The 288,358-nt window shown below is 45.8% G+C and overlaps 1 protein-coding gene across 1 annotated transcript; it reads right to left on the reverse strand.

Moving 5' to 3' along the window:
* Positions 1-54,748: 54,748 nt before the first annotated feature.
* On the reverse strand, positions 54,749-210,181 carry ERP29 (endoplasmic reticulum protein 29). Its single transcript, XM_078667428.1, has 3 exons — positions 209,961-210,181; positions 131,580-131,718; positions 54,749-60,621 (listed from the first exon to the last, which is right to left on the reverse strand). Exons 1-3 carry the CDS (start codon positions 210,084-210,086, stop codon positions 60,119-60,121), a joined length of 768 nt encoding a protein of 255 aa, XP_078523554.1. The 5' UTR covers positions 210,087-210,181; the 3' UTR covers positions 54,749-60,118.
* Positions 210,182-288,358: the final 78,177 nt, after the last annotated feature.

Raw genomic sequence — 288,358 nt, forward strand, 5'->3', positions numbered from 1 at the left:
ACGATCAGACATATTTAGTGGATGCTGTGTTGTCTTGGGAGATAAGCAGTTACACAGGTAACATGCTTTCAGTTTCTTCTTAACTTGTTCATCAAGGCGAGGAAACCACACTCAGTCTCTGAGGGCTTTGTTCGTGGCTACAATGCCACAATGTCCTTCATGTGCCAGTTCAATGACTTGTTGCCTCAAGCTCTCAGGTATGACAATTCTCGAACCTCATAGTACAATACCTTCTTGAGTGACAGAATGCTTTTCCTACACATCTTTGATATTCAATGTCATCTGTGAGAGGTCGAGTATGTTTTCTTCATGATTGCATTGCAATTATATGCTTGACTGTGAGCATGTCTCTGTGTTGGTAGCAGCAATGATCTGCTAAATCGATAGAGCTGAAGGGATGCTATACTTTCCTATGAAATTGATATATTATTCTGCCTCTTTAGGTGTTGCCCTGTGACGACGTAACTGCACTTGGGAGACGTAATCAGTGGAGTTTTGATCCTTCTGCAGCTCATGAACAATAGTGTCATCATACTTGTGCAATCACAACCCCCACCTCTCTGTGCTGGGGTATTTTGGCTGTCGGGTTTACGAAAATGGTGAGCAACGTTGGGTGATCAGTGACAAGAGGAAATTGTTTCCGTACAGGAACATATGAAAATGTTCTCAAGCCCACAATACAGCCAGGCTCACTTTTTATGGCTGAGAATAGGCCCATTCAGTCTCAGATAGACTTCTGCTAGCATAGGCCACAACATGTCTCTCAGCATTTGGATATCAATTATGTTGAGCAAGCATCGACCCCAACCAGCTTGTATCTACTATGATCCAAGTATGTAACTTTGGATCAAAATAAGCCATTTCAGTTGCATTTTCAACTGCTTGTTTGATTTTCTAAAAGCTTCAGTCACACCACTGGAAGGGAATATTCTTCTTTGCAAACACTCAAAATAGGGTACTCACCATGGCAAAGTCACAAAGGCAATAGCTGGTCATGCCTAAGAAGGAACGCAGCATGGTTATATCGTGTGGGAGACAAGTGGATGACCATGCTTGTACTTTTTCAGGGTCCGGAGTCATTCCCCCTTCAGAGAAAAAGTTTAGTTTTGTGAAACTCACACTTTTCTGCAGTTAAAGTGAGCCCTGCATCAGCAAGCAGACCGCATAATTGTGCATGAGTTTTGTCATACTCCTTTGGTTTGGCCCCAAATACTAGTATGTCATCACTGTAGTTAAAAGCACCTGTGATATGTTGATTTACTCAGCGAATGACATCCTGAAAGATTTCTGCAGCTGCGACACACCAAAGTTGAGTCTTTTTGTATCTGAACAAACCAACATAAGTTGCAAAAGTAGTAATGTACATACAGCTCTCTTCCAGATCGACTTGATTGTATCCTTTGCTGAAATCAAGATGGAAGAAAACTTTGGTGCCATTCAGCTGTATAATCATGTGGTCCTGAATGTCTTTACTGATTGCTTTGTTGGCCTGGTGCATATCAACACAAATGCACACTAGAACTACACTGTACCTTTTTAGCACTACCACTATGGGTGAAACCCATAGGGCTGGACCAGTAGAGTGCTCGAAGATGTCATGCTTCAATAATGTTTCTAGTTCTTTCTTGATGACCTCTTGCAAATGAAAAGCAATCGGTATCACTGAGCAACAGGACGAATGTCCTCACTAATGTAAAGTTGCACCTTCATTGTCTTGAGCTTCCCTAGTCTATGAAACAACGAAGGGATTTGACTAACTATTTCAGGCTGTGCATTGAGGTTGTAGTTGATGGATATCAGTCCCATGTTGGCAGCAGTGCTGAAGCTGAGTAGACATGCACTCGACAAAGTACCTTGGAGGAGATGAACTGCTGCTTATACTGTCGTTTACTTATTCCTTGTGGCCGCTAAGAATGACCCTTGACTTCAACCCCCTACCAGCCGCACGTTGCAGTGGAGTTGGCCGCAGTGGCCCCGTTGCCACTGAGTGTAGCGCTATATGGCAAGGTGTCTCGCCCGTCGAAAGACGTGGACACGGTGGACATGCTCCGCTGGTCGTGGCGCGAACTGCGGAACAGGGCGAAGCTCCCCCTGCTATACGCACCAGCCATTCCTCTACGAGGAAACCCAATGATGCCCTGCTTGCGAGATGGGGGCGGCGCCATTACACTTAGGGGACGAACCCTACACACTTTTGCTGACCTTTATCCGAATGGAGCCTTCAGGGACCTGAGTCTGTGCGCGGAAGGACAACCCGAATCATTCTCTGACCTGTTCCTGTATCATTCCCTCAAGGAATCCTGTAAAGCACTATGGTCTCGGTTCCCAGAGGAACCACCACAGCTACTTGTCCTCCAAGACTTACTTTCGAAACCCTCTCCTAAGAAGCTTGTATCTAGGTTGTACAACTGCATGCAAGATCAATTCCCCATTACTGTGCCTTCCTCCATGAATGCCTGGAGCGCTGACCTGGAGGCTCCCCTGACGGAGGAACAGTGGGAGTTCTGCTGCAGACAACTTACTGCGCTGTCGCCCAATTACAGGTTGAGACTAGTGCACTTTAAATTTCTCCATAGGTACTATCGCACACCTATATCGCTACATCGCATGGGTCTCAGGGATGATTCTGCATGCTGGAAGTGCGGCTGCGACAATGCATCCTTCTTGCATGTGGCATGGAGCTGCCCTGAACTGGAGGATTATTGGTCCAGCACATTTAATGCCATCAATCAAATTCTGCACAGGACCGATGCGCCATCCCCGCTTCTGGGTCTGCTAGGCTATGTTCAGGACACCTTACCCAAACATAGGACCCTGCACGCGTTACTGCTCCTTTATGCCAAGAGACAGGTAGCGATACACTGGGGGCGTCAGGCATTGCCTACCTTTGATGCATGGGTGAAGGATGTGACATATGGCAACGCTCAGCTCGAACACTACTGGGAAACGATGCCCACCGCTTCTCGGCCTAGGGACATTTGGGAGCCATTTGTGCAATGGACGCGGGAGCGCGCAGTCTCTCCTGGTGCTGCGCCATCTCCGACAGGGGAGATCTCTGATGATATGGGGTAACATTTGGTGTATTGTAATTATGCTCTCCTGTGGTGACGCAACCTGAGCGCGACTGTATTCCATGAGTATACGTTGGGGGAGGCGTTGTCCTGTTCGTGTCTTTATGCTTATGGCTACACACAATATGCTGTATCTTTCCTATGACCCGGGACCCCCAAATGTGAATTTCCCCCCCACCCCTCCCTCCTATGGTTACAAACTGCCTATCTGCTGTGGTTCCTACTGCTGTCTGCGCATCCGCAGTGTGGTTTTTTGCCCGGAAGCACGGATCCTTTTCATACCAGAGACACTATGCCCGTTTGATGCTCCCTCTCTGCACCTGAGTTGGTTCTGTTGTTGTTTTCGGGGGGATGAAAATGGGTCTGTAGACGATGATTGATCCACACTAGCTGATCCATGAACCGTAGTGCCTATATCCTTGTACTGTTGCTCTGCTGCTGTTTTCTATTCATTGGTTCATTATATGTCTATTGACCCCGGAAATGTAAGACACATTGATTTCTTACTGTTACATATGCTTACTGACTACGTATTTACACCATGTATACTGTTACTGCATTGTGCACCGTCTGTTATGACACTTTGACCATGGTATACCTTGACCTAATAGCGGCCGGCCTCCGGGTTGTTGGCGAGACGCTGTGTAACTATACAAATTTCTAATAAACGTCTTACAAAAAAAAAAAGAATGACCCTTGAATTTGCAATGGTGTAGAGGCAGCCCATGTGCACACTTTTGTTTTAGAAGGCATTAGATGTGGTATTGGAGACAGTTCAATGTCTTTTTCTGCTGTTGTAGGGCAGCCATTCACATTTAGTGTGATCTTGGGTCAATTTCAAATGAGTTTGGTCACTTCAGCGATCACGCTTTGATTTGTGTTCTTTGCAAGCAGCCTGTTGTGTAGGAATCTAGGACCCTAGTGTAATTTTACAGATTCATGCCCATATATAGGTATAAATTACCCGATCCTTATATAGGCATAGAAATCATTACCATATTTAGACTGAGCCTATGCAGCCAAAATACGGCATGGCTACTTCCACTAAGTTCCAAGAATCAACAACGATTTCTTAGAAAAACCCGCCTTCAGCAGCTAGGGACTTCCCCTCGCCTGATTACTAATTTATCTAGGAAATCATGGAGAACAGAGTCTTTGAGTGACGTTATTATGTCCAATCATATGTCAAACTCGGCACCTTCAAGGTATAAATATGCCTACATTTGCCCAGACAAACACTCGGTGGTTTGGAGCAGATCGACTAACTACTTGCCCGACGCCCTGCAGCAGCAAGTGCCGAAGGAAGCCGACCCTCCAGCTGACGCACTGAGAGACGCTGTTTTTCTCCTGCCGAGAAATCCAGCTCCAGTGTTTCCAGGCTACCCTTGCGGGTTGCTGGGAAATAGAGTACTGAGAGAGAGTTACAAGACCTCCTTCATTCTGAAACCAATGTACGGAGCTGATTAGACCCTTAAGAGAATTCTTGGAATAGATTTTTGGCAAAGCATACTAAATTTAAGCTACACCTCACTTACTTCTTCCCTTGTACTAGACTTAGGTTAGGTACACCGGGGTAGGCGTATTTTAGAAGCACCCGTTTGAGTACTTTTAGTCATTTTATCACTGTATGTATTATATGTTATTTTATATGGCTTAGAAACCATACCATGCTTTTACATTACTACTTTATAATACTTTTTGTATTATATGCCTTGTACTATATAACCAGTATTACGATTGTAGCAGTACATTTCTTATGCTTGAGAAAGAAGACTGTTCAATAAATACTTTTATTGATAACGCCCGTCTCTCTATTTTCTCAGCACCTCTGGTGAAACGAAGCATGCACGATTGACTGAGTAAAATAGTTATCTATTGTTTCTGCGACTCTAGAGATTGATTTCTTATTCTTGGGAAACAAAGTTGTCATGTTTATGCGGTTGTCAGAAACTACTCCCTTCTTGTGAATTCGAGAAAGTTTCTAGTGACCTCTGAGCTAGCTGGCACTCACAATTAAGTTTAATATATTCGGTAGAGACCTAGTTGACCTCAGTCCTACATCTAAACTACAGGATATATTATTCCAATGTGCAAAGCGTATTGGGAATATAGGAACTACACTACAAGCCAATCCTACTTGTGCACATCATTCTGTGTTTGACATCACCATTACCCATCCATCTTCTTCACTGTCGCTTGATGATGATGTTGAAGAGCCTTTGGAAGATGAAGATGATGATGATCAACTTTGTTTGTGCTTCTACATGTCTCAATTGATGTTGCTGTTTGACATTGTGGGCGTAGCTAGAATACTTTTGGAACTTTCTGGCGTCCATTTTCTCTTCTCGTCCTGACACACTTAGTTTCTCTTTCACTTTGCAGATCGTTATGAAATGGCTTTCTTTCCCACAGTCCTTGCATATCTGTCCAATGGTAGGACATTTACCTTAGTGTGGAAATGAGAATCCACATCAGAAGCACAATTTATTTTTCTTCTGACACATTATTTTATGAGCCTCCAGTTTGTGTTTCTACTTACTTTTCTAGTTCAACGCTGATTTGTTCTGGGCTGTGCCAGCTACTATAACAGCAGCCTGTCGTTCTGCATGTTCCTCAGCTCTTGCAGCCATGAGTACCTTTTCTGGACCAACGGCCACATGCATCAATCTTGCCGTTTGCGAATCCTTAATTGCGAAAATTAGGGAATCGCAATTAAGAATTCGCAAACGGCAATGCATGAATAATTCGCATTTTTTTTAGCGATTTCTTATTTTTCCTTAATTGCGATTCACAATTTGCGAATCGCAATTAAGGAAAACCCTTCCCATTGATTCCTATGGGCCAAGAGGCCCATAGGAATCAATGGGAAGGCATTTACAATTTGCGATTTTCAATTTGCGAATCGCAAATTGCAAATGCAATTTCAAGGGTGCAGGGGGTGTCCAAAGAACCCCTCCCTGCACCCCTGAAAATAAACTTAAGTGCAATATACACACACACATGTCCCAAGGACATGTGTGTGTGTAAAATGCATTTTTGTGCATGTTTGAAGATTTTCGGTAAATTAGCATGAGGTTCAACCTCATGCTAATTTAGCACTTCCAAACAGCTAAATCGCAATTTAAAAATGATCATGCATTGCGTTTAAGAAATCTGAAATTGCGATTTCTTAAATGCAATCGCAATTTTAGAAATCGCAACATGATTGCGATTCTTAAAATTGCAAAACACACGATGCATTCCAATTTTGATAATTGCATTCGCAAACGGCCGAAAATTGCGATTCGCACCGTTTGCGAATGCAATTACCGTTGATGCATGTGCCCGCAAGTGTCTTTATCTGCATGCATTGTCTGAACGAATCGGAGAGGCAACTATCGAGGACTCTGAGACACATGGCTTCTTCATCATTGAATTCAGTGAACTTGCCATGCTTGAAAAGGGTATCAAGTCTTTTGACAAACCTGAATGAATTGGCAAAGCAACCAGTGATGACTGAGAAGCATGGCTTCTTCGTCATTTAATTCACTTGCAGTGATTGATGACAGTATCAAGTCTTTTGATAAACTCATCCATCATTTCACCAGCTAGCTGTCTTCTTGCCTGGTTGAAAATATACCTTTCATAGTTCTTTAAGTATTTGATGATCTTTTTGCCAAATACTTCTAAAGCAGCTATGAAGTCTCTGAACGTTTCGATCCATGCATACATCGGGCAACAATATTCTGCTTCTTGGCGGTGCGGGATGGCAGTGGTGGTTTAAAAAATGCTGCTGCGATGTACTCGGACCTCCTTTCTGCAGCCCTTGAAAAATGTCTCTCTTACAACTGGCTTTTTGTTAGATTTGATGCCACCGGCTACTTTGGGCGCACCGGTTTCTGGCCAGGCCTGCTCCGAAGACAGGTGGCACTTCCTTAATTCGTGTTGATAAGTGCACTTGTACTCTCTGTACCTTGTTGTCACTGTCTTTAGTGTTTCTTTGCACTTGGTCTCTGCCTTTAGCTCTTTCTTGCACCTGGCTGTATCTGCCTTTAGCGCTTTTTCGTAACTAGTTGTCTTTAGCATTTCTGTTTTGAATGGACGATGGCTCTGTGTACTCTGTGGCGCAGTATCTCTTCTCTCGGCCTTGCCAGTAAGCTTGTGGCAGGCTTTCTGACTGTGCTCCATTGCAGGGCCTTCACCTTCTTCGAAGGCCATGTACGAGCTACAGCGGCGCTTTGACTCCACATACGCCAACCGTAAACTGCTTCTTGGGTCGCATGTGGCACATACAAGCAGTTTGCTGGACCTCTGCAAACTCTCAGAGAGAGCAGTCTTGTTTCTTCGGGGCACGTATCTCACCCTTGTCGCCAATTGTTGTGTCCTCCCCAGCTCTAGAACATGTAAATGACCATGCCACACCCTTTCCTATAGAGGAGGTCAGCGCTGCAATTAAGCAGAGTATGATGAATAAGGCTTCTGGACTGGATGGAGTACCAATGGACCTAATTAGTAGTAATATCAATCTTTGGGCCCCATTTATAACGAACGAGCTAACAAGTACCGTTGCCATTGTTCCACTTAAATCCTGGTCCATTTCTATTATCATCCCCATCTTTAAAAAGGGCGACAAATCAGATCCACGTTATCGCCCGATTGCCTTGCTTGATTCCACAAGCAAGGTTTTGGGAAGGATCTTGTTGGCCCATTTGGAGGATTGGGTAGCTGCAAAAGGTAGCTTGTCCACAATACAGTATGAGTTTAGGAAGGGTCTGGGCATGACTGAGCTGTGTCTAAATCTGCAGTTGATCATTTGTAAATATACACAGGCGAAGAAGGGTTGTCTCTCATTAGCTTCTTTGGACCTTACTTCTGCCTTCTATTGGGTGGATAGAGGCAAACTCTGGCGAAAAATGCTTGGCAAGGGAATAAAGTACATTTTGGTTCACTTTTTTACGCAAATGGTGGAGCATGTGATGGGCCGCATACGGTATGACACTTATGGGGAATGCACGGACCCAGTCAAAATGAAGAGAGGCATACGTCAAGGGTGTGGACTGGCCCGTTCCTTTTTTGTCATATTTAAATGATCTGGAGACCTTGTTGAATGTGGGTGAGGCAGACACTCCCAGGGTGGGCTCGAGATGACTCCCTGCTCTGCTATATGCAGATGATTGTGTCCTGATGTCCAGGGCAGGGTTGTACTAGACATTTAATAACTCTTGTTAAATAGATTTGTCTCCTATATAAGCGAAATGGGTTTGCAGACAAATAATGCTAAATCTCAGAACATGATTTTGGGACGCCTTGTCTCAAAAACCAGAGCTCCCTATATTATTAAAGAAAAACTTACCTGTGTCACAACTTTTAATTATCTGGGCATCCCTTTTGCTCATAAAGTTCCTGATCTCACTTAAAGTCAGGAATGCCCTGTTTAATCAAACAACAGAGACCCTATTCCGGATTGCTGGGAAGCTTGGAAGCAAGCTGATGGATGCCATAAAAACATCTTTATGGTTCGGTTTTGCTCTGCTTCAGGCTATGGAGCTGGGGTGTGGGGTTATTGTGACATTGACCCCCTTCAGGCGAATGAAAGCTTGTTTGTCAGAAGACTTTTGCCAGTCCCTTAATCCCTGCCCTCATTCCTTTGTCACATGTAAATAGGCCTGTTAAACCGAGAAGACCGAATTAAGCTGGCACCACTTAAGCTCTGGTACTTGGTGTGAGCAAAAGATGAAACAACCTTAAACCAGGACATTATAAAAGATTGTCTAAGTTTAAATAATGCCCACTGTATATCCTGGTTAAGATATGTGAAAGACCAATTTGCCTTGCTAGGGAGATCTGATCTTTTTGATAGTCCACAAGCAATTATATCTTCCTCTAAAGGATAACTAAAGATAGATTTCCTGGCCTATTGCCGGCAGCGAAAGCAGGCCAGGGAGTTAGGGAAGCAAAGAGAATCTGCCTATATCCCACTAGTGATTAAGGACTAGATGGAACCTTATCTGTATTTCCTTTACAGCACTCACCGAGATTTAATTTGATAAAGTTCAGATTTAATATAGTGCACTTCTTGATCTCCTATCCTTGCAAAGCTTTTCATGAATCTGCGCTCATGCCATGACCATGTGACTCAAGCTCTGCCCAGAATACAGCTGCAAGTTAAATGTTATTCCTAGTTAAAGGTTTTTACTCCCACTCTTGAGGGCTCAAAATGGTAGGTTAAGTCGGCCCGCTCTGCACCAACTATAACTGCTAGCATCTCAGTACGCCTGTTTGATGGTGTATAAATTGATCACTGCGGCTGTTAGACTGAGAAAAATTGTGCAGAAGTAGCTGCATATCATATTCGGTGTTGTGTTGGGGGATGTTGATTGATAATCAGTGAAACGTGATCCAATTGTACCCTTTTGTATATTTATTGTGGTATTTTTAACATATTTATAAGTATGTTTTAATAGCAATGTCTTCTATGTGGTATATTGAATCATCTTTGGCATTTAAACATGATATATTACTTTGCTTTTATGCTTATATAGTTTTTATTTTTCAACCGAATAAAGCTTGTTATGACTGACTGACCGACCATGTAACATACAGAGTTCTGTAACACACAGCTTTATTCTTCGGCTTGCAAATGTTAACTGAACGCACTAGGTCATAGACTTTATTGACCACAACCAGACACACCCAGGTACCTCCCAACTGATTACATAACTTTGTAAGGAGTCTGGTGAGGATCACAAGGGTCCATCTACACATGATAACATCACACTACATTAGCTACATGCCAGACTGCTACATGTGCCTCTGTCTACACTTTCACTGGGTATTTCTGACTTGACTCTCAGGTTGTAGGAAGGGTCATTTTTCTCCACTCATTCCTGAAAGACTTTCTGGTGTAAAGTCCACTCCTTAAACCCTCTGCCTTGTTGGAGGTACTACTTGGGTATGGATACATAAGGTGAAGAATCTGCAGTTAGAAGTATCAATCCGAAGAACAAGCTACTTACCTTTGGCAATGCTCTTTCTGGTGGATAATTCAACTGCAGATTCCTTATAGACCACCCTCCCTCACATTCTGTGAAGTGACCTTTTCATGTTAAAAAGGACCCAAGTTAGTTTTGGCGCATTGTTTATCATAATTGGTCAGTCGCTCCAAGTCTGAGAGTACAGAGGATTTAGTGATAAACGTACATCAGAACCCAGCTGTGACCCATTATCTTGCTCCATGCTGTCACATCTGGAGGCGTTGGAGAGTCTGATGGCGTTAAGTATTGGTAAGTGAGCCTTTGAAAGTTTCTAAATACAGTATGACATCTGGGGTTTTACAATGCGAGAATTCCAGATAGAGTTTCCACCAGAAAGAGTATTACATAAGTTAACTTCTTCTTAGGAGACCTACATATGCGAAAGTATGTAAGAAGCAATTTCGAGGATGGTCTACTCTTCCAAATCCTGGACATATGTGAACTATCTAAGCAGCAAGTTCTAGGAAGGCCTAACATTCAAACTCCTGGACACACCGAACCTATAAACATAGGGGTAGCCAGAAAATGAAAACACCAAAACTCTGTTGACACAAAGCAAGTGCGCTTAAACCTTGTCCATCAAAACATGTATCCATCCATACTTCCACCCACCTGCTGATATCCACCATTTCACATTTACATTCTGTTATCCATTCACCCTCTCATGACTCCATCTATTATTTGGATTCACACAGCCTTCTCTGCATGTATAGAGCTATCCACTCAAACATTCATCATAAAGCCTTTCAACCAATCAATTGACACATCCCATCCATCAACAGCTTTCCATTTTACTCTGCCATCCTTTCACCCATCTATCCATTTACTCATCCTTACAACCAAATATCCCTCTTTCCTGTCATCCTCCATTCTACCTTTGTTTGATTTGGCTTTCCTTAGTTTCAACCATCCATGCTTCTTTCCCTTTTCTATCACCCCTTCTTTCTTTCTTCCCTATAGCGTTAATTATAACATTTTGCCTACCGGGTTGCAGAAAATTACTCCACGGGTGCTGTAGCTGCTAAATTGGGTGTACCAGGTGCCTCTGCCTATAAATACCTTACAAATTTCTGGGATGGTATGACTACTGCACCATCCTCATAATCTATCAATTTCCTAATAGTGATTTCACATTTGCCAGCCACCCCGCCAATCTAGGCCCACACTTGAGCATTCTGCTATCGACACTATAGGTCTATGAAATGTGGCTAGAGGTAAGAACAACTTACCCCCCGACCAAAGGCAGTTTGAAACTCAAAATGAAACACCTTAGCCACACAATCTGTATACTTGCTTGGTCACCGACCTGACCAAAATAAACAATGTTGCTGAGAAGAATCTTGACAGGAAAAGAGGTGTGCGAGACATGCCCAGGCACAGCCTAGAAGTAACCAAAGGCCGGGGAACAATGTCCTGCCTGAGGCATTGTAAAGGAGAGCGCTTTGATAAGATAGGATGAACGCTCGCGGCACACCCCTTGACAACATGTAATGTAAATGGCCTTCCTCTGTGTGACTTACAACGCTGTACTTATTGTTGTTTTTGCTTTCTTTTAGTTTTCCTTCCCGCTTTTGGCTGCTGTTAGAGTTGTATGACAAACAAGCCAATAAATAAAATAAAATGAAAAAAGGAGAGCTTTTTGCCAGAGTATAGAAATCCCATGAAGATGAGCAGGGTGTAGCTTCAGGGGGGAGTTAGGGGCGTTACATTCCTCTAATACATTTATTTTCTGATGAATAGTTGGGTACAGGTGCTTTCAGTCGGGTATGGTGAGGTGTCTGTCGGATTTCACCTGAGAATTTTACATACCCACACTGACAAACACACATACACTCTCTCATCCCTGCTGGAAAGTTCTAAAAAATGTTGACTAGCTTACAAAATAGATTCTCACTTAGTACTCACACTAAGGGGCATGCATTCCTCTCCCTTTCCGCTGCCCCTTATGCCCCTCTCATGCGCCCTGCTTGTCATATAATGTATTTTAACACATTATATACCATTGTGATTGTTGGGAAATCTGAAGCCCCCCTCAATCCTACTGACCAAGCTAAGCCCCCTGGCAACAATGCTGCCCAGCTTGGAGCGCCCACCTCCACCCATGCTCACATGGAAAAACACAAGGACTAAAAGAAGCAAAGGCTTATGTTAGCTCCTGACAACCAGCAAACAACCCATAGAGCCCAAGAACACAGATCACAACTCAACCACTCCAAAAGGAAACCCACTAAGGGAAAATTAAGACACAAGGGCCTGCAGTAGCTCCTGAAGTGGCTCAACATACCAGCGCTGCCCCCTCGCCACCCAGTATATCACTATTATTAGAACAAATAAATTTAAACTAACAATTTTCAGAAGAAGGATTTTGTATTAGAGATAAAAGAAAGCAAAACACTCATCTCCTGGAACAGTAAATAAGAGAAAGAGTGACAGGAGGCAAAGCCTCAAAGGGTTGCCTGCACAGTGATGGCCAGAGACTGACATCACTGCTGTATTGGACATCTAATGCTGAAGTTAATTGCTGTATCAATCTGACATTTTTGTTTTCATTGCAGCTGATGAGAACAGAAACAATCTCAAAGGCCCTGATTTACTTTCCTTCCCACAATGAAGTGCTATGTAGAAAATCGCAGCGCAGGCAGGTTTAGTAAACAGTTGCCTGCCAATTACATCATCAGTGGTTTCCACTCTGTATCTAGCTGTAGTTCAGATGGTCAACCTCATATTGTCGCGCAAAGGCGAACCAGCATTGTCTATCTTAATATAAGTACTCGATATATATATATATATTTATATATTACATACTGGAACTCGTTTCTATTCAAAAAGCGTTTTTTCTTTTCCTAATAACTTTGGCGCCGGTTGACGAATCTTCGTGAAATTTTCAAAACTAGTGGTGCGTTCCGGTCAGCTCCTGTCTTGAAAGTTTCGGGGTGAATCGTCAAACAAGGGTCGAGAAAAAAGGGGGGTCCCAAAACGTGTTTTCCCCGTTATTTTCAATGAGAAACTAGACAAAGCTACAGCCCGAACTGCTGGACGGAATTACACCAAATTTTTCAAAAAGGTAGCCCTTGGTTCAGAAAGAGCCCTTTTTGTTAAATGGTGTAAATCTGTTCAATAGTTCCTGAGAAATTAGAAAAAGAAAAAATATTGATATCTGTGGGCGCAGTGGGTTTGCGAACCCTCCCGAGCATGAACTTCATTCTCATTGGCTGCCAACACTCCAAACCAGGAACTGTTGGCAGCCATCGTGTGACTCAATAGAACGGAGTCAAAAGAAAACAGTAAAACACAAGGAACCCCAGGCAAAAAAAAACATTTGTTTAAAAAAAGAAAATAATAAACGCCAATCATTTTTTTCCAAAAACGAAGCGCGGGCTCCTGCGCTTTGTTATTATTGAGTCCCCGGTGGGCCAGGTCCCGGGTGCATTCACAAATTTAATAGCAAGGGCCCGCGGGGCCCCCGCAGCCCTGGGGACCATCACCTCCCCGGGGCTTTATTTATGTTTTGTGGGAGGGCACGCAGCCCTCCTGCAGCCCCCCCCCCGCGGCCCGGGGACCACCACCTCCCCGGGGCTCTAATTTTAAATAAAAAAACCTGTGTGGGGGGGCTCAAGCTCCCCACATGCCCCGGGGACCACCACCTCCCTGGGGCTCTATTTTTTTTTTAAACCTGTATGTGGGGGTTCAAGCCTCCATACGCCCCGGGGACCACCACCTCCCTGAGGAACTAAATATGGAAATGCGAGAGTCCATTACGGACCCCCGAGCCCCGGGGACCAGCACCTCCCCGGTGCTTAGAACTGGTAGAGAGGGGGGCCTCGTGGCCCCCGTCCTGGAGCCCTTGATGGCCCTGGGGACAGCCACCCCCCATGGTCAGCTCCTGCAGTGTCCCGGGGTGCCCACCCCAGGACACTGCTGTTTGCTATGGCAAGGCGGGAGCACGGCTCCCGCCCTTCCATAGCAAACCCTGCTTTGTTCATTGAAGCGAGAGCAGGAAAACCTGCTCTCGCTTCAATGAAGCAAAGCAGAATTGCTTTTGGGCAAGGGGAGCTGCATGTTAGCAGCTCCCCTTGCCCAAAAGCAATACTGGCTCCCGCAGGAGGTGGGGATCCGGTGGGACCGTGGTGGCATTGGGGCCCCCCCAGGGTCCCCAACGGAGAGGCCATGCCCTGGGGGATGGGGTCCCCAGGGCCCGAAGTGGCCTGGGAGGGGGGGCCATGTGGCCCCCTCCCCTTTGATAATAATTTTTTGTTTTTAAACTGACAGGCCGGCCCCGGGGGATGGCGTCCCTGGGGCCATAAAGTCATGAATGATGTAATATGTGACGTCATCAGCAGTGCATTGCGGGAGCGCGAGTTATAGTTAGCTGAACTAACTATAACGGTGGAATTTCTCTGGTTTTGTACGAGTGAAATGTCCAACTAACTATAACGTCCCTGAAACCTATGGTGTTTTCAGTGAATATATATATATATATTGTACTGAAGACGGAGAGCACGCAGGTATCCTTACAGAAAATGTTTTATTGCAAACCCCTCACCCCCCCGACAGACTCGCTTCGTCAGTGTTGGTTTGTTGTGCAAAACGTGCGGCCATTTCTAGTCGTGAAACATCACGTAAACTACATTAACATAAAAGAAGGACCACAGCAAAGACTCAAAATGTCGCGGCCATCTTATAACATGTTTTGTTCAATACATAGTTGTCAAGGAGGCCGTTCAGTAAAGTGCTTTGTTCATTAAAATATAAACAACAAACAACCTATGTGCAAAGGGGAATCACAAATCAAATATATCAAGTATGACACATATAGCAGATGTAGTAAAAATGTCAGAGGTCATTTCATAAGGTTTGTAGTGATAGTTCATAACCTTACATTAAAATATGTCTGCAGGACCAATCAGTGTCAACAAATACAGTCTCATATATTGAATTGATATGTAAATTGCACCCCAGTGTCAGTAAAAAATAAAATAAAACATATATATATATATATATATATATACACACACACACTCTCTCGCTCTCTTCAATATGAAGTTTGTCTGGGTGATGTCATTATGAACCTGTACTTAAAAGCCTTGCTAAAACTCAGTATTTAATTAGCCAGTTTTGCAATCAAATAGCAGGCTAAACTCAACAAACATCAAACATTGAGCATGAAAAGACTGTTTAGTCAATCACAATTTCATTTTAGATGTCCATTTTACAAACTGATGTAAATGGAAAAGATACACGATATAATATGCCACTTCTTGATATTCTAGGCATTTAAAAACATTGGCTGAAAACAATAATATTGTTTGGGTCTCAGAAAGCACAGCGCGGGCACAGGTTTAATTTGATTTCATGTCTGGGTTGTGTCACTTTTGTGGCACAGCCCGACGGAAAATTATTTTCAGCATTTACTAAGCCATGCCACTTTGCTTGGTTTATTAAATGCAAAATAACGCAACGCAGAGCTTAATGGCATGTCTATTTAAACTTATCCTCAGTGACGCGCGCACGAATTCAAAGCGCATTTCATGAGTTTATTTCAGTCACTTTAAGAAGAGCCGAGAACTGTGAGGGAGAAACCATGGGGGGTGGAAAAGGCGACGAGGAAAGGGTTAAAAGAGCAGCAGGCGGGGGAGAGATGGTGCAGGCGGAGGGGAGATGGTGCAGGCGGGGGGAGAGATGGTGCAGGCGGAGGGGGAGGGTTGGTGCAGGCAGAGAGGGAGATGGTGCAGGCGGAGGGGAGATGGTGTGGACAAAGGGAGAGATGGTGCAGGCAGAGGGGAGATGGTGCAGGCAGAGGGGAGATGGTGCAGGCAGAGGGTGAGATGGTGCAGACAGAGGGAGAGATGGTGCAGACAGAGAGAGAGATGGTGCAGACAGAGAGAGAGAGATGGTGCAGACAGAGAGAGAGAGATGGTGCAGGCAAGAGGTGAGATGGTGCAGACAGAGGGAGAGATGGTGCAGGCGGAGGGGAGGTGGTGCAGGCAGAGGGAGAGATGGTGCAGGTGGAGGGAGAGATGGCGCAGGCAGAGGGAGAGATGGTGCAGGCGGAGGGGAGATGGTGTGGACAATGGGAGAGATGGTGCAGGCAGAGGGGAGATGGTGCAGGCGGAGGGGAGATGGTGCAGGCAGAGGGAGAGATGGTGCAGGCGGAGGGGAGATAGTGTGGACAATGGGAGAGATGGTGCAGGCAGAGGGGAGATTGTGCAGGCAGAGGGGAGATGGTGCAGGCTGAGGAAGAGATGGTGCAGGCTGAGGGAGAGATGGTGCAGGCTGAGGGAGAGATGGTGCAGGCAGGGGGTGAGATGGTGCAGGAGGAGGGGAGATGGTGCAGACAGAGGGAGAGATAGTGCAGGCAGAGGGGACATGATGCAGGCAGAGGGTGAGTTGGTCCATCCGGTAAGTTGTGAGGGGGTGACACCATGAGTTACCCGCACCGGGTGACACCAACCCTAGTGACTCCTCTGCTTAATGCTGCCTTGCATTACTTTATGTTAGGGAGGCGATACATGGGTAAATCATGGGCATTCCCATGCATCCACCCATGTATTTTGATGCAAACCCGGATTTATACTTGTAAGCCTGATTTTGCGCCAAAATGGTGTGCATACCCAACAGAGGTTCAATGAGGAGAAATATCCTCATTTCACCGTGTTAGTACCTCTTTACATGTGTGCTGCATTCTGCACACACAGAAATAGGAACAAGTCACTAAGGATTGTTTTTAAGCAGGAAGGTATACCTTCCAGCGCAAAAACAATCCTGCCGGTAACGCAGACACACTTACACTATAGTACAAGGGTGCCTGCATTGACGCTTGGGTGGCACAAATGCTCCTATGCAAGAAGGGAGCAGAAAAGCTCCATATCTTTGAATATATGGAGCATTTCTACTCTCTCCTTTTCTAGCAATGCAGCAAGTTTCCTTGCTGTGCCACATTGCATGAAATAATAGTAAATATAAACCTAATTTTTTTTTAATTGGTTTTACAAGGAGGCGACCATACAAGGTGTGTCAATCCTATAATAAGCGCAGTATCCACAGTATCAGCAGTATTCGGCCACTGCCTCTTCCTGAGTGTCTTCCTTAGTGTCCATGGCCCAGAGACTGGGTAATGTTAAAAACAGTGGTAATCCAGACAATCCGTGCCGATGCTACAACTATTTGCACTACTAAACCCCACCATATAATCTATGCCTAGCAGATATATGTACAACTATTACACTCAACCATAGCCCCCCCACACTCCTCCATCCCGCCCCCCAGCGTGCCATTGTTGGGCCTTCTGAGGTGGGGGTCTGTCCCCCCCACCAAGATATTATTATCTCTCAGTGTACATGGTTTTCCTGTTGTCTTCGGTGAGCTGAATTCGTGCTGTGGTATAATTTACTCTTCTTGGGAAGGGGATGTGTGATCCCCATCAGGTTAGTGGTTAATTTAACGTGCCTGCCCACCCTCTCTGACCGTCCATTAATATATCATATCAGCCAATTGCCTCAGGGTCAGCTGTCTGAGGGTAATCCCCATGTTTTAGTTCCTCCACTAACGCCACCCATGCTCTGGCTGCTTCTAGGGAGCCCTGGCCCCATTTAGCCTTTCTGGTCCTGATCGCTCCTTCATAATCTGACCAGCGTATGACTTCTCTCGTCCAGTTTTCTGCACTGGGGCCTCTCTGACCTTTCCTGTTCTGAGCTATTTCTCTTTTAGCCAAGAGAAGCGCCAAGTCCTGGAATCCACTTTAGTCGTAGGGGTGTGTGGAAACCAGTATAGGAGGCAGTGTTGTGGCGTGCAGTGGGCCTCTCCTTCCAATACCTCAGTTAACGTGTCCGTGACCGATTTCTAAAACCTTCCAGATTCAGGCAGCTCCAGAACATGTGCAGGAACTCTGCTCCTACTGCTGCACATAGTCAACACTTACTGCGGGACAGTCGATGCTAACAGTTGATTTGTTCCGGGGTAAGATGTGCCCTATGGAGCATATAAAAAGTAATGAGTTTGAAGCGTGCATTCCTGGAGACCTTAGGAGTGCAACTTAACATCTCTCTCCACTTTTTCTCCTCCATGGGGATCGCGAGGTCTTCCTCTCACCGCTCCCTGGATTTGACAGTACAGGCATGTGACTGCTCTAAACGTGCCTAAGGATAACACTGTGTATTGACACCCGGCTGATACCGGAGCTTCTGCTTTCCCCGAGCTCCAGTGTTTCTTATTTGCAACTATTAGGGCTCTGTGTAAAAGGAAATGCCCCCTTGGGAGCTCATAGCATTCCCAGAAAGCCTCGAATGGGAGCAGTGTCCCATCCTCGTAGAGGGTCCCTATTGTGTTGGCTCCAGCTACTTCTCACTTCTGTAAACCGTGCCATGATCCTCCATGTGGGAGTTCCATGAGCCAGTCTAGTGTGATGTCCGGGGTATAGGGTCTTTTAACACAACATCTCTGCAACTAGCGACTGCAGCATTTGCATAGTACCTTGAACTTTGAACTAGTGTCCATTTGTGGTCTGGCCAGTTGCAGTATCACTCGGGACAGCATTTGGATATCAGGGACCTGGCGGCCCAGTTGCTCCATATAGGAAGCTTGCTCTGTATATACCATACCAAAGTGAGGCATAGTGTGCACAGAGTCCAGCGGAACCCCAAAGGTATGCAGAGGTAATACTAGATAGCACCTTACTCTCTATTTGTGATGGTGTGGTCGAGCAGTAAGGGTAGTGTTAAGCATTTGTTGTACACACTCAATCATCAAATGATATCACACACTCAAAGACTGAACTTCAGACCAATGGGGTTTGTATGAAAATATTCTTTTAGTTATTTTATTTTCTAGAACCAAGCAAGCCTGGCACAGGTAAGCAATACATACTTTACAGTAATAATGCAGTTTGTAAACACAGTTTGGATTGCAAGTGTATATGCACTTTGTTTTGGTTACAGTACAGTTACTGAAAATGCAATGCTTTGGTAATGCAGTACATATACTTTGTATAGGCTTTTTAGTAAAATTACAGGTAAGTTATTTTTTAGATTACTTTTCTTACATAGTGCAGTATACCTGGATACTGCACTGGGACATTTCCTGTAAACAGGTAAGTAAACGCGTTTTGGTTATTTGGTTACAGTTTAAAAGCTTTTCATAGATTTCCCAACTCCACACTTGAAAACATTTCACAGAAAACAGTCAATGTTATCCTATGGAGGAAAATAGTTTTATCAGTTTAAGGGTAAGTATTCGGTTGTGGGAGTTGATGTGTTGGGGGTAGACTCAGGGGTCCCCAAGGGTCTGGGATGCACTCTTGTTACACCCTCAGCGGCATTAGGGGCGCCGGTTGCTGAGTGCTGAGGAACAATGTTATCCAATGGGGGATAGTGGTTTCCAGTTGGTGGCTGCTGACAAGCAGGCCACTTGGTTGTGGGAGCTAAGCTCCTGGACTTTAGCTCTGGGCAAATGGAGAAACAAAATAGCACTAAAGGTACACCCTCAGCGGCATTAGGGTGGCCGGGTGCAGGGTGCTGTTTCGATGTCGGGCACCCTGTTAGTTGCAATGGGGATTTTCCGGTTTGCAAAGGCACTGCAGGCTTGGGGACGAAAGTCTTCTTGGTGCGACCACCACTTCGAGAGCTAAGTTTGGATGTTGGGGTTTGCTAGGCACTATTTGTTGTGCCACTTAAGGCCGTGGGGCGTCGGGTGCAGGGGTGCTTTTTAGGGTCGAATCTTCTGCCCAGCTGCTGGACGCGGTTGGGGGACCTTCCATTTTGAGGCTGCATGTGTCGGCTGGAGGCAGGTCAGGGATCGGTGGATCTCAGGTCCGGATGGCCGGGGAGAACTCCTCGTGGTGTTGACCACTCGAGCTCAGGCCATGGATGGTGGGTGCAGAGTGGTGTGGATTCGCGGTTTCCGGCTGGAGCCAGAGTTTAGAGATGAACAAATCCGGTGTTCACTAGAGACAAAGTCTTTGGGATGGAAGGCAGGCAAGGCCTCTGGGTTTCTCAAGGTTGCTAGCTGCAGGACACACCAGGATCTCGCAGGAGCAGGTTCAAGGTGGAGACAGGCCAGTAGGGCTGGAGCCGAGTCAGTAGGCATCTTCCTCTTGTTAGCTTTGGCATAGCTGTTCGGTCCTTCTTCTTTCCTTCTTGTGGTTTCTTGCCTGAGTTCTTGGTTCAGGGCTGCCCCTAAATACTGTATTTAGGAGGCGTTTTAGTGGTCCTAAGGTCAGTAGCCAATTGGAGCGAAGGCACCCACCCTAGGGGTCCAGAAACATGTCTCGTGGTGGCAGGCTAGTGTGTATCAGTCAGGGAACCCACCAGAGGCTGGTCGTTTTTCAGGGGGCATCTCTAAGGTGCCCTCTGAGTGCATTTTTCATTAAATCCCACACTGGCATCAGTGTGGGTTTAACGTGCTGAGAAGTTTGATACCAAACTTCTCAGTTTTTAGTGCAGCCATTAGGGTACTGTGGAGATCGTAATGCAAACTCCCAGCACCATGTACTTTTAATGGCAGCACTGCAATTACAATGTCTAAGAATTCTAAAAGACCGCCGCAGTTCTCCCCGCCATAGGAATGTTTATCTAGCCAGCGCCCAGATGCCCAGGGTGAGTTGTGCGCTATACAAGAACAGTTAACATAACATAAGAATTGACTTAGACACTGTAGAGGTACAGGGCTCTTGCACCGGCACCATCACCACTGGTATTGTACACCCAGCTAGAGGGGTGACTAATCTTGTGATGTATTTACTATGGGTACTGTATCGATCCCCCTATTTCTGACCCTTGTCTGGTTAATAATTAACTAGTAGCCATTCAACTGCACAGAAACCGTTATCTGATTAGCCACACAACGGCACAGAAGCCCGTTATCTGATTAGGTCATAGCGCATGCCATCTCATTAGGCAAGCACTATTTCTCCAGCCCCCTAATAGGCATACGGTGTTCTCAAAACAAATCAAACCTACCACGACCTGGGAAATCCCCACAGCCATTGTTTTGATTTAGCCGAGAACTTCAGTAAAGAATGTGCAAACGATCAGTTCGTATGACATCCTTATTGACGTATTTATGTCCATCCTTACGTCAATCCCGGCACCTTTCAGGTATAAATATTACCGACATTGCCTTAAGCAAACACACGAGGTGGTGACAAGATTGGAACAGCGAGACTTGCCGAGGAGCCCAGCTGACAGCGAAGCCCACAGACGCTGCCCCTCCTTTCTGACGCGCTGAGAGAGAGACGCTGTCTTTTCTCCTGCCGAGAAATCCAGCTCCGGCGCTTCCAAGCCGCCCTCGCAGGCAGCTGGAATATCAAGACCTGAGATAGAGATACCAACCCTCCAGCCTTCTAAATCTCAGGTACTGAACTGAATAACCCTTTGTAGAGAATTCTTGAAGCAGACTCTTGGCAAAGCAAACTTAACTTAAACTGCTACTTATCTACTCCCGCCCACGTATTAGGCTTAGGTCAGGTACATTGGGGTAGGCGTAGTTAGAAGCACCAGTTGAGTACGATTAGTCAATGTATATATGTATGTATCTATTTTATCCATTTTAAGTATCATATGGCTAAGAAACCATATCAATGCTTTTACAGTATTATTTTATAATTCTGTTATTACTGTATGCACTTTACTTAACAATAAGTATTGCAATAACAGCGATTCATTTCTCTTGTATGAGAAAAGAGACTGATCAATAAATAACATCTTTTTATTGAACACGCCCGTCTCTTCCTTTTCTCTACAATCTGGTGAAACTAAGAATGCACTGAACTGACTGAGTAAAATAAGTTGTCTTTTGTTTTCACACGACTCTAGAGATATACTCTTGATTAGGGGAGAGCAAAGTTGTCATGTTCTATGGTTGTCGGAAACTAAATCCCTTCTTGTCTATCCAGGGAGGTTAAACTCCTTCTTGTCTATTCGAGAAAGTTTCTAGTGAACTCTGAGCTAGCTGGCAAACATTAAACTTTAAGTCTAATATCGACAGTAGAAGACCTAGTTAACCTCTGTCCTACGTCTATACTATTGAAGATATTATTCCAATGCGCAGAGCCTATTGGGATAATAGGAACTACACTACATGGCGCCCAACTGTTTGGATAGGCGATAAATCTAACGTAAGACATTAGAGTAACTCAGTTGTGCTTTTTCACACAGACCCCTTTTCCCCATAATACTCCAAAGACGTCTGGAGTGGGTGAAAGGTTAAATCCGCCAAACTTAGTAGGAGGAGACTCCTATGTATGGTTCTTGGTTTATTCAACGTTGAAGGATACACTGTTCCAAAATATTGTGCATCTAATCTTTGTTTCCATATAAACCTGATCTGCAAACAAATAAAATAACTTTCTTGACATTAGAATGTCACAAGCTGAAGAAGAAGAAAGGGAGACAGTTAGAATAGCAGCTCAACTCCTAGCGGCTGACAATAGTCTCCTACAGCAAGACCCGGAAGCAATACTCATCCCGGTCAACATAAGGAAATCTATAACTTTAAAACTTATAGAAAATGGGCTGACACCGAGAGGTGGTACAGTCATATTCGTAATTGAGGCACACGAATATCGGCAGACAGAGGTATTCTATTCATGGATAAACTTTCCAGCAGCAAACGCTGTAACAAAGGACTTCCACTATTACAAAATAGAGGAACCTCCTAATGAGTACACTCCTTTCGAGGAGGTGGAAATACCACTCAAATACCAAGAGCACCTGCTCTGGTTTAATGGCGCCCTAAAACATAACAATCACATCACCAGGCTCGGTCCACTAGGTAGACCAGGAGCAACGTGGCCGGTCCTAGCCGGATACACACCACATCCAGACATTGAAGAAATGTCTGCACCAGATCTTTTAGCACAGCTAAAACAATTAATTAAAATACATAGACAATTAGTCCAATATGTAATGTGGACTTCAACAGTCCTACCAGCTATTAAAATTCCACAGCTGATCCCTCACCAGGGGAACACAAATAAAATTACACCACAGAACATACAGTCCTGTCTAGGTAAAGTACCCGCAAAACGGGAACAAATTCCATTCTGGTTAGCACAAAAAATCACTCAAATAGAGGCGGTATTTCCAGATACCACCCCGGTTGAGAAACACAGGATTCTGACTATCTGTCTTCCAATGGGAATCGCACCACATGTGGAGGACTGTGACACTTGGGGTACAGTCTTTGCTTCCATTTACACAAAAACACATGGGGTTCCATCCATGTCAGTAATACCAGACGTGCTAAAACAAATTCAAGATGAATACGGTCCAGAACCTGCTTTAACTCTTGGTATGAAACTACTAAAAGACTTCAAACAGGTCTCGGCAATATTATTAGCCAATATAAAGGGAGAAGCAGCAAATTTGGCGATCCGCCAGAGGTTGAAGGAGACAGATATAGCAGACCAACCTTTTGAAATTGCCAGAATCATAGAAAAATCCTATGAAGAACTAGGAAGAGATAGTTTGGGTGGAAAACCGGTGAAACCCCAACTTATTGAAAAACCTGAAAAAGTATTTATTAAAAATAATCTAAACACTCACAAAAAGAGCTGGGATGGAAATAAACAATCCACTCCTAAAGAAAAAAGATTCCAGTCCAGAGGAAGGTCTCCTCGGCGGAGAGAAAGATCTCCGGACCAAGGACACAAGTCTCCCCAAAGGGAGCCCTCTGAGAAAAAATACAACCTTAGAAATAGGGATAATCTGAAGAAACCTGATAGATATCAAGATATTGATACACGTCCCTCTCAATCTTTTCAGACTTCCTCGCAGAAATCGGAAAGAAGAGGACGGTCAGAACACAGGGAAGAGCACGTCAAGTCCAAAGACAAGGAACCTGCTCATCAAAATAAAAAATTACAGTTTCCAAAAAAGAAGGTAGCCAGTATTAAAGTAATCAACCATGCCGAGAATACTGAGGACACAGCTGAAAAACGGAGAATGGGCTCAGACAATGCTAGACAGCGCAGCAGAAGTGAGCATAGCTCGCAAGATCCTTATGAATCATCTGGAGACAGTGGACACGAATGAATACATTCAGGTGGAAACTGCAGATACCAGAGTTAGCAAACCTCATAAAATATATGAAATAACATTGCGTATAGAGGGGGATAAGACTAGGAAAATAAGGGGTCTCTTTTGGGATAATCTCTCCAAGGGCTATGACATCCTTCTAGCTGAAAGAGACTGGCCACCAGAGTTTGTCAGGGAGTGCCCTCATGGCGAAGAAATAATTATGCCTGCCTTCTCAAATCATATTCCAATTCATAAAAAATATACACTTGCAAGAAAGTGGGCAGTATCCCAAGCTCCTGCATTATATAAAAACCATGTGGGATGGGATGAGGACTCTCCTCCTCACAAAATCCAGTTAAAATCACAACCTACTGCTCAGAGGCAGTACCCAATTAAGCAGGAAGCTAGAAAACGGGTAAAAGAGATCCTAGATCAACTTGAATACCAGGGGGTGATTGGAACTTGCACCTCACAAATGAATAATCCTTTGTTTCCTGTCTCCAAACCAGACAATTCATATCGTCTTGTTTTGGACTACAGACACCTTAACTCATCTGCAAAACCTTTGCAGTACAAAATTCGCATAGTGCTGCATTAATGAATAACATAGTGCGCAAAAAATACAAAACAACATTAGACATCTCTAATGGATTCTTCTGTCAAAATGTAGCACCAGAGAGCAGATATTTGACCGCGTTCTCAATAAATGGCGCGCAAAAAAAATTCTGTTGTTTGCCCCAGGGGTTCAAGAACAGCCCAGGATTATTCTCAGCAAGAGTAACAGAGTTACTACAAATATATGATGATGAGGCATTATCTTATGTCGATGACATCTATCTAACAGATGATGACTTGGATACTCACTTGAAGAGAGTGAACACCATAATACTTGGGTTCGCAGCAGAGGGTTACAAATTCAACTTTAAAAAGTCAAGAATTGCCCATCTAACTGTCCTGTTTTTAGGATATGAACTATCAAGTGAAGGCAAAAGCCTGGCTGACAATTTCCTAGAGAAATGTGCTGTAATCCAAGCACCTAGAACACTAAAAAACTTACAATCAATTCTAGGTTTCCTAAATTTCGGAAGAACTTACATTATAAATTATGCAGAGAGAGTTAAACCTCTCTATGATCTTATAAAACCAGATTTTAAAAGAATCAATTGGACTCAAAAACACACAGAAATTTTGAGATCTTTACAAACAGATATGTTAGTTAAAACAAAATTACAAACACGTGACAACACACGCAACCTTGTGATTCGAGTCATCCCAGGAAGATGCGGATTCACATACCTGACCTCTAATGAAGGAGAGAAGGTACCAATAGCATACAAATCACATTTGTACACAGAAGCTGAAAAAAGGTTCAGCATTAAGGAAAACATTGTTCATGCGGTTCAAACAGCTGTAGCAAAAGAAAAATACCAAGCAGACGGTAGACAGGTTACAGTCAGAACAGCAGAATCAGCTTTTGTGGCATTAACAACACCATGTAATTTACCGACAACTGCACTGAATCCAGAATGGATACAATGGGTAAATTCTGTTGCTACAGACAAAGTAAAATACTATTTTGACCCAGAAATGAAAGAATTAAAATATCTAGAATATGAGAGAGAATACCCTCTGCCAATCGACATTCTGCCTTTACGACAGTACGCCTGTGTAATATATACAGACGGTCATGCTCAACCCTCAGTTTGGGGAGAGCTGGCTTACAACGCCACATGCGAAATTATAAAAGAAGTGTGGCGCGGAGGTAAATTAAGACCTCTACTTACAAAAACACACTCAGTGGAAAATAATTCAGAACAACAAACTGAAATAATAGCGTTAAAAATGGCGCTAGATAATGCCGATCGCGAATTCCCGACACTTATAGTGTGCGATTCGTATTTCTGCGTCAAATCATACAATAACGATTTACAGAAATGGATTCAAAACGGTTACAAAGATGACACAGGTGCAACAATAAAGCAAAAAGTGCTTTGGGAACAAGTAGTTCTTTTACAGAAAGAACTACCAAAAACTCACATGATACATTCACTGAGTCATCAGCGTGATGGCGTTCACGTTGCAGGGAATTCATTGGCTGAGACAGCCACAGCGGTAGCAACTAAATCGGCTTCCGTAGCTACAAAAAAGCGTACAGTAAAATACATTGACGGAGAAACTGTGCTGGCAGTGAAAACGTCATCAAAAGGCGACTGCTCAGCGCTACCGATCAATTACCCACTCAATTATACATACATAATCGATGCAAACACAGTCCCTTTTGCTCGAATCCCTGGAGTGGGGATAGAGTAATTCCAAACACGGACAGGAGAGGCTTGTTAATAGCAGCCGCACATATGGGCGAGGGTCTCAGACACCTTAAGCTAAAGGATTCTCTGGAAGAATTACAATCAGTGTACTGGTGGCCAGGCATGAGCCTGCATCATCACATTTTTGTAAAAAACTGCCCAGACTGCAATAGAGATCGCAGTGGCGAGAGAAACGGTTTAATACCATGGCATTTCACTCCAGAATGTATCAAATCAACAAAAAAATAAAACCCAGTATGAATAATGCGTCACATTAACATATAAAGACTATTTTCACTTATAATGTAGGCCCCAACTTTCGGCTGACGTCGGAACTGTTATACAAAGATTTGCGAGTCTAGAATGGCATATACGCTAGAAGCATGTTATGTTCTGACCAAAATCTTTCCTTTAGCTCTAAAAACAGCTTATGGGGGGTGCCTGGCCAGAATGAACATTGCATTGCGGGACTCTTCTCACTTCCTTCCTGAGGGAAACGGGATGGTGTAAAGAAAAAACCAAGGCATAAAGCAATCTATAACAGCAAAGATATTAGGTTCGGGAGCTGGGTGGGTCAAACATTTAATAAGTGTCCAACGTAGTCTAAATAACCTGCCAAGAAATTCTCTGAAAGGACTCAGTCCGTACGAACTATTGTTTGGGACTAGAATGTTAATCCAGGACTTAGATAGTCAGACTTCAGTGGTTAAAGAAAAGTGCTTTGATATCAAAGATCGCTTGGCTATTTTACAGGACTTAAATGAAACAAGAAAAGACCTGAGCAACATAAAGTTGAAACAGCAGCCAGCAACCACTGAAGAAAAACCACCTGTCCCAGCAAGGCCTGTCTGGATTCCAAAAGTCGGGGATCTGGTCAGAGAGAAGATCGCGGTAAAGAAGGAATTTGGGCCTTCTTACAGAAAAGCAGTTCCTGTCTTGTCTATCAACGGGACAAGATCAGTAGTACTACCGCCCCTTGCTGGTAAAAAGGAGAACCGAGTCATATCCATCGACCTGGTTAAACCACAATCATGTGGCCGATAACAAATAGTAGGCCAAGTGGACTCCCAAGAAGTAGCAGAACACCAAAGTTTGCTACATCGACAGAGGTTCAAACTGAAAGACTGATCACATTTGGAAAATCGACAGTGAAACAACAAGGACTATGCAACAAAGCAATGGAACTTGAACCTCTTAAAACCCAAATAAAAGCTTTTCATCAAGACACAACAACCTACGATGATGTAACTACAGACTTTTCTAATGAAACAAAGCAAAAGCCAAAAGCAAGAAGTAATCCAGAAGCAATTGGAACAACTGACAGAACGGCATCCGGCTACTTCATCAACTTCGATGATTCTTCAGAAGAACAAAGCGAACCAGAAGTAAAGCCATCAACAAAAACTTTTAAAGACAAAGCAAAGGAACTTTTTCATCAACTAAAGAGAACCTATCTGACTTCTCCATGGATTGAAATTTGGGTGACATTAGGTGCATTTATCCTCATACTTTGGCTCATCATGGTACTATGCTTGGGACATTTCATTGAGGGAAAATATGCGAAAATGGACACAGCAAGCCAGAAAATCAACTTGGTCCTTAAACCACACACATCTTCACACGTCAAGAAAAGAGAACTTTCTTCAGTGAACTTCACAGCTAATCCTATACCAGGCGGTGTAGCATGGGACAATACTGATTATGAAATCTATGGCCCGGTTGAAATCCTGAAGTATCCACACCAATTTAAGATCTCGTTAAGTGACTTTGTAAAACCAAACACATTTGCTGATGATTGGGACTTTGAAAGTATTAATGATATGATGTCTGACCTAGTAATGTCTGCTAAATTTACAGAACATGATTATTTGCAGGGTTCGTCTAATTATGATCAGATGTTCTGCTATAACCACTATGGTAACCATTATCTCCATAAATCTGCACAACCTAGAAATGTTTTAAATTATAACCAATGGGAACATTGTGCTACTCCTCCAAAGGGTAGTTCTAAAACATTTTATGATAAATATTCATACTTTTCAGGGTTTAACACAAGTAATGCAGAAACATTTTATTTCAAATTGTCAAATAAGACAGGTATGAAGACCATGCTTACAAACACAAAATTGATATATTCAGATTCATTTTTTGAGCAAATGAATACATTTGGTTTTGAATTCTGGAATAATAACATTGAAGCAAAAACTGTTTGGGGTACAAAAGATTGGCAAGTACAAGGTATAGAATCATTGTTCAGAGCCTGCATGATCCCAGAACAAATTATATTTTTGAATGACACTATTCAACAAACTACCTGTCTTGGCCTAGCCAAAATCAAAGACTTAAACAAACCGTCTATTCCAAAGCCAACAACGAACAGTAATAGCTCTATAGATGTTGAGATAGACGTGAACCATATTTTAAACCAAAACAGAACACATCCTGATTGGAAACAATGGTTGATCTGGCCCCCAGACACTAATAACTGTCAAGACAGATTCCTGAACAAAATACAGGGGTTCAAATTGACCAGGCCAGACCCTAGATATTCCCAAAGACAACATCCAGGGATAGTAACTACTTACAGTGTGGGCAAGCTCTGCCTTCAATGGCTACAAACATCCACACTGGCAGAAATTAAGCAACACCTAACTTTACTTCAAGAGGGTGCTGACTTGCGTGATTTCATTATGGGACCACGCAAACAGCGTCAAAAACGTTTCATAGCGGCCTCTATATATGCAGCTTACAATGAAGCTTGGAAAGTAACTCAAATTGAGACAGCAGAAAAAATACGGGAAATTGACCGTATTAATTTGGAAAAATCACTTTCTGTTGTGGACAATGGGTTAATGACTCTGTCCTCCAGAATATATTCACTGGACAGTATTGTGTCTTCAGCAATCGATATAATATCGCAAGACTTACTGATGTTACAACACGGCCAGTCCCAATTGCGTTCCATTGTACAACTTGGCTGGACGTTACAAAATCTGCGTTCAGGCTATGTGCCTTGGCGTTTAATCAACACAACGTCACTATTTAATATCTTTAACCTTACTGATAAACAAATCAGTTTGGCACAGAAGGGTGCTGACTATACAATTCTGAGCATTGAAAAACTTGAGAGATTACCATTGACAATGTCAGAACGACCTGTCATTGAATGGATAATACATGGGATAATAAATATTCCGATAACAACTTTCCAGTTTCAATACTGCCAAAAATATATACAGGCAGGCCAGTATGAAAGGTTGGGTAAAGGATACATTAAGTCAACATGGAACTTGCCCTATACACACGCATGTGTTAGTAATAAAGGACAAAGTGTGTTCCTTAGTAGCAATAATTGTGAAAGGTCACTAAGCGGTACACTTCTGTGTCAGGGTATTAGTTTGCATGGAGCATGTGAAGGGACTTCAAATAACCTTTCATGTCACCAGCTAGGCACACTTGCAACACAAATAGAACCATTCTTTAGGAGACTCTCGAACGGGAGTTACATTCTAATTGTAGATCGCAGATGTTGCAGTCTGCTGCCCGGAAAACCTTATCTCATAACCGTGACTACGAAGGTCATGTGCTGTGAACGAGTATTGTTCCCAAACGATGCCCGAGACAGGGAGGCAAGGTTATGGCCCAGTTTGAAAATTTCTTCTATTCGAATTGATACTTTAAGCAGAATGAAGACTGTGCTCCTACAGACGCCAACCCAGTTAACGTCATCAAAAGAAACGTATGATCTCCAAGTTGCAAGGACAACTGCTGAGATTCATTCACTGTTATCAACCAATTCCCCCATACATTTCGCAGAAATACTGAGCGAAATCTTAAATATTTCTGATACAAGTGGAATCGCGAGTGTATTTAAAACAGTGTTTTCAGGAGCTTTAACCCCATTCAAAGCCATCCTGGGTATTTTTCCTGATTTTGTCCATTCCATCTTTGGCGGACTTCCTCTCCTTTTGGGACTAGTGGCAGGCATCCTATTTTTGATCCTGTTACTTCACTATGGCAAACCACGTCACAGACAAGACACCAGCGATAATGGAAGAAACAATCCGAGCTATTGGCTACCGGGACCGCATAACTAAAGTCCTTGGACTAGCACGGCTACGAGATTTAAACATGACTTGGTTTCTTTCATTTAGACCGATGTGGCAAAGTTGTGTTATGCCTGTATTAAGGTGCTTGCTATGCGGCGAAGAATGCGTGTTGGACACCTGTCTGACACTACAATCGGATGTGCCAATGGACGCAGAGACTTTGTTGGGTCCGGTAACGGCTCATGCATTGTGCTGTCCCCAGCGGCTACCAATCCTGATGACGGCATTCGTGGAGACTTCACCACTACGATTGAAGAGTTGTGAAGTACAAGATGAAAGCAGCATCGATCAGGTACGACCTTCTGTCAGCTATGCTGATCGAAACATCAATGAAGGCAATCATGCTCATGAATGCATGTTACAAAATTTTTCCGAGTTAGTGGAACTTTCACAAGAAGCAGTTGACAGTTTTTTCAAAAGTCTCAACAATATGATGTTTTCACCAGAGCAGAAAGAATGACTTTGAACAAACTAGCACACGGCGTTCCATACACCCTGTATTTGGCCTTCAACTTTGAAAATAAAGCAATTAGAAATTTTCTCACCAGTTTTTACAGAGAGCGAGACATTTTTTCCCCATCCATTTCCAAAAATATTTACGATTTTTTGGGACACTTATCTTCTGCTTAAAGTAAAACTATTCCTAGAGAACAAAATTTCGATTTTTAGCTACTCTAGAGACATTAGCTACCCTATAGTATGTTCACAAGTATTATGATTTTTGTGATGAGATGGTCTCGAACTTTTCTCTTCTGTATTAAGAGCCATTTCATGTGTAATTTCCGCATTTCGTTCATGCTGATTTCAAAATATGCGTTTAGATTTAGCATTATTATACTGCTTGAAGTGCATATAGTAACTATATTCATCTTTTCGTGTATTTCGCATTTCCAAATTTCAAAATGCATTTGATTGTATTTTGGGGTGGTTCGGTATACACATGCACTACTAGTTTTGTTTACTATGCCTAGATTTGTAAATATGGACATAGATTACGTGGAGTGGGTGTGATGTATTTACTATGGGTACTGTATCGATCCCCCTATTTCTGACCCTTGTCTGGTTAATAATTAACTAGCAGCCATTCAACTGCACAGAAACCCGTTATCTGATTAGCCACACAACGGCACAGAAGCCCGTTATCTGATTAGGTCATAGCGCATGCCATCTCATTAGGCAAGCACTATTTCTCCAGCCCCCTAATAGGCATACGGTGTTCTCAAAACAAATCAAACCTACCACGACCTGGGAAATCCCCACAGCCATTGTTTTGATTTAGCCGAGAACTTCAGTAAAGAATGTGCGAACGATCAGTTCGTATGACATCCTTATTGACGTATTTATGTCCATCCTTACGTCAATCTCGGCACCTTTCAGGTATAAATAATACCGACATTGCCTTAAGCAAACACACGAGGTGGTGACAAGATTGGAGCAGCGAGACTTGCCGAGGAGCCCAGCTGACAGCGAAGCCCACAGACGCTGCCCCTCCTTTCTGACGCGCTGAGAGAGAGACGCTGTCTTTTCTCCTGCCGAGAAATCCAGCTCCAGCGCTTCCAAGCCGCCCTCGCAGGCAGCTGGAATATCAAGACCTGAGATAGAGATACCAACCCTCCAGCCTTCTAAATCCCAGGTACTGAACTGAATAACCCTTTGTAGAGAATTCTTGAAGCAGACTCTTGGCAAAGCAAACTTAACTTAAACTGCTACTTATCTACTCCCGCCCACGTATTAGGCTTAGGTCAGGTACATTGGGGTAGGCGTAGTTAGAAGCACCAGTTGAGTACGATTAGTCAATGTATATATGTATGTATCTATTTTATCCATTTTAAGTATCATATGGCTAAGAAACCATATCAATGCTTTTACAGTATTATTTTATAATTCTGTTATTACTGTATGCACTTTACTTAACAATAAGTATTGCAATAACAGCGATTCATTTCTCTTGTATGAGAAAAGAGACTGATCAATAAATAACATCTTTTTATTGAACACGCCCGTCTCTTCCTTTTCTCTACAATCTGGTGAAACTAAGAATGCACTGAACTGACTGAGTAAAATAAGTTGTCTTTTGTTTTCACACGACTCTAGAGATATACTCTTGATTAGGGGAGAGCAAAGTTGTCATGTTCTATGGTTGTCAGAAACTAAATCCCTTCTTGTCTATCCAGGGAGGTTAAACTCCTTCTTGTCTATTCGAGAAAGTTTCTAGTGAACTCTGAGCTAGCTGGCAAACATTAAACTTTAAGTCTAATATCGACAGTAGAAGACCTAGTTAACCTCTGTCCTACGTCTATACTATTGAAGATATTATTCCAATGTGCAGAGCCTATTGGGATAATAGGAACTGCACTACAATCTATGCTAGGGCAGTGGGTTGTAGGCATGGCACACAGGGATGTGTGCCATGTCGAATCTTCACTCTGTTCTGTACCAAAACATGCAGCCTGCAAAGGCAGTGTGTGAGTGTAAAAGTACAGGACCTCTGGGGTGGCACAATATGTTCTGCAGCCCTTAGAGGCCTTCCCTGGTCACAGTTCCCTGGGTACCTGGGGTACCTATTACCAGGGGCTGACCTGTGGCCAGAGAGTCCAATTGGGTTTGGCACAGTTTTGGGTAAAGAACAAAGGTCCTGGGAACCTGATTGGCAGGGACCCAGGGCACATCAAGTCAAAGTGCATCAGTAGTTCTGGCAAAAAGTGGGGGGGTTACTGCAAAAGAAACCCAGCTTCTTAAACTCCGCTCCATTTTTCCTACCAGACACCCATTGTGTGAGCCATTGGAGCTGAGCTGCCAGGTAGTAGCTCTCAAAGTCCAGTAGAGCTAGACCTCCTACAGCCGTAGCCTGTTCCAGTGTGTTGAGCACCAACCTGCATCTACCGGATCCCCAGATGTATCCAATGATTATGGATCTGAGGTCACCGAAGACATTTGCTGGGATCCACACCGGGAGCACTGCGAAGAAGAACAACAGACGCGGTAATGCCACCATTTTTAGAAGGGCTATTCTGCTCATCACAGATAGGGGCAATGAAGCCCAGAATTCCATGCTAGAACTCAATTCCCTGATTACCCTTCAGGGTGTCTGAGGCTTTGTGGTATATTTTTATCCCTAGGTAGGGAAGGCAATGAGGCTCCTATACCACTTCCTGCTCTATGGAGGGTCTGTCCTTCCCTGCGGTGGTCGGAATCGGACAGGATTTCAGCCAATTTACCCGGAGGCCTGAGACTCTGCCTAGAAGCTGAAGCAACTCTCTTGCACCAGTAAGGTCTGTATCTGTGTTCTGGATGAATAGCAAGAGATTGTTAGCGTACAAAATGATGTGAAACCGCTCCCTCATTACAAGCAATCCTCTGTATGGGTTCCCCGACCTGGCGTGACAGGCCAAGGGCTCCATTTCCAGAGCAAACAGGAGTGGTGACCAGGGGCAGCCCTGCCAAGTACCCCTGGACACTTGATATTTGTCTGAGATTGTTCTCTCCGTATTCACCTGGGCCAAAGATTCCTCATAGAGCAGTGTAGTCCAGGCCATGAATCTCTCTCCCAGGCCAAATCTGTCCATTAAACTGAAAAGGTAAGGCCATTTGAGGCTATTAAAGGCCTTCTCAATGTTCACTGCTAAGATGGCTGCTTCCTCTTTATCGTAGGTATCAGCCTCCAGAACTCTAAGCAATCTTCTAACATTATTGGCTGTGCTGCGCCTGGGTATAAACCCCGCCTGATCTTGGTGTATAAGAGTTCTCATATGTGGAAGGAGGCGCATGGCAAGGATTTTACTCAAAATCTTATAGTCAAGGTTCAGGGGCGGCACCATCAGGGCCTCTCGTGTCATTTCGGGGAGTCTGCCCGCATTTCGTGCCCCGTTGTCAAGGCCCACCAACCTAGGTCCCAGCTCCTTGATATAGATTGAGTAAAATTCTATTGGCAGACCATCTGTACCAGGAATCTTTTCCTGGCCATTACTTTGACTGCCGCCCTGATATCTGTGAGCTCAATGTCCCCTCGCAGGGTTTTTGCATCTTCTACTGATATTGTTGGGAGCCTAATTGGATGTAAAAATGCACCAACTAATACCCCGTGCACTGCTCTGATAGAGGCCAGAGTAGTAGTCCAGGAACACACAGTTTATACCTAGCTGGGTATTAATAACGGGTAGGCCTTCCTCCCTAAGATCCAGGATTGAGGATCCCCTGTTTGCCAGATTAGCAATCCATGCCAGGGGCGTCCCAGTGCAATTCCTCTCCTCATGTGCTCATATCATGTAATTTCTGTAATTGAAACACTGCAATCTTTCTACCTGCTCCGCTACTTTCTCCCTGGCTTCCATTAGCTGGTCTTGTAACTCACTGTACTCTGGCCTGAGTTGTTCAGTTTCCCTTAGGCATTGTTCAGATTCCTGCACTTCTCTCATAAGGGTCCCTCTGATCCCCACTGTCTCCGACATGCATCTACCCCTAATAAGCGCCTTAAAGGCATCCCATACTACTTGGGGGTCTGCATCCCTTCCGTCATTTTCTTCAAAGTATTGGGTGATAACGTTTTTGACTTTGGCTTGGAAGACGGAGTCCTCCAGGGACTCTGGTTTTAGCCTCCATGTAGGGCTACAGTGTCGGGCCCGCCCCAGTACAGGCCCAGGAGTAGGGGGTTATGGTCAGATATCGTCCTGGCTAAATATTCGCTAGCTACCACTAACTCGTGTATGTCTGGAGTACATATTATCATATCTAGTCGCACATGTAGGTTAAGCAGATGTGAAAAGAACGAATAATCTCATTCTTCTGGATGTTGCACCCTCAAGGAATCCACCAATCCCCATTGAGCTTGCCATTCTCTCAGGACCCTTGCTGATCTAGCTACTGGTGTGTCCCTTAACGGCGGGTGGGAACGGTCTAAGCATATATCTGCTATACAGTCGTAATCCCTTCCCAATATGACAGAGCCTATGAGGTGCAGAGCCAGTGTGATAAAGAGGGCTGAATAGAACGAGATGTGATCTGTGTTGGGGCCATAGATGCCCCTTATGGTGATGTTGCGTCCATCTAGTGTACCGTATCCCACCACATACCTTCCCTCTGGGTCTACTAAGTGTCCAATGCATTTAAAGAGTACCCCTGCCTTAATCCACACCAGCACCCCCCCTGGCGAACGCCGAGTAATTTGTGTAGAATGCTTACCCTGGCCACCTGCGCTGTAGCGCTGCCCCTTCCTTCGCCTTGAGGTGTGTCTCCTGCAGGAGTGCAATCTCTACTTCTCTCCTGGCTAAGTATGCATAAACCTTATGTCTTTTGGTTATAGAATTCATCCCCCTGACATTTCAGGAGGGTACTTTATATTCTGCAGGGGAGCCATAGTATTCTCTTAGGCGTCTCTCCCTCCTACTAGGAGTTCCTGGGATTCTGATTATTCCCAGCAAACACAAGGAGATGATGGACGGAGTGCTGAAACTTTTCAGACACTCACCCCAGTCACAGATTTGGGTTGAATCCATCATAATTTTTTTGCTCACTTTGCCACCTCAGTTCAGACCTAGCTATATGCAAATCAGTCTTGACCCTGTGCCTCATGGGAACAGTCCAGCCTGAACTGCCAAGCCAGGTCTTTCCTGAACCGGAAACAAGCATCCTGGGACCGGGGTCTGGGTAACACCTTCATCAGCGAGGCTAGCATGAATCCAGTAGCAAAGTGAGCAAGGGACCCACGTCTGGGCATACCCTGCCAACTTAGGGCGAACAAAGCAAACACAAGGAGACAATGGATGGAGCGCTGAAACTTTTCAGACACTCACAGATCTGGGTTGTATCCATCATCATTCTTTAGCTTACTTTGTCACCTCAGTTCAGACCAAGCTATATGCAAATCAGTCTTGACCCTGTGCCTCATGGGGACAGTGCAGCCCGAACTGCCAAGCCAGGTCTTCCCTGAACCGGAAACAAGCATCCTGGGACCGGTTTCTGGGTAATACCCTTCATCGGCCAGGCTGGCTTGAATCCAGTGGCAAAGTGAGCAAGGGACCCACATCTGGGCATACCCTGCCAACTTAGGGCGGACAAAGCAAATACAAGGAGACAATGGACAGAGCGCCAAATCTTTTCAGACACTCACCCCCAGTCACAGATCTGGGTTGAATCCATCATCATTCTTTAGCTTACTTCACCATTATCTCCTTGTGTTTATTCTGATTATTCTCACCATCCATGATCTTGACAGGGCCCCCTCGTCCCTCCATGCGCGTTCCCTCCCCCTCCATAGCCTCCAACCCCCAACCTAAAAAACAACTCCCACACCCCAGGACAGGGGTAAAAACAAACCCCATCCAAACTAGACACCAACGTGTGTCCAATCGCGAGGACATTAGATTAACAACAACCAGGATGGGCTGATGATACAGTCACGGAGCAGAGCAACCCACCAGATCCACCCCCATTATTATGAGCTCAGCCCACTGGGTGTAGGTCCGAATAGTTAAGTTGGGGCATTGCCCTTGCAGGGGACTCAGGAGGCCATCACTGGGCCATTTTCCACGCTAGGTTTGAGACCACTTGCCCTAGATAATTTCATCTGCTGTTCTTGGAGTAAATTGAGGCAGCTCAACGTCGGTTTCCTCTGCTGAGCTAGTGTCCTTGGTCGTCTCGGAGCGCCTATCTTCTTGTTCACAGATTGAGGAATGTGGGCTCCTGTCTGGGTTACTAAGTTCGGCGAATGCTCTGATCACTTTTCCTCATTCTCACTGGTTTTCCGCCAATGTGGGGAATCCCTTTTTTGTAGATCTGTACATTCGCCTGCTGGCCCCTCCTTGTCTAGGTCTCTACCGTGACTCAGCCTCAGGTCTCGATTCGATCCAGATCCAGGCATCTTGCGGTGTCAGTAAGAATTGTGACCCATTAGGCATGATCACCCGCAGTCACGCCGGGAATATCATTGCATAGGGAACGTTCATCTGTCTGAGGCGGCTCTTCACTTCCAAGAAGGTTGCTCAATGCTTCTGCACTTCTTTCGCGAAGTCCGCTAAGATTATTACTTTGCTATTAAGTATTTGGCGGCCTTTCCGTGCGTGAGTTTGAGCCAGAATATGGTCCCAGTAGTGAATGAGTTTAGCTATTATGGGGCACGGAGGAGCCCACGGCCTGTGGGCCGTGTAGGGACCCTATGAGCCCTCTCCAGGGTGTAGAATTGGGATAAGACTTCTGGTGCCATCGCTTTGCCGAGCCATTCCTCTATATAGGCCAACGTATTTGAACCCTCTGCTAATTCAGGAACCCCCAGAATTCCTATATTGTTTCTTTTGCAACCTATTTTTGCTGTCCTCTTCTCCAGGACCCTGACCTTGTTTTCGATAAGCAATACTGTCTTCTGCAATGATTCCAGATCCGGGGTTATTGCTGTCAAGATTCTTTTGTTTCAGGTGACTCTCTCGGCCAGTCCTCGATAGTCATCCTTCAGCAGACTAAGCTCTGTCCCAATGCGGTCTATCTTGAACTCAAACACTTCCTGGGAGGCCTTTATCACCTGCATTATGTCACAAAGTGGTCGTTCCTGGCATCTTCTGTGGGGACCACTCTATCCCCCCTTCATCTTCTCTCTGGTCTGTCAGGGGTTCCCCGCTGCGACTTTCCGGGCCCAGTTTCATGCTTATTTTCCCCATGGTTTACAGGTTGCTGCACTTGAGCTTGGCTCAGTTGTTGAAATTTAGGTATTGGTGAAATTCCAGCTCCAAGCTCTTCCCACTCCCACCACCGATTCTTCTTGTGTTCTGTTGCGTGTGGGAGAGTCTGATGCTCCCTTAGAGGTAGGAGCACTCAGTGGGATCACCTGGTACGTTTTACAGTACTGCCTGGGGTATCTTCCAGGTCCCCGCTGGTCCTGCTCGCCACCAGTTCCCCTCTACTCCGACAGTACACAAGTTGTACGTGCTCTCCACTGCCAACGACAAGCTGTGTCTCTGTCCTTGAACAACCACTCTTTGTCTGTGATATAGTGGCTAGTTGTCTAGGAGGGGAGCAGCTCCGTGGCGCTCATTATGGAACCCCTCAGGGGGAACGGTCAGAGGCTCGCTTGCAATCGTTCTTCTGGAACCCCTGACTCCCAAGGAGTTATTTTCCACCGCAACACTGTCTGCTTAAAGGCTGAGGACTCACAGGCAGGTCCCGATTGCCTCACTTTTACACCGCTTGTTTGCATCAGCCTGGGCCGTGAACCCTCCTCCACTGGCCCCAGATGTCTGTGCTTGTTCTACTCTGCCTGTTCTATGGTACTGATTAAGCAGAGTTGGCCTCCCGTGTATTGTTGTCCCAATCTTCACTCATGCTCAGTTCTTCGGCCACTCCAGCTGTCCACCCGGGAGGATTCCCCCAGGGCCGCCGGGACTATTAAATGGTTGTTGCGATGCGGGTAGGTCTTGCCGCCCCTTCCACTCTTCGCCAGCGGTGCCTCCACCACCATCTGGCACCAGGGGCGGCTCTAGGCGGCCCTGGGCAAGGAGCGTAGGTAGGGGACCCAAAAGAGTGGGTCCGGGCGGGGCGGAGCGTGGAGGCCAGTGAAGAGGGGGTGGGTTAGGGTGTTTGGAAGTGGAACAGAGCCGGAGGCCGCCAAATCCCTGCCAGGGGCCGCCACGCAAATATGTATCCATCCTCAGAGGATTATTATATTAAGGATATATATTGGCGTGGTGGTCCCTGGGGTTTGGTGGCCCTGTGCAGGTGCACAGCTTGCACATGCCTAAGGCCGCCCCTGCTGGCACCTCGCTGCGTCGGTTTCAGAGTCTCCGCTGGCCGCTGTTTCAATTATGCCACTTCCAGTCTGCTCTGTGGCACTGTTAGCCTCCCGCTCACCACAGTCACGTCAAATGGCCTATCTCTTCGGGCCCTGAATTATCTCACGGCTGCGCTCCGACGGCATCATTGCCGCCTCCCTCTTTACCTCACCTCCGTTTCCCTCTGCATCGGCAGGAGTCGAGGAGCATCGGCTCCGGTATTGTTGCCTGGGGTCTCTCTGGGTGTCCTCCCATATTGTCCGCTAAGCCCAGACCGCAATGAGAACATCCCAGCCATTGCGCCGCTCCAGGCCTCTGCTGCTACCTACCGGTCACAGCAAGCTCTTTCGGGGGCTTCCGGCAGGGTCAGCGAGACCGCAATCCGGACCGGTAACTCCACCCTGCAGCTTGCTATTGAGACAGCCCTGTTCTCTTCTCTGCGCTGTCCTCTTCCCTTCGCTGTCCTTCTCTCAGAGCGACTCCCAGCAAGGTTTGTCGACTCCCGGTGGGTTCAGAGGGAGTCCGCTATCTTCCTCTCGGCACCGCTCCCGCAGCCACCTCCAAGGGTTTATTGGTTCATTTAGTGGCCTCAGTCTCACAAAAACCTGTACGAGAACCGAGACAGCAGGATAACAGATATTGGGGGTTTGCCAGAAGGGAGCTCCTCAATCCGCGTCCTACTCCATTGGCGCCAAGCCATGCCCCCCAAATATAAACCTAAGTTGATAATATATTTTAAATACATTCATAACTGGTGACATGTTATATGGCCCAGTGTTGCCATCTCAGGTTACTGCTAATATTTACAAACCACATGGCTTTTGGCCTTGTAATTATTGATGTTCCTGGAACCCTTCGGTGGCAATGCTGGACCATATTGCAGAGTTACACATTATTTAATAGGCAGTGCTTAAGACTGTCTAATCAGCAGCCCCACACTAACAAACGTTTCACTGAAATTCTAGCTGGAGCCCTGTCAACACCCTCCTCACCTCAGTGTCGGCGGTCTCTACCCTCCCACCCAGAGGAATGCAGGTAATACACTTCCACAGTCTGGGGGAGTCGCCCTTGCAATGCATCTTGTGCAGTGTCAAACTAGAGGCATTCAAAATGGATCCCACTTTGCTTCGTAATTAATACTGAAAGACAAACCCGAAACGGAACATCAGAAGGCAACCGTCCCAGCATTTGCAGAATCTCCTTTTCATGTTTTGGATTATTTACCACATATTTTCTCACATTGCTTGGATCTAGAGGTTACTGCTTTCTCTGTTCTTGATATTTTCCAATATATGCACCCATCTATTACTTTGTTTCCAAACCTGAGCTGATCCCCAACTTTAGAAGAAGCATGCCGCCTGGAGTAAGGTAGTTCAGTGCCTCACATGGGGTTGTAACATTATATAAATGCAATTACGATTTCAGAAAGCTGCAGAACTTCATATTCAAAGTTTATAATTTAACTATACAATAATAATCAACATTCCACCCCAGAAGGCTCACACAAGATCTCACATAGGAAAATCCAACACCGAATGTTTGCTCTGCATTGGCCCAAACTAATCAATATAATAACAGATGAAGGGGTTAACCCAGAGTGGTGTCAACGACCATGTTCCACAGCAACACTGTAATGCTGTGGAGGACTGCATAAAGGGTTATCAGGTCCAGCTCAATGCCCAGAGTACAGGCTTTTATTATTTTCTATTGTAGCCTGTTCCACACCATATTAGCAGTGGTTCTCTGAGCTTGTCAATGGGTTCTTTCTTTAAATGGTTTCTCAGAGTAGATCAATGGGAGTCTAGATTGTACATTGAAAAAGCATACCCATAGTCAACATCAGTACCTAAACTAGGTACCGGCCTACTCAACACAATTTCGCACACTTACTAATATACAAGGGTATTCTTTTTTCTAAATTGTGTTGTTAGTTCTTCTTTCAGCAGTCGATTGCCCCCAAAAATGTCAAACTCCATGCTGAGCCTTAGACCAGATTTACTTACGTTTTGTGCTGGTTCAACTCAAATGATAACGCCTATCAACTTTCCCAAGCTAATTGTTGTTTTGGTTTTAAAGTAATTTCATGTGGAGCTCTATATGGCATTGCTTCGTGTATCCTGAAACCCCTGATATATATCAACTTGCCGACTTTTTGCTTCAAAAACAGGCTCCAGCACACTCTGGCTCACTTTAAAGGTGAGCTTTATTGTGGCTACTGGTGATCTATATATATGTTGCAGGCTGGAAACTGCACAAACACCCATAGGAGTTAATGCTAACCTTTACCTATGAAGGTCAAGCAAATTAGTGCAAAGTAGCAATGTGCGAAATAGTAAAGCAAAGTGAAAAAAAAGTTGTAAAATATAGGCAAAGTTTGGGGCAGGTGATATTGCATTATTTTTCAATGTGTAATATGTGTTGCAAAAAGTAGACCTATTATGCAATGTATCCTTGGACAGGAGGCTGCATGAGAAAATAAGCATTTTAAATGCAATAGGTCTCGCATTTGTGAGAGTTTGAGCTATTGGCACTTATAGTTATTGCTTATGAGAAGCAAGACTGGCAGTAAAAGAGGCTCAGACACTGCCAAACTTGCTTCTCGTAAGCAATGATTATAAGTACAAAGTGCGTGTTTACCTACCGCTTGAAGGTTTTCAAAACACATAAAAAAAAGGCATTGTCATTTACAATGCCAATAGCTCAAACTCTTGCAAATGAGAGACCTATTGCATTGCAAATGCTTGTTCTATTGCTGTTATCAGTTTCCATCCGCACAAACATTTCAACTCTCCCCAATGAGGCGGGAGATGTCCTTGTGCATGGTGCTTACCATCCACCTGTCAACGGTACATCTATAAATCCCGATTACAGCTGCCTTTGTTTTCGCTCTAAAGGACTTTTACAGTGAAAGCACTTGCACAGCTATTATACAGCTAGTTAAAGTGATTGAGAGACCAAGTTACGATCCTACTGGAAGGCTGGCTATACTTCCCCATGAGCTCTGCTATTGGCTAGAGAGAACTAAAATTCTTGACCCTGTTCCAGAAGTGATGGATTCCTCGCCCCGGAACTGATTGATGAACTATAGGTAATTTACCGCCTGATTCATCAAGCTAAATTGCACTCGCAAAGGGCAAGATTCTCAGAATCTTGCCTTTTGCGAGTGCAATTTTTGCATGTGGGATTCATCATCCCAAATGCAAAATTCGCTATTTAAGAATTCGCACATTTGCGAAGAATTGAATTTAAGGAATCTCTATTTGAGATTCCTTAAATGCAATTCATGAAGCATTTTAAAATTGCGAAATTGCAATTTTGGGCCGCTATTTACCGAGAGGTCAGACCTCTCGGTAAATAGCAAAAACTTAGAAAAATGCTTTTAAAAGCATTTTTCTAAGTTGCATGTTGCACACACACACACACATGTCCTTTGGACATGTGTGTGCGCAACACCTGTTTCAATTTGCATTTAAGGGGTGCTACAGGGTGTCCTTTGGACACCGCTGGCACCCTTTAAATCGCTATCTTATTTGCGATTAGCTAATTGCTAATCGCAAATAAGGAATACTCCCCATTCATTCCTATGGGCCTTTTGGCCCATAGGAATGAATGGAGAGTTATTCCTTATTTGCGATTAGCTATTTGCTCCTCGCAAATAAGGAATGTGTAGGAATCGCTATTTATTTAGCAATTCCTACATGAATACCGTTTTGCGAGTCCTTAATAGCGATTCGCTATGAATCGCTATTAGGGGCTCGCAAAACGGCCCGTTGATGAATAAGGCTGTTTGTACTTTCAACTTTGCGCATTGAATCTTTACAAGTTCCCATTATTATCAATTTGCTCAGGCTTACTGACACCAGCACACGGAGAGATGCAGCACAGACAGGTTTAGTGGTATCCCAATGACTGAGAAAGGGGTAAAGAATTATACACATGCTCCAAATGACTACTTCATCTTCATATAACAATTGCTTCTTACGTGGAACAGTGCCGTAGCCCAGCTTTAAATGTCACAACAGACCAAAGCATCAGCCTGCTTTAAGTCACATTGCTGAAACACACATAAGGTCACTGGAGATATTTCCTCATGGTCCATTATGCAGATATAGTGTAGAACATGCACTAGACATTTCCACAACAAGTTAGCACTTACTAATTAATCAATAGAAAGCCCTCCAGTTGGGTAGCTATTTTCTGCAAAACCGTGGACTCTTGTTGGATAAAAAGGCAGGTGAGGTTCTGATCTGGCCTAGTCACTCACACAGCTACTGACACACCCACACAGCTACTCAAACACCCACTTACAAATCCACTCACACACCCTCAAAACTACTTACACCCGCTCATTCCCCAGACATTCACACACCCACTCACACACCACTACAGATGCTCACACACCCACTCATACACCCCTACAGATGCTCACACACCCACTCATACACCCCTACAGACACTCACACACCTACTCACAGACCAATACAGTCACTCATGCACCCAGTACCAGACCCATACAGCCACTCAAACACCCACTCAGAGACCATACAACCACAACCACACACCACACACCACAATACCACTCACACCCACATGCAGCCACTCACACACCCACTCACCGACCTATACAGCCGCTCACACACCCACTCGCAAAGGTTACAGTTAGGAAATACATTAAAAAAACTTGGAAAGTCACTTAAAAAACAACGGTTGCAGGGACATTATAATTTGGAAATAACTTGTAAAAAACAGAAATTCACTCACAAAATCAAAGGATACAGTTAAATTATAGTTAGGAAATAGAATTTAAAAAAACAGAAATTAATTGAAAAAAACAAAGGTTACAAGGACATTATAGATAGGCTCAGATTCCACTTGTACAAACCCAGTGAAATTCAGCAGTTATAGTTACCGAGCTAACTATAACTTACGCCCCCAAAATGCACTGCTAATTACTTCACATATTACATCACTCATGGCATGGCCAGTGAATTACTGATGACATCACTGAAGACATCACTGATGACATAATCGACAGAAGAACCCACACGTCCACTCACCCCAAATAACCACTCTTACACTCACTCACACACCCACTCACACACCCACGCACTCATCCATAGAGCTACTCACACAATTACTCATTAACCATAAACCTACTCAGTCACTTACTCACCCATGCAGTCACTGACACATCCACTCACTCACCCATACAACCATTCACACACCCACACAACTACTCAGAGCCATTCACACATTGATACAAGCACTCACACACCTGCTTACTCACCCCATTAACTCACTTAACCAAAGACCTTCTGAAACAACCACTCACTCACCCATACAGCCACTTACCCACCCAGTCACTCTTTCATACAACCACTCACAAAACCACTCACTCAGCTATACAGACAGTCACACAGCCTCTCCCTCCCCCATACAGCTACTCACTCACCCACTTATTCAGCCATAAAGCTACTCATATACTCATTTATTCACCCATTTAGGCATTCACAGACACACTATTGCACCCATAAAGTAACTCGGATACAGTCAAACATCCATTCACGCAATATATGGTAGAAATGGTATCACTCATTATACTACCTTCGTATAAATGTTTAGCACCCTTTAACATTCAGAAAACACTCACAATCACTGGATGAAGTAATCAGTGATGACATTTGAGATGTCATCAGTGATGTCACTGACCAAGTCATGTAATATGTGAGGTCATAAGCAGTGCATTGCAGGGCATAAGTTATAGTTAACTCAGGTAACTATAACTGCTGAATTTCACAGATTTAACTATAACATTCCCGTATCCTTTGTTTTTTTCCAGTGAATAAAAAAATACATATACATACATAATAGCATGCATGGTTCCGTCATCCATCTATCCAGCCATTGATCAGTAGTGGAGGGAGGCACTGGGCTGTATTGTGACAAAGCTTGGGCCTAAGCAGGGGGGAGATGCGGAAACCTTCCAACTGTACATGGAACCCATGGCTCAAAGGGTGAGGGCGAATCCTGACAGAGGAGATGTTAAAATAGGGCAGGATATAAATAAGATCTGCCTTTACGTGGGTGACGTTCTCCTGGCAGTAACCGACCAGACCTACTCATTCCTGATGGTGCTTTACGAATTGGACCTGTTTAGAAGCATTTCAGGCTTTAAAATAAATATTCAGAAAACTCAAATCCTGAATACCAATATCCCTCCCGGCACAAAAAGGAGATTCGGTATTTGTTCCCTCTCCAATAGGCAACACCTGATATCTAAAACCTGGGCATCAAGATTGCAGCCTGCCATGACAAAAGATAGCAAATGAGTTATAGAAACTGCATTTGGAGGGTCCAAAGAGGCACACAATGCTTGCAGTCGAGTGGCCTGTCATGGACATGCAGACTGGCAGCACTAAAAATCTCCACACTTCGTAGAATCCTATTCTTAATGCAGGGGACACTTTCCAAATTACAGAAAATTATTGAGACCTTCTTCAGGGCAGCAAAAAAGCCATGAGTGGCAAATTCATTCCCTATAGACAGACAGAAGTTGGAGGATGGAGACCTGAATCGGTCTATTACATAGCAGCCCAGATCAGATACTTCATATAATGGAACGGTCTGAGAAATATTGGTTTTTTTACTGACCAAATAATGGTTGCCTGTCACATCTGGAAGATCCACTTGCTGCCTATGAAACACAGAACATGGGGTCTGTACCCCTCCCAGTTCCCAGAACCTTTTTGGAGACTTGGATAAAGTGGCCGCCAAGAGGGGGCTGATGACGATTTGCTCCCTTATTACTCCATTCATTAACAATCTTGACTTTTCACCTCAGTACTAACTGCTGGATCATACCATAGATGGCAATTAGGAAGAGAACAGCTGACTCATATGACCATTAGTGGCTTAAACAATTTGAACACATTAAATCTGATTATGCTAAAAATATGACACCACACAAATGTAGCGGTCGGGGGAGCGAGAGGATAACATTGGGCAGTCTACATTTGTATCCTTCCTCTTCACTACATAACACAGCAAAGCGAATAAGATGAGGTCAGGCCAAAGTGTGTACTATTTGTCTATTTACAGAAGACCTTAGGTTTTTGTTAGTTTCTGTTAATCACTAAAGGATCCTGGACTGTCATGAACCCAATTACTCTGTGAGTCAATTCAAATATTGAAAGGTATGGGCTCACACACTGCCAGTGTCAGGCTTTATCATTGTCCAGCCTTGCTCACCAGAAAGAATTCTAGCGCGTGCTGGATCACCTGTTAGTTTCCAGGGAGCCCAAATGGATGAGGGGTTAGTATCCAAAGACAAATGAGGAAACAAACCTTGGGCACTCCCAAACAGGAAGTACCTACTAATTTATTTAGGATATGACAAGATGACTAAAAGTAAAGGTGATGTCTAGGAGTAATGATTACTCCTACATCTGTGGGTCGACACAGCCATTTCCCCGTCCAGGGTCCGCAGCTTTCTTCAGGACCGAGGATCCCTACTCTCTATCTGATACTTTATACACACATGTACACAAAATACCCAATGGTAATTGTAAAGATGCTACCAACACAGGAGTTGTGGCAGAAGAATTTTATTAGCATCCAGATCCTTCAGTGCCAACTACCAGAGTGAGCTCACCAACATTCTAAGGCGAGCTTCACTCCAACATTCTATACACAGTGTACCAATAGGTGGGGAAAGGGAGGGGGGGAAAGGAGAGGAAAATACCACGTTACAACACACCTCCCTTTATAGGGGAGAAAAGGTGAAAAGCATACAGAAATACAATTTCCCAAAACCTGTAGGAAAAAATCGAAAATGAAGGTTACGCAAATACATTACATGTTGTAATCAGCTTGCCATACAGAGCATCTGCGTAAATACATTACATACTGTAATCAGCTTGCCATACAGGGCATCTGCGTTGGCGTGTGCATCTCTCTTCACAATGTGCTCTGGGCATGTCCCCGAAGTCACGGTTGTCAAGTGGCTTTGAGGTATGAACATTAGTGCAGTGAGCCAAATTATCCATGCTCCATAGATTTCCATCTTCCAACACCATCGAGTTATTATGAACCTTCCTAATTTTAAGGGGTTTTGAGAAGGATGAAGCTTTGGACTTGAGCAGTGTGGGTTTTTTGACTACCACCCAATCCCCTACCCTCCAATCTCTGTCAGAAGTGCCCCATTTCGCATCATAGCTGTCTTTGTATTTCATTTGATGTTCTTCTACCTTTTCTGACACAGTGTTCCTGTCTACCCAAACCGGGGATCCTCCATTCAACCAATTGGGTGTAAGTTTAGAACCAGGATTCCTCCCCTTGAGTGAAATGAACAGGGAAACCACACAGAATTAGGGGTAATGTGGTATGACCACAACATTTTCCTGATGCTTTCTTCAATCGGTTCTTGAGTGGATCTTGCCAGTTGAATAGTCTCTTTAAGCAGTCTGTTAGCTCTTTCAACTAACCCATTAGATTTCGGGGAATAAAGTGGGGATTTGATGTGAACAATGGACAAATCAGTCAGGAATTCTCTCATCTCATCAGAGGTGAACTGTACCCCATTGTCTGTAATAACTTCGCTGGGAATACCTTCCCTGGAAAAAACATCTTTAAGGAAATCAATCAACGAAGTGGTAGTGATAGTGGAAACCATTCTTGTTGTTGTCCCAAGGTTTGGAGGGTATGGAGATAGGAATGAGAGGGGCCTTCCGGACAACCTTGGATTTATCACTGGCTCCGCATGCTAAACAATTCTTGACTTGGTTTTCAATCATAGAATCCATATTCGGGAACCAATAACTCTGCCGGATCTTGCTTTTAGTCAGATTACGTCCTGGATGACCTTCATGGCCGATTTGGATGATACGATCTGTCATTCCCACGGGGGGAACTATCTTGTAGCCTCTGCAAACCAGATCATCCACCACAGATAATTCATCCTTCACAATCCAAAAATTCTGGATGTCTTCAGGTACCTCATTTTTAGTTTTAGGCCAACCACTGGATATAACCTCCTTTAATTTGGTAAGTGTGTTATCTTCCAACAGAGACTTTTCCCACTCGTCTTTTTTGATGGCAGGAATTTCAATCGTGTGAATGGTTTCTTCCAAGGAATCCATACATGGATCAACATCCACGAGAGGCAATCTCGACAAACAATCTGCTACTGAATTTTTTGAACCAGAGATGTGCACCATGGAATAATTGAATCCTTGCAGCCCTAGAATCCATTTAGCAATGCGTGGTGTGGTATTTTCTAGAATCTTGGAGGAAAATAAGGGCAGTAGGGGTTTGTGATCCGTTATCAACAGAAAAGGAATCCCCCACAGGAAAAACTTGAAATGACGAATAGCCCAATAACAGGCTAGGGCTTCTTTTTCGATAGTGGAATAATTGATCTCCGCAGCTTTCAGGGTCCTGGAGGCAAAAGCTATAACCTTTTCTTCACCATCCACTAATTGGGTTAAAGAAGCGCCTAAACCCTTGTTACTGGCATTAGTTGAGAGAGTCGTCTCAGCATTGGAATCGAAAGCATGCAAGATCGGGGCATCACATATAGTATCTTTGACATGTTGAAATGCCTGTTGATGTTCTGAGTTCCATTCAAATTTAGATCCCAATTTGAGTAGCTCCCTGAGGGGTTGAACTTGATCAGCGAAGTTCTTAATAAATTTCGACATATACTCCACTAAGCCCAAAAAGGATTTCAATTCATCTTTGTTTGCAGGAGGTGGTGCCAATTTGACAGCATCCACTAAGCTCTCTTTGGGTCTAATGCCTTCACTGGATATCATATGTCCTAAATACACAACTGACTCCACACCTACTTTACATTTCTCATTTTGCGTTGTGAAACCAGCTTTGCTGAGCTTGGATAACACTTTTTCCAGGATCACGTTGTGTTCATCTTCCGATGCTCCATACAAAAGTATATCGTCTTGAAAACAAATTACTTTTTCAAGACCTTGAAGAATATGTTGCATTATACGCTGAAATACAGCGGCTGCAGACGCAAGCCCAAAAGGTAGTCTTGAGAACTGATACACCCCAAAAGGAGTTATAAAGGAAGTCAGGTGCTTTGAATCAGGATGGAGGATCACCTGGTGGTAAGCCGAGGATAGATCTAAAACTGTGAAATATTTGGCTCCTTGAATGACAGTCAGCATTTCGTTGATGTTTGGGAGGGGATGTCTGTCCACCCATATATTCGCATTTAAATCCCTGAGATCAACACAGAGACGAATGCCTCTTCCCCCCCCCCCCCCTTTGGCAGCTACTACAATGGGGGCCAACCATTCTGAGCTTTCAATGCGCTCTATGATTTTATTGTTTTCCAGTCTGTCCAATTCTTTTTGTAGAGGTTCTCTCAATAGTAAGGGGACCGACCTAGGCTTGTGTACAACCGGTTTTCAATTGGATTTTAGTTGATTTTATGGAGAAATCCATTACGTTTCCCCAACTTATCTGTGAAAACCTCAGGGAATTTGTCACATACCTCCTTACCCACACATGGTTTGTCAATGAGTAACACCGCTTCAGGAGCATTGGGGTCCAATTTAATACCAAGGTCTCTTTGGTGTTTCCACCCTAACAAGTTAGAACCTGACTTAGTAATATACACTTTTCCTAGAGTAGACCTGTCTTTAAAATCAATTTGCATCAATAACATGCCTACCAAAGGTATTAAGCCCCGATTGTATCCACCTGGTTTAACATCAGGGGGTAGAAGGTTGTAACTTTTGTGACCAGAATTGGTATGAAAATAAGATTCATTTATAAGGGTGTAGGGAGAACATGAGTCAGCATAAACCTCATAAGAAATATTATCCAGAAAAATTTCACAACTAGATAAGAATTAGTCATTTTCCCCAACATTCAGAACTTGGAAAATGATGTCTTCTCTCGGTTGTGGACTCAGATCTTGGACTACCATGTGAGTAGCAGTGTTACTTTTTTCATGGCAAACCTTCGAAAAATGACCTCTTTTTTTACAGTTGCTACAAATGACACTCTTTGCAGGACATTTAACATTGTTGGCTAAGTGGTTTGGGTTACCACATCTAAAGCATTTAGGTTTGCTAATGTGCACACTCTGCTTGTCTGAGTCAATTGGAAATGGTTTAGGTCTGGTGTCTTTGTTAACTACTTTGTACACACCCATATCAGAAACCTGCTTAACATCCAAAGCTTCCTTAATTTCATTCATACAAAAGTTTGTGTGCTCTATGCTAATAGCAATTTCAATAGCCTTCTGCAAATCAGGAGCTTCAGCTAGAAGTCTTTCTTGAATTTTCATTTCACATGTACACCTGACTAATTGATCCCTGATAAGAGACTCAGTAAGTAGACCAAATTCGCAGGTAGATGCCAACCCTCTTAACACGGCAATGTAATTTTTTACCTTTTCGTTCTTCCCTTGAATGCGTAAAAAAAACGTATGACGTTCAAGAACTATATTAATTCTATCTCCAAATTGTTCTTCCAATTTCTTTACAGTCTTTTCATATACATCAAGTTGAACAACAGCAGCTCCCTCACCACCCGCATCAGGATTTACAACACCTTCCACCACCTCAGGCAAATCCTCAAACAAATTTCTCCCTTGTTTACCAAGATTGTGAAGTAAAATGTGTTGTTTGCATACTGCAGAGAATCTGTCACCACCAATAGCAATTAAATAAGATTCAAATAATTGCAACCATTTCTTCCAGGGGATAAGAGGGTCACCTGCATCACCAAAAAATGGTGGCGGTTGGGACATGGACCATGCAGACATTTTGAAAGGAAAGACAACCAAGAGGTGCAGAAAATAAATAAAATGAAAAAAGAGAAAAACAGGAAAAGAAAGAAAAGGAGAATAAGAAAATAAGAGTAGAATATTTATAGCTGAGTAGAAAAAACGAAAATAAGTATGAATAGATAAACAGTAAGAGAAAGAGCTTGTAGGCAAAAATAGAAATACAACCAAGCAAGAAAAATCCAATAGGTAAGGGTAAGTTTGAAATAATCAGAAACTATAGATGAATAATAGCAGTGCCAATTTCGCAAGAATAAAGTTGCAATCAATTAACCATGGAAACCATATTAATCAGTAGTACATTAGTACTGAAGAAAATGCCCAAATAGTACTGTGTATGAGCGAAAAGGAAAACAGAATAAAGTTATAATAACTGTGCCAATCAGGTGAATAACAACTGCTGGCCACAACAGCTTGTAAACCTTTTTTTAAAGAATTGCAGAAAAAAAAACGCAATTCACAATTGACACAGTACGTTGAGTGAGTCAGTGGAGATATCACCAGAAGCGATGAATGTTCCTTAAAGTGAGAAAATCTCCACAAGGTCCCACAGGTGCGAAAGTTATAGTCAAGAAATAAAAAAAACTCACGTGAGGTGACAATGGGCAGTGCGCAGGTTACCGGCTGAAAGGATAACCGTCCGTCCAGAAATCGAAATGACGGTTAGTCAGAAACTGACACTGGAATGAAAGAAACGCCACAGCAAGGCTTGTCAGTATGAATTAATCGCCGAGAAGAGGAAAAAAAAACTCTTCGGCAGGGAACTGACGTTGCGAGGGGGCGGAGGATGAATCAGGCACTCCTACCTCGGTGACGCCGCTCCAGCAAAGAAATCGGGCAGGCGATGCTAGGCCGTGTCAACCGCTGCTCCGGAAACGCCTCAGCAGCCAAGGTCAGCTACGCAATGTGAAGGAGGCGGGAGCACACAGAGCTGCGGGACACACAGAACAGCATTCCGCATGACACTTCCTCAGTAACTTATCAAAAGCCGTGGAAAAGTAGGAGGCGGGACCCAGGATGATCAGAAAAGTACAACAGTGTCGATTCCTCCCGAACAGAAGGTGAGGCAAGGTTTTGCCAAGGGGAATCACTTAGCACACCGATGTTAGAAATCGCTGTCCGCCGCTTGTAGTAGGCAAAATCAACTGGGGGAAGGATCCGACCGTCCCCAGCACGGTGATCGTCGCCAATTTGTAAAGATGCTACCAACACAGGAGTTGTGGCAGAAGAAGTTTATTAGCATCCAGATCCTTCAGTGCCAACTACCAGAGTGAGCTCACCAACATTCTAAGGCGAGCTTCACTCCAACATTCTATACAGAGTGTACCAATGGGTGGGGAAAGGGAGGGGGGGAAAGGAGAGGAAAATACCACGTTACAACAGTAATTGTTTGCATGTTCTGTATATATGTAGAGGCACTTCTTCTGCGTTTCTTATTGGAGGTCCTGTAGCAACATATACATTTTACAAAACAATAAATCAAATGACAAACAGAAATTAACACAAAATAAAGTCCCATGGGACAGGGTCTCAGGAAATAGGGTGATGTTCAATCAGATGGGAAAATTCATGCTGCATGCACGAATCGGCTGGTTTTCATTCTATCATTAGTTGAAATCATTAATGTGGAACAGTTTAGTTGAACATTCCATGAATCACTGCACAACAGTGTGAAAAACATGTTGACAGTGACCACACCTAAACATCCATTTACGTACCCTTAGCTAAACTAGGGAGCACCTCATGGAGGAGTACGATGATGGTGGCCTTGTAGTCACACACTGCAAAAGGGAAGAGAAAGCGCTAAGAATTAACACGTTGACAAAAATATTTGTGGAAGTGCCCATGGTGAAGAGAGTTCGATGTTTACTCACGTCATCAAAAGTTACACACTGCTTTTCCACCTACTCGGTCATCAGTCGCCTCCCGATGATGCAGGACCTCTGCAGACTCTGGTGTAGAGGACAGAACGATAGGGAACACGTTGCTGGGCACCTGATTATGTGATTAACGTGACACAGGCATGCTCGATCACGTGACTAAAGACCATCATGGGAGTTGGCGTTCCATGTGTTGTTACTTCGTCCTCTTCAGTAGAGTGAATGGAATGGAAAATATCTGTTGTTTCACATGATTGGCTTGAAGCGAAAGCGCATGATCACGTGACACGAGAGGCTCATGGTAGTTGAATGTCCCACGTATCGTCCCTTTACCTACCTCAATAGAGTGACGTTCTTTTGCTTGTTACAGTGCAAGATTTTTTTAAATAATAATATTTTGTCAAACTGATTGGGATGAGCTGCTAGAGCTATATACATTCCATGGCATAAGCATGATTTAAATAATGTCCACCCCAATGGACAGAAATAGAACAACTTACCACACAATTTGTCACTGTTGGTGCTCTCTTATTGGCAGACATATAGGAGGACGGGTTGCTAGAGCTATAAGCATGCCATGTCATGGGCATAATGATTTGAGTGATGTCACCCCAATGGACAGAAACTGCTAAATGTACTATACTACACAATTTCCAACTATTGGTACGCTCTTATTGTTGTGAGTGTAAGCTAAACAAGCCCGTGAGTGGTGCGCGTGCATGTGCCATTCCTAGGGCAGCCTCAAATCCGTTTTTGACTCACTAAATGTCTCGTGCTGCGCAGTGCACCGCTAGGCGCGAGATCTAAAAAATTGGACTTGAGGTCAGTCAGAAAATCATTTTTCGATTTATAATAAATCATAAAAGCAAGGTTTTACCTTGAATTATGCAGGACACAGCTTGACAGTGTTTGAGCCATAGCCAACACTAGATCACATTACATGTCACGAGTTTGGAATTATTTGTACTGGCCACATTGGGATTACTGTACAACATGTATCCGATATGACGATGCACTAAAGCCATTAGTTCATGCAATGCAGCTCCCCTTCATAGAGTATTATGTCAATATAGGTAAATCTTCTTCCAATTTCAGCTCCTGTCGGATTCTTCTAAATTTGGTAGAATGTCCACAGGTAAACCTAATACCGGACTTATTTTTTAATGAATCTGAAAACAAACAGTACTACCTTTAATTTGTGTATATTGGTGGAGTAGAATGATGTTACAGATGGCTTGATTATTTAGTTGAGAAAAGGTGCCCCTTTGTTTCATAGGAATATATAGTTCTAGTTTTCCTTGTTCGTTATTTTTTATCCCCACAGCCAATCCTTATTTTCGGCTCGTCTTAATTCCTGTGCTCCTCTTAATGTTTTTTTCTTAGTTGTTCTTGAAGAAGTATCTTGGATGGATACAGAATGGGTTAGGTGGTAAAAAGGGCTCGATTCTGCCATCAATCAAAACCAAAAAAGTAGGTGTACCGGAATCCAGGTGTTCAGCCATTTATATGCTACTGATTGTCTTATTTACTTTAAGATTGTTGGATAGATGGAATGCACTTGTATAACACAATCTACAGAGACAATCACCTCTAAGTTCTATTGCAATCCCTAAATGTTGATGAATATGGTGCTTAGTTTTGTCCAATTCACCTCACACAGTTCCAAGTTGATTGGTTTCCTTGCAAGGGTCCAGTATTGTTTGTTGGAACAGTTTATTTCTACTGCAATTTTGGGAATCATGACAATAAAGATGTAAAATATGAAACAAAGACAACAAACTTAGCAGAATATTTTTTAGCATTTTATTTGCGGGTGAAATGTATTGATTTCAAACTTCAGACACTAAGCCACTATGATTTTAAAACAGTAGCGCATCAGTAAATTACAATGTGCCCATGAAAGGGATAGCAACCAGTCACTGAACATTAAACTTCTTTGTCATATTTTTGTTGTAATTCCTTCATTTGAAGTAAACTTTAATCCATAACCATTCAAATGAGGAGTAGCAGTTGTATTAAATCAAGTAAAAAGTAGAACCCTTTTATGCTAGTAATATTAAATATATAAATGTATAAAATACGCACAACCTTTTTTTTATAAACGCCTTTGAATTAACAGTGTAATGATGTTTGTAAACCTGTTTCTTAGTAATATTATTTTTAAATGAAAGTTTTAGCACATTACTTCCAATTCTAAATCACATTTTATAAAGCAAAGTTTTCCTTTTGTATAACACATAATGACAAACACATCTATAAAAATAAAAACCTGGAAATACAGTAAAGGATCACTGTAGAAAAATGCCATCTGTGGACATAAATACATATAAATTGATGTTCCACATATAATAAGATAGTTTAACCATTTGTTCACCTGTAAAACCACTGATAATGTGCTTAAATGTGCTTAAAATAAGGCGTATAAAATACTGTTCTTTTAACACTTTCCTGGATTCATGAAAGTCATTTTTATCACCTAATGCTATGAGGGAGCACCTACTGAAGGTGTGGTTGTTACAGATACACACATAGATAACGCCTCTTTTGAGACTGATCACAGAACATCCCAGTGTATAAATATTTAACTCCATGCAAAAATTACAACAAAAAAAGTTAAGAAAAAATGAAAATCTGACAATCCAGCTCTTTTATGAACAAAACACAGTGCCCGATTTAGACATTGGCCGGTGGAGCAAAAGCAGTCAGGGTGATGGAGGATATTACGTCCATGGACTTGCCTTACAAATATAGGGCCTTATTTACAAGATAGTGCCGCAGCGCGGCACCGCAAGCCCTTTGGCTGTGCCACGCTGCAGCACTTTCAAAGCCCAGCGATGCTTCATATTAACAACATTATGACGCATCCCTGTGTGTTCCCCTGCACTGGCACACAATCGGCTGCCATGCTCCCACACAGGCACCCTTGTGCCATGGTGCAAGGGTGCCTGTGTTGTGGGGAGATTGTATTTGTGCAGGAAGGGACACCTTCCTGCACAAAAACAATCACAAGAGGTGATTTCCTCTTCCTATGCATTCTGCTGAATTCAGCACGCATAGGAAGAGGAAAAAACACGAGGAGTAATGTAAACATTTCTCCTCGTTGCACATCGGTACTCCTTCCCTGGGGTGGCGTAGCATTCTGACGCATTTCCAGGTTATGAATTCTCGTAAATCTGGAAATGCAGCAGAATACATGGGTGTTACATGGGGAACTCCCACAACAACACCCATTCCACGTGTCTTTCATGCAAAGTGCTGTGTGCGAAGGGGCAATATTTACAAGGACACGAAAAGCCAAGCAGGGTGGCTTTACGTGTCTTTAAAGATTTGGGGCAGCAGGTTGTGCAACCAGTGCATCACAGAAAGTGACACTTCGGTGGAGCTAGGCGCTTATAAATAAGCCACTTAGCGTTCACCACCGGTCCCGCGGTGAACTCTCTGGGCTTGTATGAAGTACAGTTATGGCGATCCATAAGAAACCATATTTATGTTTGGTGTGTGTCCGACTTTGATGAAAAGTGCGGGCACCAAACTTTTTAACATTTTTCCTTTTCCAAAAACAAACTCTCTAAGAGGGATTTTGTTTTCGGAAATGAAAAAACTAATGGCCCTATTACCATCGGAGTGGGGGGGGTCTTCTTTTTTATTTTTACTTTCCCTCACTGCCAGCAGAGTTTGCCAATGCCATTGTGATGGAGTACCTTGTCAGTTAAACTCTAAATCGGGCCCACAGTGTTTAACATTAATATTGTGTGTGCTTTAACCAAATACAGCAAGACAGTTATTTGTATCCTCAAATTACATCAGGCCATGGAGCAAAACCTATACATCATTGCATGCATTATGGAAGTTCAAATTGGTAGAATCAAACTGAGAATCAACTATTGCATTAACTCATTTAGACAACAATAAATGTTGCAGCATAAATTCTTGACTGTATTTGTTGGTTAGGATGGTAAACTCTCATTCGCACTGCTGCTCTTACCTGAGGGGAAAGGGGAAATATCAGAAAGACATAAAATGCACAGTAAGACCCCTAATACATACCTACTAAAAACAGAAGCCAAAGGACAATTCAGATTTTTAGAGGCTCAATGTGATGCCATCTGTCTTTCCTCAATTTAACTTTAGAAATCTTGAAGCGGTCTTAGAAACACTTAGGATAATAAAAATATGTGCTTGATTTGCCACTTGCAGAGCTTTCCAAAACATATCTCTTTCATCCACAGTGATCAAAGTTTGCTTCGGATGGGTGGTTACTGTGCTGTGATGAAAATTGGACTGAGATATTGAAAGTCGTTGGCTGAAAATGAAGCTCGGGCGGTGCAACTTTCCATCACCATGGACAAAATGCAAATGTGGAAAACAGTCTAAAATGGCAATGCAGCAGAATATTTCCATTTGCTTTAAAAAGAGGAATTACTGGTGTCTTCCTAAGAGAGAAGACATCAATGGATTCATAAAAGCAACAGTTAATAGAAAAGAAATATACCTGAGATTACATCTCACAGAATGGATTTGGGAGTCATTTAACATATAGAACCGTGGGCAAAAGGTCACACGCATGGCAAATAAGGATCAAGGGTGAAGAGAAAACATTTTCTAAAATATTTGAAGCTATATAAAAAACAACAAAGAAACCTCAGCTATGAAAATGATATGGCTAGTGCAAAAAAGTCCTGCTTCAGAACTAGATTTCAAAGCATTTCTTAAGAATTGTTTGGGGTCTTTTATGCAAAGGATAATGTGAAAGAAAACACGTCACTTGTCACATCTCACTTCGTATTGAGTGACAAGGTTTCTCAGCATAACTGATTAGATCCTGTCTACGAATAAAGACTAAAGGAATGTAAAAAGGCATTTCAAAGTCTATGGCTTTAGTTATAAGGGAGGGGAGCTAAATTCCGATCCCTCTGCAAATAATGGTTTGAAGAGGGATTAGAGTTCTGAGCTGTGCGATAGTTATAACATGCCCATTGGTCCCCAAATAACATTTCAGCAGACAGGAGAAACCTGTCAAAATTTACCATGCTTTATCATGATAGAAGACCCAGAAAAAGGTAAAACACATGGAATTGAATGCATCAACTGCCTATCTTGCCACTTGTAATCGGTGCCTATGTATATAAAATAAGAAGTGCAAAAGAGTCTGGATGTGACAGATAAGTTAATGGCAGGTGAATAGCAAGCTTACATCACTACACAGCCACATACTTAAAAGTATGTCTAAAGTGAAAACATTTTTAAATGTGCTTACTATTAAGTAACATATTTTTATAATTTCAACATGCTCAATAGTTGACAAAAGAATTTACTTCATCTACGTCTATTTTGTGACCGAGGTATGTCAATACTGTGTGTAATTAGCAAGCCATGAGCAAAATCAATGCAATCTTAATTTGAATAAAGCAAGTTGTTGATGCTACAAGCTCCAGTAAACGATAAATGACTTCACTGGAGGGACAGAAATCATCTTCTGTGTGTGTAAGAGTGTTGAATAATAATATTGCCTTAGAGCCCGCTATGGCGGGCTCTACTGGCCAATAAAAGCCTGCTCCAGCGTTCGGCAAGGGCCTTTAACCAGAGAGCGGGCCTTTTAATGGCAGGTAGAGCCCGCTACGGAGGGCTCTAATGCTATTTGAACATTCCGCCCCTAGAGTGCAGAATGTTCTGATTTGTAGAACAAAGGCCTCAGAGAGCCCAAGGGGGTTGAAATCCCCTCGGGCTCCGTGAGGCTTTTGTTCACAGCTGTTGCTGTGAATAGACATTAGAATATTGATGCTCCGGGCTTTTATCAGCCAATAGAAGCCCGAAGCACTCCATTGTCTTTAATGAAGCGTTCAACATTCCAATGTTCTAACATGTGTAATAATATGTCTCATAGAAAGATAATGTAAAGTAAATGTGCCCCCTAAAAAAATCAACAGTGAAAAGTCCTCATGTTCCTAGCAGAAATATAAAGGTTTCTTTTAAACAACAAAATAGAAATCTTTTCCAAAAAGTATTGACAAGATGGACTAATTTACAGTATTGAACAAACAAGACCGTAGATATGGACATTCCTTTTTAACATTTAGAAATGAAAGAAATCACTGTAGCTGCATGAAATCTTTTTTAACAGAGCACAAGCATTTCCCTATTGTTAAGCGCACTTGTGGTTGGGCCATACTTCTGATATTTTTCGCTGTTTTCCTTACTGATACTGCATGCATATAAACAATTAATGAACTTCAGATTTCCTTCTTTGGCAGATAATGTCATTTTTAAAAAGATGCAAGACTAGGCTTTTATAAACTATCTGCAAATCATAGGCTTCAGGAGGTAGTTTGTCCCTGAAAATATTACAACAAATTTGCTTTATAATAATCTGCAGAAATATCTTTACAGTGTTTTTAAAAGAGACTAAAATAGAAAGCTTTGTTAGGCTATCAAGATTTAAAAAGAAGCTAATGAATCTATGATCTAGTCAAAATATTACCCCAGCAGTAAATTATCTATTTTGTAACTGCTACAAATGATTACCTTTATGGTCAGATATATATGCTACGCTCACAACATTGATAATTCAGGAATGTCAAAATCTGTCAGACAAGGACTTTACCGCTATATCTGTATAATTATCAGGTCAGAGATACAAAGTATAAAGAAAACTATAGACTATGGTTTGCTTCATATTTTCATTTTTCCTCTGAAAGATATGGCAAGATGCTAAGTGGATGGGGTAATAACCAAAGGAACTGTGAAAGGATCTTCAGAAACACATGGGCAGGAAGCAGCGCTTTTAGTCTCTGGCTTTACCTGAGCCAGTTAAGGGTACTTTCATTTTATGGGCTACCCTCAACCTTCCTCATTTTTCTGATCATAATTCCATCCCAGAAATCTTACAGGCCAAACATGTGCTTGTCGTATAACATAAAGATGTCTGGTGACTGGATCTTCACCTATGGCTGTTCAATTGGAGACACATTTTGGAAACTCTGAATGGAAATTTCAATTTAGGAAGGTGGACTGAAAGGTGTGAGGCTGAAGATTGGGGTTATAGCAAAGCTTTTTTTAAAGAAATTACTGGGCATAATTAATCAACTAATGGCAATTTCAAGTAGTAAAAATGTATAAAGTAAAAAAAAAAAAAGGTATCAAACTTTTCTTTTAGAATTCATCATAGCTCTTCTTTTTCCAACCCTAGTTGTTGGAAGGAACTAAGAATATTGAGCCTTTTTTGAAGCTCCTCCTTCTTTGCTTCACTCATTGCATTCTTCTCAATCATTTTGGTGATTCTCTCGGTTTCCGTAACTGGAAAATGCATACTATGCTCGAGCATTTTCGTCATGATTTTCAGGTACTGCTCTGCGGGTTTCTTGTCTACTTCTTCCGCTTTTTTAAACTGGTCCTGTGCCTTCTTCAGCAGACTGTGACGTTCTTCTTCACTAGCAGCACTTACAAATTTTGCTGCCAGAATGTCGTAGTCTACCAAGCAACCAGGCATGCCCAGGTACACACCTTTACTCTTCAACCAACGCTGAATGTCGCTAGCCTTTGTTTCCCCAACATATAGAGAGGGATTTTCCAAGTCTCCGTCCACAAAAAGATAAAACTTTGGATAACTTTCTTTTTCAATCTTGTACTTTTCACCCAGCTCTGTATTCAACTGGTCACCATAATCTAAAAAAAAAAAAAAACAGAAAAGAAAGCACACTTTAGAAAATATAGCCTCAGTACAAAACGGATTTTGCTTGGGGCACAATTGTAAAATGCACATTTTCTACTGCAATCCAAGATGTCCGATATTTAATGACAACAATTATACGCTTGTAAAGAATACGCATTCTGAAACTGCATTTTTAGTTTTGTATTTAGTTTATGTCCTCTGTATCTGCCAGGTATGTTTCCTTCCGGCCACTATGCAACACTATTAAAAAAAATCATTAGTGTGATAAAGGATTTATCGGCAGAAGGGGTACATCCGGAAAAAGTTTCAAAAAATGCAAAGATCCATTGTGCCAGCCACAGACTGTAGTAACATCGCCATTACAAAACTAAATGTCTTACTATGGTGATAGCAATACGGGGCCAAAGGCCCGCGCAACAGTAGATAATCCTTTTATTTTTTCTATTGTTTCACATAAAAAAATTGCCCATTAAAGCAAAAACTAATAATAGTGTATCTAAGATGTAGCACATGGCCACCTTGTTGGAGTAGCAATCAGAAACTGTTCCCTATACAATCCTTATTCCAAATTGCATAGCAAATACTGCATGAACCCTGTGGAGAAAAAAACTGGAAAAAAACAACAAGATAGGAAAAAGTCCATGAGCACTAACAAATGCTTGAAAAACACATGTATTAAGCACTTACACTGTCAACAAATTAAAATGGCCAAAGTTTCAGCACTCAAACTCAGGCGGAAAAAGAAGGAACAGCTGTTGAGATTTCTAGGGTTGGTGGGTAACAGTGCCAATGTTGTCGATGAAGAATGCGCATGCTTATTAACTTTTAGTTATTTCAAAAGCTGCTGCATTTTAAAGACCAAGCACAAGGAGATGATGGACGGAGCGCTGAAACTTTTCAGACACTCACCACAGTCACAGATCTGGGTTGAATTCATCATCATTAGCTCACTTCGCCACCCAAGTTCAGACCCAGCAAATCAGTTTTGACCCTGTTACTCATGGGAACAGTACAGTCCAGCTCTACCGCCAAGCCAGGTCTTTCTTGGACCAGAAACAAGCATCCTGGGACCAGTTTCGTGGTAACACCCCTCATCAGCCAGGCTAGCTTGAATCCAGTGGCAAAGTGAGCAAAGGACCCATGGCTCATAGTACTTGGTAACAGTGAAGAGCTCAAGATAAAAGTACTTTACATATAACTTAAAGACCAACATAATTGGTAATTGTAACTATGAACATTATGCAGAGGAGAATGTCTACTCCAAATAGGGGTTTATGTGAAAGTGGGTGACCAAAGTAATTATACACCGCAAGATGGATGTGGATACTAAATATACAGTCTCTTATTTTTGGTGCTGCTTCCAACAAGAAACTCTTTTTATTTTTTTATGCAAACATTACCTAAGAACCCGTGTTTTTAATGAAGCAAATGTGGGTCAAATAAACAGATTTAGATCCACAATGATCAATTGATGCAACATGCCCCTCCACCCCTCCTCACACAGGGGTTTGAATACTGGGAACCTTTACCACGTTATGTATTCCTGTTGTTGAAAATGCACCAAATCGAAGGGTACACCCAGAAAGAGTTTCTTAGCCCCAAGGGGATCTTGCTTATTGAACCCCATTCGGAGAAAAGGAAAACAGACATGTCTCTCACTCATCCCTTTGCAGAGTTAAGCTTCTCTAGATCTGGAGTGTTATGAATCAGACAACCCTGCCAGAGAAGGGCTTATCCGCTGGGGTTATTTGTACATGTACAGGCCTTCATCATGGCCCCTGAAAGCATTAGACACATGCAGCAGTAATTCATAATTATAAGATATATTATAAGATATATATTATATACAATCAGTACCCAAAATATGTGTATTAGGATGACATAACGTAGTATAGTTATATAAAATATCTTATATAAAATAAGAAAAGCGTTCCAAAACCCCAAAGCATTTTATATCAGCCGGGTCTAGTGGCTCAGTGGACTAATGCGTCTACTGCAGGGGCCTGTGTTCGACCTCATGGTCACAGGTTCAAATCTCGGCGGGTCCACTCAACCTTTCATCCATCTGAGGTCGATAAAATGAGTACCATTGAGTTAGGTAACAACAAACATCTGTTATTCAGCGCCAAGATACCCGTAGTGGTGAACGTGCGCTTTACAAATACTTATTTTATGTTATATTGCACATCCCTTCTATCTGGAATGGGCTGGTGTAACCTATACCGCATATCTATAATATTATCAGCCTCTTAGTTAATGTATTGGCTGAATGATTAGTATCTTCCTAAACGACTTCATGCTACCTCAACATCTCTTAGAATGCTTCCAGGCCAGCAGTCGAACCACGGCTCTCCGCATTTCCCCTCAGAAACAAGTCTTCCTGTCTACCAAGCCCATATTATGAGGTATCTTTATTCCTTTCTCCCCAATGATTCTCTATGGGAAGGGGAGGAAAGAAGAAAACAAGTTACTTACCTGTAACTGTAGTTCTCCAGTATTGGAAGCTTTCATAGATTCACATGCCTGAATTATTCCCCGTCGTCGAGACGGGAGTCTCCGGGACATAAAGCAATGCATAGCAGCATAGCAAACTTAAAAGAGGCCTAGGCCCATTTCCCTTTTGCAACCCATGGCCTTCGTTATGTAAAAAGGCTCAAAATGTCTCCCTGAACCAATCAGCTGTCCTCACCTTCCAGAACACTCCTGAGAGAACCTCTTGCCCCTCAGATTTTCGCGCACTTGTCGTGTCGAATCCAAGGTGAGCCTCTCGGGGGGAGAGCCTGTACAATACAAACTTAATACAATATCATAAATGTGACTTTGTAAACAAGAGAAAAGGATGGAAGGATGCAAAGAAAAAGGCTCACCGTTACTGGATGATATTTCTCAGCACCGTTTCTCCCACCGCCGCCTCTGTCTCTGCGGCTGCTTCCAAGCAGTAGTGCTCGGTAAATGAGTGCATAGATGCCCAGGTCGCTGCTCTGCAGATATCCTGTATAGGCACTCCTGCAAATAACGCCGTGGACGTGGACACTGCTCTTGCCGAATGGGCACAAACTCGTGTGTTCAGAGGCTTCCCAGCAGCTTGATGACAGTAAACAATTGCACTGGAAATCCATCTGGCAATTCCGCGTTTTGATAAAGGAAAACCCTTCCTGGGCGTACTGAAGGCGACAAAGAGCTGTGAAGATTTTCGAAAACCTTTGGTTTCTTTAAGATAGAACTTGAGACATCTCTGAACATCTAATGAATATAAGACTCTTTACGCCGCTGTTGTTGGTTGAGGAAAGAAACGCTTCAACACCAATGGCTCATTCAAATGGAAGTCAGTAGGCACTTTAGGAATAAATCTAGGATTAGTCCTCAGAATCATTCTGTCCTCTCAGAACTGTAAAAAAGAGTCTCGAATTGTGAGAGCTTGTAGTTCTCCTACCCTCCTAGGTGAAGTTAGGGCGAGGAGAAGCGCCACTTTCTAAGATAAGAATTCAAGGTCCGCTCTGTGTATGGGTTCGAAAGGTTGTTTCATCAATTGAGACAATACTATGTTGAGATTCCAGAGCGGAGGTGGAGGTTTTATTGGAGGAAAAACCCTGAATAATCCCTTCATAAACTGCTTGATGATCCGAGCTGACCATAAGGAACGGCCTTATGCAGATCTCCTGTATCGGGATATTGCCGCTGAATGCACCTTTAAAGAAGCGTGAGCTAATCCAGACTTGGCTAATAGCAAGATGTATGGTATGATTTCATGAGGTGCTGCCGCCAGAGGATGGGTACCATTCCGTTGACACCAGAGACACAACCTCTTCCACTTCATTCTGTAGGTTTTGTTTGTGCTCTCTGCCCTAGCCTTCGATAGGATGTTTCTGCACTCCTGCGAAATATTCAGATGTTGGAACTCACAGTGCTCAGGAGAAAGGCTGCTAAGTTCAAGGAGTTCGGGTCCGGATGGAGCACTTGTCCCTGGAACATTGTCAGAAGTGATGGTATTGGCGAGGCGAATTGGCTGCGCTTCCGACAGCAGCAGAGGCTCCGTGAACCAGTGTTGTCTGTGCCACCATGGGGCTATTAGGATCAGCCTGTACGGTTCCTTCTTTATCTTCCTCAGGACCCTTGGCAGGAGGGGAATCGGGGGGAAAGTGTAGGCAAAGATGTCTGACCATGCCATCGAAAACGCATTCCCACAGGATCCCCACAGGGGAAGCCAGCTTGCGAAGAACCGGCATTTCTTGTTTTCCCTTGTGGCAAAGAGGTCCACCATTGGTTTCCCCCATGTCCGAAAAATGCTGTCCAGGACTCCCCGGTCCAAATCCCACTTGTGGCAGGAAGTTTTGAGTCTGCTGAGAGAATCTGCTTTGGTGTTCTGATTCCCTGGTAGGTGTTCTGCAGACAGGGATAGCCCATTCCCATATGTTCTGCGCTTCCTGAGAAAGGGAAAGAGATCTCGTGCCTACCTGTTTGTTTAAGTAGTTCATCGCAGTCGTGTTGTCTGTTCTTATCAAACCTGACGAACCTCTGATTCGTGGTAGGAAAGGCAGCAACGCGAGGTGCACTGCTCTGTGCTCCAGCAAGTTTATGTGCAGTTGCTGCTCTTGCAACTTCCATCGACCGCTGACCTGAAGGTCTTGCAGAAATGCTCCTCATCCTTCCAGGGATGCATCTGTAGTCACTACCAATGGGGCTGGAGCTGTGAGGAATGAAAGTCCTTGAGAGGCATTTTGCAGTTGTGTCCATCACGCTGCTGTCTACAGCATGACCAGTGTTACTTGCACCACGTCCTCGAAGGATCCTTGTGCTTGACGCCATTGGAGGTCTAGCTGCTCTTGCAATGGCCGCATTCTTAATCTGCAGTGCGGCACGAGGGGGATGCAAGATGACATTATGCCCAGCAATAATTTATATCTGCGGACTGAAAGATACTTTCTTTTTAGAAACCTCTGGAAGTGGGACACTATTTTTAGCTGTCTTTCGTGGGAGGGGAACACCTTGTTTTTCTCCGTGTCTAAGATTGCTCCTAGAAAAGTGATCTGTTTCCTTGGTTGAAGGAATGATTTTTTCTCGTGTAGAGTCAATCCCAGCTTGGTGAACAAGTCTATGTACGCCCTCGTTGACGCTCTGGCTAGTACTTCTGTTGGTGCCTTGACTAACCAGTCGTCTAGGTAAGGAAATACCTGATGTTTTTGTTTCCTTAAAACAGCCGCCACTGGAGCCAGGCATTTTGTGAACACTCTTGGGGCTGATTTGAGGCCAAAAGGCAGTACTCTGAATTGGTAATGTTCCTCAGCCACCATGAAACAAAGGTACTGTCTGTGTGCCGGATGGATTGGGACATGAAAGTACGCGTCTTGTAAGTCTAAGGTGGTCATATGATGCCCCGGGTTTAAAAGTAGAAGGATGTCTTGTAGAGAAATCATCCAGAATGACTGTTTTTTGAGATAGGTATTTAGGGATCTGAGATCCAGAATAGGACGCCATTGTAGGATGTTTTTCCTGACTAGAAAAAAAATCGGGAGTAAAATCCTTCTCCTTTTTGAGAATTCGGTACCGGTTCTATTGCTCCCTTCTGGAGAATTGTCCGAATCTCCTTCCGGATTTGATGCAAATGATTGACCTTGTGATGCATCGGTGGCGCACGAAGGGGTGTCTGAAGAAATTCTAGAGTGTGGCCGAATCGAATAATGTTGAGGACCCATCGGTCTATTATTTGCCAATTGTGAAGAAACCGGGTAATCTTTCCACCCAGGGGAACATACGATCTCAGTGTATCCGGTGTGATCAGCATTCGAAGGTTGTCATTGTCGTCGGGTGTTGTCTTTACCCTGACGACCTCCTTTACCTCTTGGAGCAGATTTGGTATAACCCCCTGATTGTCGCTGTGTGTACTGCTGACGGTAGGGCTGAGAAGTGGAGGTATAAGAAGAATATCTCCCCTGCTGATATCCTCCTTTGTATGATGTTTGGCCTCTTCCCTTAGAGCCATGAAAAGGAACCTTTCTGTATTGCAGAGTTCCCAAAGCTTTAGCAGTATCAGTGTCTTTCTTGATACTCTGCAGAGCGTCATCCACGTGCTTGCCGAATAAGTCTTTGCCGTTGAATGGAAGATCCAAGATTTTATTCTGGACCGCCGGTCTAAATGCCGTACCCCTTAACCACCCTTGTCTGCGGCTCCTCCTAAAGACCTGAAAGCTGTAGTCGCTATATCCATAGCGCAGTCTATGACTTCGGCCAAAGTCGTCTCCCCCTCCTGAAGAATCTTTCTGGCCTCTTGTTTCTCCGCATCCGGCACGTGATCAATATAAGGTGACAGGTCACACCACAATTGCCTGTCGTACCTTCCCGGGAAGGCTAGAGCATTTCCGGCCTTTACCAATAGAGCTGACATCGAGGAAAATCTCTTCCCTGCGTTGTTCAGCTCCTTCCTTCTCTGTACGGAGGTGTCGTAATCGGAGCCGACGGGTTTCTTGATTTCTGTTGCGCCGCTTGTGTAATCACCGAGTCCGGTTTGGGGTGACCCAAAAGGGAGGCTGAGGCATCTGCTGGCGCTTTATATTTTTTATCTAATCTCGCGAGTACTGGAGTCACTGTAGCTGGTGTTTCCATCACCTTTAGGCCTTCTTCCCAAATTTGACTCACAATCGGCAAAGATTTAACCGATTTGCGATAGGTTCTTTAAAATCATATAAGAAACATTCCGTCTTATCCTCTTGCATGGAAAGTGCGAATCTTTTAGTGGCCCTTTCCATCACGTTATGAAACCCCCCAATGTCCTCTGGTGGGGAATCCATGGGTTTCGGTGAAGGGGACGAAGGTGAAGGAATGAGATAATCGTGCCACTCCTTGCTAGGATCCGTAATCTCCCCATCCTCATGTTCCTCATCAGTAGTGTCGGGATCCCACTGAGGTCTTGATGACGGAGACTTAGGCAGAGGCTCTATCAAGATCTCTCGCCTACGCACTGGCGTACCCAGTACAGAGCGTGGTCGAGGTGTAACGTCAGGGATTTCCTTAGACGTTTGAGGTGTAGGATATCTTTTCCTATAATCTTCCAGCATGGATTGAAGATCTTTCAGTAAAGAAGAGGGCACACTTGTCATCTCTTCTCGTTGTTCTTGGTGGTGATGTTGTTGGGGATGACTTTGAAAATCCTCATACTCGTCTTGTGAGTCTTCCTCTTGGTACTTCACCATTAATTGAGATGGCCTACTAGCATATCCAAAAGGACCACAATAATTCTCTTCCTCCGAATCTTCCTCCTCCAGAAGGTGAGAAGGAACCAATGGTGATACCTTACTTGGCGACGTAACTTCTGGCGTTATTGTTCTTTTTTTCCAGGCCAATAAACGCTTCCCCGGAGTTTTTTCCCTCGTCGATGAGCCCGTCGACAAGATCGTCGTCGAAATCATAACCGTCGATGTTGTCGTCGTCGTCGACGGTCCCATGGTCTATGTCGTCGCCGACTACGAGTGTAGTCATGGTCGTCACTGCCTTCGTCCACGAAGGACTCGTCGTCAATATCGTCGTCGACACCGTCATCGAAAGCGTCGACGGCGATACAGCTTTTACCTCAGTTTTCGTCGACGACGATGGTGTTTTCGTGGAGGATGATGTTCTCCTTGTCGACGACGCAGATTTTTTCACCTCAGAAGGTGTAGAAAAACATTTCTTGATGGTAATTTTTACCTTTGGAGGAGATTTCGACGGCGCTGATGTAGTTTTCTTAGCCTGTTTCTCCTCTGAAGCACGACCCTTCTTCTCCTTAGACTTTCCTGAAGGAGATTTTGAGGGACTGGGACCCGAAGAGCCTGGTGTGGTCTTTTAGGGGGTTTTTCAGGCCTCTCACCTGAGTTATGAGCCTGTGGAGATCTGCTCCTCTTTTGAGATCTCCTGGATGATGCTGACTCCTCCTTGCTGTCACTTGAGAGGATCTCCTTCCTGGCCTTAACCTTCTGGAGCCAGTGCAGGAGCCTTCCTTCACGATCCCTCAAGGTCTTATTGGAGAAAGTGCGACAAATCTTACAATCCTTCACCTGATTATCTGGGTAAAGGCAATATATACAGTCTTCATGAGGATCATCTGTAAAAAGCCTTTTCTTAGAGCAGGTGGCACAAGCTCTAAATAAACTTTTCTTCTCCTTGTCAGCCATGGTAGAACAAAAAGAGAAGCTTCCAATAACTCAATCTAGAAAAAGGGGAACCCCAAATTCCAGTCAAAGTGAGTAGAAAATGAAGAGTTTGAGCAGAGCTCAAAGGAGACTCCCTAGCACAACGTGCGGTAGAAAATCTGAGGGGCAAGAGGTTCTCTCTAGAGGGTGAGGACAGCCGATTGGTTCAGGGAACAATTTCGGGCCTTTTTACATAACAAAGGCTATGGGTTGCAAAAGGAAAATGGGCCTGGGCGTCTTTTCAGTTTGCTATACTGCTATGCATTGCTTTTTTATGTACCGGAGACTCCCGTCTCGACGACGGGGAATAATTCAGGCATAAGAATCTATGAAAGTTCCAATACTGGAGTAAGTTGCTGTACAGTCTATCGTATCAAGGCTACAATCGGTTGCGTCGGGTAGTGACAATTGCTTAGAGTAACAGAAAATGGTAAAAAAACACACGTTTTAATTTATAGTCACAATACTTAATAGTGATTAGGTTGGAACACAAGAGACAGACAATTTTTGCACTGTGTCAAATGTATTTACTTTGGGCATAGTTATGCATTTTGTGAAGAAGCGGTCAACACTTTAATTCAAACAAGAAGGTGACAATAAATATGGTGAAGGAACGACGGTGCTCTGTGACATGACTGAAGTGAGTGTTATATATACATTGGTGAAACAGTTATGTGTACACTTTGTAAATCTTATTTGCCAATTAAAGACCAGATGATCGGAATTAACTGAACCAGACGTAACGTCGACGTATCGACCCTAGTTTTAGCCTTAAATGAGAACGCTTCATGACGGGTCTTCTTCAGGACAAGGAAAAAGATGTGAGGGGAAAGGCAGCAAACTCGAGAAGGAATTCTCTTACGGATGTCTTAAAGGATGTGGTAAAATCACTGGCGGTCGGATGAGTCAGCAAGACCACAACAATTAATGAGAGAATGGTCTGTCAATCTGAAGGAATCAGGAAGACTCACGGGGGAATTCACAGGAATTAGATACATTGATTAAGCGTCTGGATCTGAATGATTTTTAGTCCAGTACAATGGGGGCCGCTGCGGCAATCAGTGCGTCCAGCTTAGAACCATAGTTAGTAAATGTCCGGTCGTAATTCAGGGTTGCAGCTGTGTGGTGATTCAGCAAGCCCAGTATAGGAACAGGACTCGTTGTTCTCTGAGCTTGATGATGGTTCTGGGTACTGGCTATATTCGGGGTGCCCCATTGTCTAATCCAGCTTAGACACTGTGGCACAAGCACATCAAGCACAGAGAACAACAAGTCATGTTCCTATACTGGACGTGCTGAATCACTTGATGCAGCTACTCATGGCTGTGGTAACACACAAGTGTGTCTTCTTTGCATTCATGAAGTGTCACTAGTCATCAAGAACCTACTAACTGTAACTACACTTCAAGGAGCTATTTATGGCTGAAGCAACACACTAGTGTGTCTTCTTTGTATTCGTGAGGTGTTTGTAGTTACTCTCTTCTTCTCATCTAGACCCTTCTAACTGTAACTACACTTGATGCGGCTATTCTTGGCTGCAGTAACACACCAGTGTGTCTTCTTTGCATTCATGAAATGTTTATCTCCAGGTGTTATGATAGCACACGGCAGCTGACTATCTTATGCAGCTTTCTGTTATGCAGTACAAACTGATCTAGAATTCTTAGTTCTGCTTGCAGGGCCGGTCATTTTGCCGTGGGTACCCTCATAAACGCATATATAACTATTTCTTATCACGCCCTTTCTACATTTTGGCTAGAAGTTATCTCTAGGAAGAGTCCGCTCAGCAGCTGCTTCCCAGTTTGCACCTGGTGCCCTTCAATGACTGCAGGTGAATGGACAAGCCATGAAGAATACTTTAAGTGCCTGCTTGTGTTGGGTCAGTATCCCCCTACCCAGGGAATTGCAAGCGTGGGAGGAAAAAATCAGAAGAAGAAATACCCTCTCTAGGGGTATCCTTGAGCTCCAGTGTTCAGCTCTGCATTGCATGGAGGAGCCAGCAGGGACACATCACTGGTAGCAGAGAGGGGGGGGTCACCTGCTGCAGAGAAGTATTCTATACACTTGGTCCTCCAGCCATCACTGCCTGATTACCAGGCAGCTTCCTGCATGGCAGGCATTCGCTGCAGGCAGTGGCGGCATGCAGAGCCTTCCAGTGCTGGGGATGAGCCAACAGACCAGCTTGTGGCAAACATTGCCACTCAACCTTCGCTGGCTTCAAGGATCCCGTAAAGAGTATTGGGCTTTGTGCCCATTTCAACCGATTGAGCTGCCACTTGCCATCTTTCTTTCTGTCTTTGCCCCAGCAGAGACGACTGCGGGAGGAATCTGCTCTGCTAGCGGAGGGTTTGAGAAAGACATCATGGCGGTTCCATTAGTTATTGTATGATGGTTCTGCTCGTGCCCTTATACTTATATTTGTAGGATTTCATTCACTATCATTAACGTTTAGGATTCTATTTCTCGTTTTCACATTTCTTGAAAGTGTCTGCTTTGCACTTACACTGTGCCTTGCTGTTTGCCCTTCTGTAGTCTCTCTAGTGATCTTTTGTTGGCACAGAATGCAGAATTGCAATCGACCTCCCCTGTTTCCACAGAGTTCTGAAGAGCCAACGATGAGATGGGAAGCCCGGTTCAAGTCGTTTGATAATTATTTGGGATCCACAGTCAGAGGTTAGTCATTTGAGGCAGAACAAAAAAAACCTTGTTCACTTTTTAAGTGTGAAAGGATAAAGTACTCCGCCTTAGCAACTGCTGCAGAAGCCTATAAAATTTGTTTAGACGTCTAAGGCAGAGTGAAAACTCACGACACCGTTATTTCATGTAATATAGTGAATAATGGGGCACCATGGGTTATATAAACACCATCACCATACCAGGAGCCCATAGAAATGATGTCAGAGCTCTTAGAATAGTTCCGGCTTGCTGTGGGTATGGAGACCATATGGTTATGTATTGTGTCATCTTAAAGATTCAAGAGCAGTTGTTGGGGCACACGAATCTGTCTTTGGAAGTCACGACTGGCATATCTAAGGACTCCCGAGATTCATAGGAGCTACAAAGGTTCTAAGTGAGAAAGTCTCACTGTAAGTAATAGGTTACCAAAAGAAAAAGGTATAAAGGGAAGAGATAAAGTAGTGTTGAGATCGAGAGAATGCATGAAATGTAAGGATTGATATGGATAACGTTGCTTATAGTAAACGTTGCGCAGCCATAGGTAAAGAGTGCTGGAAATGCAACAAAGTGGGACATTTTGCGAAGATGTTTAAAAGTGAGAGCAGGAAAGTTAGTTTTGATTCAGGAGACTGAAAAGAAGACACAGCGTAGAAATGTTGAAGGTAGGAGTCAGGTTTATTCCATTTAACGTTCTCCAGGTCCCGGCAGCAACTGAACTGTCGTGGGACCCTACATTCTAGAGTGGAACCCCACTAGCAACACGAGCTCACACACAAGCTTGAGACATATGCTCCAACCAGATCACAACCAGAACTGCGGTGCATTAAATTAGCAATTTGGTATTACGTGGATAATTATGGGGTATGACTAAGGGATAGTGTTGAAGAAAGTTATTTGTTATGTCCTTCAAAAGATTGGTCAAGGCAAGTGGTTATGGTAAAGATGAGTTTATTCAATTTCATTAAAATGATGTCAGTAGGTATTGGCATTGCAGTGACTCAGTCTGTGATGTCATATTTGCAGGTATTGAATTGAAATGTTTGGCAGACTACAGCTCACTTTTTGTAAACCAATTATTATACGGTGGCCAGGCGGAATGGGCGGGGCTTGTTTACACAGCATGTCTTGTTTTTTTTTCTGATTGGAGGAGGCAGCACCTCACGGATAATGACAGATACATGGGCTTCAGGACTAAGAGTAATGAGGATTACCAGTAAGTAATCCTACGCATTAAAATACCTCAGAGTCTCATCTAGACCAGCAATGGCGGCTTCTGTTCTGCAAATGTTTGTTTTTCAAGATCAGAAAAAAGGGGTATGGTATTTTCAGTTGACACCCTGATGTGTCCTGAAGCAGACACCTTAGAAGACCGTAATAAGACATAAGTAAAAAAGTGCGAACTCTTGAGAAATAAGGGAAGGTTGAGTATTTTGGGCACAAACTCTCTAGTGAAGAAATTAAAGTAATGTCTGCTATAAAGTGATAGGAAAGGCACCTGATTCACAAACAAAAGAACAGTTTGTATTATTCAAACACCGGAACAGCTTGTAATAATCATAGGTTCACTGTTAAAGAGAATATGGAATTAGTCCTGGAAGTTGATTAAGACTGTGCACATGACTTTGGAAAAATGGTAAGTTTTGTGGTAGGTGGAACGCCACGGAAGAGGGGACGGATGGAAAAGTTGCACGTTTTTGATCACTTTCTTATGAGGATAATCTAGGATAAATTAATAAATGTGTTCTTTCCTTAGATTTAAGGGCTTACAGAGGAGACATATGGGGGAGGAGAATATCAAAAAATCGGTGCACATAACTTACGGGTAGATGTGCATGGCTCAAACAGCAACATCGAGTAATGCACTTCTTGAGGACATTTAAAGTTTTGGAGATGAACCAGTAGCTTGTATTTGTAGTTTTCAAGACAGATGATGTTAACATTCTTGAATTCACCTACCACAGACAGTGTTTTTCCTACGCCAAGTAGGGTGTAAAGGTGTGTGCAATGCACTGGTCTGTGATTTTGGTTTTGGTTTTAAGGATTATTTAAGAGAAAAGTTATGGGCTTTTATTGAAGCAGTGTCGTATTCTGGCTTTAACTCTGTTCGCTACAACACGTTAGCGCACAAGAATGTGAGAGAGGAATGTATATGGCTGTAAGCTAAAATGTTAAACAGAGACCAGCCAAGTGTAAGCGTCCATTGATAATGAAAAGTGATGAAACTAAGTAAAGTTCAACAAGGGGGCCTGGGGAAGACTTTGGATCTGGAAGAGGGTTTTCCTTTTTATTCAGCACCCCACAGGGAGAAGAGCTTAAAAGGTCTGATTTGAAGGTGAAAAATGGAGAAAGGCGGTCTGAATTGTGTGGCGATGGTGGAAGATGAGAAGACTAACGAAAATGCCACATAAATCACTTAACAAATAATTTGGTATTAAGAAACAACAGTAAAAAAAGTGTGTCTGGTGTAAAGACATAAAACTGCGATTTTGGGTGCCAAAACAAAATGAACAAATAAGCGGAAGCACAAATCAGTGGTGCATTTACATAGTTTAAGCTGAATATGAATACAATGCATCAGAAAAGAGGTATACAAGAGCCCCACATTGAACGTAGGACACATTTTCAACAGTATCGTACTGGGTCAGCTATACCACAGTCTCTCCCTGTTCTTATAGAAAGAGACAAAGAAATCCCTAGGACTGCCAAGAGTCAACAGTGGTGAATATTATCCCAGTTTTTTTAGGGAAAGATTTAACGTCTTCCTGCAGTTTACTAGCAAATTAGCCCTAACGGCAAGTATAGAAATCATGGTGTGTAGCACACTATGTACATACTATATGTCGTGTCCTTGTAGCCGGACTGCCACCATACCACGCACAGGACACAGGTGAGTGTGTGTGTAATCTTCTTTATTGTATTTGCAGCAGCCTGCCTCAGCACGTCCTGTCCCCTTGGTCAGTCCTCTTTGTGTCCCTCCTCTTCCTGTTCCCTAACAGGATGTGGTGTCTGGTGACCTGGTCACCTCCCTCATGACCCACAGGGTCCTAGTGTCCCCTCATGTCCAGTCGCCCATCTGTCAGGTCACTACACCTCCCCCCTTGTCGCAAACAAATCTTTGGTACATACAACAAATCTTTGGTCCATTTCACCAGACATTGTCACCCTCTTTTATGGTGACAGTATTCGCTCATGATACTGGAGAGGTAGAGAGGTAGAGAGGTAGAGAGGTAGAGAGGTAGAGAGGTAGAGAGGTAGAGAGGTAGAGAGGTAGAGAGGTAGAGAGAGAGAGAGAGAGAGAGAGAGAGAGAGAGAGAGAGAGAGAGAGAGAGAGAGAGACAGACACTCTCTCTCTCAATCAGTCTCTTGGGCTTCTTGCCTTCTCTCTTTGGTCTTTGTTCTATTAAATCCTCTTGTGCTGTTTCCTCTTTGGCGTCTTACTTCAGCCCATGTTTCGGCCGCTCCTCTTCTTTTGTCTTCAATTCTCTACAGTACGACCCATTCCTGGTGATGTGGTATTGTCCTTCTGACGCCGTTATCATTTGCCCTTTCACTTCCGTTACCGTCAGTGGGTCTTTTGCGAAGGTGCTCTCTGACTTCCGTTGTTGACTTTGTCGGACTAGCGCAGTGTCTCCTTCTTTCGCTTTCGCATCTGTTGCATGTCTCTTCCGATCAGCATACGCCTTCATTCTTGTTGTCGCTTCTTTGTCTCTTTCAGCTATGTCTGTTTGTTCCACCCTTTCCACTTCTTTCACTTGAGGCAACCTCGTCCCACTTGATCGCCCCAACACCAGCTCTGCAGGGCATCTTCTTGTGGGGCTGTGAGCGGTGTTTCGACAGTCTCTCAGCACCTGACATAGTGCTTGTTCAATTGAGATCTGTGTTATCTTATTGCTCTGTATTGCCTTTTTGATCGTTCCCATAGATCGTTCGGCCATTCTCTTTGCTTGCGGCCACAGAGACGCTATTCGTCGATCGTTGATCCCAAGGTACTCCATGAGCCTTTTGCATTCGTCACTTGAGAATGGTGGTCCATTGTCTGTTTGTTGTGTCTGCGGTGACACCCATGCTGCCAATATGTCATCCAGAGCTGGCAACGTTGCGTTGGCTAATATGGAAGCCACTTGTCTCACTATGGGGAATCTGGAGAATTCATCTCTTACTACCAGTAGGTAATTTCCTGTTTCCAACTGCCCGTAGAGCTCAGCTGCCAGCTCTGTCCATGCTGCTTTTGGAAGTGCGGACATTTGCAGTGGCTTCTGCTTTGATGTGGGCCCCGTTATTTGGCAGATGTGACAGTACATCACACTTTCTTCTCCCATGTTGTCACGTCCCGGGACCCTTACTTTTTCCCGCGCCATTTTCCTTCTTCTCAGCGTCCGTGGTATTACTATCCTGGTGCCTCTCATCACTATTCCGTTCTCGCTTTCTGATTGTTCTTCGCTAATCTTTTTGAACGCCAACAGCTCTTCCTTCAATACTTTTTTTTTCCAGCTGCTGTTGTTGTTGTTGTGCCTCCACCTTTGCTCTTTGGTCACCTTCATTATGGTCTGTATGGTGATGTCTTGTTTTGTCTCTTGTTCTAGTTCCTTTACTGTTATCGTTGCCGGTGTGTTATTCTTTCGTGCAAACTTTAGATGTTCCTCCGCCATAGTTGTCGCTTGGGACACTTGTGGTAGGGTTTTCTTTGACATATCGTCTGCTGTGTGGTGTTCCTTCCCTGGCTTGTGTATCATTTTGACGTTATAATCCATCAGCCTTGTCCCCCACTTCTCTATCCTGGGCAGTCTCTTTCCGTTTGGGTGTCCGTATGTTATCATCAGTGCTTGGTGATCTGTTATGATTGTGAACAGCTTTCTGTGGATGACCATGTGGTAGCGTTCACACGCCCATCTTGCCGCCAAGCTCTCTTTTTCCGGCTGGGAGTATCGCGGCTGGGAGTGTCCTTCTTCTATGTTTGATAGACTTTTGCTCCCATATGCCACCATGTGTCTTGGGGAATCTTTTCCTGCTTTGTGTTGTGCCAATATTGCTCCCTGTCCCACTGGGCCAGCATTTACAGTCAGTTCAGTGCGCTGCTTGGGGTATTCTTTTAGGATGTTTCTTTTTTCGGGCATGGCCATGAGACCCCTCAGCAAGCATGGCGCCGGGATGTAGCCCTTCAGCACATGAATGTCCTCTTTGATCTTTTGGTCTTCATGTGTCTCTTCTTCTGTTAATTTCCCAATGTTTGTCACTTGTTTCCGTGACCCCCAAGTTAGACCCTCAACTCGGGACAGTCTCAACGTCTGCTTTCTCTTCATCTTTTCGTATTCCGATATACACCTGATGTTACATGTTGCACCGCTGTCCCACACAAACTTTGTTTTGTGTGATCCTCCTCCTATAGTCACGTGCTCTGTCTTTTTCATTTTTTTGTCCACCAGGCACCCTCTTTTTCCTTTTTTATCTTCATCCGTTAATTCTGTGGTAACATCCGTCATAAGATAGAGTCGTTCAGTCTTTCCTTCTTCTTCTTCCGATTCTGGTGATGAATTCCTTGTTCCTGTTTCAACATGTCTATTTGTTGACACTTGCAATCTCCATTGTCTTCCTCTGTCGTTCCTGAGCTGCACTCCTTGGCGTGCGCTGGCATGTTCAGTTCTCCCGTTCCATTTCTTGCGTGTCTGGCCAAATGTTAGGCATGGGCCTCGATGTGGAAATTCAAATCCACCTCTGTAGCGTCTTCCTTCATGGTCTTTCCTCGTGGCCTTTTTATTCCTGTCTTTTTTCCAGCTGCCCGCGCGATCTTGTTCCATTCCTTTGTCTTTTCCTCGCTCCATTTCTTTAGCGTGTGCTGTCGCTCTTGCCTCCGCTCTTGCTAGCGACGTGGTATTCTCTAGTGACGTTGGTTCTTTTATTCCTAGTTGTGGCTCAGACAACTTCAATGGTGGCGGTCTTCTGTATTGTGCACTCTTTCTTTCTCGTTTACTTTCTGCCATCTCTTCAATTGTATGTGCTCTTCCTGGCACTCTTCTATTCTAGGTGCTCTTCCTGGCACTCTTCTGTTTTCTGTGCTCTTCTTGGCACTCTTTGTTTGAGGTGCTCTTCCTGGCACTCTTCTCTTTTCTGTGCTCTTCTTGGCACTCTTTGTTTGTTTCTGTCGCTATCTCTTCTTTTCTGTGCTCTTCCTGGCACTCTTTTGTGTGCTCTTCCTGGCACTCTTTTGTTGTTTCCCGTGCTCTGCCTGGCACTCTTCTATTCTCCGTGCTCTTCCAGGCACTCTTTTGTTGCTTCTTGTGCTCTTCCTGGCACTCTTCTGTTCTCCGTGCTCTTCTAGGCACTCTTTTATTGTTTCTTGTGCTCTTTCCCGGCACTCTTCTATTCTGGTGCTCTTTCTGGCACTCTTTCGTTGCTTCCTGTGCTCTTCCTGGCACTCTTCTGACTTTTACTCTTTGTTGTTTCTCCTTCCCTTTTTTTTTTTTTTGTATTTGCCTGTGCTTTATTGCTCCATTGGTGCTTACGTCGGCACTTTTTTGGCTTTTCTATGACCCTTTCTTTCGCTTCTCTTGCTCTTGTTTCAGTCTTTTCGCTTCTCTTGCTCTTATTTCAGTCTTTTCCTTCTTTTTCTTCTTTTGCCTGACTCTGTTATGGCTGCTCTGTTGTTTCCAATGCCCTTCTCTTCTGATGTCCTCTTTAAAATGGCCGCTGCTCTTCTCGCGAGATTTCGCGCTCGAAATCTCGCTCTCGCCTGACCTTAAGATGGCCGCCCACCACACTCTCGCTTCCTATTGGGCCAGCCGCCTGGATCTAAAATGGCCGCCGAGACTCTCAGCCTCTCGCGAGAGCTCGCGCGTCTAATTTCGAAGCTTCGCGCTTACCGCAGATGTTCCTTCACTTGCTTCAGAGGCAGTCGGGTGGGCTCCGATATCGCTCCTCTCCTCCTTTCTTCTTTTTGAACAGCTTATTCAGGGTGGGCACCTGGTTACTCCTGATGGCAAGGTCAGCATGCAGATGTCGATCCACGCGTCGATCTGCGCGTCGGCTCGTTTCCCTTCGTCGCCAGTTGTCGTGTCCTTGTAGCCGGACTGCCACCATACCACGCACAGGACACAGGTGAGTGTGTGTGTAATCTTCTTTATTGTATTTGCAGCAGCCTGCCTCAGCACGTCCTGTCCCCTTGGTCAGTCCTCTTTGTGTCCCTCCTCTTCCTGTTCCCTAACAGGATGTGGTGTCTGGTGACCTGGTCACCTCCCTCATGACCCACAGGGTCCTAGTGTCCCCTCATGTCCAGTCGCCCATCTGTCAGGTCACTACACTATAGAATGCAAGTTTCTTGGTCCTAGTGTCCACAATGCAACTGCAAAGACACTGCAGGAAATATGGCAGCACCAGCAAATCAATATAGATATTAATACTGACGAAGGAGAGAGCGAGCGAACAAGCATTACTGACACTGGAACCTGAATCATTCATTATTTTGACCCATCACAAATGACTAAAGTTCTTGTTCATATGCAGAGAGAAAAGGGGATGTATGACGTTACAACGCATACATTTACAACGCCTACCTTTACATCGCAAGTTTTACAACGCATACCATTACAACGCATAGTGCTTTTGGGTGCTGGATAATGAATAGTTTAATTTACTATTCCAACTCCAGTCCCCGTGGATAGTAGGGAAGGTGTTGGATAGTACATTAAACCTATTCCCTATCCTAGAGCGCCCCCAGCGCAATGCGTTGTAATGGTTTGCCTTGTAAAAGTTGCGTCGTAAAGGCACTGCGTGGTAAAAGTTGCGTTGTAAAGGTTGTTCACCGATAAAAAGGTCCAAATGTGAAGTTGTACAATGTGTGCAGATCTGAATCAATTACTGAAGAGATTTTTTGCCAGCTAGTGTGCCATTTCATATTTAACAGATTTCGTCATCCAGCAATAGGCGCCAAGGTTTACATAATGCACCTCGCCACCTAATATATTATGATATTTTGATGAAGCCAGAGTATTTTTAGTGCTGCAGTGGGTCAGGTCCTCTTCAATTTGCTTCATTGGATGGAAATAGCTTGGTGGGAGCCGTGAGCAGCCTGGGGCACATGAAGAACATGTCACAGGGTCTCAGGCAAGACATATATAAAACTGATGGCCAGGGACTATGCTACTCAGACTGCCGAATAGATTTGCTGCAGCCAGAGTAGAGATTGACCTCCGTTTTTCTAAATTGTTTTCTATCTCTGTCTGAAGGGTGCTCCTCTGTGCTTGCACCACAACTTTGTGTTGCTCTGCCACAGCAAATCAGATGGGGTGGCCACCTCTCTGTGTTAATACAAGGCTGAATTTGCCTCTCTAGATCGAGGAAAACATAGCCAATAGGGAACTGAGTTGTGTTTGGAACTGAATAGATCTTTTAGGAGGGTTTTTATCAGCGAAATAACTCTCATAGTTTCTCCTTTAATTTGCTCACAAAGAAGGAGACTAGACAAGCCAATCATGTTTCTATTCCTCTTTGCTTTCTTGCTGTTCAGTTCTCTTACTGTTCATAAATATAAGTCCCTCTTTCCTGAACTGTGTCTTGACTTTCTCTGGGGATTTTACGTCTCTATATTTGCTGCTTAGTGCTGCTTAGTGGTGACAACCTATCCTTCACCTTTTCCCACAGAATGCCATCCTGATTTCAGGTACCGTTTTACTAAGGAACTCAATCTCACCGTTTAGTCGGTCAGATTCACACGTAACAATATTACTGAAGAAATGTTCTCGGGACATTGTGAGAATAGGAATTTAGAAAGAGCACTAGTGGCATATGAAGGGAAGAGAACTGAATTGCTAGGCTTAAATAAAGCTGCTCTTCAGTCTGAGGGAAGAGTAATTCAGGATAATGTGTGTCAAAAAAAGGTTTCAACATTCTGGGATAGTACCACCACAGGCAATTTGGAATGACGCTCAAACCCAGAAAAAAAGGAACGGATATTACTTGAGAGTGAAGAAAGGGTTACAGGTGAGCCTGCTTTTCCAAGTGGTTTTAATGAGGTTTCCATCACATATTCAGTACAATACATGGGATCAACTACATATTATTTAAAGCAGGGGCAAAACCAGTGAAATATAAAATAAGGAATGTACCTTTCAGCATTAGACTATTTGGAAGAAGCACTGATAAAGATGTAAAACAGTTGTCTCGATGATACTTCAAAGGCACCTTTATAGTTGTCTTACCTGGTTATTTCATGTAGAAAAATGGCAAACTCAGACTTTGCATTGATCTTAGAAGTCTCAAAAAATAAATTTGGGTGGATTCCCCCGTCATAAAAAGATTATATTCTTCTGACTTTTAGGGGAACCAGGTGTTTCAGCAAAATCGATCATGTGTCAGCCTATTATCAGGTGAAGTGGACCCAAGCTGAAAGCCTTTAATGTGTCTGATTTGTGTTAGGTTGCTTTTAAATTAGAATGTCCCCGGTTTTGTGCAGAACGATGAACCGGCTCCCCTCTCCCTGGCACCGAAATCTACTCTGGAAGGTGCAACTCTGACTTTGAAAATTAGCCTTTTTTGCAAGTAGCGGATTACCAAGGAATTGGTCATAAATTATGGATTTCATTATGATTTTTGCAACGTTCTTTTTTTAATTTTTTTTATTGGTAAACAGAAAACAAGAACATAAAACAAGGCAATAGTCATAATAGTTACAATCATGTTTCCGTACAGAATGGGTCTCTGAGTGAATCGTTATAAATCATACATTTGAAGCAAGGAGTGGGGGGGGTCAGCGGGGAAGCAAAGCATTAATTACATATAATAAACAATACATGGGATGTCGCTCAGGGAGATAGGGAAACGTCTGAGATCAAGTCCATAGGGGGAGTACATATATTCCCACGATAGGCATTCCACTGGGACCAGACTTTGTCCCATTTTCTAGATCTACCCCATGCCAAATAAACTGTCTTCTCTCTAAACATGCACCAAGGGGGCGTGGCCAAGATGGCGAGCTAGGAGGACGCATCCTTTCGAGCTCCCGAGACCCCGGACCCTGCGTGCCGCCTGTCGCCGCTGATCTCCCCCGGATCAGGCGGAGCCCGGCGCCCGACGAGCACGGAAGAGCAGCGGAGCGGTCAGTGAGACCCCGGCGCCCTCCGGGAAGTTGCAGCGGTGTGCCAGGCGTCCCCTGGCGGAGCGGCCTGTTGCCGGGCCGGGATCCCTGCCGGACCTCCCGGCGGTGCCAGCCGACGTTCGGCTCCGGGACCCCAGCGGCACCTCCGAGACACCCAAGGGGGCAGCACCCCCACGACCTGTGATTTCTGGAGGCGGCGGAGGGACGCATCGCAGCGGGCCAGCGGCCTGCCGACCGAGCTGCAGTGTGCCTACCCCCGGGGACCGCAACTACGCGACCCCGGGGATTCAGTGACGGACGAGGCCTACCCTGAGGCCTGCAATCTGGGAGCACGTCACGGCGCTTTGTAGGAGGGATTGGCGCAACGGGCTGTCCGCGCGCCGCAGCGCCCTGGGCTGCCCGGGCGGGGGACCTTGGCGCTGTCCCCCCCCCCTCCCGGGGACCATCGGAGGGCCTATAGAGACAAGGCGGAGCCCGGCCCAGAGACTTTGCGCAAGACGGAGCCCACCCTCCTTCACCACACCTCACTCCGGTACCGGGCCGGAACCCTCGGAAGCAGACACTTGAGGTACAGGGGCTGTGGGCCTGGGCACCACGTGGCGCAGCGCACTGACTGCGGTGAGGGCACCTGCCTATTGAGACGCGGATTGGTGTCGCGGTGGGGGACTGCCCGGGCCCGTTTGGGCGGACTATGCCCCTTTGGGCGCTGCAGAACCAGCATAGCGGCGAGGCCCACCTACCTTCCTCCCCGACCGCACTCTTCTTCGCACTATCTCGGAGGTGATACTCCACGACTGGGACGATCGCTGCCACCCACCTTTGGGGGACGACGAGGGGGTGGACCAGCGGCGGTGATCGCACCGCGGAACACCGTGACAAGGAGTGCCGACGTGCGCATCTCAATCCGCCCCACCCGGGTCCTTCGCGGTGCCCCCTGTGCCGCGGTCCAGGCCTGTCGCGACGATGTCGGGCAACCGAGGGGGTAAGAAAGGTGAACGCACCCTGCCTGACATGCTGAGCAGGGCAGCCCCCCCCCCCGACAGGACAGGAACCAGCCCGCCCCGAGCCCCCCGTCCGGCTCTCAAGGGGCTGAGGGAGGGGAACCCCCGGTGACTCGATCGTTTCTGGAGTCGTTGTTCAGCACTCTTCGGGAGGACTTCCAGGCATTGAAGCAGGAGGTGGCGGGAGAGGTCAGGGAGGTGCGGCGGGAAGTCGATTCCCTGGGGGAGCGGGTGACCGTTGTGGAGGAATCCAGTCAAGCCCGAGATGAAGAGATCACGCACCTGCAGCAGGAAGTACTGCGCCTCAGGGACCAGCAGATCGACCTCCAGGCCCACGCTGAAGATCTCGAGAACAGGTCCAGGCGCAACAACATCAGGGTTCGCGGCGTTCCTTCTGGAGAGGAAGGGGAAGACGTGGCTGCGTACCTGGGCGACATGTTCCGCGACATTCTGGAGGAACCTAGAGACTTCCAAGTGAGGATAGACAGAGCGCACAGAGTGGGGCCGCGGCGCCGGGCCTCCGCGCCCGCTCCTGATATCCTGGCCTTCCTGCCGGACTTCCCCTTGAAGGAGCGAATCCTACCCGAGGCTCGGCGTCGGCAGCCGCTCACCTTCCGGAACCATCCAGTGGCGCTGTTTCAAGATTTGTCGACGATCACCCTTCAAAAGCGGAAGTCCTTCAGGATAGCCACGGATTTTTTGAGAGAACACGGCACACAATATTCCTGGGGCCACCCCTTTCGGCTCATCTTCCGCTGGAACGGCACCCTGCATCAGCTCCGGTCCCTTCAGGACACCTGTGAAGTGTTGGGGATCACAGCTACAGACGCCGACACCCCTGCTCCGCCCGGGCGGCGCGCCACTAGAGATGGGTGGCAAACTGTCCGCCGGCGCCGGGCCTCTGCTTTGCCCGCGCGACCGGCTTCACCGGCGGCCAGGGCTGAGAGAGATGACGCGATACTGGCGGTTACCGGAGCCACATCGCCAAGTGACACAGCCCTGACGGCCTGAGCACACTCCGGGGGGAGATCCTGATGGCCTCATCTTCATAGCAGGTGCGGGGGTTCCGGGGGGGGAGGGGGCGGCGGGGGGGTGCTGGAGGTGGCTGGACGTCCACACGAATACTCTACCACAGACTTGTCCACTAGGGACTGGACTGGGACCATGTTCTTCATTCCAGGGGAGTTGGATTGTTGGGGATGTTGGGGTACAGGGTGGGGTACGGGTGGGAGAGAGTTGGGGTTGGAAGGGGGGGCTCGGGGAAGCCGCGAGTCCACCAGTTTGAGGGGGAGAGGTCGAGTGTTGGTTTGGTTGGGGGTTCATTGGGGGGACTTTGGGGTTTTGTGCTGGGCTGTCATGCTCTATTGCTCTTCCTCCTGTTGCTTCGCGCCAAGTGCGCTGGGTTGTAGTTCCGGTGCTGCTGGCCTCTTGCCTTTGTTTGGCCTTCTGCCGTTGCTCCTCACGATGTTCCTTGCCGACACTGCTTCATTGATCGCTGCCCTGATGTCGCCTATTCATGGCCCTTAAGGTAGTCACACTCAACGTGAAGGGGCTGAACAACCCGGTTAAGCGTAGGGCGATCCTCTCCCTCCTAGAGAATACTCAGGCGGACATCTGCCTTTTACAGGAGACTCACCTTTTGACACGAGATTGCATTAGAATGAGGTCATCGAAGTTCCCAACCCAGTTTTTCTCTTCAGGGTCCACTAAAACAGCGGGGGTTGCTATCCTGGTCTCTAGTAAATTCAGGGGAGAGGTCTTGCATAAAGTAGCGGAACAAAAGGGGAGGCTCCTGGCTTACAGAGTCAAGTTGGGGGGTTTGTTATTCACGGTGGGTTCTGTTTATAGCCCGAATGACCGCCAGGATAAATTTTTACACTCAGCCCTCGAACACATTACAACTACACCCGACAGACACATACTCATCGGGGGGGATTTGAATATGGTCTTTGATTCACTCCTGGACAGATCTGCACAGCGCCGCCCACACACCGGTGAGTTCTCGCGACTGAGTCACTCCCGCCTTAGCGAGCTCGACATACACGACCTTTGGAGACGTCTACACCCCGCTACCCGGGCCTATTCTTACTACTCCCACGCGCACAGGACATATGCGAGACTGGATCACATTCTAGTTACAGGACCTATGGCCACGCTGGCGACGGCTTCCGACATAGGGGTGCTCTCGTTGTCGGATCACGCCCCGGTGTCGGGTTCCTTTCAGCTTCTGCCGTTGTCGCCCTCTCGGGGGGTTTGGCGCCTCCGGGACACGCTGCTACACAAACCGGCGGTGGTGCAGAGGATCCGCGACGCGATATCTGGATACCGGTCCCATAATGATAATGGGGACACGTCTCGTGCGACGCAATGGGCTGCCTTGAAGGCGGTGCTCCGCGGGGAGTTCATTTCCATCTCGTCGGCGGAGAATAGGGACCGACAGCAGAAACGGGATGAGCTTACGACACGGGTACGGGAGCTGGAGCAGATGCATCAGAGAACGGGGGCACCCAGGGTTTGGAGGCAGCTTAAAGCGACGCGGAAATTGCTCTCCGCGCTCGATATGGACAGGGCGGAGTATGCGGCGCTGCGCTTGAAGCATGCATACTACTCTGGGGGCGACAGATGCGGCCGACTCCTGGCTAACAAGCTTCGGGTAACACATCAGCGTATGCGGGTTACGGAGCTCACCACTCCGAGCGGTGTGAAGGCAACGGAGGACCCTCAAATTGCGGAGGGGTTCCGCCGATTCTACGCCGACTTATACACAGGCGAGCCTCCGTCGTCGCTCGCGGAGACTGCATATCTGGACTCGATTGACCTCCCTTCTCTCACCTCGGAGCAGGCGGAGTACCTGGAACGGGACATTCGCCTGGAGGAGGTGATTGCGGCTATCTCCCGGCTTAAACTCGGGAAGGCCCCAGGGCCCGACGGCTACTCCCCGCTTTTCTACAAGACGTTCTGTCAGGACCTGGTCCCCCTGTTGACGAGGCTCTTTAACTCTTTCGCGGAACCGGGTGCCATTCCTCCGGACTTGCTCTGGGCGACGGTGTCGGTTATTCCCAAGCTGGGGAAAGATAGGTCCGAGTGTGGCTCCTACCGGCCGATCTCGTTGCTGAACGTGGATCTCAAGCTCTATACGGGGATCCTGGCGTCTCGCCTGGCACCATACCTGCCGGGACTTGTGGACCCGGGCCAGGCGGGGTTTATCCCCGGCCGGCTGACGGTGGACAATACTAAGCGGGTGGTGCACGCCCTAGAGAAGGCCTCCTGCGTCCCTGGGGAACGCATGCTCTTATCAGTCGACGCGGAAAAGGCGTTCGACCGAGTGCGCTGGTCTTACCTTGATGGTGTACTTCGCAAAGCGGGGATAGGGGAGAAATTCCGCACGCTTGTCTTTAACTGTTCCAAACACCCGACCGCGGTGGTGCGGGTTAACGGGCACAGCTCCGACCGCTTCGCGATTGAACGGGGGACCAGGCAGGGATGCCCTTTGTCCCCACTTCTCTTCGCTCTTTATATGGAGCCGTTTGCCCAGAGAGTCCGACAGAACGCAAGGGTGACTGGCATCCGAATGGGAGGCTATATCCACACCATCAGCCTGTACGCGGATGACGTGATCCTTCTACTTGAAGATCCAAAAGAGGCACTCCCGGCCTGCATTGCCGAGCTGGACGCCTTCGCCGAAGTAGCGGGCTTTAAAATGAACATGAGGAAATCGTCTGCCCTAGACCTCTCGCTGTCTAACGCGACACGCCTCGAGTTACAGGGGCGCTTTCCCATGAGTTGGTCTAAGGACCTAATCCCGTACTTGGGTGTACTGCTGGCGCCCTCCCTCCCCGCTATGGTGGCGGCGAACTATGCGGCGTTGGGCAGTAAGATGAAGGAGGAGTTGTCCCGCTGGAGCAAGGGCACGTTGTCGCTGCTGGGTCGGGTGGCCGCTGTCAAGATGACTCTTCTGCCGCAGGTCCTGTACTTGTTTCGAGCGCTACCGCTTCAGCCACCGAAGGGGTGGCTCCGTCAGGCACAAGCAGATATAGCACGTTTTGTCTGGCAGGGTCGCAAACCCAGGCTTAGGAGAGCCTTGTCTACTCTGGCTCCAGAGTCGGGCGGCCTCGGCATCCCCGATCTCCAAAAGTACTTTCAAGCGGCGCAACTGCGGTTCTTTGTAGAGTGGAGCAAATGGGAATCTGACAGACACTGGCTTTTTCAAGACCAGGCGGTGGCGGGCAGAACTCTGCAAGAGATACCCTTCATGCGCAGAGCACATAGGCCCCCTAACCTCTACGCGTCCCTGGTTACCCAGGTCCCGCTTAGAGTGTGGGACGCAGTGAATATCACGCGGGAACTTACTTCCTTCCCGTCGCCGCTTACGCCGCTGATCGGAAATCCTGATTTTCAGCCTGGGATGGAGCCTGGCGCATTTGCACGCTGGCAGGCGGCCAGGTGTAGCGCTCTGTTTCACATGTATGGCCCAGAGGGGATAGTGTCGTTCCAGGACCTCAAGAGGGATTACCACTTGCCTGAGACCGAGCGTATGCGCTATTTGCAGGTCCGCCACTGGGCGCTGCAGCCGCAGGTGCGGGCACTGGCGGACCGGAAACTTACGCCTTACGAGTTGTGGTTGGCGACCCGCTCTTCAGATGCCAAGCTCGTCTCGGACCTCTACAAACTTTTGCAGCCCCCCGCCTTTCACATCCATAACCCTGGGAGGGAGAGATGGGAACGCGAACTAGGGAGGGTACTGAGCCATAAGGAATGGGACGACATATCTTATCGCGCACGTCACTCAGCTTATCACACTGGGCTCACTGAGACCTTCACTAAAATTACTACATATTGGTACTATACACCTCAGCGACTACACGACATGAACCATGGTCTTCCCGACACCTGCTGGCGCGAGTGCGGACAGACTGGTACCCTCACACATATTTTATGGGACTGCCCATCGCTAGGTCTGTACTGGAAAGAAGTCCTAGATGAAATCGACCGCTGTTTTGACATTGAACTGCCTCGCCTACCGGCCTATGTTTTATTGGGGCTGCCCAACGGGTTGATGTACCCCCTGAGATCCAGGAAGGGTAGGCAGATAGCAATTGCATTGGGCTCAGCGATCCAGAACATACTCATATATTGGCGCACCACTACCATTCCCGACACTAATGGTTGGCTACACAGGCTGTGGCATGTTCTAGGTATGGAGAAGCTGTCCCTTATGGTGGCAGGGGAAGTTGATAGGTTTGTGGAGCTGTGGCAACCCTTCGTCACTCTATTGCAGTCGAAATTCAAGGAGATTACTTGCCCCAGATACCTCAGGCTTATGCGGCTGACATCCTTGGCCACTCAGCATTCTTAGTCGCCCCTGGGGGATCTCTGTGGGACAGGAGGCGGATCCGTTGAACTGTTAACAAGGGCGCTTGACTTTGGCTCGGCACACCGTTATGGGGGGGGGGGGGACTCTGGGGAGGGCGGGAGGGGCAGTTCTGCTGGGGGGAGGGTTGTTTTTTGGAATCGGTCGTCATTGCTTCTTCGTCCAGCATATGTTCCTTCCACTTGCTCTGAATGTACCATTTGCATATCTGAAGGCGCTCAGGATGTGGGGACTCACCATGGCCTCTTTGTGACGACCAGTTTTTGTTGTATGTACTGTTTTATACTTATGCAATAAAATGCTTTAAACTTAAACATGCACCAATCCATATTTTCCTTCCATACCGATACCGTGGGCGACCGCTGGGAGCCCCACAGCTGTGCGATGTCTCTCCTAGCTATCATGTTCCCAAGGGTCGCCCACTGGGTCTGAGCAGCATTATAGTCAGTCGGTTCCCACACATTCAACAGGCAGCGCCTGGCTTCAGGCTGTAGCGCACCCCGGTAACCCTCTCCATCACTGCATGCACACGAGCCCAAAACGGAACCACCTCCGGGCATTCCCATATAATGTGGAGGAAGGTACCAGTCATACCGCAGCCGCGCTTACACAACCCATCCTGAGAATAACCCATTCGAACCAAACGCGGACCAGTGACATATATACGGTGGAGGATCTTGAGCTGGACAAGCCGGAGACGGGCAGGTATAGCTACCTCCTTGGGCGAGGACAACGCAGATTGCCAGTCCTCGTCATCCAGCTCCAAACCATCACTAATCCAAACTTCCCTGAGACGCACGAGCAGATCAGCCCGGTTGTTGATCAACTTCTTATATATTAGTGAGATCGTGCTGTCAGGCACATGGCCATCCAGTATACGGTCCTCAAGTGGAGAAGATTCGGGAATATCGGTGCCCGCGGCAAAAATCGAAGTCAAGGCATGGCGAACCTGCACGTATCAGAAAAATTCCCTATCACCAAGTTCATACTCCGTCTTCAATGCTTCAAAGGTTTTAATTGGCCCCTTGGACCAAAGGTCACCCACCCTGCTAATGCCAATCATGTCCCATTTCTCGAAACCTTTTGTTTTCCATAGACATCCCAATCTTTCAGATGCGTACAACGGGGTTGCACGGGTCAGTCTGTCTTTCCATCCCAAAGCCACATTCGCATCGTGTCAAACCCGCACAACGATTTTAGTAGGTCCAGACAGTTTCCCACCAATCGCCTTAGAATAAAGCGCCCTGTTGTAGTTCCCACCCGGTAGCAAGTGTTTGTCCATCGCAAATGCCGGGTTAGAACGGGGCGTATAAGTTGCATTGTTAATCGCAGTCAGCTGAGAGGCCCAATAATAATGCTTGATATCTGGAAGCGCTATGCCTCCATCGTACCAAGGGAGCGTGAGCTTGGAGAGGGCAATACGTGCGCGCCCGTCCCAAACCAACCGTCTCTGCAGGTTCTCCACTTCACGAAAATAGCTAGAAGGAATGACGTCAAAAGAATTCTGGAGTGCGTACAGAAATCGCGGCAAAGACATCATTTTGAAAAGGGTGGCGCGCCCGAGCGGTGACAATGGCAACCTACGCCAGCGTGCAACATCAAGTTTCAGCCTCTGGAGAGGGGGAAGCAGATTGCGTTCGTAGCGAACAGCGGGGTCCAGGGATATGTAGATCCCTAAATACTTAAAACCCGTCTCCGATATCTGGATAGGGAATCTACGAGGCAATGGAGGGAGACTCCCAGAAAGTACATAGACACAGGATTTCGTCCAGTTGATAATGAGATCCGAGTTCTTGCCAAAAGAAGCAAGACCATCAAAAAGCACGTTGAGGGATTTTTGGGGGGACGTAAGGTACAACAGGATATCATCCGCGTAAAGCGAAATGCGATCCTCCAAATCAGGGGTCCACCGGATACCTTTTATCGAAGGCTCCCAACGAAGCCAGGCAGCCAGCGCCTCAAGAGCGAGGGCAAAAAGCAGGGGAGACAACGGGCAGCCCTGCCGTGTGCCACGCCCGAGGGTAAAAGAGTACGAAGCTCTATCGTTAACCACAACCTGAGCCAAAGGCTTCTCATATAGAAGTTTCACCCAACCAATAATTATATGGGGCCAAATCCGAATTTCGCGAGAGCTGCCCAGAGATACGGCCATTCTATTGTATCGAAGGCCATCGTGGCGTCTAAGGAAGCCAAAATGGCCGGTTCGGGGAGAGTCTCCGCCCTCGCGAGAACGCCATGTAAACGCCGAAGATTAAGGGCAGTATTACGATGCGGGATGAAGCCGGATTGACCCGGGTGTACCAAGTCGCCGATTACCTTGATCAACCGGTTGGCTAACAATTTGGCTAAAATTTTGGGTTCAGTGTTCAAGAGCGAAATGGGCCTATAGGAAGCACAACAGTCCCGCGGCTTCCCCTCCTTATGGATGACCACGATCGTGGCGAGCCGCTGATCCCTAGGGAGGAAGCCAGAGTCTAACGACTCCAGGAACATATCCCTAAGATAGGGCGCCATTTTGTCAGGTCGCAATTTATACAGTTCAATGGGCAGACCGTTGGGACCCATAGCCTTACCAGAACGAAGGGAACGATGGCGACGGCAACTTCGTCTGCCAAGAGTGGTGCATCCATTAGGTCTCTATCAGCCTCGGATAGGCAGGGCAGTGCAATGTCACGCAGCAACAAATGGGAGTCTTCCTCATCCCTACCACAAACCGAAGAATAAACCTTTCGAAAATGGTCCACAAAACATTCGACAATCTCAGCTGGGTCCGTCACACACACTCCATCCGGCTTCTCAATCACAGGGACAACACGATTCGCTCTTTCTTTCTTATCAAGCCATGCAATCAATTTACCAGCCTTGTCACCCACATCATACAATCTGCCCTGTTGCTCTCTGTTCATTACTTTAGCAGCGTCGGTCACCAGGGCTCTATATTCCAGCTGTTTCAGGCTGAGGGAATGGAGGTTAGCACGAGTTACACCCGCCTCAAGGTCACTCTCCAGCTCAGTTATGTCCGTCTCAAGACGAACCAATACCTCATATTTGGCTTTCTTAGAACCAGCAATTAGCGACAAAGAATGACCACGTATAACAGTCTTGAAAGCCTCCCACAATGACACAGATGAGGACACAGACCCCACATTATCAAGAAAGTAATGATCAATGGATTTTATCAACTCGGAGCGGATTTTGGGATTTCGAAGATACCAGGGGTTTATGGGAGCTACCCGTCCCTCACTACACACCCTGGTTTCCATGCAAAGCCAAAGGGGTGAATGGTCCGAAAAGCCCCGGGGAAGGTGTCTGATTTCTCTAATCGAGGAGGATTGGGATGCCGGCATTAGCACGTAGTCAAGTCTGGAAAGACTCCCATGGGCCCCAGAATGGAAAGTATATTGTGACTGCACCGGATGCATCAACCTCCAACAGTCTATCAGACCAAACGTTTCCAATAACCCACTCAGCCATGACTGAGATTTAGCTAAATCCCTGGGAGGGTAGCGATCCAAAGTGCCAAAGATAACCGAATTAAAGTATCCACCCATAATCAGGAGACCGTCTGGAAGCCCCAAAACCACCCGTCCAATGTCAGCAAAGGTGGAAGTCTGCAGACCCGGGGGAACATATACTGTGATCAGCGAGAGCGTCGTCCACTCCCATCTACCAGTGAGAGCGGCATAACGCCCTCTGTCGTCAAGGATTACATCGTCTATTTCTAAAGGGAGAGAGGACCGAACAAGGATGCCCACACCCCTAGAGCCGGAGGTGAATCCGGAGTGCGCGACAAGGCGATATTCTCGTCTATTCATGGATTGACATGCATTACCAATTAAATGTGTTTCTTGTAGAAGAACGACATCGGGGGGAAGACGTCCAAGGAACTGTAGCACAACCCCACGCGTTATCCTATCCCCCAACCCGTTGACATTCCAAGACAATAGCCTCAACCCACTACCCCCCATCTTGGTAAGGAATGCAGAGTCCACCCCACACGGGACACAATGATCGGATCAAAAGAGAAAACAATACGTTGCCTTGTGAAAAATAACAAACACACAAACAACCCCCCACCACCCCCCAACTGAAACCCGTTACAACACCCCCCACCCTGCACCCCTGCGTACGACTCAAAATCCACCCCAACTTGCAGTGTGCCTGTCGCCCTGGCATTAAACTAATCTACACAAAGAAACCCGGAGGAGGAAAGAGTCCCATTTCCCCCCGCCACCCTAGGGCCAATTGCCAATGAAACATAATAGGACAACAATCATCGAACTCAGCTGTGAGACAATTGAAGTGTTCAGACATCGGGAACCACAGTGTCACTCTTTGTCCGGTAGACCACCCTCGGCTCCACCAGGGTGCTCAGTTCGATCATCCCTTTTAGGCAAAGAATCCAGCCAGTCACTGACATTTTCTGGACGGTCGAAGAAAATTTCCGGTCCTCGTATTCGAACAAGCTGGGTAAAGTCCGGGTAAAAGTTCATTGATGTATTTTTGAACTTTACGGGGCCGCCCACCCATGAGGCCCGCAGGATAGCATCTCTGTCTCTGAAGTGGAAGAGTCTGGCAATGATAGGTCTCGGGGGGGCACCCGGCTTCGGATTCCCACCCGGAACTCGGTGGGCACGCTCTACTGCAAAGAATTTGCTGAGTCCAGTGGGGGCGAGATGATTCAAAACAAGGTCTTCCACCAGGAGATCAGTTGCAGAGTTTTCAGGGTTTTCAGGGACACCAATAATGCGTACGTTATTGCGCCGGGCCCTGTTTTCGAAATCCTCAAGTTGGTGAGCCATAAGTTCGTTGGATGAGCGCAGATTACCGATTTCGGTCTGTATGTCGGAGACATCGGTAGTAAGGCTGGAGGTCTTTAAATCCAACGACTTGACCTTTTCATTGGTTTTCGCCAAGTCAGCCCTGATCAAGGTAACATCGACAGCCACCGTGTCAATCTTTAGAGCAAGGGCCTCGTACTGCTGACCCATGGAAGCCTTCATGCTAGCAATGGCGCTCATGACATCCCGGAGGGTCAATTCGGAAGGAGCGGCTGGGTCATCCTTGGGGTCTTCAAGAGTGCGGCTGGTACCACCCGGGGATCCCTTGGGCTGAGTGTAACGATTCATAACGTTGGTTTGGGTCGGTCCCCCTTGGAGAGGCATCTTAGTTTTCCGCTTCTCATTGTCGGGTCTGGTGGCCATATTGGAAAAAGTTCCCCAGAGGGGCCCGCGAGACCTGGTGAAAATGGCCGTTTGAATCGAGGCCACAAGTCTTCAAAAGTGGGCCAAAGTGGCGTAAATGCCGACTCAGTTCGCTACGAGGCACTTACAGACGTTGGCACACGGGGAGAGGCAAAGCCAAGCCGGATCCAGAGTAAATCTGAGCCGCCTCACAATCAGATAAGGCCCGAACTCAGAAAGCGAAACTGAAAGTCGAACAGAAGCTGCCAGGGAGAGAACCCCTCTAGCTGTTGTTGTTCAACTACTTCACGGCGTCCTGGCTAGTAGAGCCCCCGGTCTCGTCCTGGTGTGGGCCGCAAAAGTTCAGATCGACGTAGCTGCAGTTCCCGAAGTCCGAATTAAATTTTCGAAAGAGTAGCAATGTCAGCCAAAGTTCGTCTTCAAAAGCCCATAATCGAATTCAGGATATATTTTAGGAGTTATGCGAAGGGCGGCGAGGGTCTCGGGAGCTCTGTGCTCACGCGGCCATCTCGGATGCTCGCGAAGCTCCTCCTCGCTTTTGCAACGTTCTTAAAAGGAGTCAGATAGCTGACAATTCTGTTTAGGCATGGACATTCGTGTTTTTGTCACATGTCGTGTAATCAGATGTGATGGAGAAAAAATAAACCAAAGAACTGGTATTAATGGCACTCTGACAAACAATAAATAAGACAGACCATCAGAAAAAAGGTGGGACCTGGCTCGTAGCTGGGAGGACAAGTGCTCTGCTGAAGGAATATTAGACTTTGATCTCAATTTTAAGAATGAAATATATCAAGGTAAAAATGTAGGCGACCAAACGGGATAAGTAGGGCAGAAAAACACCTCTTCGAGTACAGTAAATACTGTGTTTTGATCAAACTCGTCTTTCAACTAAATATATTTGGTTTGAATTAGAAATAACATCTGGGACGAAAGTAATTTTACACCAATATCTGGGATAACAGTACCAAGTGTGTTACCTCTTTATGCGAATTTAGTCTTCCTTTGGCCTGAATTTTATTTTTTATTTTTTACCAGAAGCAGAATACTCACCAGAAATAGTCCCTTTAGCGAAACAAGGGTAAGATAGGATAGCTTTGAGTCAAAGCATACAACAGTACTTTAAGAAAAAAACATGCTCAAACTTCGAAATGAGGCATTTGGATGAGAATCACTATCAACCATCATTGAAGAGTTTGACTCTAAGAATTCCTGGATGTTCCAGTCCACTTCACTGAAAAGCTAAGGTAGAAGCATCCCTCTGTGAAACGTTTCCAACTGGATCTGAGTTGTAAAGATTGAACAGTACCACAGGATCCCAGGTTTGTGACACAGTGCTTTCTCATCAAGAAGTACTTGAAAGTTAATACAATGATATGTCTCTCCTTTTTAACAGTGGTAGATCCCTGGTACAGTGTAGGCGACACTTTTACCTGTACTGACGGGCAATTCTAATTCGGTGACAAGATCCAGCCAGGTCACTAACTGTACATCAACAGAAGAATAGTCCTCATTGACCTCAAATGAATAACATTGAACAAGCAACAGGTACACATAGGGTACCCATCTACCAAAAGTAAAACACAGGAAAAGTTGCAGAAAAATGCTTGAAGACAATCGTGAATGGCATTCATGGTCTTTGGGAAATTCCCAATCAAAATATAAAGCACAAAAAACAAACACCTCTTCCTACAATTCAAGACACCAACACAATGAATTGAACCACTCACAAAAGGACAGGGCAGCGGCAATGGCCTCAATGTGTCCTATCTCAAAGGAGATGTGGCAACTAATTCAAAGTTACAGGGTGCAGCGACACAGACACGTGGATAGGGATTCTCAGTGGCGTAGCCAGAGTGTCATGGGGCCTGGTACAAGAAATGATATGGCCTCTGGCTACTGTTAGAATTGTAAAATAAATCAATAATCAGGGTTCAGCGGGACTTTTGGGTTTCTGGGACCCGGTCCCATTGCACCTCCTGCACCAATGGAGGCTACTCTGTCAGGGACACTCGCACACGGATATCTCCAAAATCCTTTAAAGCAACAGTGCTATTAATTAAGAAGCTTTTTCCAGTCCTGGAAGTTCTAGCAATTGCCAAACAGCTATTGTAGGAAGGTAGGATCCTTCTGCATGGTTACCCCCACTTTTTGCCTGGTGCTAATCTGTTTTTGACTAGTCTGACTGGGATCCTGCTAATCAGGACCCAAGTATCTCTGCTTTCTCCCTTAAATTGTTATATTCAGTACTTAGGTACATCCCAGATTGGATAATGTGGTACGCTTATAAGTCCCTAGCATATGGTACTATGGTACAGAGGGCATAGGTACCCCAGAGGTCCCCCATGGACTGAAGCATGCATTATGCCAGCCATGGGAGACCATTCAAAATGGAACTACAGGCATGCCATTGCAGCCAGTGTAAGCTGATGCTAACACCACTTACTAAAGACCTAGGTTGTCTATATCTAGGGTCACTGCACTTAAAACCTATGTCACCCCTATAGCAGGCCTTTGCAATCCTGAAGGCAGGGTGCTTGGTTCTACGTGAGAGGGTGCCCCTGCATAAGCAGGTCACCCCTACACCCTACGGAGTCCATTCTCCTGGGTTGTCAGTGAAGCAGCCATGCAATATATAGAGGAGCAGCACGTAATTACGCGATTGTGAGAAGTTGGCCTGATGTATGATGTCCACAGTTCTGTGGGCACCTTGTATCAGTCCAAACAATCCCTTATGGTGGTGGTTGTAAGTCAACCTTATAGACTAGCTATCCTAGGGGTAGCATAGACCTAAGCAGTCTTAGGCTTAACTCAAGAGGGCATGTGAAGCCAGCTGTTTTACCATATGCAGTCCTGTAATATCAAATGAGAGGACACCACACAAGTTATATATTATAAAAATATATGTATTTAGTACTAGAATAATCCTCTGTACTCTTTATGAGGCCAGAGGCACAAGCGTTTAAACAAAAGCACAGTTAAACATACACAAGTTGCACAATTATGGATAGGGCCGGTGGCCACTCAAACCATATACTAAATAAGTGGTATAAGTATCACTTTATGAACAATGGTAAGGCCTAGGGCCTAGGGCCTTGGGAATCGCTGGGACTACACTGGACTAACAGCAGTTAGGACGGGAGTAGCCCGCGGGATTCGGGTGCAGCGCTAAAAGCACACGCATGCACCAATGCAAAGTCAATGGTGCGTAAAAGTTAGAAAGCTACTGTTTTGGAAGTCTTCCGACTGGAATAGAATGAAACCACTTTAAACTAGGACACTAGAGGTGTAAACCACTACAGGAGCACCGGTGTTAGATCGTTACCTCACCCACAGGAAGCGGGTGCATAGGTGCCAAAGTGTGTCGGGTTTCGTCGTGGAGATCTATGGAGCCTGGAGATGAAGATGCTGCAGGCGGCCAGGAGAGAAGAGTCCGCTTGGATCCAAGGGTGGATCGAAGATGTAGAGTACCTGAAAGCAGAAGGGACACTTGGCAGTGACCAGGATGGAACCAGGAAGGAACCAGGCAATGTCGGGCGCAATCAGGTGGTTGTCGAGAAGCTTGTCTCCGCTGCCACGTGGACTCTGGGGCATCGAGCATGTCCAGGAGTGGATCACGAGCTGTCCCACGAAGGCTCTCGCTGTCGGCGGTGTCGGCTTCCGGATCGGAGTTAACAGGCCTTGGCAAATGCAACCCACGCAGGATTTGAAGATCGCTTCTTACTCGGACCAGCAAGGTCAGAGAGGTTGCTCCTTTTCAGGGGAGCGAGGGCCAGTCTGGAGCAACCAGACTAGCAGAGCAAATTCAAAGGTTCGTCGGTACTGGGGCCACTAGCCAACGGGCAAGCGACCGGACCAACGCGTCGAGCAGGAAAATGCAAAAGGGCCCCACGCAGCACTCGATGAGTGTGGAGGGGAGATCTTCGGTGGGACTGTGGATCGGGCTGTTAGAAGTCAGGGAGGCTGGGTCTTGTCGATCTCTGTCACTCGAGTTCCGGCGGGAACTCCAACAAAGCAAACAGTTGGGCGCTGGATGGTGCCTGTTTGCACAGGGTGGTCACTCCTTGACCACAAGGGAGATTCTTCAGTCTTCCACGTTAAGCGGGATGTCAAAGGGTTCAGAGTTCTGTATCAAAGTTTCAGTCAGGATAATCTAATGCTCCTGGGCACAGCTCCTACCTTTACTCCAAATCAAGGGGCTGGATTACCTGCTAGGTCCCTCCTATGGGTGGGACCCAGGAAGGGGGTGGTTACACCCCTTTCCCTTTGTCCAGTTTCGCGCCAGAGCTGGGACTGGAGTGCCCCAGCACCGGTTTGAACTGGGCTAAGCATGGGGAGCCTTGTGCGCCCCAGGCAGTGTCTAGTTTCACTCGCCCTGCCTGCCTTAATCCACTATCTCCTGTCTGGGGTGGTGTAACACCTCCCTGTGACAGGAAACCCTTTGTCCAGGCCTCCCCTGCCGGAGTTTCGGTCAGCAGCAGGAGGCCAGACCCATGTCTGTGGCAGCAGCATCCATTTTGTGATGCTGAGGCTTTGGTTAGATTTAACCGCATTTAAGTAAAGTAACATGTCTTCTCCCTCTAGAAGGGTGGAATGCTACCCCCGTCGCCAGAACTGGCGAGGGGGTAGTATTCCAAAGTGTATGACACTTTACACGACATGTTTTGATAAAGCCAAACCAAAGTTAGCAATAACCGCGAGGATTATAATGCACTTAAGAGTATATGGTATGGCAATACCCTGGAACAGTTATAAGGAAATGGTTCCGAAAGCTGCGGACAGGCTCAGCTCATGCTAGAGCACCATCTCACATAAAACCAAGCACTCTGCCTCCAGGATTGTTAAAGCCTGCCATAGGAGTTACTGATGGGCATATATGTGTCCAGATATAGGTTTAGATATAGGTATACTATATCTAAGCAAGGGGTGATTACACCACCTTGCCCCAGCTGAGTGATCAGCCAGTTGTGTCTATTTGAATGGCCAGCCAGGGGTGGCAAAAGATATGCTGCAGCCCCTGGTAGGCCTTGGATGCACCTATGCCCTGGGTACCTATAGTACACTGTACAGGGGCTGATAAGGTGTCCAGTACCAAATTGGTGATGTACCTAAAGTACATGTCTGTGAATTTAGAGAGAGAACAGCAGGCTGTGGGTCTGATTAGCAGGCCCACAGCCACATTATGTCAAAAACCAGTGAAGCAAAAAGCAAAAATTGGGGTGACCATAGGAAAGCAGACCCTACTCTCCTACATAACAACCCCCCCCCCCCAACGCAGGGACATTAAACTTAACCTTGACCAGATAAGTCTTCATATTCTAAGTGGAAATACCTGGAGAGAGCATCTGCATTGCCATGGTCCGTCCCTGGTCTGTGCTCCACTGTAAAGTCCATCCCCTGTAGGGAAATGGACCACCTGAGCAGTTTGGGATTTTCACCCTTCATCTGATTTAGCCACAAGAGGGGCTTATGGTCTGTCTGAATTAGGAAGTGAGTGCCAAACAAGTATGGTCTCAACTTCTTCAGGGCCCAAACCACAGCAAAGGCCTCCCTCTCAATGGCTGACCAACATTTCTCTCTAGGGGTCAGCCTTCTGCTAATAAAAGCAATGGGCTGGTCTTGACCATCTACATTAAGTTGTGAAAGCACAGCTCCCACCCCCAACTCAGAAGCATCTGTTTGGACAATGAACTCTTTGGAGTAGTCAGGACTCTTCAGGATAGGTGCAGAGCACATGGCCTTCTTCAGGTCATCAAATGCCTTTTGACAGCTAACTGTCCACTGAACCTTTTTGTGTATCTTCTACTCCCTCCACTGAACCATCATCAGGGTTTTGGGATAACAGGTCTGGGAGAGGGTCACTCTCTTCCTCCTGGTCCCCATCTGTAGCCATGAGTAAACCCATATATGCCCTGTCCACATATGCCTTCAATCTGTTTACATGGAGCACCCTGTGGGGGCTCCTAGGGGTGCCAAGGTCCACCAAGTAGGTGACCGCTCCCTTTTTCTCCAGTATGGGGTGGGGTCCAGACCATTTGTCTTGGAGGGCTGCTGGGGCCACTGGCTCTAACACCCACACCTTCTGCCCTGGCTGGTACTCAGTCAGAACAGCCTTTTGGTCATGCCAAGCTTTCTGTAATTCTTGGCTGACCTCCAGGTTTTTGGTTGCCCTCTCCATGTATTCAGTCATCCTGGATCGGAGACCAAGTACATAGTCCACAATATCAAGCTTAGGCTTTTTGAGAGGTAACTCCCATCCTTCCCTCACAAGACACAGTGGACCCCTTACAGGGTGGCCAAACAAAAGTTCAAAAGGGCTGTAGCCAACCCCCTTCTGAAGGACCTCTCTGTAAGCAAAGAGCAGGCAGGGTAAAAGGATGTCCCATCTTCGCCTAAGCTGTTCAGGTAACCCTTTTATCATTCCCTTTAGGGTCTTGTTGAACCTTTCAACAAGCCCATTGCACTGTGGATGGTAGGGTGTGGTAAACTTATAGTTCACTCCACACTCTTTCCACATTGCTTTTAAATATCCAGACACGAAGTTGGTACCTCTGTCTGAAAGGACCTCCTTTGGAAAGCCCACTCTGGAGAATACTCCAAGTAGGGCCCTTGCCACAACAGGAGCTGTTGTGGTCCTCAGGGGAATTGCCTCTGGGTACCTGGTGGCATGATCCACTACCACCAGGATAAATCTGTGCCCAGATGCTGTTGGGGGATCCATTGGTCCAACAATGTCTATCCCAACTCTCTCAAAGGGCACATCCACCACAGGTAGTAGTATAAGGGGGGCCTTTGTGGTACCACCTGACTTGCCACTGGTTTGGCAGGTGTCACAGGAGCGACAAAACTCCTTTGTATCCTCTGACATGTGAGGCCAGTGAAAGTGAGAGACAAGCCTGTCCCAAGTCTTGTTCTGGCCTAAGTGTCCTGCTAAAGGAATATCATGGGCCAAGGTGAGAGGGACGCCCCTAAATTGCAGAGGTATAACCAACCTCCTGGTAGCACCAGGCTTGGGGTCTCTAGCCTCTGAATAAAGGAGCCCATCATCCCAATACACTCTATGGGTACCTTGAGCATTCCCAGCAGCCTCAGCAGCAGCTTGCTGTCTGAGGGGTTCAAGAGAAGGACAAGTTAACTGAGCCTGCCCCAGATCTGCCCTTGAGGGTCCCCCTGTCCCCAGAAACTCAACCTGATCAGGTTCAAGTTCTTCCAGGACAGTCTCCTCTTGGATCACAGAATCACCCTCCTGAGAGGGCTGATCCTCAACCTGGGGCAAGTGGGAAGGCACTGCCTTAACCCTCTTGCTCTTCCTCTTTGGTTGTGGTTGGTCTATAGTTTCAAGATCCACCACAGGTTCAGGTAGGCACTTCTTGGCCTGGGACCTGGTTACAGCAAGGACATGTGCTGAAATACCTAGCATCTCTGCATGAGTCATATACTCCACTTTTGACCATAAAGAATCCTCTAGATCACTGCCCAAAAGACAGTCAACTGGGAGGTCTGCACTCACAACAACTTTCTTGAGGCCAGTTACCCCTCCCCAGGAGAATTTAACAACAGCCACACTATGTGTAGTAGTAGCATTGCTAGCATTGCTGAGAAGTGTGGCTCACTGGTTAGAGGCAGCAGACCCGTAAGCAGAGAACGGCCCGGGACCAGGGTTCGATTCCCGACGCGGCAGGGTCGTGGACCAGGGTCAGCGGACTCGATAATTCTCGCCTCGGTGCCTACTCTAGTCAGAAACCACTCGGCAACTCTGGGCATCAGCTTGCCTCATCTTCACAACGGCCCCCCAGACCGCCGGGGATGCTTGGTCGCACCTTAGAGATACCCATCAGGGACCATCTCTCAGGGTGAGCCAGGACGGGTTCCCCAACGGTCGAAGCGTGGAGATACTCCTCCGGGAGTCGATTCCTAGCGCTATATAAACCCGCAATTAAAATATAAACCCGCAAGCATTGGTCACTAGGTAGTTCTCACCTTGTACAATTTGTCCCGGGTCCACAAAGTTAGGTGTCACCATGGTGACACTGGCACATGTGTCCCTGTAGGCCTGAGCCATTTTCTCATTGATCAAAGGTGTCTGCCTATACTTGCCCAAAGTATTGGGACTCATAGTAGTGGACACAGCCATGTCCACATCATAGAGCAGAACTGCCTGAGTAGGGATTCTGACTAGGCCAGACTCCATCTCAGTACCCAGGGTTAACCCCACTATAGCCTTGGGTTGTGTACCACCACTGCTGACTGTACATGGGGATGCAGGTGCCTTAGGGGCTGCAGTGGTAGGTACTGGATTTTTCTTAGTGCATTCACTACCCCAGTGTGAAACTGATTTACAGGTATTGCACCAAGGTTTCTTTGGGCCATCATTCTTCTTCTTTTTGTTTCCATTCTGGGATCCACCCTCCTTATTAGAATTATTTTGGGGGCCTGAAGAAGACTTCTGGTCTTTTTCTTTCTTTTTTCCACCCTTCTGGTCTGCATTCTTTTGATCACCTCCTTGGTTCTGGTTTTTCTGCTTAACCCTGGTTCTGACCCATTTGTCTGCCTTCTTTCCCAATTCTTGGGGTGAGGTCAGATCAGGTTTTGATGCAACAACTGGTTCTGGCAATTATTAAGGATCTGTTCTCTCATTATTAGATTGTACAATCCTGTATAGTCTGAAACTTTACTTCCCAGCAACCAACCTTCCAAAGCCTTAGTGAAACAATCAACAAAGTCAGTCCAGTCCTGAGTCTGAGCTTTTTGGGTATCTCTGAACAACAACCTGTATTGCTCAGTGGTTAGGCCAAACCCATCAATAAGAGAACTCTTCAGGACAGTGTAGTTTTTAGCATCCTCGGGTCTAACAGTGAGGAGCTTATCTCTCCCTTTCTCAGAAAAGGAGAGCCACAAGATTGCTGCCCACTGGTCTTGGGGGACCTGCTGTACCATGCAGGCCCTCATCCATTTGTGAATGTCATCCCCATCTCTGTAGGGGGGCACAATCTTACTCAGGTTTCTATAATCATATGACCTGTCTTTATCTCTAGGGACAATGCTGCCACCAGTGGGTATTTCCCCACTCAATTTGTGTTCCCTTGCTAAAGAAAGTTTAGCTTGGGCCAGGGCTATCTCTTCCCTCTCTATCTGGAGTCTGACAGCTCTCATCCTGGCCTTTTGCTCTTTTCTCTGGGGCGAAGTCATTCCCCTTTGAGGACCCCTTGAGGCATTAGAAAGGTTAGATTCCCTGGAAAGGGATCTATCTCTTCTATTGCCAGGGAATATTCTGCTATTGGGTCTGGGGAGGGGGTCTCCCTCTCCATTCCCAAGTAGGTTCAAGTTAGCTTGGCTACGCCTCCTAACTGGGACCTGGTTATCCCCCTGATCATCTGAATCATCTGATTCTGAATCTGCCTCCTCATCTTCTACCCCTGGGGTGATGGGGTCCTTTTCTGGGGGGTTTACCTCATCTCCTGGATTCCCTGTGGGGGCTGCTGTAGCCTTAACAAGATCATCTGCCTCTAGGACACTTATCAGGATTGAGATAGTAGGGTTGTGACCCTTTTTCAGCCCCCATGAGGTGCACAAGCCACTCAAGTCCTTGAAGCTGAGTTTTCCATATCTGGAAGGTGCCTTGGGCAGGTCACCTGTCACAGGTAGAGAACTTCGAGTTTCACCTGTGCCAGACATGGCTAGTGAGGTGTAAGTGGTGCACTTACCTACACTAAGTGTTTTCCTACTGGAACCTTGCTAGTGAGTTGTAGTCAGGATGTGCTACTCCCTTTGGTCTACAACTACTAAGTTCAGTAGAACTTAAGTATGTTAGCTTTGTTTATATGTACCTATGGTACTTAATGTGATATTTCAAATGATATAAAGATTGCAATGGTAAAACAACAGCAAGCTCAAATCCCACCGCTGCCACCAATGTGAGAAGTTGGCCTGATGTATGATGTCCACAGTTCTGTGGGCACCTTGTATCAGTCCAAACAATCCCTTATGGTGGTGGTTGTAAGTCAACCTTATAGACTAGCTATCCTAGGGGTAGCATAGACCTAAGCAGTCTTAGGCTTAACTCAAGAGGGCATGTGAAGCCAGCTGTTTTACCATATGCAGTCCTGTAATATCAAATGAAAAGACACCACACAAGTTATATATTATAAAAATATATGTATTTATTACTAGAATAATCCTCTGTACTCTTTATGAGGCCAGAGGCACAAGCGTTTAAACAAAAGCACAGTTAAATATACACAAGTTGCACGATTATGGATAGGGCCGGTGGCCACTCAAACCATATACTAAATAAGTGGTATAAGTATCACTTTATGAACAATGGTAAGGCCTAGGGCCTTGGGAATCGCTGGGACTACACTGGACTAACAGCAGTTAGGACGGGAGTAGCCCGCGGGATTCGGGTGCAGCGCTAAAAGCACACGCATGCATCAATGCAAAGTCAATGGTGTGTAAAAGTTAGAAAGTTACTGTTTTGGAAGTCTTCCGACTGGAATAGAATTAAACCACTTTAAACTAGGACACTAGAGGTGTAAACCACTACAGGAGCACCGGTGTTAGATCGTTACCTCACCCACAGGAAGCGGGTGCATAGGTGCCAAAGTGTGTCGGGTTTCGTCGTGGAGATCTATGGAGCCTGGAGATGAAGATGCTGCAGGCGGCCAGGAGAGAAGAGTCCGGTTGGATCCAAGGGTGGATCGAAGATGTAGAGTACCTGAAAGCAGAGGGGACAGAGTCTGGGTCACTTGGCAGTGACCAGGATGGAACCAGGAAGGAACCAGGTAATGTCGGGCGCAATCAGGTGGTTGTCGAGAAGCTTGTCTCCCCTGCCACGTGGACTCTGGGGCATCGAGGATGTCCAGGAGTGGATCACGAGCTGTCCCGCGAAGGCTCTCGCTGTCGGCGGTGTCGGCTTTCGGATCGGAATTAACAGTCCTTGGCAAATGCAAACCACGCAGGATTTGAAGATCACTTCTTACTCGGACCAGCAAGGTCAGAGAGGTTGCTCCTTTTCAGGGGAGCGAGGGCCAGTCTGGAGCAACCAGACTAGCAGAGCAAATTCAAAGGTTCGTCGGTACTGGGGCCACTAGCCAATGGGCAAGCGACCGGACCAACGCGTCGAGCAGGAAAATGCAAAAGTGCCCCACGCAGCACTCGATGAGTGTGGAGGGGAGATCTTCGGTGCACGAGCTGCTCGGGGCTGGGGCTTCTCAAACCCCAATGCACAGCTTCGAGGGTGCCTCGGGAGCTGCACGGTCAGCACTTCGCAGTCTTTTCAAGATAGCCGGCCCCACGCTTCACGTCGCCTCCACGGGTCGCAGATTCGCTGGGACTGTGGATCGGGCTGTTAGAAGTCAGGGAGGCTGGGTCTTGTCGATCTCTGTTGCTCGAGTTCCGGCGGGAACTGCAACAAAGCAAACCGTTGGGCGCTGGATGGTGCCTGTTTGCACAGGGTGGTCACTCCTTGACCACAAGGGAGATTCTTCAGTCTTCCACGTCGAGTGGGATGTCGAAGGGTCCAGAGTTCTGTATCAAAGTTTCAGTCAGGATAATCTAATGCTCCTGGGCACAGCTCCTACTTTTATTCCAAATCAAGGGGCTGGATTACCTGCTAGGTCCCTCCTATGGGTGGGACCCAAGAAGGGGGTGGTTACACCCCTTTCCCTTTGTCCAGTTTCGCGCCAGAGCTGGGACTGGAGTGTCCCAGCACCGGTTTGAACTGGGCTATGCATGGGGAGCCTTGTGCGCCCCAGGCAGTGTCTAGTTTCACTCGCCCTGCCTTCCTCAATCCAATATCTCCTGTCTGGGGTGGTGTAACACCTCCCTGTGACAGGAAACCCTTTGTCCAGACCTCCCCTGCCGGAGTTTCGGTCAGCAGCAGGAGGCCAGACCCGTGTCTGTGGCAGCAGCATCCATTTTGTGATGCTGAGGCTTTGGTTAGATTTAACCGCATTTAAGTAAAGTAACATGTCTTCTCCCTCTAGAAGGGTGGAATGCTACCCCCGTCGCCAGAACTGGCAAGGGGGTAGTATTCCAAAGTGTATGACACCTTGCACAACATGTTTTGATAAATCCAAACCAAAGTTAGCAATAAACGCGAGGATTATAATGCACTTAAGAGTATATGGTATGGCAATACCCTGGAACAGCTATAAGGAAATGGTTCCGAAAGCTGCAGACAGGCTCAGCTCATGCTAGAGCACCATCTCACATAAAACCAAGCACTCTGCCTCCAGGATTGTTAAGGCCTGCCATAGGAGTGACTGATAGGCATATATGTGTCCAGATATAGGTTTAGATATAGGTATACTATATCTAAGCAAGGGGTGATTACACCACCTTGCCCCAGCTGAGTGATCAGCCAGGTGTGTCTATTTGAATGGCCAGCCAGGGGTGGCAAAAGATATGCTGCAGCCCCTGGTAGGCCTTGGATGCACCTATGCCCTGGGTACCTATAGTACACTGTACAGGGGCTGATAAGGTGTCCAGTACCAAATTGGTGATGTACCTAAAGTACATGTCTGTGAATTTAGAGAGAGAACAGCAGGCTGTGGGTCTGAATAGCAGGCCCACAGCCACATTATGTCGAAAACCAGTGAAGCAAAAAGCATAAATTGGGGTGACCATAGGAAAGCAGACCCTACTCTCCTACAGCGGAAACTGGCTGCAACAAATTCTATTATGTTTGGTATCAAACATGTTGGAATCATACCCCCCCAGTGTAAACTGTGTGGGAGGTATGATTTCAAGCACTGGAAAAGCCCTCCATTAGGCTCTCCAAGTCCCCGGTACCAGTCTTCCAGACCCGGACAGACCAAAATGGTTGTTGCCAACCAGAGATACAATTCTGCCCTCCTGCTGCTGAGCCAAGCTCGAGCAGAGGTAGGCAGGACAATAGGCATCCTGTCATAGGGAGGTGTGACCACCTCCCATACAGGATTTAGTGTATTTCGTCAATGTGGATGCGCTTGCCAGCACCACTTATCGGCATGAGGGGCAGATTTGGTTTCCCCATGCATAGTCTCGTCCAAACCAGTCCCGGGAGCCATTGGCTCTGGCCTGTAACTGGACATGGGAGTAACCTCCACACTGTCCAGACCCTCCCCTGGGAGAGTTCGCTGAATCGTTTCAACCCTTTCCCTAGAGTACTTAGGGGCTTACCTGGGTATAGGTCCCTAGATTCGTAGTGGGTAAGATTCAGATCAGACACCACTTCTACTTCTACCGTCTGGGAACTCTGGACTTCTTTTGGGCTCGACTTTGTCTCCCTTCCAGTCTGTTGAATCGTCTGAGCCTGTGCACCATACAGGAACCTTCCAAGGCACTTAGGCATCAAAGACACCTAAAGGAATCTCCCTTGGAGTGAAGGAGTCACTCCCCTGCATTCGCAGGCACCCAAACTAAGTTGACCGGTCTACTGCTCCTGAGCTCCTCCGGACACAGGAAGGTTCTGCAACACAGGTGGTGGTTTTCCACAGCACCCGGGGCCTGCCTTGCCCTCTCATCAAATTTGAGGCCAGTGTCCCTCGTGGGGCTGCAATGACCAAACCCCTGTGCACTGCGTCAACTTGCAGTTGTAAAGGCTTGTTGACTCCCATCCAAGAAGATCTTCGTGCTCCAAGTAGCCCCAACCTCGGGCATCTCCAGGGTCCAGACTCTTGGGCCACACCGCATTGTGTGCATTGTGGCCTGCATGTTTTGGTGAGCTGCTTGAGGTCCTCTTGCGACTCCAGTGCCTCCGGCCTGTGGGAAGGGAATAGATACTGTATTTACAAACTCAAAATTAGAAATTGCTAATTGATGTATATCCATATATAAACTGTTATCTTCTTTGAATTGTTTTTTTAACAAAATTGATTGTAATTTTTATGATATAAATGTGTGATTGTCAAACAGTGATGAAATGAAAATATATCAACGCACTTTTTTGTACAGAGGAGAAAAAAGGATAAAAAATTAGAGGAAGAAAATCAATAAAAATATAAATAAACAAATAAAAAATTCAAATTACGCTGTTTTTGTGTAAGTTAATCTATCAAACAGCAACGTCTAGCTTACTTTAGAGTTCCGGCACACAAAACCCGGTGTACATGGTCTAGTTTTCAAATAGTGTTTTACCTTGCCAGGGTTTATCCTTTTAGGCAGGGGCCCCGATTTTTCTAAATACCTCCGGCCTGTGGGTCCATTTGAGGATGACCTTTGCTTCTCTTGGACTCCCCTGATTGCTCGGGCCTGCACTGACTCCCCTGCTTGTGGTGAGTCCCCTGGACCTTGCTGGTCCCGACATTGCTCCTTCTTTAGCTCCTGCATTGGTTGCATTTACCAAGGTTTGTTGGTGCTCCCGCTGGACACCAAACCCTCAGCACTCAAAATCCTTTGTGGGGCAGCTCGTGCATGGCTCCTGGTCTTCCTCAACGTCGCCTGGTCCTCACAGCTGCAGAGTCAAGGTCATCGTCAACTCTCCTGCAACACCAGACATCGGAGGTCATTCGTATTCCAAGTCTCCTGGTCACTCCTAAGTGACATAGACTCTGCCCCCTCTGCTTCAAGGTACCTCTCAACTAGAATCCACCGGACACTTTCTCCTTCTTCAGCAGTGGCACTTTCCTGAAGTCCTCCATTGGGTTCGACAGTGGTTTGCAACACCACTTCACATGTATGCACCCGGCTTCACTGGTGTAGGTAACGTGGATACTAGGGTATCCACAGGTGGGGTGGCTGTCTAACCTTCTGTCTTCCACTGGGTTTTTTCAGGGTCCACTGGGAAGGGTCCTTAATCTTTAAAAATCCAACTGCGACTTACACGTAGACTTGTACGGAGCACAAGGTCGTGTTTCCACAAAGCACACGCTCTCCATGGGGTTCCTAGTCACTCACCTTGGGTGATTCCTTGGGTCCCCAGCACTTCTACGTCCTCTCACCATTGTCTTGACCCGAGTCGTGGTGCTTATACCACTTTCTTAGTATATGGTTTGGTCCCCCCCTGGGATCCACTGTGCATTACGTGCTATTTACTGTGTTTCATTGCCAAGTATTGTATGCATTGTGCACATCTCCAGATAAGGGATATTTGTATGTGTTAGAGAGTATTATATAATAAATACATATTTTTATAAATACCTTGTGTAGTTCTTTTTCACTTAATCTATACTATATAATTGCATTCTGGTAAAACAAGCTGCTTTACACTCCTTCTGGACAAAGCCTGAAGGCTGCTGTCCACAGTTAACACTTAGAGAGCTTTCTAAGGTTGTCTAAGACCTATTAAATCATCATAATCGTTGACTGGGCTGGTGCAGGGTGTCCACTTACATAAGTGTACATTATATACCAGGCCAGCTTCTCACAGCCATAAATGGGCGAGATCAGGATGACTGTGTAAGTGTTTTAAAGGAAGTAAAACCCTACTGTTAAATGCAGGTATACTGAAACAGTCAGTGGCGGCAGGCAAGGATCGGGGGTGGTGCAGCAGTGGAAAGAGGGTAAAAAAATTACATTTCACTTACCTTCTCGCTGCGTCCTTCTCATCACGTCCTCCCCGTGCGACTCTCCTCCTTGTCCCTCTGGCCGGAACAGGTAGCACTGAGGCTTGCCTGAGACAATCACAATGCTGCAATGGAGCGTTGCGATTAGCCTGAGCACCGTGGTTCGGTGCTCAGACGGGGACTGGGAGTCTGGTTGGAGAACATGTTAAGTGCGCAATTAGGGAGTGAAAACCACTCCTCCCCAACTCTGGTAGCAAAAAATAAAAATGATAATGAATGTAAATGTAAATAAACAAGTCACTTTTACCACGTGCATCTCTGGAACGACGACCACTCTGAACGACATATATGAACTAGCTTTGCTGGTATGGTGCTCTGTAAACACAGCCAGATGCCCGGGTTGGTATGTTAATTTAGAATACCAATTTGCTATCTTAAAAGGGTATTTACAGATCATTGCTTTCCAAGGACAAGGCGTCCTATTCTTGTCAAATTCGGCGAAAGCCCCGATTACTGCCAGTCTGTTTATATCTATAAATATATCTTGCTCCTGCGGTGTAATTTTGCAGGGAAATTAAATAAAATTAAAACAACTAGTTATGTTAATACTGATTTTATAGTGCTTTCCACCATTAGTATAGCAATGTAGCGCTATTTTAAACCGGGTACCCTTTATGCATGGTTCTGGGATTTCCAACCATTGGTTATGAATGGTTAGTTTGCTGTGAATAGTTGGTAGAGATGTGGTGTCCAGCTTGATAGTGATTCGTGTTGATTGAGGTGAACGTAAAACCCGATTCGATTTGAGAGACGTCTGGTTTGTCACGACAGCATTTACAAAAAAATGTGTTAACAAAATACACAATAGAAAGGATTTGCAACGCCTAAAAACACTGGCATGTTTTGTGCAACATACCTTCTGTCAGATTTCTTTAAAGATGAAATAAACATGTTCTAACCAAGGCAGGTGCTTTCAGGAGGAAGTAAGCACGATTGACATTATTGCCTTCTGGCAGAATAACAGGTTATTTGCCAAAAGAAAACACAGTCTGACAGACGTCCTGGAGTCAGATGCCAATGTTTGCTAATTACCTGCATTATGTTTAGACACTGATCCTCCGATGATAACATGTTTACTTGACGTGGTTGATCTACTTCTGTGAGTCTGATATGTGTAGGCTAGCGGCTGCTTTTATATTGGAAGTTCCCTGTTTTTGTAAGAAGCAGACACATGAGGTTCACTGAACACTTTATAGCTCTAGGTAGTTCCGGGGGTCACATTCCATTTTAAGAACTCACTATGTAATATCCTCTACCGGAAATGCTCTTTTTGTCTCCCTTGCCTTCACTTTGACCTCAAGAAGCGTATTTGGGGCTCTGGGGCTCGACTTTTTGGACTCGTCGAAAGCTGCTCAGTACAGAACTTGTCCATCTGGGTTTGGCATTTTAACAAAAAATGTGTGATTGAGCACGATTGAGGATTGTTACCTGTGCTTCCATCAAGTATGTGCACCTGAATAAATAAACGTAATATCGCATAAAAATACCATCCTGTCCCAATTAAAATTTCCAACCTCCTCTACCATGCAACAGACGGACTCTGAAATCCGGAACCCATACTCCATTGTCCCTTGGAGCCAGGTATAGGCAATATCATATTCCCGTTTGCAACACTAGTTTCTAGTTAAAAGAGCATTTTAAAAATGACCAGCAAATGTAATAAATGAATATTTGTGATTCCACAATGTTTAGCATCTGGATATGCTATACATGGGAGTCTACCTTTCCAGCTATTAAAAAGAAAACATAAAAAGTATTTGCTGCATTACATTTTTTTTTTTTTGCTTTTGCATGATACCACAAAGTGTATTTTCTTGAACATGTCCTTGATAAAATCTGGAAGATAATGATATTTATTTAGTTTTATTTGATAGTATTGTATATAGACATCAACTGCCTCACTTTCTTGCTTTTAAATAGATTTTTTGTGCAGATTTATTTTTTGGATTTATTTTGTGTTCATGTATATTGATAATTCAGGGTCAAACACCAGTGAGGCAGGCCGATATCTTCGAATGAATGGGATGGGTCAGAGGCGATAAAACGCCTTTTGGGTAGTGAGGGTCGTCACTGAAAAGGTAGTGGGAGAAGCTCAATAATTTCATCACGTCCCAAGTCTGGTGCTGCAGAGCGAGAAGCGGACCGGACCTCGAAGCAAGTCCTGGAGGCCACCACCGAAGGTGAGGAGGTAAGACGAAGGTGGAGTACCAGGCTAGTGAACAGGAAAGCTAACAGTAGGACGTGGAGAACCAGATGAGGTTGTGGTGCTGCAAAAGCCTATTGAGGGGTCTACCTTCATTCTAAACATGAGGCTACACCCATTTATTCTTAAATAGTGGGCCACAGAAAACCCTTCTTTGGTAGGTAGACTTCAACCACAGCGCTCTCTCTGCCAGCAGCCAGTGTTACCACCTGCCCAGTTTTCTGCCGGTAACACCGGTATTTTTATGACTCGCCATTACAAAAATAAGCGAAATCACCAATAGCTGGCATTTCTAGCCCTTATCTGTATACCAAAGATAAATAGAAAACACCCTTAAATGTCCGGCCCAAGGATGACATGAGGACCTTTACCTCCATGGGGTTATACACCGGAACCTCCAGCAAGGCGGGCTGATAAGATAAGGCGGATCGAATCGGTAAGAAATGAAAGAACTGAAAGAACAGAGAGTGGAACCCTCCCATACATTTATTTTATTTATTTGAAAAGTTTTATTTAGCGCTGGCTAGACCCGGAGGTATCAGAGCGCTTTACATAAGGTAGGACATTGTTTCAGAACATTGTTACATAGTTACAACAGTTGCTAGAGCATCGCATAACATAGAAAGGGATACAGTATAACATAGTTGCATGAGTTACTAAAGCATAGCATAACATATAAAAAACCGGCAAGGGGGAAAGTACTTCAGGTGACACACAAAAGTCAGGCTGGAAAAGGGGAGGCAGTCAAAGAATCACGGAGGGAGGAGGCAGGGGAGGGAAAATACACACAACAGAGAGATGAGGAAAACAATGTCCAATGTCTGTCTGGGTAGGTGACGGCCGAGGGGTGAACCGGAACCAAACTCCACTATAGGACAGCTCCACCGAGCATCGCCCAAGGTTGCTCGGGCACTGCAGTAAGTACAGGGAGTTATGGTTTCCACCCAGTGGGCATCGTCTAGAGTTCTATCGAGAGCACCGGTCACGGTGTCACTTGGAAAAGGAGCATCCTCAAAATGTTTTAGAGAAATAGTACCAGCATAGAGATGCTGGTCAGGTACCAGCGACTGAATCCATGTAGGGCTGCTATATGTCAAAGAAAAGTAGCCCAACAGAGGGGAGCCTGTAACATAGTCTTTCCCTCCCAACCAGTCCATTTAGTGGCAGCCCGCCAGACCGGAACACTTTCCCCGTAATAGCCAGTAAAGCCCGGGGGATCGGCGAACCATATAAATGGTCTGTATCATTTAATCATTTAAAACTACCAGCTGGGAGGCCCAGTAATACATTTGCAAATCAGCCGCAGTCTCACCCCATCAAAGGGGGCTTGAATGCATTTACGAAATGCTATATGTGGAACCTGGTGGTTCCACAGGAAGGGATGAATAAGGGCCTGGACAGAGCGTTTCAGGATGTAGGGAATGTTATGAAGGATATAGAGAAACCGAGGCAGGATCATCATTTTAAAAACTGCAATCCTGCCCATGAGACTGAGCGGGAGGGAAGACCAGCACTCCACGTCTTTTTTTATGTGTGCCACCAAGGGTGGCATATTCAACTACCACGCCAGTTCGAAGACTAGGGAAATATACAGGCTAAGATAGAGGAAACTCAGCGTATGGATAGGTATAGGGCCTCATCAGCCATGATCCTGCAAGGGACCTGTCAAAGGAATCAACCTGGACTTGGAATGATCGATCTGGAGTCCGGACGACTGACTATAAAGGGTGAGCATATTCAGGGCATGAAGTACCTATGACAGACGCTCATGCAAAAAGAGCACCACATCATCGGCATAAAGCGCAATGCGATCCACCGGCACTGCATCATTCCAACAGAAGTCATACAATTATTCATCACATCCCCATGGGCTCTATCGCAAGAGCAAACAGAAGAGGTGAAAGAGGACATCCCTGTCTAGTGCCCCTCTGGATCAGGAGTACCCAGGAGTGTGCTCCTTTCAGCATGATCCTCGCCATTGCACCAGAGTAGAGTGTCTGCACAAATCGAAGCCAACAATCACAGAGGAAGTCCCAATCAACAAAATCAAAAGGCTTTTCAAAGTCAAGAAGAAAAGGCATTAGAACCGGGCAGCAGATGCCGATATGACACCGCCCCCTGCACCTGTCAAATACAATGGTGCACTCCACAACGAGGCATGAATCCACACTGATCCAGATGAACCAGCGTAGGACAATTTAGCAGAGGCAGTTTGCAAGCTCCTTGGCACAGATCTTAAGTTCAGAATTAATTAGTGAGATTGGGCAATAGGAGGCACAAGACTCCGGAGTGCGTCCTGACTTATGAAGGACCAATATCGTAGCTTCATTTAGTTCTGGCGGGAGTCGGCCATTAGAAACAGCGTAGTTGTATAACGCCAATAAATGGGGCAGCAATGGGGTCTAACGCTTCTTATAATATTCTACAGGGAAACTATCGGGACATGGCATTTTGCCCACAGTCAAGTCAGAGAGGGCAGAATCGACCTCATCAAGAGTAAGAGGCTAATCAAGTGTGGTATCATCATTTGATGCCAGAGTGCAGAGACGAAGCTCCCCAGTATGTGGTAACAAAATCTCGCACTACGGCCGAGGCCAGTGCACTTACAGCACACCGTAGTAGTCCACGAAGACAGCCGCTATACCATAAGCCTCAGTAAGCAAGTCTTGATTAGGAACAAGAATACAAAGGATAATCCTGTCGGCGAGACGGGGGAAGCCAGCTAGAAGAGAAGCTTGATAGATTTATCACCCCAGCTGTATATTCTACTCTGGGAGGCAATCCGAACATCCTGTGATTCTGGGCAAATCACTTACTCTCCCCATGCCTAACAAAAATGAAGAATGTGTCCTCCTGTAACGCAAATGGTGCTATGTAAAGCGCACGGATACCTGATAGCGAGTCAAGTTTGTGCTATATAAAACTCAGTTAAAAAAAGATATGTTACTACATATAAGGTATTAGGACTGTTACCTTCTATGTCTAATGTGACTTTACCCTCAATAATGTGCCGGGGGCTCCCATCTCGACGACAGGGAATGATTTAAGCATGTGAATCTATGAAAGATACCCTAATACTGGATAAAGTGTAGTTATGACATCAATAACGAGATTTAATATGATTATAACGTAGGTAGCTGCTTCTTTAGTATAACAACAGAACTTCATAACAGACTTTGAGATAATGCTGAGGTAGCGCGCACACACAGCCGTCTGCGATCTGAATGAAAGGAGCCCTCCCCCACACAGCAGAGACTAACTTAGGAGGAAAGTAACACTGCCCACTGTATTCACACCGTTCTGTTTCCTCACTTGCACTATTGAAACCTTCCAGTTGCGTTTCTAGCAGCACCTTGCTGCCTGTAAGTGTGAGTGTGTGTGTGAATAACTTATTGCACCATGACCTGTAGAGCCTCTGATGTCTGCGAGCGTGTAGGGTGTACACAGTTATTTGTACCACCGACTATAGAGCCTGTGATGTCTGTGCACGGGCCAGTGTACCGCATCCTGAACAGCATGTGATGTCTGAGTATGTGCCCATCAATAACTGCCTTTAGAGCCTTTAATAAGTGTGTGCACAGCAGTTCGCACCACTGCCTGTAGAACCTGTAATATCTCCGAGTGTGTGCAGGGTTGTGTATACGACTGTCTGTAGAGCCTGTTTGTGAGTGTGTGCATGGGTGTTTGTTCCACTGACTGTAGAGCATGTGATGTCTGTGAGTGTGTACAGCGGTTTGTAACACTGCCTGTAGAGCCTGTAATATTTGTGAGTGTGTGCAGGGTTGTTTGTACGCACAGTGATGTGTACGACTGTCTGTAGAGCCTGTGATGTCTGTGAGTGTGTACCCGGCTATTTGTACCACTGACTGTAGAGCCTGTAAAGTCGGAGGGGGAGGGGGGCTGGACCCAGTGTCCTGTCACCGTGTGCAGTAAAGAGGTGTCTGGACAGCTATGTTTGCTGAGAAGGGCTGTCTTAGTTGGGTTAATCTGGCACGGTGCAGAAAAGCTACACACTTAAGTCATGACACCAGTTTGAAAGACCATCTATGTCAGAAGGCACATGATTTTTTTCTTTGAACTGATTCTCACACACTACTGTGATTTACTGCGATGAAATCATATATAAGTGGTCCAACTTCTAGTGAAATCTTTATATGCAAATTAGTTGTTGTCAGATTTGAAATCCCCCTACCTCTTTTTGGTATTTTCTGGTCACAGAATGGTAGCTTTTGTGTGAAATCGGATCAGGGGGTGCCAGGAGATCGTATATTATGATTCTAGGCACTGCCTTCAGTGAGACTACATCTTACCGTGCTTGTTTTGAGATGATGAACTCTCACGTGCCCTAACACTAGAATGTGTGCTTGGAATCTAAAAATATCACTTACACACAAATAGTCTTCTATCAAAATAGGGGAGTAGGCCATGACCTACTAGGACATGCATAACACTACAATCAGCCATGGGTCTCTTAACCTCTCTCTGCATGTACCTGTTTTACAGAAAAAGAGAGACCAAAATACCCCTACTAACCAAAGTGCCCGACCCGAAATGTTAAAAAAATGAATAAAAACAGTACTTACCCACGCTTCCTCATCAGTGTTTCTTCATGTAGGCAGTCTGCACGGGTCCTCCTGGAGCCTCAGCCAACTCCCCTACCCCTCCATGAATCCCTGGGTTGCTCTCATGCTGCTGATAATGTCAGCAAGATGAGAGCAGTGCCAGGATTAGTTGGAATTGCAAAAAACACAGTTGATGGACAGAATGTAGAACAATGTCATACATTCACCCCAGTACAAGGATCTGGGCCTAAATCCATCGTTTATTTGCACTCCACACCACCCTAGGTTAGACACTGGCTATATGCAAATCAGCTCTGACCCTGTGCCTCATGGGAACAGTCCAGTCCGAACTACCAAGCCATGTCTTTCCCAGACCGGAATCAAGCATCCAAGGACCGGTTTCTGCCTATCAGCCTTCATCAGCCTGGATAGCTTGACTCCAGTGGTGTGGAGAGCCTGGGACTCACGTCTGAGCATCCCCAGCACACTCAGGGTGAAATTGCAAAAAACACAGTTGATGGACAGAATGTAGAACAATGTCATACATTCACCCCAGTACAAGGATCTGGGCCTAAATCCATCGTTTTTTTGCACTCCACACCACCCTGGGTTAGACACCGGCTATATGCAAATCAGCTCTGACCCTGTACCTCATGGGAACAGTCCAGTCCGAACTACCAAGCCATGTCTTTCCCAGACCGGAATCAAGCATCCAAGGACCGGTTTCTGGCTATCAGCCTTCATCAGCCTGGATAGCTTGACTCCAGTGGTGTGGAGAGCCTGGGACTCACGTCTGAGCATCCCCAGCACACTCAGGGTGAAATTGCAAAAAACACAGTTGATGGACAGAATGTAGAACAATGTCATACATTCACCCCAGTACAAGGATATGGGCCTAAATCCATCGTTTATTTGCACTCCACACCACCCTGGGTTAGACACTGGCTATATGCAAATCAGCTCTGACCCTGTGCCTCATGGGAACAGTCCAGTCCGAACTACCAAGCCATGTCTTTCCCAGACCGGAATCAAGCATCCAAGGACCGGTTTCTGCCTATCAGCCTTCATCAGCCTGGATAGCTTGACTCCAGTGGTGTGGAGAGCCTGGGACTCACGTCTGAGCATCCCCAGCACACTCAGGGTGAAATTGCAAAAAACACAGTTGATGGACAGAATGTAGAACAATGCCATACATTCACCCCAGTACAAGGATCTGGGCCTAAATCCATTGTTTTTTTGCACTCCACACCAACCTGGGTTAGACACTGGCTATATGCAAATCAGCTCTGACCCTGTGCCTCATGGGAACAGTCCAGTCCGAACTACCAAGCCATGTCTTTCCCAGACCGGAATCAAGCATCCAAGGACCGGTTTCTGGCTATCAGCCTTCATCAGCCTGGATAGCTTGACTCCAGTGGTGTGGAGAGCCTGGGACTCACGTCTGAGCATCCCCAGCACACTCAGGGTGAAATTGCAAAAAACACAGTTGATGGACAGAATGTAGAACAATGTCATACATTCACCCCAGTACAAGGATCTGGGCCTAAATCCATCGTTTTTTTGCACTCCACACCACCCTGGGTTAGACACTGGCTATATGCAAATGAGCTCTGACCCTGTGCCTCATGGGAACAGTCCAGTCCGAACTACCAAGCAATGTCTTTCCCAGACCGGAATCAAGCATCCAAGGACCGGTTTCTGGCTATCAGCCTTCATCAGCCTGGATAGCTTGACTCCAGTGGTGTGGAGAGCCTGGGACACACGTCTGAGCATCCCCAGCACACTCAGGGTGAAATTGCAAAAAACACAGTTGATGGACAGAATGTAGAACAATGTCATACATTCACCCCAGTACAAGTATCTGGGCCTAAATCCATCGTTTTTTTGCACTCCACACCACCCTGGGTTAGACACTGGCTATATGCAAATCAGCTCTGACCCTGTGCCTCATGGTAACAGTCCAATCCGAACTACCAAGCCATGTCTTTCCCAGACCGGAATCAAGCATCCAAGGACCGGTTTCTGGCTATCAGCCTTCATCAGCCTGGATAGCTTGACTCCAGTGGTGTAGAGAGCCTGGGACTCACGTCTGAGCATCCCCAGCACACTCAGGGTGAAATTGCAAAAAACACAGTTGATGGACAGATGTAGAACAATGTCATACATTCACCCCAGTACAAGGATCTGGGCTAAAGAACGGTGATGGATTAAACCCAGATCTTTTGACTGGGTGTGAGTGTTTGATTGATTCAGATGCTCCGTCCATCACCACCCCCTTTTGTACCGCTTTTGGCCACCATAAGTGTGGCAGGGTATGCTCAGACGTGAGTCCCTTGCTCACTTTGCCACTGGATTCAAGCAAGCCGGGCTGAAGACGGCTGGAATGCCAGAAACCTGTCCTCGGAAGCTTGTTTCCGGTCCAGGGAAGACATGGCTTGGCAGTTCGGGCTGGACTGTTCCCATGAGGCACAGGGTCAGACTGATTTGCATATAGCCATGTCTGAACTGGGGTGGCAGAGTGGGCTAAAGAACGGTGATGGATTAAACCCAGATCTTTTGACTGGGTGTGAGTGTTTGATTGATTCAGATGCTCCGTCCATCACCACCCCCTTTTGTACCGCTTTTGGCCACCATAAGGATTAGTTGGAGCGCACTGCCTTGACACTCAATAATATGAGTACAAAAAGGGGTAGGCCCTTATGAACTCAGGACCTGGGTCCGTGAAGCAGGGCAAAATTGGGGTTGGTCCGAGTTGAAGAGTTTCAAAAGGCTTGTAGAAAGCCAGTTATTTAGTTGTTCACACAATCAACGACTTCATTGTCATTTACTTTAAAGTATATTCTTCACAAACTTCAAACAATTTAATTCAAGATGCATTGGCATTTATTCAGGCAAAGTTTCAATCAAATTGCAGCCAATGGTTCATTTAAAGAACATAGTGAACTTGTAATTATAGATTCATTACATTCATAACTTCAAAAAAGTGCTCTCGGTGAAAAGGGGAGGGGTGAGTGAAGTGAGTGGGACACGGTAAAGGTGTAGTGACATTTTTATGGCATCATTTCGCAATTGAGAAGCCTTTACACTCAAATCAATAAGCAAAGGTTCCAAGTATTCATCACACATAGAGGGCGAGACACAATCTCTTATTTCAGTCCTATGGTGTGAAGTAAGCAAAGCGTAGTTCTACGTTTCGACCCCCGGTTACGCTAAAGGGTTGCTTTCAGCCTCATGTTGGGGTCTTCATCAGGAAAGGGAGAGAGCCTAGGGGGCAAGTTAAACACATTATTTTAGTAACTATCAGTGATTGTGTGTTTAAAGGAGATATATGGTGACATTGGGGATGTGGTAGTACCTACATCAAAAGACGGTCGGCATCTGTACCGTCTAAGGCGGGGCCCACAGCTCCCGAGTTATTCTGAAATAAATTAACACTGGGCGTCAAGGTGCTAGTTTCCAAAAAAACTGCCAAAGGGTGAGCGGTCAAGCCGAACGGGACTTACTTTTAGGTTGTACTAGTTGGCATAGTACCGGATTGCGCTGTGTGAGCGTCCCTCACGCCCGGGGACATCAAGTGCTCCTTGGCTGTAGGGACAGAAAAGCAGCGCATTGAGGATTGAGGGACGCGGGCACCGATGTTTAGGCATATGACGAGAGAAGAATTAGTTTTAGGGTCTACAGCCAAGCAGGAGAGGTTACAGCATTACCTTAAAACGGGACCGCAGTGGGTCGATTCCCGTTCCAGCGGCGGGCTGCATCCGAGTGATTACTCGCGGTGCAGCCGCTGGATGCCGGTAAAGGGAACAGGGGCTCGTCTCAAACGGCCAATCAGAGGGTAGGGAGGGCGGACCCGTTCCAACCCTTAAGGGAGCGTCTAATCTGAGTTCAGTTTGGAGTGACGAAGGCAAGGGGGAGTCTAAAAACAACTTATGTCGGGTGTATACATGGACAGCCTCGATCTGGCTACGTGTTGCTATGAGTAACGAAATGCATGTGGAAGCATATTAATGGCAAACACGGTTGGAAAACATTCGTAATTAAATTGTCAGATAGTTTGAAACACTTGCATGTAGACGGTCGTGGCCGTAAGCATGAAACATATGGAAACACGTCCTACACAATAACATGTCGCACCTCATTGTAGTTCGACAAAACGTCAGAAAGTTAAAATGAATTTACAAATACCTTATAGCAATACAAATGTCAGTAATCAGAAATCATTCATGTATGGATGGTCGTGGTACGTTAAAAGGGCGATGGTGGAGTGAGAACCACCTTGACATCAGAAATGGTAGTGATAAGGAATCATTCATAAATGCACATATATTGATGAGAACGCTAGTATATAGATGGCCGTGGCAAAGGACATAGAGCAATTTAGGAAAGCCAGACATAGTATTGTGACAAATTATATGTAGACAACAATCTACCCTCTGTCTCCAATACTCAGATGGTGCATAGAAGGGCAATCTCTGTGAATGAGATGGCTGTGACGAAGGATTCAGAGTCTATGCTGACACCCAATGTTCATTCTGGACACAAACTGGCCATCTGGGAAAAATTAGCGTCAAGTTCATTAAGTCCCCTCCTTATGGTTTGAAATTTCTGCATCCACTTACATTCCCTGGTGTTAAGGATAGAGGTCAAGTTACCTCCCCGTGGCCCCAGACAAACTTTCTCTATCACTAGCCAGCGTAGAGATTCTGGTGTATGGTTTCTTTCTTGAAAATGTTCCACCAGAGGAGCCCCGGTTGTGGAGCAACGGATTCTGCTGCAGTGCTGAAATATACGATTTTTGACTTTTTGTATAGTTTGACCTATATACATGAGGTCGCAGGGGCATAAGATTGCATAGATCACCCCACTGGAGTTGCAATTGGTCAGGGACTTAAGATTGATAGTGAAATTGTTATATTGAATTTGTTTGGTCTCCCAGCACATCGGACACGCTTTGCAGGAGGTGCATTTGAAGTGTCCAACAATTTCAGGTAGCTTCCATAGGCTCTGGATCGTAGGTGCCTGCGGAGTATCAAGCAATGATCGTACCACCATATCTCTGACGTTTCTCGCTTTTTTGAAGGCGTGCATTGGAGGTTCTCGCACCTCAAGAATATCTGCCACCAGGCCCCAATGTTTGTTGACACTTTTTCTTATGTTGTTACTCTGGGTGCAGAACGTGGTGACGCATATCATGCGTTCAAATGACGATGCTCGTTTCTTAGGTTCAAGTAAGGTTGATCGGTCCTGGAACCAAGCTCTCTTACGGGATCGCTTCACCTGTTGTTTGGGATAACCTCTGTCTATCAGACGGTTGATGAGTTCATCTGATTCCTTAAAAAAGTCTTCTTTTTGTGAGCAATTTCTTCGAAGGCGCAAAAACTGCCCGAAGGGTAGGTTGTCCCTCAGCCCCCTCGTGTGGTGGCTGGAATAGCGTAGGAGGGAATTACGCTCTGATGGTTTACGGAAGAGGGTGGTATATAAGTATCCATCTTTCTCCTTGATGCTTATGTCGAGGAAATCAATCGACTCTTTATCCATATGCATCGTGAATTTGATGTCTTGGGATTGGTTATTCAGCCAGAGTAGAAAAGCAAGGAGGTTGTCTTCATCACCGGTCCATATCATTATAACATCGTCGATGTAGCGGTGCCAAGTTGTTATCATCTCCCTGTGTGGGTTGTGTGGTGAGAGGATGCAATCTTGCTCAAATTCAGACATATAAAGGATAGCTAGGTCCGGGGCGAAGGCAGCGCCCATGGCTACTCCTTTACTCTGTATGTAAAAGTGGTTCTGGAAAATAAAAAAGTTCTTAGTCATTGCAATTTCAAGCAATTCGATCAAAAACTCCGTGGGGACTGACATAGGTTGTTCCCGTCTATTGAGTACTCTCCTCATGCACTCCAAAGCTGGTCTCTGCGGAATGCTGGTATACAGCGAGACGATGTCCATGGTCACCATAATCTGGTTCTGTTTGCTGAATGTTTTCTGGTCAAAGAGATTGATGACTTGCATGGTGTCTCTTAGGTACGTCGGGGTGGCTTCCGCTAGGGGCTTCAAGAAAACATCAATATACTTGCACAGTGGTTCAATCAATGAGCCACATCCTGATATGATGGGTCGTCCAGGTGGCTTGCTGAGGTTCTTGTGTACCTTAGGTAGTACATATATAGTAGGGGTCCTAGGGTGATCCACGTTGAGGAACTCGAACTCTTTCTTGGACAGGAATCCCATTTCCAGAGCTTGTGTTGTAATGGTCACAATGTCTTTTCGTACTTCTCTGGTGGGATCCCTTGCCGTCGGTCTATAACTGACCCCGTCAGTGAGTTGGGATTGGATCTCAGCTTTGTAATCGTCCACATCCAGTATAACTATTGAGCCACCCTTGTCCGCCGGCTTAACAGACTTGTTGTTTTTGAGAGATTGGAGAGCACTCCTCTCACCACCGCTGATGTTCTGTTTCACGTATTGTTTTTTGTTGATGGTTTTGAAGACATCCCTCATGACTACACTTTCATAGGTTAGTATCTCATGGGCTACTGACGCCATTGAGGGCATGAAGGTGGAAGGTGGTCGCAGATTGGTGAAGGCAGTCATGGCTGGAGATGGTTTATTTTTGAAAAAGAATTTCAGCCTGAGTTTCCTGAAAAACCTTGTGAGTTCAGTTTGTATGTTGAACTTGTTCGGGTAGGAGGTTGGTACAAAGGAGAGGCCTTTGCACAGTATATTCCTTTCATCTTCAGTGAGTGTGTATTTGGATAAATTTATGATAGGGTCACTTCTGTCGGGTGACCTAGTTACCACCTGTATGTCTTCCTCCTCGTGCTCCTCTCCCCGTGATCTTCTTGTTGGAAACGTACTTGTTTGGGAGTGTTGCCCTGCTGTCTCCCGCTGTCCCAATTCTGCTGTTGGTTGCCTCGATTGGGGCGATTGTTCCATGACCCTCCTCGGCCTCTTCCTCTGGGTGGTCTCCACTGGCTGCCCTCTAAAACCTTTGCTTATTGATTTGAGTGTAAAGGCTTCTCAATTGCGAAATGATGCCATAAAAATGTCACTACACCTTTACCGTGTCCCACTCACTTCACTCACCCCTCCCCTTTTCACCGAGAGCACTTTTTTGAAGTTATGAATGTAATGAATCTATAATTACATGTTCACTATGTTCTTTAAATGAACCATTGGCTGCAATTTGATTGAAACTTTGCCTGAATAAATGCCAATGCATCTTGAATTAAATTGTTTAAAGTTTGTGAAGAATATACTTTAAAGTAAATGACAATGAAGTCGTTGATTGTGTGAACAACTAAATAACTGGCTTTCTACAAGTCTTTTGAAACTCTTCAACTCGGACCAACCCCAATTTTGACACTCAATAAAGCACTGGGGGCCTGTGCCTGCTCTCCACCCTGCCAGACGTTTAAAGTGCATGTCACGCTGGCCGTGGCAACATGGCTGGCCAAAGTGACATGCGCATTTTAAACTGGAGCAGCCAACATTGCTCCCGGCCGCCATCCACCAGATTGAGCCCCCCCCCATACCTACCCCTCCAGCGCAGACACTCGCCTCAGCTGAAAATAAAATGTTTACGAAATCTCTTTATTACCATTTTATTTTTCATGCTGGCTGCCGTGCCAGCAGGGGGCGACGCGCCTTTGCCCAAAGGGAGGAACCACCATTTAAGTAATTAAAAACATCTGTTCCTGAATTTGACTGTAAATAAGACTCCTAGAATAATCCTATTTACTCTCTGGCATCTCTTGGAAAAAGAATGGTTTGGCATCATTCAGTAGGTTTTGCTTTTTATCAGTTTGCAAAACAAAAAGAGACATAGTAATATTACTGGTTACTTTTTTGTAAGTCATCTCTGAGTAATTATTATTTCTGATGGCGTGGATTTTAAATCTGCTTTCCCTTTTTCTATAATTTGCAAAACGACTAGCTCTGCTGGAACACTGTCTTTAAAGGCAGTTAAAGTGTTCTATGTTTGTTAAAGCATAATGAATTCATGTAATCGACTTTGTGGGCTGTTACGATATGGGTTTATAAGCATAGCAGAAATTTTAGATTCAATAGATCTGCGACTGCCATTAGTCAAATCGGTGATTCAGTTTTGATTGATTTCAGAGGGGCAAATAAAGAGTTTACAATTTAGAGACAACATTAATCTAGCTGAAACAATCTAGTTAATAAAATGGGTGGACCTAATTGGAGATGTTTTCGATTAAAGATGGAAACATTGGCAAAATCAACAAGTTCTATTTTTCTACAGCTATCGAAATACTCATTTTCTGTGCATGGTGCTAAATGAAAAAGTCTCAGGGACGGCAATCTGGGACGCATTAGTTTCTGGACTGTGAATGAGAAAGAAATGTAGTTATGCATCCAAAGCTGCTTTTTATTGCCTTGCAAAGTAGAGTGACTCAGTATTGAATTTTATTTACACTGGTATTTTTCCAGATGTCTAACAGTGTGAGAAATGCTATACATACAACAACTGCAGAGGAAGAACTCGGATGACCCTATGCAGGAGTACACCTCTCTGGCTGCTGTTCTCGGAGTCCTTCCTCCACCATATTTGCTTACCTCAAAAATCACCTACCCATACATACCTTAAAATTCACTTTCTCACTAAATGTTGGGGAAATTAAATCCCTGATCTCCTTTCTGACTACTTTCCCTCCTCTTTCCTTAGGCAACTCCGCCTACCCCCACACTCTTTCACCCCCCTCCCAACACACCCCCTCAACCCCCTCCCCCTCATTATACCCCCACACCCTACTATGTCCACTGAGTCCCCCTTGGCATACTGTAAAATGACTATTTATAACAACATTCTGGTTCTTTCAATTGGTTTTCTGTTTATCCTATATGTATTTTGCTCACTATGTACCCTAAATTGTTCCTTTTATTTTGCCCGATCACCTGTATAATCTGTTTAGTTCATTGCTATGATTGTTTTCTTGTTTATTTCCATTGCTGTTGTAAAGCGCTCGGATACCCTTGGGTCGAGCTAGCGCTACATAAAACCTTCAAAATAAATAAATAAATAAATACCATACTAGCATACTTCCTCCCTTTTGATACTACAAAAGATGGAACACTTGTTTAATCAATTAGTACAGACTAGCCGAGGCTCTGTCTGTGCACACCTTCATTGTCGTTCCTGTGGTTTGCAAACATGCTGTTTAACCTAATTTGGTCTACTACTCTTGGATGTCTAAAGCCAGTTTTGTTTTAGGGGCCCAAGATGAACAAGTTACTTACCTTCGGTAACACTTTTTCTGGTAGATACAATATCTGCCTGTGGATTCCTCACCTTGTGAATATCCCCTTGCGCCAGCAACATTCGGAAATTCTTTTCGTAGCTTCGCGCCGACGTGGACTTGGACGTCATAGAGGCACGGCACCGCTCGCGACTCCGCTGACGTCACCGACGCCTATAATAGGCCCACGCCGGCGTGATGACATCAGTTCCGCCCTTTTTTCCGTGCCTTCGAGGCACACGGACAGACCAATGACAGTAGACATATACCCAGTATACGCAGTACCAATATCAAGGTAGCACACACAGTGTGAAGCAAATGCAACAAAACATTTGAAATAAACAACCCCTTGAAAATAAAACAAATACATAATAGAAACTCTGGCATAGAAGAGTGGACAACGGGGAGGCGGGTGGGTCAGTGAGGAATCCACAGGCAGATATTGTATCTACCAGAAAAAGCGTTACCGAAGGTAAGTAACTTGTTCTTCTGATAGATACATCTGCCGTGTGGATTCCTCACCTTGTGAATAGAGTCCCACAGCAGTCCCCACTCCCGGAGGAGGGTGTCCACTCTTCTAGACCAGGAAATCCTGAAGGATAGAGCGTGCAAAATGACCGTCCCTCCTCACCTCGGAATCCAAGCAGTAATGCTTCGCGAATGTGTTAAGGGAAGACCAAGTTGCCGCCCTACAAATATCCTCTACAGGCACACCTCTAGCCAATGCTGAAGTCGAAGACTTAGCTCTAGTAGAATGAGCCCTTATACCCTCTGGTGGTTCCTTACTGGCCAAAGAGTAGCAGATCTTAATACAGAGGACGATCCATCTTGATAAAGTCCTCTTATGGACCGCTCTTCCTCTCTTGCAACCAGCAAAGCCAATGAAGAGCTGGTCATCCAACCGACAGTCTTTAGTTCTGTCCAGATAAAAAGACACCGCCCTCTTGGGGTCCAGACGGTGTAATCTCTCCTCCTCCTTGGAAGGGTGTGGGGGAGGATAAAAGGTAGGAAGGGTAATGGATTGACCAAGGTGGAAAGGAGTCACCACCTTAGGCAGAAAAGCAGCCCTGGTCCTAAGAACCATTCGATCAGCATGAATGGTCGAGAAAGGGGGCTTGGAACTAAGAGCTTGAAGCTCACTTACCCTCCTTGCCGAGGTTATCGCCACGAGGAAAACTGTCTTAAGAGTCAAAAGCCTCATAGGACATTTATGAAGAGGCTCAAAGGGAGCACCCATCAGAAAGGTCAAAACAAGATTTAAGTCCCACTGAGGCACAATAAAAGGAGTAGGAGGGAACTTATTTATGAGGCCCTTCAAAAACCTTAAGACTATAGGAGATTTAAAAAGAGAGGGCTGGTCAGGCAAACAGATAAAAGCCGATAGCGCTGAAAGATAGCCCTTCACTGTGGCAACAGCAAGACCCTGCTGTGCCAGAGAAAGGGCAAACTGGATAACATCAGATAAATGGGCCTTCAAAGGGTCTATATACTTCTCCCTGCACCAAATAACAAATTTTGACCACCTATAAGAATAGATGGACTTAGTGGAGTCACGCCTGGCTGACAAGATAACATCCACTACATCAGGCGGGAGAGAAAAAGAACTCAGGTTGCCCCGTTCAATCTCCAGGCATGAAGGTGTAAGGTCTGGAGGTGGGGGTGTAGAACCTGCCCCTCCATCTGGGAGAGGAGATATGCCCTGTGAGGGAGACGGAGCGGCGAGCACGAGGAGAGGTGGAGAAGATCTGTGTACCACACCCTTCTTGGCCAATCAGGGGCGATCAATATAACTTGGGCCCGGTCTTGGCGAATCTTCCTCAGAACCCGAGGAATCAAGGGTATGGGAGGAAACGCGTAAAGGAGTCGTGAGCCCCAACTCAACTGAAGCGCGTTCCCCAAGGCTCCCGGATAACGGGCAGTGAGCATTCTCTTGAGTGGCAAAAAGGTCCACCTGAGGAGTCCCCCGCGTCCGAAAGACGTAAAGAACTACCTCTGGATGAAGCCTCCACTCGTGGTCGGCAGAGAACTGCCGACTGAGACTGTCTGCACGAACGTTCTGAACTCCGGCCAGATGATTTGCCATCAGACAAATCCGATGGTCCTGAACCCAGGACCAGAGGCGCAGAGCCTCTCTGCAGAGACACTGTGACCCCACTCCTCCCTGTTTGTTGATGTACCACATCGCGGTCGTGTTGTCCGTCAGGACCTGGACCGACGACCACGAAGGGAAGGGAGGAAGGCCTTGAGCGCCAGACGTATCGCCCGCAATTCTAGAAGGTTGATGTGAAGCAACCTCTCCTCCGGAGACCAAAGACCCTTGACCTCCAGGTCCCCCAGATGAGCACCCCACCCTAGAGTGGATGCATCCGATATTACTGTGGTCACCGATGGAGGTAGTTGGAAAGGCTTTCCTTGCGACAGATTGCCTTCCACGCTCCACCAAGACAGATCCGCCGCAGTTTCTCTGGAGATCCTCACTGACTCCCTGAGATCTCCGTTGTGCTGATACCACTGCCTGCGGAGGCACCACTGGAGTGCCCTCATGTGCCAGCGTGCATGGTTGACCAACAGAATGCAAGAAGCCATCAGACCGAGCAGGCGGAGGACCTTCAGGACTGGAACAACCGTACATTGAAAAATAAAGGAATCATTGCCTGTATGTTGCGAATCCTTTGAGGAGGAGGGAATGCACGACATACAGTTGTATCCAGTACCGCACCTATGAACAGGTTGCGCTGGGAGGGCACCAGGTGAGACTTGGGTACATTTATCGAAAAACCCAACCTGTGCAACAACTGAGTTGTCTCTTGCAGATGATGGAGCACCTTCTTCGGCGACTCTGCTTTGATCAGCCAGTCGTCCAGATAGGGGAACACTGGAATCCCCGACCTTCTGAGATGTGCTGCCACCACTGGCATCATCTTGGTGAAGACTCGAGGCGCAGTAGTAAGACCAAACGGAAGGACCGCAAACTGGTAGTGTTGCGACCCAACCGTAAAACGGAGATACTTTCTGTGCGACTTCAAGATGGGAATATGAAAATACGCATCCTGTAAGTCGATCGACACCATCCAGTCTTCTTCCAACAGCGCTTGAAGAACCTGTGCAAGAGTGAGCATCTTGAACTTTTCCTGTTTCAGGTAAAGGTTCAAGATCCTGAGATCTAGGATTGGCCGAAGTCTGCCATCCTTCTTGGGGATCAGAAAATACCGGGAGTAGCATCCCTGACCCCTCTCCTGCTCCGGAACCACCTCTATCGCACCCTTTCTGAACAGTGCCAGGACTTCTTCCTGCAGGAGAAGCAGGTGGTCCTCCGAACAATAACCCTGGCAAGGAGGGTAATTTGGGGGAAACTCCCGAAAGGGAAGAGCATACCCATTCCCCACGAGATTGAGAACCCAAAGGTCCGATGTTATCAATTCCCAATCTCATAGGAAATGGGTAAGCCGGACCCCCACTGGGACCACATGATCTGGAATGGCGGATCTAGGGCTGCTTTGCTGCGTTGGCAGGGGGCTGGGAAGGGGAAGAAGAGGAGGAGGAGGAAGCTTGACGGCCTCTAGGACGGGCTCTTTGTCTGCCCCTGTATGATTTGTACAGCGTATTTTGCTGTTGCTGTGGCTGCTGCTGAGATTGTCTGTAGGAACGAAAGGAAGATCTGCCAAATCCTCTGAAGCGCCTTCCAGTAGTACCCCTGGACTGAAGGCCCAAAGATTTCGCAGTGGCCCTACTGTCTTTAAAACGTTCCAAGGCCGCATCAGCCTTCTTGCCAAACAATCCTGAGCCATCAAAAGGCAAGTCCATCAAAACAGACTGAACATCTGTAGAGAACTCCGACATTTTAAGCCATGCAGCTCTCCTAGTGGCCACAGAAGAGCCCATGACTCTCGCCACCGAATCAGCAGTGTCCAATCCACTCTGAATCACCTGCCTTGCAGCAGCCTGAGTGTCCGATATCACCTCCTGAAAATCCTTTCTATCCTCCTCAGGGATTTTCGGAACCAACTGCTTAACAGAATCCATCAAGGCATGGATATACCGTCCCATCAGACAAGTTGCGTTGGTTGACTTTAACGCCATACTGGCTGAGGAGAAGACCTTCTTGGCATCCTGGTCTTGCTTTCTGGACTCCTTATCCCCAGGAACTTGCGGAAAAGCCCCAGCAGACCTCTTCGAGCAGGCAGCCTGCACAACCAAACTCTCAGGCAGGGGGTGCGTTGACAAAAAATCAGGGTCACCAGGTGCAACCCTGTACCTCCTCACCACTGCCCTAGAAACCGCAGGAGTAGACAAAGGCTTCTTCCAAACCTCATAGATGGGTTCAGCTAATGCATCATTAAAGGGCAGCATTGGCTCAATAGAAGAGGAGGGTGAGTGAAGAACTTCAGTTAAAAGATTTGACTTATACTCAGCAGTGGGCAGAGTAATGTTTAACAAATTTGCTGCCTTTTTGATAACAGTGTGATAAGGCACCACATCCTTTGAAGGCACATTTGACACCGAAGCCAAATCCCACTCAGGAGACAGTTCAAGCCCACTGGCCTCTCCCAGGTCCTCAAAAGGATCTTCAGACTCTTGCAACTCTCCTTCCTCCATATCAGCATACCGATATTGTTCTTCCTCCAGAAGTCTCTGTGCTTCTCTCCGTGACCTTTCCTTCACGATAGAAGTCGAAGGATCCGGAATCGATTCCGACGGGGCCGGGGCCGGCGTCGAACCCGAAGTCGGATGAGGTCGTTTCACATGAGGTCGAACAGAATCCTGCCTCGGAGTCGTAGGCATCGGCGGAATCGGCGTCGATGGAATCGGCGTCGACGGAGTCGGCGTCGTACGCTTCGGCGTCGACGACACAGGCGGTGTCGGAAAATGCCAATGCGGTGGAAGAGCCGGCATAAAAGGCATGAAGGGTGCAGGAGCATAAGTTTGGGGAACACCCAAGTTAAAAGACATAGGACCCGTGGGACCAACAGGTGCACCAGACGGGTACATCGCCCTGGAATAAACACCAAACATGGCGTTCAGGAAATGGGATGGATCCTGACCTGGAGCCGGAAAATCTGGATACGGTCCTCCGGGCTGTTCCCGAGGAGGCGGAGTCGACACGACGTCGACCTCTTCCTCGAGTCTCGGAACCGGGGTCGACGAACCCGCAGGCACCGGAAACTCGGCCTCACCAACCTCCTGCACCTCACCTTCATCCTCCTGACCAGAAGGATTGGACGGATCTGGAGAAGGGGTAGCCATCTGCTTCGGCGACTCGGGCGAATTCGGATGCGAAGCTTCACCAACAGAGTCCTGAGCCTCCGACGCCGAAACCTCTGCTTCTTTATTAAGAAGTTTGACCTGCGACTTCGGCCTCGAACCAGAGTCCTTCCATGAGTGATGATGTGACTCATGGCTCCTCTTCCTATGTTTTTTCCTTGAGGATCTTGAAACATGAGCTGAAGACGAGTCCGAGCGCGACTTCGATCGAGACCTCGACCTCGAACGCCGAGATCGAGACTTCGAAGACTTTTTAATCTTCTTACTCTTCAGCTTTGCCACGAGGAGTTTCTCGCAGGGCCTTTGGGCTCATCTTCTTACAACAAGGGCAATCCTCGACGTCATGGTCGGAACTCAGGCACCAGACGCAGCACTCATGCGGGTCAGTAATAGACATTGTCTTGCCACATTCTCCGCAAGCCTTAAAGCCAGTCTTCTTCGACGACATCTCGAAGAAAACAGAAACAGCAATAATAGAACAAGAGTAACAAAGTTACTAAGAAGCTACAGTACGATCCCAGAAAACCGTTAGCGTCGACGACGCGGAAAAAAGGGAACTGATGTCATCACGCCGGCGTGGGCCTATTATAGGCGTCGGTGACGTCAGCGGAGTCGTGAGCGGTGCGGTGCCTCTATGACGTCCAAGTCCACGTCGGCGCGAAGCTACGAAAAGAATTTCCGAATGTTGCTGGCGCAAGGGGATATTCACAAGGTGAGGAATCCACACGGCAGATGTATCTATCAGAAGAGGCGGTTCAATTCACATACACATATCAGGCATATAGTCGTGGTGGATCTGTAAGCGCAAGTGCATGCTAAAATGAAATGTAAACATTAAATATCTTTTAAGAAGGAAACCATCAGTTTATTAGAGCATCATGTGTTATACACAAGTGTGACACATGTATAACAAAAACACATACATTAGTACAAATAATAGATAGGGTGTTGTTGCAATCTCTGGTGTGCCATATCTATACAAGTCACATATCTATACAAGTCATTTCTTCTGAGCAGCTGATCCTGGTTTAGTCTTTTTCTTATGATTTTATCAAGACTCTAATGACTCGTAAGAAGTGAATCAGAGTGTCACATTAGCATTGTCCGAAAAATCATGGTCCCTCAGCAATTACACCAGAATTTCTATAGTACATCAAAGGATAGAATACTACTTAAAATTGTAATGGGTTAATCAATCAATGACAGTATATTATTCAATGTGTAATCAAATTTGTAGGTGGCCAATGGGATTGTTATTTACCTCTTAAAAATGTCATTTGGATTCTTAGTACTACTAATCTAGTTGAGCTTGGTCAACTAAAATAGGATTGCAAGACGTTGGCTGGTCGCACTGGGTTAGTCAGAGCAATGTTGTTCCAAATCTTAGCCTCGCTATGATGGACCAATTCAACTTGATACTTTGCACTAACACTCTTTTAGGTTCACTGCTTGTAAATTCATCCCATATGGGTATCATGGAAATCTGGCATTCATTCAGCAATTGTGGACCAATGCTGGATGCCCTTAGCCTACATAAAAAAACATTTTAGACAGTGTTAACGATTCTCCAATATTAAACGTTTTTATTTACTATGGACATGCTCTACTTATATTTTACCTGAAATCCCAACTTCTGCAACAAGAAGCTCCTTGCTTGAAGACGAGCTTTCTGCAAGTTTTTTAAATTCGTCTTGACTTGCGCCATAAGGGTACTGAGTGTCAAATTTCACCAGCACAAATTTATTCTTGGGGATCACCTAAAAAAGGACAATGTTCAATGAATAGTAGTTTGACTATTTCAAAACACTGCCACGCAGTATTGAAAAGAATCACATTTCCTGTTCACTCAACTACAAAGAGGAACTTACTGCTGCCAATGGCAAACCCAAATAGGTGTATCACAAACTCTTTCAAACTTTATCGGTGCAAACAAAGGAGTTATTTACCTTTGCAAGGGCAAAGAGGGAACACCAAGATCTCAGGCCTTTTATTTATGCAAATGCAAAAGTGCACCTAAGGTGAACTCTTTGCTCAGAAATCCTAGATCCTGAAAATCAGAATCCATGTATGTGTCTGTGCGGTGAATACAATGACAGGTACGAATTTTATTCCCAGTGGTACCTGTAACCAGATGATAGGAAAACCGGTTTGGGAACTGCAAATATGATGAAGACTCACAGGGCCCATTTCACAAAAATACTTGCATATTTAAACCCATCCATCATACATGAAATCCGGCACACAGGTGAAGATTTAAGTGACTATGTCACTCAAGAATCGACATTTGCCATTTCCTCACTGCACAGCTGTACATTATTTCCAAAGGAGGAAAACATCTTTCCCCATGGAAAAAGCCCTTCCTCTGTAAACCCTCTAAACTGATTTAGAGTTTGGCAGACGGGTTACTCTGTAACAAATGTAACGGATATCCGGCCCACCTTAGTACAAGGGAATTATGTTTTATGGCACTTGCAATACATTGGAGGGGATATTCGTCACATCTGAGCCCGGTAACCCATGTGCCGAACTGGATCAAGCCCTACTCTTGGAGAGATTCCATTGCTATTCCCGTCCTTTGCTGGAGAAAATCCCTAGTCATACTGACCATATGCAGAGCCAAAGAGGATTAGTGAATGATAAACTGACGTATCTGTGGGAGTTTACAAACTCTATTAAACCATACTTTCATCTGCCTTCTCCCATTACTTAGGTGGGGGTTAAAGACTGCTTAACTGCACACAATAGGTGTTTACAATTAAGTCAAAGAGGCATCTTTTGTGTTATGTGACAAGGGTGAAAGGAGCCATTTTTAAAAATAAAAGTAGGTTTACAGCTATTAAAGGCTCTGTGAATCGGGCCTACAAAGTTGAAACTCTGGACAAGCCATAAGTGGTGCTGTCAGTGAAACAAAAAGGGAAATACACTGTGCAAAATCATATTTCTTGTAGATTGCATGCGGAATTCTGAAAACAACCTGCCAGAGCAGGGTTAGTATGATGCATACAAAGTCAGAGATTTTTCTGTCATATGGATGTAACTTTGATGACTACAGAACCTAAATGTCTACAATTCATAGGCATAGGTACACACACAGTCATTGACTGTGAATCGGTTCTCGATACTTTATATTTCAAGAAACAAAAATAAATATTTAGGGTGATTATATAAAAAACGCAAGTAAATAAACACAAGCCTTGGCAACTCCAATAGGTTGGCTTTTTAGTGAGGGTAACAGTTGAAAAATAGTTGGACGGGTTTGTGTACCTCTCTGCCAAAGAAAGAAAATCGGATAATAAAGCAATAGAAGGTGGGTGGGAGGGGGGCTTAGGTCCTTTTGCTGAAGAAACTGCATTACCAGAGTTAGGCTGTAACCTGAAAGAAGAGTGCTATGAAAAGAAGTCACATGATGAAATCGGTTTTGTAATTGGGGAACTTAAAAATTATACACAGCAAATTATATGCATAGAAGATACTATTGACAAACAGCCAGTATGTTCATTTCACCTTTAAGCAAACCTATGTCCAAACTTGTCTTTTTAATCATTTCTTTTTATTTATTCCATAAGTACTTAAGAGAGTACATGTCAATTATCTCAGCGATGTACGTACTTCATCAGTATAGTATTTTCTATTTAATTTCTTGATGGACAGCCTATCCAAGCAATGGCAAACAATGTGGGAAAAAAACACTAAAGTCAATGTCTGTATCAGGCTGGCCAAAGTATCACACTAGTGAGACTAAACAATGCATTGTAATGTTAATTCTTTGACTTTTACATATCAATAAATTCTAAAGCTATCTGAAGCAAGACATAATTACTAGTAATTGAATTAATGATCTTGACAGGCAGGCAGGTGCTAAAGACTGACAGAAGGCTCCACGTCTCCTTTTCAGCTGTCTCTCGGGCCTGTCTGTGACTGTTTCAAACATCACTAATCTTTTTATTTATTTTTATTACTTGATCTGGACTTCTAGCTTCCAGTCTAATACCTGGAATTTTGAGTCACAAAGTACTGTTACCAATGCTATTCTGACCTGCTTAAGACAAAACATTTTAATGGTGATCAAGGTTAATGTTGATATTCAGTGTTAAACGCTCAGAGCTAACAAACGTTCTATTTTCTTCTATATGTTACCTTAATATGCATGCTCATTATGTTTGCATGTGAATGTGTTATTTTTGTACTTCTAACATCTGAACTGGCCTTTAATTAAAGTGTGTTAGAATCTTACCTCCTATCTTTACTAACCTCTTTCTGTTTGCTTCCTCCTCCTTGAAGGGGTTGTTTTTATGGGTTTAGCACAACATTTGAATAAGCAGTGCATTGTATTGTTAATTTGTTAGACTATTATGACATGTTATCCCTACTCACAACATCTAATGTTTGTTGTTAGCAATTCACAGTCTTCTGGGATTCTCTATAGTTTTAGGTGCCTGACGTTTTGCACTGATCTTCTAGTTGCCTGGTCAACCTATACCACTACCTTTGTCTCTAGAGTCCCCAGTTAAGTTCCCCATTTAGGTATTGGTTTTTGATATATAGGTTTCAAGGTTATTCGTTTTTGCTGTATTGGAATTGGTACAGTAAAAGAGTGCACCATCTACTATTTAATGCTCGGTTACACCGTACACATGTATAAGAATCATTAGTAGTTAGGATCTGGAATCAAATTATTTAATTTAGTAACGCCCATATAATTATTTTGGGACACTGTAAATGGTTATAATGAGGCACATCATAGTGTTTGTTGACAGTTCCATGCTGGGTCGCAAATCATTTTTCTAAATGTAAATTTTTTTTGCTTATCATCTGGAGTATGCATAAATTCAACTTGAGGTACAGTATGACATTCAGTTGCATCATACTGGTCTTGTGGCTTTGTGGAAAGTGTCTTTAATAATCAAACGTGCATCTAAGAATGTAAATAAAGTTAATTGTGACATCCAAAGCCAGCAAGTCTTATCTTGTCCGAAAAAAAGATCAAAATGATGTCTCGTTTGCAATAAAACAACAGTTCCAATGAAAGCCATGAGACTAGCAAGGTATAGAATTGGCTTGGAAGTACATAACAGCTGTTGTTCTATGTCAAGAGGGGTTGGTAGTCCCATTCATAAGAGATGGAGTCCTGTTGCTAAAGTTCTCTCAAACATTCTACTTGTACACACACATTGGAGGTATTGTAAAAGGTGACTTCAACATAGCCGTTGCCCAACCTTTGACCCAAGTAAGAGAGCAGAACAGAACTGTTCTGATTTCTTCAATGACTGACTTGTGATTCACCAATCTTCACAACTATAAGATTCTAGAGATAATAATCTCCTTTACAAAAACTACTGTGAAGTGATTTTAGAACTAAATGTATCGCGTTCAAGTTTACAGCAACCCCACCCCCTACCCCCCAACCCCTCAGCTGTAGTCCCCACCCCTGGAAAGTGAAACACTTCTCTGTAAGGGATAAAATATTTAATGACAAGCTCAAAGAAATGACTGTAAGCGTAATTAGAGAAGCCTCTGCAGTGTGAACGATTAAAACCTTCTCTTTAAAAGTCTTATGGCCTTTGCTAATGTTCTACTTATCTTCGACCAAAGTGAAAACACAAACATTAACTTAAACATCTAGAAACTCAGCCGAAAGTACTTAAGTCACAAGTTCCCATAGCTTTCTCCCTGACCACTGCATTGTGGCATGAGTTGGAGTCGAAACAGATTAACAAGAGGAAACTATAACATGACATTACAAATGTAAATGCTGATATTCTGACTAAATACACAAACAAAATGCGGAGTTTGTTTCTTTCTACTAATCACTTGTTAGGCCCCGTCCTCAGCTGTGAATCAGAGTATCTTCCTGGAAAAACTAACCATGCCTCACATATCCATAAAACATAAGGCAACAATTAACCACAATGTTTCCATTGCTGGTATTTCTGCCACAAGTTGGTTACTGAAACTTGGCAGGTCTTCTGGCACTAATAAAATGTTCATGTTTTACTTTGCACAGCTGGCTACCATTCTTTCAGCTCAGCTCAACTTTATAATGCATATTTAAAAAACAAATGTTAAACTTTAAAATGCATATATTGAAAATATTTTGTTCCCAGGCCAAACAAAACATCTCATATCACTGCAATTCCTTGGGACATTTGTGATCACTTAGAGTGGACAAACATTCGTCATGTTTGCCTACTGCACAAGGATACTAGGATCATATTTACAGTAAGAGCCACCGGATTACAAGTATAATGCACTCCTTACAACAGAAGGCCCGAGGTGAACTTATGAAAAGGTCAAATACATTTGATAATACGTGTCAACTCTTACACATTACCTAATCTTACAATCTCAAACAACTTCGGTTTTGTTGAAAGGTTTAGATGTACAAAACTCATTTTCAAATATTCAGTGGCGTTATTTGTTTGCAGTTTTTCAAAACTTTAATTTGAAAAGTACATTGTGCACTGCTCTGAAGCTTTATACATCAGTTTTAAGTAATTGAGTATAGATATATTTCTGATAGTTTAGCAATAGGAAAAGTCCAATACGAAGCTGTGCACTTTCGCAGCTATTGTCAGAGTTAGTGCTGAAGCTCCTGGCTATTCACCAACAGGCGATTAGAGTCAACAAGGTCAAGCTTCTAGTATTTGGTGATGATATGCTACTGGCTTTGCCAATCTTCAATCCCTCCTTTTGATTGAGGAATTCATATTTGCAGACCACAAAATTAATTGCAAAAAGTCTATGCATTTGTCCGGAGTCACTGTGAACAATAGGGGTTTGACTGGCTTGTGATGAATTTACCTATCCAGAAATAACCTTTACTTCTAATGTTCGTAAATGTTTTATGTTAAATTTGGCTTGTTTTAAATTACAAGGTACTCAACATAGTTGTTTACTGAAGACTAATTTTGCCAACGTATGGGCATGCCCTTTGCAGTATCTCATTTATGGGTCCAGATATAGTGTATGTGCAATGCCTCTGTAAATCAGTTCATTACAAAACAGGTAAAAAGGCAATTATATACTTTAGAAGACTTAGTCCAACAATTAAAGGCAATTTATCTACCCAGGTGCAAGACTTTTAGGACGCTCTAGGCATGACGGTGTTTTGTGAACAGATTAAATGTGACAGAGCTGCTGAGAATGTTAGAAATTGAGGAATATATTTTGATAACACTTAGCATATTTAGCACTTTGTCATAAGTTAGTTCGCTCCAAAGAGGCAAAGGTTTCCCCCTTCAAATCTGTAGGGTCCGAACTGTTATTGATGACTAACTCTCTAAAACTCAATTTATATTTTTGCCAACATAAAGGTAAAGCAATGATCGTATATGGGGTAATGAGAAAATGCTTTTGTAGAAAGGTCTGGATTATGTGTATGCCATGAAGCTCAACCAGGTTTGGGTAAATTCTCATATGGTCTCCGAGACACTTTTATAACAAAAACAAATCTGAGATATGAAACTGAACTTGAGAAAGTCAACAATGGCATTAATAGAAAGAAAGATTCTCTATCTACTGTAAAATGTCTGTCCTGCCAGTGAAGCAGGCCCAGATACCACTCGTAAAAGCTTTGCTTCTTCAGACATCTCTAGTCATTAGATAGCATCGAGAGAGGAGAGAATCAACTTCCGTTTCAATAAAACATGGTAATGGCTGGTATAAGCCTTCTGCTATAACATTCGGTTGTTTTCTTTTCTGGTTTTTAATTCACTACATTCTACCTTCAGTGGGGGGAATGTTCTAATAGCCTTATAACCCTTTAGCCTTGGACTGTACCAGTTGTTAAAGGCCTTCTCCCTCGTTATAGACCCTAGCATTCTGCTTGGGACTATTATTCAGATTCAGGGCCTTTAACAGCCAGTATATCCCTCAGCCCTAAGAATAGCCCTGCATCCATACAACACTGCAGTCCTTCTACCTTGAGATATACTCGTGGTTAGAGGCCTTCACCGTGATTATAGGCCCAAGCCGCACTCTGGTTCATGGCCTGTAACAGCCTTGGACTCAAACAATAATGCCATAATAGTGGGCACACATTCACAACAGAATTTAAATTATATTTGGTACCAAGATATGCTGAAACTCATATCTCATTCTGAATAACATTTCTGTGAAAAATTGTGAGAAGCAGGCCATACTGTGGTTTGCAAAATACTTAATTGATTTGATATTGAAAAAATGGAAAGGTAAAGTTAAGGAAAGATTTGAGATTTAGATTTGTTTATCCATTGCTGCATTGCCACATGCTCTGTCCACTATGATGCAGCAACGTGAGCTAATGGATATCAGACATTAGATATTCAATGAAAAGGGATAACACACTACTTCTCAGAGCCTGATGCACTGTCTAATATACATTTTTAGCTCCTCTCTGTAGATGCCGCCACCCAGACGATGGAAATTGAAAGTCAGCCCTGTTCACTGCCTGACCACTCCCCTGTACTGTTAACATTAGCCCTGCCCGCATGGCAGCAGACACAGGACATGGAGCTTCCCCTCTGAGACACTGTTGGATAAGGCATCTAAAACGGAGGTAAAGAAAGGTATCACAGAGTACTTCAAACTCAATGTGAGCTTAGTGTCCACCCTGGGAACAGTCGAGGAGGCATTTAAGGCTTACATTGGAGTACATGTATCACTAAAGAAGCTGGTATGCTTACACCCTTTCAAAACTGTAGATGGAGATCCAACGATTGAACGGTGAATCTATCCAGTTGCAGAAAGCAGAGACGAATGAATAAGGTAATAAGGTATGAATGGAGTTTCTTGAGGAAGCAAAAAGGGAGATTAAATACTTGAGTAAATATGCAACAGCCAGGCATTTGAGGATGTGGTGCACACAAGTAGCTATGTTGATAAATCTATAATGATCCTCACAAGAGGGGTTTGAAGTCAAGGACAAAAAGTTATTTTTTTCTTTTTTGAATGGCATCCCTAAAACTCTGACAACCTTCTCTAAGTACACTACTGAGCTTTATTCTTTTTCATCTGCTTTCTGTGAAAATTACATTACAGTTGATCTGGAGAAAGTAAGATGGCCTTGGGTAAACGAGAGCCATTGATGCAACCGAGGAGTCCACTAAATCCATGGCAGGAGGTAAAGCTCTAGCTAGTGATGGCTCACGAGCCAGAATTCAAAGAGAATGGAAATATATTGGCTCCCTACCTTCTGACCAAGTCTGAGGAGGCATAGATGGCATAAAGCACTTACAATTAGACTACTTTAACTAGGGAACGAGTATTAACTGGGCTTGTCGCACAGTCCTATCTGTTTCTGTAATATAAACCCTAAAATAACTGGTGAAAATTATATCACTAAAGCCTCTACCTTATATAAAGGGACTGATACTTTATCACTAAATTATTCCTAAAATCACCACAATATACTTTGTTGCTGAAAAAGCGTTTGTCTCACTGAAATGGGATTTTATTTCTTGTGGCTTTCCGTATAATCGGCAGAGGCGAGGATTTTTATTATGAGGATCTTGATGTCATGCTTGGCCCATAACCGCACATCAAAATCAATAGGTGCATGTTGCAATGTATTTAAAAATAAAGGGACACTGAGTAGGGATAGGATGCCCATTATTGTAGCACATTGCACTTGAGCAAGTAGCATGTATACTTAGATAAGATCACGCCGGTAGAGGTCTAAGAACCATGGGAGAAGGTTCTTGTCCTCATTTCCTGACAAGATTCTACTATGCGCAAAGGAGCTGGACTACAACCTATCCCCGACTGTGTGGAGATCATAGGCCTTGGTGGGAAGTCTGGTCTCCGGATTAATTGGAACAAAAGAGAGGTGTTTCAGCTGACTCTGGGCAACGCACAGCCTAAGCCGGACTATTCCTTATGATGAAAGGAAGGCTCAGTGCGCTATTTGTGGGATTAAAGATACACCAAGAAGTGGATGTAGAGATAAGAGATAATTGTGACCCACTGAGGACTAAAATTCAGAAATGGACTGAACTAGAGATTTGCGCTCTCTGTACAGTTCAGGAAGAATAGCCAGTACCAAAAAAGATTATTCTAACCAAGTTTCCATAACTATTTGTTAATATCCATATTCCCTTGCCCAGAGCCTTTTTTTATAACTCTCTGCACGATGTTGAGCAGGTTAGTTTGGGAGGGCAGACAGCTCGGACTGAGTTGGGGCACGATAATATTACCTTTTAGAAGAGGAGCATTTGCAGCTATAGAATATGTCTGTGGCACAAGCACACTCTGCCCATTCCCAGTTCCTCGTTGTGCCTCGTTTTTCCATCTTTTGACTGAGGGGGTTTCTTTGAGCCCCTGAAGAGAACAGACGCTGGACCCAGGCACACATGCCAGATGAACAAGGTTACCTACACGGTTTAGGCCTTACATGGTTTGGCTAAATTGTATAATGGTTGCCATATTCGCCCATTCTTATGCTGGCGCATAAGCCCGGCTTCGACTTATTGCATGGTCGAAGCGATGCCTCCTGATAGTGCATTTGGGACTAATTCGAATGAGCGGTGCCTAGCCTAAAGGTCTCTTTTTAACACATCCTCAATTTAAAGCTTTGGGGGACATAACTTGGCTTCATGTAAAGACTAGCACACACTTCATGGTCCTGATTTTCAGAGAGGCGCGGCTGAACGTCGGGAGGCAGGATTGTCCTGTGTTCAAGTGCAGCATTAGCAGCCCTTAGCAGAAAGCAATCTAGTTAAAACAGATGACAGATACTCTGTGTAAATGTTGCATCTAACTCCACTTAATGCAGGGGCGGAAAACAAAATGATGAGGCTCCCCCAGCAGAATTTAAGGACCGGCTGCTAAATCTCCATTATCTAACCTGAGGGGTTGGTGGGGGGCATGCCGCAGCGGCTGCAGAGGCCCGTGTTCCGCCCCTGCCTCAGTGTTGCATTGCCTATGTTTTTTCATGTTGGTGAGTGCTGTCATTTTAGTAATTCTGTGCCCTTCGGTCGATGCAAATTGTATTCTGTAATGTTGCAGGCACACTCATTGATGACTCAGGAGCCAGGCTCTGTGTGGATTGCTTCTTTATTATTATTCTACATATATATATATCTAACTATATGTCCCTAAGAGCGCCGAGCCTCTGCTCCGGCGCCAACTCACTCTCCTCCGTTTTCGCGCTCCTCGCGCCTGCCACGCCCCCTGCCTACGCAGCCAATCCTGGCTGCCCGCACGTCACGTCCGCCGACGTGCCGTGCGTAACTAGACCGTCACTACATATCTCCCTTTTTTCCACACAAACATTTTAACTTACAGTCCGTCGCTCAAATCATAGTCTCTGAACCTCGTGGGCCTCACCACCACTCTGCCGCTCCGTGTTTGTCTTCTTGGGGTGGTGTTGTTCTCTTCTTCACCTTGTCTGTTCCTGCCGTCGCCATTCTCATCAGCTCTTATCTCCTGCTCGCTGTTCTCTGCTTCTCCTTGTCGTTGCTCTCCTTCTCTCTGTGCGATCTCATTCTCCTGATGTTCCTGTTTCTCACTCTCACTCCCTTCTGGTTCTCCACCTGCTCTTTCGTAGTCCCAAACAAGGATCTTATTACATCTGGCCATGCGGTCTTGTGACCATATGTTACCGTCACTCAGCCTGGCCGCTCTGCCCTTAATTTCCTTCACCTGCAAGGGCTTGCTGTATTTGCTCTCTCCTTTTCTTTGCAGAGTGGGCAGCTTTACTCTCACCCACTCTCCTTCCTTAAGATCTGTGTCTCGCACGTTCCTCCGTGTGTCGTAATGTCTGGTGTATACTGCCTTGGCTTTCTCTATGTTGGCCCGCACCACTGCAGGGGACCATTCACTTATTATCGTCTTTTCTTTCCATACCCGGTTGTCCTGAGTGAAGGGTTCCCGGCCACGCAGCAGCTGGAAGGGGCTATATCCCGTACTAGTGGGAGTGATCCTGTATGCCCATAACATGTGCCATATGTCCTTCTCCCAGTCTTTGTTGTCCGAGATGGCTGCTTGGATCGACCCCATCACCACCCTGTTGAAGCGTTCTACTTGGCCGTTTCCTGCAGGGTGGTATATCGATGTATGCTTCGCCTGGATGCCGTTCCTTTTCATGAAGTTGTCCCACTTCTCCGATCGGAACTGGGGCCCATTATCACTGAGGATGGACTTGGGTATGCCTTCCCTCACAAAAGTGTCTGCCAGGAACTTCACAATTGTTTCCGTGTCCATGGCTTACTCTATCTTGACTTCTGGCCATTTCGAGAATTTGTCGACAAGGACACACACATACTTCTGGACCCCTTGGATGTCTAGGATTGGGCCTAAGATGTCAACTGATAGCTCTTCCCAGGGGTTCCTTGGCGTTTCAAATGTACCCAATGCTGGGCGCAGGGGTTTGAGTGTCTTGTCTGCGCCTTGGCACCTCACACATTCTCTCACATGCCGTTCCGCTCGTATGTCCATTCCCGGCCACCAATAGTTCTGCTTGGACCTCAGTTTGAGCTTACCAATGCCCAGGTGCCCTTCATGCAGCATATCCAACAGTCTGGGTATGATGTTCATTGGAGGGACGACTTTCTCTCCTCTATATACAAATGTCCCTTGATTGTCCAGGGAGAGTTCCTCCCTCACTTCAAAGTAGGGATTGAGTTCTTTCCGAACCCGTCTCTTGTCCGGCCAACCTTGGGTAATGTATGTTTTCACCTCTTCCAACGTCTCATCCTCTACATACGCCTGTGTCCATTCTTGAAGGCTGATGACCTTTTCGTGATCCTCCATTAATGCCACCCATTCCTCTGTGCCGGACTTGTCTTCCTCGCCTGGTTCCATGGCTGCCGCTCGGCTCAGGTAGTCTGCAACCTTGTTTTTGCTGCCTGGTATATGTTCCACGTCATACCTGAACTCTAGGAGTTTTAGCGACATTTTTGATATCCTGGGCGTTGCCTCTGCATGGCCACTCGATGTCAGCACTCTCAGTAGTGGTTTGTGGTCGGTCCGCAATTTAAATCTGGTGCCCCACAGGAATTGTCGGAAGCGCGTGGTGGCCCACACCACCGCCAGCATCTCCTTCTCTATCACACTGTATTTTTTTTCGGTGTCACTCAGGGTGCGTGAAGCAAAGCTGATCGTTTCCAACTGTCCTTGCCCTCGGTCTTGCATGAGGACAGCGCCCAATCCCTTGTCGCTGGCGTCTGTAGTTAGGACAGTTTTGCATTGGGGGTCGAATCCTTGAAGCGGTATGGCCCCAGCCACTTCCTTCTTGATGATCTCAAATTCCCGTTGGGTGTGCTCTGACCACTTGAATTCCGTATTTTCTTTGGTGAGCTGCCTCATGTGATGGGTCTTTGAGGCGAAGTGCTGTACGAATTTCCCGTAGTACTCTGCCATTCCCAGGAATGACCTGACCTCTTCCTTGGTGGTGGGGGACGGTGCTTCACAGATCGCTCTGACATTTTCAGCTTTAGGGGTTACGCCTTGCACCCCTATCTCGTGCCCCAGGTAGGTTACCGAGTTCATCCCTATCCGGCATTTGGACCATTCAGCCGTGAGTCCTTTGTCTTCCAAGATCTTCAACACTTTTCCCAGTTTCACATCGTGGTCTGGGATGTCTCTCCCCATCACCAAGATGTCATCCTGGAAGTATTGGACGTCGGTGAGGTCCTTGAATAGTTGGTGCATCATCTTCTGGAACACCGCCGCTGCTGAAGCCAAGCCGAATGGCATCCGGCGGAACTGATAGCACCCAAACGGGGTGATAAAGGATGTCAATCTGCGGCTGTCTGGGTGGAGGGCAATTTGGTGGTACGCTGATGTCAAGTCTATGGTCGAGTACCACTTTATCCCTCTGGTGCTGGCTAGCATCTCCTCTATTCTGGGCAAGGGGAACCTTTCCACCACAATGTTCTTATTCAATTCTCTCAGGTCGACACACAGCCGGACCTTTCCGTTGGGCTTCTTAACCACAACCAAGGGCGCCAGCCACTCTGCGCACGTGATGGGTTCTATAATCCCCTTCTTCTCCAAGTCTTGGAGTTCTTCCTTTACAGCATCTCTCACTGCCAACGGGATATTCCTTGCTTTGTGGGCCACCGGGACGGCGTCCTCCTTAAGAATGATTTTGTGGGCGAATTTCTCCAGCTTCCCTACGGTGCCTCCAAACACTTTGGGGTATTCGCTCCTCCATTTGTCCAGACTTGGCTCTGTATCCTGCTCCGTCAGGAGTATTTGCTCCTTGCCTCCCGGATCTAGTTTGATGCCTAGGTCGCCTTGATCTAGCCATCCTAGGACCGACGGGCCCTTCTCCGACACGTAGAGCTTGCATCGTGCGGACCGACCTCGAAATTCGAAGGTCAGGGGTCTGAACCCCGCCATGGGAATGCGGTCCCCGTTGTACGTGACTGGGCGGATGTCTAATCTCTCCAGCTCCGGGCCGAGGCGTGGTGCAAATTTCTCCTCCCACACTGCTCTCTGGATGATGGTGAAGGGTGATCCCGTGTCGGCCACCACGTTGATCTTGACACCGTCTATGGCCATTTCCAAAACTGGTTTCATCGTACGTTTTCCTTCTCTGTCCAGGGCTCTACCGTCTGTACTCAGGACCTGGTCCTCGATGTAAATCACCGTGACTTCTTCTGCTTCCGAATCGTCTTCCGGATCATCATTGCTTTGGTCCACACACCTCACCATGCTCTTGGAGGCTTTCTTCCTGCAGACCTTCTCGTAGTGGCCAATTATTCCGCAGTACGCGCATTTGGCGCGAAATGCGGGGCACTTCCGATCATGTGCTTCATGCGACCAGTTCCCACACCTGTAGCATGGCTTTTTGTTGCTCCCTGCTTGTTTCCCTGACGTGCTTGCGTTGCTTTGCCACTTGTTGGGCCCTCTTTCCGCTGGTTTCCTGTTCTGATACTCTCTTCGAGGCCCTTCATTATCTACCTTGTTCACCATCGTGCTGGACGCCATGTCTTTCTTCGTCACTTCTGCGCATCGACGAGCTAGCTCCGCTCTTTTTACAATGACTAGCACCTCTTTCAGTGTGGTGTCCCCACTCGCCCATAGCTTGTCCTGCACTGTCGTGCACGTAGTGTGCATAACCACCTGGTCCTTGATGAACTCTTCTTCCCAGTTGGCGTATTTGCACGTGGCTGCCAGTCGTTTCAGCGCTGCCACGTACTCCTCCACTGTTTCTCCTTGCTTCTGCTTCCTCTGTTGAAAATTAAACCTGTCCACTGACACGCATACTGCCGGCCTGAAATGTTCATTGAGGTCATCGAGCGCCTGTGCGTACACATCATCGTCGGTGGTTGTTCTCTGTTTCGGAACTAAGCTCTTGTATATCCGGAGACCTTCCGGGCCTAGGTTCAGTAGCAATATGCGCTTCTTCCTCTGAGGTTTGAACTCTTCATCGTTCTCATCTTCCAGGACACCTATGAAATTATCTATGTACTCTCTCCAGTCCTCCCATTTCATGAGGGGTTCCCCTGGCCGGGGCAAGAACTGTACCGGCGCTATCGCGTAACCTGCTTGCGCGCTCATCTTCTCTCTCTGTTCTGCGGGTGGTGTTCTTCCTTGGCTGCGGGGACTCCCTGGTGTGTCGTCCTGTTCTTCTTCGCTTGCTGGGGTGCGGGGACTGTCTGTGTCGGCCCCCTCAGCTCCCTGTGAGCCCTCCAGCGCGTGTTCCCTGGGTCTGCTGTTCGCTGCGTGGGTCGGTGCCCCTTATCCTGCCTTATTGCTTGGTTCCTGGGGCCTGTCCCCCCTTTTCATTCCTCTGCGCCACACCCTCCTGTGTGCTGGGCTCTGCCACGCTCTTTGGGGTACCTGTTGTCCGGCACCGGGTGATCCTGCTCCTCTGTCCCTTGTGTGGTGGTCCTGGAGCCTCCGGTGCTTGCTAGTCGCCTCAGGTCGAGTCAGTGGTCCTGCCTTGCTGGGGGTCTTCAATCCCACCCTCGTCGCCACTGTAATGTTGCAGGCACACTCATTGATGACTCAGGAGCCAGGCTCTGTGTGGATTGCTTCTTTATTATTATTCTACATATATATATATCTAACTATATGTCCCAAAGAGCGCCGAGCCTCTGCTCCGGCGCCAACTCACTCTCCTCCGTTTTCGCGCTCCTCGCGCCTGCCACGCCCCCTGCCTACGCAGCCAATCCTGGCTGCCTGCACGTCACGTCCGCCGACGTGCCGTGCGTAACTAGACCGTCACTACATATTCCTACGTCCATTTTAGTGGACTGTTTTTCGTTTTGAAATTCTTGTAATCCTACGACATATAACACCTGCTAGAGCAGCTTGCTTACATCAGCAGGCCACACGAGTCCACTTGCATAGGTAAGGGTGCAAACACTAGAGCGTGAGTGCTCGCCACCGCTGTTATGTGCAGGGCCAGCTTTAGGGCTGTGTGACCAGTGCCGCAGTACCAGGCGCCGAGCTCCGGGGCGCTGTGATTAGAAACCTTTTATGGGATTAAAAGCACTTGCTGCAGAGTTTCCTGTTTGTCGAGCAATTTTCAGGCAACAAAATGTCAGGATATCTCTGGTGATTAAGGTACCTGCTGGAGAGTGATGGAGTTTTGTCTAGGGTGAGTTTTAACTCATAATAAAGTAGCGTAGAGAGTTAATATGCCTGCTGCAAAGAACTGTACCATGCAGATAACAGTACTGTATTTTACGCAGATATTTCAGTGGGCTAGTGCTTTTGTTGCAGATATGTATCGCTACTGGAAAACGTTTATGTTCAAAATGTTATGCAGATAAATTTAAAAACACGTTTGAAAGAAGGCTCTCAAACGTGCTTTTATTTGGGATTCTGAGGTAGTGAAGTCTCACCGACAAGGAGCAGTAGAGTGTTTTACATTTTTTTTATCGGATGAGGGCTACGGTTAAAAAACGGATTACAGAAAAGAGGATGTGATGGAGAACTGAGCAGAGAACACATAGGCGCGCACTCGACCGCACGTTGGTGCTTTTCATTTTCTCAGAATGACAGGAGCTTTAGCTCTAGTGCCAAAGCACGGTAAAAAGCCAGCAGGTATGTGGGTGACAAGGTCAGCAAATCACCCACTAGGCCACATCTCCTCTATTTGTGAAGTTGGTCACCTCAGTAAGGAGAAACCAGGAGGCGACTCAGAAAAATAGCAGAAAAAATAAGTTATAAAGTTGACAAACCATGTTTGAAAATAAAATTAAAAAGAATGTGTTCAGAATCCCAGACAGCTGGCTCAGAACAAAAGTACCTCTAGGAGCTAAAAATTATTGACTGCTAGCAAGGAGTTTGCATCAGTGATATAATTTTTATCACTGTAAATTATCATCATCGCGTCCACCACATCAGGTGTCACTTCTTCTTTGCAGGCATTACACTGCTAGCAAGTGCTACATCGCATCTACGTACCTCTACATCACAAGTCACTACAGCGTAAGAAACTCTGTATTGCATATAATGATTCATATATCAGCCTTTTTCCTAGGTTCGTGTTAAAGGACGATCACATATATCCAAAAATTATGTTGAAAGGGAGTAAAGATTGAATGATATGCTAAAAGTTGTCCCAAATTTTGTAAGCTAAAGTGCTACCTTCACCTTGTGCCACAACCTCCCCGCGTACTGCGTCAGAGGGAATGAAGCCTAGCAGAATTGGTTATTCCTACTGGGGAAGACCCAAAACTGAAATGCATATGGTTGCTTCCCTTCTGGAGTGGTGCAGTGAGCAAAATTGATGGGATGGAATGCACCCCTAGCAAATGCTAGTAAATGAGAGTTTCGCAAGCATTTCCCGCATCACCTTTCATTTGAACTCTATGTTTGTATGATGCCTATTCACTTCGAGAAATCTTGGCGCTGTGCCTCGGACAGCAGACAAGGAACGCAAGGCATCCATGTTGCACATGAGTGTGGGACAAAACATTGTATTTAGAACACCAGTTCCCTTGAAACTTCCATGAGGGCACTTGTTTACCTGTCCCTAGTTTAGAAATTCAACAGCAGAAAATGTGACATATTTTCTCAGTCTCTAATGCGAATCAGTATCTGACAACAGATGCCACTTTTTGTGTTTGCAAGATTCAATTACGTTAGCAAAATATTATTTTTTTAAAAATGTTTAAAGTGAGCTCATATATCATTTAACACTAAGCCAGTGTCACAGCGCTTTTTCTGTTGAAACTTTCAGCCCATGCTGCACAGCAGCCACGCTGCTGTACATCACGGCTAAAAGACAAAGTCATTGGTAGGCGAGACCTATCTGCTTTGCCAATGCTTGTTTGATCTGGCATGGCTGTTCCCCTTTAAGTTATTAAAAAAAATAACACAAATGAAAGGATTGCACTATACATTGTAGGCGTACTAAGCCTCTCCAAAGCTTCCTCCCCTTGGCTCCTGAAATTTGAGAGTCACTAACATTCTATTCTGACACGGCATTCTTTTTCTTTCTCCACCTGCTATCCCAGCCTGCCAATTGATTTGCTATTACAATTTCCCTCTTTTCTCCTGTAATAAAACAAGAGGTATTGAAATTCTTACCAAGAGATCACCTTTTTTGTGCATGAGCCCCACTTCTTGCTTTGACAGCTCTTATTGTATTTGTCAACCTCTACTAAAGAAGGAATTTAATATAATGGTTGACCGCTACTAGATCAATGTTTACTTTTTGCTTCTCCTGTGCCAAGGTTCTATGTAAGAGATGTGTAGTACAACATGATCGGCATCTATCCTCTACCCTCCCAGTTTACGTGTTCTTAGTTGCTTAACTGGTGTCTCTCAACAACAGTCATGGTAAGCAGCGCCATCCACACAGGTACCTCTGTACTGGGCATTTACCCACGCTAATGGAGCTAGGGCTGATGCCCACAAGTGGTCCTTCCACATTGCTTAGTGTACTCAATTGCATAACTTGATTGTGTCTATTGTCTGTGAAATGGCTCCGTTACGAAGCAAGAATCCAGCAAAAAATTGCCTGCATGACACATACAGCCCTTCACGTCAAAAACCCATAGGTATCTCCCTCAGAAGCTTGAACTTTCTGATGGCTCCAGATCATCCAGAAGCTCCAACACCTTACTTTTGAAACCATAGAGATTCTACAAGAAGAAAACGTACAACTGATCTTTCTCTGGGAATGTCCCGAGAATTTGGAACAACGTGCCCACTGAAGTCAGACTGAATCCCTCACCTGTATCCTTCCAAAAAGAAGTAAAAGTACTTCTTATGACAAATGTCTTCCCTAGATCCGAAGATTCGCTTCTTTCCTCAATCACACTCATGACTACTTCTCACCGGCTATGTTAGTGTTTTTGACTTATCAGTCCTGAGATTACCCTCCCTTTTCTCTACACTGCCTGATACTACAGTTTTCTTGACTATGATATTTTCGTTTTTATTAGTTTATCTCCTCTGCTCTCTGACCATTGTAGAGCATCCCCTTCCTTCTCTGAGTGCTACGTTATCTTGCATTTTTTCTTCGAATATGATATTATTGTTTGGCTCTCTGTAAATGTGTAAGGCGCCCTGATGCCCGCAAGGGTCAAGTTTGCGCTATAAACATAAAAATAAATAAATAAAATAAGATACAGACACTCAATGTGCCCTTCTGTCTTGCATAATGATTGCTACTTAAGGGTGACTTTGATAAATGTTTAATAAATTATTATAATTTTTTCAAATTAAAGGTATTTTACTTTCCTTGTTTTTTATTTAGTATAAAGCATGTTGACAGTGCTTGTTTTTCTCTGCACTAACAAGAATATAAATAAAATCAATAAATACGTTAATATAGGAGGTGTAATATATAATTGCGGTCATGATATAACTGGAGTTTATGGAGTGCGGTATTATCGTCTATAGATATAGAAACTAATGAGCTCTTGTGAGTTCTAACACCGCTTCAGAAATTAGACAATTAAAACATTTATCAATTTCAGATACAATCTGGGATCTATATAGCCATTGGAAGGTTGTTTTCTTGATTAAAAATATACCTGCAGTCTGGAGATAAAAACACCGTAAACCTTTAAAGTAGTTAATAACCATAGCAGTCCTTGTTTGTCCCGCCTTCCTGGCCCACCTGGGATTGGTCAACAGACTCACTGTGTGACTGTCATGAGCAGAAACAACAATCTCCAGGTATATGTTTTAACTCAACCGAAAGGGAAACAAACGTAGTTTGCCACGTAATCACACAAATACTCGACTCGAGCATCCTGCTCAATTAAATAAATCGTTTTCTTTTGGCCGTGAGAACAGGAGATGTACAGCGCCTGCAAGGCAAGTCGGATAAAACCCACATTTTCAAAGAAGAAGAGAACACCGAAGCATGACTAAATCTCAAGTACAGCAATTTTACTCCTCCTCCCACAGGAAATTGTCGAATCAAATCCTATACTCAGCATCAAAGCGATGGATCAGAGGGCCTCAGGAGCCCTTCTTGCCTTCACAATGCTGCAGTGTGAGGGCAGCCAAGTGATGATTTGTTTGGGACGGGCAGGAGTCGTTCTGTGGAATGCACTTGAAGTTTAGTTTATGTTAGGTCAACTTGCAGATTGTTCAGTGCACACCGGAAACCAGGAGTAACATCCATTGCTGAACCACCAAGGCTGCTTGGAGGCCACAAACAGGCGCCAATACAGACTCCGTTCTTAAAACATATTCAGTGGCCATAGTAAATGTAGATGGGTAGCTAATTTAAGACGTGGATTGCACAACTTGTATACATCAGCATTTTTATTAATTTTCTGGATCACGTTTGTTTTCGCTTAGTGTCCCCGATAGTTGTGGTACTTAAACAGCATGAGCACCGTGGTGGGCTGTGCTTGACCAAGCTCTAAATTTGGCTCATTACTGATGTTGAATGAGCTGTTCTTTGCTTTACTATAATGTGGATCCATGGTTTTTAGCAATTATTATTTGCATTCATGTTCAAAGTACATTCATATTTTGAATAGCTGTTTTTAAGTAACTTCTGTTTTTGGTTTGCACCGTTGCTTTAGTCATACAGTAATCCACGGATGAGCCCTACAATACACAGTGGCACGTCCGGAACATGTCACCACGTGTTGGGACTGCACTTTTTATCATCTACATTTGAGCTCACGTTTGGTGCCGCTTGTCTTGACTGGGTTCCTGAGACCAAAACCAGGGATGATCCTAGGGTACTATGCTCCCTACTTCTTCTTCAGGTTCCCTACTTTTTCTTGCTATGGTCCTGCGGTGGAAAGTATACCTTCTTTACTTTTTCTTATTTCACACTATGGGAACAAGTCACAAGGGTATTTTCGACAGTAAACAAAAGTTTTTTTTATTGCCAAAAATACCTCCTTTACTCATGCCAGAGATTCACAAAAAGGTTTCCTGCAGGCAGAAATGGTTTACCACTGCAGATTTCTCCATCACTAGTGCAGAGAAATCCACAGAATTAACATCCCACATGCATGAACATTTGTGGGCTTTCACAAACTCGGACCCTTCCCACCCTGGAAGTGGTTGGAAAGTTTCTTCTAGCCAAGGACTGGAGTAACCTCCCCTGGGAAGGGGATGGGCCACCCCCAGATTTGCTGGAAGTAGGAGAGCTTACTCCACGAGGAAAAATGTTTTGCAAAAAGTTATTTCCGTATGGCGGGAATTATCAAACCGGCCAGGCACTGAGATGCGTCTGGAGAGAACGCTTATGGCTACTGATAAGGACCTTAACACGTGGCCTGTGATCTAAGCCGAAATTGGCATTACAGAACATGCATTCTATGAGGAATACGGACCCTTGATGATGTCCATTTTGGACGAAACGTGTTGGCTTGTTTCTAATGAAAACAATGGATTTATGAAATAAAATAATTAATTGGAAATACGCAAGGACTCCCTATGGACTTTCTTTGAATTGGGATGCCAAAAATGACTATTATAAAGTACTTTGCTTGTGAAGAACTTCGTGTTTGTGCGCTCCTTTCTGTATAGGTTGTTGCGTGATTTTAAGTCTCCCAGTGGCGGTGGAACCACATGAAGTTGAGCGCAGTTTGAGCAGATTGACAAATTACCCATATTGCACGCCTGTGGGCACGTTCTTTAGACCTAACCGCTGGGACATTTTTTGACTAGTTATAAATACTTACATTTTTAGGATTTAGTGTAAAATTAATAAAAAATATTGTTCTTTTTTCCAGTTTTCCATTGTTTTTATGGTGTGAAGTGTCCTTTTTTTGTTTTTTTGACCGATATTTTGTCAGTGGTTGTTGCAGTGACAAATGGATGGGTGGTGCTGCGGTGGTCAGGTAAGAATTGTTTTTAACCATTACTGGTAAGTAAAAGTATATTTATTGCCAGGAAATTGGAGTAGAGGTTACTTTTGGGAAATATATTGTGAATATTGGAAAGTTTTGTGTTTTTATATGTGTTTTGTTTTTATAGATTACATTTGGGCCTGATTGATATGTGAATGGGTAGTGCATTTTGTTTCTCAAAAAGGGAGGTTCTCTTCATTAACAGAATTTACTACCTTCCATTTTTCAGGTTATCAATGAGCACTTTCAATTGTTTTGGAATAGGTTTTGGGTGGTTTTGTTTATGGATGGAGGAGCTTGATGGATTCTAGGTGCTTGTGTTTCGATAGTAGGGGCTGTCTGTGGCCTAACCTGGTGTAAGTATCTTCCCATCTTCATTTCTCGGTATATAGTGTTACATTTTACAGAATTTCTGGAGCGTTTTTTCACTTTTTAAAGTACTGCTTTGGATGGTATGGGATTGAGGAGCAGCAGGCTTTCAAAGCACCTATATATCTATTGAATTGAGGTGGGAGCAAACGTCATCCTGTAATTTTGAAAATCGAAGATATCCAATTGTGAGGTGTTTTAGACTTTATTCAAAAGAAATAGGATTGGAATATTGAATTTTGTAATGTTTTGTGGAGATTATCAGGTAGTTGGATGGAGTTTACTTTTAACAGAAAAAAGTAAATTCCAATCATTTGTATTGCTGCTCTAGTTATTTTTACTTTATGCTGTTACGTGTCTGTGCTTACCTTCTCCCTTTAGTGCAAATTTGGCTTAAACCTCAACTGTTATTTTTGATATTTTTTTTTTAACAGGACCTCTGCATTCCCTTACCCACTAATTTACATTTAAGCTTAAGAGTCGATTGGTAAACCCGGCGTTTGAGACACTTAAAAAAAAATCGGAAACAAACTCCTAAGAAAGTCTTTAAAGTATTATTCCTTCCCTCCAGCCCCCTCTACCTATTCCTCCCGATCTGTGAAAGAAAGATTAGTCCTTTCAACTGGCCCTGCACTGTGACATTTTTAGAAACTGATCGCCAATGTTTTATCAGGTGTGATCACCAAACCACAGTTATAACCCCACTTACCACTGCAGACATATCTTAATGACTCATGTGTTTGAATATATAGCCAGCGATTGCTTCACCTCCCAAGATTGCTAACAAACTTGCCATTCAAGAAAAATCCCTTTTTTAATGGAAGGAAAGTACACTAACAGCAACGTGTGACTTACATGAAATGACACTATGCTATTTGAACATTTGCCTTTGGTCGATGACTATGCCTTAAACAGGAATACACAGCGCACAAAGGAAGAAAAATAAAGTCTTTTAGCAGACAACACTTGGACATTTTATTTCATCTGGTGGTAAACAATTGTACTGGAAAAAGTGACAGAATAAACAAATGTGCTCCACTCAAACACACCACACACTTTTAAGTGAAAATACAGCTGGGCGAGTTATAATTCAGATTTTTAGGAAATGAAATCATCTTGTCTGAGTAAGGGTAGGCAGTTGAGATGGAGGACACACACCGTAAAAACCTGACCCAGGGTCTGAACATTTTTGTCTGTCTTGGCAAAGTTAATTTCTAGCAATTAGGGGTAGAAGACCAAACAATGACAAAAGACCAAACTCCATGTTTTACAGAATAAGGACTTTATTGAGAAGTCGTTAAATGGAATACTCTGTAACAAATGTGGCGGAGGTGCATTACAGTCTATGGCACTTGCAATACAGTGGATGAGATACCTGTCACATTTTTACAGAGTATCCGTCTGCCAAACTTTAAGTAAGGCCCCAAGCCACCAAACAAGAACAGTGACTATATGTCACTGCAGTCTGTGTTAACAGACTGGTACATGAAACGGAAAATTGCCTTAAGGGGGTGCAGTCCATATTTCCCATATTGCCACACCAAATACCTCTGCGATCTGGGTTCACCAGGCAGGTCAATCACACAGTCATGGTCCATATTTTAGTTGCTTCCGGCTTTTGCTCAGCACTGCCAACACTAGCTCAGCTGTCAAATTGCTGTACAGCAACTAGTCTAACACAAATAGCAGCAGAATCTTATACATAAAGTCACTGTTCTGCCAGGGACAGCAGCAGAGTATTCCCCTGTAGAAAAACTGGCAGAAGATTTGGGGGGGTGGGGGGGGGGGGGAGGGAGGGCTGGGGGGTTGGTGGCAGGGTTGGATTGGGGTTAAAAATCGGCCCGGGGGAACACTAATAAATAAGTGGCCCACATTTGCATATTTCCTATCCGCAAAACACTGCTTCGGCAAAATTTTATTAAAAAAAGGTGGGGGGAGCGTTAAAAAAAATGCACTGATTTATTCACACTGGTGAAACACACCTAGAAACAAGTGAGGCCACTTCTGCTCAGGCCCCTGCTCAGTATGCACACATTAATGGCCTGGCCCAGCGAAAGAAAGGGATTGACACCTCTGCCCATTAATAAAAGGGAGGTAATGGACGCCCATCTTCCTCCAGAAAGGCCACTCAGGCACCCACTGGACCGCTGGAAGCATCAAACAATGCAGAAACCACCCAAATCGGCCCACCGGGCTGCTAAAAATGTAGCCCACAGCTGGAACTGAACACAGGCCCCTCGGGCATTGCCCTAGTGCCCGCGTTACCAATCCGATGCTGGGGGGAGGCTATCAATGCTGGGCATTTGGAGACCTAGCCAAATGAGTGCCACACTAGCAGCCACTCTTCTATCCGGGCATCAACATTAGTTTTAAGGTATAATTAAGATCTGAAATAAAAGAAGGAATACATGTGTGCTAATCCAATGGAGTGTATATCTTAAGTATAGGTGATTAAAAGGTGTTCACCAATTAAGTTGAGATAATAATAATAATAATAAACATCAACAGCGTACTGAATTTTTTTGATAATCTGTTTTATTGTTTTTTGCAAACAGCCCAATACATTGCTACACTGTGACAAGTGAAACATTTAATTTGTTCCCCAGTTGTTACTTTGCACTCGCCCAGCCAGATTCATTGCGCATTGAGACATCAGGATACCTATCCCCCAAAAAAGCGACTTCAGCTCGCCAGCCCCAGCCATTTGCCCCATATGTCTTCATGCTTAGCAGGTCCTCTCGTCTCGTACACCGGTTTTCTTGCATGGCGTATGAGTCCACTTCCCTCCGCCATTTGGCGATGGTCTGGGGATTTTAATACTCATTTTGTATGTTTTAAAAAGCGAAATATTGAATCAGATATTCTTACTAAATGGTCTAATTGTGAGTTTATTAAATATAATTTAAAGATCCTGTTTGATAGAGATCATAATCCAACATTTAATAGAACTGATAGTTCATCGATTATTGATTACACTATATTGTCAGATAAACTTTCTAATTTAGTTCAAAACTATGAGGTGATCCCAAGGATCGAGAGTGACTATAACCCCCAAATTATTACTTTTAGTTTTGCCTTTGAGAATTTGCCAGAAGCGAGAATATTAAGATCTGTCCCCGTCGCTTATAATCTCAAAAGGCTAATATGGAGCGATAAAACCGAGAAGGATATTATTGAGTTTCTTTCTCTTTTAATTCCAGAAGCCTTGGTTTCAGCCCATAAAGGAAACTCGATTGCTGCCCTTTCGCCCTCCCTGTGTGATTCCCTCGTGGATACATTTTCTAGGCGGGAACGCACAGGGGATGTTATGTTGAACCCAAAGAACCCGGGATGGTTTTCTCATCGTTTAATGTATTTGAAAAAATCCCTTAATAAAACAATAAGATCTTTGTACAGAAAAGCAAAAGGGACCACCTACTTCTCACTGTCATTTAAAATCAGAGACCTAAAGAGGGGGTATAAGAAGGAAATCTGGAGAGCTAAACGATCATATTATGAAGAAACTTGGGCTAAACTTCATTTTGCTTGCAAATCTAGGGATTTACGATTATTTTGGGGTATTATTAACAATTTAGAAAATGGACATTCTAGAAGTAATAGTGCCAATATAGACGAATCAAGTTGGATAAGTTTCTTTAAGAAATCAAAAACTGGACTAGCATCTGTGGACGAAGCACTTTCCGACAATGCTGACTCTTTGGTGCCAGTAGGTGGGTGTGACCCCTCAAGTGTCAGTGACCCTTTAATTTTGAATGATTTTGAGCCTTGGTCAGTGGACACAGTTAAAAAAAGTCTTACTTAAGATTAGGTCTAATGGAGCTCCTGGCCCCAATGGCTTGCCGAATTGTATTTTTAAAGCTAGACTTATAAATTGGCCAGAGTTATTAACGCTCCTTTTTAACGAGGTTCTTAAAACTAGTCATATCCCGGACTCATGGAGGGGAAGCATTATACAGCCGATTTATAAAAACGGCCCTCAGGACTACCCGGCAAATTACCGACTAATAACCCTCACAGATGTCGAGGCGAACATTTTTGCAAGTTGTCTGTTAGATGAGTTGGAATCCTGGGCGCTAAGAGAAGAATTGATTCCTATTTTTCAAACAGGATTTAGGAAGGGTGAATCGAATCTGACAAATTTAATTTTATTAACATTGTTAGGCGAAAGAGCAAAATGTAGAAAACAAAAATTGTACGTATGTTTTATCGACCTAAAAGCCGCCTTCGATTCCGTTCCCAGGAATATTCTGTGGATGAAGCTTCTTAATTGGGGTATATCAAAAACTCTTCTAAAAATGATTAATTCATTGTACTCCAACACATGGGTCCGGATTAAAATTGGCGACGGCAGTCACACCACCCGTCGACTTGATACAAATGTCGACTTGAAACAGGGGTGTGTGCTTGCCCCTTGCCTTTTTAACTTATTTATGGCCGACCTCCCAGCCCATTTTAATAATGTAATTTCGCACTCGCCCACTGTGATGGGTAAAGAAATTAAATATTTACAGTATGCAGATGATACTATTTTACTCAGTCATACTATAATAGGCTTGAAAAGACTAATAAATTCATTTAACATATATGTTACCCAAAATGGCTTAACAATTAACGAAAAAAACAAATATAATGTTAATAGGAAAGGGTAAATTAGGGGTAAAGGATTTGAATATCAATGGTGTAATAATAGACTGTGTAAAATCCTATAAGTATTTGGGAATTACATTTGACGATCGACTGTCATTTAGACAGCATTTTAATAATTTGGAGGCTAAAGGAACTTCTCTTGCCTTTGCCTTTCGAAAACTGCGAGATAAGTTATTATGTCCTAATTATGACCATTTACTTAAAGTTATGAAAGCAAAGCTCATTCCCTCCCTAGACTATGGATCAATAATTTTTAAGGGTAAGGATGCAAAAATGTTGGAGGACATAGTTATAAGGTCTTACAAATCAGTTTTTAGGATACCCAGACAGATCCCGCGTGCCAATGTAAGACTGGAATATGGCTTAAGGAACCAGATTTTGGTCCGCCAAGCAGCATTTTAAAAAACTTTATTGGTATTATCTCGAGCGGAGGAGGGCACGTTAGCAAGTCTGTGCTGGTACGAGATCTCGAAAGGCCAATGTTCGAGAAGCTGGCAGGTTTACCTATCTGAGTGCCTTATACGTTTCGAATGCCCAAATCTGGTCGATGAAGTGAGGAGCACCATGGTATATAAAAAGATGTTGAATACAACTGTGGCTCTTCTGTCAGAAATTATGGATAAAGATGAGTTAAGAAAAAGAACCCACTTCTGGACTATAGCAAATTCTTTTGAGAAATTGTATGTTCAACCATATTTACTTTTTCATTTAAAACCCTTGTTTAAAAAGAAATGTATGCTCTTAGGGTTCGGCATTTATCCAACCAAAGATGGAACCCCTAAGTGGGAGTATAAATGGTCATCAAACGTCTGTAGGCTGTGCGGGCTCTTTGAGGAAACGTTGCTGCACATTGTTACAATATCTTCAAAAATGTGTCAGGAAAGGAAGCTAATTTTAGAACCCATCTTTAAAGAATTAGGAGTTAGAACTTGTAGATCCGCTTTAATATCCTGCTTAAGTGGCGTCATTGTCTATAATACACAGCAATTTGTACAATTTATCTTTAAAGCTGAAAAGAAATTATGTGAGGCTGATTTCTAAAGTAATGGATAAATCTGCTGGGTGCGAAGTAACGATTTTATTGTTTTTAGGGAGTATGTGGGCAATTTTAAGGTACTTTTAAATTATTCTAAAACCCTGCGATATTTTAATTGTTGTTTGATAACTTTTGTAGCTATGATCGACCCTATGATTTTAAAGATTTGAGTATGGGGTTATCATGTACAGATCAGTTTTAAAATGTAGTGGTAACTATGTTATTGTCAGCACGCAGCACTTTAGTTTCATCAGTGGAAAAGGTATTGTATTCTTTAGTCGCTGCTGAAAGCACAGCTCACCTTAGTATTGATGTTGGGATACTATTGTATCGCTGTTGCCTATAGTTATAGTCATTTTAGAAATCTAGTCATATTGGTTGCTTGTATTTAGCAATTTACTTTTAATTTTTATCATGTGAGCACATTGTACTTTAACTGGAAATTATAAGCTGCTATCATATGTACTTATGCACTTTACCTCCTAAACTGGAAAACGGTCAATTTGATGTCAGGCATGTTATATTTTAACCGGAAATTATGAGCTGCTATCACATGTACCTATGCACTTTACCTCCAAATCTGGAAATCAGTTATCCGATGTCGGGCATGTTATATTTTGGCATTGTATTCATATTTGTTCAATCAGACTTTGTGCTAGTTCTGTATTTTTATTTTTGTAATAATTTTAATTAATCAACAAATAAAGTGGCTAAAGTGAAAGTGGTCAGGGGGTAGGTTCTTTCCAAGCAGCTGCAATGTCTCTTTTGGCCACCATAATGCCCGGTCCTAGAAACAATCTATTGGCTCAGGACCCTAGGAAAGGGGGAGTATCTCAAACCTACTGATCCCTGATAAATAATTCACCATCTACCCTCTCATAAAAAGCGCTGGGAACAATGGCTGGGTCCTCTAGAGGAGGAGGACTGGAGAGATGCTCTGATGGCCCCCGTGTACTCACCATTTCTGCCAGGTTCCGACTAATCAAAATATACTACCTCCACTGCGCCTACCTTACTCCTGTCCGCTTTCATTGGGCTAGATTCCTTCCTGCCCCAGGGTGCCCGTAATGCACTGCGGACCCCGGAGATTTATTTCACATGGTCTGGTCCTGCACCTTCCTCACCAGTTATTGGCTTCCCAAGCCAGTTTCCATGCCACAGGGGTGTCTGTAATGTGAGTTTGGCATCCCACTGAGTATCGCAACGCAGAGCACCATGCCAGTAGGATCGCCAGAGTCACCGCCAGGATAGTTTTAGGGATCGGGGCCCCATAGAGCAGAGGCTCTTTAGTTCCAGCTGGTAGGCCGGATCGGATCAGCCCCCATTAAACCAGTCTGTATCACCAGGATATGGGTGGCCAGGTAGTACAGGAAAGGGTTTGTCATTCCCATACCTCCGCCGTAGGGGGTCGTTGATAGTGGGTAAGGGCTAGTTGTGGCCTTGAGTTACCCCAGAGAAAAGTAATGATTATGCCATCTATTTCACAGAACCACTTGCGGGGGAGGTGAAATGGAGGGTTCTGGATCACTTATAAAAACCGGGGCAGCACCATCATTTTCAATAGTGCAGCCTACCGAGGGGATTGACGGGGGGAGGGATTACCATCTGCAGAGGTCCTTATTTACGCGCTTAAGTCAGGGGTTGATGTTGAGGGACCAGGCCATTTTTGGGTGGAGGGCCACCCAGATGCCAAGATACTTGAAACAGAGGCGTCACAGGGGAATGGTAGTCTGCCTATCTATACATTCCCACAAGCTATGAAGGGGTATTAAAGTTGATTTGGCCAGGTTAAGCCGCAGTCCTGATGCCTCGCCAAATAGCTGAAGGATATGGAAGCACTGGGGACCAGAGCATGCAAGGTTTGCGAGGAAGAGCAGGATATTATCTGCATACAGAGCGATGCGATCCTTATGTGCACTCTGCCACTGCCAGCCCTGTATCTGTGTATCGGCACGGTTAATACAAGTTAACAGTAACAGCTCTATTCAAGGGCAAAGAGGAGGGGAGATAGAGGGCATCCCTGACAGGTTCCTCTTTTGATAGGGAACGTCTCTGAGAGTTCCCCATTGATGAGGACCCTAGCGGACGGGTTCGACTAGAGCACCCGTACCACCATCCTGATATGCGAGCTTAATCCAGCCCTCTCCAGTACATTATCCAAATACAGCCAATCAACCGTGTTGAAGGCCTTTTCAAAGTCGATTAATAATAAGGCTAGATATGGAAGAAGGAGGTGGCGATGAGAGAGTGCCACATGTATGCACCACAGGCAATTCTTCATGCTTCGATGCGGCATGAAGCCACATTGATCAGCGTGTATTAAGCTGCCAAGCACCCGTTTAAGACGTGAGGCCAGGATGGTCACATATATTTTTACTTCGGTATTTATGCGCAAGATTGGCTGGTAGTCTGAGCAGGAGGAAGACGGGCGGATCCGTTTTGGGTATGACTAGTACCGCAGCCGTATCAATGTCTGGAGGGAAGATGTCTTTCTCTGCCACCTCCTCGTATAGAGCGTGGAGACGTGGGACCAGAGTTCCCCAGAATGCCACATAGTACTCGGCTAAGACGCCGTCTGGGCCAGGAGTCTTTCAAGTTGAAAGCGATGAGAGTGCCTTGTCGATCTCCTCGTCGATCTCTTACCTCATAATATGGTCATCAAGGCCCTGGGCTTCCGCTTCCAAGAGCCTTGGGAGAGGGATATGTTGTAGGAATTGGGGGCACAATCGTTCTGTGGAATATTGCTCCCTGTAATAATCTGCAAAGGTCTCTGCAATTACGGGTGGAGTGCGAGACGTATGCCCTTGATTATCTCGGACTTCTGGAACTATCCGGTTGTCAGGGGTTGGGAAGCAAGCCAGTGGAGTAACTTGCTATTCTTATCATCCCATCAATAGATTCAGGCGGTGGAGGACCTCCACATACACTTGGCGGATTTAAGTGATATATGTCTCATTTCTTCCCTCAGCAGATGAAGCTGCTAGCGTTCATCCTTGTTATTCGCCGCAGCAGTGCTCTGCTCAAGGCAAAGGGCCTCAAGCCTCTAGTTGGGAAAGGCGCTGGTCCTGCATCAGACGTTTGTGCTTGAGATGCCCTTTAGCGTAGCCTCGGATCATGGCCTAGCCCGCTGCCCATATTGTGCCCTGGGATTGTACGGTGCCCTCATTGGATTGAAATTAGTATTTGAATTAGTCTCCGATGGCCCGTTTATATTCCTGATCTTGGAGAAACCAGGCATTAAGCCTTCAAATGGGGCATAGAGCCCCCGTATGTCCCCTCCACATGAAGGAGGAGGGGAGAGTGATCGGATATGCCACTTGCTAGGATTTGGATATTCGTGACCGAGCGACAGTCGGGAACAGGCATAACAACTAGATCGATATGGGAGTGGGTGTGGTGTGCTGCGAGATGTGGGTGTACTGGTGTACCCCGGGATAACTAATTTACAAGACATCGCAGAGGCCCATTTTGGATGCCCAGTCGGCAAGTCGCCTAGCACCTAGCTTTCTGTTGGAAGAGGGTATCCCTGTAGAGTCTCTGGCGGGATCTAATACTGCATTAAATTCCCGTCCAATCATTGTCAGACCCTGGGGAAGGGAAGATATTACTTCTGCAGTAGCATGGAGGGTGGGCTAAAGGGTCGCTGGAGGTATATAAAGTTATTCTAGATTAACAGTGGCATTTCCTAGGGTCCCTATAATGGCCACAAAGGTGCCCTGAGGGTTTCTAATTGTGTGGACTGATGTGAAGGGAAGGGATTGCCGCAGAAGGCTCGCCACTCCTCTGGATCCCCGAGAGACTCCAAACTCTATCGAACCGTTGGCACGCTAAAAATGGGCAATTGATGTACGTTTCACTAGGGCCCTATTCACATTCCAGGAGAGGAACTTGAGGGGTTCACCCTCATACTGGGGCGTTGCCATGTAGATTAAATATTGGCATGCAGGGCCATTGGTGTGAGTGACCTATTGGATCTGAATAGCTAGGACCTGGGAGTAGCTGGGGGAATCCTACCTTGCTATGGCTGTTGCACGATGGCGCATCCCTAATGTCATGTCCAGTGGTGCTGCAAAAGAGAGAAAAAGGGACAACAGTCCCCACCCCACCCAATCTCCCATCCTATACTTCCCTCACTAAAGCATCAGTCGCCCAATTAACTAGAACTCAAAAACAAACTAGGCTTTGAAGTGGACCATGAGAGCAGAGTGGTGGACCCCTCAATGTATCAGGATTTACATTCCTCCAGAGCATGAATAGTGGTAACAGTGCACTGTTAATTAGATTTGGAGACATCGCAAGAGGTCTGTGTCCTCTGACTCCAGCGTTGGGGACCCGGGGGGGGGGGGTGGGGCCGGGGGGGGGGGGGGTAGTGGTGATTCTCTCCAGTGGCCCTTTCCAATCCATCAATGTTCCTGTGGGGGTTTCATAGTCCCTGCAGCCGAGGCGACCTCTGTGTCTTCCGGGGTGTGGTGGCAGGCGAGGTAGACACCCCTCGATGGACGTTACGTCCTCTACGGGATCGAGTACGTCTCCAAGGTTGAACTGCAGATACATATTATTGCACTGTTCTTGATTTTAGTAGGAGGAGAAACCCTCTTAATAAAGTGGTCTGGTGGTTTCTCTATCCTTTTTAATACACTTCACCATTTCTTTTGTTGCACTGCACTTGATCCCATCAGATCAGAGTCACTTGATCCTAAAGTGATTGCGGATCGGAATTCCGGTTGGAAAAAGGGTACGATCAAGGTCTCAATGATCTAGAGACACGAGACCCTTAAGGATGACCAAGTGAGAGTATTGATCATCATGAGTACTTTTGATGGGAATACTGTATGATATTCCTCTGCAATCACTGGTGGTCCCTTGTTTGACATTTCCTGTCCCTTAAAAATTAGTAGCCAGCTTTGGCTTGTTTTTGATGTATTAAACAAACATCAAGACCCCCTCTTCTCAGAGGTTCCAGACATCCTCTTTTTCAGACCCCTAGGTTTCTATGTTGTATAGGCAACTCCTATTGATGTCATAAATAGTAATTTCTTCACAAATAAAAAATGCATTGCTCAAATAGTTCACATTTCTTCAAATATTCCTTTGCATGTGTATCAGGTCAGATGTTAGCTATTCTAATCAGTGAGTAAAAACTGCTCAGATTTTGTCAGCTATTATTGAGCTATACCCGAGTTCTGGTAAATTACCTCAGTATGGTATGTCAACGCTGTGACATTCACATTCGGCAGTCCTTGCACACACTCAATGTGTAAACTACGTCTGCAACCCTGAGAGTATGGGAAATGAGACTCCTTTTTGTCTCTGGATTGCCATCTATCTGCAAATAGTTCCTTTGATGGATAATAAAGAATTCCCATTACTAGAACTAGACTACTGGAAAGCACATGCACTGTGTGTTGCAAGACATATTGTAAACTCACAGTGGGCTTACAGTCTGCCCTTTCCTGATTTTCTGATCGCGGAGCTGCGTCGGTCGTATTATAGAAGGGTGAAGGACGTATACCTGATTGACCCTCTCCTTCATCCGTATGAATATTATGTGGAGATTTTAAATAAAGCCTAAGAGAACACATACCGAACTATCAGCAATCGCAGAAAACATATGCTTGAATAAAATATGTCGGGCTTAAGGAGAAACACGGCAAGGTTTTTATGAAAATAGAGGTACTTGTAGGGTCGAGTTTGGCCTATCCTATTACGCACGGTATTGTGACGACTATCGATCCAGATATCCCAAGGTCTACCGCAAGAGCCGAAAATAACAAATAATCAGATACTAAGCTCTGGGTTTAATCATACTTTTAAGGCACACATGATTTTAGTGAGGCTTCCGATAAAGAGAAAATCATTATAAAGTCCTGATGAAGGTGATGCGTAAGTTGTTTGCACACTGAAATGCATCAACGCTTCTGGGGTGTTAAATTCGAGGAACTATTGAGTCTAGAGATATTCAATGTGATATGACTACAACATAGATTCTATCGAATTAACGAGATATTTGATGACTTTTAATATGTCACTTATTTTTGTCTTTTCTTGAATTTATGATATGAAATGTTTTTATGAATTGTAAACAGTCTGTTTTTTAACAAAAAAAATGTTGAACTACTGACCGACATTACTGTAAATTGCATAAAAATTGTGATTTAAATAATTTGTTTATGTTTATAATTATATGTGGGGTTATCAACAGTACATAATTGAGAGACGAAGCGTGTATGGCAGATGGTTGAAAGCTGATCAGAGTTGGTGAGTCAATCCAAGGGAAACCCCTTTTTTTTACTGCCCATTGCTTAACTCATTTTCTTGCTTTTTATTTGGCAGCTTGTGTGAGCTTTACTTCCTCTGCTTGTGTTTGTCATTCCCCTTGAGCATGGACGATAGTATCCTTCTACTGCTCATTTTTCAGGTGCTACCTTTTTCTTTTTGTGTAAGCACTCTATGAGAGTGTATGTGTTCCCCAGCTGTCTCCCTTGTTTACTTCCTCCCTCCGCCAGGCTCCTTGTGCTCTTTCTCTGCCTGAATGCTTTCCCCAGTAATTGATGCCCTTGCCCTCCCGAGCTTCTGTCTCCCCACGTTGCTTTCTCGACCGTGTGCTTCTTCCCCAGCTACACTTTTCACTCTCTCTTTTCCAATTACCAACCCCCAAGTTCCCCCCTATGTTTGCTTCCCTCTACGTGCCCTCTGTGTTGCTACACCCTGCCGCACCCTTGTGTCGCTTCCTACCAGCTCCACCAGCGGCCTATTGCTTCCCCACCTTCCATGATTCCAACCCAAAGTGTGTTACTTTCCCCCACTCACTTTCACAGCTATTTTTCTTCTTTTTGTTTTCTGATCAACTCAGTAAACAAAAAATAAAAGCATTTGTGTCATTTTGTAGATGCACGAATACTTGATGCATTCACCTAGAAAATTATCTTAGTTCTTCTTTTTCAGCTGCCCTGCATAGCATCGGGATGCTGTACAGCATACCAAAAAACATTTTCAAAGCCAATAGGTCGCAAAGGCGAGAAGTATTCAATTTACAAATGCTTGTCTGAATTGTGCCTTTGCTAGGAGCAGTTGGTTGATGTCAAATGGATCCCACTTTTAACTCTACAGACATGAACTCTACACACATTGAGCATGTTAAGCCTCAAAAAGTCAAGCAATAAGTGGGGGTTTGGAAATATTTTAAACTTCGTCAGCTCTCAATCTATGTATGGTACACAGTTATTTGTGTGCTCCATAGAAATGACAGCTCATCAAAACTATTTTTTGTTCTTGCTTGAGACAGTGCATGAGCGGTGGCTTGCAAGTCATTTTGTTTACTAAAATGGATTCGGTGCTTGCCCATTGCTTACCATTCGTTGGCTTCATTGTCACTTTTACTTGCTGCCTCCAAATTGGCCACCGTGTGCCCGTTTTACTTCCTCTTTTTTTGTTAGGAGCATGGACCAAGTAATGACGGCTTCATTTAGATTAGTGTCTTTCCGCAGCTCCAGCTGCGGCTGAGGTACTATTGTTTTCTTTCTTCTTCCCCAGTCGTCATTTTCTGTGTTGCTTCATGTGGTCCGTGTTGCTTCTTAGTGGGCCGTGTCACTTCTTCCCGCCCGTGCTCCCACCATCCATGTTGCTTTTTCCCTCCCACCATTCGTTGTCCATGTTCCTTCTTCCCTATCCCGTTGTCATTGTTGCCTCTCTCTCACTCATCATAAGGCAAAAAAGTACTATGATGCAGCCGGTGCTGGCCATTGTAGGAGAGTGGGGTCTGCAATCCTATGGTCACCCCAGATTTTAGCTTTTTGCTTCACTGGTTTACGACTTTCCCTGGCTGTGGGCCTGCTAATCAGACCCACAGCCTAGCTGTTCTCTCTCTAAATTGACATCCATGTACTTTAGGTGCATTTACCAATTGGTATTGGGACACCTTATCAGCCCCTGTACAGTGTACCTTAGGTACCCAGGGCATAGGTGAACCTAAGGCCTACCAGGGGCTGAAGCATGTATTATGCCACCCCTGGCTGGCCATCTAAACAGACACAACTGGCTGGTAAGACAGCTGGGGCAAGGTGGTGTAATCACCCTTTAATGTAGATATAGTTACCTATATCTAACCCCAAAAATGGACACATATACTCCTATCAGTCACTCCTATGGCAGGCCTTATCAATCCTGAAGGCAGAGTGCTTGGAATTATGTGAGATGGTGCTCTGGCATGAGCTGAGCCTGTCTGCAGCTTGCGGAACCAAGTCCTTATAGCTGTTCCATGATAACCCTATACCATATACTCTTAAGTGCATTATAACCCTTGCGGTTGAATGCTAACTTTGGTATAGCATTATCAAAACATGTCGAGTAAGGTGTCATACTAATTGGAATACTACCCCCTCGCCAATTCTGGCGGGGGTAGCATTCCACCCTTCTAGAGGGACACGACATGTATGTAACTGTGAACCCCGGCTAAAGTTAAACGAAGCCTCAGCATCACAAGATGGATGCTGCCACCACAGACACAAGTCTGACCTCCTGCTGCTGGGAGTCCTTCCAGCAAGGGAGGCCTGGACAAAGGGTTTCCTGCCTTGGGAGGTGCTAGCACCACCCCAGACAGGATTTTGTGTATTGAGGTAGGGAGGCCTGAAAGGAATGAGACATGCCTGGGGCACACAAGGTGCCCTGTGCATACACCGGTTCAAACCAGTTGCTGGGGCACTCCAGCCCCAGCTCTGGCGCGAAACCGGAGAAAGGATAGGGGGTTTAACCACCCCCCCTTCCTGGTCCCACCCAGGGGAGGGACCTAGTCACCAGTACATCCCCCTTTAGCAGGATAAAGGTAGGAGCTGGTCCCATTCCAAATTAGATTAATCCTGAACTACTCTACAAGAAGAAACTCTGGACTTCGACGTTCTGCTCCACAGAAGACTGAAGAAATCTCCCTTGTGGGCAAGGAGTGTCCACCCTGCACCAGCAGGCACCATCAAGCGTCCAGCGGCTTCACTTTGTCGTCTTCCCTCGAGGATCCAGACTTCAGAGCCCGACGAGACCCAGATTCCCAGACCTCTCCGACCTCAACTCACATCTGCAGCACAGCTGAGATCCGTGGGTGCGACGAGACACGTGGGACCGGCCATCTTGAAAGAAACTGCACTTCGCTTCCAGCACGACTCCCGAGGTAAACTCAACCAAGTGCTTTGGGGATTGAGAAGCCCCAGCCCCGAGCAGCTCCTGCACCGAAGATCAGCCCTCCAGCCTCCACGAGATCTGCGTGGGGCCCTTCTGCCTGGTTGCTGCTCGACGCGTTGTCTGGTCACTTGCCGGCTGGCTAGTGCCCTCCTAGACGACGAACTTTGAAATCTTCACTGTTGGTCTGGTTGCTCCAGACTGGCCCTTGCTCCCTTCCAAAAGAGGAGCACCCCGGACCCTCCTGGTCCACTCCAGACGCCGTTTCCACTCACCGCGTGGGTTGCCTTTGCCAAGGCCTGTTGACTCCCAATCCGGATCCGACACCGCCGACAGCAAGAGCCTGCGTGGGACAGCTGGTGCCTCCACATTGGTCGTCGAAGACACCTCCTGGTCCACGTGGCTGCAGAGACAAGCGTCCACTCTTCACCTGATTGCGACGACAGCATCTAGTTCCTTCCTGGTTCCACTCCAGTCACTTGCTAGTGACTTTGAACATTGTCCCCTCTGCTTTCAGGTCTTCAGCATTCCTGATCCACCCTTGGATCACACCGGACATCTTCCTCCTGGTCGCCTGCAGCATCTTTTCTTTCAGGCTTCATAGACTTCAATGCAGAAACCAGACACGACTTCGCACCTATGCACCCGCAGCCCGTGGGTGAGGTAACGAGAGCATTTCGGTGCTCATAGGTAGATTGACTCTCCTAGTGTCCAGATTCACAGTCGTTTTAGTCCTAACCAGTCAGGATTGTCCGTACTCACCTTTTTCTTGAACTGTACTGTCCATAGACGTTGTTACGCATTTCGCGTGTGAGTTCACACTCTGCACACGCGTCTCGTGGGCCTCCTATTACTTACCTAAAGTTAGGATAGTGTAGTCCCAGCGATCCTACAGCCTCTGGACAGCTCCATTCCTTCTATCGATTTCCTTATACCATTTACTTAGTATATGGTTTGTCGTGCCCCTAGGGCACCATTGTAATTTTGTGCAACTTATCGTATTTTTCCTAAGAGATTGTCATGTGCTTAGCCCTCTGACCTCATAAAGAGTTCAGAGGTGTTTGTTATTAATAAATATATTGTTTATTTTCATAACAACCTGTGTGGTGTCCTTTCATCTGGTATTCAAGGGGTTATATGTGGTAAACCAGCTAGCTTCACATGCCAAAAGAGTTTAGCCTAAGACTGCTTTGTCCATGCTACCATTAGGATAGCTGGTCTATAAGGTTGACTTACAACCAATCACCATAAGGGTTGTTTGGACTGATATAAGGTGATCACTAGAACTAGTGAGCATCATATATCAGGCCAACTTCTCACATTGGTGGCAGCGGTGGGATTTGAGCTTGCTGTTGTTTTTACCAAATATAATCTTGAAATACCATTTGAAAGATCACATAAGGTACCATAGGTACATATAACAAGCTTAGAAATACTCTGAGTTCTACTGAACCAGCTGTTGTAGTAGAAAGGGCCTAGCACACCCTGACTACAACTCTTAGCAAGGGATCAGTAGGAAAACCCATAGTGTAGGTAAGTGCACCACTTACACCTCACTAGAAAGCATGTCTACCACAGGAGAGGCCTCAGTGACTCCCCTTGTGGTTAGTGACCCTCCACAGGTCCTTTCCAGATATGCAGCCCTCAGCTTCCAGGAGATGAGACAATTGTGTACCTCCAGGAAACTGACACAGGGTTCTAACCCCACCACTCCCTTTCTGTTAGGTCTCTTAGAGACATATGATGCCAGAAGGGCTGCTAATGCAGGCCCCTCCAATCCAGATGGGGGCATGCCCCCCTTAGAAGGTGATCCAGGTGATCCAGACTCTAACCTACCTGAAACAGAGAATGTAGATAGCAGGTAAGAAGGGGATGTATCTGTGGATGAGGCAGAAAATGGCCAACCTTTAGTCAGTAGACTTACCAGGGCCAACTTAGACCTACATAGGGAAGGAACTGGGGGAGCCCCAGTGCCATCCACTAGCAGGCCTAACTTTGGGGTCAGGAGAAATAGATCTCCTTCTAGGGACTCCAACAGATCTGTTCACTCCCATGCCTCTCATGCATCTGCTCAGAGGAGGATGACTTCCCCTCAGAGGAGAGAGCATGAGGCAAAGATGAAGGAAGTTAATCTGAGGATTCAAAGGGAAGAACTTGCCCTTGCCAAGGAGAAACTTGCCTTTGCTAGAGAGCAACAGTTGAGTGGGGGTAGCACCCACTGGTGGCAGCAATATCCCTAGGGATAAAGACAGGAGTTTTGATAATAGACACCTGAGTAAGATAGTGCCCTCCTAGAAGACAGGAGATGATATCCAAAAGTGGATAACTGCTCTGGAGAGGGCCTGCAAAGTACAGCAGGTACCCCAGAGTCAGTGGACAGCAATATTGTGGCTCTCCTTTGAAGGTAAAGGTAGAGATAAGCTCCTCACTGTTAGAGATGAGGATGCTAATGATTACCAAGTCCTGAAAACTGCTCTGATTGATGGGTTTTGCTTAACCACTGAACAGTACAGGTTGATGTTCAGAGAGACCCTGAAAACGCAGGCTCAGGATTGGACTGACTTTGTTGATTGTGCCACTAAGGTTTTGGAAGGCTGGTTACTGGGAAGTAACGTTACTGATTACACAGGATTGTATAATATAATTATGAGAGAACAAATCTAAAATAATTGTCAGAACCAGTTGTTGCATCAGCACCTGATTGACTCAGATCGGACCTCTCCCCAAGAATTGGGAAAGAAGGCAGACAGATGGGTCAGAACCAGGGTTAAGCAGCAGAACCAGAACCAGGGTGGTGGCCAGAAGAAAGCAGACCAAAAGGGTAGTAATCAGAACCCACAAAATGACCAGAATTCTTCAACAGGGCCCCAACAATCTAAGGAGGGTGGGTCCCAGAATTCCCAAATGAAGAAGAATGATGGTCCAAAGAAACCATGGTGCCAATACTGTAAAAGTAAGACTCACTAGTTTAGTGAGTGCACCAAGAAAGGCCAAACTCCTACCACGACTGTCCCTAAGACACCTGCACCCCCTAGAACAGTTAGTAGTGGTAGTGTACCCCCCAAGGCTATAGTAGGGTTCACCCTGGGAACTGAGGTGGGTTCTGACTTAGTCAGAACACCTACTCAGGCTGTTCTTGTTTGTACTGAGGACATGGATATGGCCCCTACTGTAAGTCCTAGTACTCTGGGCAAATACAGGCAAACGCCTTTAATCAATGGAAAAATGGCTCAGGCCTACAGGGACACATGTGCCAGTGTCACTATGGTGACACCAACATTTGTGGACCCTGATCAGATCATGCTAGGTTCAGACTACCTAGTGACCAATGCTAGCAATGTCACTACCAATCACAGTATGGCAGTTGTTAATTTCTCCTGGGGAGGGGTAACTGGCCTCAAAAGGGTTGTAGTTAGTTCAGACCTCCCAGTGGATTGTCGTTTGGGCAGTGATTTGGAATCCTCACTGTGGTCAGATGTGGAGTACAGGACTCATGTAGAAATGTTAGGTCTCTCCTCACATGTCCTTGCTGTGACCAGGTCACAGGCCAAGAAATGCCCAGCTGAACAAGTGCTGGATCCTGGAAGAATGGACCAGACACTACCCAAGAGGAAGAGCAGTAGGGTTAAGGCAGAGCCTTCCCCCCTGCCTCAGGTTGAGGATCAGCCCTCTCAGGAGGCTGACCCAAATACCCCAGAAGGAACTGTCCTAGAAGAGCTTGAACCTGAACAGGTTGAGTTTCTTGGGACAGGGGGACCTTCCAGGGCAGACTTGAGACAAGCACAGTTAGACTGTTCCTCCCTTGAACCCCTCAGACAGCAGGCTGCTGCTGAGGCTGCAGGGAATGCTACAGGTGCCCACAAGGTATACTGGGATGAAGGACTCCTATACTCTGAGGCAAGAGACCCAAGCCTGGTGCTACCAGGAGGCTGGTCACCCCCTTGTCTCTTAGAGGTTTCCTTTTCACCTTAGCCCATGAAATTCCCCTTGCAGGTCACTTAGGCCAGAACAAGACATGGGACAGGCTTGCCCCACACTTTCACTGGCCTCATATGTCTGAAGACACCAAAGAGTTTTGTCGCTCATGTGTCACCTGTCACGCCAGTGGCAAATCAGGTGGCACAACAAAGGCCCCCCTTATACCACTACCTGTGGTGGGGGTGCCCTTTGAAAGAGTGGGGATAGACATTGTTGGACCAATGGACCCCCCCCCCAACAGCATCTGGGCACAGATTTATACTGGTGGTAGTGGATCATGCCACCAGGTATCCAGAAGCTATTCCCTTTAGGACCACTACAGGTCCTGTTGTGGCCAGGGCCCTACTTGGAGTGTTCTCCAGAGTGGGGTTTCCTAAGGAGGTTGTCTCTGACAGAGGTGCCAACTTCATGTCAGGATACTTGACTGCAATGTGGAAGGAGTGTGGTGTAAATTACAAATTTACCACACCCTATCACCCACAGTGCAATGGGCTTGTGGAGAGATTCAACAAGACCCTAAAAGGGATGATAAAAGGGTTACCTGAAAAGCTTAGGCGAAGATGGGACATCCTTTTACCCTGCCTCCTGTTTGCTTACAGAGAGGTCCCACAGAAGGGGGTTGGCTACAGCCCTTTTGAGCTTCTGTTTGGGCATCCTGTAAGAGGACCCCTATGTCTTGTAAAGGAAGGATGGGAGTTACCTCTCAAAAAGCCTAAACTTGACATAGTGGACTATGTACTTGGTCTCCGCTCCAGGATGGCAGAGTACATGGAGAAGGCATCCAAAAACCTTGAGGCCAGCCAAGAACTTCAAAAAGCTTGGCATGACCAAAAGGCTGTCCTAACTGTGTATCATGCAGGACAGAAGGTGTGGGTGTTGGAGCCAGTGGCCCCAGCAGCTCTCCAAGACAGATGGTCTGGACCCCATACCATTATTGAGCAAAAGGGAGAGGTCACCTACTTGGAGGACCTTGGAACTCCCAGGAGCCCCCACAGGGTGCTTCATGTAAACAGGCTCAAGGCATTTGTCGACAGGGAGAACATGGGCTTGCTCATGGCAACAGATGAGGGACAGGAGGAAGAGAGTGACCCTCTCCCAGACCTGCTCACTCAGAACCCTGATGATGGGTCAGTTGATGGTGTGGTCTTTTCGGACAGCCTCTCTGAGCATCAACAAGAGGATTGCAAACAGGTTCTTCAATCCTTTAGACAAATGTTCTCACTGACACCCAGTCAGACAAACTGGTGCACCTATGAGGTGGACACTGGTGACAGTCTGCCTGTCAAGAGTAAAATCTACAGGCAACCTGACCACGTCAGGGACTGCATTAAGAAAGAAGTTCAACAGATGTTGGAATTGGGAGTCATTGAACCCTCAGAGAGCCCTTGGGCTAGTCCTGTAGTTCTAGTGCCACAACCTCACACCCAGGATGGTAAGAGAGAGATGAGGTTTTATGTAGACTACAGGGGTCTCAATGCTGTCACTAAGACAGATGCCCATCCAATACCTAGGGCAGATGAACTCAGACAAATTGGCTTCTGCAACCTTCTTGAGTACGTTTGACCTAACAGCTGGTTATTGGCAGATCAGGTTAGCTGAGGATGCCAAGGACAAAACAGCATTTTCTACCCCAGGAGGTCATTACCAATTTGTGGTGATGCCCTTTGGTTTGAAAAATACACCTGCCACTTTTCGAAGGTTGGTAAACCAAGTTCTCACTGGGTTGGATGACTTTTGTGCAGCATATCTAGATGATATTGCTGTCTTCAGCTCCACCTGGGAGGATCACCTGATCCACCTGAGGAAAGTTTTGGAGGCCCAGCAGAAGGCAGGCCTCACTATCAAGACCACCAAGTGCCAGATAGGGCAGAGTCAGGTTGTGTACCTGGGCCACCTTGTAGGTGGAGGCCAGGTTCAACCCTTGGAGAGCAAGATACAGGCCATAAAGGACTGGGCTCCTCCAACCACCCAGACACAGGTCAGAGCTTTCTTGGGCCTGTCTGGTTACTATAGGAAGTTTGTCAAAAATTATGGGTCCATTGTGACACCACTTAATGACTTGACAAGCAAGAAAATGCCAAAGAAAGTTCAGTGGACAGTTAGCTGTCAGAAGGCATTCGATGACCTGAAGCAGGCCCTGTGTATTGCACTTATTCTCAAGAGTCCTGACTACTCCAAAACCTTCATTGTCCAAACAGATGCATCTGAGTTGGGTGTGGGAGCTGTTCTATCTCAACTGAATATTGATGGTCATGACCAGCCCATTGCTTTTATAAGTAGAAGGCTGGCCCCTAGAGAGAAACGTTGGTCAGCTATTGAGAGGGAGGCCTTTGCTGTGGTTTGGGCCCTGAAGAAGTTGAGGCCATACTTGTTTGGAACTCACTTCAAGATTCAGACCGACCATAAGCCCCTCTTATGGCTAAATCAAATGAAGGGTGAAAACCCCAAACTTCTTAGGTGGTCCATTTCCCTACAGGGGATGGACTTTACAGTGGAGCACAGACCAGGGACTGACCATGGCAATGCAGAGGGTCTCTCCAGGTATTTCCACTTAGAACAGGAAGACTCACCTGGTCAAGGTTAGTTTAATGTCCCTAAGTTTGGGGGGGGGGGGTTATGTAGGAGAGTGGGGTCTGCAATCCTATGGTCACCCCAGATTTTTGATTTTTGCTTCACTGGTTTACAAATTTCCCTGGCTGTGGGCCTGCTAATCAGACCCACAGCCTAGCTGTTCTCTCTCTAAATTGACATCCATGTACTTTAGGTGCATTTACCAATTGGTATTGGGACACCTTATCAGCCCCTGTACAGTGTACTTTAGGTACCCAGGGCATAGGTGAACCCAAGGCCTACCAGGGGCTGAAGCATGTATTATGCCACCCCTGGCTGGCCGCCTAAACAGACACAACTGGCTGGTAAGACAGCTGGGGCAAGGTGGTGTAATCACCCTTTTCTGTAGATATAGTTACCTATATCTAACCCCAAAAATGGACACATATACTCCTATCAGTCACTCCTATGGCAGGCCTTATCAATCCTGAAGGCAGAGTGCTTGGAATTATGTTAGATGGTGCTCTGGCACGAGCTGAGCCTGTCTGCAGCTTGCGGAACCAAGTCCTTATAGCTGTTCCATGATAACGCTATACCATATACTCTTAAGTGCATTATAACCCTCGCGGTTGAATGCTAACTTTGGTATAGCATTATCAAAACATGTCGAGTAAGGTGTCATACGAATTGGAATACTACCCCCTCGCCAATTCTGGCGACGGGGGTAGCATTCCACCCTTCTAGAGGGGCACGACATGTATGTAACTGTGAACCCCGGTTAAAGTTAAACGAAGCCTCAGCATCACAAAATGGATGCTGCCACCACAGACACAAGTCTGACCTCCTGCTGCTGGGAGTCCTTCCAGCGAGGGAGGCCTGGACAAAGGGTTTCCTGCCTTGGGAGGTGCTAGCACCACCCCGGACAGGATTTTGTGTATTGAGGTAGGGAGGCCTGAAAGGAATGAGACATGCCTGGGGCACACAAAGTGCCCTGTGCATACACCGGTTCAAACCAGTTGCTGGGGCACTCCAGTCCCAGCTCTGACGGGAAACCGGACAAAGGATAGGGGGTGTAACCACCCCCCTTCCTGGTCCCACCCAGGGGAGGGACCTAGTCACCAGTACATCCCCCTTTAGCAGGATAAAGGTAGAAGCTGGTCCCATTCCAAATTAGATTAATCCTGAACTACTCTACAAGAAGAAACTCTGGACTTCGACGTTCTGCTCCACAGAAGACTGAAGAAATCTCCCTTGTGAGCAAGGAGTGTCCACCCTGCACCAGCAGGCACCATCAAGCGTCCAGCGGCTTCACTTTGTCGTCTTCCCTCGAGGATCCAGACTTCAGAGCCCGACGAGACCCGGATTCCCAGACCTCTCCCACCTCAACTCACATCTGCAGCACAGCTGAGATCCGTGGGTGCGACGAGACACGTGGGACCGGCCATCTTGAAAGAACCTGCACTTCGCTTCCAGCACGACTCCCGAGGTAAACTCGACCAAGTGCTTTGAGGATTGAGAAGCCCCAGCCCCGAGCAGCTCCTGCATCGAAGATCAGCCCTCCAGCCTCCACGAGATCTGCGTGGGGCCCTTCTGCCTGGTTGCTGCTCGACGCGTTGTCTGGTCACTTGCCGGCTGGCTAGTGCCCTCCTAGACGACGAACTTTGAAATCTTCACTGTTGGTCTGGTTGCTCCAGACTGGCCCTTGCTCCCTTCCAGAAGAGGAGCACCCCGGACCCTCCTGGTCCACTCCAGACGCCATTTCCACTCACCGCGTGGGTTGCCTTTGCCAAGGCCTGTTGACTACCAATCCGGATCCAACACCGCCGACAGCGAGAGCCTGCGTGGGACAGCTCGTGCCTCCATCCTGGTCGTCGAAGACACCTCCTGGTCCACGTGGCTGCAGAGACAAGCGTCCACTCTTCACCTGATTGCGACGACAGCATCTGGTTCCTTCCTGGTTCCACTCCAGTCACTGGCTAGTGACTTTGAACATTGTCCCCTCTGCTTTCAGGTCTTTAGCATTCCTGATCCTCCCTTGGATGACACCGGACATCTTCCTCCTGGTCGCCTGCAGCATCTTTTCTTTCAGGCTCCATAGACTTCAACGCAGAAACCCGACACGACTTCGCACCTATGCACCCGCAGCCCGTGGGTGAGGTAACGAGAGCATTTCGGTGCTCATAGGTAGATTAACTCTCCTAGTATCCAGATTCACAGTCATTTTAGTCCTAACCAGTCAGGATTGTCCGTACTCACCTTTTTCTTGAACTGTACTGTCCATAGTTGTTATGCATCTCGCGTGTGAGTTCACACTCTGCACACGCGTCTCGTGGGCCTCCTATTACTTACCTAAAGTTAGGATAGTGTAGTCCCAGCGATCCTACAGCCTCTGGACAGCTCCATTCCTTCTATCGATTTCCTTATACCATTTACTTAATATATGGTTTGTCGTGCCCCTAGGGCACCATTGTAATTTTGTGCAACTTATCGTATTTTTCCTAAGAGATTGTCATGTGCTTAGCCCTCTGACCTCATAAAGAGTTCAGAGGTGTTTGTTATTAATAAATATATTGTTTATTTTCATAACAACCTGTGTGGTGTCCTTTCATCTGGTATTCAAGGGGTTATATGTGGTAAAACAGCTGGCTTCACATGCTAAAAGAGTTTAGCCTAAGACTGCTTTACCATGCTACCATTAGGATAGCTGGTCTATAAGGTTGACTTACAACCAATCACCATAAGGGTTGTTTGGACTGATACAAGGTGATCACTAGAACTAGTGAGCATCATATATCAGGCCAACTTCTCACAGCCATATCATAGCACTTTTTTTTACCCTCCAGTCGTCTGTGTTTCTTGTTTCCTCACATTCTCCCTACCGTTGTCCATGTTGCCCCAACTACCATTAGGAAATAAATGCTATGACGCAGCCATCACAGGCTGCGTCAAATTGTTATTTTTCTCACTTTTAATCATGCTGCACAGCCCTGCTGCTGTACAACATGGCTAAAAGACCATGTCATGGCCAATATATCTCACATAAGCCAGACCTATTAAGTGTTCCAATGCTTGTTTGAAGTAGTACCTGCATATTTTTTGCCCAGTATCTCACCTGGAGATTTTCATCAGATATGCCACATCTTACAACCGAGATAGGAACAAACGTGTTACATAGATGACTGAACAGGTGGAAATCTTTTTCTGGGAAACTCTGTGGCACATCCGGCATGAATACAAAGGGGCCGTCTCCCACTGAAGAAAGCTCCCGGTCTCTGAACTAGGCCATGAGGCCCTTTCCAAAATGATCTACCTCCCCAAATTCTTGTATATCTTGCAGAATACACCATTCAGTATCCAAGAGGAGTTTTTAAAAGAAGATGACGCAGCGATCAGACTGCGGAAACTGTCTGGGCTCCCAAACCTAGAATTATATTACTGGGCAGTCCAGCTAAAGGTAATTAACTTTGGACACATGCCCCTGCAGAAGCCATACATTTCTGCCGACAGGAGGGCTATGGACCCCGGGGGTTACATTGGGTAGTTGTATTGGGTGGGCAAGTTGAACTCACTGCCAAACCGGACTACACAGACGTTTAGGATATGGCTAGAAGCGTCAGTAGCATTAGGCTTGAGGGGCAGAGTCACGCTGGAGACCCCGCTCTGGGACTCAGCCCCACTCGCACGCCCAAATAAAGTGGAGAGACTAAGGAAATGGAACCTACTGAGCATCTTGAAAGTGGGGGACAGCTGGAAGGAGGGGGGGGGATATCCTGTTACCAGAACTCCAGGCATAATTTGAGCTGTCAGGGGGATCAATATCTCTGCTTTCAACAAGTGAAACACATCCTGCAAGGTTACAAGAGATGGGGTCCGATGACAAACATGAAGTATAGCAAATCTAAGCCTCCCCTCTCACACAGTCATCTCCCTCAGGAGACTCTACGCAATAAAGGAGCGAGACTGGAGAATGATGCGTGGGGGGAAGCTTATCGATACTGAGGAGAGGTAGCAATCTAGCCGGGCTTCCAGCTGGTACAGCTGAAGCTGTTCCACAGGGCATACTATACACAGACTCACCTTTACCAAATGGGGCAGTCGGATGTCAACCAATTCCTTAGGGGATGTGGATAGAAAGGAACCCTGCTACGCACACTGTGGGAGTGCCCGAAACTACGTGACTACTGGGAAATGGTGCAAGGCAGGATATCATTGGTTCTAGATTTCTCGCTCACTTTGACCCTGCAATTGGTGATGGTGGGTATCTGTGGAGGGAGCAGACCCTGAATAGATATCAACTACTGTTCAGTAACATGGGATTGATGGTGGCCAGGAGAAAAGTGGTCCAGCTTTGAGGAGGGTTAAAAATTCCCACGGTGGAAGAAGGGTTAGCGAACATGGACTGATGCATGACTGCGGAGGAGGTGGTATATCATGCTAGAGTCAGGGTCGGATTGGTATGCGGGCACTTGGGCAACTGCAGAGGGGCCAGTATCCGAGATCCAGCTGTGGGCTGCTTTGTTGGGCAGCCTGCTGGGGGGGGGGGCAATTTGGGCGGTGTGTGTGCTGCTTGGATGCCACCAGCGGCCAAGTGGGTGCCTGAGTGGCCTTTCTGGACACAGATGGCCGTCCATTAACTCCCTTTTGTCAAGGGGCAGAGGGGTCACTCTTTCTCTCCTGCCAATGTATGCATATTGAGCAGGGGCCCTGAGCAGAAGAGGTCTCATTTATTTTCAGGTGTGTTTCACCAGTGAGAACTAATCCATGCATATTTTTAAAAATCAAAGTAATGTTAAGAAAACATGCCTCTGTCAGAGATCACCCCCCCTTCTTTTTATAAAACTTTGCCAAAGCAGTGTTTTGTATAAAGGCAATATGCAATGTGGGCCGCATTTTTTTGCGTGCTGGGGACGATTTATTTTGGTTTAAATCTTTTTATTAGCATTTATATTTCCATAAATTCCATACATTACATCACAACAATCAAAAGATCAGTACCAATGACTGGCTGGTGTGTATTAGCCTAACAGAAGCATCGTCAACAGCCATTATGGCGAAAGCAGAATGAGGCCAATATGATATCACATATGATATCACATGGATAAGACCAGATAGGACCACAAAGGTAAAAGAGTAGATGGCAGTGGTACTGATGCGTTATGGACATGGCTATTAATATGTGCTATTTTAAGTAACAATGAACAGTGAGAGAAGGGTACAACAAAATAACATGATTGAAGGATAGGGAGATTGCCCGTGACCTAAGGGCCCAGAAATGTGACTACAGATAAGTAAAACACACAAGATGATGGACGGAATGTTGCACAATGGCAAAACATTCACCCCCAGTCACAGATCTGGGTTTAATCCATTGTTATTTTGCTCACCAAGCCACCCCAGTTCAGACATGGCCATATGCAAATCAGTCTTGACCCTGTGCCTCATGGGAACAGTCCAGCCCGAACTGCCAAGCCATGTCTTTCCTGGACCGGAATCAAGCGTCCTAGGACCGGTTTCTGGCTATCAGCCGTCTTCAGCCAGGATAGCTTGACTCCAGTGGCCTTGTGAGGAAGGGACCCACGTCTGGGCATACCCTTCCCACATAGAGTGAACAGCAAAACACACAAGATGATGGACGGAATGTTGCACAATGGCAAAACATTCACCCCCAGTCACAGATCTGGGTTTAATCCATTGTTATTTTGCTCACCAAGCCACCCCAGTTCAGACATGGTCATATGCAAATCAGTCTTGACCCTGTGCCTCATGGGAACAGTCCAGCCCGAACTGCCTAGCCATGTCTTTCCAGGACCGGAATCAAGCATCCTAGGACCGGTTTCTGGATACAGAGAAGTACCTGCTTGTGGATACTATGAACTGCCAGGACGGATGAGATTTCAATATGCTATCTCACTTGTAGCGATCCATTAGTGGTAATGCATTGCCAATTCGGAGTTACTGAGATCATCGCCCCGTCCTGCATGTCTTCAGTGTGTGCTGCCTGTTTTTGTCAGTCTTCCATTATAGCCCCCCAATCGCCAGCTAGGGGGAACCTACGAATCCCCAGCAGATCCTCCCTCTGTAAAGCCATGCCCTCTGCCCTGGCCCAGTTGAGCAACGAGCGTTGCCAGGCTATTATGTGAGGTGCCGTGAGGTTCTTCCACCTTTTAGTAATCCAGCGTTTCGCTGTGATTAGGCCTAGGTTTAAAAATCATGTGGCAGCCTTGTGTTTCTTGCTCCTCATGAAGAGATGCAAGATGTACACCCCCATTAACAGTGAAATTCACGTTTAGTGCAGCAGGACAGAGTGGTTGCTATGCCCATCCAGTACCCCCCAATGCAGGGTAATGCCATATGTAGGAGGTCCGCAATGGGCGAGTGGCATCTGGGGCATTCAGAATCACCTCGGTGGAAAAACGTATTTATCAGTGCAGGAGAGAGATAGGCACTGTGGAGAATAAAATATGGTATCTGTCGGAAGTGCTGGTTGCGAGGGATATGTGTCAGGCTTTCTAGTATTGTCACCCATTCCTTCTCGGACAGAGCCCATCCTATGTCCTCCTCCCAGTGATAACTCAGGGAGGTCAGTGGACACGCTGTGTTGACGAAGGGGGGAGGCGACCAGTGTATAAAGTGCACTCCTGTGCCCATTATGTGGATATATTCCAGCAGGTGATGTGTGGGAGGATCCTCTGATAGATTACCCCACTTCGATGAAAGCGAGGCTATGAGTGCACTGTGTAGTAGGAAGTGTCCTGGGAGTAGACCACCTTCTGAGATTAAACCTTATAGGGGGTCAGGTCTCCGTCTCTGACTAGGTCGCCTGTGTCATGAATGTCCACCGCTTCCCAACCGCGCAACTCTGCCGCTGTGATGGATGAACCACCTTTCGGTGACCCTAGCAGTGGAATTACAGGGGCATATGGTATGGTAGTGCGATTGATATACAAACTTGTATGGTAGCACTTATATGCTATGGAGAGCAACAAGGAGTCTACTCTACTAGGCTTAGCGCAGGGGTGGAACATACAAAGCAAAGCACAAAGCGTCAGGGGAGGGCGCCGCGTTGCGGTGTCTGGTAAGTGCCGCGAGACCAACCTTCTAGGAACCCACTGTAACTGGGCCACTAAGTAGTAATGTTCAAGATTAGGCACTGCTAATCCACCCTGTGCTGCTGGCAGATACAGCCCTGTGTCTAGACATGCCCCAGATGAAATCCCTAACGTTATTTTCGAATTTTCTGAAATAGGAGGGGGATGTAAATTGGCAGGGTGGCGAAATAGTAAAGCAGACGTGGAAGAACAACCATCTTCACCAGAGCCACTCTGCCTGAGATAGACAGACGGAGAGACCTCCAGAACATCATCTGCGAGTAGATAGAGGAGGTGGCTCTAGTGACGTGGCCATCGAATAGGTCGGTTTTGGTACGATATATGTAGACACCCAAATAATGAAAGGTACCTGTGAACCAAGACACTGGAACACACCCCCCGCCAATGAGTGCCCCGGGTTTGGGGTGGACAATGTGAACGGAAAGATAGTAGATTTTGCTGCATTAACCCTAAGGCCTGACACTGTGGCAAATTGCGACTGTGCTGTGTTCAGTGTGTAGGGGATGTCATGAAAATCCCTGGCATAAAATAAGAGGTCATCGGCATATAACGAGATTGTGTGAATGCCATCGCCTTAGGGGATGCCTATATCTACCCTAGCATGTATAAACACCACTAGGGGCTCCACAGCCAGTTCTATTTAACTTCCACCACAGCGCGGACGCGCGCAGCGAAAATCAGCACTTCACTTGTATGCCTGATACCTGTTAGCGCGAGGCTGGGTGGCATGCTATGCATTTTGGGGTTGAAGCCTTGAAGAAATACTTGGGTTGCCACTACATTTTAAATCATTTTTGTCTGTGTTTTACTATTGTATTTACGTACCTGACCTTTGCCCATTGTCTGTCTGCTGATCCCCGGTCCGTCACGGCTTGTGCCGGTTGTACGGAGGGATTTAAAGCAGCTCTCGCCGCTCCATACCACGAGTGCCACACTTCCGGGTGGGTCAGCGTCATTGGAGTTGGCCCCGCCCCCTATTCTATTTAACTTCCACCACAGTGCGGAAGCGCAGCGGCCGCCAAAGGCAAGCCCATCTGCGCCCGTCCGCGCCTGATCGCCGCCAGGACCCCTGCATATTTTTATCCTGTATTTCCGGTAAGCCTGCCCAGCATCATGTTGTGCTACTCTAGTGAGGAACTAGAATCTTTGAACCCCTTAAATCTTCCACAAAATGGGAAGGCCATACATACTAGTGAGTCTTTAGGCCATCCCAGGTCACCCACTTTAGGGAGGACAAGTTGGAGACTTGTGCTTTTAAGCAGGGCATAACTGCTGCATTGGCCGCCAAATTAAAAGCAAATGATAAACCGCTCACAGCGTTATACTTAAATTCAAGGTCCATACCTAAGCACTCACTTGAGCTCTGGAGCCTTTTATATGCTGAAAAAATCGATGTCTGTTTCATTACTGAAACATGGCTTCATAGCCAGGCTTCATCTGATGTAGCAATAGCCTTTCCCTCTGAGTACCATCTAGTTAGGCTTGACAGGGAAGTGGGTAGAGGAGGAGGAATCGTAATTGCAACTAAGGCCCCAACTGAGATCAAGGTGCTGGAGTCCTTCTCCAACCCTATAGCTGAGGTAATGATTTTTAACATTGGTATTTCCTGTACTGAAACCTGGAGAGGAGCGCTTGCTTATAGACCTCCCGGCTCTAAATCAAAATTAGTTAATTATCTATTAGAAACAATAGTATTGCATGTCCTGGCGACGAATAATTTTATTCTACTTGGTGATTTTAACTATCATGCAGAGTTATTGGCGGATCCTGACACCAACCATTTAGTTGGAGCAATGGACACAATAGGTCTGATCCAAAGGGTAATAGGCCCAACACATTTAGCTGGTCACACACTAGATTTAATATTTACAAACTCGCCCAAATTAATTAGTGAATCTCCTCTTCCTATAGTATGGACTGATCACTATCTTTTGAAGTTCAGCTTGCTTAAATTCTCGCAGGGGAATCCAGGGCGGACTAGAAGAACATTGATACGGCCTTGGCGTAAATTAACTCCAGATGCTTTTCTAACCCATTTTAAACTACAACAGATATGCCAATCGGACATGGTGGAACAGACCATAGTTAATTTAGAAGCTTCCATTGTAGATGCTCTGGATAAAGCTGTTCCTATGATCAACGTTAATGTGAAGAACATGGCATCACCATGATTCACAGCGTCCTTAAAAATTGATAAGCAAAACAGTAGAACAGCTGAACGCAAATGGAGGAAAACTAAAAACGGAGGAAAATTGTAAGAACTATAGACAGCTTCACATGAACTATATAAAAAAATATTAAACTGTCCAAGAAGATCTACCTAACTCAGCGAATAAACAATGCTGCCCACTCCAGTAAGGAACTCTATAAAATATTGAAAGAGTTTACATCCCCTCAGGTTGAGCAGTCTTTGTTTGTACCGACTCAAGAGTGGGTAGACTGTGTCTGTTTTCTTTGATAATAAAATCAAATCCATCTATGCTTCTTTCCCACTTATTGATCCGGGTCAATCTCAGCAAAGCAGTAATCCACCTATCATATCCTCTTTTGAGGAAACCAACGATGCCCCACGGTTAATGGAATTTGAACCCATAACCATTGATGAAGTACTCGAAGGCTTAAGTAAAATTAAATCAGGTTCTCCAGCAGATCCATTTCTTCCTCGTGCCTGTACTAATATTACGCCTTTAATTGCCAATTCTCTAACTGAAATTTTTAACATGTCATTAGAGCAAACCAATGTACCGATTAGGTGGAAACAAGCGCAAGTCAAGCCAATTCTTAAAAAACCATCAGCTGATCCTTCCCTACCAGTGCATTATCGTCCCATTTCCTTGCTACCTTACTTTGGGAAGGTGCTGGAGCATTTAATCAACAAACGGCTCACTGCTTACATAGAGAACCACGGTTTTCTGGACCTGTCACAGTCCGGTTTCCGTGCTGCTCATGGAACTGAGACGGCAGTTCTTGAGGTTGTTGACAACATTAGGCTCACTCTGGACAGAGGAGAACCAGCAATTTTGGTTCTCCTTGATTTGTCCGCGGCGTTCGATACCATCTCCCACAGTATTTTGAAACATCGACTGTGGGAGTTGGGTATCAGAGGGAAGGCTCTGGACTGGTTCCAGAGCTATCTTACAGACCGCTTCACCACCGTTCATGTTGAGTCATTAGTCTCATGCAGTCGTCCTGTTACTGTTGGGGTCCCACAGGGCGCTATACTCAGCCTGATGCGGTTTAATCTGTATTTGACTCCTTAAGCCCATATCATCAGATCGTACGGTTTTGAAACTGTGTCGTATGCCGAAGATACACAACTACTTGTCACCTGGGGTTCTGATTATGTTGGCACACGTTCACCCTTCAAGACCTGTATGATCAATATAAATAACTGGATCAGTAGTAACAAGCTTCAATTGAATGGCAGTAAAACCGAAATCATTCTTTTTGGTAAAGCAGAGGAACTCTGGTCACAAGATTGGTGGCCTCTGAACTAGGCTCATGTCCCTCTCCTAAGTCAGCAGTACGAAACCTAGGTATCACAATTGACAGTACTTTATCTATGAAAACCCATGTCAATCAGGTCCTAGGTATCTGCTATGGAATTATCCGCAATCTCCGTAAAATCTTTAAGTGGCTGCCTATCGAAGCAAGGAAACCGCTGGTACAGGGTCTAGTCATCAGCCGTCTTGATAATGGCAATGCCCTGTTCACAGCATTAAATGGAGATCTTCTTTCCAAGCTTCAGACCCTTCAGAATACTGCGGCCAGACTGGTCCTTAACCTTCCCCCCAGATCTCCTGCTATCCCTAACCTTAAATATCTACATTGGCTCCCAGTGCGTCAAAGAAGTAATTTTAAAATTCTGAGCCTTACCCACAAGATAATGTACGATACTGGCCCTAAGTATTTAGCAAAAAAGCTCCAATGGTATATACCAAGGAGATTGCTAAGGTCCGGCACTAAATCATTTTTGTTGCAGTCGCGTGTACGTACATCTCGGAATGGCTGTCGCTCTTTTTCGTACCTTGCTCCTATGCTGTGGAACAAATTGCCATCACACCTTGTATCCATAGCGGATGTTTTCGTAAAGATCTTAAAACTTGGCTTTTTCCCAAGTAAATACACTCTAACTACTTGGCCAGGTCAGGAGCTGCGATCTGTCGTTGCTGTTTGTTTCTGCTGCAAGCGCCTTGAGACCGTCCGGTGATAAGTGCGCTTTACAAGAATATCTGACTTGACTTGACGAGTGGGGAGAGTGGACAGCCATGATGTGTTCCCGACCCACTCGGACAGCGTCTGATATGTAGGATCCTGTCTTGACTCTGATTGTTGGATGCCTATATCACAGCTGAACCAAGCTGAGGAAATAGGGGCCAGTGTCAAACCTTGGCAACACAGCAAAGAGATAGTCCCATTCCAGATAATCATACCCCCTCTCAAGGTCTAGCACAAGGCATCCTGAGCGGGGGGAAATTAAGGGGAGCATATTCGACTACTCTAAAGTAGCGGCGGAGATTAAGTGCGGTGTTCCCGGCAGGAACAAAACCATTTTGATATGAGTATACCAGGGAGGGCACATGAGGAGCAAGTCGATTGGTGAGGGCTTTCGAAAGAACTTTATAGTCAGTATTAAGAATCGCTAGTGGTCTGCAGGATCCTAGGGCTGTGGGATCCCTGCCTGGCTTCAACAGGGAAACCACATTCCCGTGCTAAGAGAGGTAGTAATAGCTGCGCAGTCAAGCGCTGCTATGAAGAGTGCATGTAAACGGGGCACCAGTGTCATCGCGTTGGACTTGAAAAACTCTGCGTGGAACCCATCAGGGCCCGGGGTCTTCCCCGACACAAGAGACGGTAGCGCCTGCCTAATCCCCTCCACAGATAAGGGGGAGTCCAGCTCTAGGAATTGGGCAACCGATAGAGAAGGTAGTTGTACAGAATCAAGGAAGGAATTTTTCTGTTGCGCGTCGCCATGTGTGCTAGATGTATATAATGTGGTGTACTGTCTGGTCATGGCCTCGGGTATGTCCCTCTTGCTATATCTCAACTGACTAAGCTCATCTTTTTTTGCTTGTATGGGATGATGTGGGTGTTCCTGTCTAATCAGGTACGCAAGGAGTTTGCCTGACCTGTCTGACGTCGCGTGGATGCGTTTAGAGTGAGCTAGGTAATTGTGACAGCCCAACTCTTCCAGTAGAGCTAGTCAATATGCTTGCACGGCCTCAAGCCAAGCACGTGCCTTCGGGTGAGTGACTAAGAGCGTTTCCCAAAGAAGGAGTTTCCGCCTAATGGAGGCAAGCAAAGTATCCCATTGTTTGTGGATGCTCCAGGTTAGGCCCAGGCAGTGACCTCTCGCAGTATTTTTTAAGGACTCCCATTCCACCAGTGGGGACCCTGTAGAGTCTACGTTCTGTGCAAAACATCTGACGACTGCGGTTTCCAAGGAGCAGCGGAAGGACTGGTCCTCTAGTGCCACCGTCTGCAACGGCCAGGTAGGAGGTGAAGGGGAACTAGCCTCCCAGCTAAGTGACATGATCTGGGGGTTATGGTCTGAATGTGTACAACCTAGATAGCTAGTATCTCCAATCAAAGGGAGTAGGGCCGGTGTTGCCAGGATGCGGTCTAGGCGCACATGGAGGTCATGGACTGGGGAGTAGAAGGAGTATATTCTCAAGTCGAGATGTCTTGCCCGCAATACATCTATAAGGGACCAGTGTCCTAGTCAAGCTTGTAAGGCTTGCGCATTAGAGGAAGCATTGGTGCGATTAAGGGGGGGGGGGGAGAAGAGTGGTCAAGTGAGACATCGAGGACCGAGTTGAAGTCCCCACCTAGCAACCAAGGGACATTTCCCCATCGAGATAGCGTGGTGGAGAGGCTACCAAGGAATGCGTTCTGGTCAGAGTTAGGAGCATGTATGGAACCCAATAGGAGGACTTGACCATTGAGCCTGCCCCGACACATACATAGCGCCCCGCCGGGTCGACAACAACCTCCTCCTCCCATGGGGTCCCCCTTCACCTATATCAGGGTGCCCCTGGCCTGTGAGAAGTAGTTAGTGCTATATACATGGCCGCGCCAGCGGTGCCGGATTCTGCCTGCTTCTAAATTGGTCAAGTGCGTCTCCTGTAGGAGTGCAATCCAGGCAGATCTACGCCGCAAATAAGCATATATGGCATACCTACAAATTGTGGTGTGAATGCCTCTAAAGTTCCAGAAAATTATTTTGATATCCGTCATGTGTGTGGTGTATGCTTAGAGAACCTGGACAGCATAGCAACAGGTATGTGTTGACGTAGCAGAAATGGCTGCAGGTCACTATGTAATGTAATGTAATGTAACAAGACATTTCTATTGCGCACTATCACTCCAGGGAGCATCTTGGCGCTGAGGATCAGAAAACAATGGAATAATGATCCGCCACTGCACTGTCCATGAGCGTCAACGATCATACCAACTCTTTGCACTTTGTGTCCGTGAGACTGTATATCCAGGTCTTAAGAGATTTCCTGAAACCCGTTTCAGAGGAGATCTGACGAAGATGAGAAGGGAGTTTGTTACAGGCCCTGGAGCCAATCACTGCCAGGGATTTCCCTCCCTTGGTAACGAGCCTAAATTTAGGGATGATAAGCAGATTAGCAGTAGAGGATCTAAGGTTTCTAGATGGGCAATAACGAGTGAAACCTTTCAAAAGATATTTAGGGCCTTGAGAATGAAAGGCCCTGAAGGTGATGACCAACACTTTAAACAAGATGCGTTTATGCATAGGGAGCCAGTGGAGAGCATCAAGCGCAGCCGAGGCAGACGACTTCCTGGGCCATGTGAGCACCAGGCGGGCGGCAGCGTGCTGGACCATCTGTAGCCTGTGAAGGACCGTTTTATTCGATCCTGCATACAAGCTGTTACAATTGTCCAGTCTTGATGTTATTAATGCCACCACCACCATTTGTCTTGCTGCCAGAGGGAGAAGATCAAACAATTTCCTCAGGTCCTTTATGATGTTAAAACAGGTGCCTGCCACCGCCAGCGCTTGTTGCTTAAAAGATAGGGTATCATCAAACTTGATCCTTAGGTTGCGAGCCGCACTAATTGTGTTTGGGGGTGCTTCCACATCCTCCGGCCAAAATTGCTTGGGAACAAATAAATGATGAAGTCCAAATGGCAGAATTTCTGTTTTGCCTGAGTTGCATTTCAGGTGATATTTCTCATCCACTCAAAAGTAGCTGAGAGGCAATTTTTGAGGTTTTGTTCTGCGTTTAACATGACCTTGTCAAGGACTAAGATCAGCTGCGTATCATCCGCATACGCAATTGTACTGATCTCAAAAGACGAAATTAATTTGATCAGGGGGATCATATAAAGATTAAAAAGCGTTGGCCTCAGGCTGGAGCCCTGCGGTACCCCTGTCGTCAACGCTTTTTCCCCTGAGCAAAACTGTCCTAGAGTGGTCACTTGACGTCTATGAGTCAGGAAGTTCTTGAGCCACTCCAATACGGTTCCTGCAATGCCAGATGTTACCAGGCGATCTTTAAGAATAGCATTTGAAACCGTATCAAAGGCCATGTAGGGCAACATATACAGGGAGAAAATTAATATTATTCAATCTAGGTGTAATAACTGCAAAAGAGCGAACCTCAAACTGGGATTGACCCAAACTTATACGCCTAACCATGGCAATTAACGTGAGGTCAGTATTAGACAGCAAAGGGGTTTGAGTGAGAGGGAGGGGGCTGTTAACGACTCATCCCCTGATTACATAGCCCTAAGAACTGGTTTCCAAGGGCATTCCTAAAGACGTGGATTGTGATGAGATTGTGCGGTTTAGTGTGTTGGTTTGTGAGCGTGAGGATCCGTGACAGGTCACTGAGAGGCTACAGATACATACTATGGAGACAAGTGAGACTTACTACTATACTAGACAATATTGTCCGATGTCTGAGGTGTGACCACTGGACCACTGGAGGGTGCGGAGGGTCTGGATCAGCAGACCATGCCTGCAGAGGGTCAGTGTCTCCGCTAGAGCTGGAGGGTGATGAAATGGTCCCAGGTGTCCGTACGGCAGATTGGAGGGATGAAGTATTGTGCAAGGCATCTTGACGTTCTGCCAGAATCAGCTCAGAGTCTGGGGCACTGACAGGCGAGATACGACTTTGCGACCCACCGCCCCTACCCGTCTGATGTCTTCCCCTGTATCGCCTCTGTGAAGCGACATCTTCTTGTGGCCTAGGGACCGTCGCCAAGTTATTTTCTTCAAACCAGTCCCAAACATCAGATGGAAAGTCAAAGAACCACGTGGTGCCACTGAGAATCACCCGGAGGCTGGCTGGGAATAGAAGAGAGTAGCATATGTCCTTGGCTCTCAGTTGTTGTTTCAATGCACCAAAGTTAGGACGTCTCCTCTGCACTTGTGCCGTATAGTCTGGGAAGAAAGAGACGGAGACGTTCTGTAGCTTGGGCCCTGAGTGGCACCCAATTTCTCTCAATATCTCGTTGCGGTCACAAAAGTTAAACAGACAAATTAGGAAAGGACGAGCTCCAGGAGGAGGTTTATGGACAGAGACTCTGTGCGTCCGCTCCCCAACATTTTGAGGGGAGAGTGTCCCAGGAGGGAACAGTTCCTTAAGCTAGGACTCAGCATACCCAACCGCATCACGCCCCTCAGCCCTCTCCGGGAGGACAATCACCTGCACATAGTTGCGGCGCGAGCGACCTTCTGCATCGTCCAGCTTTTCTTCGAGGTTGCAGACCCAGTTCAGCAGAACCTGTAGTGTCATGGTGTGATTGCGAGTTTTGGGTTGTAGTTTTGCCAGTGTAGCTTCCGCTTCGTGTACCCGCTCAGGCAATTTCCGATGATCGGCACGGAGGAGCATGAAATAAGAGGTGACATTGTCTATTCTGCCTTCAAGAGAGGTCCGAGTTTGATCCAATGCTGTGCCAATCCGCTCCACAGCAGATAGTAATGAGTCCAGTTTAGCCGAGAGGTCCGCTTGGCTAGGCATGGCAGAATTCCTCGCACTCCCCAGTGTTTCCCAAGCCGCACCCTGAGTGGGACCACCTTGGGTAGAAGTTGAGCGAATGCGGCCCATGGCCAGCTGCTGCGCACTGGAGTCAGGCAGCACAATACACTTGCAATGCACTGACACGAGGAGGGGAAGAACTCCCAGGGGGCACCAACCTCTGCCGGCCTCTGTTCCAATGCGCTCAATCCACGTTATGAGGTGTCCACTGGCCAGTCTAACGCCAGGAAAACACGGTCACAATAGAGGAGGGCTGGACAGCCTAGTCCCGAACTGGCCCCTGTGCTGTCCAACAATAAACTGCAGGAGGTGCGAGTGCCACCGTCCCCTTTGCAATGCATCGTGTAGGGGGCCCAAAGCCTGATGGAACTCGGTGTTCTTCCCACACACAGGATAAATGCCACCAGCGTACTCCACAAGGCTACTTTATATGGAAGGCACACCTTCAACAGTCCAGCAACATAACTGCAGCGAGTAGAGGCCAATATCACTAGCCTGGTCAGGTGTCCCAGCGTCTCTCCACACTACTCCCTTAGCCAGATATGTACCACAACCTCACTGACCAGAGAGGAAAAATATCTGGGGATGTAATAATGAGGCTCAGTTATAATCATAGCATCCCACCTATGTCCAGAGGAGTACAAACACAGGGCACATGTATTACACTAGCACCGGTTCCAGCAGGCCCACACAACTGACTGCTGGGGCCACCCTGGTCTGAGCACGCGTTGTGTTCGTCCGAACAATCCACTGACGGTATCTCCAGATCAAAGGTAGAAAGCGTGGGTGAAAAGAATAGGGGAGCCACAACACGTCACCCCCACAAGGCAGCAAAGGGCCCCCGCCTCAGTCCCTGCAAGATGTGGTCGAGCCAACAGGATTGAGGGGCAGTCCACAGCCCTCCACAAGCCCCAGGCACCAGTTCAGAGCCAGATCGGAAGCAGGTACGCACGAGGGGCCGTTCTCCCTACTTACCAAAGCCTCCTCCACACCGTCTGATGCACAGCAGGTCAGGCTCAGGCCCAAGGCACCTCCACCGCCATCATAGGCCCGGCCTGCACCGCCGCATCAGCACACAGCAGCTTTGAGGTAGCTCCGCCTCCAGCCAGCCCAGCGCCAGCAGGGCCTCACAAAGTGCAGCCGCGAATGGGACCCGACCACCAACACCACTCTAGTCACAGGCGAAGGGGAGCCCAAGGATATTGTTATTGTTATTTAATTTTATAAGGCGCACAGCTACCCAGAGGTTGACACGAACAGAGTAGAACAAGACTATTGATTGAATAACCACGTTTTTAAACATTTTTGGAAGTTCGCATAGATGGTTTCGTAACGAAGTGACACAGGGAGCGAATTCCACAAAGAGGGGCCCAGACAAGAAAAGGACCGACCACCCATTCACGACAGTCTGGTCTTGGGAACCGAATATTTTGCCTGAGAGGAGGAACAAAGAAGGCGCAGTGGGTGATAAGGATGGACTAAGGCATTCAGGTACTGAGGTGCCGTACCAGAATTGATTTTGTGCATATACCTCAGTGCTTTGAACTTAATGCGGTTCTCCACTCTGAGCCAGTGAAGGTCACTGAGCGAGCCTGAGTTGGTAGCCATTCTGGGAACCTGGCAGAGTAACCTGGCAGCCGAGTTCTGCACCACCTGAAGTTTACGTATCACCTCCTTATTGTCTCCTAAATACAGGACGTTGCCAAAGTCCAGCCTAGAAGTAATAAGAGCCTGGACCACAGTTCTTTGCGTGGGACCAGGCAACATCCAAAGGATTTTTTTCAGCTACTTTAGGATGGTAAAGCAGGTTGAAGCCACCTTAACTGCTTGATGCTTCATTTAAAGCTGGTCCTCAATGATAACACCTGGATTGAGGACCTGGTGTGCGGTTTGGGAAGACCACCCATTTTAGGAGGCCAATGCTGGGGGCGCCAGAGATTTTTATTCTTCCCCAAAATTAGTACTTCCGTTTATTTGCCGTTAAGTTTAAGCAAGTTGGCTTGCATCCAACCTGCAATATTTTGCAGCCCGACTGGAGGGATGATGGCTTAGATGCCTCTTTAGTGGAGAGGGAGAAGATTAACTGGGTGTCATCAGCGTAGGGAAAAATAGCCAACCCAGCATCTTCGGTGATCGTCGCAAGAGGTCTGACATAGACATTAAACAATAGCGGGCTGAGAATGGAACCCTGCGGTACTCCGTGAGGAGAAGCATGGATCTTAGAACTGGCTGACGAAGAACAGACCTGGAATGTATGATTGGCCAGAAAATCAGTGAGCCAATTGAGTGCTGCACCGACAACGCCCAGCGATTGTAAAGCTTTTAATAACACGGTATGCGATACTGTGTCAAAAGCCGCCCTCAAGGAGGAGGAGCTGCGCGAACGCCCAAGATGGCCGCGTAGGTCAGTGGTTCCGTGAGAACCGCGCCTCATCCTGATATCCTGGCACTTATCCTGCGGCGCCGAATCGGGCATCGAATGGCGGAGGGGAAGCGGTATTGATAGCAGTTGCTCAGGTCACGCTGTGAGGTCGGGGGCCAGAGCGGACCGACTGCCGGATTCGGGCCCGGTAGACTGAGGAAGCCGGTGTCTTGTGTCGGTGAGGTGGCCAGCGGCTAGTGGAATAACACCTGGGGCCGAGACTGGAAGTCGCCGGTCGGGCCCGGGTGTCGAAGAAGGTCTGCCGCGTCCATCAGCGAGGCTTGCAGTGTGCGAGTGGAGCATCGTGGGGGAGGTTGATGGAAAGGTCTGGTTCTTTGACAATCCCGACATCGCTTCAGACTGGTTGGATAGACGTTCCCCTCAGGGGGGGGGCCCAGGGTCAGAGTGGTGGGGGTGGTTATGGCTTGCAAGAGCAGGATTGATGTACGTTGCATTAATTCGAGACGTTGCTGTTTGTCAGGAGGTTATCACACAAGGTAGTTTCCGTCCGCTTTGATCCTTAAGAAAGTGTGTTACAATAGGTGCAAGTTTGTGATATCCTGATGGGTGGGGGGCGGGGATACGGGGTTCTGACGTCCTCCTCAGGTCTACTTTTAGATAGTTGGTTAGTTAGAGTATGGGGCGACAGGCACACTGCAAGTTGGGGATTGGCCGATGCCGCGAGCAGGGGTGCAGGGTGGGGGGAGACTGTTGTTGCATGGTTGTTGTTTTCTTTCTTTGTATTAGGAGGCAGAGTCATGATTTTTTGGCACGTCTCCCTTCCTTTTTTCTTTTTGCATCAGGTGGAAATACTGTAGCTAGACGTTCTGTGTGTGGGTCAGGTGTCGCATGTTAGTCAGGGATCGGGGATGAAGGTGCTAAGCTGGAATGTTAATGGTCTGGGTGACAGGATTAAGCGAGGGATGGTAAATCAGCTTATTAGAAGGCACTCCTCAGATGTGGTATTGTTGCAAGAGATGCATCTTGTGGGCAACCGCTGCATGGTCCTCCATAAAGGGGGCTATAACTTGGTGGCGCATGCCGGGTTTACAACTGGGTCCAGAGGGGTCGGTATTTTGATGAAAAATTCCTTTCCTAAGGCAATACAGGCCACATGGTCGGATCAAAGGGGCAGATATGTCGGTATCTCGGGGCAATTGTGGGGGAAGACGGTCACTTTATTGTCAGTATATGTGCCGCCTGGACTTCAGTCTGACACTTCCGAGACCGGAGTGCTGTTTTTCTTACTCTGCCCATGGGCCATTTGGTATTGGGGGGAGATTTTAATGCGGTGCTTGATGGAGAGGTTGATAGGAACCCGGCGCGAGTACTTAGACCATCGCAGAGGTGGCTCCCAAACTTCCTTGAGACGTTGGGACTGGTAGATAGTTGGCGAGTGCGTAACCCGATGCGGACACACTTTACCCACATATCTGCTGCACATAATAGCTTGTCCAGGTTAGATTACATATTGATACCGGTGGTTATAGCAGCCACAGTTCAAGAGGCACGATATCTTGGCAGGGGTATTTCTGACTATTCTCCACTGTGGTTGCAGTTCGCATTTGGACAGCCAGCGGTGGGCAAAGTTGCTCCTATTAGTGCATGGCATCTTAAATACCCAGCCACTAGGAAAGAGGTGATTCAGATTTTGGAACGCTATTTCCAGGAGAATGTGGGAACGATCGCTTCAGCGCAGTCCCTGTGGGAAGCATACAAAGTCGTAGCGAGATGTGAGGTCTTATCTTTGGTGGCGGGGAGGAGGAGGACACGTCAGGTGAACGTGACTAAGATGGAGGCGGAAGTGATAAGATTGGAGAAGAGGGTGGCTAGATCAACCGCTCGGTGAGGATCTCCACCTTTTGAAGTTAAAACAAGATGAATACAACTGCCTAGCGAGAGATAGAGCGATGGCCCAGAATAACGACATTCAGGGCCGGATATATGAACATGGAGACAAGGCGGGCAAATTGATTGCATGGCTTGAGCATGAGGAATAGGCATCGAGGCTGGTGCCCGAGCTAGAGGGAACAGAATCGGATACAGTTACTGACCCACAGGCGGTGGCTGATCCATTTTCCGATTACTATAAGGGGGTAAATGATTAAAGATATCGTCATGCCGGGGTTATCTGAGGAGGATAAGTCCTACTTGGACTCCCCTTTCTCCGACGATGAAGTCACACAGGCAATTAGAGGGATAAAATCCGGTAAGGCGGCCCCAATGGGATACCAATACAATGGTATAAATTGAATGCTCATAATTTCGCCCCGTATATTCGTGCCATGTTCCTGGAGAGTAAAGAGAAGGGTCAGCTCCCATATGACCAGCGGGTTGCGAATATAGTGGTTATTCATAAAGCGGGTAAGCCCAGGACACAATGCTCTTCGTATAGACCCATTACACTCCTTAACGCAGAGTCTAAAATCTTGGCGAAAGTACTTGCTACCAGGTTGGTCAAGGTAGTCACAACCTTGATACACCCCGATCGCTCTGGCTTCATGCCACGCCGGAACACGGCTCTAAACCTGCGGAGGCTGCATGGGATTCTGGGTGGTTCCTCGAAGATACAGGAGCCGGCGGTCCTGGTGTCCTTGGATGCCACTATGGCGTTTGATAGGATTGAATGGAATTATTTGTTTGCAGTGCTGGCGAAGCTGGGTTTTGGAGCGGAGTTTATTGGATGGGTACGACTGTTATACGCTAGTCCTCTGGCCAGAATGGTTGTTAATAACTGTAAATCAAATGGTTTTTTATTGGAGAGGGGCACGAGACAGGGATGCCCGCTGTCCCCACTGCTCTTCGCTCTTGCACTGGAGCCGCTGGCGGCGTGGGTCAAGTGGGATCGGTCGATACGTGGCTTGCGGTGGACACCGGATTGGGAGGATACAATTTCCCTATACGCTGATGATATCCTGCTCTATCTCGCCAATCCCAGAGCGTCTTTGATCAATTTTCTGGATGTGCTTGCCATATTTGGTAGGTACTCCGCATTTGCTATGAACTGGTCTAAATCGGTGCTATTTGTCCTAGCGGGCGAGCCGCCAGTAATTCCGCAGTCGTGCCTGTTAGACCTAGATTACCCAAGCCTACATATGGTAGCTTGGCACAGTAGTGGTCTACAGCTAACTCAAGGCGTTGGCTAAGTACTTACAAGTCTCACTCACAGTAACTCAGTAATGAACCACTAAAATAAAGACACAACACCTCTGTTTGGAAAAATACCGTTACCTTTTATAAAAATAATATGTTTTTCTGTTATGCTATTTAGTCAGGGATGAAAGTCAATCAAATTACACCTTTTACATGGAATGAAAATCACACTTCAATATTTTTCCTGTTCAGAATTTAAGAATCAAAGGTACATTTAAGGTTTAGAATTATTCAGGACACAATACACTTCACTAGAACTTTACAGAAAGGAAAATGCAGCCTGACAGTGCAATATGTATTTAAAGACTCATTAGCAGGTACATTACCCCACAGCTCTAAAGCACTGCTCAACTCACAGAATGACCTGGATGTAGTTCTTCACTGCATAACCAACCCGCAATGTGACTAAAAAGGGGAGACACAATAATATTAGCCAAGTTCCACTCACTCTAATTTAAAGGCTCAATTTGCTAAAAGGAGATCTATTCCTCCAATTTACCAAGAAACTACAAGGGTTTCTCCCCCAGGAACCCTGTAATTCCCTACACCGCTTCCTCCTCTTTGCTCCAATTACTTTTGGGACACTGTAGTTATTATTAGGCTGAACACAAGCCCGTTTTCTTCACTTGGGCTTCCTGGTGCAGTTCAGTCTAAGTCTCAGTTGTAGCCCCACTGTCTTGTCTCCTTTCCCTGGTGCTGCTGCCTCCCTTTCCCACACTACCAGCTTACTTGTAGGCTTCTGGGTGTGATGCGAGGGCTCTCCCCGCTCGCGCTGAAACCTGGCAGCAATCGGCGGTCGAGGAAGGTTGAGGAAGGCTTCCCTGGCCCCCAGGCTCCTTGCTGTGACGTCCGCTGTGGCGCTTCTGCCTCCTCCGGACGGGGAAACGGCTACCGGTGCTCCGACGCGATCGGCTCTCCTCAGTCGGCACTGCTCAGCTGGGCATGCGCGATCGCGCTCACTCTCCTTCCGCTTCTGCGCGCTGGCTCCCAGGGAGGACGTCGTTCGCCAAGCAGACGCTGCTCTGTCTCCTCCGGGCCTGCTCGAACCTAGGCCCCTCCTGCCTCCACAAAAAGCGTTTACACGCCGGACATGCGCGGAAGCGCCTACCTCCTCACTTGACGCGGCCGGTGCCCCCGGGGTCCCGATGCCGATCGGAGCAGCGCCGCTGCTTCCCTCCAGACACTTCTCACTGTGGCCTCACAGGAAGGATGTCCACACACGGCGCCCTTGCTCCTCAGGTCGCCAGGGTGTCACAGACACTCGCCTACACTTCAGCTGCTCCACAACACCGGTAAGCACAGCGCCGGATAGGGCAGCCAGGAATATCTTCAGATAAGGATATCCTGAGAGGATTTTTCATGTAGCTCCCAGATAGGAGGGACTGCTTCCTCAAGTAGCTCGATTTCTGTGTCAGTAGTTGTTGTCTTTCGGAGAGGGATCGGTCAAAGGCTGAAGGGGGAACAATCTTCTGAAGTAACTGTCAGCCTCAATGACAAACTAGCTGCTCTCAGTGTGTCCACCTCCTCTCACCACTGCCTCACTCCTCTACTCTGGGGTCAGCACAAAATGGCTGCTGGTCACTGGCCTTATATAGGGTGGCCTGAGACCTGCAGAATTCTCTAGGGTATTCTAGAAAGTTCCCTAATGTTAACCTATGGACCTGTCCTCCAGTGGTGTCCGTTATGGCAGTTGGTGGACACCATCTTAGGTCTCTGGAGATCCCTAGATTTTCAAGGGGGCTGACTAGGCCTCACAGGTTATGAGGGAAAAATGGCGTCATCGCCAAGGAACACCTAGCCCCCGGACAGCATTAAAAAATTCCTGATGGACATATGTAAAAATAAAAATAGAAACTCTGGAAGGCTAAGGGGGACAAAAATAAATAATAATGGTTAGAGTCTCTCCAGAAGCAGACAGGTCTAACACGCGTCCCCCCCAGCTGAAAGTGGGGAGAACTACCCAACCCCTTGGGAGTCCTCATCACTAAGGCGGAAATACCTGGATAGACCGTCTGCGTTGGCATGGTCCGCCCCAGGTCGGTGTTCCACCCTAAAGTCCATTCCCTGTAGGGAGATGGACCACCTTAACAACTTGGGATTCTCCCCCTTCATTTGCATCAGCCAACGAAGGGGGCGATGGTCAGTCTGAACTAGGAAGTGCGAACCAAACAGGTATGGTCGCAGTTTCTTCAGAGCCCAAACCACCGCAAAGGCTTCTCTCTCAATTGTACTCCACCTCCTTTCCCTGGGGAGTAGCCTTCTGGACAGGAAGACCACGGGTTGATCCAAGCCCTCATCATTTAGCTGCGATAACACTGCCCCAATGCCATGTTCTGACGCATCTGTTTGGACAATGAATTCTCTAGCAAAATTAGGGGCCTTGAGAATGGGAGCGGAACACAATGCTTGTTTCAAGGTCATGAAGGCTCGCTGGCAAGCCTCTGTCCAGACTACCCGTCGGGGTTGCTTCTTGGAAGTAAGTTCAGTGAGGGGGGCCACGATAGTGCCATACCCCTTCACGAAGCGACGGTAGTATCCAGTGAGGCCCAGGAAGGCTCGGACTTCGGTTTGAGTCTTGGGGGGCTCCCAGGCGATAATGGTCTCAATCTTTGCCTGGAGGGGCTGCACCGTCCCTCTGCCCACCAAGTGACCTAGGTACACCACCGACCCTTGTCCGATCTGACACTTGCTGGCCTTGATGGTCAAGCCAGCCTGTTGCAGGGCATGAAGAACAGCTTGCAGGTGCTGCAAATGGTCCTCCCAGCTGCTGCTGAAGACAGCAATATCGTCCAGGTATGCAGCAGAAAAAGCTTCCATTCCCGAAAGGACCCTGTTCACCAGCCTCTGAAAAGTGGCAGGGGCATTCTTGAGCCCAAAGGGCATCACACGAAATTGGTAGTGTCCCTCAGGTGTAGAGAAGGCTGACCTTTCCTTCGCCTCCTCAGTAAGGGAAATCTGCCAGTACCCTGAAGTTAGGTCAAAGGTACTTAAGTATTGGGCAGCTCCCAGCCGGTCAATAAGCTCATCCGCCCGTGGGATAGGATGTGCATCAGTTTTAGTCACGGAGTTCAAGCCTCGGTAGTCCACACAGAATCTCAATTCAGGTGTGGTGCCTGGTGGGGCAGCTTTTGGTACCAAAACCACCGGGCTAGACCAAGGGCTACCAGAAGGTTCAATCACCCCTAGCTCCAGCATCTTGGCGACTTCACTTTTGATGTTGGCCTTCACCTTGTCCGACAGCCGGTAGATTTTAGATTTCACAGGTGGGCTGTCTCCTGTGTCCACGTCATGGGTACACAGGTGGGTCCTACCTGGGACAAGGGAGAACAGGGGAGAAAATTGCTCCAGGATCTGGCGGCAATCGCTTTGCTGTTCAGAAGTCAGGGATGGCGAGAGAATCACTCCCTCCACTGATCCATCTTTTTCTTTGTACGAGAGAAGATCAGGGAGAGGTTCACTTTCTTCTTCCTCTGCTCCATCGGTCACCAGCATTAAGACAACCTCGGGCCTCTCATGATGTGGCTTGAGGCGATTGGCATGCAGCACCCTGAGGGGCTGCCTCGGGGTCTTAAGATCCACCAAATAGGTAGACTTCCCCTTTTTCTCTAAAACCTCAAAGGGGCCTGTCCAACGGTCCTGGAGGGCATTTAGCTCTCCAGGTTCCATTACCCACACTTTCTGTCCAGGCTCCAGTTCCACTGGGTGAGCGTTGTGGTCATACCACTCTTTCATAACTGCTTGGCTGGCCTCCAAGTTGTCTGAAGCCTGCTTCCACAACTTAGCCATTTGGCTCCGGAAGGCCAGCATGTAGCTCACCACGTCCTGGGGAAGCTTCCTGGGAGTCTGTTCCCATCCGTCTTTCACCAGGCTGAGAGGTCCCCTTACAGGGTGCCCATACAAAAGTTCGAAGGGGCTGAAGCCCACTCCCTTCTGTGGCACTTCCCTGTAGGAAAACAAGAGACAGGGTAGGAGAATGTCCCATTTCTTTCGCAAGCTCTCAGGAAGGCTCCGTATCATACCTTTCAAGGTTTTGTTAAACCTTTCCACAAGACCATTGGTTTGTGGGTGATAGGGAGTAGTAAACCGATAGGTAACGCCGCACTCCTTCCACATGGCCCGCATGTATGCTGAAAGGAAGTTAGTCCCCCTGTCGGAAATGACCTCCTTGGGGAAACCCACTCTGGTGAAAATCCCCATCAGGGCCCTTGCCACTGCAGGTGCAGTGATGGTCCTCAGAGGTATTGCCTCTGGGTACCGGGTGGCATGATCCACCAAAACCAGTATGAACCGATGTCCAGCTGAAGTTGGTGGATCCAATGGCCCTACAATGTCGATGCCCACCCTCTCAAAGGGGGTGCTAACGACGGGTAGTGGTTCCAGGGGAGCTTTTAGCTTCACCCCAGTTTTCCCACTGGCTTGGCAAGACACACACGTCCGACAATATGTATCCGACGCCACTTTCATTCGAGGCCAGTAGAAATGGGGGACAAGCCGGGCAAAGGTCTTGTCCTGTCCTAGGTGTCCTGCCAATGGTATCTCATGAGCCAGTTCCAGTAGAAAGGCTCTAAAGCATTGAGGGACCACCAAGGCTCTGGCTGAACCGTGGCCAGGTGTCTTGGGCTCACTGTAGAGGAGTCCATCCTCCCAGTAAATCTGGTAGCTCCCTTCAATGTTTCCCGCTGCCTGGGCGTTGGCCTGTTGCCGCAGCCCCTCGAGAGTAGGACACTCTTTCTGAGCTTTGCAGAATTCTTCCCGGGAAGGACCTCCCTCCACATGCCATTCAGTTGGGATGGGTAGGTTTTCCAGGGAAGCAACATTCTCCCCGGTGGACTCCAGATCCACCTCCGCAGGTGGTCCAGTTGTCTCACGAGGTGGAGATGTCGAGGCAGGGTCCTCCGGCCTCCTGTCCTTCTCCTCTCTGGCAGCCGGCTGGGCCATTGTTCCAGGCTCCAGCGTCAATGAACTCCCCCTTCGGGCAGTCGCGGACCTTGTGCTGACACAAGTCCAGTCAGGGGGTCCCAGCATCTCAGAGTGAGTCTGGTACTCCACCCTCCTCCAAGCATTGTGCTCCATATCATTCCCTAACAGGCAGTCAACAGGCACGGCAGGGCTTACGGCAACTCGAAGTGGACCTGCAACCCCTCCCCACTCAAAGGGAACCTCAGCCACAGGATAGTGGCCCAATCTGCCGTCAGCCATTACGGCGGGATGGAGTACATCTGGGATGACCTGCTCTGGAGACACCAGCTGACTCCTTACCATAGTCATGCTGGCTCCTGTGTCTCTCAGAGCCTCCCCTCTTCGGCCATTGATGGTGACCCACTGCTCATACTTAGTAGTATTAGAGGGCAGCTGGGTCTTGGGAACCATCTCCTTATCTCCTAGGGACACTAAGGTGACACCCGCCCGCTCCCCCCCATTAACCAAAGGCATCTCCTCCCCGAGCACTACACTAGTGATTCCCGGGGCTTTTCCTCCAGTGGGAGGGGGTGGTCTTTTTGGGCACCTCACATCTCCTTTATAGTGTCCCACACCACCACACTCAAAACAATGAACAACCCTTGGCTGCTGGCTTTGGCCAGGGGTAGGGTTGCGAGGGGGGTTACTCTTGGGGATGAATCCTCTGCCCCTTCCTTGCGAAGTATTTTGTGGCCCTTTTGAGAACTCCCTCTTAGTTTCCCCTCCCTCTTTCCTCTGGGGGGCGCCCTGTCCTTGCTTCTGGGAATTCCCTCCAGTCCCCTTAGTCGACACCCGGGTACTAACCCAGATGTCCGCCTCCTCAGCAAGCTTCCTGGGGCTGGTCAGCTTGCTGTCCACCAGATGCTGTCTTAGTTCGGGAAGACACTTCTCGAGTAGGTGTTCCTTGAGTATGAGGTCATATAGTCCCTCATAGTCTCCTACTTCGCTGCCTCTTACCCAACCCTCCAGGGCCTTCCTGGCGTAGTCCAAGAAATCTACCCAGTTTTGCGTGCCCAGCTTGTAGCTACCCCGGAACTTTTGCCTATATTTCTCAGGGGTCAACCCAAACTTCTTGAGCAGCGCTGATTTCATAGCCGGATAGTAGGTCTGTTCACTCTGGTCAAGAGCCAACAAAGTATCCCTGCCAGTGGGGGGCATGTATTTGTACAACCCACCTCCCCAGTGGACTTCCAGAATCCCATGGGCCCTTAGCGAGACCTCGTAGGCGGCTAGCCACTTAGCAATGTCGTCACTGGGTACATAACAAGCCATAATATCTTTTGGTAGGTACGGTCTAGGTTCTTTGATGTTGGTCTGGGTATCGCTGCCACCATTCTCTGATTTGGGGGATCCTCGGTTTAGGGCTTGTAAATCCATCTCTTTGATGGTTCGCTCATGTGCCAACCTCCTATCCTCCCTTTCCATGTCCATCCTGGCTAGTTCTATTTTCAACCTCCTCTCCTCCCTCCTATCCTCCAGCTCGGCTTCGGTTAAGCCTCTGTCTGAAACACTGCTGCTTGCCCTTGAAGGTAGCCTGGGACCTGTCAGAAGATTCCCTCTCCCCATTTGATTCAGCAATGCAGCCTCAGTAACAGTGTCCCCATCACCCACTTCCATTTCTGGTTCCTCCCTTAGGCGAGCTTCTAACCATGCCCTTATGCTTGTCAGCAACTCTCCTTTCTTGGCACCTTTATTGAAAAATACCCCGTTCTGCTGACACCAATCCCTGAGTTGGGCCACAGTATTGGCTTCCAACTCTTTAAGATTCACCTCCAGCTTTGCCATGGTATAAAATTACTCACAGGAGAAACCCACGAAGTGACTTGAGGTTAACCTCCACCCACCACCAGAAGTAAATTTAGAAAAATCAAAAATATAAATTAGGAGGGCCGCAGGGAGAAAACTCCAGGTGAGGTCTTGTGGTTAGCACTGCGTTACTAATAAGTGAGTGTAAGTACAAATCCGTGATCCCACCGCTGAAACACCAATTATGTTAGACCTAGATTACCCAAGCCTACATATGGTAGCTTGGCACAGTAGTGGTCTACAGCTAACTCAAGGCGTTGGCTAAGTACTTACAAGTCTCACTCACAGTAACTCAGTAATGAACCACTAAAATAAAGACACAACACCTCTGTTTGGAAAAATACCGTTACCTTTTATAAAAATAATATGTTTTTCTGTTATGCTATTTAGTCAGGGATGAAAGTCAATCAAATTACACCTTTTACATGGAATGAAAATCACACTTCAATATTTTTCCTGTTCAGAATTTAAGAATCAAAGGTACATTTAAGGTTTAGAATTATTCAGGACACAATACACTTCACTAGAACTTTACAGAAAGGAAAATGCAGCCTGACAGTGCAATATGTATTTAAAGACTCATTAGCAGGTACATTACCCCACAGCTCTAAAGCACTGCTCAACTCACAGAATGACCTGGATGTAGTTCTTCACTGCATAACCAACCCGCAATGTGACTAAAAAGGGGAGACACAATAATATTAGCCAAGTTCCACTCACTCTAATTTAAAGGCTCAATTTGCTAAAAGGAGATCTATTCCTCCAATTTACCAAGAAACTACAAGGGTTTCTCCCCCAGGAACCCTGTAATTCCCTACACCGCTTCCTCCTCTTTGCTCCAATTACTTTTGGGACACTGTAGTTATTATTAGGCTGAACACAAGCCCGTTTTCTTCACTTGGGCTTCCTGGTGCAGTTCAGTCTAAGTCTCAGTTGTAGCCCCACTGTCTTGTCTCCTTTCCCTGGTGCTGCTGCCTCCCTTTCCCACACTACCAGCTTACTTGTAGGCTTCTGGGTGTGATGCGAGGGCTCTCCCCGCTCGCGCTGAAACCTGGCAGCAATCGGCGGTCGAGGAAGGTTGAGGAAGGCTTCCCTGGCCCCCAGGCTCCTTGCTGTGACGTCCGCTGTGGCGCTTCTGCCTCCTCCGGACGGGGAAACGGCTACCGGTGCTCCGACGCGATCGGCTCTCCTCAGTCGGCACTGCTCAGCTGGGCATGCGCGATCGCGCTCACTCTCCTTCCGCTTCTGCGCGCTGGCTCCCAGGGAGGACGTCGTTCGCCAAGCAGACGCTGCTCTGTCTCCTCCGGGCCTGCTCGAACCTAGGCCCCTCCTGCCTCCACAAAAAGCGTTTACACGCCGGACATGCGCGGAAGCGCCTACCTCCTCACTTGACGCGGCCGGTGCCCCCGGGGTCCCGATGCCGATCGGAGCAGCGCCGCTGCTTCCCTCCAGACACTTCTCACTGTGGCCTCACAGGAAGGATGTCCACACACGGCGCCCTTGCTCCTCAGGTCGCCAGGGTGTCACAGACACTCGCCTACACTTCAGCTGCTCCACAACACCGGTAAGCACAGCGCCGGATAGGGCAGCCAGGAATATCTTCAGATAAGGATATCCTGAGAGGATTTTTCATGTAGCTCCCAGATAGGAGGGACTGCTTCCTCAAGTAGCTCGATTTCTGTGTCAGTAGTTGTTGTCTTTCGGAGAGGGATCGGTCAAAGGCTGAAGGGGGAACAATCTTCTGAAGTAACTGTCAGCCTCAATGACAAACTAGCTGCTCTCAGTGTGTCCACCTCCTCTCACCACTGCCTCACTCCTCTACTCTGGGGTCAGCACAAAATGGCTGCTGGTCACTGGCCTTATATAGGGTGGCCTGAGACCTGCAGAATTCTCTAGGGTATTCTAGAAAGTTCCCTAATGTTAACCTATGGACCTGTCCTCCAGTGGTGTCCGTTATGGCAGTTGGTGGACACCATCTTAGGTCTCTGGAGATCCCTAGATTTTCAAGGGGGCTGACTAGGCCTCACAGGTTATGAGGGAAAAATGGCGTCATCGCCAAGGAACACCTAGCCCCCGGACAGCATTAAAAAATTCCTGATGGACATATGTAAAAATAAAAATAGAAACTCTGGAAGGCTAAGGGGGACAAAAATAAATAATAATGGTTAGAGTCTCTCCAGAAGCAGACAGGTCCATACAGATTGAACTAGTAGGATTTAAATATCTAGGTATCTACATTATGCTAGACCCGAAGTTAAGATACACCAACAACCTGGGTTCCCCCGTGAGCCGGTTTAAGAAGGATGTGGAGCGCTGGAGAGCGCTTCCATTATCATTGCTAGGGAGGGCGGTGTTGTTTAAGATGATGGCCCTACCTCGATTCTGATATGCGCTTCAGAACTCAATGGACCCAGTACCGATCTCCTATTTCAAAGAAATTGAGGCACTTCAGAGGCAGCTTCTTTGGGACGGTAGACCCCGAATATCATTCGTCAAATTAACTCTCCCGTGGTATGATGGAGGAATTGGACTCCCGGATTTAAAGGAAATACTATTGGGCTTCGCAATTAGCGGCTGTGAATCAAGTCGTTTATGGTCCCCCAGGAGATCCAGGTTATGCTATGGACCGCGGGCAGGCACCCGGTGGAGATATCAGCAGAGCTTTGTATGCCAAGTCAGGGCGGTTCGCACTATCTGGCCCAACTGCGCACGCTGTGCATGTGTGGCACGCTGCTAATAGGTATTTGGGCTGGGAGGGAAGATTGACATTGGCAACCCCCCTGTTGAATTCAGAGAGGCTTGGAAGCTGGTGGAAGTCTAAGGGATTTGACAAGTGGGACCTTATAGGGATCACCCAGATTAAGGATGTTTGGGGAGGGGACAGTGTACATACATTTGACTTTCTTAAGCAACAGTATAGTTTACATGACAATGAGCATTATCGCTATTGTCAGGTGAGACACGCTCTCCTCACCCATGTACCTAGGGACGCCACACTTCCGGAGGCATCTCCTCTTGAAGATCGAATACTGGATCGACACCTTCCTGAGAAGACTATATCCTTAATATATAGGAAGCTTGTTAATAATATGGAGGACCTGCTGGGAAGGGTTAGAGCGCAGTGGAGTGCAGAGGGGTTGGAACTAGATGACGAAGACTGGGTGGATTTCCTCTCCGAAGGCAGTGGCGATTCAGATGAGGCTGTGACTGGTGCGGCTAAAGATTTTGCATAGATCGTATATTACCGGGCCTCGATTGAAGCGAATGGGGAGAGTTGGGAGTGAAGAGTGCAGAAGGGGTTGTGGTGAGCCTTGCACTTTTATGCATATTCTCTGGCACTGCTCAGTGGTACAGACGTTCTGGACGAAGGTACATGATGAGATGAAAGAAGCATTGGGGGAGGAAATACGACCAGAGGCTCGAAGGTGTATACTGAATGTGTGGGAACCCACAGATCTGACTGTGTATCGGAGACAATGGGTGACACTAGCGTGCATGGTGGCTTAACGAAATATAGCTCAACTTTGGGGAGCAAGCCAGCCGCCTCGAGTTTCCAGATGGGCGGAGGATTTGGACTGGTGTATGTTTAGGGAGAAGTCTGTCTATGTAGCCTGGGGTTGCCCGGAGAAATGGGGGAAGGTTTGGGGGGCTTGGAACAGTCATTGTGGAGAGATTTGCGAGCCACCCACACCACGAGCAGAACTGGAAGCCCAGGAATCCCTGTGATCCTATTAGACATATACTGTATATATACTGTAATATATCACATGTACTGATTCTGTACATTTGATATCTTAACCTACACGAAGAGAAGAAGATTGTCTCACCTGATGTTCCCTTTTTTCCCATTTTTCTTTCTTTTGTCAATTTGTCAATAAAAAATTAAAAAAATAAAAATTTTAAAAAAGCAGCACTCAAATCAAGCAAAATGAGTGCCACAGTTTCACCCATATCTAGACGGTGACGCAATGTTTCCGTGACTCCAAGATGAGTAGTTTCAGTAGAGAAGCCAGCTCTGAAACCGGACTGTGAAGAATGCAAAATTTTGAGGGAATCAACAAAATGCGTCCGACAGTTGCTGATTAAAATGTTTTTCTGATATTTTAGAGAAAGCTGGGAGTAAGAAGATCGGACGGAAATTAGATGGTTTCGCCGGATCATCATTGGCTTTTTTCGGAAGTGGGAGGACCATGGCGTGTTTCCATTCAAGTGCATACAGCAACATGCAGGGCCCAGCGGTAGTGTTGACCAGCCCCTGAGGCGGAGATCCGTCTCTGCATCAAGGCCACCGGCTACACGAGGACCCGGCCAGTGCAGGGGCAGCAGAGCAGGAACCAGAGCCCGGCAAGGGCTGAGAGGTCATGAGCAGGTAGGCCAGAGCCAGGCCCCCGCAAGGCAGCAGGCCACGTTTCCAGAGGCACAGGCACCATACACAACGCAATCCCAGGGAGCACAGCAAAGGTGCAGTGAGTTCAATCGCACATCCGTGTGGGTGATGGCGATTTAGACCTGTTGGATGGCAGGATGACCAGGATAATTAGGGGATAGGATGAGGAGCGTCTTCAGTGTGTGTCCGGCATTTTAGGTGCTTGACCATGCCCCCCGTGCCCATTTTTAATCCCAATCCAACCCTGGCTCGCGTTTGCCCGCACAAATTAGAGAAGATATGGGCCTAGTGGGTGGAGACAGAAGATATCCTGGACACTGAGGAGCCATAAGATGCAGCACGAGAGCGATTATGGAGACAAGATGTATCACAGGAGGTAAAGAACCTTAAACAACTGCTGGCGAGAGAAGCCGAGATTCAATGCCCAAAGTCGTAACCTGGATGGGGTGTCCGGGGACCTGGGAGCATGGGATGCAGAAGGTGTTCAGTTCTCTATAGGATTTACTGTAATGTAACATGTCATTATGATACTCACGAAAAAAACTATCAAAAAAACAGGAACACCGAATCTCATAATCATGATAGAAAAATTAATGTCTGTATCTGGTTCCATGAGAATTACTTAGGGTGCACAGAATGTGGCCTTTAGTGTCTACTACCCGTGCTAGGTTACAGAATACCAGGGCACAAGTCCTATAAAAAGTAGTAGGTGGACTGACCAAGTAAGACAATATGCAAATGAACCCATAACATCACGTCGTAGCGATATAAAAGATATAAAATAGTGCTATTTAAATTATTTGTGTAAATACTGGGACAGACTAACCCACCTGACAGTCTTAGTGTCTGCATTTATATACAGGGACAGAACAAAGGCAAAAGCATGACTCTCTTAAGTACCTGTAAAGAGAAGGCAAGCTGTGTGCCTTTGTTTCCCTCTGTACAAAATAGGGTCGGTCCCAGTTGTACACTTCAGAAACCCAAACATAAATAGGTGCCAGCAGGCATTAATTTGTGGCTTAGTCGACGTTTCTTATCTTAAACCCACCCATTGTTTTCTGAGAAATATCACTTTATGGATGCCACCCTGTTTTATAGGTGACATTGGTCCGCATCTCTGGCTATCAGGAGCCCATGGGCCCACCTACATCACAACTACCATCCAGACAGGGGTGTTGCATGGTCATTTACTTTCTTTTTAACCTTTTCTTTTAACCGTACAATGGCTACCACATTAGTCACTAAGTACTCCTTTTGTCAAATTCCCAGGTGCCCCCCACCCTGTCCTGAAGAAGACCCAGTTGTAAGGACCTAAACCACCTTCTTTCTTTTGGGGTCGAAACATCAACTACGCCATTGCCCTTCGCCAGCTAGGTCAACAGTACTTTCCTCACTGGGACAATAGAGCTCTAACAAAATTGCCTTTTTATCTGTTGTCATGTAAATGTTTGGCCAAGTCAAGCCAGTCTCTTGTGTATATAATGGTATGATGCATTTAATGTCACTAACCTCTTTTCCACTCTCCTAATCCTCACCAAGTACACACCACTTCCGCCCGACCCTTTTTTTCTCCCCCACTTGTTTTGATACGTAACTCCAGATTTTAATACTGGGTTCGTACATCATTTATGATGAACAGTACGATTAAACAATATTGTATTGAATATTCTGATGTGTTATTGAATTAATGCCTGCTGGCACCTATTGACGTTTGTGTTTCTGAACTGTACAACTGGGACCAATCCTATTTTGTACAGTACCTTACCCAGGTCCCAGTGGTTTATCTGGGTTTACCCTTTCATGTACCTTTGTTTCACTCTGTGACATTTACATTTAAATGTAAGGTTCCAGGCAGCCCCCAGTCAGCATATACAGACAAAAGGAGGCCTGATGGCCCTTTAACTCTGGCCCACCTGGAGGTGAAAAAGCCTCCCTGCCTGCCTGCACGTTGCTGCTGGGAATGGAAAGCATACAATGTACAGGTGCTGCTGAACGATGGAAAGCAGACAATGTACATGTGCTGCTGAACGTGTTGCGGTGTCTTACACTGGGACAAGTTCAACATATTTCTGTGGGGCCTGACTTCTTGGCAGGGGGGACGGCGTCCATCGTGTAAAAATAGTGGGTGGAAGCCGTGTACCCCCGACTCGAGCCCTGCAGAATACAGTTCTGTGGCCTACGTGTTAAAAGCAAAGCCCTTGTTGACTGTTGCCAGTGAATAGAAATTACACAGAGATCGCTCTAGTAATTGCATAATCCAGCTAAAATATATTACAAGTGGTGTTCCAGGCAGTGCTTGAAATGCTTATTTCTGAGAAGTACCTGTACTTTTAAAGCACTGGACTGGTACTCTCCAATTAAAAGTATTAGGTTTCCCTCGAGAAAAAAAAAAAAGTGCCGGACTTGAAATGCTTATTTCTGAGAAGTGCCTCTAATTAAAAGTATTACGTCTCCCTTGAGAAGTGCCGGTACTCCCCCTCTCAAAATAAAAAAAGTGCCGGACCTCAGAACCGGCCCATTTGTATAACTGTTGAATGTTAGCTGGCGGGCTGATGAGCTCTCGGTCAATGTCATTCTCTCGTGCGCACGCCCAGAGGCTCTGGGAATTTACATATGCAAACATCGGCGCTCGCCCTTCCCCTTAGCCAATAGATGGAAATGCTGGCGCTGCCGAGCCAGTCACCGCCCCATTGGGCTCCAGAGACGCTTCCTGAAACCCGAAAACCTGTCTTCACGCGATTGGTCCAAATCAGCACCAACGCTAACCTGTCCCTTCCGCATTGGTTGTTTCCCAGCCAGGGCAGGTGGTTCAGTTTATATGAAAACTATAATGAATTATAGCAAAACAGTGTCTAGCGAAATAAGCGTTTTAAAGAGGAGAAATAACTGCAGCGATGCAGCCCCAAGGACCAATATATTTTTATAGGGAACCTGCCTCGTACGTCTGTGAAGCATGAGCGGCAGAATTTAAAGTAATTTCAGTTATTTTATGTTATTTTATGAGCGCAACCGTCACAGGAATCTTACGGAATACAGCAAAGCCGGCCACGTGACAAATTAGTCATTTTAGATTTGTATTTTGTAACGGGGTGAGGTGGAACACAACTCAAAACCGATAGCGTTGAAATGAAAAGCAGTACGTGAGAAGGGCAGACAAAATAACGGATCATCTCGGCGCGTTTACCTTTGCGAAGGTGACGGTGTCCAGAGGCACGGCTCCCTTGGTATGCAGAGCGTCGTTACTTTTCAAACATAGCGCAAATAAAAGTAGCGCGAGAGCCGCAGCAGCACATCTGCCTGACGCAGCCATGGCGAGAATGGATCACATGAGCGGATCGATGCCTGCGGCGCGGGAGGATGGGCAGCACGCGTGTATCCTGTCTGAGCTTTCAGCACCACCAATGCAAAGCACGTTTAATTACTAGAAATGTTAATCCCGTTAAGAAACCCGCGATAAGCTATTTTCGCAATAGGAAATAAAGGACACGGAATTCACTTTATTTTCATACTATAGATAACCACGTGGCTGGTATAAAAAAACATATTTTATACAGAAATTTATACTGTAATTACTTACTGCAAATTTTCAGATTATTTTCTGTTAATTGAACATTTTATAGCTTACGTGAGCAAGAATTTCTAATTCGATTAAAGACACTGAGGTGAGGATGCATTCTCTTCTTTGCTTTATTTAGAATAGCAGCCTTGTAACACAACCATAGAGAAATAAATGTACAGAAGGTCACTGACTACTGTACCCAAGATACACGGAGAAAAAAACTACAAGATCCAGGATCAGTAAGGGCAGTCCTTATTAAAAAAGAGAACACACCAATAAACAACACTGGTAAACAGTTGTAACATGTAATCTACTTCTTGCTGCAAGGCAATCTTCCTTTGTATGAATCAGCCAATTGAATAATTCTTGCTTTTGTTCTGAAACAGAAGAAATGTCAAACTCGGTGACCGTTCATGAATATTGATATTACAGTAGGAATTGTAGGGCTGGCAAGGACAAAACAACATATCCGGTTAATTTGGTTTAACAGATACAGGTGGGATAATGTTCGCCTCCAAATTCTTAATGGAATTAAAAGTTCTAGTTCACGTGTGCTGTGAAATTTTTGATTGTATGTCAGGACCGCAGGCTACAGATTTTGCAAGTTCAAAGCTTATCAACAATCATCTAAGACCAGTCTGCCATGGTATGATGTTCTCTAATCAGGAGCGTTAGGTGCAGTGCCCCTCCCCCAATCTGAGCTGTCACACACTACAGGTGAAATATATGAGCCATGATGACTACTTCAGCGTGGAACGGGACAGGCTGCAGGGCTATGCTCGCAATATTTTAGGGGAAGGAAGCGTGGCCCTTTCACAGTGCGCCATGTAACATCATCCATCTAGATGGAAGCCTGCTGTTGTTAAGTCCGCAGGTCTGATTCTATGTCAGGACCGGAGGCTCAGATTATGCTTCTCATTTTCTTTACTAAAAATTCTCAGCAGCCAATGAGATGAAAGTAAAAACAAATAAACACTACAATACCCATTAACACTCACTGGGTATCACATGACAACCATAGAGTAACCCCTATATAAAGAATACAAGAGAATACCATAGCCTCTTTTTTGCTGCTCTGAGGCCAGTTAAGTGCTTTTGTCCCTTTCTAACTCGCATTGCCTATATTGTTGCCTTCTAATCGCATTACGCGTCTGTATTGCTATTGCTGTTGTGCTTGGTATTCCATTACGGTGCTTACTGTTCTTATCTGTTGTGCGCATTTCTTTGCTTTTCAGTATGCCGCTTCCAGCGCATTGTTGCTTTCCCGGCGGGTATTGGGAGCATTTCTATGTCCCCAGTATGGACGCTTTGTGCCCTTGCCTTCTCTTTGTGGAGTGGGAGTACAGGGGAGTGAGGACGCTTGTCGCTTTGAGGCACGGTCCTCTTTCTGGTATTATGGGCGGCATGTACTGCGCATGCGCAGCGGCCATTTTCTGGGTTTTTCTTTTGCAGCCAGGTTTGAAGGAGCGCAGGAGCAGCGCTAAACTTGCTCTAAGCCCACTTGCCAGTGCCAGACCGCAGTGACGCCCGTTTCATTGTTTGTTGAAATTGGACTGTATAATTGTTGAATAGGCATTGTCAAGAGTGGTTTTCTTGGCAAGCCCTCCCTCCACGCTTTATTTAATTTGCACGCACTGTTTTTCTTTTCAGTGCCTGTCGTGCATTGGTTTGTCTGGGGTTCACCACTCCCCCCTATTGACTTATTGTTCTTTTGCTTGATACACTTTCTACAGTGTTTCGGCGCAGGTATCAACAGTTTGTTCTACACTCTCCTCCAGTGGATATCAGTGCCACTTTATTGTGTCATAATGTCTGAGTTTTACTTTGAGGAGGAGTATCCTGATGAAGGACTCTCTGGGTCACTGGAGCAGGAACTTTTTGAAGCTCTTGATATGGGCGTTCAACACTCCGTTAACAAGGCCCTGGTCCGAGCTATTGAACCCTTAAAACACCATTTATGCACTTATGCTTTACAGTAAGGATGGCTTCCTGGTTCTACTAGTCGTCCCTCCACTAGTGGGAAAGGTATCAAAAATACTCACACCTCTGGCTTCACCAGATTGACCAAAGCCTTGTCTAATGACCACCCGTATGGTTCTTCATCTAAGGAGGTCCTCGCTTCTGATTCACCTCACGGGGATGATGGTGAGACTTCCTCGGATCCTGCTTCAAAGCGGGAAGACTCTCCACCTGCTAAGAAGTTGTGTAAAGAGCGTAATGTGGATGCACTCTCTCACCCTAGACTCCTCACCTTTGACCCCATGGCGGTAGTTCTTCCTAATTCCTCTTCATGGCGTCCGTCCTCGAGGTTGCTGAATATGTGCAATCCCATATTCGCCAGGCATTTGATAAGGACGTGAGAACGCAGTTGTGTTCTGAATGTCCTAGGCCAGACTTAGCTGACAAGGTGGCAGACACACTGGAGGTGAACCCCTCGATGTTCACCTATCTTAAAAAATACTCAAAGGATCCTAAGAAGGGGATCGATTGAGCATGGAGGTCCTAGCAGGACAAGTTGTTTGATTTAACTGGTCCCCTTACAAAAATATTGGAACTGGGTTTTCGGGCGAAAGAGTCCGCGTCTGCTAGTGATCCAGATGAGCTCATTGGGTGTCCTCAAAGGGCCATCTGCCAATTGGGAAACACTAATTGCGCTGTGTCTTGCGAGTGCCGTCGCTCTATTCTTTTGAAGCTCGACCCAAAAGTGACGGAGCTTTCATCATCTGAATCTGATCCTTTAGCTCAGGGTCTGCTCTTTGGTCAGCCTTTTCTTAAAGAGCTGACAAACTTTGTCGTGACTTTCAGTGGCCTCGAAAAAGCGCAGGGTTCCCTCAAGCAAGCTTTTTGCCCGGTTTTTGGCTGGGCCGGACGATATTGTGGGCGGTTGTTCGACAGTGGTTTCCAACAAGGCGCCCAGCGTGGCTCTCAACCACAGCATGGAGGATATCAGGATTCCAGCTATAACTCCTCCTCCTCCTTCTATCCAACACATAGACCTAGAAACAAGTTCAGGAAAGGCCGTTATGAAGGTGGCCAGGGAGGACAACAGGATACCACAGCTTCAGGTGAGCTTGCTTTTGTTTTCAGAGGTGATGTTGGGGGCAAGGTTCAATTTTTTCTCCAAAACTTGCAAAAGATCTTGCAGGATGCATGGATCCTGGACACTGTGCAGGGTTACAAGATAGAGTTCTTCAATCCCTCCACTCAAAGTCTCCCTCCACATCCAATGATTTTTTCCCGTCAAGATCAGACTTTCATTTCCAGCAAAATAGACACTCTCATTCAAAAAGGGGCCATAGTGCTGACGTCTCCTCCCCTCCAAGGTTTCATCAGCAACATTTTCCTAGTGCAGAAGAAGGGGGGTGGATCCAGGCTAGTTTTAAATCTCAGGGAGTTCAATGGATGGGTCGTATATCGACACTTCAAGATGGAGGGGACCTTCTTCAGGAAGGAGACTGGATGGTCCGTCTGGATCTGAAGGATGCGTATCTGTCTGTGCCCATTTACAAACCTCATCGTCGTTTTCTTCAATTCCAATGGCAGGGAGTATGGTACGAGTACAAAGTCCTTCCTTTCAGCCTCTCGTCAGCACCTTGGTGCTTCACGAAAATTCTGAGGCCTGTAGTAGAATCACTGTGCTCCCGGGGTGGTCACCTCATTATTTACTTGGACGACATTCTCATCATGGCTTGTTGCCCTCGTCTGGTCCTAACCCATCTGGATTGGACCATAGATCTTTTGCAGAGTCTCTGGTTTCTTGTGAATCCGCAGAAGTCAGTCTTGGTTCCCTCTCAATCGATTGAGTTCCTGGGTTTCCTGATCAACTCCCTCACTTGTCAACTCCTCTTGCCCAATCAGAAGATCAGATCTATCAAGAGAGAGTTGAGGTTGATTTTACACTAGCAGATTGTATCATTGAGATCTGTAGCCCGGATCGTAGGACTGTTAGCTTGCTCTACCCAAGCGATCTTCCCTGGTCTTCTTTACTACTTGGCACTTCAACAGCTCAAGATCCGACATCTCCAGAAAGGCCTCAATTATTCTGATCAGATTACTCTTTCAGAAGAGGGGAGGTGGAAGATGTTGTGGTGGCTAGAACACATGGAGTCTTGGAATGGTCGAGCCCTATTCGGAGCCACTCCGGAGGTGGTGATAGAGTCCGATGCCAGTCGGTGGGGTTGGGGAGCCCATTGCGATCAGATATCTACAGGCTGTCGCTGGTCACAGGAGGAATTGAATTTACACATCAATTGCCTGAACTTCTGTCGGGCTCATTTGCGATTCGCTACCTATCTCCCCGCAAGACAAATTGTTGCATTTTTCTCCGCGTGGACAGTGTGTCAGCGGTTCGTTATGTGAACAAGTTGGGAGGGACAAGGTCCCGGATTGTAGCAGAAATTGCCAAGGATTTCTGGCACTTTTGTCTTCATAACAAGATATTAGTGGTGGCGGAATATCTTCCAGGGTGCAACAACCAGATTGCTGATTGGCACTCTCGTCATCTCCGGGATTTCAGTGACTGGAGACTTCATCCTCTAGTGTTCCAGTTGTTGAATCGCCTTTGGGGTCTCTGTCAAATCGATCTATTTGCCTCTCGCATCAACAAGCAACTTCCAGCGTTTTTCTTAATGATGTCAAAAGCATTGAATAATTGTATCTACTCACTAATTGAATAATAATAAAAGAAACTTTTTCTAATTTTGTAAATGATGTGTTGAGAATGGTTCCTGTGGGTTCAGAGGTGGTTACCTTAATACTATTGGACCTAGCTTGGTCTCCCAACACACACCAGCGTTATTCTTCAGCCTGGAAATGATGGTGTAGTTGGTGCCCTCAACGGGAGGTGGATCCCGCTACAGCGGATATCTCCTTGATGGTGAATTTTCTTGCATCCATTGCCTCTTCCAGTCTCGCCTATAGAACTGCAAACAATTTCCAGTCTGCCATCTGTGCAGGTCATGTAACGGTCAATGGCAAACCGGCCGGTGAACATCCTTTGATATGCAAACTGCTCAGAGACATCTGGTTGGTGAAACCACTGTGTCCTAAATATTCTGAGTTATGGGATGTATCAACTATTTTGCGATTCTTGTAAGCATAGCCCTCCAATAAATATCTGTCCCATAAGCAGCTTTCGGCAAAATTGACTATGCTACTTCGTCTAGTGTCTTGTAAACGAGTTTCGGATATCCGCGTGCTGGATCTAGCAGGTCGTAGGTTTTCACCAGAGGGTGCTACTTTTGTGATCACCAGACGCACTAAGTGTAATACCTCTACTGTTACTTATTCGGTTTTTTCTAATAATCCTAAACTATGTGTGGTACAATGTATCCGGGATTATGAGGTAAGTACGGCTGAATTTAGACATAATACGAGAGGTCAGTTATTAATTCCTCTGCAGAAACCGTTTCGCCCAGTGACCCCAGCTACCCTATCCAGATGGGTGCGTTGGCTCATGAGCGAGGCAGGAATAGATGTTTCAAAATTTGGTGCACTTTTAGCTCGTGGGGCTGTGGCTTCTAAAGCTTTTTCAAATGGGGTCAGTTTACCTGATATTATGAATGCAACTGATTGGTCCTCTGATTCTGTGTTTAAGTCTTTTTACTATAAACCAATTGTGGATGTTGCATCTGTAGTCGTGGCACAGCTTTAAAGAAGCATAATCGGAGCTTCTGGTCCTGATATAGAATTAAAATTTTCCGAACATACGTGAAAAGAATTTTGAATTCTATTAAGGATATGGAGGCGAGGATTATCCAACCCAAGTGTCTGTATTGCTTTTTGTAATTTGCATTATCTGACTTGAGTATTTATTTTATACTGTGTCTATGTTCCTATGTTTTTTTTCCCTTCCCTTTTCTGATATAAGGTACACTCTTTGAGGGAGTAAGGTATTACGGCTCTATCTTTTCATTTCAGGATCAGATCTCAAATAAAGCTCGCTGGTCTTTGTCCCTAGAATTTCTTCATGACACCACCGTGATCATAGTGTCTCGTTGAAACAGGCTTCAAGACTGCTGTCTACAGCCCTTTGGACTGCTGTTTTCATTCAGAAGAATTGTTTATCATTTCCATATTGTTCGCAGATGTCGGAATGTGTTTTCATGGACTTTACTTTATTTATTTTGACAAAGAAAGAGGATATGGTATTCTCTTGTACTCTTCATATAGGGGTTACTGTATGGTTGTTATGTGATACCCAGTGAGTGTTCATGGGTATTGTAGTGTTTATTTGTTTTTACTTTCATCTTATTGGCTGCTGAGAATTTTCAGGAAAGAAAATGAGAAGCATAATCCTCGCCTCCGTGTCCTTAATAGAATTGAAAATTCTTGTCACGTATGGTCGCACATTTTGAAATTCCCAGCTACTTCAGTGCGGCCAACCTGACATGCGTGCATTTGCCCTCTGATTCTCTACTGTATGAGAGCGCTATGGGGACAGAGATCCAGTCCCCCTGTACTCTAAGGGAGCCCAGAGTTGGTCTGCCCGGCCAATCACAATGCTGCTTTCAAGCTTTGTGTTGAAATACAGAGCATAAAAACAGCATTGTGATTGGCTATGTTTTTTGTACCTCTTTCAGCTATTCGTCGCCTCCACACAGGAGATACTAACGTACGAGGACGGAGGACACAGAGAAAAGGGAGATCAGCGTGTCCAAACTCCCAGTGGTCCGTCAAACTGTAGGAAAAGTAAACTAATTTTGTGACATTATTGTTAAATTGATATCGATATTTAGCCCCACCACTTTCATATTTTACCAGCTACCATTGCCTCTAAAAGAACTCCCAGATTACAGGATTTTGAAGTCATAGCTTCTCTGACAGAGTGGGCACCGAACATTTAAGTGTAAATGCCCGCCTCATCCAAAATCCATCAAATCCAATGAGTTAGGCGTAAACAAGAAGCCAATTGTCCGGAAGGAAAGGTTTTGAAAGGTGAAGTGGCCCTCTCATATTGTTGTAGGCAATTAACTACACATTGTTTTTGGTCTCCCGTAAGGCAAGAACTGAAGACCTAGTTTGATGCCGATTTGGTCATTTTAGACATTATTTATGAAACTCCTTCTGGAGTGAAGTACCTACCTGCCAGGTCTAATCAACACTCTTGTGGGAGTCCAAACAGACTAGTAGGGCCATTTTGGCAGAAAGTTTTTTTATAGATAAAAGTGTGTTGTAAGGCAGTGATTTATAACATTACCTATACGTAAAATATGCTTAATATTTGGGTTGAGGAGGAGCAGAAAATCTGATACCCTTTAAAGTTTGGACATCTTTCTGGCATAGATACCCCCACTTTTTGCCTGGTGTCAGTATGGTTTGCCTGTAGTTTACTGGGATCCTGCTACCCAGGACCCTTGTGTCTTTGCTCGCTCCTCTAAATTCTATGGTAAGTACTTTGTGCACCCAATTGCCATAACGGGGTACCATTGTAAGTCCCTAGAATATGGTACTGAGGTACCCTGACCATTGGTACACATGGGGTTTCCCATGGGCTGCAGGATGTATTATGCCACCCGTGGGAGCCCATGCAAACTGTTTCTGCAGAGCTGCCATTGCAGTCTGTGTGAAATGGTAACTGCACCTTTCACTTCGGATATAAGGATTTCCTTATATCACGGTCACTGCACTTTAAACTTATTAGTCACCCCTAAGATAGCCCCTTCAGTCTTAGAGCAGGTTGCATGGTTTTACTTGTCTGGGTACCCCTGCACGAGTCTAGGTACTCCTACAAACCCCAGACTCCATTTTCTGGGCTCTGTAAGTGTGGGACAGCCATTATAAGGCATGTAGTGGACACTGGCAAGTCAAGATGTCCAGCTACATAATGGGTGCCCCGAACCTGGTCATGTTTGGTATCAAACATGCTGGAATCATGCAACTACACCAATTCCAGTCTTACTTGCATGATACCATGTACTTGGGGGCTCCTTGGAGGACCCTCCAATACCTACCTGTGTAGCCTTACAGGGCCTGCCTGCAAGCCCGCTCTGCTGCAGACCCTAGACAGTGTTCTTCTCCCCTACTGATGAGCTTTATTCAGACCGGGGAAGCTGAACCAAGGATTTCCTGCAAAGGCGAGGTGTGACCACCTCTCCTTTGGAATTAGGTAGGGTGGGGGTGCTTCCGCGAACCACCACACACTGCATTGAAGGGCACATTTGGTGCCCTCATTGCATAAACCAGGTTTGTCCAGTTCAGGAGCCCTTGGCTCCTGCTCTGGCGCGAAACTCTACAAAGGAAAGGGGAGTGTGTACCCCCGTCCAGCTCCTCCCTAGGGAGATGCCCAGAACCCCTCCAGGTCGGCACATGATTCTGCCATGTTGAATCTTGGCCCTTGGGACCATCTGACTGGCTAGGCCAGCTGAGTAGCGTGCCTGTCTCCCTCTGATAGGCAGATCACCACAGAAGATGCCCTTCCCCTTTTTAGGGTTACTTAAGGGCTCCCTTAAGGGTGGCTGATTTGATTTGTCCCGACAGCAACTTCAAGACCCGACTGCCTGACGTCTGAAGACTGTCCAAAGACTCTCCTGCTGTCGTACACTGTAACTCTGCTCTTCTTCGAGCCAGGACCAAAGGCAAGACTGCCTCCGGTGGGGAGATTCCTGCTGCATCTTCGTCCCTGTGCTTCTCCAAGTTCTGCAACTCTGTGGCCGTGCCTCCTCTGAGTCACTAAGGACTCAGCCTGCATTCAAGCTGCTGAGGCTTCCCTGCAAATCCTTGTGCTGCTGCCAGAGAGTCCTCAAGGGGCCTCCATCGATTCCGGCTGGCTCTCTTGAGCGTTGAGGGACGGCCCTCACCTACCCTTGCTGCGGAAGCCCCACAGACCTTACTGGTCTGCAACAAAACATCTTCCCCTGCAATCTGTTGTTTGCGTTTGTCAAGGCTTGTTGATCCTGCTGGCCACTAACCTTTCTGCACTCATCGACCAGCGTGGGACAGCCCGAGGACTGCTCCTGTGCTCCTGCATCATCGCCTGGACTCCTCAGTTGCTGCTTCAACCGCACTGTGCTACAGCAAGAACCGCGTAAAAGTGCTGGTATTGTGCTCCTGTACTCCTGGTCACCTCCGGGTAGTTTGGACTCTGTCCCCTCTGCTTTCAGGATCTTCTTGTCTGGATTCTACGTCCTGGTTCCACTGGCCTGGTCCCCAAGACTGTAGCTGATGATCTTCCACGAACCTCCATTGGGGTCTACAGGCGGTTCCAACATCACTTTATCCCTATTCATCTGGGCTCCCTGGTGTAAGTATATTGGTTCCCAGGGTAATTACGGGTGGAGTAGGTCTCCAACCTTTCTTGATCCAATTGGTTCCTCTGGGAAGAGTTGTAGAACTGTAAAAATCCAACCATGACTTACCCTGTGTTATCTTGTGGCCCAATCTAACCACTGTGCAGCCTGGGGTCCCTTGCTCTCACCTTGGGTGTTTTTGTGGTTCCCGTAGGGTTCTCTGTCCTTGGGTACGAGTCCTGCGTTGGTACTTATTTCGTATTCTACTATTTTAGTAAATGGTTTAGTCACCCAGTTGGGCCCTATGTGTTTTCTTATGTTACCTATTTCTGAATTATTTCTTGTGTGTAATTGATATTAATATACCAAGTTAGTGTCTAGTGTGTACTAATAAATGCAAAGTATTTTTATACTTACCTAATGTGGTTCTTTGTTGTGTAAAAACTTGCTGACTGACTCAGTGGTAAATGTGCCCGCTTTACACCCTCCTGAATAAGCCTTAGCTGCTTTCCACGGCTACCCCTTGAGAGCTTTGGTTATAAGGGACCTAAACACTATCACTAAGGTTTGCCTGGACGTAGTGCTCAGTGCCTCACCATACTCCTTTACAAAAAGATTGCCAAACAACAGCCGATGGGCTTGCCGCAGTCGTTAGATCACATAATTTAGGATCGACATGAAGGAGAATGGATCATTGACGTTCGAACAACAATGCACAGTTTGCATTCCCAAGGAGCCATATGGCATGTTGAGTCCAACTTGTCAAGGAATCAGGATCAATAGGAGTATTTTGTTCTTTTGCAGTAAATGCTAGGCTCAATATCTTAGCAAGGGGTGCAGACAGGTCCAGTAGTTTATCATGACAAGCTGCCCAGGCCCTTTTTTGGGCTTTTCTGAATTTATCTAAAAAGGTAAATAGCTTGGGATCAATATCTGGGATCATATTCACTTCACCTGGTAGAGAGGGGCAAGGGCGCTCTATCCTGAGGTTGCTACAAACCTCTTTCAGAAATGGCTTGCATAATCTGTTTTGTAAATAAGCAGTGGTCTTCGGAAAGGGGTTCTCTCTGAAAAATAAGGATTAATATTATTGTTGGGGTCACATTTTCCCTTCCCAAGAGGTGTGAAACAGGATTGGGAAGACCCTCACCAGCATAATTCTACTTTCTTCATATCTTCTCGTTTTGTGCACTGGTAGCCAAGAATGACTATTGTCATCCTCAGAGGCATCAGACTTGCTATTTGCCTCAATAATGTCTGGAAAAGACATTACACTATCTGTCATGTCTTACTCCTCACCCTCATGTGGATCATGTCCTAGGGAATCTGGGTATACCTTTTATAGGTTCTCCAAAACATCATGTTTCACCTGTGATTTCTTAGTCTGGAGGAACTTGCTATAATTGAACGTGGTCTTGAACAAAGACAAAATATGATATGAAAAACTGCAGCAATGAAAATGCATGGTCCTAGAAGAGGTTTAAGAATGTAGAGAATAATGTATGTTCTTTTTTTTATTTTGTCCCAGTAAAAGTCTTTAGGAAGGCTGAGAACAACTCAAGTTCTATTCATTATTTAATTTTGAAGAAGATGGAGTAAACAATCCATATGCTCTTTTTGTTAGTATGCAGAAAGAACATTTCCACCTTTGTGTAAAGAAACTCAAACATCAAAATAACTCCCTAAGATGGATCCGAAATGCTTCCAGTGGCCAGCCAAAAAAGGTAAACTGTGCGTTCCAGGTATGAACTCAGTGACGCATTGAGTGATGACATCAGTACTTTCTACCGATGCACTCAGGGGTCTAAACATAAGTGCAGTTCAGTGTAAGGCAAACAAATTGAAATTCTGACATAAAACGACCTAAGAATTTGACTCACTGTCGATCAACGACTGTAACGATAGACAGAGATACAGAGGCTTCGAAACTCAACACTTCCCACAGTGTGGTGATGAAAACAGCTTTCAGCTGAAATGTGGTATACCAAGCATGATTGTGGGCTCCAGAGGAATGCACTTTGTCACAAATATAAAAATAATGTGGTCAACTGTAGAATGAGATGAATAGGAGGTGCCCACAAATAGCTTGGGTCTTACTGCATATGGCAGGCAGGACACAGAGAATCTGACTCAGCACATAGTCGAACAGATTATAAACAGTTCTAGAACCAAAGCAGCACACTAGAATGAAGGCCTGCAAGCATATTGGCATGCGTACAAAGACATGGTGAAAGACATTTACATCATAACACATTGCCACAGATGAATTCCAATTGGCTTCCTTGCACTTGTATATTACAACATGCACTGATATATTTCATAATCAGATTTGGATATGATTTTTATATTAAGATGAAGTGTTCAAGAGTTCATTAGCATTAACATACATGTTACGTTTCATGGCTCCCTCAGGACTGCAAGCCATGTAGAACAACTGCAATTTTTTGGTGTCTCGTAGTAAAGTGTAACCTCACTTTTAATGTTGGCAAACGGAGGTGTGATTTAAGGGAAATAGTGCAATAAGCAGTATGTTTATCCTTATCTTCATTTTAAGTACTTCTCACATTTTCTCCTGAAGAAAAACTTGCCCCCTGCTCATTAGACAGTTTTGTTGAAGTAATAGTTTTTGTCACATGTTTATGGTCCAAAAACTTGTAATGAAAGCAAAATGTATAAGAACCAATCAAAATTGCATGCATTACATGATCCTACTACCTCGCTGAGCTCTGTTTGGGTGAAACCAAAATTGTCCCCTGACTATTTGCTGCACCACTTGGTATTTCTGAATAAAATACGTTAGACTTTTTGGCCTTTCTATGTGTTGGGTTCTATTTTCACAGTGTGAGCAATCTCCTAGAAGCACATAAAGGGGTCGATTCCGATTTGGGAAAAAAAACGTCCATACGATTTGTATCCGGAGCCCTCTCCGTACGAATCGTACCCGTCCGTCCGAGTCGCGAAGTACGATCCGTATTTCGTGAATCCGTCCAAATCGTCGCGATCCGTACGTATTGCAAGGCTGAAACCGTGAACCGTACGACTCGTACACATGCCGTACGACTCGTACACATGCCGTACGACCCGACGAGTACGATCCGGACCGGGGTATGAGGACGCGATTCGTACGGTCCACGGTAGGTAAGGGCGAGTCGTACGGAAAAGCACACAAACACATACACACCTTACGGTCCGTACACCCCATGATCGCAGGGGTACGGTGCGTACCCCTGCGATCATGGGGTGTACGCACCATACCCCATGTACGCTGGGTGTACGGTGCGTACACCCAGCGTACATGGGGTACGGTGCGTACACCCAGCGTACATGGGGTACGGTGCGTACCCCTGCGATCATGGGGTACGGTGCATACCCCTGCGATCATGGGGTACAGTGCATACCCCTGCGATCATGGGGGGGTACGCACCGTACCCGGGGGGGCCGTTCCGTACCTGTTTCGGTGCGAACTGCTTTTACGGCTGTTTTCAGCTCCCGTAGAAAAAGGGTCGTACGGTGCGTACCCGACACGTATCGTACTTGCTGGGTCGTAAAAACCAGCCGTGAACCGTACAGATGTCGCGTACAGCGGGTTCTGAGGGCGATTCAGACGGGGATTTGATCCGTACGGTCTCTATACGACTTGTACAGAGTATGGCTCCTGGTACGAATCGTACTTCGTCGTACGTACGGGGGACGTTGCAGGGTACGATTCGTACAGGAAAAACGCTCCAAACGGCTATTCGGAGCGTTTTTTCCCGAATCGGCCCCAAAGTAGTAACCAAGACTTCAGGTAACTTTAGGTTCTTTAAATCTAATTTATCCACCATATCAACAAGCACATCCTCAGTAGAGAAAACTGCGACAGAAGAGAAGACTGAAGAGGTGGTGGACACATTTGAAGAATTCACTCATGAATGGAGAGATGATGGACAAAGTATTAGAAACCAGGATTTTCTGGGCAAGAAAGGAAACACACAGTTTATCTTCTGACAGCACCTCAGGGAGTCTGCTCTTTATTTTTCCACCCTATGATGTGAACTGCTGATAAGGCCAACATGAGTTTGCAGCATTATCTCTGTCACATCCCTGCAGGAAATACCCCCTTAATTCACATAGGCTTTGTCTGTGGTATTGTCTGTCACAGGACTAGAGACTTGCTCTGAACTTCCTTAAAAAACACTTTTAGGGCATGCAGGACTATGGCCAACTCCTTCCATTTGGAAGAGTAACTCAACTCCTGCTCCTCTCATAGCCCCTGGGCCAACAGAGACTCCAGCATTGCTATCCAACATAATCTGGAAGCATCAGTGGTCGGAGATGCAAGCAGGATTATCCCCACTCTAGGTGGGCTGGTACCACCCACCAGTAAAGTTCCTGGACAATTTCATGGGTCACAGGAATATTCAGTCCATAATGGCGAGAGAGTGGACCCCACGATCTCAGACTATGTCTCAATACTGCTTTTAAGTGGAGACGTACCCAAGGAACAACAAAGATTGTGGAAGCCTGCAAGGAAAGCATAGAACAACAATGAGAAATAACATCTAGGATAATCAGAAAGGCTCAAATTCATACGTTAAGAAGAAGGGTGAATGACTCATTATTTCCCCCCGAATCCTCATCCAACTCGAAGCTGAAGCTGATTGGAGAGCCATCAAGGACATTTAAGTGCCAACAAATTTGGCAACCATTAAATATAATGGGGTGGCCCAGTGACCCTCAAAACCTGGGTTCCAAGATTATACAAAACAATGGTTCTGTTGGGAGGAAAGTCAATTTCTTTGTAAACCTCAATTGTAGGCAGTACTATCAATGTATTTCACAATATTATTTTAGAAATACTTATGATCAATGGAACAGAATTACTTTTTAAGGGAGAAAAGGGAAGAAAAGAAAAGCCACACACAGTTTGAGATTTTCTCAAGAATGTTCTTATTTTCAGAAAATCTGACATTGATATATCATTGGCAAACATTGGAATGGGTTGTCCAAAACATAGTTAGCATAAGTATATAGATAACAGATACGTGCTCAAGTGAATAATAGTGACAAGTGATGATAACTGTGTGTTGATACAAAAATACATAAAAACACCTATAGATCAGTCCAAGCAAGGTTCAAGGTCAACAAATACATATGTTTTCTCCTTTTATCGTTGAAACTTAGTATGGACTGATTAGTAACACAAAGTCGACGTTTCGACCCTATAAAATGGTGCTGGCTTTATCGCAACCGTGTCGGGTCTTCATCAGGACTAAAAAGGCAGGTGGACAACCTGTTGTTTTTGAACGTGTCCTGCGTCTATCTCTGTATAGGCAGGAGGGTGGGGATGTGTCAGCTGACACCATCGACGACCGAGGATTCAATCGTAGTATCTTCTGCAGTAAATGCTTTTAATTTCTCCACCGGCCGGTGGAGAAATGAGGAAGATTTTGGTTAAGTGCTGCGAGTGCAATCACTTTAAATTCGATCTGGGAACGTCTCTCTCCTTCACGATCCGGCAGTCAATGCGTGAACAAATTTGGCAAAACACGTTCTGGAGGTATGGAGACCGGATCACTGACAAAATATTGAATACAAAAATATAGAATTACCAAAATATCGATGCCAAAATATAGAATGCAAAAATATCGAATTCCTATCTACAAACAGGTAAGTACAAAAATATCGAATCAAAAATATCGTTGTAAAAAATATAGTTAGTCAAAATATCGAATTTTTTTAAATGTCTTAAAAATAATTTAAATGAATAAAATATTAAAAATAATTAACTAAAATATACTTAAAAATAACCTTAAAATTATTAAATGATGAATTTAAGTTAAAAAAAACATAAAACTTTATTTTTCAAAACATATATATATACATAATATTAATAAAAAATATACAATATTTTTACCGTAGCATAGCGGGAGGGTCAAATTTACCATTACCACTCCAGTGAGTGCAACAGTAGGGAAAGCGTTGGATAGAGTAGGGGTAAAAATTACTATTCCCACTCCAGAGAGTGCAACAGTGGGGAAAGCGTTGGATAGCCTAGGGGTAAAAATTACTATTCCCACTCCAGTGAGTGCAACAGTAGGGAAAGCGTTGGATAGCGTAGGGGTAGAAATTACTATTCCCACTCCAGAGAGTGTAACAGTAGGGAAAGCGTTGGATAGCGTAGGGGTAAAAATTACTATTCCCACTCCAGTGAGTGCAACAGTAAGAAAAGTAAATACTTCATATATTAATAAAAAGAAATTAAATATTAATACCAATAAAACATTATTTAAAAGTAATTACCAATGTAATATAATACAATTATTAATCAATTAAAAATACAAATAAAAATGAATTATTAAAATTCATTACCTATTAATACAAATTAATTACCAATTAACAATTAATTAATTAGCAATTGAAAATTAATTAACAATTAATTCAAGATAAATACCAAAAAATAAATTAAAATATTTAATTAATTATAATTAAATTACTTCACACCCTATTCCCCTATAAACCCACAACCCGCTACGGAAAATAAATTAATAAAATTAACATATTTATCAATTAAACAATTAAATAAAATTAATTGCCAATTAAAATTTAATTAAGTACCAATTAAAAATTAATTGACAATTAATTCAAAATAAATACCAATAAATAAATGTAAATATTTAATTAATTATAATTAAATTACTTCCCACCCTATTCCCTTATAAACCCACAACCCTCTACAGAATTAAATTACGCAATAATTAAATAACATAAAATTCATTACTTAAAATAAATTATAAAATAAATATACCATTTTCACACATATACTAACATACAAAACACTTTTAAAAATTCGATATACTTAATACCTATATTATAAACTTCGATATTCTGACTTTCTATATTTATGAAAACCGATCTTAAATTACTTACCTTAAATTCGATATTTTTGTTGACTATATTCTGTCCATTCGATATTTTGTCCATTCTATATTTTGACTTCGATATTAGTGCTATTCTATATTTTTGATTCGATATTTTATCTGTATACCATGGAGACCATTCCCACATCCATCTGTAATGAGTCCCAACTTTATCGTGAGACATCTGTGGTCAGGATCACAGGCAGCAGAGAAATGGAATCCTCTCTCTCGGTGGGCTGGTATCACCCATTAATGAAGTTCCTGGGCAGTTTCTTGGGTCACAGTAATCTGCAGTTTATAAATGCGAGAGAGTTTAGTTATATTTTAGTTGCAGGTTGCTGTGTTTGTAAAGGTACAGGGTGGGACATTAATTAAGTAATAACTAACATATTATTTATTGTTAATTTGTTAATTGATTATCAATAATGTAAACTGTGTTATAGTTATTCATTTTAGTTATATTTTAAGTGTGGGCGGTTACGTTTGAAGGGGTATAGTGTGAGAAGTTATTAAGTAATAAATAACAATTTATTTTCATTAATTTTTTAATTTTAAAAAATATATATTTTTATTGATTTTCAGCCACAAACAAAACATCCACTTTCGTTATACATCATTACCAAAGAGCACATTTCTTAATACATGCACATTTTCATATTTCTGTTATCTAGTTGACATTATACTCCTTGACATGCATTGCCCAGTAGCCTTAGTGCTAGCTTTGATCTGAGAATGCCTTCATTGCTTCAGTCTAGCCTAACAGGTTCTTTGATCTATTCCTTATGCCATCGAGTCAATCAAGCTATGTGCTCACCCAATTATTTGTCATTCCCTCCCCCTAGCCCTACCTAACCCATTCCACCGGTGTGTTCTCTGTTAACAGGAATAGGAAACTGCCTATAGTGTATAATTATTCAGGGATGTATTCCTCTCTGTCTATCCCTGGGGGACTGGCTTGATCTAGGTCATTCAAACATCCGCAGCAGTGTACCCCGGAACCACGAGAAACCCTACTACAATCCCGTCAACCGGGGAGTCCCTATCGGCGTGTCCACTGATTCTTCATCTGACTCCGTTTCTGGCAACAACAGCAGTGCAACCAGGGCCTCCCATGCCCTCGCAGTTTCCAGTGCCTTCTCGTTGTTGGCTCTCCTAGCTTGTTGGAACCGAACCACGCTCTCACTGACTGCCCAATTGGCGAACTCCACCTTCCAGCGCTCAATGCTGGGCCCCTGCCTGGTTTTCCAGTGTTTCGTTAATTCCCGTTTGGCTAGCAGTAACCCCAAGTCTAAGAGCTTACTTGTTACTTTCATCCGAGCTGTATGAGGAAACCAATACTCTATACATACCCCTATTTCTGGGTCTATCTGCCTGTCCGTTACCCCGCACAGTACATCAACCACTTCATCCTAATACGTTCCTAACTGCGGGCAATTCCACATCATGTGGATAAAATCCGCCTCTCCTGAGTTGCAGCGGGGCATCAGACTGTGTCCACATTTAAATATTTATTTATCCGTGCCGGGGTTAGGTATGCCCTGTGTAGCACATAGAAATGGATAAGCTGGAATCTAGCATTACGCGCGCTTTTCCACGCTCTCTCCACTATCCCAGACCACTTCATTTCAGAAATCTCTCTACCCAGGTCTGCTACCCATTTCCCGCGCAACTGACTCAGCGGCTGCAGGCCCTCACCTACCATTCGCCTATACAAGCACGTTATAGCTTTGATGGTCCCCGCCGCCATCACTACATACTAACAAGTTAACGACCTCTGTGGCTCCGACAATCCTCCTCCGCAATGGCATTGAATTGCAGATATCAGGGCTGAGTGCAGTAAGAAATCGCCCCTGGGAAGGCCATATCTATCTTGCAGTGTCTGATAGGGGAATAGGACACCCTCCTCATATAGGTCTCCCATCACTTGCAACCCCTGCTCCTCCCACTCTGCTAGCGCAGACCACTCTCTCCCATGCGGAAGGGCTGTGCACATGCCTAATGGGATCTCAGGGGCATATGGCTTGGTATTTCCACCTCTACCCTGGCTCCGGTTCCAACACATCCTCAGCTTCGCTCCTCATGGGTTAATGAGCCAAGTCGCAGCCGCTGACAAAGTACAACAAATGACAACACATGGCGTGGGATCCATCGGCTCACCGGGCCATCAGGGCCCCTAAACTCCCTTGCCACTGCTTGGGTAAACCACTGCAACTGAGCAGCTAGGTAATACAGTTCGAAATCTGGGACCGCACATCCTCCCTCAGCCCGGGGTCGCATCATCGTATCCAAGGCCACTCGCCATCTATCACTCCCCATAGAAACCCCCTCATCAAGGAGCAAAGCGTCCTGAACACCGAACCTGGTATCCAAACCGGCAGCGTCCTAAGATAATACAGCAGTGGAGGTAGTGCCACCATCTTTAAAATTGCCACTCGGCCCGCCACTGATAGTGGCAACGTACTCCAGAATGCCACGCTCCCTTTGATCCCTCGCAACGCTCTGCCCACATTGCCCTCTAATAGATCCTCCTGCCCATGGTAGATGTTAGTCTCAAGGTAGGATAAGCAACGAGGCTCCCACCGTATTCCTTCCAGTTGACTAGGGCTCTCCATCGCCTGATGCACATGGAAGAGACAAGTCTTGGCCCAGTTCACCCGCACTCCTGATGCTACACCAAACCTGCGCAGGAGCGTCGTCGCCCCTACCAAGGCCTCACCTAGGGTGGCCAGAAACATGAGCAGATCATCTGCGTAAAGTGAGATATACTGCATGACTCCACGCAGCTCCAGACCAGCATAATGCTTCCCCGGCCTGGCGCATGCAGCCAACGGTTCAATCACAAGAGCAAATAACAGTGAGGACAGTGAGCATCATTGTCTCGTTCCTTGCCCACTGAACAGGGTAATGAGACCGTCACCCCCGTCTGCACTCGGGCCATCGCTGAGCTATAAAGGATCTGAGTCCACCCCACGAAAGCCTCCCCCAAGCCCATCACTCGCATAACTTGAAACAGAAATGGCCATTCAAGACTATCAAACGCCTTTTCAATATCGACCGAGAGGACCATTGCATTAGGACCTGAACTGTGGTCCTCCTCCAAAATACGGAGCAGTCGCCGCACATTAGTGGACGTGTTCCATGTGGGGATGAAACCCGCCTGGTCCTGATGGACCAGCAGTGTCATGTGCGGAAGGAGGCGAGTCGCAAGGATTCTACTTAGGATTTTGTAGTCAGTCGTCAGCATTGATAGTGGGCGATATGCTGTCATATCAGTTGGTTCTCTCCCAGGTTTCAGCAGTGGAACAATAATCGCCTCCCGAGTGATTACCAGTAACTTCCCCACCTTCCGTGCTTCCTGATACACCGCTAGCAATTGTCGGGCTAATCCAGGCGTTTTGTTACGCGCCATATGCTTAATTGCGCTCCGAAATTCTCCGAGCGTGATCTCCCGCCCCAGTAATTCCTCCTGCTCCTTCTCTAATCTAGGCAGGGCCAATTCTGTTAGAAACTCCCCTGTGGCTTCCTCACCCTGTTGGAGTGTGATGCAATAGAGTTCTGTATAATAATCCAGGAATAGGCTATCCCCTGCTGCGTATATACCAAATCACCCGTCTGGGCTGCCAGTCCTAGAATGGGTGTTCCCCGGGGGATCGGGTTAGCCAACCATGCCAACAGCACACTCATCTTATCTCCTTCTGCATGCATCCTCCCTCGGTAAGAACTGCGATCAAAGGCGCGCAGCCTTTCCACCTGCACGGCCATTGCCTCTCTAGCCTCTAAGACTTCCCCCTGTGCTCCCAAATCCTCAGGGCGGGCTCTCTTAGCTATACGCATTCGCCGCTCTGCTGCTTCTAAGTCATGCAATATCGTTTTCCTCGCCCCCACCATTTTAGCAATACATAAACCCGATACTACTAAAAGCATCCCATTCAACTGCTACTGATGTCGCCATGCCCTCATTCTCATCAAAATACTGACTTCTGACCGCTCCCAAATCTTCACAGAAGGCCGGATCTTCCAGTGCTTCCGGTCGAAGCAGCCAGGTCGGTATCACAGCCCTTTCCCTAACCCATCTTATCTGTACTAGTAGCGGGTTATGGTCCGATATCGTCCTAGTTAAGTACTCACTGTTTATTACCTTGGAATGGACTTCGGGGGTACACAATATCGCATCCAGCTGCACATGCAATTCATGGAGTCCGGAGTAATCAGAGTAGTCAGGCTTCTCTAGATGATGTGCACACCATGTATCCATCAGCCCCCAGTTAGCCTGCCATGTACGTCTCTCCTTAGAGTGTCTATGTATCGGGGCGTCAGGGAGTGGAGGGTGGGATCTATCCATTTCTACATCTATAATTGAGTTGAAATCCAATCCAATTATCATTAAACTAGTCAGATATGGTGCTAAGCTCCCTGATATTCGGTCAAAGAAGGCGGTCTGATCTACATTAGGGGCATATGCTACATAGTGTCACATCCACGCCATTTAGGCGCCTCATCACCACCACAAACCTCCCCTCTGGGTCCACCAATTGCTGTGTCGGCTGTAAAGGAACACCTGCTCTGACTCATATCAGAGCTCCCCTTGCAAAAGCTGGTAGGTTGTGTAGAATAGTTGCCCCCTCCATCTATGTTTCAGTGCTAGTCCCTCAGGTCGATTAATATGGGTTTCTTGAAGAAAGGCTATGTGAGTCCCCTGTCGCACCAAATAAGCATGCACCCTATGACGTCGCTGCATTGTATGGAGTTCCCGTACATTCCAGGTAACACGTTTCAAATCATGTAATGTTCCCATACTGAGTCCAACTCCTCTAATCAACTGCCCCCTACATTGAAACAAACCGGTGGTTCTAACTACCCCAACCAAACCCCAGAACCAGCCCCAACTCCCCCACCCCAGAACAGGCGCCACAACGCTAGCACCCATCCAAACTTCTGCTCAAACTACTCCTTTAGTAAAAACACAAGGAGCTACACCCACACAAAATTAGGGGAGTGGACCCAAAGCTTCAGAGGGTCGACTCTTTAGTCCTCTTCCAGCCCGCACTTAACCCCCCAAGAGAGGTAGTCGGGCCCAGCCGGCGCAGCTATATAGCAGGGCCGCTTTAATGCGTACTTATCAGACCTGACCATCCCCTCTAACCACCAGTGTTTAACCGCCACCCAAATCAAGGGGACACACCCAAAGGCTGGGTCCAGCTCCCTACGCGCTCCTACGGCCACGCAGGGCAAGCCACAGTGTTACCCATCTACGATCTCATCCGCTGTCCCAGCCGTTACATGCGGCAAATGAAGACTTCCTGCAACCAAGTCTTCAGTATCCGATCCCAATGAACCCTTTTCCGAGTCCGATGCCACCAGTGACACCGTCCCGTTTTCGTGTGAGATGGCCGTGACGGCCTGCAAAGCAGCAGTACGCTCCTTCTCCGTCTGTGTCTCCATAGGCTTTTGAGTTGCAGGAAGGCGTCTCCGGATGTGCCGTGATCTACGCGGCCGTGGACCCTCCGCCGGCGGATCCTTGCTGTGTCCCGCTTCCCCAGCGCCCGCCTTATACATCTCCAGCCAATTCCAGGCTTCCTCAGGACTATTGAGGAAAAACGACTTGCCATCCATTGTTATATCTAGGCGCACCGGGAACATCGGGGAGTACTGGAGGCCCTCAACTCGGAAGGCTCTCTTAACTGCCATAAACAAAGCTTGGCAGTGCTGCACTTTGAGCGTATATTCCGGGAATAGCGTCACTTTACTGTTGTCTACTTTGTATGGGCCCGCGGTTCAGGCCTTGTGTAATAGGAGGTCTCTGTCTTTGTAATGGAGCAGCCTGGCCACCACTGGTCTAGGCGGTTTTCCGGGGGCCAACGGCCGTGCCGGTACTCTTTGCGCTCTGTCCAGGGTATAGAAAGATGTCAGACCTTCAAGTGCAAGCTCCTTCCTCAGCCAGTCCTCCAGATAATCCGCCATGTTAGCCCCTTCCACTCCTTCCGGCAGCCCCACCACTCGGATATTGTTTCTTCGATTCCTCCCTTCTGCATCTTCTGCCCTTCGCTCCAGGATTTGCAACCGGTGTTGGACATCCGTCAACTGGGCTGTCATCGTCTTTTGGGCAGGCTCCAAGGATTCTAGGGCGACCTCCGTCTGTTTCACCCTGTCAGCAAGTTTAGCGTGGTCCGCCCAGAGCAGTCCAAGACCCTGTGCAACATGTGCAATATCCAGTCCCAGAGCCTCCCTGGTGTCTGTAATAGCTTTGAGTATTTGTCCCACTTGTTGTTGGAGCATCCGTTCAGGATGGGGCGTGAGCCCTTCCTGCTTGTCCGGGGCTCCCGCATCTTCTTCCTGCTCCGGGGGCGCACCCGTCTGTTTCCCTCTGGGCTTTCCCATGAGCACTTATGACGTGGTTGCCTGCTCTCAGGCAGGCTCTCCTCCAGTCTTCAGCCCCACACGTGTTTACCACCAGCGGCAATCTCTTGTCTCTGATGATCATAGTGAAGTAGTGTGGCTCACTGGTTAGAGGCGGCAGACCCGAGAGCAGAGGACGACCCAGGACCAGGGTTCGATTCCCGGCGCGGCAGGTTTCTGGACCAGGGTCAGCGGACTCGATAATTCTCTCGCCTCGGTGCCCACTCTGATCAGCGTTCACACTCGGCAACTCTGGGCATTAGCTTGCCTCATCTTCACTAACGGCCCCACCAGACCGCCGGGGATGCCTGGTCTCACCCTGGAGATACCCATTAAGGGACCATCTCTCAGGGAAGCCAGGAAGGGTTTCGCAGCAGTCGAAGCGCCTTGGGACCCTACGGGTAAGTAGTGCGCTATATAAATGCCTATACATTTACATTTACACATTTACATCAAGCCATCCTCACTATCTCGACACTCTCCTCTCTCCTTGTAGTCTGCCGCCTCACTGGTTCGCCCTTCCAAGTACCCCATGGCATCTCCTGGGCAGTGCACCGACTCCCCACTCTGTTTTCACAAACTGCCGCAGGCAGGGGACAAAGCAATGTGTCAACGGGATCCCAGACCTATACTTGCCACAGTGCATTCACCCTCATGTGCCTCGGAATAGTACCAGGGGACCTCCTCAGCCGTCATTGACACCTCCGGCTCCTCTTCTATTGCGCATCCACCACCTCTCGGTCCCTCTCAACACAGAGCTGTCGTGTGCTGCTCTGTTCCCTATGGAGTGTCTCATGCATCTGAGTCACTTCTCACTCCTGCAGTCGGCGAGTCTCCGGGCACTGCGCGCAACACAGCAGGTCATGGAGGGCCTACACACACTAGTGGCCGTAACTAGTGACTCCCCAGCAATGCCGCTGGCTCCCCAACCGCTGTGCCAGTTCCACTTTCACTGTAGCCGGGCAGCTCCCTAGAAATCCAAGTCCTTTCCGTTCAGTCTTGCCCAGCCGGTCTATCCTGCTTGTTGCGCTGTGCTGGTGTCTTCACTTTTGCAGGAACCCAAGATGGCGGACCGCATGACCACTCAGCGGCCAAACCGCTGTTTCACCCACTTTGCGTCACCGAAATCTCAAAGTCAATAAAGCTAAGTCTCATTCAAGCGCTCTTATTATTGCGCTGCCCTGCAGTGTTTGTTCATTGCCCCCCACCGGTCCGTTGCCGTTTCCAGTTCCGCCTCGCCCCCCGTTGTCAGCCAACATCCGCTCACCTCTCCAATTCTCAATCATTACAGCTCCAATGCTCTACAGGATCTTCTCCACATTGCTCCCCTGTTTTAGAGTGTTTCAGACTGCCCGCATTGCAGGGCGGCTGCACTTTACAGTGCTCACCCTAGCCCGCCGTCCGGTCCGCTCTTCCTTCATTCTAGCCGCTCAAGAAGGCGGGCCGCTCCTCCCGCCGTCTGCTCCAGTAGGCTACACCCCCTCCAGCCTGCACCTCGATGTTCTTTCTGGCACCCCAAATCTCTGCACACTTCCTCAGAGGGGTTTCTCTGCGTTCCGCAGCCAAATCCCTTATCTCGGTCATCCCTTGACCCCGGTGAGCGGCAGTAAACTCCCTCGCACTATGTCTGCGGTGGGTGGACCCAGGCCCTCGGTGCCCCCCAATCAGCACTGTGGTGGCAGCGCCCACTCAGGCACCAGCCGGCAGGTCCCCGCAGCCCCGATTGCAAACGTTGAGGCTGTCCCTCAGTGCCTCCGCCGGGATCGCTGCATCGCCATCACTGCCATTTTGATTCACCCACAGGCGACCAGATTGTTTAGTCTTTCTTTCCGCAAGCAGGACACTGAGCCTCCCAGGAACACCGTGGAAGCCGCCAGGCCCCCACTGCCGTCCTCCCAGGTGATCGGGGGCTCTTTACGATGTCCCAGATCAGGATAATTGCCAAGGTCGGAGCGGAGCTCCAAGCTCACACGTCTTCCCTCATTCCCCCCATTTATTTTCATTGATAATTATTATATTGTTTATTATTCTTGTAAATTGTTTGTGTTTTATCATATATATATATATATACATATATATATATATATATATATATTATTTTTGAAGTTATTTAATATTGTACATATTAAGAATGTTATATTTGTTCTAAATTAATAGGGTTATTAAAATATGTAATGTGTTTGAAGTGAAGTACTTTCCCTATTGTTGCTTAGACTGGCATAGGAATAGTAATCCCACAGAAGTCCAACGCTTTCCCTACTGTTGCACAGACTGGAGTGGGTATAGTAAATATAACCCCTCTAAAATCGAACGGTTTACCTACTGTTGCACAGATAGTAAATCTTACCCCTCCGAAAGTCCATCTCTTCCCCTACTGTTACACAGACTGGAGTGCTAATAGTAAATATAACCCTTCTGAAATCCAAAGCTTTCCCTACTATTGCACAGAATGGAGTGGGAATAGTACATTTTACCCCTCTGAAATCCAATGTCTTTACCTACTGTTGCACAGACTGGAGTGAGAGCAGTAAAGCTTTCCCTTCCAAAGTACAACACTTTCCTTACTGTTACACAGACTGGAGTGGGAATAGTACAGCTTACCCCTTCAAAGTACAAATCTTTCCGTACTGTTGGACAGACTGGAATGGGAATAGTAAATTTAACCCCTCGGAAGTCCAAACGCTTTTACTAATGTTGCTCAGATTGGAGTAGGAATAATAAATGTAATACCTCAGAAGTCCAACGCTTTCCCTTCTGTTGCACAGACTGGAGTGGGAATAGTACATCTTACCCCTCCAAAGTCCAACACTTTCCCTACTGTTGCACACACTGGAATATGAATAGTAAACTTAACCTCCCTAAAGTCCAATGCTTTCTCCACAGTTGCACAGACTGGAGTAGGAATAGTACATCTTACCCCTCCTAAAACCAATACTTTCCCTACTGTTGACCTTTTTGGAGTTGGAATAGTAAATATAACCCCTCTGAAAGCCTACGCTTTCCCTACTGTGAATCTTCACAAAGTTTTCCCCCAAAAAGTGCCACGTTGATTCTTGTAAAAAACACAGTTGATGGACAGAATGTAGAACAATGTCATACATTCACCCCAGTACAAGGATCTGGGCCTAAATCCATCGTTTTTTTGCACTCCACACCACCCTGGGTTAGACACTGGCTATATGCAAATCAGCTCTGACCCTGTTCCTCATGGGAACAGTCCAGTCCGAACTACCAAGCCATGTCTTTCCCAGACCGGAATCAAGCATCCAAGGACCGGTTTCTGGCTATCAGCCTTCATTCAGCCTGGATAGCTTGACTCCAGTGGTGTGGAGAGCCTGGGACTCACGTCTGAGCATACCCAGCCCACTCGGGGTGAAAATTGCAAAAAACACAGTTGATGGACAGAATGTAGAACAATGTCATACATTCACCCCAGTACAAGGATCTGGGCCTAAATCCATCGTTTTTTTGCACTCCACACCACCCTGGGTTAGACACTGGCTATATGCAAATCAGCTCTGACCCTGTGCCTCATGGGAACAGTCCAGTCCGAACTACCAAGCCATGTCTTTCCCAGACCGGAATCAAGCATCCAAGGACCGGTTTCTGGCTATCAGCCTTCATTCAGCCTGGATAGCTTGACTCCAGTGGTGTGGAGAGCCTGGGACTCACGTCTGAGCATACCCAGCCCACTCGGGGTGAAAATTGCAAAAAACACAGTTGATGGACAGAATGTAGAACAATGTCATACAATCACCCCAGTACAAGGATCTGGGCCTAAATCCATCGTTTTTTGCACTCCACACCACCCTGGGTTAGACACTGGCTATATGCAAATCAGCTCTGACCCTGTGCCTCATGGGAACAGTCCAGTCCGAACTACCAAGCAATGTCTTTCCCAGACCGGAATCAAGCATCCAAGGACCGGTTTCTGGCTATCAGCCTTCATTCAGCCTGGATAGCTTGACTCCAGTGGTGTGGAGAGCCTGGGACTCACGTCTGAGCATACCCAGCCCACTCGGGGTGAAAATTGCAAAAAACACAGTTGATGGACAGAATTTAGGACAATGTCATACATTCACCCCAGTACAAGGATCTGGGCCTAAATCCATGGTTTTTTTGCACTCCACACCACCCTGGGTTAGACACTGGCTATATGCAAATCAGCTCTGACCCTGTGCCTCATGGGAACAGTCCAGTCCGAACTACCAAGCCATGTCTTTCCCAGACCGGAATCAAGCATCCAAGGACCGGTTTCTGGCTATCAGCCTTCATTCAGCCTGGATAGCTTGACTCCAGTGGTGTGGAGAGCCTGGGACTCACGTCTGAGCATACCCAGCCCACTCGGGGTGAAAATTGCAAAAAACACAGTAGATGGACAGAATGTAGAACAATGTCATACATTCACCCCAGTACAAGGATCTGGGCCTAAATCCATCGTTTTTTTGCACTCCACACCACCCTGGGTTAGACACTGGCTATATGCAAATCAGCTCTGACCCTGTGCCTCATGGGAACAGTCCAGTCCGAACTACCAAGCCATGTCTTTCCCAGACCGGAATCAAGCATCCAAGGACCGGTTTCTGGCTATCAGCCTTCATTCAGCCTGGATAGCTTGACTCCAGTGGTGTGGAGAGCCTGGGACTCACGTCTGAGCATACCCAGCCCACTCCGGGTGAAAATTGCAAAAAACACAGTTGATGGACAGAATGTAGAACAATGTCATACATTCACCCCAGTACAAGGATCTGGGCCTAAATCCATCGTTTTTTTGCACTCCACACCACCCTGGGTTAGACACTGGCTATATGCAAATCAGCTCTGACCCTGTGCCTCATGGGAACAGTCCAGTCCGAACTACCAAGCCATGTCTTTCCCAGACCGGAATCAAGCATCCAAGGACCGGTTTCTGGCTATCATCCTTCATTCAGCCTGGATAGCTTGACTCCAGTGGTGTGGAGAGCCTGGGACTCACGTCTGAGCATACCCAGCCCACTCGGGGTGAAAATTGCAAAAAACACAGTTGATGGACAGAATGTAGAACAATGTCATACATTCACCCCAGTACAAGGATCTGGGCCTAAATCCATCGTTTTTTTGCACTCCACACCACCCTGGGTTAGACACTGGCTATATGCAAATCAGCTCTGACCCTGTGCCTCATGGGAACAGTCCAGTCCGAACTACCAAGCCATGTCTTTCCCAGACCGGAATCAAGCATCCAAGGACCGGTTTCTGGCTATCAGCCTTCATTCAGCCTGGATAGCTTGACTCCAGTGGTGTGGAGAGCCTGGGACTCACGTCTGAGCATACCCAGCCCACTCGGGGTGAAAATTGCAAAAAACACAGTTGATGGACAGAATGTAGAACAATGTCATACATTCACCCCAGTACAAGGATCTGGGCCTAAATCCATCGTTTTTTTGCACTCCACACCACCCTGGGTTAGACACTGGCTATATGCAAATCAGCTCTGACCCTGTGCCTCATGGGAACAGTCCAGTCCGAACTACCAAGCCATGTTTTCCCCTTTTTCAGATCTGGAAGTGTTGGCAGCCATCTTGGGACTCGGCTTGAGCTGAGTCATAGAAAAACCATTTAAAAAACAAAAGGGGGGCAGGGTAGAAATATCCTGACCCCTAGGGCTCGTTGGGGGGGCACAGAGAGCCCACTGGGCCAAAAATGCAATAAAAAAAGATTTGTGAGTAGTCATGCTGAATCCGCGGCTACAGCTGAAAATTTGTAAAAATCGATGCACGTTTTGTTAGTAATTGGCCGCCAGGCAGACAAGGTCCTGGGCAGGGCGCATTTTCATAATAAAGGAGAGGGGCGAAATGGCCAACACTCCTGGGGCTTATTAATGCCCCGGTGACCACCACCTCCCCGGAGCTTATTTATTTTAAAATGGGGTGCCTCTCACACCGCCCGAGCTCCGGGGACCACCACCTCGCTAGGGCCACATGCCAAAACAAATTGGGGGGCCTTATGGACGTCCGCTCACCCAGGGACCACCATCTCCCGGGGCTAATGCAATATTATTGCGGGAGGCCTCTCTGGCCCCCCCCAGCCCCGGGACCACCACCTCTCTGGGGTCATAACAAATGTGTAGTGGGGGGTCTCTTCCCCGGGGACAAGTTACATTTTTTTTTAATGAGGGGGCCGCGTGGCTCCCCTCCCTGGTTTTTCTCGGCCCCGGGGTCTGGCACCTCCCCTAGGCAGGCGCTACAAGAATAAAGGAGGGGGGCCGCGTGGCCCCGCTCCTGGAGCCATAAATGGCCTTGGAGACCACCATCCCGAGGGCCGACTCCTGTTATTGCATGAGGTGCCCACCCCCAGGATATAGATGTTTGGTGTGGCTTTGCTCCCGCCTAGCCACAGCAAACGCTCTTGCTCACCGTAGCAAGAGACCTAAAAATCCTCTCGCTTACTGAAAGCAGAGCAGAATTGCTTTCACACAAAGGGAGCCGGCTTTTTAGCAGTTCCCTGTGTGTGAAAGCACTGCCCGCTACCGCAGAAGGCCAGGAGCCGGCAGAGACCGCGTGGATGTTCAGGCTTCCGCTGCAGTCCCACTGGAGGCACCCACTTTAAGATGCTAGGCCTCGGGGGATGGGATTCCTGGGGCGTAATTTAGCCTGGGAGGGGAGCCGTGCTGCTCCATCTCTACTTGACTAGGCCAATGGGAGGGGTCTCCAGAGCCGAAATCAGCCCGGGCTACTAGTAATGAAGAACATTTTTTAAGGGGTGGCTCCGGGGGATGGGGTCCCCGGGGCCAAAATCATCCCAGGGAGGTAGGGTGAGAGACCCCTTTGCCCCATTCCAAAGGGCCTGACCCTTGGCGATGGGGTACCCAGGGCAGACATCGGCCCAGGGAAGAGGGGGCTACACAATAAAATTAATTTTTTTTAAACGTCCACCACTCTACAAACGCGCCTCCTGGCGCACAACTAGTTGTTGGATTAAGACCCCTTGGCTACTGACGGTCTTTGGTGGCCAACTAGCCCTCCTGTTACCTCCAGTAAGTCCCACACGGAGGGATTGCTCAGAGGTCATTGAAAGCCGCCCCCTTTCTCCAACACTCTGCTGGCGTACTACTAGTAGGGGGTGAAGTCTCCTTGGCCATTGAGGGTCCTTGAGGGCCAACTACCCCTCCTGTTACCTCCAGTAAGTCCCAAATAGGGGGATTGCTGAGATGTTGTTGGGGGCCACGCCCCCTTTCTCCACCACACTGCAAATGCGCCTCCGGATGGATGAAGGATGATGTCCCATTGCCTCTTGAGGTTCCTTGGGGGCCAAATACTACTACTGCTACCCCCGTAAGACCCACACAGCTGGATTTCTCAGAGAGCATCAGAAGCTATGCCACCTTTCCCCACCACTCTGCAAATGAGCCTCCTGGCACACCACTGGTTGGGGGAAAAGTCCACTTTAGTCCAGTCCAGTCGATGTATTTAGGCATTTGCCTTCCACAGGAACATAGAGTCCTACTGTGTAGATAGTCTTTTTAAAGGTGCCCATAACCATAGTACATCATCACTTTTGCTTCCTTTAAAAACAACTAGACTGCATAGTTTCTTTACACATAAAGTTGTTGATTGTCATCTACCATTTGAACTCAGTTCATCACTTGTTACTATTGTATGCATAGTACATTAAAAGTTTCCAATTACATTTTTTAGCTTATGACTATTTGACCCCAATTTATGAGATGGCAGAAGTTACTTTGTTTTTTTCTGTCTATTTCAAAATGTTTCCATTTTTTTCTTGCTTTTTTACACATATTTCTTTTAGCCAGTGATTAAACCAAGTTCAATGATAATTTTATGGTGATATTGCTGCAGCTCTTTTATCTTTGATACCAGTAAAGTACTCCAAGAAGGCAGGAAGGAAAGGTACGTAAAAGGGAATGAGAGAAAATAAGAAGGCAAATGAATTATAAAAATGAAACCGGTTGGTGTTAAAATATTTAAGAATATGTTTGCTGGAGGAGCCTAAGAGGCGACCAAGATGAACGCGTAGGAGTTCGGCTCCGCCGACCTCCCACCTCAGTCTTAGTATTCTGTACCGTTCCTCGGGCCTGAGCCCCGCTCCCTGACTCGGGAGAAGAAGCGACGTCCCTCGAGGCTGTTCCGGTCCGCCTCCGTTACTTTGCAGCAGAGTTACAGTCCCTGGTAAATTGCGGCCTGGTTTCCTGTCGGAGCCGGGGACTCGCTTAGAAATGGTGGCTGCTGTTGAGTGAGTCAACATCGAGGGCCGTGGACCGGTTATTACCGGTCCGGCCCTGTGGTCGGCCCAGCGCTCCCAAAGACCTGGTAGAGCGCCGCGGTGAGTGTAGGAGGGGGCAGGGCCCGGCCGTAGAAGTCCAGGCGCTGGGTGTCATTCCTACCCTGCCACGTAGATTGAGGAGAGGTGCCGCCTGATGGAGCTGCAAGAGGACATGCTGCTTTGAGTCAGGGGAGTGAAGGGACCTTGCAGCCTGCAGGCCCAGCGCATGGAAGGAAATAGTAGCTGATACGTGAGAGACCCCTGTACCTGCTTGCGTTGGTTTACTGACATTCGGGGCTTGTGTCCAAGGAGGGCTGCGCAACTGAAGTGTATCTGTTAACCAATTATTGCACTTACCCAGTGAGGTACTTAGGGGAGCCATAACCAGGTGCGAGTGTTGTGTGGGGGAGCCCCCATCATCCATGTTGTGAGGGATACGGCGCAGGAAACACTGTGACTTGGCGCACTTTGCACTTTGGTAAATACCCCTGCCTGACCCGCAGCGTGGGTGAAACTCTTGGGGGCTGCATTCGTCTTCTGTCCCAGCTCTTGGGACTGGGTGATCTGTTTGGTGGCAGCGGGCGACCTCTGGCACGGTGTGGATCGCTCTCCTCTGGTTCAGAGGTGTCTCGCGCCTGGAGGGGAGATCTGGGCCACCCGCATTGTGGGCATACGCATGGACACTGGTGGCTGGCGACCTACTCCCTGTGTGCGTGAGTGGTCAGGGACCGAGAAGATCGTCCCGTCTGCCGGCTGACCGGGCGACCGGACGGGAGGCTGTGGAGCTCCTGCGAGAGGGAGATTGAGGTGGCCGAACTGGGTGTGTGAAGGGGGCGAGCGGACGCCCAGTAATACATGCCCGAGGGGTGACTCCCTGCCCGGTGTCTGGTATTGGCAGTCAAGGCGACAGGATGACGACCAAGACAGACACTGAAAGGTCCCAGCCCAGGTCCTCCAAGGGGTCCAGAAGTGTTCAAACTAATAAACTGGATCGATATACCTTGCCCAAAGGGTCCCCAGTGGAACTGAAGAAGACTCAATCGGGAGGGGAGGACGCAACACTTGCCCTCACCGAGCCAACACTGAAAGACCTCATGTCGGCTATAAACGGGGTTCAGACGTCCCTGGGTCACAAGATGGAAGCCCTTGATACAGTCACAATCGAGGTGGGGCTTATGCGGGCGGACCTCACAAAGGCGAGCGAGAAAGTGAAAACGCTGGAGATTAAGACGGCCAGTTTGATAGATGACGTGACGTTGCTGCAACAAGAGGTGCGAGAACTCAAGGCTTCAAGAGTTCTTACTGATCGGAAGCTGGATGACTATGAAGGCAGGGCCAGGCGGAACAACATTTGCATTCTCGGGGTCCCCGAGAAGTCAGAGGGCCACACACCTGACCTGTTCGTCGAGGACATCGTTCTTAATCACCTTAAGCCTAAAGGACTAAGTAACTACTTCACGATAGAGCATGCACATAGGGTGCCGGGGGAAAGGCCCTGGCCTGGGGCCCCTCCGCGCCCTGTGCTTGCGAGGGTCCTGAATTACCGTGACAGGGATGCGATTCTACAGGCGGCACAAGTGGGGTCCCCACTGAGGTACGAAAACGCAACCCTTTCCTTTTTCCCAGACTTCACCCAAATGATACAGAAACAGCGTCAGGGCTTCATGTCAGTGAAGAAGAAATTGAGAGACAAGGGACTGAAATACGCCATGATGTTTCCAGCCCGCCTCCGGGTGGAACTTAATGGGAAGGCCTGTTTTTTTGATAATCCTGAGGTGGCATTGGACTGGCTGGAGAGTGTGCACTCAAATGAAGCGGAGAGTCGGGATCAAGGAGAAGCTGATGAACAATAGCCTGCATACAATGAAGACCGCATGACTTCAGTTGTTGTATGGTATGATCGGGAGGCGGGGTGGGTCGATGGCGGTTTTCTGGACTTGATTAAGTAGATTATAAATTGCTGTGGGCCGGCCCGGATTGAAGTAGATGTGAGGCTGGAGGGGGGGTGTGGGTGGGTTTTTCGGGCCCTCCTTCCATTTTCTACCTTTAGTTAGTTGTAGATCAGTGTTGGGGCGACAGGCACACTGCTAGTTGGGGATGAGCGTAAGCTGTATGCAGGGGTGCAGGGAGGGGGGTGGGGGAACGGGAGTTTTTTATTTTTTTATTTGAGAAGGTATTATGTGCAGTTATACTGTGTATACAAATTTTTCTTTCGCGTCGGGTGAGGGTTTTTGCAATTCAGTGCTAGAGGTGTGGGGTAAATGTCTCGTACTAGTCAGGGAACGGGGATAAGAGTGTTGAGTTGGAATGTCAATGGTCTGGGTGACAAGATCAAGAGAGGGATGGTGAATCAGCTAATTAGAAGGCACTCCCCAGAAGTTGCACTATTGCAGGAGACGCATCTTGTTGGGAACCGGTGCATGGCCCTACATAGAGGGGGGTATAAACTAGTGGCACATGCTGGGTTTACATCCAGGTCTAGGGGAGTCGGTATCCTCCTTAAAAACTCCTTTCCGTTTGAGCTACAGGCTACATGGTCAGATCAGAGGGGGAGATATGTGGGTATCTCGGGGAGGCTGGGAGGTGATACAGTTACCTTCTAATCCATATATTTACCACCGGGCCTTCAATCCGATACCTTTAAAGATCTGAGTGCCGTCTTTTTAACCCTACCCCTGGGGCTCCTGGTGCTGGGGGGAGATTTCAACGCGGTACTCGATGGGGGAGTGGATAGGTTCCCGGCACGTATTAATACACCATCACAGAAGTGGCTCCCTGACTTCCTTGAATCGCTGAGGTTAGTAGATAGTTGGAGGGTGTGTAATCCGACTCAGAGACACTTCACTCATATATCCGCCGCACATAATAGTATGTCTCGATTAGATTACATACTTATACCGGCGGCTATGGCGGACACAGTTAGAGAAGCAAGATACCTGGGTAGGGGCATTTCAGATCATTCCCCGATGTGGTTACAGGTAGAGATCGGGCAATCAGCGGTTGGTAGAGTAGCTCCGATTAATGCCTGGCACTTGAAGGACCCGGCCACGAAGAAGGAGCTATGCAGAATCTCGGAACACTATTTTCTGGAGAATGTGGGCACAGTCGACTAAGCACAGTCACTGTGGGAGGCATATAAAGTAGTACTGCGGGGTGAGGTCCTCTCCTTAATTGCAGGCAAAAAGAAGAAGCACCAGACAGAGGTAACTAGGGTAGAGGCGGAAGTTGTGGAGTTGGAGAAACGGGTGGCTGAGACTGCTGCTCAGGAAGACCTGCATTTATTGAAATTGAAACAAGATGAATACAAGGGCCTCTCCAGGGAGAGGGCAGTCTCACATAACAACGATATACAAAGTCGAGTATACGAACATGGGGATAAGGCCGGTAAGTTAATTGCTTGGTTAGAGCGTGGAGAGCGGGCCTCCCGTTTGGTGCCTGAGCTGGAAGGGTCGGGACCAGATAGCATCACGGATCCGCAGGCAGTGGCGGATGCCTTTTCTGAGTATTATACAGCAGTATATACCTCAGCGAGTGGGTTAACTGAGACTGAGAATGGCGAAATGATCGGAGATATCGATATGCCGACCCTCTCAGAGGACGATAGGAAATATTTAGACTCATCCATTACGGATGATGAAATTGCGCAAGCAATTCGAAACATAAAGTCTGGGAAGGCAACAGGTCCTAATGGAATGCCTATAGAGCTATATAAATTGAATGCCCATAAAATGCTCCACACCTCTGTGCCATGTTTCTAGAAAGTAGAGAGTCGGGGAAACTTCCATATGACCAGCGGGTGGCGAATATTGTAGTTAAGGCAGGCAAAATTAGGACGTCCCCCTCCTCATATCGACCCATCTCACTTCTCAATGCGGAGCTCAAGATATTGGCAAAATTACTCGTCACTAGGTTGGTTAAAGTCATCACGACCCTGATACACCCCGATCAATCTGGCTTCATGCCGCGCCGTAACACAGCCCTGAACTTGCGGAGACTCCCCGGGATTTTAGGTGGCTCCCGGAAAATACTGGAGCCGGCGGTTTTGGTGTCCTTGGACGCCACTATGGCATTTGATAGGGTTGAATGGGCTTATCTATTTGCGCTTTTTGACTAAGATGGGTTTTGGCTTGGGGATTTATCGGATGGATTCGATTGTTGTATGCAGCGCCTTTGGCTAGGATGATAGTAAATAATTGTAAATCGGCTGATTTTACCCTTGGGAGGGGCATGAGACAGGGATGTCCATTGTCCCCACTTCTTTTTGCACTGGCGTTGGAGCCGCTGGCGGCTTGGGTCCGATGGGACCGGTCGATCCGCGGCTTGCGGTGGACTCCTGAGTGGGAGGATAAAATCTCGCTTTACGCGGATGATATCCTATTATATCTCACTAACCCCAGGGCGTCCCTGAGTAATTTCTTGGATGGCCTGACTATGGGGCCTATTACGATTGCGGTTTTTCCGCATCCTCCGCCTCAGCCACCGCCGGCCCGGAGGATGCGGAAAAACCGCAGCGGACCCACCAAAGACCCACCGCCACATTAGGATGGCTGGTGGGTCCTGGTTTCCGTCCGCAGCTTTTCCGCCGCGGTTGGCTTACAACCGTGGCGGAAAAGCTCTAATATGGTGGCGGTGTCTCTCAAGAACCCCAAGCCACATTAGGATGGGCTTTAAAAAATGCTTTCCCGCAGCGGTTTTTCCGCTGTGGAAAAGCATGTGGAACTTCACTGTGGGGGCCCGTTGCGGGCCGCCTGGGTGAAGGGGGGGTGCGGGGTGCACATGGGGGGTACCTATGGAACCGATTCCTGCATTTGTATGCAGAAATCGGCAGGCACCGCACGGTGCCTGCCGCTTTCTGCATACAAATGCAATGTATGCATTTTTACCATTGCGGCGGGTGCAGCTTGAAGCCGCACCCGCCACAATGGTAAAAATAGAGGATGTGACCGCCAGGGAAGGCATGGCTTGTCAGTTCGGGCTGGACTGTTCCCATGAGGCACAGGGTCAGACTGATTTGCATATAGCCATGTCTGAACTGGGGTGGCAGAGTGGGCTAAAGAACGGTAATGGATCAAACCCAGATCTTTTGACTGGGTGTGAGTGTTTGATTGGTTCAGATGCTCCGTCCATCACCACCCCCTTTTGTACCGCTGGAGTGGTAAATGGCTTTTGTTATTTAACAGCTTGGCATGAATAGCACTGTGCTTCTGCGTAAAGACTTTGCTGTACAAATAGCAAAAGACTGTGTCCCATTCTATCTCGGCGTGGATAGCACTGTGTTAATCCCATGCTTAAAAACTTTGGAAAAAAAGCAGACATTTAAGGTGAGCAGATCTAGAGTGTTGCTGGTGTTGAGGTTGCTCTAAACAGAAGCTGCCTTTCACCTAAACTTGAGAACTACCCAGAGTTCTCTTCTTCTTTTTTGCATAATTTATGCATCACTCTATGCCTGCAAGGGTATTCTTTTGACTTATACTGGGTGCTCCCTTGTGTTTGGACAAAGCTAAACCTCTCTGAAGAGCTGTAATGACAGTGGAGAGGTGTGGCGCCGCGGCCAGGGCGACTGACGCTGGAATCTGGGGACCACTGTTCAATCCCCGGCTCCGGCGGCAGGGTAGCCCAGCACCATGTGACTCTGGGCAATAGCTCGCTTAATCTTCCCGACGGCCCCCAGCGCCTAGAGACCCTTACGGGTGATTGTGCGCTTTACAAATGTGGACTTTACTTTACAGTGAAACGCGTGTCAGGGGTTGCTTTTATTCATTTCAGGTTGGCTTGGATGGTATTTTACCAGTCCAAAGCTGTAATACTGTGCCTGGAGTGGTAAATGGCTTTTGTCATTTAACAGCTTGGCATGGATAGCACTCTGCTATTCTTATGCTTAAAGACTTTGCTGTACAAATGGCAAAAGACTTTGTCCCTTTATTTCATGGCGTGGATAGCACTGTGTTAATCCCATGCATAAAAACTTTGATAGAAAAGCAGACATTTGAGGTGTGCAAATCTAGAGTCTCGCTGGTGTTGAGGGCGCTCTATACAGAAGATGCCTTCCATCTAAACTTGAGAACTACCCAGAGTTGTCTTCCTTATTTTTTTCATATATATATATATATATATATATATATATATATATATATATATATATATATATATATATATATATATATATATATATATTCAAAATAGGATTTCTTTATTTTTATGAAAGAAGTCATCCGTCACTCGGACATGGAAATCTTCAAAATTAGGCTTTTATTAATATTCTAGCATACATCAACGCGTTTCGGGAGTCATGCTCCCTTGATCACGATGTTTGTGCCGCCATTCAATGCTTTCATAAATACACATGTAAGGTACTGAACAGGGTAAAAGGACCAAATAGGACAACACGCGTTGCCATGTTAATAACGCGGCCATTTTACCACTTGCAAGTTACAAGGAACCCTTGTGCACTTATCAATGCGTAATTAATATCTGTCTCGGCGTAAACCTTCAAAAACAGAGTATTAAATATAAATATTCCACCTTAAAAATTGTAAGTACAATTCTAACATCATTGACAGTTGTTTGGGCAATAAAAAATTCCATATTTTTCTCGGCCAGTGCCTTTAGACCATTGTAGCTCAAACATTTTTTATAAAAGAGGAATATTTACCACTTTTCTTGACTTTTTACACAAACTGCGTTCTCTATTCATTATTACAATTCAGGCCGCAGGCAACAAATTCTCTCGTCCATCATAGTTTGTTTAGTGGGTAAATTCAATAAATTCTATTGGAATGTAAAAATAATTACTGCTAACGCCTTTCTATTAGAACCACATCACTGATTCGTTACAAAGTGCAAGTGCTCAGTTGCAGATAATACTAGTCCCTTACTTCAAACGACTCTTCTATAGAGTACATTCGACCCACAATTAAAGTGCTAGTGCTTAAGTATATTAAAACCATAATAAACTTTCTTTTATCTGTAAACAATCCACTCTTGTTGCAAATCTATATGTAAACAATATTCATCTCTCATTGCACATCTATTTGTAAACAATAATAATCTCTTACTGTAAACAACCACTCTTTATATTGCACAAAGTCTTATCAAAACTCGGAAAGTGCTAGTGCAGGAAAGTGCTAATTCTTGGATCCATTCGACATCCAAAAAAAGTGCAAATGCCTAACCAACAACCTAAAAACAAAAATAGTTTTTTGTAAACAATACACTAATATTGCACATCAAAATACTAAAAAGGGACGAAAAAAGAAGTGTCAGCGCAGCAGTAATTAAAACAAGGGGGGCACTAATTAATACATTCCATTCTCGTGAAAGCCACTACATAATTACCGGTTATATTACCACACATGTGTTAAGGAAAGCATACAAAAAGGGGGAATTTGATTTAAAAAACCTTTTCTTTTCATTAAAATTATTTATAATAATTCATTATTCACTTATGCAGTTTAGGTACACTCGAGGTTACTTGGTCATCATCTGAATAAATGCATAATCAAGTTAAACAAGTATACAAATCCTCTTCCACATTCAATCCCTGTGGTTCCTTACTGTTGAACTCTAGGATAAAATAAGTTTCCAGAGTCCTAAGTTCTCCCTTTCTATTGCCTCCCCTCTTTCTCTTTGGGACCTCCGCAATACATGAGTATTGGAGGCCTTTGGGGTCACATTGATGATGTAACTCGAAGTGTCGAGCCACAGGGTAGGATCTGTCTCGATTAATAATAGCACGTCTGTGCTGCAAAATTCGTTGATGCACTGGTAAGATGGTACTACCAATGTATATCTTGGGACATGGGCATTGTAGTAGGTAAACTACATATTCGCTTTTACAAGTGATGGCACTTCTGATTTTCACAGTTTTATTAAAAGAGGTATTGAACACTGTGCGACTCATTCCATGCTGACAAGCTTTGCACTTCGAACATCTTTTAAAACCAGGTTTTGACTTTAACCAGTCGGCGTTGCTTTTCTTTCCATCTACGAACTCACTCCTTACCACTAAGTCTTTTAAAGATTTGGATTTTTTATATGTGATTTCAGGATTCTTTTTGACCATTGAGCCAAGTACCGGATCATTTTTCACCACATACCAGTGTTTTCTCAATATTGTTCTTATTTCTTTATGTTTGGTGTTACAGGTCGTTATGAATCTCGGGGAGACCTAAACGTTTCGTGTTTTCTCAAGATCCTTCTGTCTCTGAGTTCTAGATGGTTCGAAGAGTATGTTTTGTCTAACCAACTTTCTGGCTTTAATAGACGCCCCTTTAAGGACAGTCTCCTTATACCCTCTTTGAATGAATCTCTGGGTCATTTCATTTTCGATCTTACCATACTGTTCATCACTGCTGCAAGTGCGCCTCGCTCTATAAAATTCCCCAAATGGGATACTCCTTATCAGAGCTGTTGGATATATATATATATATACACACACACACACACGAGGACTTGCACACATGGCTCTAAGAACAATCTGTGTAGAATCAGATAATAAAATGAAGCAGGCAAATCAGAATAGATGCATCCGCTTTTCTCATTAATAATCTTTTAATCTGTATATAGTTAGGTTTTATTACATTTCAGATTTGAAAAATGTAAGAACCTATTTAGGATTTAAACCTTTGTAGCATTAGGCCTCCTTTACCCACTTTGCTGTTTCCATACTGGGTCACATAGGATAACTGAGATGTACAGTCCCTATGTTGACCATTGAAATTTTATATAAAAATTATAAATGTTGGTTTTATTATGTCTCCTAAGGTTGAGGGTCAACCGAAGGACCATCACTAATATGCACTTTACAGCACTATCACCTTTTAGTACTATGTTTACAATACTGCAGTTGTTCCCTGGCTCAGCATTCTGCAATAATGGCAGGCATAATGGATAATATTGTTTGGTTCCTATTAGTCTTTTATGTAGGCAAGTTTACAAGTATATATCAGTTCATTTGCAAGTTTGCACAGATAAAAAAGCGTCCTTTGCACTAACTAAATGCGATATTTGCACTACGTTCAAGGATTAGGCTTGAGTGGAGGGATTCCTTTACTATCATAAATATATATTTATTTATTTATATATTTATATATTTATACATTTATGTATTTATTCGTTTATGTACTGATATACATTGCCAAATGGGGCATGACCTACGACACAGGAGTGCTGATACAGGATATAAACATGATGTGAGAGTAATGTTTGTGATCCAATAGGGGCCATGACCAAACGGAGTGGGTTTCCGGTGTCATTATTACAATATATTTTGACATGCAATTGGTCACTCATGTCCTGGATACAGATTGATGAATGCCTGAATGCTTAGTAATGTTGGGTTCTGTGGAGGAATATGAAAATTATGCATTTGACAGTTGAGTTTAATTTTCTCCACAGAAAATGCAACAGTATTTAAACAGTAACTAAACAGTATTTAAACTGTAATATCAATGATTGTACAATGAAATGTAATTGTCTAAATTGGTGTAAATACTGCTGTGGAAAAACAGACGGAGAGTCTGTTTTCTATTGTTTTTAAGCACAGTCACTTTAAATACGAAAGGAAACACCAGTAAGTCATGTGATCAAGGCCTCTAGGGGCTGAAACGCGTCATGGCCGAATGCACTGAATAAAATACTGCACGAAGGAAAATTGGTGTCCGTTCCGTTTCTGGCTCTGTGGATATGGAGTGGTGAAGATTTGGTTGTTTGTATATATATATATATATATATATATATCTCCAACGCCTGCTCCCAGGAAAGGAAAGGCACGACACGACTCCGGGGGTTATTGGCAAGTGCCTTTTTTTAATTTAATTGGTGCATGGTGCTGATAGTCCCTGAAACGCTCAGGCAGACGCGTTTCGAGCCTCCAATGGCTCTTATCAGTGCCGGTTCCACGAACTCCATGCTCTCTCTGGGGGTCAGATGACATGCAGGTGGTAAATAGACCGCTCCCATGATGATGTCATCGCGCTCCTCTTCCAATGTAGGATGTACTGGCCCCTCACGCTCATATCCTGTTGAGCAGATGCATGCTGGTAGGCGTAGTCCATAAGAGTGTCTGTACAGTGACAGAGACACTACTAACATCAGGTGATGTCCCAACTGGCTGGTTAGGGGCCACACTCCAGCTCAGGTGCCCAGAAGGATGAAACAAAGCTTGTTGCTGAACCCCTTAATCAGGCGATAAATATCACCCCCTCTCTCCCCTTGCCGCACCTCAAACCTTAATGGCAATCCGAGCCGCCGGGGGGGCACCGTGTTTTGCAGTTCAATACAAAGTTCCACACGGTGCTGGTCTCAACACAGTGCACCTGAACGAGAGGGTGTGTCGCAAAGTCAGAGACCTGCTTGCTGACGAAACATAGAACCAACGCCTGCTCCCAGGAAAGGAAAGGCACAACACAACACCGGGGTTACTGGCAAGTTGCTTTATTGATTTAATTTAGCGCGTGGTGCTGATAGTCCTTGAAACGCTCAGGCAGACGCCTCCAACGGCTCTCATCAGGGCCGGTTCCACGAACTCCACGCTCTCTCTGGGGGTCAGATGACATGTAATTGGTAAATAGACCGCTCCCATGACGATGTCATCGCGCTCCTCCTCCAATGTAGGATGTACTGGTCACTAACGCTCATATCCTGTCGAGCAGATGCATGCTGGTAGGCGTAGTCCACATATATATATATATATATATATATATATATATATATATATATATATATATATAATAAAATATTTAAGATTTACTATTTTAAACTATAGATATAATATTTTTGTATGTTTTAACGATATTAGTGTGAAACAATTTTTTTTCTCAGTATTTTAATATCTACCATTATAAATATAGGGAGATGATATTTTTTGTAAACTATATTTTGAACACAATTTTTTTGTTACATGATATTATTGTTGTCCATATTGACACAGTAATCCTTTCTATTATTGCACTTTTAAATAATCTGTGCTACTTATTTTCTTTAATCTGTACTGGGGTTTAATATGTCCAAGCTAAACCCTTATGTAATCCTACTATAGCCTACAACACAAGCCCACATATTTCAGCTTCAGATATAAGTAAAGACAAGTTAAATTGCACTGCTGGATTGACTGTACAACAGCGTGCCATATCCGATCATTATCCAGCATTGGAGAAAGACTGTAAGGTACATAGTGAATCTCCACCTAATTTTGATATGGAAAATGTGATCCCAGCAGCCCTAAAGTCAGTTTCCCTGTTAAGACATGCCCTTGGAATTATTGTCAATTACTTTAACTAAACTTTTTAAATCATGCATTCGTGTCCCTATATCCTTTCCTCCCCCTTTATGCCATTTTCTGTCACCCAAACATTAGCATACAAAAAAATCTGAGAAATGAGATACTGGTGCCTTATTCCTTCAGAGTCTGAAATATTATTATGAAATATGCCTCTTTATTAGATCAAATGGAATGTACCTCGTTCCTGAAGATAATGTTGGTCAGCCTGGCACAGTTCATCTTCCCATCTTTGCTATGATGTTTTCTATACAATCCACTTTTTCGTCTATGGTTAAGCTACTCGCTAAACGGTTAGCTATCAGGAACACTCAATGAGTAGCTTAAAATTCATTATGAAATAATCAATAAATGCACAAGTAGCATCAAAGAATATATTTCATGAAGGGAGAACTCACAAACAAGTAGAACCAGAAGATTGTATTCTATTAAACAGAACTATTCAAAAAACGACTGTCATCACTTACATCTCCTCGTTCTGTAAGCCGCAGTAGCTCCTGAAATAGTGAAAATAATATCTTTGTATATTTGTCTGGTCCTAAGAATAATTCTATCCCCTTTATTCAAGAAAAAAAAATGAAATCCTCCTTCACCCAACTAGAAGATTATACAATCAAAACATACTATTTATTTGAGTTGCAAGAAAATGAGAAACCATAGGGTAACCAAAAAGAAACGTTAAAAAATAATAGTTGGTAGCACAACAACATTGTCACCTTCTGATGATATAGCTATAAAAAGTGTAGGAAATCCTGTGATTAATAATAACAGTGAATTAGCCAAGGCATTGGCCAATCGCCTCCGTGCCCATATTACATCGTTAGTACATCCCGATCAGGCCGGGTTCATGCCCCATCGGGCGACCCGGCACAATATAAGGCGCGCACATGTGGCAGTGGCAACCGTCCAGGGGCTGGGAGGGCGGGCCGCGTTATTGCTTGCAGACATGGAGAGGGCCTTTGACTCCTTAAGCTGGGTATATTTATTCGTACTTCTCAGTAGATTAAACTTTGGGCCACGATTCCTGTCCTACCTGACCCTTCTCTATACTGACCTGACGGCGTCTGTATGAGTGGCGGGCGCCATCTCCCCCTCGTTCTCGATTGGTCGGGGCACTAGGCAGGGTTGCCTGCTGTCCCGTTATTTGTTTGCACTGGCTATGAAGCCTCTGGCGTCCTGGGTGCGCGTCGATACCCAGGTTACGGGACTGGAATGGACAATGGGCCTCTCGGATCGCATTGCCTTATATGCGGATGATGTAGTCTTTTTTCTTACAAATATCGATAGGACGGGACCACGCCTACTACGCGTTATGCAAATATTCGGGGAGACGTCGGGTCTGTTTATGAACCCTCATAAATCTACACTGTGGGTCTTGGGGCGAGGGGCGGGCTCTGGCCCCTGGGCCTCCTTTGTCCCGGTAGCCACTGGGGGGGGTGAAGTATCTGGGAGTGTTTTTATCTGACTCTCCGGTCGTCTCTTGGGAATAAAATCTGGCCCCTGTATGAGAACGGGTGCGGGAAGATCTTAAAACTTGGTCCCACAATCCGCTTTCAATATATGGCCGATCAGCCATCTTTAAAATGGTGTCCCTTCCCCGCCTTCTGTATCAGCTACAAAACCATCCCTACCTGATTTACCTCGGCTGGTTCAGATGGGTCAACAAAGCCTTGAGTCATTTTCTATTGGCTGGCGGTATGGCAAGGGTAGCTCTACGGACTTGCTTCCAGTCCAAATATTGCGGGGGACTGGCAACTTCTGATATCCTATCCTATTACCTAGCATCTCATCTCCTAGTCCTAAATGAGTGGTGGTATGGCGATAGGGCTGATCCAGCCTATGCGGTTGAGAGGTGCTGTATGTGGGATAACACTCTGCACACTATAATGTATTCCGCGCCACTGCGTAACTCCCTACCACCGGCTACAAAGCTGATATTTCAAATATGTCGACAGGCGTTGAGACGGACAGGGTGGTGGAATAGATTGACTCGGGAGACTCCCGTCTGGTCGAATGGGTGACTTCCGCAGGTGGCGATGTTATCCGGTTTTCGGAGCTGGGACTGCATGGGCATCTCCACTCTTGGGGACGTCAGGCGGGGACCAGTTTTAAAGTCCTTTCAGGAGTTGCAGAAGGACTTGCAAATGCCCAAAACTCAATTTTTCCGATATTTGCGGCTGCGACATGTCATCACTCCTTACATTGAGGGGCTGGGGTCCCTGGCTGAGTTTAGTCCCATAGAGGCCAAAGTATTCATGGGAGACCTCCACGACCACAAGATTTCCAAAATGTATCAGTCCCTGGTCATCCATAGTTCCCCCACACTACAGCGACTTCGGGAGGCTTGGGAGGGAGACATAGGCCCTCTGGAGGAGGAGGACTGGGTGGAGGCCCTGGCTGCTCCACGGGGGTCATCTATCGCCGTACGTCTTCGCCTCATCCAATTTAAATATCTCCACCGAGTCTATTTCACCAGGGTCAGGCTCTGGAGGGTGGGACTGGTGGCCTCCCTGATGTGTCTTAGATTCCAACATGAGGAGGGTACCTTGCTCCACACAATCTAGTAATGTACTGCCTTGGCACGATTTTGGCGAGGAGTCTTGTCGTGCCTATCCGAAGTTCTCTGCTGGGACCTCCCAAATTCCCCAAAATTGGAGGATATAGGGGGTAACATATACAAACGCCACTTGCTGTTATTGGGATTCACCTTGGCCAAGAGAGATATTGCCAAAGCTTGGAAGGCTCCGAGGGCACCGTCGGTGTCTGTGTGGAAAAATAGCATGGATTTCTGTATGGCGTTGGAAATTCCCATCTGCCCACTTAAACATTACAAAATCTGGAGGCGATGGGCAGAATATCGCGGCCTGGAGTGGGAACCTGGTTTCGGTGGCCGGGCCCGCGGACTTGGTGACCCTCCCCATGTGATTGCCATACATTGTCACTCCTTAGATACAGGTACGATGTGTCTGGATGAACAAGATTATTCATATTTGGTACTGTTGTGGGGTAGGCGTGAGTGCGATGGGGGTGGGTTTGTTTCTTTGATCTTGATCTTTTTGTTTGCTATACAAATTTCAACTGTATTGTTCTTTATTTGTCCTCTATTCTAGGTGAAATTGTCAAAGTCAATTCACAGTCTATTCTGAATCCATGAGTTGCTGGGTTACAGTGCTCTGCAATATATTGGTCATTTGACGAATAAAATTTGTTATAAAAAAATAATAATAACAGTGAATTAGTCATAGATCGCAATGCCATGTTTTTGATCCTCCCTTTCCTTTTAACAGCAGGGTTCCCGGTGGAAAGGAAACACCAACTTCCTATGAGGATATAGCAACTCTACTGGAGGGCTGTTTAGCATTGTTATTTACGGACTAATTTCCTCAGTATGGTAGCTCTCATATTCTGACTCCACAATAATTTTTACTGTGTTGCAAAGTTGAATGATCACTTTTAGTGAAACTCAGTGGATAGCCTCTCTTGGAATAGTAGGGATTTGTCTTCTGTTATTGAGTACATATTTGTCTGGTGCATAGACAATCATTATATTTATTGCCTGAATATGAAAACAACTAATTTTAATGATATCATTCACAACTAAGTTCTATGTCAGGACCGGAGGCGAGGATTATGCTCAACTTTCTTTATTCCTTTTTCCAGTAGCTTCAACTTTAACTTTAAAACAAACAAAAAACTAGCACTCCCATGATGCCTTTAGTGAGTGTCATTCACAATCCACCAATAGGCAGTCCATATTATCCACGAGGGTCTGTGCTTCCTGTGCAAACTCCTCTTTCTTTTCCTGCTTCCAGCAGTTAAGCAATCTTTCCCTCTTGGTTGTTAGGGTTGAGGGAAATTGATGTATATTCGAGTTGTATATTGACTTGTATTTGCATGGCTTGCTATCGATCCGCTTTGGGGAAAATTGCACATTGGTTTTCGTTGTTTACAGATCTTATCGGGCCACGGCAGCGATGTAGTAAGCTCCGCTCGCGGCCGCCCTCACAGAGTCTCAGGCAAGCGGTGCAGTGCACGTTGGGAGAGCAGGGGGGTGCGTGTCTGTGTCTCGTTGATCATTGCAGCTCTGGCCGGTGGTATCGACGAGTCTTAGACACGGCGCCCACTAAAAAACTCAACGCGCTGCCTGAGAGGTCTGGAAGCCCTTATGCTCACCGGAGTGTGGGTCTGTATTAATTGAGTTCAGCCGGACGCCCGCATCACAGGTCTGTATTAACGCTGTGAGGTGCGAGTGAGCACGTTGGTGCAAGGTGGCTGTTAGGGGCGAGCCCAGACTGGTAGGACACCCAGTACAAACTGAGGGTGAATCGCCCCTGTAGCAGATGAAAATATCTGACTAGAATGCTCAGCGGGCACAAAAATGAGTGATTCATTCACGCAGATATCATCCTTGATCCACAGTAGGTCTCCTGCTAGTGCATACGGCGCTTCAAATTACAATTGGCCTGCCTTTTGCCCTAACTGTATTTGTGTTAGCTCTATCATTATGGAGGATCAATTACAGAGGCGGAGTCTCTGAATGTTCTTCCCCTTGGTGATGAGTTCTGCGATGCGGTAGATGCATCCATCCACCAGGCAATGGCAGCAGCCACGGGCCCTTTTGAGCACCGCCTAATGCAAATAGCATATACTTGCCAGGCAGAGCAGCCCCAACGCGGACGAAATCGCAAAAGCGACTTGGGCATGGATGTTGGAGCCTTTGAACGCGTGAAGAGGGCCTTCTTAGCAAGACCAGAAGCAGGCTTGCGGGATACCATTCAAGACACCCTAGAGTTTTCCAGTTTACACATGGATGGGGAGGACTCCTTAGGGGAATCGGCAGATGAGGCAGGTCCCTCTAGACCCTGGCGCCCTATAGTGCTCCCCTCTTCAGACACTCCCAAGGAAGCAGAGGAGCTCCTTGACATGTTGGTTCCTGAGGATCTAATACACCCCCAGTCCTCAGAATGGACGCCCTCCCCCAAAGTCTTGGCGTAAGAGCTTGCCTCAGAGCAGAATGCCCCATCCACCTTACCGGACAAGGTGGAGACAAAGCCGGAGGTTGACCCAAAAATGGCTACTTTCTTACAGAAATACATCCAGGACCCAAAAAAGGAGATAGACAGATCATGGGAATCCTGCCAGGATAATTTGTTATATATAGCAGGCCCCATTACAAAGATCTTGGAGTTGGCGAAGAAGACCAAACTGGAAGGCACCCCTCCTTTCCCCGGAAATTGGGCACAGCGAGCAATAGTCTTCTTGGGCAATGCTAATTGTGCCCTCTTGACAGAGAGGCGAGCTCATTTCTACTAAAAGTGGATCCCAAGCTGGGGGACTTAGCCTCTTCCGAAGCGGGCACAGTAGCTCAGGGCGGTCTCTTCGGGAACCTGTTCATCGAAGAGCTGATAAAGTTTGTCACCACTTTTACGTCCTTAGATAAGGCACAATAAGGCACAATCCTCCATTAAAAAAGTAGAGGAGGCAAGAAAAACCCAGACTCAGGCAAAAAAGAGTTCTTCCAATCAAGACAAGGCTACAGAGGCCGCGGTGGCAGAGGAGCAGCCAGAGGCAACCCCTGGCCACATCAGGTGAGCCTTTCCCCCTTCACTTTTTAAAGCTGGGCGGCAGGTTGGCGGTTTTCGAACACAATTGGAGGTCTATCACCTCCAACGCATGGGTGCTACAGACCGTTCAAGGTTTCCAGATAGAATTCTACGGCTCTCCCGTTCAAGATGATTGCTCCGGTCCACTTGTTATGCGCACAACCAGGCCACACTCATAGATCAGGAGGTGGCGAAGCTGCTGCAAAACGGAGCGATTGTGCCATCCCATCTAAATCCAAGAGGTTTCCTCAGCAATATTTTTCTTGTAGACAAAAAAGATGGGGGTCAACGGCCGGTGATAAACCTAAGAGAGTTCAACCAATGGCTAGTTTGCCACCACTTCAAAATGGAGGGTGTCCATCTACTGCGGGACCTCCTCCAGCCCGACGATTGAATGTCCCGGCTGGATTTGAAAGACGCGTACTTGGCGGTACCCATCTTTCCGCCACATCAATGTTTCCTACAGTTTCAGTGGAAGGATAAGGTGTACGGGTTTGCATCTCTTCCTTTTGGTCTCTCATCAGCCACGTGGTGCTTCACCAAGGTTCTCAAGCCAGTGATGGAAACACTAAGAGCCAAGGGCTCTTGACTCATCATTTACTTGGACGACATTCTGCTCTTAAAGCAATGCCCGTTTCACCCTTCACAGCGATTGCAGGAAACAGTGGACCTCCTCCAGAGCCTGGGGTTTGTGATAAATGCCAAGAAGTCACTCCTGAGTCCATCCAAACAGGTGACCTTCCTGGGGTTTACCACAGATTCGGTGACCGGCACTCTGAGTCTCCCAGCGAAGAAGATGGCCAAGATCTGCAGGGAACTGAGGCGAATGCTATCACGTTCCTCTACCTCGTTGAGACAGATAGCTCGGTTGGTAGGCCTTCTCGTCTCTTCAATTCAGGCGATATTCCAGGGCCGCGCCACTAGAGAGCTTTACAACGGCTGAAGCCTCTCAACTCCGCAGAGGTCTGCAATATTCCGGTCAAGTGCCCTTTACAGAGGAAGTGCACATGGAGATGAGATGGTAGCTGGATCATATAGAAGCCTGGAATGGCAGAGCCATCTTTGGCTGCAAACCGACTTAGTAATAGAATCCGATGGCAGCAAGTCAGGCTGGGGAGCCCGTTGCGGGGACTCCTTTACAGGAGGAAAGAGGTCGGCTGAGGAAAGCCAGCTCTCATCACTTGCCTAGAATTTATGGCGGGCTTCTTTGCAATCCAGTGTTGGATGAAGGACAAGGTGTCTTTCAATGTGCTCCTGAAGATAGACAATGTCTTGGCGGTCCGTTACATCAACTATCTCGGAGGTATGAACTCCAAGGCTCTAGCAGACCTAGCCAAAGACCTTTGGACATTTTGTCTCTCCCACAACATCTCAGTAACAGTGGAATACCTCCCAGGAGCCTCCAATGTGATAGAAGATTGGAGCTCCAGGAGCTGGTCAGACATGAGCATGTGGCAACCGCATCCGCTGTCCTTTCAGAGACTCCACAACAGGTGGGGCCCATTCTCGGTAGACCTCTTTGCTTCCCGTCTGGACCACCAGGTACTGCGATTCTTCAGTTGGAAACCAGACTATCTAGCTGCTGCAACGGATGCTTTTCTCCAGGACTGGTCCAGGGGGAAGGGGTAAGCCTTTCCTGTGTTCGCGATGAGAATGAGACTCACGGCGCATATCTGCAGACAACAGGCGAAGATGGTGTTGATTACCTTGTACTGGAGGTCTCAAGTGTCGTTTCCAGTTCTTCTGGCACTGTCCTGGTATTCTCCAATCCTTCTACTGCGTGATCCTTTCCTTCTGAGGGATCCCCAAGGCAACCCCCACCCTCTAGTCCAACAAGGGAGAATGCCCTTAGTGGCCTGGCGGATTTCAGGCATCGCTGAAGAGTCTCAGTCCAATTGAACGATGCTCAGAGGCTACTGGGAGCGGCTCGGGCAGACAGCACAAGCAAACGGTACAGATCAGCTTGGACAAGATGGGTCGGTTGGCGTGTTTGGAATGACCAGGTTCCCATGGGGTGTGAAGCGGTAGCCATTATAAATTTCTTGGCATCATTGGCGGCCCAGGGCCTGGCCTACCACACTATTAACTCTTATAGGTCGGCGATCTCAGCAGGTCATGCACCTGTCCAGGGAAAACCAATTGGGGAACACCAGATAATCTTTAAATTGATGAGGGGAATTCGCCTCACGCTCACTCCGGAGCCCAGGTATTTGTCGCTATGGGTCGTCAATAAGGTTCTGCACCTATTCTATCTTGACAACCTAATAAGTATTTGTCCCGGAAGGAACTGTCAGTGAAACTGGCGATGCTCTTGTGTCTGGTTTCGTGTCGACGAGTATCCAATGTTAGAGCGCTGGACATTTCCGGAAGGGTTTTCACCCGCAGGGGCTCACCTTCCATATTGTTCGTAGGACCAAATCAGCTTCCAGAATGGTGTCCTACCCAGCATTCGATAATTCATTTAAATTTTGTGTTGTCAGATGCCTCAAAGAATATGAGAGTATGACAGAAGAAACTCGTCCCCCAGGGGATCACCAATTGTTGATTTCCCTAAGGAAGCCCTTCAAAGAGGTTATGCCACCAACCATAGCCCGCTAGATCAGATGGGTGATGCAAGAATTGGGTATAAATATCTCACAGTTTGGCGCCCATTTGGTGAGGGGAGCTATGGCTTCAAAGACTTTCTCTTTGGGGGCTAGGTTTGAGGATATTATAAACTCCGCAGACTGGTCATTAGACTCTATGTTCAAGAGGTTCTATTTTAAACCAGTCATCAACATGGCGTCGTTGGTGTTGGATAAGCTTTGAACAAGCATAATCCTTGCCTCCGGTCCTGAAAAAGAATGAAAAATTTCCTAGTAAGCATGACAGAAAGTTTAAATTCTACTAAGGACAGGGGCGAGGGTTATTCCCTCCCAGGGCTCCGAGTGTCCTGTTCCCAACCCAGTACTGTTAAGGAGTGCATCCATCGAGGATGGTATAAGTATGTGCTTTTGAGGTTATTTTAGCTTTGGTTGGATATCCCTTCGGGGGAGAAATAGGATGTCTGGGTCGATTACTGTTCATATTGTGATGTACTTGCACCATGGTTTAGTGATGTTTATCGGGTTGTCTAGTGATGTTTATCTGGTTGTTCTTTGAGATCAGAGTCATGGGATTGTCTTTTGGCTTCTTCCAGGTTCTGAGGGTTCCAAAACTGACTAACAGGACTCGAGGATAGGGTGGTCTCAGTCAAGAAAGAGGAGATTGCACAGGAAGCACACACCCTCGTGGAAAATACGGGCTGCCTATTGGTGGATTGTGGATGACCCTCACTAAAAGCACCATGGGAGTGCTAATTTTTTGTTTGTTGTTAAGTTAAAGTTGACGCTGCTGGGAAAAGTAATAAAGAAAGTTGAGCATAATTTTCGACTCCGCGTCCTTCATAGAATTTAAACTTTCTGTCAGGCATCCTAGGAAGTTTTTCATTATCTCTGAAAATAGCTGAGCAAGTCTTTTTGATTTTGCCATCCCTTTACTCATCTGTATATGCCGTACCAATCGTACGTATATCAGGTATGGGACAGCTGAAGATAGTTTTAAGGGTTGGTCATGCGTGGTGGTGCTTGGGTTGAAATACTGGGAGGTTCAGTTGGCAGCATGGTTGTACAGAATATCAAACAATGCTTCCTGTGACTGCACCGGCACCCAAAAATAGACGCATCCAGTACTGAACGACTGCATTGGGCTTGATATTGGCAAAGCGGCGTAGAGCTGTACACTGGAAGCAGAGTAGGAGCCTGCTTGACGCAAAGAGGTGCATGAATGGCTGCTAGCGAAAGAGATAGAAATGGCCACAGTTTGCCTGAAGATTTGAACTATTGGCGGGAGGTATACAAAACCATGTGTGAACTTATGGACTCCAACGCTTGATATTGCAACTGCTGATAAATCCTTTCAATTTCTAAAGCACTAAACGTCTGAGTCATCACCCACCTCTGATGTGCAACTGTCCCTTACTACAGTGAAAGACAGAAATGCTAACTCTTGTAATGGTCCTCGTGCGCACCCGAGCTGGTTTATTTTAAGAAAACAATTAAGACATTTAAACAAATTATATATTTGTTGCCTAAAGTGGTAGCAGTTCAACATTGTCACCCTCAACCTTTCTCTTGGAACTTCAACAACCATCAGTGCCACAAAGGGGCCATTGACTCGCCTCGCGACTTTCCATTCATCTGGCAATTAATAACATTGGTCCGACAAAACCTTTCTGTGTTTTCCATCATATCACTGGCGCTGGAAGCGGAGCTAAGTCCGATACTGCAGCCCCTCTGGTTGACCGTGGGGAGTCCAGAAGATGAATGAGCAATCATAATGTCCTGCAAACGTGTTTTCTTCCTTTGCGCTCTAGCTACCAGTCGAAACGATAGTCGAGTTAATTGTAAGCGCAATTCAACTCGTAAACAAATGCTTTTCACACACTTATGTTTTTTTCTTTTCACGCACTGCACATGTGCCTGGCAGCAAATTGTAGTCTTTTGGTAACTTGATCTTTAAGGGTTACTCTTGCTCTGGCATGCAGAAGACGTTGAAATGAGTTGGCAATATTAAAGATGCCTTAGCCATCACAGATATGAAAGTCATTTGCAAACTCCCTTACTAATGCTTTTGAGTATTTCAAAGTACATGATCACCAATGAAAGTGCAAGTGAAACACTAAGCTTTTTAATGATGGAGTGTGATGAGAAGAAATACTTTTATTTAAAAAAATGTGTATTTGCTTTTATAAATAATTCAATCACAACCACTGTTACAGGGTTAAAGTAACATCTTAATATCACTTTGCACAAAACACACAACACTGAAACCACTCTGATTCATTGAACTTGTTTCTGTTGATAACTCCATTATTAGCTAAAATTGATGCAACAATATACCCAAGTCTTGTGTTGTTGACTAGAGTGACAGATACCTTCGCTCTTGCATATTGGTTGGCTTGTAACTTTCTGATCTTGAGCAGCCATGTTATTTTAATAAGATATAATATCACACTCCGCTATGGTATGTTATAATATGTTGTTGCAGTATCTGGTATTCATTCATGAGCTCTATTTTATCATATTATTTTCGACTCTTTGCAATAGACACCGGCACCCACTAACCTATTGTGTCATTAATTTCCTCTCAGTCCATAATTACTTTACATTATGCCTAACTACATTCAAACAGTTTACAATATGTAAAAGTGTCTCTGTGTCTCAGTGAGCAAAAATACATCCCAGTATGGCTGAAACTGGTGTGGGGCTGCTTGGTTTCCCATTGAGATGGGATATGGCTGTTCATTTGGAGCTGTACAAAGGTTGATTTATATTAGGTTGGTCCATGCCAGGAGTGGCACTGTGAGCAAAAAAACAATGGACTGGAATGCATCTTAGTGTCGTAACCAGTCGCTGAGATTAACGTAATCATTCCACTGCTTACTTTTTTGTTTTTCTGAGTGAGACTCCCTCCGTATGAGATGGTACAGGACACACAACTCTTCGTCAGCAGTGGCACCACTTTTTCAACAGGGGAGAGGAGCAGGACACAATCCCAAGCTCTGCCAAAGTCACTTGCGTATCTTCACCAGCAATGTTCTTAGAGTCTCTCAGTATTATCAAGAGACTATTTATGGGGACTCTATGTGTCATTAATAATAGACGGAGAAGTTGATTTCAAGAAGGCTTTTGACACTGTGGGGTGGGACTATTTCTTTGCAATTCTAGCGAAATTGGGTCTGGGCACACACTTTCTCTGATACATTTTATTGCTTTATACTCAGCCTTGAATCTGAGCATGAGTTAATGGTTCCCTTTCCATACCCTTTCTGATCAAATGATGAATATGACAGGGGCTCGATCGATGTGGCTATTGGGTCATTTGCCACCGCTTCCCATGCAGGTAAGAGCGATGGAGTGGTGGAGCCAGGTGGGGGATTTCAACGGATGACGATAGAAAATTATTTATTTATTTAATTTTCCCTCAGTCATCGTCTGCCAAAATCCCCCACCACCCGGCCCCACCCGCTTACCTGCACGGGCCATGGCTGGTCATTTGGCCAACACTCTGGGTTTCAGGTCTATTGGCCTAAGCCAGTTGTATTCCCGGTACTCGGGGCAACAGCTTGCCTGCAATGTAATTCAGATCTACAGCTGGAAATCAATGGTTTTAGATACATTGGTGATTTATAGCAGGAAATCCTCTAACAGATGAAGGCAAGCAGAATCCTGGGCTGGGTGCACTTAAGCGGGACCTGTATCACTAGAATCTTCTTCTTTTATCCATCAATGGGAAAACAATAATGAGTACGGTGAGTTCACTCACTATGCCGATAGGGCCTACAGAATCCTCCCCTTCCCTTAACCTACTCCTGAACGCAGCATAATGGCATTACTCCGCTGTTGTCTATGGGAGAAATAAGAAACCCAGGATTTCCTTGCCAAATGTTTAAATCCCAAGGTATTGGGCATGATGGATGTCCTGATTTGCTCCGGGGTAACTTGTTTCCTGGGAGTTGTCTGAATCTTGCCATCATAGGGAATTGAAAGATAGTCTCTGTGTGATGTTTGTCTCTTTCATTACTTGTATGGAGGTAAGCTTCTCAGACACATACACTTTATGTAATTGAATGGAGCCATAAGTTGATAGGAGAGACTCCTCTACTGATTGGCACTGGCCTTCTGCATGTGACAATAAACCTAAAACAAGCACCAGTATTGCCAACTACTTAGAAATAGGGGCCATAACGTGACCACGCTAAGTAGTTGGCAATACTGGTGCTTGTTTTAGGTTTATTGTTATAGTGAGGCTTGTCCTTATTGCCCGAAAGCCCAGACCCAGTTTTGGTTACGGTACTTCTGCATGTGACAGCACTTCAGGGTTTCTCCCTCTGAGCCACAATTGGCATATCACAGGTCAATGATATGGTACATCTAACCCCAGTGTGCTCCTTTAATGACTAATCACATGATTTTGAACTCCATAGTTCCTGATGTTTAAGATACTTGCAGATAAGACATGCAATGCCTCCTACTTGCAATGCTTGAAAGTTATCCCTGAATTTAGCCTGGTTGAGGGAAAACTAGCAATGAACTCCTTTGTCATTTAGGATGATGTTGAGGTATCTGGTGTGGTCTGTGGGTTTGGGCGTGGGACCTAATTTGTTGGCTACAGAATGAGTCTGAAAGGGAGCTCTTGTTTCCGAAGATCAGGATCTCTGTTTTGTCTGTGTTGAGTTTAAGGTAGTTCTGTCTCATCCAGTTTGCCAATTTGTATATGCAGGAGGTGAAATTGGTCCTGGTGGTGTTCGTGTCGGTGAGCGATAGGATGAACTGTGTCGGTGACAGAGAAAACAATGTTGAAGCTGTGTCCTCTTATGATGCATGTGAGGGGTGCCATGGACACGTTGAACAGGGTTAGGCTGAGGGAGAAGCCCCGAGGGTCTCCGCAGACGAGCTTCTTGTGTTCAGAGGTGCAGGGGGAGAGTCTAACTAGTTGAGTACTGTTGGAGAGGAAAGATCCGATCCAACTCAGGGCGGTCCTTGAATTCTTGAGTCCTGAACTCTAGCGATGAGGGTGCCATGGGAACGGTGTCAAAGGCCGCTGAGAGGTCGAGCATGATGAGGGTGGCAGTTTCCCCTCTGTCCATGATGTACCGGGTGTTGCATGTTTTATTACAAATTATTATTATTTCTTTATTTATTTTTAAACTTTATCATGTTTTTTAGTTTTCATATCCAGCACAGTAAATCCAGCAAGGTACAAACTTACAGCGTTATCGCTCTTAGGCATGAGAAATCCTCTGAATAATTTTAACAATCTGCTAGTTGCATAACAGTAACGAGGATAGTGGAGGCCCGTATCTGCCCCTCGTGTACTCACTGTACAGTTATACATCGCATAAACCTTATCAAACTCTATGGAAACTCCTTTAACCCCCCTCTCCCCGATTCTACCCCCAACTCTCCCCCCCCCCCTCCCGCTGCCGGGTCTGGAAAAAACCTTTGTGTGTTCTGTTTACCTAATCTTGGTCAAAAAGAAAATTAAAGGGTGTAAGATAGGGTCTATGCCCTCCGCTTCCGATAAGGGGTCACCATGTGTCACTTCACCCCGAGACTGAGCCTCTCCTCGCCCGAGTCTCCCAATTCCGAGCTAGTTTGCGTCAAAGGGGTATCCAATCCCACCAATTGCTGAAACATCACCCCCCAGGCCTGTAGGACCTCAGGTAGCTTCCCATCCCTCCTTGTGGCCTCAAGTGCTCTTCTTCTGTCAGCGCCCATTCCCTTAGATCTGTCTTCCATTTCTGCAGTGTCGGACCCTGTGGGGACAACCAATGAATCGCAATACGGCGATGGGCTGTAACCAGGCCTAGTATCAAAAACCGTCTGCTCACCCTTCGCTTGGGGTCCCGGGGGATTAAACCTAGGAGGCAGGGGCGTGGGTCCAAATCTATTACCCATCCCGACACCTTCGCCAAGACCTCCAGAACCAACACCCAATATGATTGGAGGACCGGGCACGCCCAGACCATATGCACAAAGTCCGCCAAGGGGCGGCGACATTTCGGGCAATGGGCATCCCTGGTATTGTCTATGGTCTGGAGGAGCTTAGGGGAGAGGTAGGTCATGTGTATAATATTATATTGGATATGTTTAAAGCGGTTGCTCACTGACACCTTCCGCACACTCTCATGTATTTTTTCCCATTCACGGGGAGTAATCTCCTGTGGACACGCCCGCTGCCATCTACCCTCTATCGCCAAGGGCCGCGTCTTTTTATCCTCCCGCAGAGCCCTGTATAAGTGAGTCACGAACTTCCGACCCCCCGCCATGGCCAACATAGTGACCAAAGTACGGGTGTGCGCCAGGACATCTAGGAACGTGGGCCATAGTTGCCGCACGGTCGCCGCCATTTTAGCATATTGAAGAAATTGTCCTGGTCCGAGCTCAAAGGTGCTAACCGCCTCCTGATAAGTGATAAATTTATCGTTTGGGTACAGATCCGCCAGCATCAAGCACCCTCCCTCTACCCATTTGTCTGTAGACATGACCCGCGCAATCCGGGCAAAGGATGGCACCAACCACAGATCCAAGTCAGGGGCGAATGGCTTGTTATGGATGAGGCGTGATCCAGCGGGCTATAGAAAATATATCATAAACTACGCTACCCAATTTCATAACCTATAAACAAAATTCTAAACTATACATGGACCCATTTATGAACCTGATATATTTTGGGCCTACTGAATCAGGTGGTCAAATAAATCTATATACACATTATTTACAAACTATAAACAATTTATACATTTACAGAAAGAATATTGTCATTAGAATAAAACCCAACCATTTAAACGACCACCATAGGCGACATGATCTAGCTTAAGGTAACCTATACTTCTAAATTATCAAGACCAGCTTGTTTGTCAAAAGTAAGATTTTATTTTCTAAATTATGGTATATAAGTTGTAAGTTTTATAAATGAAATTTATTAGTAATAAAGCAAGCATGATGGTAAGGAAATTGAGAAAAATACAATTTAAGCAATTGAATCAGTTTAAAGAAATTATATAAAGTTTAGCATTTCTAAAACCTATTTCCCTAACTGGGCTAAATAGACAGAAATTAAAGTAAAGTTCTTTGAGGATTCTTACGTGCTCCACGCAAAGTCCAGCAGCACATCACCCTCATCGGAAAGTCAGAAAGCAGCAGCCAGCCCAACCCTAAGGGCATGACTTTTTATACCTTTCTACGCTAACTAAACTAGTAAAGGAAAGTTTTCAGAAATACTCGACGTCCCATTGGCTGAGAGTGACAAGTGACATGTCACCCGATTCTTAAAAAGTTCCACAAACTCATGTCTTACAAAGACCATTGTCTCTTCCACGTGAAGCCAGAGGCTTCCTGCTATTGCAACTTTGTAACAGGTCATCCTCGCAGCTTCCATAGCTTTTCAGAACAACTTCCGCGGATGCCAAGTTAAGGACTGACAAAAAGTTCACTTTCGACCTTGGCCATGTCCGACAGAATGATGTCAGCTCATCAGTTTTGCTTTGTGAATGCAGCTTCAATAAACGTTTTAATTCAGAATGGGCGTCTCGTGACTTTCTGCAGAAATATGGATCAGCTTTTATTTTGCGGCTCAAATAGCTAGGCCTCAAAGCAGGCAACTTATGATTTCTAGTATAAAACAAACACAAGAAAAGTATTAATGTAAGAAATAAAGTATATTCTGTATCCACCCCATGGTTTACTAAATAATTAACCCACCCGATTAATTAAAATGTTACCTAGCCATTGCAAACAAATAAAGCAGCGTTTATATTTACCAGTCTCCGTTTTTCAATGAGACCCATATGCACCTAGAATAGTAGAAATGACATCACACAGACAAGAAAAAGCAAAACAAGCACATGCTTATTTTAAGTATGCAGCAGTTAGTAATGACAAAAACGAAAACAATAAATTATTTTATTATTTTGCACGAACAAAAAGATGCAACATTTATGCACGTTTATGAGCACACATGTTAGTCCCCCCACGTGTAAAGTTTAATCTAGGTTGTATTAGCACGACATATCACAAATCATTAATAATTTTATTCATGTTATGGAAATGTGACTTTGCGAGTTTAAACAAAATTTTGTTTTCTATCTCGCTCCATCAACTCCCTCATCTGGTGATTAACAAATCACCACACCAGCACTCAAAATTTTGGTAAATTTAATTTATAAGAAATCGATTCAAATTCATTGTATTAGTAAACCTAAAAGTCTGTTTCAGCATAATCCTTGCAATTAACATGACGCTCTCTATGTAACTCTTGCAACTCAATCTCCCTTTCCTCTTCTTTTCTGAGTTTATAAATTCTCTTCTTTTCTCTCAAATGCTTCTTTCTTTTATGCAACAGACAACCTACTTTAGTCAAAATAAAAATAAATATAATTATAATCAAAGGTGCCAGAATCTTGCCAAGAATTGAACTTCCGATATTATGAAACCAGTTTTTAATTGCTTGAAACCTATTTGAAAGTTTCCCAGTAAAATCTTCTTCTTCTAAAGGAATTATTTCAGAATGCATTTGTGTAATATTCTTAATATACATTTCAATATTTTTACTTTCATCCGGTATATATGTACAGCAATGTTGGACATGTAAAATGCCACAGACTCCTCCCTCTTTTGCTAAGAGTATGTCTAAAGCAAGACGGTCTTGAATTACCATGGATCTAATTGCAATAACTTCAACATTCACTAATTGAAATCCATCAGCAGTGTCAGTTGATAATCTATCAACTATAGTGGACAATTTTCTGATTCTCCCTGCATTTAGGGTTATACCAACAAAAGGTATTACAGCTTGAAAAATATCTCCCAGAACTTCAGTAAAAGTTTCTCTTTTAGCTCTATTTACATAATTATGGATTTTAAATAATCCTTCTGAATCTCTGTCAACATGAAACACTTTAGGAAAAACAATTCCCACATAACAAGTTCCATACCAATGGTCTGGAAGGTTGTAGTAGGCTTTGTCACCACAAACAAAATAAATTCCAGGAAAGATAGGATCTTTTCCACCTTTAAATCCCCAACCTCCCATAATCTGATAAGTATCTTCACAGTTGCTTGCACCTACAAAATAATTATCAAAAAGTGTGTTATCTCTTCTAATGCAAAGCTTTCCACTAACAGGTTTGTCTATGTGAATTGCAATATTTTCAAGCATTTTGCCATTTAATTTCTCATCCTCTTTTTGCCAGAAGGATGACTTAGTCTGCTTGACTAATTCATTTCTCTTATAAATTGCTCTTCTCTCCTCAACCATATTCAGGAATTTCTTCCCTTCAGCACTTAATTTACATGTTAGATTATTCTTGTAAGCATACTCATAAGTGAGTTCATTAGTAACAAGGAAATATTCCCTCAATTGTTTAGCTTTCTTATGCTTATTTAAAGCATTATCAATCTTGACATTAGCAAAAATCTCATCATAATTTGAATAGTAATATTCTAAACGACCAGTTTGATAAAATAAACTAGTTAATACACTACATGTAACAGCATAAGTGAGAGGAAGCATATTATATGTTACTCCCTCAGAAACAGAAGCGGGTAACTTAACGCATACATAACAATCCTTTGCATCCATTACCTTTACATATTCACTCAAAAGCTTTGTGAAAGTATTACTTGAAAAATCACCTATTGATTTATCTTGATGAATGTTAGGCTGATGATCAATTACTTTAGCAGATGCACTATGTTTAGTTTGGCTAACCAGAGCTTTGCTTGTTATGTTAACTTTATGTAATTCTCTATTCATTTCTAAAGGTATGATCACAGCTAGTACCAACCAGAGCAGAACTAAAATGAGCAGACACACCAGAGTCATCTTACAGCATCTTTTAAAAACAGAGCATTTTGAAGTGCTCTCCTTAATGTAAGGCATTTTTAGGTTAGTTTTTAGCCTCAAAAATAAAATTAAAAATAAATTTTAAAATTTATATACACCCCCCTTTTAAAATATATTTTTCTTTTATAACCCTAAACAAGATTTCTTCGACCTTATGTCATACATAAGTTTTCTTCTACTAGACAGTTTTTCTTCGACCTTGTGTCAACTAACAGGATTTCTTCAGCCTTATGCCAATTTAATAAATTTATACTTCAATCATTGTCACTAATTTCTTGGATTTCGTTTTCTTCTTCACTACTATCATATATGTCTATAACAGGTGGAATTACTAAGTAAGTCCACTCAGGAGATTTGTATTTCTGGTTTGGTCTAATTATTCTCTTCCCTTTTCTTGATATCACTTCTATTTTCCTCCCAACTCCAACTTCTTTTCCAGGACTCTTTTGACTACTTATTTCTTCAACTTGTTCTATTGGCTTTTTGATTAATCTCACTCTCAACCTTCCACCAGGCCAGAAGTCTGCTTTTCTCACGTACTTTTTCTTTGGTTCAGAATTATTTGATTCTGATTTCCAAGTCCTTTTCTTTCCGTTTTCACTTCCACCTTCCACGTCACTTTCCTCAGTTTCGTAGTCTGAAATTTCAATTGACTCAGGAACTTCTCTATACGGCAATTTCACTCCTTCAGGAACTTCACTTTGTCTTCCATCACTGGTACTCGGTAATTCGTTCTCCTCCTCTTCCTCAATTACCTCTAGCTTCCCAGATTTCGGATTTTTGTTCCTTACTTCAGAGCTTGTTCTCTGCCTTTCGATACTCTCCTGGTCTGAAACTTCTTTTGGTTCAGCTTCTTTGTCTTCAATATAGACAACCGAATCCTCAGTTATCTTTCCTTTTAACAGATTCTCTTCACCTTCAGAATCTATTTCAATTATTTCTAAGTCTTTTCTTGTCAGATTTCCATTCACTGGCACAGTTTCCAGATGTCGACTTTCTTGTCGATCTTCAGAATCTGGAATTACTTCACCTTCTGTTCTGTCTTCTGCTTCAGAATCAGAGTCATCTGTGGTATCACTTTCAACATCAGAATTCTCAGGAGTTGGTATTGGAATAGTATGACTTGGATGAATCCAGCGCTTCAATCCTCTGCACTTTACAGCATTAGTAGTGATCAAGATTACCTGCCTAGGTTTCTGCCATCTAGGAGATAGACAATTCCTCCTCCGATGTACTTTCGTTCTGACCCAGTCTCCAGGTCTCAGATCATGTGTCAAAACTTTGTCATTTGATTGTGCTTCAGTTCCCACCTGATTAGATACAGAAGTTACCATATCAGATAACCTTTTACAGTAATCCAAAATTGCACTGTCATTTATGCTCAACAGTTTACCTACAGGTACAAAAGCTTGCCTCATAACTCTTCCCATCAAAATTTCATGAGGACTCAAACCTGTCTTTTTATCTGGTGTACTTCTTATTGACATCAAAACAAGTGGAAGAGCATCAGTCCACTTCACTCCTGTCTCTAGACACATTTTCCCAATTCTGTTTTTGATAGTTCCATTTATTTGTTCAACTACACCTGATGCCTCTGGTCTGTATGCACAGTGTATTTTCTGCTCAATACTCATAGCTTCGCAAATTAACTTCAACAGTTTATTATCAAAATGGCTTCCTCCATCACTCTCAATAGTGACTGGAAAACCGTACCTTGGGATGATTTCTCTGAGCATTAGTTTTGCTACTGTAATTGAATCACAATGTCGTGTAGGAAAAGCCTCTACCCACCTTGAGAACAAGCATACAATTACAAGTACATATTTCAAACAGTTGTGTAAGGGCATTTCAATGAAATCTATTTGTAACCTGGTAAAGGGACCACCCTCTCGACCAATTATTCCTGTCCCCACCACTGATTTTCTGTTAGGATTCATTTGTTGGCATGACAAACACCTTTGACAAAAAGATTCTGCAATGGTTCTAAACTTGGTATTGAACCATGTTTCTTTAAACAGTCTGACCATAGAATCTCTTCCTAAATGTGCAGGACCATGATATAATCTGGCCATGTCAGAAATCATGCAATTTGGTAAAACTACTCTTCCATCTTTGTAAACCCACACTCCATCTTCATCACGTTGTCTACAATCTGATCTTAACCACTGGTCTTTTTCTTCATCATCTGCTTCGTTTTGTAAATCTCTAATCTCATTCCATGTTTCTACAACAGTTGTTAGCATTAATGAATTTGAATCAGTTTCTGTACTTCTATTCCGATTGTAAGAATAATTTTTCCTTGCGCAGTACTTTGCTGTTTCATCTGCGAAGGCATTTCCTTTGGAAATATAATCAGTTCCTCTAGTGTGTGCTGCACACTTGACTATGGCAATTTCTTTTGGCAATTGTATTGCTTCAATTAATCTTCTAATGAAAACTGCATTTTTAATTGGTGATCCTGTTGATGTCATGTATCCTCTCTGTGACCAGAGTTGTCCATAATCATGCACAACTCCGTACCCATACTGACTATCAGTAATGATGGTAACTCTTATATCTTTTGATATTTCACATGCACGAATTAAAGCAATCAATTCAGCCACTTGTGCTGAACGAACTCCTTCAAGACATGATGCTTCTTCAACATCTTCGACTGTACAAACTGAGTATGAAGCTTTCAAGACACCACCTTCGGATCTTAAGCATGAGCCATCTACAAAGTAGACAAAATCCGATTCAGGCAAAGGTCTGTCTTTGATGTCTTTTCTTGGTTTTGTGCAGAATTCCATGACATCTAAACATTCATGTTCTGTCTCAATGTCATCAACAATCTCAGAATCAGGCAGTAATGTAGAAGGATTCAGATTCAAACATCTTGAAATCGAAACATTATCTGCTCCCAGTATGATTTTCTCATACTTTGTTAATCTGTTACTCGTTAAATGTTGAGTCTTACCTCTTGTCAGTAATATTTCAACTGAATGAGGCACAAAAACTTTTACAGGAAATCCCATAATGATTCCTTCACTTTGTTCAAGACTGATACTTGTAGCTGCCACTGCTTTTAAACAACCTGGTAATGCTTTTGCAATTGGATCAAGAACTGCAGAAAAATATGCAATAGGTTTCTTTAGGTTTCCATGTCTCTGAATTAACACAGATAATGCACATCCTTCTCTCTCACTGCAATACAGTTCAAAATCTTTCTCATAATTTGGCATACCCAAAGCAGGAGCTTGGCATAAGCTCTTTTTCAAGTTTTCAAAAGATTCCATCTCAACATCATTGAGAATAATTGGATCTTTTACATCTGATTTGGTCAGTCTTTGTAGTGGTTTCGCAATTACTGAAAATCCACTTATCCATTGTCGACAGTAACCTACCATTCCCAGGAACATTCTGACCTGTCTTTGTGTTCTTGGCGGTAACATTGCTTGAATCATTTTTATTCTCTCTATTGTTACTTGTCTTTTTCCTTTTGCAATTCTGTGACCAAGATATTTCACTTCCTGTTTGCAAAACTGTAGTTTTGCTGGGGACACTTTATGTCCTTCTTCTGCAAGGCGATTTAACAGAATTATTGTGTCTGTTACACAATTTTCTCTTGTCTTTGCAGCTATTAACAAATCATCAATATACTGCACCAACGTAGACCTACCTGGTAAGTCTAAATCTTCTAATGATCTTTTTAACAGTTCGTTAAAGATTGAAGGACTTTCTGTATAGCCCTGAGGGATTCTTGTCCATCCAAGGGTCTTACCTTGGAATCTGAAAGCAAAGATTTCATAACTGTCTGGGTGTAGAGGAACAGTAAAGAATGCATTGCAAAGATCAATGACTGTGTACCATTCAGCATCATATGGAATCTGAAATAGAATTACTGCTGGATTTGGAACCACAGGACAACATGGAATAACAATTTGATTAACCTTTCTCAAATCTTGTACGATCCTAAATGTTCCGTTAGCCTTTTTAACTCCCATAATTGGTGAATTACAAGAGCTACTCTTCATTTCTTTCAATACACCTTGCTTGATTAATTTTTCAATTATAGGTGTAATACCTTCAATTGTCTCTGTTTTCATTTTATATTGTGGAGTGTTTGGAAATTCTATTCCCTGCTTCAATGCAATTTTAACAGGATCTACATTTTTCATCAGACCCATCTCATTCCCAGTAAAATCCCATATTTCAGATTTCACTGTTTCCTTTAGCTCTTCAGGTAAATCTTTTTCTTCAAATGCAGGAAACAATTTTGTTTCTTCTGCTTCCATCATCATCATTGTCATTCTGTACAAACCATCTTCCTCCATTGTTTGTAATTCAACTCCTTCAGGAGAACAATATATTCTGCAATTCATTTTACATAGGATGTCCCTACCTAATAGATTTACTGGACTACTATTACAAACCACAAATCTGTGTTTGTCTCTGTAATTTCCAATTTCAACTGGTACTGGATCAGTTAAGTCTGTTTTAATTTGCTGATTACTTACTCCGACAACTTGGATGGTATCCCCAGAGAGAGGTAGGTTTTCAATTTCCACTGATCTAACAGTAGAACGGGTAGCACCAGTGTCCACTAGAAAAGTGATGTCTACATCATTAACTTTCCCGTTTACATAAGGACCAGACTGGTCAACCTCAAGAGTGGCTCCAACAACACACTCTTCCTCCCCTCTCGGGCACCGTCAGCAATAATCATCAGAATCACTGTCTTGACTTTCTGTTAATAAAAATTGTTGTGAAGCATTTTGCATTTGAACCCTTTGCTGCTTTTGCTGTTTTTGTGGTTTTATTACCTGTTCACATCCCTGAAATCCCACGTTTGGATTATATTTTTGAACTCCCCCACAATTCGGAAAAGGTGGTTGTGGCAACTGGTCTTGACGATTATTCACCTGTTGTTGTTGCTGTTGTTGTAATTGTCGCTGAATATTAAATTCATTTAACCCCTGTTGCATCTGTAGCTGTTGCTGCACGTTAACACCATTCTGCATCTGTGGATTCAATAAGGGATTCTTTAAGTTTCTAGGAGGATGAGGACACTCGTCCCTCCAATGTCCAATTTCGCCACAATTAAAACAAGGTAATCTTTGTTTCAGCTCTTCTATCTTTGGGCTAAATTTCTTTTGGAAATTATTACCTTTAAACTTTCCTTGTATCTGGTTCGTATTTCCAGTTTGAACAAAATTAGTGTTCTTGTTTCCCATGCTGGCAATCTGTTGCTCAGCCACCTTTACCTGTGCCCACAACCCAATCAACTTCTTTGGGTGGAATTTTGTTTTTCATCCAAACAATTACTTTCTCATAAAAATCCATTACAAGTGGATTTGGGGCACCTGTTTCTTTGATTCGCTCAGGTTCTGTTTTTGGCCAACTAATAGATATTTTACATTCTGTCCAAAGATCAGATGGAACAACAATGTCAAAAAATCCATCCAAATCAATCCACAGAACTTTTGACACTTTGATAAATCTATCGACTTGTCTGTACCACTCAACAGGTTTCTCTCTTAATTTTGGAAAGTCATTTGTAAATAACAGAATGTCTTGTCTCGACCATGGTACATGAACATATCCTCCACCTGCAACTTCTCTCATTGGAAATTGTTTCGACATTCTTTCTAATCTTTCATCTTCCTTCCTTTTAGTCCATTTCACTCTCCATTTGTTCAGTTCTCCTAGCTTTTTGATATAGACAATTAAATCTTTAATGTGAACTATTCTTCCCATTGAGTTCAAACTCTCAATGTCGCTTTCTGAGAAATCTAATCTATAATGTTTTGCAAAATTCTTTTGTTTACTCACATCGATTTCAAGTTCTGCAGCTAGATCCTCTAATTGATCATATTTATTTTTCGTTTTCCATTGAATACTTTTGCAAATGAATAATAGTTCATCATCCCGATAGTAATTTAAACTATCTGGGCCAATTGTTCCAATTATTAATTCTTCTATATTCGCTTTTAATTTGGCCACATCAAGCTTTGGTGTAGTTACCCTGACTTCAGGACTTCCTACATCTGACATAGCACCCATTGGTGTTTTTGGAGATAAATCTTCATTAAAGGTTAAATCAGGCATTCTCGATCTAGAAGTGTTTAATTCTGTCAATTCTGAATAAGAATTTTCAGCAGACTTTTGAATTTCTGTATTTAAAGGAATAGTTAATCCAGTTTTGTTTGTATTTCTTTGATCAAATACAGGCTGAACAGGACCTATTGTTACTGGAACTGTAACAGCTTCCATGCCTTTTGTCATTCTTTTGATTAATTCTTCTTTAGACCTTAAGTATTCATTATAATCATCATCCTCAACATTCCTTGTCTCTCTTGTATAATCTTTTGGAGGTTCCCTTGCTCTTGGAGTCATTGAAAATTGTCTACCCTCATTTCGAGCATTCTCAAATTCTGATCTTCTAGGAGTTTCAGTCATTTCACAATTATTTGGATAAAGTTTAGGAGCTTCATTAATTGGAGGTGCACTCGGTGTAGTTTCAGTAGAAACCACCGGAGTAGACCATGATCTAGGAGGTCTCAAAGGCTGATTTGGCTGTTTCTTTCTAGCAGTTGTATATATTTCTTCCATGATTGCATCCTCAGATTCACTTTCCATAGATTTCCCTGTAGGAGAACCCATTACCATTTCATGAATTAAATACAATCCTTCACTCATGTTTCCCTGTCTCCACATTCGTAATCTATCTTCATGAGTTTCTCTTTTCCATGATGGATTTTTAGAAGGTCTTTTAATTCCACTAGCTTCTCTTTGTAACTGATACATTTCATCTTCCCACTCAACTAAAGCTTCAAATTGAGTTGGTCTCGGTTTTGGAACAAGAGCATTCATTTTCTCTCGTAAGTTTCTTAAAACTCTTACATTAAATGAACCATCATCAGGCCAAGCCAAAACACCATCGTTTTTAGTATAACGTTTCCAACTGTCGAACCATAAGACAGTATGATATCCATATTCACCTTCCATGTACGCTGCAGGTGTTTTATACTTATGAAGTAGTTTACCACCTCGCGTTTCGATTTTCTTGTCAGGTGAAAATAAATTCTTAAATTTCTGAAATAATGTTGTCTTTTTCTCAACATGTTTAAAATGATAACTCATTTTTAAAAGTTAAATTTAATTCACAAAATCGTTCGTAAAATATTTCCGGGATGTTCCGCAAAACAACCAATCCGTGCGCGAAACACACTAACAAGCCAATGGCAGTTGAGCTGCGTCACTTTTCAGCTCGACCAATAATTTTGGAGATTTTCCTAAGGACCAATCAGCTCACAGGCCGTCAGAGACTCAGGAGTCAATCAGAATACAGCTTGTGACGTAGGTCACCCAATCCCAGCGCGGCTCTGTGACGTACACAGCAGCTGCGGTTTCTCGTTTCTCACTCCTGGCGCTTACCCCTCCTTCACAAAATCTTTTCACAGCGCCATTTTAAGAACACTTTTCAGTGTAAATTAATTCTTAACAATGACTTATAAAGACAACATCTGTTCGTTTCACTATTTAGGATAGTTTACATACATTCAAGTATCCACACTTCGGAATAGACGGCGCTATTCACACTAAGGATAATATTCAATTGTTAGTAGAGTAACCTTACCCCACCCTTCTAGCAAGTATAATTATGAACTCGCTTTGCTCTGAACCCACCGCGAAGTGAAAGTTCTAAGAGTTCCACTTGAACATAAAATACAATTCAAACTCGCACTTTTACACGGAAAATTCCCTAAATTCAAACACACACGAAATCCGTACAGGACTCTCACCTGTTTATAGAAATCATGCACCGTTAGCAAAATAACGACGTTATCCGTACAGGGCTCTCACCTGTTTATAGATATGAAACATGTATCCGTACAGGACTCTAACCTGTTTATAGATAATCATGCACCGACGTTAAATTTTACCCTTCACTCAAGCTCGGATATAACTAATACTCTCATCACAGTGAGTTTTATGGAAGGCGCTTTGTCCCTATTCTCATGCTGCTTTGATTTCTTAGAAAATCCTCACTATACAAGATTCAGACCTAGCCCTAAAACTGTGCTGCTCGGCGACAACACTATGGTACACGGCGATACCTCTTGTGATACTCGGCGATATCACTACAAACGAACAGATGGCTTGCGTGACTAATTTCTCGCCACACAATCTATACCGGTATAGCTTACAGATAGGCACGAAAAACGAACTTAACAAGTGTTAAAACATTAATCCTATTTGCATACCATGACGCAATCCTTAGCAACCAACATGTTACCTTGGTTACCCCTTAGCAACCATCAATTTCTGCTACCAGATAATTGATCCAGCGGGCTATAGAAAATATATCATAAACTACGCTACCCAATTTCATAACCTATAAACAAAATTCTAAACTATACATGGACCCATTTATGAACCTGATATATTTTGGGCCTACTGAATCAGGTGGTCAAATAAATCTATATACACATTATTTACAAACTATAAACAATTTATACATTTACAGAAAGAATATTGTCATTAGAATAAAACCCAACCATTTAAACGACCACCATAGGCGACATGATCTAGCTTAAGGTAACCTATACTTCTAAATTATCAAGACCAGCTTGTTTGTCAAAAGTAAGATTTTATTTTCTAAATTATGGTATATAAGTTGTAAGTTTTATAAATGAAATTTATTAGTAATAAAGCAAGCATGATGGTAAGGAAATTGAGAAAAATACAATTTAAGCAATTGAATCAGTTTAAAGAAATTATATAAAGTTTAGCATTTCTAAAACCTATTTCCCTAACTGGGCTAAATAGACAGAAATTAAAGTAAAGTTCTTTGAGGATTCTTACGTGCTCCACGCAAAGTCCAGCAGCACATCACCCTCATCGGAAAGTCAGAAAGCAGCAGCCAGCCCAACCCTAAGGGCATGACTTTTTATACCTTTCTACGCTAACTAAACTAGTAAAGGAAAGTTTTCAGAAATACTCGACGTCCCATTGGCTGAGAGTGACAAGTGACATGTCACCCGATTCTTAAAAAGTTCCACAAACTCATGTCTTACAAAGACCATTGTCTCTTCCACGTGAAGCCAGAGGCTTCCTGCTATTGCAACTTTGTAACAGGTCATCCTCGCAGCTTCCATAGCTTTTCAGAACAACTTCCGCGGATGCCAAGTTAAGGACTGACAAAAAGTTCACTTTCGACCTTGGCCATGTCCGACAGAATGATGTCAGCTCATCAGTTTTGCTTTGTGAATGCAGCTTCAATAAACGTTTTAATTCAGAATGGGCGTCTCGTGACTTTCTGCAGAAATATGGATCAGCTTTTATTTTGCGGCTCAAATAGCTAGGCCTCAAAGCAGGCAACTTATGATTTCTAGTATAAAACAAACACAAGAAAAGTATTAATGTAAGAAATAAAGTATATTCTGTATCCACCCCATGGTTTACTAAATAATTAACCCACCCGATTAATTAAAATGTTACCTAGCCATTGCAAACAAATAAAGCAGCGTTTATATTTACCAGTCTCCGTTTTTCAATGAGACCCATATGCACCTAGAATAGTAGAAATGACATCACACAGACAAGAAAAAGCAAAACAAGCACATGCTTATTTTAAGTATGCAGCAGTTAGTAATGACAAAAACGAAAACAATAAATTATTTTATTATTTTGCACGAACAAAAAGATGCAACATTTATGCACGTTTATGAGCACACATGTTAGTCCCCCCACGTGTAAAGTTTAATCTAGGTTGTATTAGCACGACATATCACAAATCATTAATAATTTTATTCATGTTATGGAAATGTGACTTTGCGAGTTTAAACAAAATTTTGTTTTCTATCTCGCTCCATCAGGCGCCTCACCACCCGATCCCAGACTGTGGCCACCAACCGTGCCAGCAGGGGGGAATGATCTCGCCGCCCTCCTACCTGCCAAAGTAGCGCTCCCAGTTGCCCATTCCCGTAAGTTCCTGCCAGCAAGGACCGTTCCCAAGAGGGGTCCGTATCTAACCAGGCGATCGCGTGTTGTAGTTGTGAGGCGAAATAATACAGCTCCAGGTCGGGGACATCCAGACCGCCAGCGCCTCACCTGCGTTTCAGGACCTCCAAACTCACTCTGCATCTCTTTCCATTCCATAGTAGAAGGACTAGGAGGGAATCCAATTCCCGAAAAACCCGGTGTGGTATCTCGTAAAAGGACCCCTGCATAGTGTATGGACAGCACGGGAGGACCACCATCTTAATTAAGGCAATCTTCCCCATCAGGGAGATCTGGAGGGTGTTCCAGAAGGCGACGCTCCCCTGCAGACCCGCATGATCCGTCCCATATTATGTTGGAAGAAAGCGGCCGAATTACGACCAATCCAGATTCCTAAATAGCGAAGAGTATCGCTTACCCATGGGAGTCCTATCTCTGGACGCGGGACCCCCTTCCATTCCGCCTGCTCTCCAATCGCATAAAGCTGGGATTTCGCTTTATTTTCCGCCAGGCCAGAAGCGGACGTAAAGTTCGTTAATGCGGCCATCAAGATCGGCAGTGACTGCGTCGGCTGGCTCAGATAGATCAGTGCGTCGTCCGCATACAAGGACACCATGTGCTCCACCGCCCCCACTCGAATACCCCGGCCCCCAAGCACCGCACGGAGATGGCATGCCAACGGCTCCATCGCCAGGGCGAAGAGCAGGGGGGAGAGTGGGCACCCTTGACGCGTTCCCCTCGATATAGGTATCTCATCCGAGATACATCGACCTGTGCGGACTCTGGCCACAGGTCTGGCATAGAGCAGCTGAACCCATCTTACAAATCCTTCCCCCAGTCCCAGTTTTAAAAGCACCTTCCAGAGGTAGGTCCAGCGGATCGAGTCGAACGCTTGTTCGATATCTAGAAATATCAGCGTGCTTTGTCCGGCACTACCCTCCAATGTTTGCATGATGTGAGCCAGGCGGCGGATGTTCCGCAGGGTGTTTTGGCCCGGAATGAACCCTGATTGGTCGTCAATGACCAGGGGACGGAGATAGGGAAGGAGTCTAGAGGCCAACACCTGGCTGATAACTTTCAAATCCACATTCTACATGGATATGGGTCTATAGGATCCCGGGAGAAGCGGATCCTTCCCTGGCTTGGGGATCATAACTATTGTCGGTGCTCGCATGGAGTCCGGGAGCAGACCCCGATCATAGGCCTCCATTGCCACTTCTAGGAGTTTCGGGACCAAAACACCCTTGAACTCTTTATAGAGTTCGGCCGCGAGTCCGTCCATCCCCGGGGAATTTGCCGTCTGCAGATCGGCTATCGCGGCATGCAATTCCTCCTCCCGGAGTGGCCCTCCCAGTTCCTCTTGACTATCTGCATCGATGCTGGGCAGTTGTATCCCCTCGAGGTACCTGTCCATGACTTCGGCGTATGTCAAGGGCTGCGAGTCCGAGTATATTTTATCTAGGTGGGATCGGATCACTTCATTAATCGCCTCCTGGGTATACACCATCAGGCCTACTTCATTTTGCAGCGCCAGGATCGGGTGGGGTTGGGTTTCCGCTTGAATCAAGCGCGCCAATAGTCTCCCAGCCTTGTCGCCCTCTGCGTACCATTTCTTCCTGCTAGCTGTCCTATTAAATTTGCCAAGGGAGGCCCAAGTGTCCCCTAACTGTTGTCGCGTGGCCGTCCATTCCGGCCGCTTCTCTTTATCTGTGGGGAAGTCCCTTTCCAACTCTGCTAATCGGTCCTCGTGTCTTCGGAGTTCCCTTTCCAGTACCCGTTTAACCCCTACTTCCGTGGACAGGCAAGTTCCCCGGATGACCACTTTCATGGCATCCCATTCAGTCGCCCTTGTACTAGCTGACCCCCAATTCACCGCTAGATATGCCTCGAGTCCTTGCAAAATAGCCTCCTTATAAGTGGGATCACCGAGGGCCTCCGTGTTGAGTCTCCAAAGCGGCATCTTGGGCGGAGTATGTAAGCAAGAGCGGGGAGTGATCAGACAGGTAACGCGCCAAATAGTGGATCTCTTCTACCCGGTCAATGACCATACCCTGAAGAAAGAAATAATCTAACGTACTGTGAGTGTTGGCAGCAGGCGTGTAACACGAGTACACCCGGCGAGCAGGGTTGTGGTGCCTCCAAACATCTATCAGATCATAACTATGGAGCATCTGGGTCAATGCTTCTCTCAGTTTGGGCTTGGCGTCTAACTTTGGGGGGCATCTGTCAAAATCTCCATCAAGTGCACAGTTAAAATCCCCTGCTATAAGGAGCTCCATGTCAGGGTCTACATCCAGTTGTCCCAGCACTCGACCCAAAAACTCTCCATCATCAGTGTTCGGGGCGTACAGGTTCACCAAGCATACACTACGTCCATCCAGGGTACCCACCACTATAACAAACCTGCCCTCCGTGTCCAGTTTAGAGTGAATGGCTTTAAAGGGAACCCCCGGAGCCACCCAAATCAGGGCCCCTCTAGCAAACCCAGAATAAGATGTGGCAAAAAACTGTCCACGCCATCTACGCTGGACATACTTAAGGCAATCCCCCCAGAGGTGCGTTTCCTGGAGGAAAGCAAAGCTCACACCGTACCGACGGAAATAGGTGGCCACCCTGATCCGCTTAACCCTGTTATTGAGCCCTCTAACATTCCATGTTAGTAGTTTGTATTTGCATGTATCCCCTGTCATGTTTTTAGCACCTTCCGACACTGCGTCCCCCACCTGGTGCCCTTTGGCACCCCCTCCACATTGCGACTTGACCTCTCACTAGGCAAACAACATACACTTTGCAAAGCAAAATTAGGAATGGACCCGGCAGCTACCCTCCCCAAATCAAAACAGTAACCCTCAACCTCTCCCACCCACAGGCGGTAGTACCGCATCCCCCAATCCAGGCCTGGTCGGGAGACCTCGAACCCCGCCCCAAAAACACTCCCCCCCTCAGACCCTCCCTGCCAACCTACAGTTAATGAATAAACTTTATGCAAAACAATCTAATACGTAGTAGTCCAGAAAAATCCCTTTTCCTTCGAAGTTGAACATTCAGCCGACTGACTGGTACCTTGCAGCCCGGCCCAGCCTAGGCCTAGCCTAGCCGACCCCGACAGCACTCTACAGCACTCTACAGTCGGCTTTGTAAACTGAGATTGGCACAATAATACAATCACTGCGATAATCCGGTGCCCAGACCCCCCCCTCACCATTATGCTCCTATTTCTCCGGGGAACAACCCCATTTCCAAATTGTCTGGCCATACAGATCCCACCAGAGTAAAGCGTGGAGATACTCACAGTGTCCAAGACCCCCCTCAGTCCATACGAACCCTCAGGTTTACCAGTCAGTTGTCTTGTGCAGGTGTATCAGCTGGGCCGGCGGCACCCCCCGTGTCCGATTGCGTTTCCTGCACCAAACACAGTGGGGGAAACTGGTTCTGGGTTGGGATCGTCTCAAGTTCCGCCTGGAGGGTGCCATCCGGGCCCACCGTTATACGACCAGACTCAGCGATGGCTCGCCCTCCCTGGGGTGGACCCCCTGCACCGCGACGTTGGCCTCGCCGTCGTGCGCTCCGTCGTTGTTGTTCATGCCAGCCCTGCGCGTTGTCATGTCCCGCTAGTCCCAGCGAGTCCATCCAGTTCTCCGCATCTGATGGTTGGTCAACGAAGTACGTCCTCTCACCGTGTTGCACTCGGAGCCTGGCTGGGAAGAGCAAACTGTACTTTACGCTGTGGTTCCGCATCCCCTTAACCTGCAGGAAGTCGTTCCGGAGGTCCTGCACCTTCCTAGTGTAGCCCGGGAATATGTGAATATCATGGTTATCATACCTAGGTGGACCGGTTTTACGAATGTGCTGTAAAATTATGTCCCGGTCTCTAAAATTGAAGAACCGGGCTATTATGGCTGTAAGACATTCAGATCCCCGTCCGTGGTGGTGACCCTGTCCGCCACCTTTCTGAGGTCAAGGTGTAGATGATTGATGTCCATGGCCATGCCGTCCATCTTGGTTTCTAGCGCTACTCTGGAGTCACGGATCGCTGCCAGGATATCGGCTTTATCCCGGGCCACCGCATCTGGGTGGGCCTCCATTCTCCGGTCCATTCCGGGGTGCTCCGCTGCCGCAGGGCCCGGGACCGTGTATTGCACGATCTTGTTCGCCTGGGCCCCACTCGTCGTCGGTCGGTCCTTTCCCATAGCAGAGGGGACTTCATTGGCTATCCGTTGTAAATCAACCCCGGTGGCGCCAACTCTAGGTTCGATCGGCCTTACCCCAGGGTACCTACAGACCCGCTCTTCGCTAGACCTCGGGCCTTCTCAGCACCGCAGCAGGGACGCTCCCAGTACTGTCCCCAAAGGAGCGAGGCGGGGGAGACAGGCCTCCAATGTCACAGTCCAGCCTGCAGGTCCCCGCGTCACCCTCTGGCTCCGATAGCCATGGCTCCGAGGTGCCTTGCCGTCCCCGCCAGTCAGGGGGGGAGGCCCCGGTCCTCACTCCTGATCTAGTCCACTTAGCAACCGGTCCCAACCTGGTCACCCCCGTCGTCGGAGCATCAGCAGATTGAACTGTCTTGTATTTCCGTTATTATGTTGGTTTTATTTGTTTCACCTCCTGCGTCGGCCTGTTTTTCCACACCTGACGGGGGGGGAGACAGCAGCCCCCAGATCGCCCGGACTCAGCCAGCCCCCTAGTCTTCCTCGGTCTCCGCAATGTCCCGGGAGTCTACAGGCCGCAGCCGCCCAGTCTCACTCACACCCTCACGTAGGATCCAGCGTGTCTCAACCGCCAGCCGCCCCTCGTCCTCTTCAGCTGCCCAAACTGCCTTCTCGAGGATCGTGGCCTACCTCGTCTCTGTCCGCCGGGGGGGGGGCCCGCCCGTTCGCCGATATAGTCCCACGAGGGGCCTACAGCCACCCTCGATCCAGTGCGCGGCCGCAGCCGCCTAATCGCCCCCCAGGTCCGGGACGCCCGCCCCACTGGTTGCCTCCAGGCGCTCTCACCACTCTCCGGGGGAGGCCCGTGGCAGGTTTTGCAGGCCACTCCGCCCTGGCGTCTCGTCGTAGGCTGTGGTAGTCCGTGCAGGCCGCTCCGCCCGACCCCCCCAGGGGCACACACCGAGGTCCGCGGCTCCCGGCCGTCCGGTCCCGGTGGGCGCCCGAACACCAGGCGTTCTTTCCAGACTCCGGGGGGACCGCGGTAGGCTATGCAGGTCCCTGCGCTCCGGCCACTCGTAGGAGGCTGCGGCGGTTCGCGCAGGCCGCTCCGCCCCGGCCTCTCGTAGGAGGCTACAGCAGGTTGTGCCGGCCGCTCCGCCCCGTCCTCTCGCAGGGGCTCGCAGCAAGGTTTATGGCCACACTATCACCGGGCGCATCTCACCGGTTCTCACTCCGGACGTCTCTTGTCGGCGGAATCGACCACCTCCTCTCCCCCCCCCCCGCCAGGGGCGCCTCCCAGCCGCGGGGCCCCTGGCTTCACTGCGACCGGCCGCTGCTGTACTAGCGCGCGGCGGCCGCCATTTGCTGGGCGTGCAGGAGGATAAGTCCGAAGCGGGCCACCGGGTCCCCGCAGGCACAGGCCGCAATCTTCGCCCGATCCGACAGCCTCCGGGGTCAGGGGTGCCTCCGCACCGCAGGAGCACCGTTTTAGAACTCGCAAGTGCCAGGATAATGAAGGATATTAGGGAACGTGGGGCAGGAGCTGGACAGAAACACGTCTAGCCGGCCATTTTGTTAAGCCACGCCCTTCATGTTTTATTACAAATTAAGGAGTAGACTGCAGAGGTCAGCTGCATTATTCTGAAGAGAACTATGATTGACTCGGCAAATTACCAAGAATATCACAGAGTCTCGGTTTATAAAAAAACTTAAGTGCCTCTGAATATTATCAAGGCAAGATCCCTGAGTGGTGTGAGTCTGATTAATATCAACAATAAACCTCGTGTATTATCCAACGCAGAGGAAGCCTAGGGGTTATGTAAATATTGAAGATTTAAAGAAGCCTGTGCTTTATCACAAGCACAGCCTAAAATGAACTTTGGTATTATAAGGAATAGAGCTCTGAGAAAAATCTGTGCAGATCCCTGAGTTGTGTTCATTATTGGAGCAAAACGATGCGTGAATGTAGTTATTAACCTCTTCCGTGCGACGGACGCCCCCCGGCCGTCTGACGTCACGCTGGGCATGTGCGTCGAAAGGCCGGGGGCCGTCTGACTTGCTCATGTGTAGAATTCGCCCACAATGCGCGAAATGTGCGCCGCATCTAAGCGGTTAAAAGGTGTGTATCACTTACAACGCAACTTTTACATCGTAATGCTGTTACAACGCAGCTATTACAACGCAGGATCCATTACAACGCATGGCATTACAACGCATGGCATTACATCGCAGATGCTATTACAACGCATACCATTACATCGTAAGTATTGGTAAGTATATAATTTATTTTAATTTTATTTAATATTATATAAATGATTTAATTAATATTAATTATAAATAAAAATAAATAAAAATATTTATTTATGTTTTTAAATATTATAAATTAAATTTATTAATTTAAGTAATTTTTTAAATAAATATGAGTATAGGAGTATATGTATAGGTGTACTGAGGTTTTAGGGCAGGGTTTGGGTTTTGGGGTACAGGGGTGTTTTTAGGTTTCAGGTTTGGGTTTTGGGGTACAGGGGTGTTTTTAGGTTTCAGGGTAGGGTTTGGGTTTTGGGGTACAGGGGTGTTTTTAGGTTTCAGGGTAGGGTTTGGGTTTTGGGGTACAGGGGTGTTTTTAGGTTTCAGGGTAGGGTTTGGGTTTTGGGGTACAGGGGTGTTTTTAGGTTTCAGGGTAGGGTTTGGTTTTTGGGGTACAGGGGTGTTTTTAGGTTTCAGGGCAGGGTTTGGGTTTTGGGGTACAGGGGTGTTTTTAGGTTTCAGGGCAGGGTTTGGGTTTTGGGGTACAGGGGTGTTTTTAGGTTTCAGGGCAGGGTTTGGGTTTTGGGGTACAGGTGTGTTTTTAGGTTTCAGGGTAGGGTTTGGGTTTTGGGGTACAGGGATGTTTTTAGGTTTCAGGGCAGGGTTTGGGTTTTGGGGTACAGGGGTGTTTTTAGGTTTCAGGGCAGGGTTTGGGTTTTGGGGTACAGGGGTGTTTTTAGGTTTCAGGGCAGGGTTTGGGTTTTGGGGTACAGGGGTGTTTTTAGGTTTCAGGGCAGGGTTTGGGTTTTGGGGTACAGGGGTGTTTTTAAGTTAAATAAAATTAATTATATTATATTAATTACATTTCTTAGTTAAAATAATTAAATTAAATACATTATTTTAAATAATTTATTTTAATTACAATCAAAAAAATATTTAAATTAAATTAATTTAATTATATTAATTAAATAAAATTAATTACATTTTTTATTAAAATTAATTTAAATAAATAATTACTATTATTTTGATTAAAATAATTTAATTAAATTAAAATAATTACATTTTTTTTAAAAAGGTATACTTACCTATACTTACGATGTAATGCCATGCGTTGTAATAGCATCTGCGATGTAATGCCATGCGTTGTAATGCCATGCGTTGTAATGGATCCTGCGTTGTAAAAATTGCGATGTAACGGTCTGCGTTGTAAAATAACGCGTTGTAACATCATAGATCCGGTTAAAATGAGTTCTGAGTCAACCATTATCACCCTGGCTTTGCCCGAGGGCTATAAGTTCTCCAGAGCCGATTGCCCAGAGGGGAGGGGGGCGGAGTGGCCATCATTTATAAGAATAAGTGGGACCTTCGTAGGGGCGATGTTACTTCCTAGGGTGATTGTGAAGCCCTTGATTTTAGTATTCACTTCTCTGCTCCCTTCACTCTGGGAGGCTCCCTGATTTACAGGCCCCCTGGTACGGTAAGCACCTTTTTGGATGCGTGGGGTGATGCTGTTATTTCTCAAGCCTTGCAATTCTCCCATTACATGGTGT

This window comes from Lissotriton helveticus, chromosome 11 (genome assembly GCF_964261635.1).
Source record: "Lissotriton helveticus chromosome 11, aLisHel1.1, whole genome shotgun sequence".
Taxonomy (NCBI): Eukaryota; Metazoa; Chordata; class Amphibia; order Caudata; family Salamandridae; genus Lissotriton; species Lissotriton helveticus.

Bases quoted from the DNA above. Each gene is read 5' to 3' on its own strand.
- ERP29 (XM_078667428.1), bottom strand. From the start codon at position 210,086: ATGGCTGCGTCAGGCAGATGTGCTGCTGCGGCTCTCGCGCTACTTTTA. The intron at 131,719-209,960 runs GTAAACGCGCCG...GTCCTTTTTTAG, and splicing joins ACACCGTCACCTTCGCAAAG to GTGATCCCCAAGAATAAATT. The intron at 60,622-131,579 runs GTAAAATATAAG...TTTTTTTTTTAG, and splicing joins TGCAGAAGTTGGGATTTCAG to ATTATGGTGACCAGTTGAAT.